General features: G+C 41.3%; 5 protein-coding genes across 13 annotated transcripts; 2 read left to right on the top strand and 3 right to left on the bottom strand.

The window, feature by feature from the left end:
• The first annotated feature begins 31,221 nt into the window (after positions 1–31,221).
• Positions 31,222–66,613, top strand: GNE (glucosamine (UDP-N-acetyl)-2-epimerase/N-acetylmannosamine kinase). Of its 3 annotated transcripts, none has more exons than XM_084225253.1 (12): positions 31,222–31,347; positions 44,097–44,305; positions 46,622–47,073; positions 48,055–48,207; positions 48,664–48,876; positions 49,106–49,193; positions 56,866–57,076; positions 59,452–59,581; positions 61,361–61,582; positions 62,460–62,642; positions 63,196–63,312; positions 64,034–66,613. In XM_084225253.1, exons 1-12 carry the CDS (start codon positions 31,297–31,299, stop codon positions 64,267–64,269), a joined length of 2,265 nt encoding a protein of 754 aa, XP_084081379.1. In that variant the 5' UTR covers positions 31,222–31,296; the 3' UTR covers positions 64,270–66,613. The 3 variants fall into 3 exon arrangements, with proteins under 3 accessions (XP_084081379.1, XP_084081381.1, XP_084081380.1); XM_084225254.1 differs by lacking the exon at positions 31,222–31,347 and adding an exon at positions 40,079–40,140; XM_084225255.1 differs by lacking the exon at positions 48,055–48,207.
• A 3,663-nt stretch (positions 66,614–70,276) lies between these two features.
• On the bottom strand, positions 70,277–84,523 carry CLTA (clathrin light chain A). 5 transcript variants are annotated; one of them, XM_084224568.1, is made up of 8 exons: positions 84,287–84,523; positions 77,820–77,857; positions 75,817–75,934; positions 74,381–74,492; positions 72,951–73,004; positions 72,155–72,215; positions 71,754–71,789; positions 70,571–70,709 (listed from the first exon to the last, which is right to left on the bottom strand). In XM_084224568.1, exons 1-8 carry the CDS (start codon positions 84,495–84,497, stop codon positions 70,701–70,703), a joined length of 639 nt encoding a protein of 212 aa, XP_084080694.1. In that variant the 5' UTR covers positions 84,498–84,523; the 3' UTR covers positions 70,571–70,700. The 5 variants fall into 5 exon arrangements, with proteins under 5 accessions (XP_084080696.1, XP_084080692.1, XP_084080693.1 ...); XM_084224569.1 differs by having other exon boundaries at positions 72,179–72,215; XM_084224570.1 differs by lacking the exon at positions 72,155–72,215 and having other exon boundaries at positions 70,277–70,704; positions 71,749–71,789.
• Positions 84,524–98,158: 13,635 nt separating this feature from the next.
• On the top strand, positions 98,159–107,552 carry NANS (N-acetylneuraminate synthase). Its single transcript, XM_084224586.1, has 6 exons — positions 98,159–98,315; positions 99,655–99,870; positions 102,958–103,057; positions 103,311–103,465; positions 104,462–104,728; positions 105,798–107,552. The coding sequence occupies exons 1-6, from the start codon at positions 98,184–98,186 to the stop codon at positions 106,005–106,007; spliced, it is 1,080 nt and encodes a 359-aa protein (XP_084080712.1). The 5' UTR covers positions 98,159–98,183; the 3' UTR covers positions 106,008–107,552.
• Positions 107,553–108,275: 723 nt separating this feature from the next.
• Positions 108,276–120,977, bottom strand: TRIM14 (tripartite motif containing 14). Of its 2 annotated transcripts, none has more exons than XM_084224601.1 (6): positions 120,905–120,977; positions 113,804–113,899; positions 112,665–112,898; positions 111,455–111,617; positions 110,305–110,397; positions 108,276–109,247 (listed from the first exon to the last, which is right to left on the bottom strand). In XM_084224601.1, exons 2-6 carry the CDS (start codon positions 113,891–113,893, stop codon positions 108,712–108,714), a joined length of 1,116 nt encoding a protein of 371 aa, XP_084080727.1. In that variant the 5' UTR covers positions 113,894–113,899; positions 120,905–120,977; the 3' UTR covers positions 108,276–108,711. The 2 variants fall into 2 exon arrangements, with proteins under 2 accessions (XP_084080727.1, XP_084080726.1); XM_084224600.1 differs by lacking the exon at positions 120,905–120,977 and adding an exon at positions 118,923–119,100.
• Positions 120,978–140,164: 19,187 nt separating this feature from the next.
• On the bottom strand, positions 140,165–251,726 carry RNF38 (ring finger protein 38; the record flags this gene model as incomplete). 2 transcript variants are annotated; one of them, XM_084225338.1, is made up of 12 exons in its annotated part: positions 140,165–143,588; positions 145,248–145,347; positions 145,689–145,810; positions 147,286–147,370; positions 148,921–149,027; positions 151,896–152,057; positions 153,680–153,850; positions 157,835–158,002; positions 161,400–161,613; positions 166,481–166,674; positions 196,639–196,709; positions 251,201–251,726. In XM_084225338.1, the coding sequence occupies 12 exons, from the start codon at positions 251,724–251,726 to the stop codon at positions 143,526–143,528; spliced, it is 1,983 nt and encodes a 660-aa protein (XP_084081464.1). In that variant the 3' UTR covers positions 140,165–143,525. The 2 variants fall into 2 exon arrangements, with proteins under 2 accessions (XP_084081464.1, XP_084081465.1); XM_084225339.1 differs by lacking the exons at positions 196,639–196,709; positions 251,201–251,726 and adding an exon at positions 191,174–191,282.
• Between the last annotated feature and the right edge of the window lie 36,632 nt (positions 251,727–288,358).

Raw genomic sequence — 288,358 nt, 5'->3', positions numbered from 1 at the left:
CTCTAGGAAACAGACAAACTGGACACGCAGTAGTCTGTGAGACCTGACAGCCTGCTGAGATATTGAAAAACCACTCCTTGCTGTCTCTGGAGATGTTAGAGTTTCTGAAGATTGGCAGAGAAAAAATGTCAATCCTATCTTCAAGAAGTGAAGAAGAGAGAAGAAGAAGAGAGAAGTATGAGAAGGCCAGGCAGGATCAGTTCTCCTCAGACCATGGAAGGTGATGGAAACCATCTCTAGACACACAAAGGATAAAAAGGTGGTTAGGAGTAGTCTGACTTACAAAGCAGACTAGCAAGTTTACTTAGAACTGACTTACAAAGTGGAAGTCATATTTAACTAATCTGATAGGCTTCTCTAACAAGCTGGATGAGGGGTGGATGAAGGGAGCACAGTAAATATTGTTTATCTTGTCTTAGGCTGGCTTCTGACACAGTCTCCCACAACATTCTAAAAGAGAAACTAGAAAAAAAAAAACAACCAGGTTAAATAAGTGTGTACTGAAGAAGATTAAACTCTGGTCAAAGAGCTAGCCCAGAGGGTTGTGGACAAAGGCTATCTGGATGCTGTCACCAGTCATGTATCCTGTGGGGGTGTAGAATGCTGGGCCAATACTGTTCAATAACTTCATCACTGCTCCAGACAATTAGGTAGACTGCACCTGCATGAAGTTTGCAGAGCAGACAAAAGTATGAGAAGTAGCTAATACATCAGATGGCTTTGCTGCCGTTCAGAGGGACTTAGAGAGACTGGAGAAACGGGACAGCAAAACCCTCATGAAGCTCAACAGAGGGAAACGTGAGGTTCTGTATCAGACATAGAGCAACCCTGGGCACCTGGGCATGTGGAAGGAGGTGATTCTTCCACTCCTACTTAGCATTGGTGATGCCACACCTGCAGTACTGTATCCTCCTCTGGGCTGCACAGTATGAGAACGACATGGACATACTGAAAGAGTCCAAAAAAGGTCCAATAAGGCAATTCAGGAACTGGGTCGTGTGTCATGTGAGGGAAATTTGACAAGCTGGGACTGCTCAGCCTGGAGAAGAGAGGGTTTGAGGATCTTATCAATGTGAATAAATATCTGAGATATTTATTCATGAGAGATGACAGAGCAAAGCTCTATTCAGTGATGCTGGCAGGACAAAAGACAATGGACACAATTTAAAACACATTACATTCTACTGCACATAAGAGCATGATTTTTAGCTGTGAGGTGGCTCAACCACTAGGACAGGTTGTCCAGAAAAGTTTGGAATCTCAGGCCCTGAAGCTCTTCTGGACACAGTCCTGGAAAACCTGCTTCAACTGACATTGCTTAGGCAGAGGCGGAGGAGTGGAAGTGATGTGTGACAGCACAACAGCTCCTTGGACAGGTGTAGACTAGAGAAAGTGCACAGAATCTGCCAGCTTAGACTGTAATTTTGTAGAAAGGTGTTCTCCTGCTTGGACATAATAATTCTCCCAAAGTGAAAAGCAAAAGGGATAAAATCTACTAATGATCAGACAATTTGTGGTTAAATACTTGCCTGCTAATGCAGGGGTAAATTGGCCTGCATACAGCATAATGTAACTCCTCAAGGTTTGCCAAAATGTTCTGGGCAGCTCTGTGGTACATTGCTACAAATTGCCACCATTTCTTTTGCTTCTTGCTGGGGGTTATAAACTGTGCACAGCTAGTTTAGAGGAGTCACTTCCTTTTCACACACCCTGTTACTCAGATCTGACCTTTCATCTTCCAGAGATGTTTTGTTCTCATATAGCCTACAGCAGGCACTTGATTCCACAGTTCCCAGGTGACCAAAGAAATTTGTTTCTCACAGTTTTTCTTCAATAGCTGAGAGAGGTGACAAGGAGCTGAAGGAGTTTGTTTGCAGAGCTTGTGTCATGTTACTGCATCCTGTATTTAATGTACCTGCAAATGCACCAAGGGCAGGAAGGCAGGCAGATTAAGGTGGAATTCACCTGGGAAGTGTTTCCCGAATTTATTTAATGGCCACCGGGTGTCACTGCTACTCCGCCAGAGATGATTGCCGGGGCAGTAACCAGAATCGGTAATTCCAGTCTGGAAATTCAGCTGTGCTCATGTTGTCACTGTCAAAGAGAACAAGAAACAGACAGTTCAGGGACTTCTGCACCTGCTGAAAACAGATACTGCAGCATATTGGCGTGCAAAACACAGTCCCCACACAGTGATAAGGCCAGAAACATTTATTAGAAAAGCATCCATTTTTTATAATATTTTTACCATGAGATTAAAATAACATGCCTCTAGACAGCCAAGACAATAAATGATTCAAGCATCAGACCATTTCTTTCAAAACAAGCATTTTGTTATAGCTTATTGCAAGCTACTGTGTGTCTGTAATATTTTAGAAACTTTGTTACATCTTTTCTCCAGCACAGTGGAACAAGCTTCTTTTAACCAAGCAGTCTTTGCTCATCTATTACTAAGCCCCCTTTGTTTCCTCACCCTATATCCCCCTTTTTAATTTATTAAACCTTGTAAAGCCATTACAGTGTGTGTACGTGTTAGCATTACTTGCTTTGGATTTTGATTCATAAGCCATTGAATATAAGGAAAGATACATGGCAAATACAGCATGATCACCAAAAGAGCTACAGGTCCCATTATTGCTATGGCAACTACATGTTTAACCTAAGGTCCAAAATTGATACTTCCCAGCCTAGAAAACAAGCCAAAAGGATCCTATCACTGGTTTTTCTGCTGTTCTCCAGACACTTCCATCCATTTCTGGATACTTTTGTGAATGGATTCAGAATGGTCACTCAGTTTCACACAGCACATTCCCTCAATGTCTTCACATCTAAGTCTTTGGGCTAACATAATAAGTTTATTGCTGCTCTGTTTTCCAGTGTTTCATGATGTACAGAATCAACACCTGTTAACAATCCTGTTTAAGCATTACTAGTAGCACTACTCTCCTTTGAAGCCGACAACCTAGTTTATTAATTGCGTTCGAGGCTTGCCACAAGTACCAACAGAGGAAACTAAAGAACTAAAAAATCTTTCTGAAGAATTCCAGAATTTGGCCTCAGAGTACAGTCAGGGCTTAAAATGACTCAGCATCACCTTTATTTCACCTATGTCACAGTGTCCAGTTAGTTAGAGTTTCAAGACTGGGGTAAAACATGGTTAAATGACTGAAAGCACATGGACCTCCCACTGCTTTTCCTGGAATGCCTTTCCATGCTCTGTCACCACATAATAGAAACATTTTATCTGGCAGATTTATTGCATTGATTTTTGTGGTGACATGTGAGGGAGCAGTAAGACAACACCAGGTAGAGGCATTATGGTAAATGCCAGTGACACTTATATTGACTCCTGTGGTGTCTGTGTTTGGACTGTGAGTGTAATTGAGATAAAAACATAAAGGAGCTTTTGAGGCTGCAGGGAGAGAGCAGGGAAGTTACTTGCTTTTCTCATGCCTCCATCAGTATTGCCCATATACCATTTCCACAGACTGGTCAGCATTAGTCTGCCATGATCCCAAATACCACAATGATCTACGCTTACCTGGAGTTGTACAATCATGTGCAACTGTCTGATTGTATAATTTGTTCCATTAGTCCTCCAACATGATGCTAAGACATCATGGGAAAACGTTTTTTCCCTTGCTGTTTTGTTATCAAATCTGGAAATATTTAAGAAATTCAAAACAAATGTTACTTTTGTCCAGTTGTTCCTGAGATGTTATACCAAGGGCATCCCCCCTTTTTTCTTTAAGATACATATTCTTTAAAAGGGCATGTGTTCATTCCACAACAGCTTGATCTGTTGAGGAATGAGGTATACCAGTTAAGTGACATAAACCCCAACAATGAAAAAAGGTTTTCATTGGTTGTGAAACATATGCTGCACCATTACCAGTTTTCACTACTTTAAGGACTTTTAAAGTAGCAATAGTTTGCAACATGTGCTAATGACATCTCTTGCCTTTTTCTCATTATGAGCGAAGGCAACAAAGATTTGGAATATGTGCCAACTGATACATGCACATATTTTAAGGTGCTAAAAGAGGAAATGTGTGTAACATCCATCTGTCAAATTTCATTGGCATCTAATTTTTTTGGATTTGTACTTACTGTAGTAGATAAAGGTGTTAAGTTAAACAATCAGGGCAAGAATGAACTATTTGTTTACCTTGAAAAAAAGTAGGACTAAATTGTTTACTTAAAAGTTTTTGCATTCTGGTGATAAAAGTCATGTGACAACTTTGCTTGTGTAATTTGATTGGGAACTGTTGCCATCATCATCAGAGCATCAGCAGCTGCACTGCCTTCCACCGGAGGTCCAGGCAATGATGAGTGAGAGCTGAGATGCATAACATAAAAACAGAGAGATCTGCATCAAACAAAATCAAAGTAGATAACAATATGAAAGCATTTATGTTGTGTACTTCTTTTAGAAAGGAATGTTCTATTTGGTTTAAAATATCAACTACATACAAGGAGTTTGATATTAAGTGGACAGACTCATTTTTGAACAATGTAAAGGCCTCCACAGCAGTTGCTAATTCGACCAGCTGTGTTGATCCTGGCTGAAAAATCAGAGTTTTCCCAATTCCCTACTGAATCTTTCCAGGCAACAACTGCTTTCTGGGTTTTCTCAGAGCCATTGATGAAAACTGTTTTTACATCAGACAGGGGCTGTGACAATGCTAAAAATGTGGCTGTAAAGAAAGATCTTTTAAAGACTTCAAAAGTTTATTTTTGGGTAAAATATTAACAATGTTTCCCAAGAATTCTGCCAGGGCCATCTGTAAAGATAATGATTCTTAGAACATGTCCTGAAAAACATTTGCAGGCAAAGGAACATGAGTGTGAAAAAGACCTTCCGTTCTAGGGGTCTGACATCATTTTCATCCTGTGGAAGCAAGTCTAACAATCAAGTCATGCAATGTAGTTACTGTTTTTGAAAAGGTGTGAGGTGAAAATACCCACTCTATTATTCACAATTGTTGTGCATACACCAATGTGCTATTAGCACATATAGTTGGAATTCAGCCCAGATAAGAAAAAGCCTGAGTGGTAACTCTGCTTGTCATCTGGACACAAAAGAGGTCTGAATTTTATTCAGAGTTGCAATGCTTCATGGGCTTCTGCATGCAGCATGCAAGGAGAGGAGATATTAAACCTGCGCCTCCCTTAAGTAAATTAAACAAGAGTGACAGTTCCTCAGTGGAGATACCAAGGGTAGGTCTGAGCCAATTAATAGTTCCTAATAATTTTCCTAATAATAGCTCAAAATCATTTAGTGTTTTAATAGATCCACAGCACAATGGGCTGAGGAACAATTTTCCGTTCAAAAAATTAAAACCCTAGGGATTTCCATAGTGGGACAGTTCGAACCTTGTCTGCTGCAATACAAAGACCAAATTTATCAAGAGAGAACACAAAGGGGCAAAACAATTCTGCAGTACTACAGAGTGATCTGCTGCTAGCAGTATATCATCCCTACCATGATACAGCAAAACCTTTGAAAAGTGCTGTCACACCAGTTGTAAAGCACTCACTACCACAAACTGACATATTTTAGGACTGTGGTAACACAATCCAGTGATACCTTTGCATCGATTCACTGTTGTTCAAGAATGGTAATGAAAAACTAAACGAGGTGCAGCATCAGTGTGCAATGCAATTGTGAGAAAAGAAATCTTTTAAGGCAATGATTAACAATTTCCATGTTTCAGGGATCATTGCTGGATTAGGAATTCTGGGTTGCTGAGCGCCAATCAGGGCTATTAGTGCACTGATAGCCATATCTTGTAAGAGTCTCCAGTTGCTAGTCTTTTTTGGAATCACAAATATTGGGGTGTTCCACAGGCTTGTAGAAGGAACCATATTTGCCAGATCCAACCGTTCTTTGAGCAGTTTTTGTGCTTGTTGCAGCCACTCCCCCCGAGGGGCCATTGATCCACCCACAGAGGAGCATTAGTGTTCCATGTGAGTTCAAGTCTTGGCTGCACATCAGAGGCTGCTTTTAAAAATCTTTGTCAGTCCCCACTATGATGACAGACCTCTTCCCCACAGTGTGGCAGAGTAGAAAGTACAGGTGGTTTGAGCTGTGCTGGTTTCCCTTCTGGCCCATACACCATGAGCCCCTTAGCTGACTGCTGAGGCATCTGCTGACCTCCGATGGCTGTGACGATTGTTGATGGTGTTGACAAGGACCAGGTAGGAGGGCATTCACATTCACTGATGATGGTTTTATCAGCTCCGGTATCTATCAGTCCTGTAGAAGTCTTGCCATCTACAACACAGGTTAGAAAAAATTGTTGCACTGAAATAGGTTTAGCCCAGTAAATGTGAGGAGTGCCTGCGCTCCCAAAATCTCCAGTGCCCCTGTCAGCATTGACGGATGGCATCGATTCTGTACCTGGCAATAGGGGAAGTGGGATGAGTTGAACAATGCATGATCTTGCTGGAATAGTACAAGGTGGGTTACGAGTCAAAGCCATGATTTTTATTTCATCTGTAGAATCAGAGTCGATGATTCCTGGTAAAATAAAAAGTCCACTTTCAGATGATGATGATCTCCCAAGTAACACTGCATGACATTTAAAAGGAAGGGGTCCACTTAAACCTGTAGGTATAAGGTTGTAAGTGAACCAATGTGTCATTTATTGTGATTTTGGTGGAAACTGCTAAGTCCAAGCCAGCAACTGCCTGGGGTTCCCCTGATACAGCAGTATCTGTGGCTGGATCTTCTTTTTGTTGAGAGGTCCAGGTTCCCAAGCCTCTCTTTGACTTTCCCTGATTTGGCAGGGGTCTTCCATTTTGGTCAAATTTAGAACAGCATTGGCTATACCACTGATAGCTTTTTTTTGCATCTGGGGCATGGGCTGCTAGGTTTTTTTATTCCTTTGCTCACTCTTTGGGCACTGCTTTCTTACACAACCTTCCTCTCCACAGTGAAAGCATTAAATTGTTGCCCAAGCCACGCATAGCTGTTGAACCAAAGCAGTTGGCAACAAATCTGCTCTGAATTGTTCTGCAGCAATATGTGCACAGGTTTTGACAAAGTCAGTTATAGTAATATCAGGTTTGTTTCTGATCGGATCAATTGCCTTTTGACAGCCAGTATTGGCATTTTCACAGGCTAAGGATTTCAATAAAGCTTCTGCTGTAACTGGTAATTCAACTTGCCTGGTCATGGCTGTTTGCAAGCAATCAGTAAAGGTGATGTAAGGCTCTCAGAGTCCTTGCCTTATGGTGAAAAAGCCAGGCTCAGTCTTACTAACAGCCAGCACTCTTCTCAGAGCTTTCAAAACCAGCCCTCTCACTTGGTTAAATGTTTCTGGAGGCATTCTTAATTAATCCCTTGTAAATGCCTGAGGTTCCATCCCTGCCAGATGATCCCTTGTTATTTCAGCATTATAAGTGTTCATATTTGCCAGTGCCTGTTCTTGACATACATCTTAGTATTCAGAACACACACAACCAAATACTGTCCTGATGTCATAACCAATTTAAATAAAGCTTTCCAATCAGCAAGTAACATTATATAGCTTTCTGCAATAGATTCTCTAAGTTCCATCGTATGGGAAGATTGCAGACCATTTTCCACTCCTAGAGTTTTTTAACTCCTTAGCCATATCATATTTGCTCATGATAAGGATGCTTGTTGTGATAAATTAGAGGCATAGCAGTGAGCAGTTCAACATCCCCTTGATCGATCACTTGTTTTCAGCAAGTATCTAAAAAGTGTTTTGGCTCAGAGAACAGCAAAGCTTCATTATCAGTCACAGGGCAGAGGCTTTAATTGCTGTTTCAGTAGCTTTGTGTCACTAGATGGTGCTGCAGCCATAGCTTTCCTTGGCTGTGGCTTTACAGTAGGCTGTAAATCACAGTCTTTTAAACTTATGGGATCGCTCTCTAATTCCTCCTCATTAATTCCCTCCTTCATTTGCAAAACTACCAGATCATGACGTGAAAGTGGTGGTGTTGACTCAGAAGAAGTATCTGCCGACAGATCTACTGTGGGCTGATCCATTTCATCCAAATCATAAGATTATAATGCAAAATAAACAATTTGCCATGTAATAAATTCATCAGTATTAACCTCATGGTTCTCTGATTGATTGATGAGTCTTTAAAGAATCACCCACTCGCTTCCAGTTTTCAAGGTTAAATAAGTGCTTTACTTCATACTATAGAGAGTTAGCCTTCACCCACATAAGGAGTTGCATAAGCTCTTTTTCTTTAATTCTATAATCTTGCTCCCTTGTCATGCATAATAAACAGGTTCTATGAAGGGTTTCTAATTTACTTATATTATTTCCCATCCTATATATAAAAAAATATATACATTAGATAGATAGATAGGTAGATAGATAGATAGATAGATAGATAGATAGATAGATAGATAGATAGATAGATAGACAGACAGAGAGAGTTTTCAGAGTTTTGTTTGTTTGCTTTGTTTGTTTGTGGTTTTTTTGTTTATCTATAAAATTTAATTTTTTCCCCAACTGCTCACAAAGGGGACCTGCAATTGCTCCATAGCCTACAACAAGAAGGACATCCTCAACAATTCTCGAAATCCACCCTTTGGTTCAGTTGGGAACACAATGCAGGTCGAGCATAGTCTCAGAGAATTTGGGTCCCTGTTAAGCTGGGACCGTTCTGTGGCATATCAGCGCACAAAGCACAGTCCCCAGACAGTGATAAGGCCAGAAATATTTATTGTGAAGCGTACACTTTTTATAATATTTTTACCATCAGATGAAAATAACATGCCTCTAGACAGCCAATAGAATAAATTATTCAAGCATCAGACCATTTCTTTCAGAAGTTTTTTGTTATAGCTTATTGCAAAGGACTGAGGTTCTACCTGTTACATTTTAGAAACTTTGTTACATCTTTTCCCCGGCTTCTTTTATTTAATCAAGCAGCCTTTGTTCTTCTTTTACTAAGCCTCCTTTGTTTTCCTGCCCTACAAGATAAAAGGGCTGATACAGCTTGACGAGAAGTGAAGGTGAACTGGAAAGGAATAAGCCCTTCCAAGGAAAGAGAGCTCCTTATGAAGCAGGAACGGGCTAGAGCGCATTGGATTTCAAGGTGGGGTAAATGTTAACCCTAGTTTCGAGAATGGGGGTTTCAAGCAGGACATCAGCAGGAAAACTGGAAAGCCAGACACAGTGTAGGAGGCTGTAGCCTTGCTGTCAGCGCTGCTCAGTGCCTGTGTGCCCGCACCTCCCATCGCAGCACAGGCTGCGCTCTCTCACCCAGCCTGGAGCCATGCCCTTGCTCAGGCTGCACTCTTCCTCACAGGGACACAGCCTGTGTCTCCTCAAGCTGGATCTAGCCACTGTACCAGCCTGTCTAGGCCATGGAGCAAAAGGTCCAACTCGCTGCCCACAGCCCTGACATTTCAAGTGACTCTTGCTGAAGGGCTCACAAGGTGCATCTGACACAGTCAATCCACCATTCCTTGCCTATGACCTACCATCTTCTTTCAATATATCCCTCTTTAACTGTAAAATATCCCCTCCTTACGTCAAGTATGATAACAAGGGTTCCCAGAATCGTTCCGTATTCATGGGAATTAATGAGTGGCAGCATTCTAGAGATGCCCGCCGCTCAGACAAGAGCAATGCTCTGACAAATTGAGTACAATGGTATGCAGGGCAGCATCCTTGCAATCACAATTTTTATCTGTACCAAGCAGATCTCAAAATGGCATTCAGTTACAGTGAAGTGGTAGAATGGTGAGATGGTGAGATTCACCTCTGTGGTGAATGACCACAGGCCTGAACTCAAGCTGTTTCTGGACTCTGTGATGTGAGAAGCTAAAGGTGGCTGGCACTGACATGTCGAGCGCATTCTCTTTTCCTGACAACAGTTTAGTTCCACAGTTTGCAAACCTTATTTTGCAGACCAAAAGCCATGGAAGATCAGAGGTGACTACTGCACTAAATAACAAAGCATAAGGAGGTAGAAGAACCCAAAATATAAGCCTGGCATTCTTGATGGAACACATAGATCCAAATTGTCACCCAGTAGGAGCCAGCCTAGCTTCAGTTTCACAAGTTTGGGTCAGCTCAGCCTCTCACTAGAGTGTTTTATTTATCTACAGCCTCTGTCAGAATATGTTTGCCTTGCATAACTGAAGTACCTTGCTAAAACCTAGACCTTTGACACGTACTTCCATTAGAAATAGAAGGGATGTGGGGAGGAAGGTAACTCAATTTCCAAAGAATACATGAAATAAAAAATGTGCTAACCAAAATCACTCACATCAGCCAGCTCTTAAACCATATCTCTCTGTTTCTTCTTGCTTCAGCTCCCCCACCCTAATACACCTCCCAAGCCAGGACACCATGTTCCACCTTTCCCACAGCCTGGGCTGTGGGTCAGAATGTGTCCCTGTGTCTAGGGTGGATGACACTTTTGTTCCAGTCTCCTGACTCCATCAGGGAGGATGGCTGTCAGAAGGGTGGTGGCCAGAACTGCTTGAAGCCCAGTCCAGCCATTACGTGGTTTGTTAAAGGCCACAGTCCAAGTAATGTTCAGGGCAGGTCTTCAGGATGATGGGAGGATGAAGGTCTCTCTCTCTTTCATCCACCTCTTCTACAACAGCAGGAAACCCAAGGAAGGGGGGTGGTTCTGAACTGGCCTAAGCTGTCTGGTTTCTGTACCCACTTTGTCTTGGCACAGTTTTGTTGTGCCTCCCCAGAGCTGGTGAAAGCTGAACCTGCCTGCTTGTCTTGGCTGCAGAAATGAGGATTACTTGCTTGCTCTTTCCGGTTGCAAGCCAAATGAGACATCCTCAGACTCCGTGCGTCAAGGGAGGATTCTAACTCACAGAAATTGAGTGAGTCTTACTTTTCCTTCACTGTCAAGTGCCTTACACCTCTCCCAGTGTCCCACCAGCTGCTCTGTCACACCCAAGAATTTCTTTTCCACAGTTTAAAAGCTCATCTACAGACATTTCCTGTGGGTCCCCACCCCAGCTCTCTAATCCTGGTGTTGTTTAATGTTCTCTCTAATAGCTAACATTCAAATGGAACAGAAATACCTTTCCTCACCACAGAACTAAGATACACACACACATTCCCCTAAAACAACAACATTCATCTGTCTGCAACTGGTTTCACAAATGACGTGAATTTTTAAGAAAATCCCGAGTCCAGTTTGGAGAACAACTCTGCTTTCTCAAAAAAAAATTGAAAAAAAAAGAAAAAGCAAATAAAACAGACAACATTTGTCACAGCTGGCAGTGAAGAGAAAGTTTCTGAGACATTAGAATTAAGTGAGCTGAATGTCCTTTTTGAGCACTTCTCAAGAGTTTTTGAAAGGCTGAGGTGGGAGGAACTACAAGTTGTCAGCTGGGCAGGAAGTCAGCTTTCTCAAAACCAAGTTTCAACTTTATCAAAACCAAAAAATATCTTGACTCATGGCAACAAACCGAAAAGGACAAAAACAAATTTGCAAACTGTTCCATTTTGCTAGAATTACCTCTCAAAATATTTTAAGTTCAATTTATGCACCTTCCTAAAGCAAGGAGCAAAGAAATCTCTGAAAATGCTCCCTCTTCCTCTAGTTTACAATACAGAGGTTTGCTGACAGCAAATCCCCAGAAGTCCAGCAGTTCTCAGATAGAAACCACAGCAAACTGATGAACCCTCAACTTTCAAGGTCTTTGGCACCGAACAGGTTCCTTCTATCCCCTACCTGTCCCCATGGCATGGGTTGGTTTCTGTGCCCATGATGATAATGTGGCCCAAATGAGCACCACTCCCTCTAGACCACACCCCAACATCAGAAAGCCAGAGCAGCACTCAGGCACTTATGCAATTTCCCCATGCTTGCTCAACTGAAGTAGGCTTAAATCCCCTCTGACCACCACATCTCCAATGCCTTTCACCCATAGAGGAACATTTTGTGGGCAGTAAGCCCCATCTCTGGTGGTACCAGCAAGATCAAAAAAGACTGACACTGGGTTCAGACAGTGGCACAGTAAGAAACTCTCTTGTTGGACACATCACTGTTTTTTCCTTTCTCCTTGTGTAGGAACGTTCACATAGTATGCAGGCTTCCACAGGTCTGCTTCCCTACGGTCACTCTCTTATTTTCATTAGATAAGGAGGGGTTGATGGTCTTGATAAAGCCTAATATTTACACTGGGCTCTGGTAAACCAGTTGAGCCAGTTTAATTACAATGACAGCACAGTGCATGTGCTACTGCCTTACTCTCCGCACACACCTCCTGCTTTTATCTTTGTTAAGGCATCCACAAATTACTTGAGGCATTTTCTGCAACATTGAGTACAATTTCATGCCACCTCTGTCCTAAAAAAACCACCCCCAAATTTCAGTCACATTTCTGAAGTAAATCTATAATAGCAAATAGAGTTGTCGGCTGAGTAGGAGAAATAAACTGCAGGAAGCAAAGAAGGAATAAAGCATCACTGAAAATAAGACAAAGAAAAATAAAATCATTACCTGGTTTTGAACATATCTTCTTTTTTAAATATCAATATTTCATGGCAACTGTTTATTAAAAAAGTTTAGGGGACAGGAGAAAAGGAGATCTCTCTCAAAAAGGAGAACGGATGTTTTGAAAGAATCCCACTGCTCCATGCAAAAAGGGGAATAAGATAAAGTCCAATAAAAGTTCAGGGATTTCACTCTCTCAGGACCTGTCAAAAGACTTCAGGTGGTACCTACTGAGTAGGTTGAAATTGTCGTGACAAGATAACTGTCCATCAAAAGGTGAAATGAGCCTTGTCTGTTTTTCTCCGTGGTCTCTCACTGGTCCATCTGGATAAAAGCTGCTGTCCTGCCTACAAAGGTTAGCTTTTCTCTGGGCCTGTTCCAGATAAGCAAATATTTTCCCTTGCAACTTCTGCCTTGATTAGACATATGAGAAATATGGTGCTTTTCTTGGAAAAAAGGAGGAAAATAAATGCTTTTTGGCCAATACACAACCAGCTCAGTTTGTGTATCTGAAAATTATTCATGCATAAGAAGGTGTGGGCTATCAGCCACCATTCCCTGCTATTCACCACAGAACACCAACAGCAGACTCCCAATCAATCCCCTTCACAGCCTGAAGTCTGATGCCCACGCTGTGATGTTATCTCTGCTGGGTTTAATTTGATCTTCAGCCTTTGGACTTTTGTAATCACTAGAAGAAGCTTGCAAGCTCTAGCTTCAACATACAGGTGTCAAACATCAGAAAAAGCTCTGCTAGGGCCAAGTGGGACCATCCAGGACTCATGGTTGTCAGGATCACCCTCAAAAGATGATCCCAGTGTCACTTGAGAAGTACTACCCAGGCTCTACCAGCTTGACAGACCCATCATGTTTGCATCACTGCCATCATTGTCTAGCTTGCCTGCTTTCAGCTGAACAAGATAACCAATGACAGCCTCATTTTCTACATGAGTTGGAAATATGCTGTGTGCTACTGCATGATATTGTGAATGGATTTTGGCAAAGAAAAAGGAAATATTCATTGCTGTGGACACAGCATAGAAAGAAAGGAAGAAAGAAAAACCAAGCCTTGCTTGAGTGCTTCTTTCCTTACTCAAAAGACTTAGCCTTTCAGGGCTTAGAAATTAATTCTGTGGTAAGTGTGTCTTGCAACATGAGACACTTGTTGCAACCTTGCTGTTGTTCTAAGTGCAGTATGATGAAGTGTTCCACTGGACCTTCTTTTCTAGGAAAGCAGATGGATTTTCAGGGTACACTGTTATACTGACTCAGAGCTACAACAAAAAGAAAACCTTGGGAAATGCTTGACATTTTGTATTTCGTATTCATATATTCATCTCAAATTGAGATAAAAGACATCTTTTTGAAACCCAATTTATGTTTTTAGTTTCTATGAATTCTAAGCACTTTTCTACAACACTTTCAACTGAATTTGGTTAAATAAAACTGAGTCACATGCAAAAACACAGGATCAATTAGGATCAATTTTTATTTATATTTGGGGGTTTTTTCAACTAAACTTTATTGAAACTATTTCAATTTAGTGGATCATTTTACCTCCCTTAAAACTTTATTTCCCAGAGGGTATTACTCCAATGGAAATCTTCTATGAAGTTCTGCCCTGTGGTCTATCAGTAGAAAAAAAGGCCACCAAAGGTATCTCATTTCCTACCTAGTGAACATGGTGACATTTTGCTGGAAACCTAGGCAACCAAACATACCAATTTGATTTACAACAAAATGGATTTCTTAAGGTGCATGTGATTATAGTGGCTTTGGACCCAATCTTTGTTATTCATTGTTATAGCATCCAGTAAAACAATGACAGATTTCTGTTACAAGCTTTTGAAAAAATACACTGAGGCACTGGAGACATTAAAAAATCTCATTTATGTTTCAGTGGACTTGCCTGCAAATTTTTCACACACAATTACAAAACATTTTGGAGGGAATCCCACTTATCTTCCCGGGAACGGCTGGTTCCCACTCCCTCTAAACTGAGTTTAGAATGAATGAGGTTGTCACTGAAGCATGTAGTAGGAATGGAAGACTGAAGTAAATGCCAAAGAGCTTAATACTTCTTCTATAACACCACAAGTCTCTGCCTACCATCCCTACTACGTCTGCAACAACATAGCACCCGGGGGATGATAACAGAGGAATTGCAGGAATGAGACTCAGCTTAGAGGAACGGATTCCTCTCTCAGCCTGGGTGAAAATGAACGAGAGAAAGTTGACACTATTCTCCAATTCCCCTGCAGATAAATACCAAAGTCAATTCAGCTTTCTCTTCAGTGCTGGGACTGTGTCAGGTTTGGTTGTTTTTTACCACAGCCAAACAGGAATGTCTGCCTCATATATAAAAAGGAGTCCTCCGTGCAGAGTTGCTTGATTTGTGATTTATACACCTAACCTCTGAGGAACATTGTCTTCTGAGCAGATAACTCAGGCCACGCCAGAAGACTGGTGTGGAGTCTCAAATGCAGCTGTTACAGTTTGAAGACAGAGGATTCAATTAACTATACTCAAAAGTACTGTGGTTTTGCCTTAAGTCCCAGCTAGTGCAGTTACATTATCCGACTTCCTCCTTATTAATAAAAACATTAAGATTCTGGTCTTCAGAGTGGCAGAGAAAATCTTGAAAAATAGGGACACACAAAAGACTCAAACACAAAAAAAGACAGTAAGAAGGCAAAATACATTGATTTATGGTTTTAAGTAAATGCCTGCAGCTTTCCAACGTAAAAAACTAAAAAGACTTTTCAAAGCAAAGGATTTAACACTACTTCACAAAATCACCGATGCTTTCTGAACTCTTGGAGATTAGAGATACACAGTTTTGTCCAATTTCTTTAGTAGGAACTGAAAGTTAACTTCCACCAGGAAACTCTGTAAGCTGACTCTCAGTTTATAGATAAAGGTTTCTAGCCAAATTTTGGGATACCCTTTGAACAGAACATGATAATAAAACACAGTTCAAATGCCCTTTTTGGAATGTTAGAAAAGTTTTCCTCCTCTCAATGACAGACTACAACAGACCCATTCACAAACTCTGAGCAATACAGTATTTTGTGGCACACGCTCTCTGGGTTAATACCAGTAGTGAATGTTCTTGGGACATCTGACACACAAACCAAAACACTAAAGGATCATAAGCTACACTGAAACTCCTGAGCTAAAATGCACCAGGCCTGTCAGAAGGTAAAAAAACTGTCAAGATAAGATTCCTATTAGACTTGAAGAAATGGGAATTTGGGAGAATGCTGTTACTGACAGAGTACTTCGGGTTACAAAGATGAGCTGTTAAGCAAGCACTTGCAAGAGTGCCTTCTGAGATTGTCAGAAGACTGCATCTCCTGCAGAATTTCCACTGCAGGAGCAAGGAGCACTTCTTGAAGGAATACCAAGGTGCTTGCTGCACTTTTTCTTAGATATGGCAATAACAATGGAACCTTTTGACACTGCCTCCTTTGTCATGCTTCTCATTCCTTCAATCCACCAGACCATTCCCCCCTCTGGAACAATCACAATGAGCTGAGTCAGCCTGGTTCACCTAAAAATAAAAAGCCCAATGTTGTACACATCTATTTTCCCTGAACAATTCCTGGTTGCTAAATGTGAAATTGTAACAGGGCTTAGTCAGATTTGACTATGGGAAGAGGAAAGTCCCACGGGTGTATCCTTGCCCTGTAATAATGTATAATTTTTTCAGACACTGTCAACCACTGGAATTTTTTCTGACCTCCCACTCTCTCACTAGGTAGCTTAGTGTCTTGAACAGAAAATCATATGAAATAACTGCATAAGTTTGGTTGGGTTAATTACACGGTTCTTTTCATTGTTGAGAGACAGCTTTTTATATCACATCACCATCCCTGAATTTACAGAGACTAGAACATAGTTCACAAGGCACACATAGATTTGCCATGTTAGGCAGGATTTTAACAGCTGTTCCCAGAAGGACCTTGTGAATGTTTCCTTAAGCCCCATCTGAAAAGTCAAATGAAACAAAAATATCTGACTTTTTTTTTCCCTTCCTGAGAAAGGAAAAAAAATAGTTTGTTCAAATGCAAATATATATGGTCTGCAAGAAAGAAGTTTTTGTTTTTCTTCCAAGACGTTAAAAAAAAAAAAACCAAACATTTTCAGGACTCATTGCTTTAGTTCAGCTGAATATTTAACTAACAAAAAAGGAGAGGCATGCTGTGCTTTTGACTGTGCTTTGTCTCAGAAGAAAACTCTTAATGGGAATTGGCTGGTCAGCAAGACAGAAATTTTTATTTGGTCTGTGAGGTGTTGGTCAACATAAAATGGAAACATCTATCAGCTTGGCTGGTATATCAAAATAAAAATCCCTGTTGAGTTTTGAGGATGACTAGTCATTTCACTATGAAATACTCCATTTCTAGTGAAGTTCACCAATCCCAGGTCAGCTGTGGGGGGCTGAATACAAGTCTGCAAGGTAGAATTAAATTTCTTGCTCTGGAATCATGATTCCAACCTGCTAATTCCCAGAAATACTATGGGAATCTCAAAGGACCTGTAGTGACTACGGTGAGAATACAAGTTTGAAAAGAGAGTCTGAATAAAAAATCTCATTAAATGGCAAACCAACCATACAGGAATAGAAGGAATAGATGAAAAGAGAAAATACATGCACTGGAGCTTTAATGATATAGCCTCAGCTAGCTCTGAATACCTTACCAAGATGTGATGCAGCCAACGTGGCAAAACAAGAAACATTCAGCATTTCTGCCTTTAGACAGGACATGCCAACCTTAATGTTCTGCAGGCAGAGCCAGCCTGCTGATGCATATGACCCTTATCTCTGCTCTGCTTGGCATGAGAGAGGAGCTGCTGTCCTGCTAACCCCAGCACAGGTACAGGATGTGAGAGGGAACTGCTGCCTGCAGGTTGGCACAGCTGTGGCTCTGCTGTCTGCGTAACACGGCACTGGCACTGCCTCATCTCTCTGTACAGACAGGAAGGAGAGGACAGAGAGCCAGGTTCTGGTCCAGAAACTACAGTTAAACTTTAACACAAATATTTGCACAGAAATAATGACCTATAAAGATCAGATAAGTCTGTCTTGCATAGAAAAATTTCGTGAGTGACTTGAGAAAGACCTTCTAGTCGCCTTGTTTAAAACAGATGGTGTTCTCAGAACTACTGCAACACGTTTATTTTATACTAAAGGAGTTCAGTAATTGACTGCTCTGAGGTGAAGGACGGCAGAGTGGAAAGATTCCTACAGTCACAGTAGTCCCAAGAGCGGAACACTGCTCAGAGGCAGGAATGGATGTGCAAAACATAGCATTTTGGAACCCTTTCACACTCTTTCTAAACAACTGACTATTGTCCATACGGCCTCCTGCCAATGTCCATATGCTATTTCATTCTCTTCTCTCCACCTCACATCTGGCATATCCCAATGACAGTAGCACTAATACTGAATATGATTGCTGTCTGAGAGGAACAGGGCCCTGAATTTCCTGTCTGTACCCTGCACCACAGGACTCCATCATCATCATCATCTTCAGAAATACAGAATATAGTAATATAGTAAATATATATATAATATGTAATATGTAATATAGTAAAACACAGACAGGAAAACAAATGCAGTTCTGCACTTACAAGTGGGATCAACTAATCCATGCAAAAAATGTAGAGATAAAGAAACATCTGAGAATATCAGGAAAAACAATTTTTTGGAGGAGAAAACCATTTTTTGCCTTGATGTATTACAGTTTTAGCGTGTGCTAAGACTGCATATGTCTCCACAGGCTTAGATGGAGATTTTTGCATGAAGCACTCTGCTTTCTTAGAAGGTGGAGTGGCAGTTCCTGTTTGCAAATCTAAGTTACTTATGAGTGCTGAATTTATCACTTACATATACAGTTCCATCACCACTTTGCTGATTAACTGGAAACAGAAGAAAGGTACTGAAGAAAGAACACCTAGCCCATAAGTTCCAAGCACACATTGTTTCACACTGAAGTGCCCTCCAAGCCTTGAAGTAGTATCACTGAAGTTTTCCTGTTACGTGTTTCTTGCAGCTGGAGTTGGAACAAAATCTTGGACTGGCAGATGAAAGGAGCAGTGGTAAAGTGCTTGGGTTAGTCACCTCTCAGCATGCAAGCCCCATAACAAGCTGCTTCTCACAGCAGGCTAGGCTGTGAGTCTCACCATTCTGTCAATGAATTGTACACCTGGAATACATGATGCCTTTTCCGTATCAGAGGGGTATACACCAGAGATCCAAAGGTCCAGCACACGGATTCCAATTTTGTCGTGAAGGTTAGCATTTGCTTCAGTCAGGACTGGAACATATGGGCAGGAAATGAGGATTACTCACCCAGGAATGCAAAGAGACTAGGATCACAGAAATGCCAATCCCGGTCAGATTGACTTTTGGCTTTTTAAATTATTTTGAGTCTTTTTAGGTCCTACCTTTTCCCTTACCTTCAGAGAAAATTTCTCAGATCCCAGGCCCAAGAGCTATAAATTCATTTTGACACTTTCTTAAAGTCCAAATTCAGATCAAGCACCATGGGACTGGCATTTAGACCTCTAGCACAGACAATGCTTCCATGCTTCTTGGCACCTCTCCTTGGCTGGAAGACAACTCACCTAACCCAACCCAAATTCCTCAAATGTGAAAGACTCAGCTTGATTGAGGTAAAGCCGACTACAGCTTCCCCTGATACCTGGCTTTCAGTCCATAACCTGTCCTCTGATCTGCTCACGTTGATGTGTCACCATACCCATGTTGGTTTCAAAGGCTGTCCTCATCGCAGGGAGACCCAGAGGCAGAGGTTAACTCGTTCAGGAAGACTGCATTGGCCTGCACTGATCTGTGCTCAGCCGTGTCGAGAAGGAGATACCCAATTTAAAGGGGTCTGGGCTTTCTCTACTTGAAGTAATTTCTTTCTGGTTCCTTCACTGCTGCTGTAGATGAATTCTGGACACCTGTCTACCGCTCTCCTGAGTGCTTGCACACATAGCTTTGCCTTGACTTCTTCCATCCTAGCACAGTTTACTTGGCAAGACCTGAATAAATCACACCATGAAGCTTCAGAGAGATACCCCAATGACCCACACTAGTATGTCCCCTGCTGATTTGCACCAGTTGTAGTCCACAAAATCAGTTGTTTTGACTAGTTCAGAATATTTCATTGTGACAGGGAAGTCCCCACCTCAAGTTATCAAACAGCATTTCTCAGTGCAATCTTTTCTGCCAAAGGGCATGTCAAAGTGCCCGTGGCCTTCCTCACTGTCTCTAAACTTTGCTGATTAAGAAATCACTGAAGGACTCCCTTGCTCTTGCAAATGTAGGCATGCAGACTCCCAAGATACAGCACAGATTTTGATAGTTGCTTAGGTCATAGGGTCCTCACAGTCTCAGGATATTCACTTTCCAAAAAAGAACAAAGCACAAATGAACTAAAGGAGAGCAGTGGAAAGTGGAGAGAGAGAGGAGAGAGTCCCAGATACTTTATTTTTATTTTATAACTCACTAAAATGACAATGGAAGATTTTGATGCCATGTATTTCAGATTTTCTTACTTTGATCTGCTCCCTCCTGAATGTTTGAGGCATGCTCTGTAAGCTATTTTTGACTCATTCTTATCTGTATTTTCAAGAAGGGAAAGACTGGTCTATGCCAGGTATAATATGCCACAGATTTTAGCTAAATACTGGCAATCTTGAGTTGTGTAGTTCTGTGGCATACCTCTGTGTGTACTCACATATGTACTACAGCTTTCCTTCCCTGACAGCAGACTTTTACCACGCAGCTTATTCTCTGCTGCTCCTTCACTGAAAGAACTGTGTGCTCTTGAGTTCTGCAGCTTAAACAGAGACCTAGGAAAACCCAGTCACACACTGGGAGCAAAAGCACAAACAGATATTTTAATTCCAGATAAAATTCCAAATAGACATGATTTTATTTAGACTGGCTGCAGAACACTCTGCAACAGTTTGCCAAGCAGAGTACTCCTGTGGGACTCCATGCTCCAGAGGGTGGAGTTGTGGCTTGGAGTGAGAACTGTACCTCTTTGTTAAAACAACTGTGTGTCCTAAAGGGAACAAGGAAGCAGAGGACATGCTGCTCACCACGCTCTGCCCCCTGCTGTACCATGATGTGGCACCCCTGGAAGTCCTCTGACACAAAAGAAGGGGCAAGAGCCCACACTGGTGGTGGCAAGTCCCAAAGTGTGGGCAGGCAGGTTTGAAGGTTTCTAATACTTTCCCTGACTTCAGCCAGGGATGTAGTTGAGAATGATTGCACTCTTAGCTTCTTAACAGCCTCAGAAATGATGTTTCAGGACATCACTCCTGTTCCAGGAAAAAACTGGACACTACACAATCAGCTTCTTAAAACCACTGAGGTCCACATATGAGTGGAGAAAGGTGTTGGTGAGTTGGATCCCAGTTGGCTAGATACTGGAGGGAAAGGGAGTTCTGAATCTTATCCTCTTCCAATGCATATTCAAAATTCCCAGTGGTGTCTTCGTATATTTAAAGTGCCGAAGTACCTTTAAAAAGTTGACCTTCCTCAATTAAAATCCAGAAAGCTCTGCCGGCAAAAAGTGGCTTTCAAACTAGGCTGAGAAGAATCCAGCTAGGCCTTTTGCAATTTTCAGCACCTCTGACTTTCTTTATTGTACATAACTTCCTCAAACAAAATCTCTTTTGGCCTGCAATTTTGAAGTCTGCTCTCTCAGAGGTGAATTATTTTCCTGATTTATGAAGAATTTCAGTTTGGCTTTTTGGGGGTAACTGATGTAGAACACTCAGAACAGAACATTTTCAAAAACCCTTCAGATACCAGCAAGCCGATATACAGACAATTGCCACACATATGAAGCACTAAAACTTTCAATTGGTTTAATGGTAGGAATTTTTTTAACTTCTGCACTCTACATATGCTTTCCTGTGCTTTCTAGAAGCATGCATGACATTTATGAAGATGGATAACCCAAAGCACTGGGAAAAGATTCTGCTTTGAAGGCTTAAGGGGAATTTACCTTAAGACTCTCTGTGCAGAGGGTCTGTACAGCAGTCACTGCAGAATTTGTGAAAGAGATATCACTTGTACACTACAACTTCATTTCCTAAACTCCCCCTCCATAGTAGGTTACTGGCCTCACCCAAACAAAGGAATCTGCTAAGGTCCTCACTTGGAGTAAAACCCCAATTAAAACAAAATATAAGCTAGAATGTCCTTCAGAGCCTTCCTGTCTCTCTTTTGCTCTTGGAGTAAAAATGTATGGCACATTGACTCACAGAACAGGAGAACTGCACTGATGCCAAAGCATTTTGCTGGTAGAGAGCATCTCATAATTTGGATGATCAAAGTGCTGGAACAAGTGGTTTACCTGTTTGTTTTTTAGTTTACCAGATGAATAAGGGATCTCCCTTATTCAACAGGTAAACTAAAAAAAATACTAGCCTCAGTATGTAAGCAGGGTTTGTATTTTCTTTGCAGCAGACTGCCAGCTGCACAGTCATTACAAATACATTTGCCAAGAACAAAAAGTCCTGCTCTGTCCCCTGTTCATCTCAAAGTATGAACTCACCTTCAGGGCTGCTCTCACACAGTACAATCTGTGCTGCTCCTCTTGCATTTAGCAAGAACAGTAAGTTGCAAGAATATGGCTCTCTCTTTTTGCCTTCCAAGGAAAACTTGCTTAATAAATACTCCTTTGAGTGTGGTTCTATATATTCCCTTCTGTGTGATGCCCACAAATATTTCTACTTTATCCTTTATATATAGGAAATCTGCATAATTTACATCTTGTTTTCCTACCTCTGGATTTTCAATGATCTGTGGCAGTTGTGAATCCAGCACATTTCAGATCCTCATTTAAACTCTCATGCCAGAATTTGGCCTTTTGGTTTCAGGACAGTAAAAAATGGTCACATAAGCAAGGATGTCCTGTCAATCATAGTCTTCACTAGGAAAAAAAGACAAATCAAACAGAGATCTATATTCCTTCAAGAGAAGAACCCAGCAAAATAGTATCTGCAGCAACTTTCTGTGATAATTTATCTTTCAGTCAGAAACAGGCAGGATGAGATTGCTCATGATCTGGGATGGAAAACTAGCATGACTGTAGGCAGCAGTAGTACAATCCTGGAAATGTTCTCTCATTGGTAAAGGGGTTTTTTCTTGCTACCCCAAATGCCAACCTGACTCTAAGCCCAGATTCTCAGCTGAAGGACAGCAGTGACCAACCCTCATTTCAACTCTTCTGTCAAAGTCTCCTGATGCAGACCTCTCTGAAAACATAAAGTCCCAAATCCCAAGCACTTGGCTCAGGGCCACCCAGGCTGTATTCTCCACTTCTGGAGTATCAAGCAGGAAGGTTCAGATCTGTAAGGGTACTCAGGCTCCCAGACACTTGCTACCTTGATACTTGAGGTCATATATTTTAAAGTGTCCCTTGCCACCACAAATCTAAGCACATATCTGGTCTGACAAAGATACAAAACTGGAAAACAGTAGAATCAAAAAATTACACACACACCCCCCCCCCCCCCCCAAACAGGGAAAAAAAAAAAACTGTAAAAAGTTCATTCCTGGGAAAAAAAATACAGGAATGTCTGTAATGCATCATTTCATGCACCAAACAAGCCAACACCTTTAGGACAAATATACTCTTCCTCTTCAACAGGATCCACATCCTGCTTCTGCCCATCCACAGGTACAACACTGAATGGAACATGTTTGCTCTATGTAGAAGTTACTGCCAAGACACTAAGGAGTAACTCAGGCATTTAAACACAGGCATCTGATGTAATTCAGAGACCATTAAGCAACCCTCAGTTACCAGTACACAACCTGTAGGAACTTTTATGTCTTCAGTATTTCATGACGTCTATCACAGACATAGAGTTTGAGGTAGAATGACTGAGGTGGACATAGAATGGCTGAGGTTGGAAGCAATCTCTGGAGTTCATCTAGTCCAACCACCTTGCTGAAACAAGGCCACTTCATGCTGGTTGCCAGAACTATGCCCAGATGACCTCTGAAGATCCCCAAGTCAGGAGAATTCACTCACTGTGTGTGTGTTGATCACTCACACAGTAAAAAAGTCTTACCTGATGTTCAGAGGGAAATTCATGCATTTGAGTTTGTGCCCCTTGTCTGTCACTGGGCATCACCAAAAAAAGTCAGGCTCCTTTTTGCTCTCCTTTCAGATTTTGGAACACACTGATGAGATTTCCCCTTGAGCCTTCTCTGAGAAAGTAAACCAGCTCTCTTGGACTTTCTTCATATGAAAGATGCCGGAGCCCTTCTAGACTCTCCCAGCAGCTCTGTACCTCTGCTGTACTGGGAAGCACAGAGCTCATCACAGCACTCCAGGTGTGACCTTACCAGTACTGAATAGAGGAGAAATATCACTCTCTCAGCCTGCTGGTAACACTCTTCCCAATGTACCTCAGGATACTGTTCAACTGCATTGGCACAAGGGCATGTTGATGGCTCTTGTTCAACTTGCTGCCCACCAGGACTTCAGGTCCTTTCCCACAAAGTTGTTTTGGCCAATTGACCTCCAACAAATACCAGATGCAGGACTTTGCACTTCCCTTGGCTGAACTGTATGATGTCAAACTGCCAGTAAAGAGCAGAACCATCCTCTGGTGCATCAGCCACTCCTCCCAGTTTGGTGTCATCAGTGAACTTGCTGTGGGTCACTCTGTTCCATCATCCAGATCATTAATGAAGGTGTTTAAAGAGTGTTGGACCCAGTATCGACCCCCGGGGTGCACCACCAGTTATTGGCCTCAAACTTCATGCCATTGAACACTACCCTCTGAATGGCCCAGCCATTCAACCAGTTTTCAATTCACCACACTGTCTGCTCATCAAATCCATGTGACAGCAGTTTATCCATGAATTTTATGGGAGTATCCAAAGCCTTACTGAAGTCATGGTAGGCAGTATCTACTGCTATCCCCTCTTATACCAAATGAGTAATTTCATCATTGAAGGTTATTGACTTCATTAAGCAGGACGTCCACTTTGTATATCCATGCTGACTAATCCAAATCACCTTCTTTCCAGGAATAAATAATTTCCAGAAAGTTGTTTTACCATCTTGTCATGAGACAGAGAACCACAGAAAGGGTTGAAAGGGACACTAAGTATCATTTATTTCCAACCTCCTTGCCATGGGCAGGGACAATTTCCACTAGACCAGGTTGCTCAGAGCACAATCCAGCATGGCCTGGAACATGCCCAGGGACTGGGCATCAAGAGATTCTTTGGGCAACCTATTCCAATGCCTCACCACTCTGACAGTAAAGAATTTGTTCCTAACATGTAATCTAGACCTACTCTGTAACAATTTGAAGTCTCTTGTCCTATCGTTACATGCCCTTGTGAGAAGTCCCTTTCTGAGTTTTAGGTTCCCTTCACGTACTGAAAGGCCACAGTTAGGTCATCCCAAAGCCTTCTCTTTTCCAGACTGAACAATCCCAGTTCTCTCAGCCTTTCATCACAGGAGAGGTGCTCCATCCCTCTGATCATCTTGGTGTCTCTCCTCTGGACTCACTCCAGCAGTTCCATGTCCTCCCTGTGCTGGGAGCCCAGAGCTGGATGCAGGGTTCCAGGTGGGCTCTCAGCAGAGCAGAGCAGAGGGGCAGAATCCCCTCCCTGCCCTGCTGCCCACGCTGCTCTGGATGCAGCCCAGGACATGTTTGGCTTTCTGGGCTGGCAGTGCCCATGGCTGGGTCATGTCCAGCCTCTCACCCAGCAGCCCCAAGTCCTTCTCACAGGGCTGCTCTCCACCTGCTCATGCCCAGCCTGTCCCCTGATACTGGGGGCTGTCCTGACCCAGGTGCAGCACCTTGAACTTGGCCTTGTTAAAACTCATGAGATTCCTATGGGCCTACTTTTCAGCCTTGTCCAGGCTCCTCCGGATGACATCCCATCCTTTTAGGAGTGTCAACACCACCACTCAGCTTGGTGTCATCAGCAAGTTTGCTGAGGGTGCACTTCATCCCTCCTACTAATGAGTCAGGACGGGGGGGACTGACCTGTAGTTGCCTGAATATACTTTCTTGTCCTTCTTGAAGACAAGAAAGACAGGAGTGACATTCTTTTTCCTTCAGGTCTCAGGAACCTCTCCCAGTCACTTTGATCAGTCTAAGAGAATTCAGAGTGGCCTCACAATTATATCTGCCAGCTCCCTCTGCACTCATGGGTACACACCATCAGGGCCCACGGCACTAGCTATTAATTTAGTTAAGCATTCCCTAATTTGAATCTCTTCCAACAAAAAGCGTATTAAATCCTCCTCCCTTCAGATGTCGCCCCCTCTCACTGACATTTAAACAAATTAATTCCTGCAGTGCTTGACAAGCAAGCAGTCATTTTGTGACCAAACTACTCCTTGTAAACTATGAGGAAGCCATTGTTTATTGATACAGACCAAGGCAGGTAAGCTTCAGAGGTGTCTTCTAAGGGTTGGCAATGCATGAATGGTGTCTTCAGTCTTCTGTGTCAAATTCTGAGCTCCTTGGTTTGGTATTTGGCACCCAAGTAAGATAGTTTTTATTGTTCCCAAATGCTGGGAATTGAACAAATACACTAGCATCAATAACTCAATTAAACAGCAATAGGAGAATAGAAAGAGTTGTTTCTTGTGTATGCCTGTGTTTACTCAGCATGACACTTTCCAGATAGGGCTGGGACAAGGCTTATCCCTAACTGAGATGACCATTCTTTAGAGAAGAGATCCATGTGTGCACATGGATCACTGCTGTTTTCAGAAGGGAGTGTGTTTTTTCTCTTGTCTATCTGCTACTAACCACAAACCTCTATATTGTGATCCTTAGCTGTCCTCTCCCGCTCAGATCATTTAAGCTGTAGAAGAAAATCTTGTTTCCTCTGCTCTGACCAAACACAGAGGGTAAGCAGTTGTCAGGGTTATACCAGAACAGCTAAATCTTCCCAGAGCAGCTTTCAAGCCTAGACATATGATGACACAACTCAGAGTGGGAACAGAAGCACTCAGTGCCTCTCACTGCTCTGTCAGGGAAGACATGACAGGCAGCTCTGAGAACATCAGCCAGAGCTCTCTCATGCTCTGACACCTGACAACAGTGCATCCTTCATCAACAGCCAGCTCTGTGAAGAACCAGGCTTTACGGGAAAGTGCTGAATCTTGACTGGTTCCCCTGGTACACCTCATCACAGCCCTGAGGTAGATGGCAGGTAAAGGTATTTTCCCAACATTTGGTTAAGGACAGAGACTATCTAAGGACCATCCTAAGGCAGGTATGTTCTGTCCAAAATAAGCAAGTGCTCTTTTCTGTCAAAAGTCAGATCTGACTTGGCCTAACAGTCCCATGGATCTGTTTTCTTAATTAAATCTCATGACTCCTGCATAATGGTCACAGGCCTCCTTAGAAAATTCTAAGATCCACATGACTTTACTGGAGCTATTCACTCACCTTCCTCAAAATATTTGTTGCTCTCATTTCTCTTCTGAAGCACCAAAACAAGCATCAAAGTAACCAAGGGATCTGAAATCTTCACAGGTAAAAACCTAAAGTAAAATGTGACCTTCTTTACATACACGACACCAGACTGGCCTTTCTTTTTTTCTAGGGAAACACTCCATACCATCTCAGAGGAATCCTTACTTCAGCTTGCTTCCATACATACTTAGCTATATAAATCTAGTGCTTCCAGACTCCTGCTTCAATAAAATGTAGCAGAGATTGCAGTTTATTTCTGCCTGAACAGTCAGAAGATGATCGCCCAACAAATACTTCACTGGACTCCATCTGTGGAGGATCCTTCAGAGCTTGAAGCTTTTGAAATTAGAAAAGCAGAGGTAAATGTTTTCCTCTAACACCACATAGCTTGTGTAATAAACCTTTACTCTGAGAACCTTACTACATACAGCCACATTATTGGGATAGAGCAGAGGACTTAGCCAAAAACTGGCTAAGGAGTAAGATCTGAATTCATTGAGTGTTGTAACAGGCAGTGAACATGTAACAAATGTGATATTGCTACTGCTAGCAGAAAGATGCTATTATACTGGGGAGGCTACTGGTTTTATTTTAATGAGTTGTGTTCAACTAAATATATTAACCATCGACCATACTGTATGTTACTAGCTATAGAAACTCTAGGGCTTTTACCCCTTTTAATACACTTGGACTTTTCTGAAGTACTGGTCTTTTTGTTAAATATCAGTAAGGTCTTTTCATCATCATCTGTTTGAATCTGTGTAAAATACTGGGTCTTACTAAGTCTGCAAATCTGGGGATTTTCTACACAGAGCTTTTCCATTCACCTCCCTCTTGACGCAGAGTCCCTGCTGTTGTGGGTCCAGGATCCACATTCCACTTCTTTCAGACAGTCTGGTCAGGCACTCATGCAGCAGATGAAAAGGGCAGGGGAAAGCCTCAGCTCGTCTGCCTCATCCACAGTCCCTCATGGCAGTGGCTGGTAGAAATCACCTTTATTTCTGTCATTCTGGAAGTTTAGACCTTCCTTTCTCCTTCAGCCCCTTTACTGTGCCAATTGTTGTACTGAATTCCTCCAGTATTTGTGGCGACATTTTCAGCAGAGCCTGCATGAACTATTTAACAGTAGTCTGCTCTTAGTGGACGTTCTTCACATGCTTTTTTACAGGAACAGCCTGGAGGCAAATGAAGGAGGGTAGAGCAAGAAAATGTAGCAAAGCAAGGTTAATTGTTTAATCAGAGATTACTTGAAAAGTTCCTTCTGTCCCTCCTTGCCCTAAAGCAGAGAGAAGTAAGCAAATCCTAGAAGGGGTCAGAGGACTTAACATTTACTCTTAGCTTCCTGCAACACCACCTCAGTGCTCTGAATGTCCACAAAGGAGCAGAAAAAAACTTCTACAAATAATCCATGTCCACACTTCAGCTTCCTCCATATCTAATACCTCATCACTTGGGCAGGGCATAAGACTCCAGACTGTATAAACTGCCAAGAGATCAAACCTGCAAGATGTTGAAAGCCCAGGCAATACTAGCAGGAAAAGGGTGATACTACCTCTCTTTCAATAGGAAAGGTAAGTGAAGATGTGTGGAAAACAGGCATGGCTGTGTGAAGTCATACGCATATGTCTTATGTATGACTATAATCATTTTAATATGACACACAACTTTACAAAGACAAAGCCTTTTTTATTCCCCTTGCACTATCACACAGCCAGGCTGCCGTCAGCAACGTGTCAGCTGCCCTAGCTGGCCAGCAGAAGGCAATCCAAGTTCCCTCTGCAGCTCCCTCTTCCTCAGAACACCCTGTTCAATGGGGTTATTGCTATTTGCAAGTCACTGGTCTCATCAAAGCAGGGGAAGAGAGGGAGAAATTTAAACTTCTGCCAAATTGATAAAAATTGACCAATATGTTATTTAAAATGCAATGTTTCTTTTAGACTGTAGACAGAATTGACATTGGGCAACAGCATTTTACCAAGACTTGTTCCTTAGAGGAGAAGCCAGAAGACAAGATAAGCCAGGCGCTTGAAGGTCTGGTTTTGTGTGAGAAGGCAGGCGCTCTGGTCCAAGTAGCTTGCACAACCTCAGGTGTCTCACAAGCCTGCTGAAGATTAAAGAGAACACAACCCTCTCCATTTGTCTTGTGTGCAGACAAGGAGTGGTGGACTGCCATGGTTTAACCCCAGCTGGCAATGAAACACCACACAGCTGCTCATTCAGTCCACCCTCTCATCAGGAAGGGGCAGAGAATATCAGCAGACTCAGACTTCTGGCTTACCATAAGGACAGTTTAATGGGGACAGAGAGAGCATATTAACAATGATGGTGGTGATGATTAATAATAACGAGAACAACAACGATAATAATAGTTAGAATATATAAAAGAGTGAGTGATGCATAAAGAAATTGCTCACTGTCTGCTCACTGATTCTGCCACTTCCCAAGCAGCAGGCCCCAGACAGCTTTCCTCCCCAGTTCATATACTAAGCACAACATCATATGGTATAGAATATCCCTTTGACCAGTTGGGGTCAGCTGTCCTGGTTGTGTCCTCTCCCAGCTTCTTGTGTCCTGCCAGCCTTCTGGATGGCAGGGCAGGAGAAGCTGAAAATTCTCTGACTTAGTATAAACACTACTATAAACTTAGTAACAACTGAAAATGTAAGTCTGTTATCAATATTATTCTCATACTAAATCCAGAACACAACACTATACCACCCACTCGGATGAAAATTAACTTATCCCACCTAAAACCAGGACATGGACATATTACAGAAATGACCTGTTGCTGTTCCAAATCGAGGGAGACTGAGGGAAAACCTTGTTAAAGGTTCACTTTATGCAGCCCCTGCCATCCCTCCTGAATAAAGCCTTACACTTATGAATTGCTGAACCTACACAGGTAGGTCTATGGAGGCTGCCTGAAAATAACAATCATCTTCCAGCTGAGGAGGCCAGGACAAAGGCACGTAATACTAAGAGTCTCAAACACCTTGGGGATACCTTACTGCACCTCCAAAGACATGATTTTCTGCACACCAGTGCAACTCACATAGCAAAAGGGACTAGGACAGGAACACTTCACTGTCCCTACAAGCACTCAGGTGTGCTCATTTGTCTGAAGGAGTTGATGAGTTTTCAGAACAGACTCAATAAAGTCCCAGGCTGACATCCCAGGTTCTTGGGCTCCTGCTTTTGCTAAGTTTCAGGAAAAGTAAGAAGTCCTGTAGCACAACAGACACAGTTCCTGGCAGACAAGAATTTTCTGCAGTGCTACAGAATAAAGGAAAAAAAATGAGCTAAATAAATGAACGTGCATTTGTACCAATCCAAAACAAAGGCCCATCTCTAAGGGTACTAATCATCAGTAGAGTAGGAAGCAAAGGTCCCATGCCAAACAAACGCTCAGTGACATTTGAAGAAGCAGGATGACAAATGTTTGCAAAAGTGGAAAAGAACCGTAAGAAAGGAATACTGTTTGGAGAAGTGCAAGGGAATTTGGGCTTTTTTTTTAGTAGTGTTGTCCCAGTGGAAAAAGAACCTCAAGTTCTAAATTTAAGGTTCTCTTTTTGTCAAAAACAGAGAAATTTTAGAAACCAAGTATCTCACAAAGGGAAATTTCAATACCTATTGTTTTCTCCCACAAACAGCAAATATGTCTAAAACCTATATACCTACATATATATTTATGTGTATGCCTACACATATACACCAGTGTAATGCAGCCCTGGGGGAAGAAAATCTATTAATTGGATGTTTCAATGCTGAGAATTAGTAAGAGCTGAAAATACATAAGTACAGGATGAGACTTCAGTAAAACACAGTGTAACACTAGGTGTCATGGATATTAGCGGGTAATATCCACAGAGATGCTTGGCAGCAGTAAATCTGCGGGCATTTCCTCACCGCTGCGAGCGCTCTGTTCCTTAAAGGAGAAGCCAGAAGACAAGAGGGTACCCAGCCGGGGAATGGCTCCCCGAGGTACAGGGGAGCGCTAGGAGGCGATACCGGGGGATACCCGGAGTAGGACCCCGCTTCCCACGCTGCCGGCGGGGATACCGCACGGCCTTAGCGCACGCAGTGCTAAAGCCTTGGACGCCCGGACGCCCCCGGAGCACGGATCGCTCTCGGCACATCCCCTCATCCCTCGACCCTCCGGCGCCTTCCAGCGCCGCGCGCGCACCCCTCCCGGCGGCGGGCAGAGGGCGGCGCTTGCGGGGCGGTCCCGGCGCGGCCCCGGCCCCGGCCCCAGCCCCGGCCGCGGCTGCGGGTGTCTCTCGGCTTGGCAGCGGGAGAGCCGGCCCGCGAAAGCAGCGGGGACCGGCGGCCGCCATGGGGACGAACGCGCCGCCTCGCCGGGAGCCGCTGGCCCGCGGCCCCCACGTAAGTCAGGGCCGGGCGCGGGGGGCCGCGGGCGGGCCGGGGGCGCTGCGGGGCCGTGCCGCGGCTGAGCCCCGCGGGGCGGCCGGGGAGGCAGCGCTGCGCCGAGCCCTGCGCCGAGCCGGCTCCCGGCACGGGGGGATGCACCCGGGAGGGAGCTGCTCTGCCCGCTCGGCGAGGATGTCACGGCAGGCGCCGTCTCCAGGGCCATCGCGGGACCCGCCTCTCTATCTCCGTGTCTCCAGCAGGCACACGGGGTTTGGGGCCGTGCCGGTTGATGTTCTGGGCGTTTAGAAGTTCTCGTGAGACCTGTGCTGAATGGTTGCCTATTTGTGCCCTTTCTCTCTGGATTCTTTTCATTACCTAGTCTATAGCAAGCTGTGGGGAGCCAGTGACCTTCCCAAAGCTGCTTTCCCACTGTTCCTTTTAACTGTGACTACCTTTCTATAATTTGGGAGATGAGAAATTAGATTCATCCACATTAGGTTCACCCCTCCCTGGAGGGTGGTCTCGGCAAGGGTCTAGAATAATTTTCAGTTTTATTTTGTTGATGCACCTGTGGCAATGATGAATGGCCCCAACATTCCAGGTGCTGTACAAGTACAAGGAAGAAGGGCATGCATGCTCCAAGGATTCACTTTCAAGCAGGATGTGGACAGGGTTTGGGAGAAGAGACATGAATACAGGTGGGATAACAAGGGGACTTGAGCTCTGTGTGGGCTAATTTTTCAGGTAGGTTTTCTCAGAAGGCATTCAGTCAACAGGTGAGGTGAACACAACATTGAGGAGAAGGCAGAGAAGAGCCATACAGCAGGGAGGATAGCAAGTGCCGAAAAGCTGGGGAAGATGGCACTGGAGAGGGGGCCAAGACTCTTGGGAGGGAGGGGTCCAGAATCTTTGCTCTTTGACCAGCAGTGCCACTGCAGGAAGTAGTCCTGTTGATGCTGTTGCCCCAGGCCATTGACTTTGCCACCTGTAGAGCAGGTTTTGTGGCTGACTGACAGCTGGTTTTAACTACCAGGAGCTATAGCTCTCTGCATGTTTGAAGGGTGTGCAACAGATATCAGAGGTGATGTCTGCCAAAATACAAAACAAAAGGTCTGTGCCTATCATGCAAGGAAGGCCTGTCCCATTTCAATCTGAATGCCCTACCATGTCAGTTGCTTCTCTGAAGCTTTTCTTTACCTGTCCTCCCTTTCCTTTTGTGTTCCATCCAGCTTTGACTTCATGTTTGGCACCAGGTCTCCTTGAGATCTGGAGGTGTTTGAGAGATATCAGCTTGGATTTTCACCAGTGAATGTATCCATCTAGGATTCCATTAGATTTAAAGAAACTGATTTCCAAAAAGCACTGAAAATATATCTGTTGTATTTATTTTTAAGTAAGAAGTTAATTGACATTTTTTTGCCTTCTTGTTGCGATGCTTTCCTATGGTGCTCTGAGTCCAAATCTGAAACCACCATCAGATACTGAAGAGTAAACCAATTCAGGGACAAAAGTGAAAATTAACAAGGTTCCCCATTCATATTAAGGAAATCAAGGGTGCTGATGGAAATTATACAATGTTTGCATATCCCCCAAGATTTTAAATGAGAATGTCAGTACACAGGAACTATGTGGACTATCTGACTTGGGAGCAGTCTTCTACCAGAAGATTTTTCACCTCTGCAGCACTGCTTTTTAAGCATATCACACTTAACAAGTCTACCTGCAGCCTAGAGATTTTTAACTAGTAAGAAGGTTGGTGGCCTACACTCAGGGACATGAGTCCCAGCACTGTGCTGCCTGGGGAAGGCAGATTTTTATGAGCTATGTAAAACTGACACTAAGACAGAGTCAAGGATACCCATAATATTTTCTTTAAATAAGCATGATTTCATGTGGTAGAGGCCAATCATAGGGATTTTTCAACCAAGTACTTAGCTTTGAAAATACAGGATTGTCCTTTCCAAAATCATGTTCAAATTTTATGCTTTTTCTTACAAGTGTAAGCAAATTTTAATTCTAATCTAATGATTGAGCTGGATCATTGGATCTTTGTATGAGAAAACACAGGCATGAGAGCATGCCACACAACACCAGTATTTCATAACTGCCTTTCAGAAACACACAAGAGGGTTTCAAAAAGCACAGGCAAAGTAAGAGGGAGAGCCTTTCACAGCCTGGAGTCTCACTGTCACAGATACATTCAGGCTGAGTTTTTTATAAATACTGCCTCAGCAGCCAGACCAGTCAGAAAGTGGTCTGTGTCCATGTGATTCTGAGTAACCTCCTACACCCTGGCACACAGAAGGCCTTGGGAAAATAGGCTGGTATTCTCTTAACAGCATATTCTCTTAACAGTCTTTCCCAGAGGGACTCGGCACAACCTAATGACATGGGTATCTATTAGAACATCTGTTGCAGAGTTGCTCTTCCTGCAAAAATCAGGGAATATTTTAGCAGTTACTTCTATGTCTCTGTAATTCTGGACAATTTTTCATTAATACATCTGGTATTAAATCAAAGCTTTAATAAAAGAACAGGGATAGCAAATCCAGCTGAGAAAATCAGACTATTCTAGAATAACAGCTGACTCAGATGCTCTTCATGTGATTTTTTTCCTGATTAGTATCAGAAAGCTGGAAGGAAAGAACTAAATGGCAATTTAGCATGTGGGGCTTTTTGGGGTTTTTTTTCTAAATGTCATCCTGAATTCCAAAGATTTACTCTTCATCATCAAGATCTTGATTTACTGTCCAATCAAAGCAAATTTACTGATGATTTGTTGGTTGAAGGCTTTAGAAACAGAACCTCCTTTTTAAATTGTGTGCTTATTTTTACTTTTTGTTAACTTTTATTTGTTGTTAGGGAAAAAAAAAAACTTTTTCTAGACATTTCTGGTAATGAAAATAAGGCCTACAGATACTTCAAAAAACAAGGAGACTTTATTCTTGACCCAGAATCAAAACCACAGATGTACTTTTATGGAATACCTGATACCACTGTGCTTTTGACTGTCACTTAAGCCTTCTGTTGCATCTCTACAAGCTTCTTGAAATGGAAAATCTGAAATTGTTTCAGGGAATTATAGTAGCCATGTAATAGACTTAAGATTCCTCTGAGAGTCACATGTTTAAAGGAGACATTTGAATAACTCACCTAATAATACCTATTGTGTTAAAAGACAGGAGAATCTAGACTTAGTGAAGGGTAGCTACTGCTACACTTCTTTGTCCATTTTATATTCTCTGTCTCACAAAATTTCCTCATCTGTCTTAGTAAATTTAAACTGACTATTTGCTTTGTACTGTAACTTTACAATCTAATTTTCTTCTCTCGTCATATTTTTTGTCTTAGTTGATATCCAAAATCCACAAACTACACCTAAAGAAATTATTTTAATATGGCATAAAGGGTGGAAATACACGTTTACTATTATAATTCTTTAATCCTGATAATGCATCACTTCTTAATGAATTTTTTTGTGTCATTATGTAGTAGAGTCAGTACTCCTTACAATTAGAAATTAGCAATTACCAGAGAAGACACAATATTTCAAATATTCGTAATCTGATGGTCACATTGAAAAATACAGTTGCATTCAAGTAGGATGCCAAAGAGCCTCAAAAGGATTAGGAGAGATGAAAAAAAGAACAAACCAGTTGGACAGAAACAGCAAATAGGAATCTCTAGACCAGTGTGCAACACAGGAAGCATTTATTAATAGTGAGAACTGGCCAGATTCCTCCTTCCCGCCACACTTTTAACTTTCTTTTCCACACTTCATGTCAATTTGAAGTGAAAAAAGTAGGCAGCCTTAACATCAGAACTGTGAAAACTTAACAGAATTTTCTTTCCAGACTTTCAGAAATGAGAGGCATTTGTATCTTTGGCTGTTGCAGAGTTGGCTCTTTCTTCTGCATGGTTTCCTTGACCAGGTGTACATATATATATATATATATATATATTCATATATAACAAATAATTCTCCCACCTGTACCTGAGGAAATTGGGATCTTGTATTTGGCAAAGTTACCCACTCTCTTACCTAGTGATGACAGCTTCCAACCAAGTTCATTCTCCACTGGATCACGTCCAAATATTCTGAGTATGTACAGCAACTCTACTCATCCCATTTTGAACATACCCCAAGTTGTTTTAAGTGAACCACACTGTCTACTGATCAAGGGGTGTAGATGCACGACACAGTAAGAGGAAGAATTATACCACAAGAACCACCCCAGCCTAGGCTGCCATCATTGTTCAAGACCAACTGGTTTGAAGCCAGTTTGGGTACATTGAACTGCATCAGATTTCCCAGTGGATGTCTGATGTGTGTCAAAAAATCGTCAGCAGCAATCATTCCAGCAGGACTGAACAAGAAGTGGAGCTTCAGAAGAAACAGACAAGCTGTAACCTTAAGAGCATTGATTACAAGTGAAGAAAACAGACCCTTTTGAAGAATTAAACTGATCACATAAGCAGAGTTAGTCACATGATGACAGCAAAAAGTGGGTCAGTTCCGCTATTTTTAGATAGAGTGGGAAGGGAAAGTTTTGTGGCTTGGTGTTTTTTTAGCAGAATTAAGATAAAGGCTCAAGACATTGAATGAACTGGGGAAAAAACCCCAACTGTTGAGGTTTCCAGTACTCTTTCCATTGCTTTGCATGGGTTTCAGATGGATATTATCCTAGCCTACACACACACTCCTGATCAAGGAATTCTCTACAACAGAGATTGCTTTTTATGTCATGTATCTATCACATTCTACAACTCTAGCTAGTTACAATAAACTGTGCAAATGCCATTATTTTGTAACACACCAGACACCAGAATATGCCATCTTTCTAATAAGGAAGAAAAAGTGACTGTAATCTATTGCAGAACATTGGAAACTGGGGGAAAAAAAAAGTATAGGAAGTTTTTTACCTAATTCCTAATTGTGAATCAATGAGATTCACAATTCTGCTTGTTACTTGGGTTTTTGAAGCACCTAATTTTAACACCGACTCATGGAATATTTAGATTGGAAAAGAACCTTAAGGTCATCAAGTCCAGCCATTAATATAGCACTGCCAAATTCAACATTACGTCATGTTCCTAAGTGCCACATCTATGTGTCTTTTAAATAATTCTAGGGATGATAACTCTAATACTTCCTTGGGCAGTTGCTTATAATGTTTGATAACCCTTCCAGTGAATAAATACTCCTGAGTATCCAAGAATAAACCTCCACTGGCACACCCTGAGGTCATTTCCTCTTGTCTGTCACTTGTTACTTGGGAAAAGAAACTGAACCCCATCTTGCTACTCATAAGATACCTCCCTGCACCAGCTTAATTGATTTCTTTGGACAGTATCTTTCCAGAGACAAAGAACAAGTTTTCATATAATTATTTATTTCTTCTGCCTTAGCTGGGAACTCTGTGTCTTACAATCTTAGCTACATGTAGATGACCATTTTGTGTTAGCATAAGACACTGAGCAAAGATGTAAGAGACCTGTGTTGTGATGAGAAGAGAATAAATCTCCACATTTCCCTGTTCATAGCATCTATGGCATTGTCTTGTCCCTGATCTCTTCCCCTTCTCTGGAACATCAGATATGAACTGTGATGTGGCTGCCCACAATTGCTATTAACCTCACCTGGTAGTTTTAACCAGGAAGAACAAACAGGAAAATGCAGGAAGGTAAAAATTGTTAGGCTTTCCCTACTGTGTGTAACTGTTTATATTCTCCTTATATCATTTAGTGCATTGTAACTTGGTCTCTTCCTGCAAGGGATATTTGTAATGGAGCGCATTCACAGTAGCTGAACACTACCATGACAGAATCTTCAGAGGTTATCTGTTTGGCTGTGTCAGAAGGGCCTGCTTTTCTGAAAGCCCTGATCTCTGAAATTCAAGTTGCTTTCAGGTGTTTTAGGCTGGACAGTACAGAATTGATATGTTCAGCTGCTTTTGAAAACCTTAGTGGAAGTTTTCTTACTCTCATCATTTGTCTTTGACATAAGTAAAATGGACATAAATGAAAAATTAAGGAGCGGTAATAAAGATTCACATCACATAGATGTTGAAAAGTCATAATGCTCTGCTTTCAGAAGGGAATAAGCAACACACAGTACTTAGCACTAGTGAAGAAGATCAGAGTGCTGCTGATTCTGTCTGTCCACACTATCCATCGCCTGGGCACAGTCATGTAACCAACCATCCCAGTTAAGCACTTTTCACCTTCTGCAGGATGGGTTTCCAGCGAACCCAAACCAGCTGCAAACCAAATGCACTGATCTTGGTTCTTTTGTTCAGATCTTAAGCCACATGACCTCTCCCAAAATTAGTAAGCTTCTCATCTCTGCACAGCTTTCTGATGAGGGAAGTGCCAATGAATTTTCTGGATACTGAGACCCTACTCCTCTAATGAACCCCTTCGCAGCCACAGGCCTTGTCAAAGCCCTCTTCACAGTGCCATTGGAGATTTTGAGCAGCAAAGCATAAAACCAACTAGAGCAGGCAGTTTATGGGCTGAGGCTTCTCCTCCCATCTCATCTCTCTGCACAGCATTTGTCTCTCTGTGGGGAAGCCATGAGGCAGGGCTCTCTCAGTAACAAGAAGAATTTAATATTGTTTATGTAATATGTGAGGTCTGTGAGAAATAACCAAAAGGAACATAAATTTTCTTGTTTCTTCTGCACCTTTTACTGCAACATGCTGAAACACCATTAGAACATTTACTGAAAAATCACATGAAGAGTGATGGTGTTGTAAGAGTAATTAACTCTCAATTAGTTGACTCTAGCTGTGTTAGTATTAGTATAAACCAGAGTCTGTCCATATATTCACACTTCCATACATTCATGCTCAAATATGATTCGGGCTCTTCTTCAGTGTTTCAGTGAAACCAAACATAGATATGCTGGCAAGCTTATCATAACCTGAAAGCATTTACAGGAGACAATTCAAATTTATTTAATATGGCATTTCCAGAATGCACATGGGTTTTTAAGCAATGTGCATAAAGTAAATCTAGTGATGCACAGAACAATGAAAATAATTTAAATTGGACATGAATTGAACCTAAGGTGTCTATCAGTTGCTATTACTGCATGTGGTCAGTATCGCAAGCAAAGATGCCTGGTATCTTCAGAAGTGGGTGTGCTGCAATATTCTCAAAACACTGAGTTTTATAGAGCTATGACTCATTGAAGCACAGCTGTCTGAGGACTTTCTGAACGTCAGCATAGGATAAGATCCTTTCTACCTCTCTTGGGAAACACTCAGATCATCACTTTAAATTCCCCAAGGCAAGTCTTTAAGAGTTTTTACTTTAATAATCACTCTTAAAGATTTTTTTTTTAGCTGAAAACTTCAGCTAAAATTGTTTCTTAAAGTCTTTTTAAACAATTATTTATAACTGCTAGGAAAGTCAAACTTTTTCTCCCTGGTAAAGGCCAGTAATGCAACTATCTCATTCCTTGCACCTACTTTGCTCTAGATATGTCAGACAGGAGTCACTCTTATGGCTAATTTTTTCTAAGAATTAAAGGGCAAAACTAGAAGGGATTTGCGACCCCTCAGGTATCATATAGATGAACAAAGATACAATCTGGACTGAAAAACTGTGGAAAAGTTCAGGTACCAAATAGCTGAATGTTGTACAGGCTTGTTCAGATGTATGGCCCTACCACACTAGACTCAAGTTTCAGCCACACAAATGTGAAATCAGAGGAATAAAAATGGGCAAAGAATTGTTCTTTTATTACGACTGTATGACCATTTCAGCTACTAAATGTTTTAGGTAGTTGTTTTCATAGCAGAATATAGTGGGCACAGCTTGCTGATGTTACACATGGTGCCTCAGGTGTTGAGCTAGGATGCAAGTCATAGTCACTTCACTAATGTGAGATTTGACCTCAAAACGCCTCCAGCTTGAGAAAACAAACCACATCTCTTTTACAGTCAACTGGAACACAGATGACAGCAACACCTGGTAGTTGGTTTAACAGCTTTTTTGATTGTGCTTCATGCCAATGAAGTTGTCATTTGGCAACGCCCTGGGCTGCATTAATGCCAAAATTATGAAATTCTGCATCACACCCAGGCACTTTTCATGAGCTACTTGCAGGTGCTCTGACTGGAGGGCTGCAGTTCGTCACAGCCTGCACGAAATCAGACTACTGCTGTATTCTTCCAAACACCCCTGCAGGCTGGTTGTCCTAACTGTGCATCTCCTACAGCAACCCCACAGCCCCTAGTTCCCTGACAGCCCTCACTTTAAAAGCTCTTAACACGATGGCAGTCGCCACTTAAGCTGTGAGATCATCCATCAATTTTAACTAGCTACCTCAGGCGTGTATATATGGACTGTTCCATATATAAACCATCAAGAAGATGCTGTCCCACCTCAACGGTATGGTTCCTCTTTAGGAAGAATTTCTTCACAGACAGGCCGATTAGACATTGGAACGGGCTGCCATTGCAATGGAGCCACCGTCCCTGGCACCGTTTAAGACTGGACGTGGCACTCAGTGCCATGGTCTGGTTGACAGGGAGGTGTTGGGTCCTAAGTTGGACTCGATGACCTCAGAGGTCTCTTCCAAGCTAACTGGTTCTGTGATTCTGTGATGGCAAACCCGCACGGAGCCCTTCAGACGCCCCGCAGCGCCGCCGGGGGCTGCCCGGGCCTGGGGCCCGAGTGGCCGGCGGGGCGCGGCCGGGGCAGACCCCTCCTCTGCGCTCACTTCCTGCGGGGGCGGGGCCTGCTGCCTGCGGATGCGAGCGGTCCGGCGCCGCCGCCGCGGTCCTGGCGCAGGGCAAGGTGACTGCGAGGCGGCCGCGCAGAGCCGGGCCGGGCCGGGCCGGGCCGAGCCGGGCCGGGCCGGGCTGGGCCGGGCGCGCCGCAGATGTGCGGGGAGGCGGCAGCGGCGGGAGCGCGGCGGGGGCGGGAGCGCGACTGTGCCTGGGGGCGGGGCAGCGCGCGGGCCGGGCGCGTCCCCGCGAAATGCGGGATTCAGAGCCCGGGAGATGCGGGCGCGGGTCCCCGGGAAAAGCGGGGATCCAGAGCTCCCGCAGGGGAAAGGTGCGCACGGGGACGCTGCCCAGAGGAACAGAGGAGAGGCGGGCCGCAGGCGTGGCTTGTGCCGGGATGTGCGGAAGTGCAGGAGTACCAGGGCAGCCTTGTGTAACAAGTGAATGGCTGAAGCGTCAGGACGGGTTTGGGCTGGGTATTAGGAAAAGGCACTTCACCCAGTGGATGGCTGGGACGGACTCCCTTGGGAAGTGGTCACAGCACCAGCCTGACAGAGTTCAGGAAGCTTTTGGACGGTGCTCTCAAGCACCTGGATGCTTGGGGTGTCCGGAGCAGGAATAAGAGTTGGACTCAATGATCTTTGTGGTTCCCTTCCAATTCAGCATTGGAGTTATCATATTCTGTGATTCTTGGTGCGTCAATATGTGGAGAAGCACAGGGGCTGATCGCTTCCACCAGGAAGGGGCCTGGTGAAGACATCAGCCACATTCATGGGAATGGTAGGGAGCATATTTGCCCTAAAACATGTGCAGGGCAATGGATCCTTTTCCACCCTCACAGAGGCGTTCGAGGGTGTCATTTGATATTTGGTCACCTGCACTGGGCTCTAGAAAGAGGCCCTGGGTGTGTGTGCACACAGGTGATGTAGAACTGATGGCTCAGTGGATGGGTGGAGAAGGGTGGTGGGAATGCACATACTGGTACAGGGTGTGGGAAGAGTTCAGGGCAGAATAACCTGTATGCCACACAGCAAAGCAATTGGGAAGATGAAATTGCCTTCAACACATGGGCATACACAGAGTGAAGAGACAGGGACTTTGACTTTATAAGCCAGTGTTTCAGAGGTGTGACTGTAGAATATAGAGTATAGAGGTGGTGTCATTTGTTTGTGGAACAGTGATCAAGGGGTGTCTCATGCTCTGGGGACTGCTAACAGAAATAGTAGCTCCTTGGCTGCTGTAAAATCTGGCCCAGAATTTCCCAGTAAAAAGTCCTTGAATCTGTAATAATCTAAAAAGTTTTAGGGTGGGATATAGAAGAGCAGTAGACCAAAGCACATGGAGATTAAGTATTTCAAGTAGTCCTTCATGGAAGACTGTTTTATTTCTTCTCCCTTCTGCTAAAGGTTGCTAGTCCCTGCAAGGTGGAAGAAATAGACCTTGGAACAGGAGGATCTCCCAGCTAGAGAGTTCTATGTAGATCAAACTCAGTATATCATCAAACATCTAGAAACTAGTGATTTGTTATTTCAAATAATTTTGGTAAACAGTCCTGATTCAGTGAACAGTCCTGAACAGAAAAGAGATTACTTGCCTGGAAAAGCTGATAATGAATTCTAAAACCGCAGTGGTAACAAAATTTTGTAGCCAGGGCATCACAGCTCATGAAGGAATTTGCTATTAATGGCTGAAGGGACTTAGCCATTGCTTTTTGACAGTGAATACTGTCTGAAAATACAGAATTATTTTTGCATTTAGGCTCAGAAAAGTTTGGAGTCAGGATAGAATAATGTCTGTTATGAAACTGTGATGTAGCAATACATCACATGTTTCTTTAGGAAACATCCAAGTTATCCTGGAAAACAATAAACCAATTCAATTAGTGGCAAATTTCCACGTGCAGTTGATAATTATATTGCATTGTTACCTACCTTATGCTAGGGTAAATATTTTGGTTCTTCAGGTAAGCAGTTGTTTAAAATTGACAGCAATAGAAAACCTGTCTGCACTAAGGCCAGTGTGGGGCTCACTTGGCAGCTTTTTGAAATCACTGTGTTACAGAGTTTTAAAGCAGTACTGGAAATAATTCTGCTTTGAAATGTAATGTTAACCGAAGTTGAAATGGACAAATACCAGAAATTGCCTTTGATTCTGGTCAATTCAGAGAGATTTGGAGTGTTTCCACATCTACGTCTGAAATTATTTCAAGAGACTATTGTTACAGCCAAATACTAACTGTAATTAAATGTGATCTGCATGGCTGGAAAGATGTGTTGGCTAGTGATTCAGTTCTGTAGTTATGGTGAAAAAAGAGAATTTAATTTTTCTCAACTTACAGACCTTCTGTTTTAGGAGACGGTATGTTCTGTGTCTGGATGGAAGGTTTTTAGAATTTTAGACTGCTTGAAGAAAAAAGGAGGACAGAGAACTATTCTGCTTTTTAAAAGACTGCTTTGCATAAATGAAAATAAACTGCTTTGTCAGAGGGGTCATGGTGGTCCTAGCTCGGACAGGTAACTTTAAGTTAGCAGACTTTGGATTAGTATGCTTTGTCACTTCCTTATTGTGCAGTTTTTTTACTTTGGCTTCTTGTTTTATACAATATAGAATATGTATGCAGCAGTGGCCAACTCAGAGAGTTTTGTGAGAGGTTTCCCTCTAGTTATAGTAATATTTTTCATGTAGTTTCAAAGACAAGCTTATAGGTGTGTCAGAAGTGGCATTCACATCTTGATCACCATTTTATTTGAACTAGTGGCTAGTTTTACATAAATAATGACAGGATGTCCTGCTCAGAACCACCTCTGAAGAGAGGTTGTTTTAGAAATGAGGAAAAACAGTGGGGTCTGGTAGATCTGAGTCTGGCTGGTGTCACTGCCAGTGATAGTCAAGGATAATTTTCACTGGTAGTTTTCACTGATAGTTTTGCAGGGCTGAAATGGATTGCAAGTGGACTAGAAGTACCACTTTACCTTTGACAGCTTGGCACAGACTCCTGATCCACACTAATGTTGCTATTGCACCAAAGCATTGTTTAGTCGTGTGATGAAACCTAAACTAATGTTTTCAAAACAGGAAAGTCTTGAAAGGTTGATGAATTTTGTTTCATGAGAGTGTGATGTTACAGTAGCCTTTCTTTTAGACCTTACTGAAAAAATCTGAATGCAGTCTAAAAGGAGCATGGAATTGTTCCTGTTAATATTATCATGTACTGTCATGCTTTTCTAGCTGGCAAAATCAGTAGAGAGATTGATACTGCTTTGGGTCAAGGATAAGCAAGGCTTGTCCATTAATCCAGAAAAAGTTCCATCTGCAGAGTGGAGCAAAAATCTGACATAACATTAGATTTTTACCAAAATGATGGTACTTACTTAAACTCTTGCTAACAACTTAGTAATTTCTGTTTGGGAGGAGAAGAAATTTGGGTTATTTTGGTGTTTTGTATTATTGATTTTCTTAATGTACTTTGGCCTGCAAAAGGGTATGTAAGGCTTTAGAAATAAATGTTTAACTTGCTTTACCTCACCAAAATGTGTTTAATGGAGATACATAAGCTTAGTCAAAAACTTTTTCTTATTGTTAACAGTCTGTCAGTGGATGCATCTGAGCAACTTGTTCCATTCTTTTATTTGGAATATGAGATGTTCTTTCTTTCATTTACTAAGGCAGAATAGTTTTTCTGCTTATACAGAGGTTTCCATCAGAACAGGGAGAAAGTAATTTTACTGTTTAAGTACAGTTAAACTTCATAACACTTATATTGTTTATACAGAATTTTTTTATGCTATTTGTAGAAATAAAAGTATTAAAATTGAGTTTTAACTGGAAAAAAAATTCTATTCTAAATTTTGGAAACAGAATTCTGTTTGTTTTGTTAGGTACTAGGTGTCCATTATAAGTGGAGAAGTTACTGTGTATCCACAGTTTGGGGTGCACTTGTGTGTATTGTTCATGAAGTGATTACCATTTGATGTAAGTAAATTACTATTAATAATAACACACTTCTTTTTTTCTCCATTATCTCAGGAGGTGTACTTCAAGAATCTTTCAAAACAGAAACAAAAGGAAGTCATGGAGAAGAATGGAAACAACCACAAACTTCGTGTTTGTGTTGCTACTTGCAACCGTGCTGATTATTCAAAATTAGCTCCCATTATGTTTGGTATTAAGGCAGAACCACAGTTTTTTGACCTTGATGTCGTAGTGCTTGGTTCCCACCTGATTGATGATTATGGGTAAGGTGAATTTTTATCTACCAGTATGTTTCTGAGGTGTTAGCAATGATAATATGATCATTAGGTAAAAAAAACTCTTGGCATCATGAGTGCACATGACAAAGTTTTACTTTTTTTTTTCCAGAATTTTATTCTGCAACTCCTTGAGACATTGCATATTTCATGCAATCATTTTTTTTCAGCCAGTCTTTGAATTCTAGAAAATTTTGTGTAAATGCTGTAATCGAGACCCCAAAAAGGATCACAGACTGTATGAAGCGAGAAACTCATGTCCTGCATTTTTCCCTGAAATCTGGTGATTGTCAAATGGAAATATGCTACAGTTTTTTAATTTTCCTGTAGAAAAGAGCCTTCTCAGTCATTTTAAATGGCAGCTTCTCTGCTTTACAGTTATTGGAGAAAGTACTTATATAATGCATATCCCAGGAGAACACTGTTAGTTCTTACTTCCAGTATTGTAGAGGCAGGAAAGTGTGGTTGTATGTTTCTGACAAAATGAATAACAAAATGATAGATATGTGGTTGTCTGGGTGGTGTATGGGTGGGTGGGAGAGAGTAGAGTCGCTCTCCATAGCTCTGCATAAGTAAGCAGTCAAATCACCCCTTCAGGAGGATGAGATGTCTTGGTCCAAACCCCTTTCCTTGGAAGGACTTCCCACATCCCAGGTGGATATTCTCCTGGTTGCTGGAGAAGAGGTAGAAGAAACAGCATGGATAGCCTTTCTGGGATTGTGGTTGATTTTCCTCAGGCTGTGTTTACTAGTTTGGACCCAGGAAGTGAAATAGATATGCAAACGCATATTCTGGGAAACAAAATCAGGCTTTGGCTTAGGTCTGCAGTATATCAGCATTGTCGAACTCTTGGAAATGTATAAGTGTATCTTCAAGTAGAGATACTTTTTGGACTTTCCAATGAGAAATTTGATAAGCCAGGACAGGAGGAAGTTATCTCAAGCTAGTAAGCCAGAATGTTCCACTGGTGACTGTTCTCTTTCTGCACATTATAGCACTCTGTTCCTTGCTTTGTACTGGACATTGTTTCCATCCAGTAACATGGCAAGGTGAATTCAATGTCACAAAACTAACCTGATTCAAAACAAAACCAGACCAAACAAACAAACAAACAAAAAAACCACCCCAGTTTAATTTCTTGGCAGGTTAGTATGTTGAATTGCACCCTGTCTGACTGGAGAAATAAAGTAATCCCATTTCATTTGCTATAAAGGACAAACATGGCCCTGATTTCTCCATATCACATAACCCTTGGCTGTCTGCAAGACTTGTGCAAAGTAATACAAAATGCAATTTTTCCAGTTTCCAGGTGTTTAACATTTGTCTCTGTATTGTGAATGATTTGTAATGCACAAAGCAAATAGTAGAGATTTTGATCTGGTAAATGTTTTTGCTGTTAGTTACTTTGTAGTAAGTATTCTAAAACCCTGATATTCCTTGGGGGTTTTTCAGGGCCTTGCCCTGCACCCCTTAATCTGGGTCATTCTAGGAAATTAGTGGGTCCTCAGAACATAGATGTTCTAGTGATATGAATAAGGTAGTCAACAGTAGCAGAAGTCAGATGACAGTGATCCTGTGAAGTGTCTGTTACTGAAATGATTGGAGGATCATAAAGGAAACAAAACTACCAGAAATGCACTGTCTTGCTTGTCTGTCTAGATTTTCACGTTTCAAAAGGCAAAGAATACAGAAAGAGAGAAGAAGTTTTCTGAGATAAATGTACATAATCAGGAAGATGGTAGGTTTGTGAAGGACATTTGTAAATGGAATTGGAAATTTAATTAAATTTATGCTATATAAATGCAAGCCCCTTTACTCAGTAAAATAAAAAAGATATGCCTTAAAAAAATACAGAATCTGAAATAATATATGCTACCTGCAGGATGTTTTCTTTAAACATACAGGCCTCAGCTTTGCATCACATTGGTTGTATTTATAGAGTTGTCCACAGAAAAGTCAATAAACATACCCTTTCTAACAGGAAACCATGCCATGTGATATTCTCAGAAAGTCTCAGTGGACACATGAACAAAGAGTTTGATATCTGAGAATTTCCACAATGTGTTCAGCACAGTTCTTCCTTAAAGGTGTCTAGAAAAACTGGATGTTTGGAATATTAGGGAGGATCTTCATATGGATGGGAGTATTCTGTTAAAATCTAAAAAGCGAAGTGAAGAAGATGTGGAAAGCAGGTCTTTTTTCAAGCCCAGTACAGCTGTTATAATTCATGTTTATTTTGTGAAGCAATATTGCTGTAAAATCAAGTTGTATTTACTCTCACAACCCTTTTTCTCTGACCTTCAGTAACACCTATCGTATGATTGAACAAGATGACTTTGATATTCATACAAGATTGCACACCATTGTGAGAGGGGAGGATGAGGCAGCTATGGTGGAGTCGGTGGGCCTTGCACTAGTCAAGTTACCTGATGTCCTCAACCGCCTGAAACCTGACATAATGATAGTTCACGGGGACAGATTCGATGCTTTGGCCCTGGCCACGTCTGCAGCCCTGATGAACATTCGCATTCTTCACATTGAAGGTGGGGAAGTCAGCGGGACCATCGATGACTCCATCAGACATGCCATAACCAAACTGGCCCATTACCACGTGTGCTGCACCAGGAGTGCAGAGCAGCACTTGATAGCCATGTGTGAAGACCACGACCGCATCCTTTTAGCAGGCTGCCCCTCGTACGACAAGCTTCTCTCTGCCAAAAACAAGGACTACATGAGTATTATTAGCATGTGGCTAGGTAAGCAGGCTGGTTCCTTTGTTTTTCTCATGTGCTTTCAACACTAGACAAACTCAGTAAGTAGGCTATCAGTCAAAAAATAATATATTTTTTTTAATAGTACCTGGTATTTCTTTCTTTTTATTTGCTTTCATTCTGTATTCTGCCACATACAACTGAAAAGCTACAAATCTATTTTACTGAACACTTCCAGACCTTCTGCCAAGTCAAAAAATAACTCCTTAAATGGGTAATTTCTCTGAGCTATGCAGTTTAAAAGCAGAACAGTCTTACATGAGCAGTTACTTTAGTGTAGTAGAGTTTTAGTTAAATGGAATCAAAGCTGTTGAGGCCTAATATTAAAAAATCACACAGAATTTGTATTACGAACCTTTTTTTGAGGAATGCACTGCAGCAGGACAACATGCGCCAAAGGCTTAGAAATAGTTCTTGTAAATAGTGGAGCTTTATGTTTGCTTTTTATCTTTGACAAAGCAGTCTCCTGTGTGGCTACCATGTGTAGAAGCTGGACTCTTTTTCAGTCAGTGTTTTTTGCAGATAAATGTTTATCAAATGTACTAAGACAAGTATGACTGACTCTAAAACAGTGGAAATGAAGTCTTTGCTTGAGAATGAACAACTGACAAAAAAATCAGAGCAGCTCCAGGAGTTACTCCTGATTTATAGTGGTGTGAGAACAGTCTCTTGATCCTGGTATAGTCTTGGAAAGCTTCAGAAGTAAGCTTGCAAGTTAACAGTTTGTAGACATTTAGGTAGTGGTCTCTTAAGTCATGAGACATGCTTAGAGAGACAAATAACAAGATAGGCTCCCCTGTAAGTCCTTTGATTTTTATTCTAGAATTGATCCCTATGTGTTAGATATATCCCATTCAGTGCCTTCACTTTTCAAGGTTTCACGTCTGTAGTTCCAAAAGTATGTCCTTCCTTCCTCTTGCTATTCTATGCCAATAAAAAATTTTTTCTTGCCCTCCATTTGGACAGGTGAAGATGTCAAAACCAGAGATTATATAGTTGCTCTGCAGCATCCTGTAACCACAGATATTAAACATTCCATAAAAATGTTTGAACTGACACTAGATGCACTCATCTCCTTCAACAAGAGAACACTTGTTCTATTTCCTAATGTGGATGCAGGTGAGTAGAATATGTTCATGATAGAGTGACACATGACACTCTGTCTGGGATAAAAGAGTGCTTTTATCCCAGGTCCTCTCCAGCCAGATGAATATAGCTGGATTGTGTCAGTCTCGTGGGTGCATCTGCTGCAGCTCTATGTTCACATTGCTTGAGGACATTTCAGTTTTTCAGTGTGGGAAGGAAAATGAGGAGAAACCAGGTGATATGTAGGAGCAATATTAGTCTCTCTTAAATTAGCTTAAAACTACAAAGATACTTTTTCAGTGAAATCTTGTATCAAACTTTGGCTTATGTGCTGAACTAAATTATTTATAGTGTAAGGATAAGAAGAGAGCAAAAACCTGTTCAGAGCTGGCAACGCAGTGAATGGCTGGCTACTATATTCTTTGTGTGCCTGGACTTTGATTTTAAAAGTAGAACTTAAATAATTTATTCTACTTTGCTTTTCTGTAGGAAGCAAAGAGATGGTTCGTGTGATGAGGAAGAAGGGCATTGAACACCATCCCAATTTTCGGGCAGTAAAGCATGTGCCATTTGACCAGTTCATTCAGCTAGTTGCTCACGCTGGTTGTATGATTGGTAACAGCAGTTGCGGTGTCAGAGAGGTGGGAGCGTTTGGCACCCCTGTCATCAACCTGGGGACGCGGCAGACAGGAAGAGAAACAGGTATGTGTTTGCTTGACTAGCATTTTCTAATGCAGGACAGTGTATCAGATGTCACTTGCTTCAGTGGAAGCAAGGGGAGGCACAGAGCTGATGAAGAGTGATGTCAATCTGATGGGCATCTTGCCCTCACAGAGGAAATAAAAACAATTTTTTTTTCATTTCTAAAGCAGCTCATACTCTAATGCAATTTGAGCATCTGATCTGTCCTATTATGTTAATTTTTGTCTAGGTGAAAATGTTCTTCATGTTCGTGATGCTGATACACAGGATAAGATTCTTCATGCTCTACAGCTGCAGTTTGGGAAGCAATATCCATGGTGAGTACACTCATCTTAATTCATTGAGGAGGATGTTACAGCAGTAGAGTAAAAGGCATTTAGTCCTAAGGTGTTTCATCATATTTGATTGGAGTGCTTTTAATGCACTGATCTGAGGTTACAAATGATTTTTCATTTCAGAAACGTAATGCGATGTCTGGTGTGCAGTAGTATTTATAGAGCAAAATGTTACTAGTAATCTTTCAATACAAGTTCATTTAACATGTTCATGTTTCAATACATGTTCATTTAACATCCAACAGAAAGTCAAGAAGACAAAATTCATATTAGCCTAGACCAGTGTGATTAAGAGAGCTTGTTCTTTAGGAGCAGCATGGGGGAGAACATCCTGTCTGCCTGCTTTGACTTGTGCCTTAAGGACACTTTTTTGTGTGTGAGTACAAATGATACTGAGAGCCAAAAAATGGCCAGGATCAGGGAAGACTATAAAGCCCTGGTGAGGCACATGAAAAACATCTCTGCCCAAGTCACCTCCTCATGTATCCTCCCTGTTAGAGAAATCAGGACAGCCAGAGGCAGACACATCGTGCAGATCAGTGTCTGGGTTTGTGGCTGGTGCCACAAAGAAGGTTTTGGCTTTTATAACAGTGTGTTTTTATTATTTTTAGCCTGTTACAGGGGAATGGGATCCCTGGCTAAAAAGGGCGTAGTGTCTTTGGCAGCAGGCTGGCCAGTCTGGTGAGATGAACTTTAAACTGAAGGACTGGGAGTCAGGGTGCAAATGCAATGATTGTGCCATTGCTTCCTCCTGGGGAGCAGGTCATAGCAACCACTGCAGAGTCAGATCTGCAGCTCAGTCTGTCTTGTTTTGAGGCAATTTAAAGAGATGGGTGGGTACTCTGAAATGAGTAACCTCCCTCTTGATTCCAACAATCCCTTTTCACCAATAAGGAACAACACACAAGTAGGTACAAGTGAAAAAATAAGTTTATTAACAAAGACGATACCAGCAGGCAGTGGGGGGAAGTAAATAACTGTTAGATACCAAACTGCTAAATGTGACAACCCCATGGGAACAGGGGTTGTCCAAAATGCCAGAAATAACTGTTCCTGAAGTGGTGCCTGCCAGAGGCTACTGCATGGCTGCAATACAAAGGGAAGGGGGCATCTCACGCTTCCCTTCCAAGATGGTGCTTCCCAGGTGACCACACATTTGCAGGAACAAAGAGGCAAGATGGTGAGATCCCCCACGGGGAAGGTAGGAGTCTGCAGAGCAGTTCTGGAGGCACATGGAAACTTGCTGGTTCAAGTGGCTGCTGGCACTTCCTCCTGCTGTCCATGGGCTCTGCCAGTGCTTCTGCCATGCTCTGCACCATGGTTCTGGGATGGGCTGGTGGGGAAGGAGCAGTCTGTCTGCACTGGCACAGGGTGCCCAACCCCAGGAACTCGCTGGCTTTTCTACTGCCAGCAGACCTTGCAAAGTTCACTTCGAAAGAGTTTCTAACTGCAAAATGCAGTTTTTAGAATGGCAAACCCAAGGCTGGCACAAAAAGGAGAAGCTCTACTCCCGTAGTCTTCTCTCTTGGAGCAGCTTGGACTGAGGTGGAGCCAGCCCCTACCTGCAGCAGCAAGAGAGCACATACAGACTTTGCCCCAAGGCAGCCCAGAAATGCCAACTGGAGTATGTCTGAGTCAAGGTGGAGGGGAAATGAAAAGAGAACCCAAAAAGGGAAGGGAGAAGACTCTGCCAAAGCAAAGATGAAATAGCCCTCAAAGCAATCACTAAGCAGCAAAAGACAGGAAACTGCCTGGGCAAGGCGATTTTAAAAATGCCCTCCCACCTGCAGGGTCTTGAAGAGATAGTAATGATTTTTTGGCACAGATAATTGTGGAATACAGTAACATTATAGATAACCCCAGGACTGCATCATAGGTCAAAACATATGAAGAGTTTTTATGGCTGTGGTGTTCATGACTCTCACACCCCTTCAAGCAACGTGGTTGGTTGATCTTCTGTGAAGTGCCTGTATAGCAATGCACTCAGCAAGTGGTATAAACAAGGTAATCTAATAAACTAGAGATCTATGTGAGGTTGCAGAGCCATGATCTCATTGGAATTATGGCGACATACCTGGAATGTTGTCATGGATGGTTTTGTATAGAGATAAATGTTGTCATGGATGGCTATATCTAGAGAGGACAGGTCAGAGAAGCAAGGTGGTGGAGTTGCTCTTCATGTGAGAGAGCAACTGGACTGTATCAGGCTCTACTCAGGGACAGATGAACAAGTTGAGAGTTTATGGATGAGAATTAAGTGACAGGCTAATATGGATGACACTGTTATGGGTATTTACCAGAGGCCACCTGATGAAGAGAGTAAGTTGATGAGGTTTTGTGTGGGCAACTGAAATAGCATCACAGGCCCTGGTTCTCCTGGGAGATTATGCCTGATATTTGTTAAGAGTGACAAAACAGCTTAGCACACAGTTCAGAAAGTTCCTGCAGATCAGTGAAGATAATTTTGATGCAGTGGTGGAGGAGCCAGTGAGGAAAGCTGTGTTTGGGACCTTCTACTAATAAACCAAGGGGCACTGGTTGAAGATGTGAAAGGTAGGGACAGCATTGGCTGCAGTGACCATTAGAAACTCAGAATCCTGCACTGGGGAAGCAAAACAGCAAGCAGGATTATAACCCTAAACTTGCAAAGACCTAACTTTGACCTCTTCAATGGCCTAGGAAGGAATCTGATGGGTTAGGACTCCAGATGAGGAGGGTCCAAAGAGCTGGTCAGTATTCAAGCATCACTCCTCTGACCTCAAGACCAGTGCATCCCTATGATCCAGAAATAAGGCAAAGAGGGCTGGAGCCCTAAATAGATGAGATTCTAGTAAAACTCAAACAGAAGAAAGAAATTTATGGGATGTGAAAAAAGGAACAGGCCACATGGGAGGACTACAGGAACATTGTCAGAATATGCAGGGATGTGAGAAGGGACGCCAAAGGCCACTTGGAATTCAGCCTGGCCAGGCATATAAAGGAAAACAAGAAGGACTTCTACATATTCATCAGCAGCAACAGGAAGAATAGGGTAGATGTGTGGCTGCTGCTGAATCAGATGGCTGTCTGGGTGTTGGAAGACACTGAGAAGGCAGAATTATTGAATGCCTTCTTTGCTTCAGTCTTCGCTGCTAAGAACAGCCCTCAGGAATCCCAGACCTCAGAGGTAAGAGGAAAAGGTTGGAGAATGGAAGACTTGTTTGTAGAGGGTTGGGTTAGAGATCAGCTAGGCAGATTAAACATCCATAAATCTACAGACATGATGGGATGCACCCATGTGTGCTGAGGGAGCGAGCAGATGTTGCTAAGCCAGTCTCCATTATCTTTGAGAAAGCACTGTGTGCTTTAGGCACTGATAGATGCCTAATAACTGGAGGAAAGCCAGTGATACTCCCATCTTCAAAAAGGGCAACAGAGAAGGGCTGGTGGGAGATGTCGTGGTTGGGGCCATTTGGGATACAGTGATCGTGAAATGATAGAATTCTCAATAATTGGTGAAACAAGGAGGGGCACCAACAAAACTTCCACACTGGACTTCGGAAGGATCCTTAGGAAGCAGCCCTTAAAAACAAGGAGGTCCAGGAAGAAAGTAATCTTGAAAGCACAGCAGCAGGTTGTCCCTATGTGCCAAAAGATGAGATGCGTTGGAGAAGATGACTGGCCTGGATGAAGAAAGACCTTCTAAAGGAACTAAGAGAGAAAAAGATGATGACCTTTGGAAAAAGGGGCAGGTAATTTAGGAAGTATTTAAGGATGTGGCTAGGTCGTGTAGGAAAAAAAATCTAGGGAGGTAAAAGCCAAATTAAAACTTAATCTGGCCACTTCTATGAAGTACAATACAAAACATTTTTATAAATACATTAATGGCAAAAGGAGATGCAAGGATGAACTCCATTCATTATTAGATGGGGAATGGAATTTAGTAACTAAAGATGAGGGAAAGGCAGAGGTACTTTACACCTTCTTTGCCTCTATTTTCAACAGAAAGGCAGGTTGCCCTCAGGACAGCTGTCCTCCTGGGTTGGCAGATGGTGTCAGGGAGCAGAATGGTCCCCCTGTTACTCAGGAGGAGGCAGTCAGAGACCTGCTGAGCCACTGGATGCTCACAAGTCTGTGGCCCCAGATGGGCCATCCCAGGGTGATGAGGGAGCTGGCAGATGAGCTTGGCTCTCCATCATTTACCAGTCCTGGCTCACTGGGGAGGTCCCAGATGGCTGGAAGCTGGCCAATGTGACACCCATCCACAAAAAGGGTGGGAAGGAAGATTCAGGACACTACAGACCTGTCAGCCTGACCTCAGTGCGTGGCAGGACTGTGGAACAGATCATCTTGAGTGTGGTCACATGGCACCTACACGATGGCCCAGGCTCAGACCCAGCCAGCATGGATTTAAGAGGGGCAGGTCCTGCCTGACCAACCTGATCTCCTTTGATAACCAGCTGACCCACCTGGTGGATGAGGGGAAGGCTGTGGATGTTGTTCCACCTGACCCTCAGCAGTGCCTTTGACACCATCTCTCCACAGGACACTACTGGAAAAGCTGGCAGCCCATGGCTTGGACAGGAACACTCTGTGCTGGGCTCAGAACTGGCTGGATGGCTGGCCCACAGAGTGGAGGTGAATTGTGTCACATCCAGCTGGTGGGCAGTCACCAGTGCTGTCCCTCAGGGGTCTGCGCTGGGACCAGTCCTGGTTAACGTCTTCAGTGATGATCTGGACGAGGGGATCAAGTCCAGCATCAGTAAATTTGCAGATGGCACCAAGCTGGGAGCGAGTATTGATCTGTTAGAGGGTGGGAGGGCTCTGCAGAGGGACCTGGATAGGCTGGGTAGATGGGCTGAGTTCAGCGATAGGAGGTCGGACAAGTCCAAGTCCCAGGTCTTAGACTGAGTCACAGCCACCCCCTGCAGCAGCACAGGTGGGGGAAGGTGTGGCTGGACAGTGCCCAGGCAGAAAGGGACCTGGGGGTGCTGGTTGGCAGCAGTGTGCCCAGGAGGGATCAAGAAGGCCAGTGGCATCCTGGGCTGTGTCAGGAATAGCGTGGCCAGCAGGAGCTGGGCCGTGATTCTGATTCTTCCCCTGTAGTCAGCACTGGTGAGGAAACACCTCGAGTGCTGTGTCCAGTTCCTCAGTTTAGGAAGGACATTGAGATGCTTGAATTCATGCAGAGAAGGGCAACAAGGCTGGTGAAGGGCCTGGAATACAGATCCTGTGAGGAAAGGCTGAGGGAGCTAGGGTTGTTTAGCCTGGAAAAAAGGAGACTCAAGGAGACCTTGAGTCTCCTTGCAACTCCTTGAGAAGAGGCTGTAGCCAGGTGGAAGTTTAGGCTAGATATTAGAAAGAATTATTCACAGAAAGAGTGGTTTGGCATTGGAATGGGCTACCCAGGTGTGAGAGACGGTCTGAAGTTCCCCTCATTTGCCTCACGACCGTCCCAAGGACAGACATCGGGACCCTGAGGACCCTGATGAGAATTCTGGCCTGCTGGTGGTGGAGGAATGCCAAAAATCCTGAGGCCCCTGAGAAGAATTCTGGCCTGCCAAGTGATTGTTCACAGCCGTGTCTACAGTGACTGCTTCTAGCAGAGCCTGCCAGGGGGCGAGGTGCCCCATATGCCTGTACTGGCTTGGCGACAGTAGCCCAGGAATTTTCCCACCTCTTGGCCAGGTGAACTTGCTGGGGCAACTTTGGTAGCCCCCCCATGGAAAATCCTTCATCTGCTCCACTACCACTGTGATGGATGGAGATTGAATCCCAAGGACTGACACCAAGACCCCCGTCATTCTGATCCAGGCATGCTGGCCAGACTGAAGCAGGATGCCTGCTAAGTGTTGCCTGCAGATGTGTTCACTGGACCTAGACTGGTTTCCCATAGAAACCAGTCCTGAAACAATGGGTCCCACTCACTGCTGATATGGACTTATCCTGCTGAGAACATGGACTGTCTGTACCCATCTTCAATACTTTTTTCCCCCTCAGCAATTTCAACAGACTTACTTCAAGATCTGCTTCACCCATAGGGAAGCCGACTTCATTCTCTGTGTAGTCCTCGGCAATGGACTACAACAGAACCCTGAGATAACCAGGACTTCAAGATCTCCCTGACAGAACAGGCAGATCCTCAGCCGGACTGCAAAGGACTTTGTCTCTACATTTGGTAGTTATAAGCCCCCCTCTTTCTCTCTCCCCCTTTCTCTTTTTTCTCTCCCTTAATCCCTCTATCGCATTGGCTGTGCTCATTCAATAAAGGTGCATTTGTTTTGATTAATACTGAAATCCCCACTGTGTTGTGGTTTGCACTTTGAGATCAGTAAAACAAACCATCACGACCCCCGTTCGTATGAGCGGATTGAGACACCGGGGAGGTGGTTGAGTTGCTGTCCCTGGAGGTGTTTACAAAAAAGATTTGATGAGGCATTCAGTGCCATGGTTTAGCTGATAATGTTACGTAGCAGGTTGGACTTGATTGTGTCAAAGGTATTTTCCAGCCTAGTTTATTCTGCAATTCTGTTATTTGGGGTCTGGAGCATCTCTCTTATGAGAAGAGAGAGAATGTGGAAGCCAGCCCTGTCTAGACAAGACACAACTGAGAGGCGGGATCTCTTCAGTACATAAAAATATCTCCAAGGCGGGTGCCCAGAGGATGGTGCCAGACTCCTCTCAGTGGTTCCCAGCAACAGGACAAGGAGTAATGGCCATAAACCAAAACACAAGTTACGTCTCAACTTGAAGAAGAGCTTTTCATTGAGGGTGGCAGACTGCAGGTGGCAGACCACAGGACTGCCCAGGTATGTTGTGGAGTCTCTCTCCCTGGAGACATTAAAATCCCACCTGGACGAATTCCTGTGTCACCTGGTCAACATGACCTGCCTTGGGGGAATGTTGACCTAGATGATCTCAAGAGGTCACTTTCGACTCAAGCTATTCTATGCTTCTGTGACACAATACTCGATAGCTGATTTGACCTCATGATGCATAGAGGGTCCTGAGTGCAAGCTTCCAGGGAAGCTGCCAAATTCTGGCCAGGTGCTTTTCCTTATTCCTCAGCCCTAATGAGTATTGACTCTCATTCCTCTAACACATAAGTTCTTATAAAGTTTGATAGATACTTGTTCAACTAAGGACAAGGATAAAAAGACTATTTCTTAAAAATCTAAACTGAACAGTAAAACTGAATTCTTTAACACCAAGTATCTGATGCCATGTATGATATTTTAGAAAAACTCATGTTGAAGACTGACATGAATGTTCAGTTTATTATTACATAGTTGGCGTCTGGGCAGTCAGTACATCTTATTTGATTTGTAGCATATACATAAACTGTCCATATTTTTATTTCTGTTTCATGGTGGGAGTCTCTTCATTAAACTTAATTTTACAGGGGTTTTGGTATCATTAGTTTCCAGTTTTCTACATTCCAGTTTCATATTTCAAAATGGAGCGAATGCCAGACTTGAAAGATCTGTGTGTGTTCTTTAAACTACTGTCACTATGTGCCATGTCTCATGACAGTCTGTCTTAGTGTGAGCTGCAGTATTGGCAGAGTAGCCAGATCTTAATATTGTAATGATACTGTTACACTCTCCTGTCATACAAACAACTTTATAGATTCCAGTGTTATTTCCAATTACATGAATTCTTTTTTGTATTATAGCTCAAAAATATATGGAGATGGTAATGCTGTTCCAAGGATTTTGAAGTTCCTTAAATCTATTGACCTCAAAGAACCATTGCAAAAGAAATTCTGTTTTCCTCCTGTCAAAGATAATATCTCTCAAGATATTGACCATATTCTAGAGACACAGAGTGCTCTGGCAGTGGATCTAGGCGGTACAAATCTCCGAGTAGCAATCGTCAGTATGAAGGTAAATATTCTGTTGTGCTTCTAGATATTCTGCAAACTCCACCAGGCTTTGTGGATATGGGCTTGTGATGCCAAAGAGCTCCAAAACAAAGCAGTCTGTTGGCTTTTGTTGAGGGATAAAGATGATTTCTCACCTTCTCTCCTGCCTCTCATACAGTCCTGATACAACTTGCTTTCTGCTTTGCTCTTCTAAGACTGATGTTGAACTAGCAATGCCCATTTAGTGGTGCAAGGTTTTAGCTGCTTCTTTGTGGGTTGGCTACAGACTTTGAAGAATAGAACATCTTTAGCATGTGTTGGTTCCCCTTAAAAGGTGACTCAGTTCAGCCTGCAAGGTTTTGTATGTCAAGCAAAATATGGAGGGCTCCAGTAGTAGACTTTTTGCTTCCCCACTGCCTTACACTTCCATGTAACTGACAAACAAGACCATTCTGAGCAACAACCAGCATCTAGCAAATCAATTTACGGAACTTCGCAGCATTTCAAAGATGTGAATGAAATTCATGATGAGAAGTCTTTTGCTTTTGTTCTCAACAGTATTGGACAGTTACACCTACAGTTACACTCCATATTTGCAGATAACTACATCAGTTCAATAATAGTTGCCCAGAAGGCAGAATAAGGTGCCTGAAGCATGAAGAGTTATGTAAAGTGACCTGACACAGTCCAGAATTTTCACATTCATTTAAGAGATGTCTGACAGATCTTCAAGGTCTTAAAGACAGCTTTTAAAAGTGTAATATTTTTAGAAGTAAAATTGACACCACATTTTTTTTCCTATGAGTCAAGACAGACTGGAAAAAAATAATGTAAAAAAATTCTGCCCACTTTACAGAGCTTGAAGTGACATTTGTGAAAATTTAAATGCTAGCAAATCAGAGTGAAAACAATCAGATTTTCATAAGAAAATTTACACAACAGATGTAAGCATTTAACAGCCAGTGGTAGAATATGAGATATAATTTTATTTTCACAAAAAAAGATTTAAAAATTCCTTTTAGAAGCCCTTATGTCTTCTGATAATATTTGCTGCAACCCTGTCTTCTACAACAAGTTCTCTGATGCACCCTTGAACCTAAAAGTGAAGAAGAAACTAAGCATCCAAAATCCACAAACTCTATCACTTATGTGATACTGAGATGGTGGGACCCAGTACTCAAACCCATTATCAGTCTGGAATTTTCCAAGGTCTTTGGCAACAATGACTCAGCCATGTTGTTTATAGACTGTCTTTGTTACTCCTCTTGGCTGAGTTGTATTAATTCAGCGCAGCTCACATGGTACAGGGGATTTAACAGGGAGAATAACAGTGTTACACCGGATACCTTCAGTCTCCTGCCTTAATCCTGCCATGTAAACACTGAATTAAGATCAGTTCCTTAGTACCCTTACATTCCAAGCATGCATCATGAATACTTTCATTACACAGCATGACTAGGGTTGAAAATAATCTTCATGGCCCGTCCTCACCCTCTCCAAAGTATTTACAAGGGCATGTAGTGACAGGAGAAGGGGAAATGCCTTCAGCCTGAAAGAGGATGGGTTTAGATTAGATACTAGAAGAAATACTTTATTGTGAGGGTGGGGAGGCACTGGAACAGGTTGTCTAGAGGAGTCTGGGATGCCCCATCCCTGGAAGTGTTCAAGGCCAGGCTGGATGGAGCTCTGAGCAAGCTGGTTTGGTTCAGTGTCCCTTCCCATGGCAGGGAGTTAGAACTGGATGATCTTTGAGGTCCCTTTGAACCCAGACTATTCTATGATGTATGACACTTGATGGTACTCCAGAGATATTGCAAGTGACTCAGAAGTGTAATTGCTTAAAGAGAGTTCTGAAAGTATAGTCAATTTTGCCTTGAAATCTCTAGCATTTCTGTCTGTCTGATTCTGCTTTTTTTTTGGTGAAATGCCATTGTCTGTGACACCACAGAAACCTTTCATGCAGTCAGATTGGAAAGATTTTATTTTTAAAGCACTGTGGGTTTTCTGTCCTTTTTAGCAATTGTTACTCTCTTTTATTGACACTTCAGTATTGAGCTTAAGTACATTGCTCTGTCATGGTTTATGGCTAATTGTTATTGCAGTAGCTCTGGTGATACTTCCTCACACAAGCTATGTGTTCCTTAAAATCTGTATTTAATTTCAGATGGGAGGTTGATTACAGAAGCAGAATGCAATGCCTAATCTTACAAACTTGTCCCCCAGAGCTGTCAAGAACGTTGCCTGTAGGCCCAAAAACTAAAGTATAGCATCTGTGGTTTTTTAAAGAGATAAGTTATAGGCTCTCTATTTTCAAATTGACCTGTAATTTATATGGAAGAGAAATTTCATCATGACCTATATTTCTCTGGGGCATGTTTTGTTGTTTTTAATTTCTAGGGTGAAATAGTTAAGAAGTATACCCAGCTCAACCCTAAAACCTATGAAGACAGACTAGCATTAATTCTAAAGATGTGTGTAGAGGCTGCATCAGAGGCAGTAAATGTAAACTGCAGAATTTTGGGAGTAGGTAAGTCAACAAATACTTTTTACATCTATGTTTTTCAACATGAAGTTAAATCACTACTCATTAATTTAAAACACTTCTCTAAAATGGATCTCCTGTACTTTTAAGTTCTTACATATTTTTAACAAACATTTCTAAATAGCTGAAAATGAGAAGCTGACTATAAAGATTGAAGTTTCTACAGTTTGTAACAACCATTAAACAATCTGTTAAGTTATAATAAACTATATCTAAAATGTGTTTTTGTAGAACTCTGGATTATGAAGCTCTCTATTGTCTTGGCCTTGTGAATCAGATGTTCAGTGTTTATCAAAAGAGCCCTTTGCTGTCTGTAAGCCTTTCTTTAGGGCTAGGATCAACTGTGCAGCAGAATTTTCAGATACACCAAGGCAAACTAAAAAGGCTAGAATATTAGGAATAAATTTGTAGCTAACAGAGACAAAAGCAGCCCTTCTGCTGACTTCTAGTTCACTTGCAGTACCGTTCTGTATTAAACTGTGCTTATATCAGACAGGACTTCTTCAGTTTGATGGTGACTAGGAGATTTGGCCTTAAATATTAGTTATTTATGAAGATGTTGATTAATGTTTCCTGGATTTTTAAGAAGGACATGGAATATTCATTTTAGCTGAGAAATGTTCCTAAAGTAAAGTAATTTGTTCCAGATGAAAACTTACCTGAATCACACACTACAAAGAAAAGTTAACTTGAACATGTATTCTTTAAAAACAATGTTAAGTACACAAAACTGTAAGGAGAAATGTTAGCCCTCGAAATCTGATCTTTCTTACATCTTTAATGTTCAATTCAGTTGCTTGTTTTGGAGCTTTTATGACTGCTTTCTGTTACAGCATTAACCCTGGAGCCATCTTCATATGTGACTCAGTTATATAAGCTCTGTACAAGAAAATGTTCAAACTTTATTGTCTAGAGCTAAATACCTCCATTAGAGAGACCTGTTTTTCAGTGGTCCTGAGAGACTTCACCAACTGTTGAAGACCCTCCAGCTAGGGAAAATTGGGTTGGCTAATAGAGCCTGTTACTGGCCTACTTTGTTCAGTAGACAAATCTTTGAACATAGTTTTGATCTTTCACAGAAACAGTGTGTTTTTAAGGAAAAATCACTACTCTAGGTCTAGTAATTATTTTTAGTCATTCTGAATCTTGAGAGTAATAGCAAACTTCTAAACACTAGTAGAGTTCCAGGGTTTGAATAATTTATTTTTGTTGTTAGGTCTTTTGTACAACACTAAAAAGAAAGGCAGCTATTAAGTGATTTGCTGCAATCTTGCCTGAAGTAGGAACATTAACTCTCTAACAAACATTAACCACTACCCATCTAGTTAGTCATAAGATACTTGGTGCCTTGTGATTAGAGGTGTGGCATTCTGTGAACTGTCTTCTTTACTTTGAGGGTGACTGAGCACTGAAACACACTGCCTGGAGAGATTGTGGAGTCGTCTTCTCTGGAGATACTCAAAACCCATATGGACAGAATCCTGTGCCACTTGCTGTAGGTGAACCTGCTTTAGCAGAGAGGTTGGACTAGATGATCTCCAGCAGTCCCTTTCGACCCAAACCATTCAATGATTTTGTGCTCTTTACGTGTCAAAAGTTGAACTGCTAGTAATACTTTGAAATTTTTTACTTTCATGCTCTGCTTCAAGGCCAAGTATTAGGGGAAAAAAGTCTTGTCATTAGACAAAGAAAAATAGGTTTTTACTTAAAGTCTGTTACACAGACTTAGTTTTCATTTTTCTCTCCTGTATTTCTGGGACTTAGGTATTTCCACAGGTGGACGGGTAAACCCTCGAGAAGGAATTGTCCTTCACTCTACAAAACTTATTCAGGAGTGGAGCTCTGTGGATCTCAGAACTCCTATATCTGATGCTTTGCACCTGCCAGTCTGGGTGGACAATGATGGAAACTGTGCTGCCCTAGCAGAGAGAAAATTTGGTCATGGAAAAGGAATAGAAAATTTTGTAACACTGATTACTGGTACAGGTGGGTATGTTGTAGTTCCATGACACCCAAAGTCCAGCACCATTTCTTAGAGGCTCAGGTGTTCTATAGGAATAAACATTACCACTATCCCTGGAAAAACAAAAAATCTTATCCTACACTGTTTGTTTGGTTTAGGGTGCTTTTTAATTTCTTCAGGCAAATAAAACCACTTCCATAGTCTAGACTTTTTGATGAAAGAAGTTCTTCTGGTACTGCTACACAGGCAAGTAAGGAAAATCTGAGCAATTTCAACTGGAATAATTTTACATTTTTCAGCCTTGCAGCTTAATTCTCTTTCAACTTTAGAAATACAGAATATGTATCTAGAAAATAAGCAATTGAATATAAGAAAGTATGCTTAAATATCAAATGCAACTGTGGGGTAACTTTCTCATTTGTTAAGTATATTGTCCTTTAGGTGGTGGCAGTAAGAACTAGCTGACGAGTCTACACCCAGGTTGGGAAGGGGCAGCAGAGGCTTGCACATTTATCTGTCCTGGCCCTTTAACACACAGGTTTAACTGTCTAAATACAGCATCAGAACTTCTCCTCTGAAGTGCAAAATTTTAAGGCCACTTGGATAGTCTTCTGCATAAAGAGCACGACTCATGAGCTTAAAAGATGTGTAATATTTCAGTGCCATCCATAGGTTTTTTAAAAAAATACAAACATTATATACCATTTTGATTCATATACCAATAGGAGGGAGCTATGAGCTTGTGTATTAAGTGTGTACATCACTGAAGCAAATTATTTTATCTTGTCTGTATCAGAATAAGCAAATATCAGTGTCTTGTAGTCTTTAAAAACTGTTAGGGAACAGGGGCTGTTTGTCTTTTTTTTTTTAAACAAAAGAAGTCTTTTAATATTTTTGCAGGAATTGGAGGTGGAATTGTTCATCAACACGAATTGATCCATGGCAGTTCTTTCTGTGCGGCTGAACTTGGGCACATTGTCGTATCCTTGGATGGACCAGAGTGCCTGTGTGGCAGCCAAGGATGTATAGAAGCATATGCCTCAGGAATAGCATTACAGAGAGAAGCTAAGAAACTGCATGATGGTATCTATTTACTCTGGGTTTGAAAACACAGTTACTAAACCGCAGTATAGGAAGACATTTTAAAAGAAGGTATTAAGAAAAAATTAATCTGCCTTCTTTTTCTAGAAGGAGACCAGAATAGGTGCACAGGCAGCCTACATAATACAGATCTTTTTCAGTAGCAAAGAACATTTGGAAGCACTGGTCAGAACTCACAGAAGCACACAGTACAGCTGGTCTTTTCTTTTAAGCTTGATGTAAACTAATCTGACAGGCATTCTGTGACATTTGGTTTCACAGTGGTTGTCTTTCAGCAAAAAGACAACAGTTTTTGGTCCAACAAGACCACACTTGTGAATTACCACACTCTAACTGTTCGAGTTTCATTCCCTGCTTCTGCAAGTAGTGTCCTGAATGATACAGATATGATTACTTCAGCTAAGCTCAGGATTGAACAGATTGTTCAGGATACAGTATACACGTAAAAAAGATGGAAAAATTTTAATTGCCTATTTTTTCACCCTCTGACTTGCCACATGATCATGTTTTGCTCTTGGCTTTCTCTCCTTTTCAGATGATCTGCTTTTAGTAGAAGGAATGTCAATGAAGGAGGAGGAGATTGTTAGTGCTGCACACCTTATTCAAGCAGCTAAACTTGGAAATACAAAAGCAGAGAGCATTCTCAGAACAGGTGAGAACATAGCCCAGAGGGTGAAACACTTCCATTATTGTATTTTAGGGGACACAGAAATGGTAGTGCACTGTAACACTACAAGCAGCCTGTACATGTTGAGGCCCTCTCATTATAGAAATTACTAATGGTAATGAGATTTTAAATATAAATGTTGGAGAAAATGTCAGCAGAAGTGTTGAAAGTATCTGTTCCAGTTAAAAAAAAAAAAAGAAGATTAAAAGGCTTTGCAAAGATCTTTTTTAAAAAGATGTCAGTAAAGTCTCAACATTATCATAACAGAAAATTCTGGGACATTTCATTGTAGGCAAGTGAATGGCTAGTCTGAAGTAGCAAAGACAATTTATGTTATGTGCTACTTTACATGGTGGATTTTACTGAATCACTAGTTTTAAGCATAGTCCTCACTCATACATAGTGGTTAACACTAATGCTTTCCTATTTTATCTTTGCTTACAAGCATGCTTAATGCCTTGTTTTGTCTTTTCACATCCATAATGTTGAATAATGCATTATTGTGCCAAAAAAAAGCGCCTTTTCTTTTTTACTTTTGAAAGAAAACTTAATAGGAGACACATATTACCTGATAACATAAAACTCTGTGGAACAAAACACTTAACTGACTTTCCAGTGTTATTTGCTGCTAACAGAACTGTTTCAATTACTGATGCCAGAACGGCTCTGAGTATTCTACCCAGTTTCTTTTTACTTCATCTTTCAGCTGGGACCGCACTGGGCCTTGGCGTTGTGAACATTCTACACACCGTGAACCCGTCTCTTGTGATCCTTTCTGGAGTTCTGGCTAACCACTATGTCAATGCTGTCAAAGATGTCATAAATCGACAGGCGCTGTCCTCTGTTAAAACAGTGGATGTGGTGGTCTCAAATCTAGCAGATCCTGCTCTTCTTGGAGCTGCCAGCCTGGTACTGGATTATACAACACGTAGAATATACTAAAGAATTACAGAAGAATTAGAGAATTGGACTATTCAAATTCCTAATGGGTGGAGGGAATACTTTGCCCCAAATTGTCTTTGATGACAGCAGCTAATGAATCAAAGTAGTGTTCTGAGTAGTTAGTGACTACTGTAGCATTTCCTAATTGAGGTATTATCTTTTTGTATTTTTCCTAAATTTCAGCTGACTTCATTGGAAGTAATGTGCAATTCTGGTTTTTTAAGCACCTCTGTTGTTAAGCCTGTACATTACTTTTGAGTGTGGCTGAATTATTTATGAGCATCTCTTGCTGTATGGGGATAATGTGTATGGTGTGTAAAATTATAACTCTTGGGGATCCATATCTCATTTCCCACTTATGTGAAATGAGACATTTAGCAGCTTTTCAGTTTCCAGGATTCCACCCACAAAGTAAATATGATGTAATCACCAGTACCAGGTTTTAATTTAAGTGGGTGGAAACGAGGGCCTCTACCACAAAAAAAGGTTTCACCTAGAAATTCCTTTTCATGAAGGACTTGGTAGAGGCAGCCAAGTTCATTTATTAGATCATCTCTAAAGGCCAAAGTCCCATTTTAGAAGCTTTGCATATGAAGGAAAAAACTACAGTTTAGAGAGCTTACAGCCTGCAGAGGAGTCCAAACAAACTGTTAAGTAGAGCAGTGAGCACCTTTATCTTCTGGCTATGGCCAATAGTAAACTGTTTGAATTTTAACCTTGGGGAACTTCTCAAGAGACTTAATCTACTACTTTAAGAGAGGGGAGCTGCTTATTCTTTGGTAGCCAGTTAGCTGAAATTGAGCCACGTGGCACAGCTGATCAAAAAGAACCTTTCACTGCAGAGTGACACAGTGCATGCCCTCAGCCATTCAGGTGGCTGCAGGTGCACTGTTCTTGTCCTGCTTTCACCATCAGCTTCCAGGATGGGAAGTCAAATCTGGTCCTTATCCTTGCCTTCAGAGCATTCAGAGGCCTAGGAGTAAAGTATGTCAAGCACCAGTGAAGGCTTGCCTAAGTAAGCTGTGGTTTGTATTTCTCTAATGAGTCCTTGATATACAGTGCTGTCTTAATCCAGCTGTTTTTTTAGCACACTTTCAAGATGCTGGAGAAATTGAAAAACCAACCCATCTATCAGCTAATCCAGAAAGATGACTTTGGAGGAGCAGTCACAAGACTATCCTGTCCTGAAGTTAATGACCTATTTTGACATCGAACTCAACCACTGATATTCTCAGGAGCTATTTCCACACTTGAACTTCTCCTCCAATCAAAATGAAACAATCTTCTGCAACCATTGCCATGTCCCATACAATCAACTTGTGCTGTCATCTTATTGCAGGGGTTCCATACTGTTGTCTCCTTATCACAAACGTTTCATACCTTCTTGGTGTTTCTCGTGGACCCCTCCTCAGAGTACTGGCTCTTTCTTCTTCACACAGTAGCCAACTGACTCCAGTTCCCTTCTCAACCAGCCAACCCACTCTTTTATAGCACTTCTTCTTCTCATTGGTTACAGCTGTGGCCTGCTAAAGTCAGGCCTATTCCTAATATTTGCTAATTGGCCCAGCTGTGACTCCTCATGGGTAAGATTACTTTCTACACTATCTTTATTTTCTTATAATCTATCCCCCCTGCAAATTTGGACTGAATACCTCCTAGTTCATTTGCTAATTCTGGGATATAACCTGTACAGACTGTCTTTACTTCACCCTCTCTTCCACTGGTAACTCACATCTTCAGAGCTGTTTTCAGGACCACCAGATCTCCCTCCTCATGTCTCCAGGAATAATCATGCAGCCTCTATACCACTGGAAATAACTGGTTTTTAAGTGTTTGCCAAGTTATACTAGGCTTTCTGTAACCAAGGAGATTTAGTTCCTTTTCCTACAAATCTTGGTTTACTTGATGAGTATTGAAATGGAATTACCTTCCATTGTAATGGAATTACCTTCAATACCGGAGCATTAGCTCTATAAGCAGGTCAAGGAGAAACTGGCATTTCTCTGCAGTGACAGTAGCTCAGAGCAGGAGTATTGAGGTTCTAACAGTGAGGAGACCTGTCATTTGATCTTTCCATCCTCTACTATCACAAGGAATGCCTGGCTGGAATGCCTGGCTAAAAGTGGGACCAGGGTTTTGCTCTCCAGACCCTCTGACGCTCTGATTTCTGGTATCTCAGACTCAAAATGCTTTTCCCTAGCAGATGAAGGGAGGGTACAGGCACAGAAAAAACACAACAGACTAAAACACAGTTGAAAAGTCTTACATCTTTAACGTCATGAAAAGAAAACAATTCTTCAAATGCTTTTGAAAATGCTTTTTTTCCGTCAATTGGCCAAGAACTTGCTGCATATGTAGAAGCAGTTTATAAAATCAGAAAGAATAAAAAATCATGTTTAATGGCATAATAGTGGTTTTGTTTGTCTCTGCTTCTTTCCCTGTTCAGAAGCATCCTTTGAACTTCAGGTACTTTAATGTGGACCAGAGATTTTATGGATTTTAGTCCCCAGTTGTATCCAGTCCCAGAAGGAGCAAAAATCCAATGTCCACAGAATATCTGCAGTACTGTGCTTACTTGATGCTGGCCCAGTGTCCTTTAGAATAGCTCATACCATCAAGTTTAGTTATTCAGTATTTTAAATCTTTGATATGCCACCCAGACACTTGGAAATAACAAATGCATTCGTTTTCTGGTGGTCTTGAAGCACTGTCCTTCCTCCATTTAATTGTAACAAAATTGTCAGAAACTTGTACGTACTATCAATGGAGGCAATGGCAATTTTGTATTAAAAAAACACAACACAGAGTAAGGTGCAGACAGAATTTACACTTGGATTCAATGAAATCTGATCACTGTGTTGATTTCAAATGCCATGGAGACACCACAGGCATTAGTAATATATAACACCTGGGCTGTACACCCTTGGACCATTCCAGGTAATTATATTTGGATTAGAACTAGTGCCACAGTGCACAGTTCTGCAAAAGAACATGCTTGCCTACAAGAAAGTACTGCTGGAGGAATCCTCTTGGCAAATACTATAGACACCCATGTGGTCCATTCTGATATACAAGCCAGTAATCTATGTTTGCCTCTTAACTGGTTGCCCAGAAAAAAAAAAAGGCAGCAAGAAAGATAAGCCGCACCATGATTTTTTTATGGCTGCTTAAAACTTAACTGTGTTCCACAGGCTAAGAGGATGAACGCACTGTGCTCTTGTTTTCAGGCTCCCTGCTTTCCAATGAACCCATGACCTCTCCATCCCCCTTTCTTCTTTACAAATGCTCATTGTAATTTCAGACTGCCTGGCTGCTGGCTGCCACCTGATCAGAAGCTAAACAAAGCAAGTTCTATACCAGGATGTATTCAGCAAGAGTCCACAGCATCTCTCTCAATACTGCATGAGATCTTCACATGCATGCAGCTGGGATTATATCTGAAGGATAGGAAGTGTCCACATTTTTCCCATATTCCACTGACTAATGCTATGGAGATAAGCAGCAACAGTGGGAAGTTAAAGCCAGTAAACAGGATTGAGCACACACAAGAGGCCAGAGATGTAGCACAATACTGTCACATGAAGTTACAAAACAAAGTGACAGATACTGACCTCTGAAAAAAAACAAGTCAATGTTTAGAAATACAGATAAGGGAGTTGATTTTCCCAAATAAACCTGAAAATTCTTTTGCTCTGTCACAAGGCCGAAGTATGTAAAACAATTCTCAGACACAGAAAATGTCCTGACTCCAGGAGTGCTGTGTTGGGTTCTGAACTCCCCAGTACACAAGGGACATAAGCACACCAGAGAGAGCTCAACAAAGAGCCAAAAAGATTACAAAGCAACTACAGCATTTCTCCTGTGAGGAAGAGCTGAGAGCTGGAACTGTTCAGACTGGAAACAAGAAGGCTTAGGGGAATCTTACCAATGTATATAAATACCTTGAGTGAGAATGCAAAGAAGATAGGCTCCTTTCATTTGTGCCATAACAGGAGACACTGGGCACAGACTGAAACACAGGAGGCTCTGTCTGAACATCAGAAACACTTCTTTACTGTACAGGTATCCAAGCACCGGCAGAGGTTGCCCAGAGAGGAAGTGGAATTTCACTTCTTGGAGATCATCAGAAACTGTCTTGATATGGTCATGGGCATGACCATCACAGGCTCAACATGGTTCTGGCTTGAGCAGAGGAGTTGAACCACATGACCTCTAGAGATCTCTTCCAACCACAGCCAGTCCATGATTTTGTGACAGCACTGATAAAGGAGACAGTGAGCTAGCATACTTGAATGTAAAATTAAGGCAGAAGAGGTAATCTCTGCACCAGAGTTAGTGTAGGTCAGAACCCAGAGAGCTGTTCCAGCAGGACGAAATATGTTAAAAATCTGCAAACACATTCTTAAGCTCTGCAAACCCAGCATATAAATTACTGCTTTAACTTCTGTAACATTGCTTTGGCCTTAAATTCGAGTCTTTGCCCATTTTCTTGGATTGCAGCTCTGAGCCACATCCGTAGCCAGATAAAATACTCTGTAAGACAGGAAAATGTAGTGGTCAATAGATACCATAATTCAATGTGCAGGAACCCCTCTAACCTGTTAATCTTTCAAATTCTCTTAAATTCATATTAACACTTCAAAGACTGTATATTTAATGTAGTGGACTTTATTAAATTATCAGCTCATTTTGAACACCTTTGTTTTCAGAGCTTTTGAGTGTGCAGCAAAAAGGAAATTTTTGGTCAAGGTGGATATATAACTAGTCAAGGCTAGGAATGATTATCAGTATTCTATGGACTTGCTCTGTGCTTCAGTCCTGTTGGGACTCACCTGCCATTACCCTTGTGCAGTTCAGAAGGTATCTTCTCGCCCTAATCTTCCATGGAATCAAGACTTCAGACCTGTAATCTACCATCATTCTCATCACCACCCATAGGTCCAGTCATTACAGACAACAGTAAGGTACAGCTTAACTACTGCAGCCCAGCTGGAAACCATTTATTGACTACCTTACCCACCAAAGGGACACAGCTGCTAGTAAGACAGCTGCTGTGCAGTAACATCCTGAGCCTTGGTCCATCGTAGTCTGCATCTGCAGCCCGTTTCAAACTGCCTGGACTAACCTTCCAGCTTGGACATACAAGGTATTAAAGCAATTACGCCACACAGTAGTAAAGATACTGTGTCTCTGATAAACATGGTGGAATAACATAGGAGATTGAACATATTAGTTTTAGAAGACAGACTGCTAAGGTAAGGTTTAACAGAGCAAGGCTAGAATACAGCTCCTGTGACTGTTGGGTCCTCAAACGAAGCAGAACAGAGATTTTCTAGATCAGTTTGTTTCCGATTCAACCTTGGCAGACAGAGCTCCAACCTAGAGATGAGCAGCAGTAAGAGGAAGTCTTCCCTTCTCTTACTCTCCAACTCTCCAGTTCACCACCCTAGTGGGAGGAAGTGTCTGCAAAGGTCAGCGAGGGCAAGCACACAGTTCAAAAACACCCAAACTGCCCCTACACTACAGATCTTTGCATATGAAGACAGCATTGAAAACCTAGCAGAACAAAATAAGCATTAGAATACCAAAGGTCTCTTAACTGTGCAGTGCCCTCTCCTGTGTGTTAAGCTTCAGGCAGCCAGAGTGACAGCAGAAAATTATACACAACTACTTACCTGCAGAAGGCAGCATCCTCAGTCCCACTGGAAGCAAGATAAGCCCCTTAACAAGCCTGCTGTGTAAGTTTTCTTGAGCTGCTGTCTAGTGTGACAAATTGGATAGGGGAGAAGTTTTTAAACTAAAGCTCTCAAGAGCTTTAAGAAAGCTTAAAGAAACAAGGAGGACAGCCTTGAAGAGACCAGAAGCACTGCTGGCTGGACATTCACCAGCAAGGTGAAATCAGTAGCAATCAAGAAAAATGTTTACTCACACTTAATTCAAACACCCTCTGTCAAGGGGAAGCAGGAGACCTTCTCAATTCATCCAAAGTCAACACATTTTGCTGTTTAACAGATCTTTAATACCAGTAATGTAGGAAGTGACACCTCGGTGCACAACAGCACAGAGACTACAGTTTTGGAGGTTCTCCCATTTCAGACACAGAAAGGAAACATCAGGAAGAACATGCAATCAAACGATGATCAGCTCTAGATACATCATGATGTGGTCCAAAAATACACATTGAAACAATTAATCAAATTACTGCAAACATAGCTTCTCTGAGTAAGGTTAAGATATTGCATTTGTAGTATCTCCATTGAGCTTTGCTTCAGCGAACCAGTGGAGCCTGCTTGAGCGAGATGAGGACTGAACGCATGCGGGACACATCTTTTGCCTGCTTACTAGACTTGGGATTAAAGTCACAGAGCTGAGCCACACGTTCCCACTCAGTGCCCGGAAAAACTTCTTCTGCATCATTCACAAAGGCTTCTTCAGCTGCCCTAAAAGCAATGCAATGCACCTTGTGTTAATGCCCAGCATATAAGGCACTCCTTCCCTCTTACAGGATGCCGATTCTTTCAGCATGTTTCAATAAGAAATGTGACCTGACAGCTGCTTGTGGACATTATGGCCACATAAGCTCCCACTGCCCCAATCCTGGAGATGAAAGTAGATTGCAGTAGTATGCTATGCACAAGCAGTGCAGAGGATCGCAGAGGATTGTGTAAAATGTTGGAATACAGGTGTTTGGTTTTAAAAATACTTATTGAGTCTTTGCCTAAGGAGTCGCCACACAAGCTTCCAGGAAGTAAGGTACTTCTATGTAGGCATTTTATTTATGGAGAAATGCCCAGGTCTTAACTAGTTAAGCCTCTGCCGCTTGATGGCTTATACTGGACATTTGCCAACTGGAAATTTACAACTGCCTGCAAGCATGTCTTAAACAAATTCCACTTGAGGATTTAAATCAGCCCCAAGGCCTACAGGCCATCATAAAACTATCTGCTGATAGTTCCCAATGCTGTAGTGAAGCAGCATGAATCATAAGGAATTTAAGTCAGGAATCCCATGTTTGGGAGTGCAATAGACTACAGCATATCTTGGCAGAGGAGATGACTTGTTTGAGGTCACCTCACAGAACAAACAGATTTCCCCTGCTCTCACCCTAAGGAGACTCTAAGAAGGCTTTGTACATTATTTACTGGATAGTGCCAGCAGCTTCCCGGCTGTATTATTTTGACTTTTCTATGCTGCCAATAGCATTGCTTCAATGCAGGGATAACATTCCAGCATCTAGTTTACATGATGTGGGGCGCTGGTAGCTGCCTGAGTGCAGAAGCAGTAAGCATCAAGAGATCAACCAAATCCATCTACTCCAACAAGCAGTACAGAGAAAGCAGTGAAAATGACTCGCCCATGAGGGTTCAGCACTATTCACAGGGATGATAAGGTTACAGACACCACTGAAGACAAGGATCACTACAACACTGCTACTTTATGTGACATGACACTTTTAAGGGGCAGTGAAGATTTTTTTACTTAACTGTTCTAGGCTGTAGCAAGGATGATTTATGTTTGTGCTTAAAGGTGAAGAGAAGAAAAGAAACAAGGAGAGAAAGTTTAAGTCAGATATAGAAAATGAGAATGAGTTTAATGCAGATGATTAGCTGGCTGAACATGCACTAGTAGCTTAGCCTACATTCAGGAAACAGGCAGCCAGTTTAATTATGCAGCACTAACACTGCACATTTGCATTGGACATATAACAATAAGGGTTTTATTGAAAAAAATCTAACAAAACTAACTCCAGGAGATTTCAGAAAAGTTAAACACCACCTGTAAATCCATCATTTCACAAGTCTTGGTTTACATCCACCTACAGTTAGTTGTGAATTTCACACCAAACCTTCAATATTAATGCACTCAAAGCCACAACACGGCTCACCAGTACACCTTCTAAAGGTGTCACCTTAGAATCTGTGACATGTCCATCTTTCAATTCAAGTCTACAAATTAAGGGAAGAAATTAAAATACATGATCAAGCCAATGAACATTGCAATCCTTCTACCCCTCAGAAACTAGCATACTCACTGGGGCTTGAAAATCACAGCTCTGTTTTCACTAACCTATTAGGCTGGCAAAACATCTACACTGCTCCTAAATGTCTTCCCAGCAGTTTACAGTGATTTCCCAATGCCACTTTCTTGTACTTTCCATCTGTTCTCTAACAAGCTCCTATTTCTACATGCATGCATATTTTCTGTCCTGATTCATGTCAGGCAATTCCTTTCTACCTTCCTTGGCTTCCTTGTGAACATTTATGTGCAAGCATTGCTTGAATATTTTTCTGATATGTAGGCAAAGCAGGTAGTCACTACCTATTACAGAGTTAAACACTGCTTCTCTGTGGAAGGACTAAATACAGCACCCATGTTAAACTGCAGGCACTAACCCACATCCCCAGCAAAGTATCTTGTTAAGCAATGTTCACTGGCCTGGAAACAACTGTAAACCCTTAGGTCTAAAGAGTACTGAAGTCATTATCATAATTCCAGTGCTATGTACACTACATGACTTAATCTTTGTGCAGTGCATACAGAAGAATTGCACTTAATACTGCAGACCAGAAGAGGTCCAAAAAGTAAATATTCAGAAAGCACCTTCAGACATCCAGCACTATTCCTGATCCTGCTTATTATCATGTTGACTAGCAAACAGAATTAGTAGTTAAGCAACATACACATAACCAATCACGTCAGCGAAGGGTTGTTTGTAGAAAGCTTCATCTGCCACCCTAGGTAGCAAGTAGTCCAACAGGCAGGCAAGCAGGCAGGAGAAAAGAGATAAGGATGAGAAGTACGGAACACAGGTGGAGGCAGTTTTAACAAGCACATTAACCTTGCATCACCTAGACTTAGTGTAGCAGGAAAGCAGTTACCACATGGAATGGATCAATTAAGCCATTGCTCAGAGGGGCAACACAGAAATTCTGCTACATCCTAGCAGTTTGGATCAGCTAGTTGAAGACTAGAGTCCCAAAGGACAGAAACTACCATCAGGCAAGAGATCACTCCCGGGTGATGAGAATGCCAAACACTTCTGTGCAACACCTGTTTAATGAGTCTTGCTCCAGACTCAATATCCTGCACTCAAACACTGGCCATAATAAAGCTATGAGAGTATCATGAACTCTGGCCACCAACTAGGATGTACTAATCCTGTCTCCCTTTCTTCACTCAACCAAAAGGTAGTGAATTTCTCAGTGAATGTTATGGAAGTGGCAAATCCATAATTCTGAAGGCAGTGTAGGCCTCCTTGCTTCTTTTCGAAAGGAGAGTAGTCTACCTAGGACTTTATTTAATAAAGACAAACCTTATGGCCATTTTGATAAGAAAAGCAGTATTTCAAATAAACAAACTAACAAAAAAACAGCAACAAAATGAACAAAACAGCAGTTCATCTTGAACCCTGTGAGTTCCCAAAATATAAAGCAGTCTTTATGATTACCTGCACAGAATGAAGTAGAGATTTAAGAGGCATTAAATCAGTTCTATCACTTACCTTCGTGTAGCTTGAAGTCAAAATTCCACAGGGAACTTCTAAGAAAGTGTAAGAGCTTACTATTCCAGCAACCAAGTCATCACTTTTCACCACGAACCCATAATTAGGAAATTCAAACCACTACAGACACAGTCAGCATTTAGTTTTTCACTAGCAGAATTGAGTCATGTTATTTCTGAACTGCTTCCAAAAAGAGCAGCAAAGATTTAAAGATATTTAATGAAATTACCTGTAGCAAAGATTAACTAGAATGCCACTTCCATATGTTCTAAAGTAAGCAAGTAAGAATGCTAATCTCAGGGTAAGTAACTGCAGACATTGAAGGCCTGTGCAGGTGGGAGCATGACAAGTGGGTAGAGTAAAATATTTTCTGGCCATGTTCAAGCTTCATGTTCTAAAGAATCTTCAGTAATACTTGATCATCATCTTAATGCTTCCTGGATATTTAATCTAAATCATCTAAGAAAACTTAAAAAGGTAGGTAGTAGGAGTGTTTACTTCAGTGATCTGAAGGACTATTGTCTTAGGACATAGAAGTATTCTCACCTCCCTTCCCAATTATTTTCATAACTAGAACCATAACTCTCCTGATGGCTGGAAAAACTTTACCTGTTACTGGCTTTTGTTTTCTCGAGTTTTTCATCTTGCCTTGCATACCACTCTTCCAACTCTTTTATTGCTTTCTCTTTCCATTCTGCTTCCTGCTTTCGTGAGTTTGCATCTGAAGATTTAAGAATTGCTTTGTCAGTCACGTTTGTATTCAAATGCATCTTGCAAACATTTCAATGATAGTTCAGGGTGCACTCTAGTGAAGACAGTTGCTTCACCAACTCAGGTAAGGGTTGGGAGATTTCCTGATTTAGACTTATGAGAACTCCAAATACTAAAAACATTCAAAGGATTAGTTCAAAGAACAGAACTCCTGTGCTGCATAACTGGGACAGTTCAGTTTAGGATAGGCACTTTGCAGAGTAGTTCAGAATCAGGAAATCTGTTGGTCTGCAAACTGCCCAAACCAGAAACAGTCATCTTGCTATGCCAGTGGTAGAACAAAGCTTAGTAAGGCCTCTATGCTTAGACAAAGTGAAGGAACCTGGAACTCTACATACTTTTACACACAGCCTGCAGCTCAGGACAACCTCATCTGCTATAACTAGTACAAAAGAGGAGTAAAACGGTCAGCTCTATCCAGAATTACATTTTACAGAAGATTCTGTCCTAACAATTTCAAGCAAAGGCTCCTCCACCACTTAAGTGGGAAGCACAACAGTTTGTAGTCCCTTAGATACTGTCCATTTAGTTTAGTTAATAATCCATTATTTTCTTAATTTAGTTATTAGATTAAGATCCATGTGACAACAGATGGCCTCAGCAATTACAAAATGAATAATCTTTATCCTTTGAAATAAACTACTAATGCCTGCAGTATTTATTATCATCAAAGCTTACAAAAGCTTTTAATTTTCTGTCAGCTCATTTGTAAATAAAGGTTCAGAGACACACTTGCTTGCTGACTCCGACACCAGTCTTAAGTCTGCTTACTAGAAAATTCACCCAGGCCTGCTCCTTGAACTCAGGAAGCATGTTAAGACTCTGAAGAGGCAGTGCCATGGTTCAGAATTCTACTGCTTAAGAATCATAGAATGGCTTGAGTTGGAAGAGGCCTTTAAGATCACCTAGTTCCACCTCCTCTGCTGTGGGCAGAGACACCTTTCATTAGACCAGACTGCTCAAAAACCCCATTCAGCCTGGGATGGGGCATTCACAGCTTCTCTGGGCAGGTTGTGCCAGTGCCTCACCACTCACCATTTTTCCTAATGACTAATCCAAACTTACCCTCTTCTGTTAAAAGCCATTACCCCTTGTAAACTACACAACACACTCCTGTAAAAATTCCCCCTCCACTTCTTCTGTAGGTGCCCTTTAGGTACTGGAAGGCTGCTCTAAGGCCACCCCAGAGCCTTCTCTTCCCCAGGTAGAACACCTCCACCTCTCTCAGCCTGAGAGAAGCTGACATGAGGTTACTCAACAAATACCATGCTTACCAAGTTGCTCCAGGCGCTCCTTTTGCTCCTCTCTCCACTTACGAATACTTTCTGGTTCTGATTGCAGTCGATCTGCTTGGGAGATGGCAGCATAGCAGTCTGTGGGACCATTACTCTCCTTGGAGGAAAGGAATAGTAAAGTCATTTGTGCATAACAAGTGATTTCAGATAATTGCCTGCCAGCTATATAAAATTAGACTCTATTTGAACTGAGCCAATAACACATTCATTTGATGTTATAACGCATTTCCACCATAAAAAACATCTTGCTACAAATTACAGCAGAATCAAAGGAATTTAACACAGGGCTTCCTCCAGAAATCAGGGATCAAACAGAAATTCAAGACAACTGGAAATAAAAGTGCCACAAGCACTTAGTGCCAGAGTACTAAGCCTGCAGAATGCAGAAGAGAATGCCTAGCACCTCACTACACAGTTGTAGGCCATATATTCTCTGAGTTCATCTCACCTTAAATATTTGTTGGGAAAAAATTTTCTTTATGGTTTTGTGTACAGGACTACAAAACATTCTTTGCACCTTATCTGTCTACTTCAAGAGACATTTGCATACCACATTACAAAATTTGGATTGCTGTATGCAGCTTATAACCAAAGAGGCATTTCAATATTTAATCATCAGAACAGTGAGAGTACTAGCATCCTTTTCACAATGTAACATCTCAAAGACTTGAAATTAATAGGGCCAACATTAATACACCAGATTTACAAAGCTAATGAATATTGAGGTATTTGCTACAGAAGATACTCTAAATTTAACAACTTTTATTGCTTCATCCTACCCCTAACAGAGTTAAGAAATACCACTCCTAAGAGTACTGATTGCAGCTGACCACAGATTTGGCTGTACCTTGCCCCTCTCTGGACCTCCTGTAGCCCTCAATGAAGGAATAATGCAAAGAAAAGACACTAGGCTGGTGCAACACCACCAGGCTTCACATTTCACATCCAAAGCAAAATAAACTGGCCAGCTGCTGGGCTAGCTAGTTACAGGTAGCTAAAACCTAAGTTATGTATAGCCCATTCAATCTCTTTCTGATTAAAAGGAAGCTCTGTCAACCAAAACAACTGATCTCTTAGAACTCCAAACACAAAATCAAGGTATCTAAAGAGGGAAATCTACCTTCTGTTGTACAAGGAAGAGCAAAGGGCCTGTGAAATACAGGTTGTCCCATCAATCTCACAGTAATGCTGAGGATATAAGAATGTCAGCAGCAGTGAAAGCCGTTTGCGTCTCAACAAAACTCAGCATTCACTTAAAACTCTAAGGAGAAGTACATCGCCCACATGTTGCTTCCTTCCCAAGCATTCATTTAATCAGGCTAACGAGCCAGCTGTAACACCAGGTAATGATCATGCCATGGACAATCTGGTGTGAAATTCAGTTACAACTAAGTGATTGCCTTAGCATGCCTCATTCCTCCCTGACACTGATACAGCAGGTATCTCCTCCTTTTGTCATTACCATGGCTGTCTAACATGCTTTCATACAGTGATTGAGCTTTTTAGCCAGAAGCTTAATTTCATGCATCTTCGTGTCACTGAGAAATGTAAAATGCTTTCAGTCCGTTCCTTGTAAGACTATCTTGATAAGATAACCAGGATGCATGAATTATCTTTAAAGAGTAAGCAAATCTGAAAACTCTTCTTTAAACTAGGTAATCAGGGCACACTTTCAGCTTAGCAGCCAGTGCAAGTCAATGTAAAGTCGAATCAGAGAGCCTAACAGTCTGCTTTACAGTGCTTACGTACTGTTAAGCCACATTTCAAAATGAACTGCTGCTTTATGTGGCCTCTAAGTTCAGAGGATGGGCATAAGTAAGAAGACTGCCAACTCCATGAGATGAGCTACCAGTATAGAAGACCCTCCTTAGATATGAAACAAAATTACTTTAAAGACAAGAAATAGGAAGTATTAGTCTATATTAAGGTAAAATTCTCAGAGTAGAACAGCACATTCTAAGTACAGAATACTTCTATCTTACCTGATAGACATCCCCGTTAAACACTCCATCAACAGCATCTGTAAAGAGGTGACTTGTTTAGTCATTTGAGAAAGACAGAACAGCCAGATTTACTGATTTCTGTAACTTGTTTGGAAAGCTTTACTAAAGTAGGTAATGCGGGAGTTGTGAAAGTGAATATTGATACCCTGCAAGGACGCTTCCTTCTCCCTGCACTGTTCTGGACAGGTATGAAAAACCAAGTGAGCCACCATTCTGCAGAACCAGAAATACAAGGTCATTTCTTTATCATGAGATCCTGCTTTTAACATTACAAAAAAGTAAAGCTGATACTGCTGAGAAGCTGCTACAGACTGTGTTCTATAGCTACTCCCACTTTGTCCTCCCTCTCTTAGAAGCTGACTACTATACAACTGTTCTGAATTTAAGAAGGATGACTACCAGTGTTTTAGCGTCTACCTGGAAGATTAGCAATGCTGCAGCCAACAATTGGTAATTCTTATCCTGGTGTTATCTCCTAATTAGCTCAAAGATATGGCTAACATTCCTAGCAAAGTCACCTTTCTGCTACCATCTGTGATGACATGCTTGATAGCTCCTAGTTCAGTTGCAGCATTATTATCTCTGAAGTGACAGTGGCAACACACCTGTAGGGAACAAATACCCCTTGTGAGTCAAACTTTTAAGTTTTTGAAACTATTTAAATCTCTGGACTATACAAAATACACCAAGATTTTCAGGAACTGCTAAATCTCAGCAGGGCATCTCTTTAGAGCAGCGCCACGTAGCATCTGTCAGCGTGCTATACCAAGTACTCATGTTACTCATACGACCATGGATAAATCACACAAAAGTGTATCCACCATAATACACCCCTCAGGGAAAGAAGTGACTGAACCAAACTATAAGCAGAAAAATCACATTATTTTGCACCACCTTCTTAAAAATAGATAGCTGACTGACCTAAAATGAAGCAAGTTATGCTGCTGTGTCCTCTTGTTTGTGGCTAGCTACGCACCAGTTTCATAGTTCCAATGAATGGCACACAGGAAGTTCTTCATACTCCTTGATCACTGAACTAGGCAAGTGTTTTAAGTCTTTATCTCTGAGCCCTGAAGAACAATCATTAACTGTGTTATGTAGAGGACTGTAAATTCATCAGTTCAAGAATGGCAGTTAAGCTGGAGAATACTATGTCCCCAAGAACGTAGTTACTAACTTTTGCAGGGGAAGACTCAAATTAAGAAAAAATAGCTTTTCAATTATGAGAAACTGATATTTTATAACTAGAGTCCCATAACTGAGAGACGGTTGCTACTTTGTAGGACTCCTACTCCTCTGCAAGGTACAGGAGGCCTTTAAAAAGATTAAAGTCACCAGATCGGTGAGAGGGCTCATAAATCTTAAGGATACTTCCAAGAACAGTGATAATGTTTTTCTTGTCACACCAAAAAACATTCATTACGGTCTTCAGTACTGAGGCTGGCAGGTAAAAGGAACAACATCAATGTTTCAGGCTGTGCCTGAGATGAAATACACAGGTTTGTCTAAGGGCCATTTTTGTTCTGCACAGAAACAGCCACTAACAGACACTGAACTAAGTGTTTCCAGAGGGCACCCAGGTTAGAAGCATTAGCACTATTAGAACAAATTTCCCATCTGTTCTGACCTCCCTAGAACTTACAATTAAGCTGCAGAGTCAGCATGCTGACTGAGCTTATCACAAGCAGAAGAGGAAACAGAACTGTACCAGCATGCTGTCATATGCCAATACAAGTGTGCTAACTGGAACAAGACCAATAGTCAAACATTCCTTCATTTCAGTTCTCCAGTCTTCACGCTTGCATAATTAAGTATGAAGTACAGAAAAACTGTCTGCCAGCCTTCATATCAGTAATCGATGCTAGCTGTGTATCACATTTTTCTGTTCACAGAAACATGCAGTTTCATAAGCTTCCCACAGAAAAAGCCTAAATACTGCTAGTGCCATCATAACATTTTCAGCAGCCATGAAGGAGACTCCTCTACTAGCTTCAGAGTCTATCCAATTCTATCATAGTATTGTATCTCCTTAAGTTAAAATCCACGTATTTAGAAACATCTCAGTTAGCAATGATCCATACTCCTTGTTTACTTTTGAACTTAAGATGAACTCTTATTTTTAAGGGCACTGTTGCAATGAACACATATAAACATCTACAGTTCTGCAACATATGCTGACAATATGGTAATAATGAACATTCATACAGCAACACAGACACCTTTTAGAGTCTGGAAGAGTCTGAAGAGGATAAATCATATCAGCTGCCTTGCATTCACAGGAGATACAACACCAAAGCTTACCAGAAATAGAAAGCTAGCATTAATGCCCTCCACATTTACTACAGCTTACAAAAGAAAAGGCTGGGGAGTTTGAAGATAAATACAAAAGCCATTTTGTCACTTCAGTCACAGAAGTCAATATATGGCCTCAGACATTTATCACAATGATTATCAACTATTCTGAAGGCTGTTACTATAATTATTACCCCTCACTATCACTTGGCCTAAAAGGAAGTTAGCTTCACCTTGTTCACCAGCCTCTCTGAACTCTTAATCTCAATGCAAAAGAGGACCATTATCTGAAACATCAGAGGCAGGACTTTACAGTACACTGAAGAATTTTTCTTATACTCTTTTAAAACAGAAGTATTTTTTATGAGTTACCTTCAGCATCTCTTTTAAACAATAAGTACTCTTAAGTGGTGCTACTTTTAATTGGTTAGCAGCTCTAGTTAAAGCTACAGAACATAAAGTTTAATATATTTTGACATAAGGTTAAGCAACTTCACCACTCAAGGCCTAATTTACCATCCTTTTTCTTTTAGGCACAGTCATGCTTTCATTTTACCTACCTCTAACCCATAACACGATAAGATAGAAGAATCTTTTACAAAACTTTCATTTACATAGCTACGCAAGCACCTGGAGAAGAAATAATTTCTCTAGCCATAACTCATTCTCATGCCTGTGTGCAAAATAAAGGCCAGCAGCTCAGGAAGAGTGCTTCTCTCCAGTGTTTTAGTTTAAACTTCTGTCCTATCAAAACCCATGAGTTCCCTCATTTTCAATATAATCAATAGGCTAGAATTAAAACACACCTGCAATAACACTGTGCCAGAACAGCTTCTATAATTTTCCAATGTAACAGCTTCTGTAATTTCCACCTTCTGTACATTTCCACTAGTATTCTCTAGAAAACAAAACAAAACCAAAAAGATTTTTCTGTCCTGACTTCATAATAATGCAGCATCACTAACACAAGCTAGACAGATACCATTCCTTTCTCATACCTTTACCAGTGCTGTCTTATGAGGCTCTGAAGCCTCAGATGGTGATTGCATAGCAAAACCCAGATCAATGGCTGTTCAAACAATTAAGAAAAAAATCAATAGTCACAGACAAGAACTCTTTCTGTTTGTGGTGCTAACTACAGAGACAGGAGGAATCAATTCTTTCCTAAATTTTGAATAAAATTGATACTCAGCTCCTGAAAGGCTATTAAATGCAATACCTAGATAAACCACCAGACACAATTAATTTTCTTAATTGCTAGAGGCTCATGAACATCTTTTGAAGATAGAGAAACATAAGTTCATATAAAACTTACAGGCATGAAAATGTAAAAGCAATGTTTGAGACTATTCAGCCTACATTGAACTTGAGTATTTGCATGATTTTCAACATATATAACTGCTTGTCTTTGAATGAAATTCCACATAAGAAGCTACTCGACAAACTGCCACGATGATTTGTATTGGCATACAGGATCTAGAAACCACACATTTCCTCTTGAACACTCTCTCACTCAGAGAACATAGTAAGTGAACTGATACAACCTCAAGATATACTATTGTCAGAATCTCACTGCAAATACATGGACACTAATTCATCACTGAAAAAGAAATTTCATATAATATACCCATACCTAGGCAACAGCATTGTATTACTTGATTTATTCAGTACTCTCTGCTTTCTGGAGCAGGGATTATGCTTCACCTTCCAAGGGAAATAAGATTAGGTTTTTGCAAGCTCAGGCAGCTTGAATGGCATAGCTATTTACATAATGAATGCCCTACTGGATCAGTATTCCAACCCTGATCATGGCAACATGAAATGATGCTGTGTGAGAGGCACGAGCCTGGCAACATTCCGCCATTCCCACCATACTCACCCAGTATCCATCATGATGACAATTAACAGAACTCCCAATATTGATATTTTCAATTCATGAAGATCACTTCTGCCTATGTATTTGTCTAATCATTTACCAAGAGAATGAAACTGAAAGACTGTTTGTTGATGAGAAACTATGATTCTTAAAAGTGTATTTCAAGAAGCTGATGACTGCTTGTGACTGTATCTGAAGTTAAGATCTTCGAACTTCAGCTGAGAGCTGCTCAAGTTATTAGTTTTGGCCCAGTATTTAGAATGAACTTATCCAACAGACCTGTAAATAAGGAGTTCAAGAAAGGTTATGGTTAAAAAAAGTAAATCCACAAATCCCTGGTCATGATGCTTAAGGATTTACATAAGAACTTGCATTGCTTCAAGAAGAAATTTGCATTCACCTATTCAATTACAGAAGAGTTTAATGAGCTAATATGCCAGAGACTACAACTGTCAGATATTTATTAGGGTACTGATCAAATGATAAGAAATTTCTAACACAAATGGCAACAGAAGTCATTAGATCATTTGTCACCATTTCTGAACCAGTACATTTTGCAAGGATGAAGTCTGTGCTTTTTAACATGGAGCAAGAGAGTACAGGCTCCGACAGCCAACAGAGATCAATGTTCTGTTAAAAAACAGGGCCACCAGAAGTCCACAAGCATCATCTACCACACCTATTTAACAGGCCAGAGCACAAATGCAATCCCAGGATATAAAAGAAAGCAAGATGACATACAGTTCCTGCCTAGAGTTCCCAGATCCTTGGATCATATTATCATATTTATTATTTTATTAACTTCTTCCAAAAGTTCTCCAATAACCCTTTTGTACTTCATGACAAGTCAACTTACATGACTTGAGAAAAAGTACTTGAAAGGCAATTTAAGAGCTACTTCTAAGTAACAAACCAATCTAGACACATTGAACAAATCAACTTTTTGACAAGGAAAAAGCAATAGTCATCATCACATGTATGTGAAGAACATACTCTTCTAGTTTTTCTAGTATATTGTGGGAAAGGTCAATGATAGGTTTTTTTTTTTCAACTAAATTAGTTTTCAAACAGCCACTTTAATGTTCCAGAGGTTGTTTGGAACACAAAGCCCATGTAAGGCATGATGTTTGCCGAAGCCTTCTGAAAGTAAGAAGGGAAGTGACCATTGTATCTATTTCTGCGCTATAAATAGAATACGGAAATCAAATTATGCATGGTACCAAAACAGGATGGTGTTCTGATAACAATTATCCTCAAATTCTTGTGCTGGAGCAAAACAGTCCCCAGAAAACACCTTTTTTTTTCAGCAGTATGCAATCCATATGCTTTGGAACTTATGAGTGAGCTGATCTTAAGGGCAGTGCTACCGCCAAATAAGCACTGGAAGGTCTCCATTACCTAGTTTATCTAGATGAGATACTACAAACCTACTCCCTCATACATAAGATGCATCAGTAATCTCTGGTATCAGGATGCAAAATGAAGACTTAATTCTAAAGATGTTCCAACAATGAACTGGGGAGCAGGTATTCAACTTAGTCTGAAGGAGAGTGGCATCCTACTGCAGTGACAAAGGGATGTCACATGAGAACAAATATGTCCCTGTGGCCGTGGTGACAAGTGAAGCAAAGTCTTCTGAGAGTGTTGCAACATCAACCCCTTTCCACCCAGGCTTCAGTTAAAACCTTTCAAAAGGAGAAGTGTTTATTTTGGGCTGCTTTAGCCACCATTAGACTATAACCCATACTTCTCAATACACAGCTCCCACCCTTCTCCAAACGCGGGTTCTGCAGTGTCGGGCTTGCTACATTCAGTACAAAGGTTACCAAGGAACAAAGGCTAAAGGTTTAGTAAAATTAAACATTAGCTCAACTGCTCTTATGCCTTAAGACTAAGATCACCCCCGCTGAAGACAGAAATTCAAGTGGCGGATTTATTCAGCTTTCAGAAGCCTTCCTTCAGACAGGCTCCTGGATTAGACGAGATCAGCACCGTTCGCATTATGACATGGGCACGCCTTAGGCACCTTCAGGGGATACAAACTATAACCGAGGGAGCAGGCAGGGAGCAGGGAGGGAGCTCACCGTGCGGCAGAGCGCACCCAGGACGGCCCCGTCCACCCCCGGGACCCCCACCGGGCAGCGGGCCCCGCTCGGGGCAGAGCGCCGGGGCGAGGGTCCCGCCGGCACCCCCACCCGCTCGGCCGCGCCGCCCCGAGGGACAAGGGGACCCGGGACCCCACACCCCCAGCCCCACCCGCCGCCCTCGCAGGGCGTACCCGCACCGAGGCCCTCGGGACCCTGCAGCGCCTCGGGCACCTCGCCGTTCTCCAGGATGCCGAAGCCCTCGTCGTTCTCGATGCCCGCGATCTCGCTCTCCTGCTGCGCCAGGAAAGCGGCGGCGGGATCCTCCTCGGCACCGTCGGGCATCCCGTTCCCGGCGGGCGGCTGGTGCGGCTGCTGGGTACCGAAGAGCTCCATGTCGGCCATGGGTGAAGGCGGGCAGGCAGCTGTGGCTCCGCACCGCGCCTACGCCGGGCAGCAGCGCGGAAAGGGCGGGGCCACCCCGCCTGCGCCAATGAGCGGCGAGCACCGCCGGCTCCGCCCAATCAGCGAGCGGCCGTTGGCGGGACCTGCGGAACTCGAGCCAATCAGTGCCCAGAGAGCAGCGGCGGGCGGGGCGGGCGGAGCGCGGCCCCGGTGCCCGGAGAGCCGGGTGGCACCGGCGGGCGCAGCTCCATCGGGATCCGCTCCTCGGGCGGTAGCCGGACCGGAGTCGCCTCTGCCAGCCTGACAAAGCACAGGCGCTCCGCTAGGACAAGACACGGGCCCGTCGGCAACTTGGAGACAAATTCGAAGCCGCAGATTACGTCCAGAACATCGGCTGTGTCAAACGTTTTCTCTCGTGATTTTGCGTGTCTTCTGTATGATGTAGGGAAGCTTAAGTCACAGAAACACAGAAGGTGTTGGTAGGGTCCACAGTGGGTCATCTGGTTCAACCTCCCTGCTTAAGCAGGGTCATCCCAGAGCATTTGGCACAGGATTGTGTCTATATGGTTCTTGAATATCTCTAGTGAGGGAGACTTCACACCCTCTCTGGACAATCTGTTCCAATAGTCAGTCACCCACACAGTAAAGCATTTTCTCATGTTCAAGTGGAATTTACTGTGCATCAGTTTTTGACAGTTGTCTAGTGTCCTAGTGGTTGGCACCACCAAGAAAAGCCTGGCTCCCTGCTTTTGACACCCCTGCCTTTAGACATTTATACACATTGATGAGGTCAAACCAGTGTAAATTCAGGAAGCGTGTGTTCTATGGACAAAAGTTTCATCAGAAGGGCAGTGATATCTGATACAATTTTTTTGACAGTTACTTTGATCATGTTCTTGTATCTGGTTTATAACACAGATGGACTCATACAATTGTAGAATGTTAAGGGATTGGAATGGACTAAAAGATCATCTCGTCCCAACCCCTGCTGTCTTGGGCAGGGACACCTCCCACTAGAGCAGCTTACTTCAGGCCTTATCCAACCTGGCCTTCAACACTGCCAGGGCTGGGACACAACCCTCCAATCCACAGCCTCCCTGGGCAACCTGTTCCAGTCTCTCCCCAGACGACTAAAGAATTTCTTCCTAATATCTAACCAAAATTTCCCTCGTTTCAGTTTGTACCCATTACCCCTTGCCCTGTCACTATAGTTCCTGACATTGACTCCCTCTCCAGTTTCCCTGTAGTACCCTTCAGAGTGGGAGGCTGCACAGCCTTCTCTTCTCCAGGATGAATTGATCTAACTTTCTCAGTCTGTCTTTGTAGGGGTGGTGCTACAGTCCTCTTACCAACATCACAGCCTCCTCTGGACTTGCTCCAACAGTTCCATGTCTTTCTTATCCTGAGGGCATGGGAACTGTGTGCAGTAGTCCAAGGTGATTGTCCCTCTATGTGAGCAGAGAGAGGGACAATCACCTTCTTTGACCTGCTGGCTGTAGTTTATTGGCATTGCAGAGAGGAAGGGGGAAATATTTTTGTAAGAAAGGAGGAGATGACGCTGACAGCCCTCAAGCTGGTGTAGTTGCTGCAAGAGGTACTTGTTTAATTCTGCTTACATGTTGCCCATAAGTCTGTGTGTAATTTTGTGAAATATTAAAAGTAATGCCATCCAGGCTTATGTTACAGTCCCAAACAAGGGTTCAGGCATATTTCAGAAGGAGGCCAAATTCAGAGAAAAATTTAACTCTGAAAGACAGTTGTAAATGTGAATTTAATGGGTGAGATAAACCATGGGCTGTTACACTTTTTCCTCGCATCAATATCATTTGCTTGAGAAAAAAAGCACAAGTAAATTCCTGTAGTATGACAGAGAGCTCCCTTCACCTCATTTGGTCAAATAAAAGACTGCTAGCCTAGGTTTTCCTTTGAAAACTCAGAATCTGGTATGGCAGGAGGCTAGACTTTCCTGATTCATCTCTCATAGAAAAACAGCAATGTTGTTTATTTTAAATAATCTCCAGCTGCCATGGGAAAGCTAAAGAATTAAAAACAATAGCAGTAAGCGGGCCCATAACTTACAACAGGAGACAATAAAAATGAAATGCCATTGTGAAGTGTATGCCACACTCTAAAAGAAACTTGCTGACTTTGTTCCACAAGTTCTTCTAAAAAGCTACTCCCATATATGATGAAGATATTAATTTTCATCAATCTTCTTTCCTTTATATTTATATGTAAATAAAGGAACATTGCACTGCTTCCCTTTAACTATGACTACTGAATGTTGGATGACTGTCTAGCTGTTTCCTCTTTTGGTTTGCCACTGCCTCTTAGCCCTCTGGGGGATTTTTGATGACACAAATGCAAGTAGGACATTGTGATTTAAAATGAAAAGCAAATCCGGTTACTTGCTTGTCTAAAAATTGCAGAATAGGGATTAAGGAATATGAAATATAAGCAGAATTGCAATTTTTCAAATGGCCCAAGAAAATTATTTTTTGTGTTCTATCAGAATGAGTAACTGAATGTTATTGTTTTAGATGCAAGGGAAAATATAGTGAGCCATTAAATCTGTTTTGATGATGAATTCAAAAATTTTTATGTCATCTATCATTCAGATGCACTATGAAGTGTTCTTACACTGACAAAGCTATTATTACTTTCCTGCTTTCTTACCCTGGATAAGAAGTCAAGATACCTCCTTTTCTAAAGGCAGGTGTTACTCCTTAGAGAGTAGTACAAAACATAAGAGTATCATACCCTTTGTTATTCATCCATAGCGGTTTGTTGATGTGCCACACTGGGGAGAATATTACAGAAATATTAGATGAATAAACCCTTATGGAAATATGAAAAGGCAAATAGACTACAAAGGAGCGTCAGGATTGTTCTGTTTCTCTCTATTCTTTGAAAGATGATAAAATTAAATTCCAGTTTCTATGTGTACAGAGATTTCATTTAGAAGTAGTTTAAAAATATGTTTTTGAGCATTTATGAAAATATGGGTTTGGAACTCTGCACTTCCAACATTAAGAAAGTCATTGCAACAGAAAGGCATTGTAATCCCACAACAGTGGGATTTCTCTGACTCTTTCACAATGTTTTTGATTTAAGAAATTAAATAATTAGTAGAACAGATGTTTCTAGAGAAAAAAAAATTGAAATGCAAGGCCTTAAACACTGTGTAAGTATGCAAATGAGAAAGGCATTGCACAGCTGACATCTGGACAGGAATCACTTCTCAGGAAATCTCTCTAGAAGCGCCCTGCACAAGAGCCCGCAGCTGGTGAGAAGTCAAAGGTAAGAGCACACAGTGACTAGGACTTGGTCCATTTCTATTGAAACCAGTTAGGAGGCTCCCTCAAACTGCTGATGGCTAGTGACTTTCAAGCTAAAGAAACATGTTAGAAAAACCTCACAGCTTTTTACTTATGAGAATCCAGTATTTTATAACTAGACTCCTGTATCAGAAAGATGGTGTCTATTTGGGGTCAGGTTGCCACTCCTTTGCAAGGTACAAAAGCCAAAAGGGACTGGTTTGAGAGGCACATAAAGCTACCAGCATCAGTCTGCTCCACAACAGCTACCATGCACATCACTTCACATCAATCTGGAATCTCCCTCAAAGCAGATTTTTAAAGGTCACTGCACATACACTGACTTGGGCACTTACAGCTACAATTAACAGTTCTACTAAATGGGTTTATGAAGGCTAAAGCCCACAAAGAAGACATTTGTACACGTCACTGCCATTCAGCTCAAGCCCATCTGCACTACAGAGTCATGCTGCAGCTGTTCACCTTGTTTTGATGGGGCTGGATTTAAAGCCAAGCCAGGGTCTATAACTCATACTGATAGCAGCAGCTTAAATAAGCCATCTGCCCACTCTGACTACCTAGGAAGACCAAAGAGCAATTCTCCTATTCAGACAATCAAACTGGAAACATGTTTATTGCTACAGCGTACAAGAGAAGCCAGTCTTTAAATATATGTATTTCTCATCCCCAGAAGAAAGGCAGTTTTTTTCATAAGAGAGGTTCCTTGAGTGCATCAAGTCACCTGCAAGGCAAGAGGATTTGGAGTGGCCCACCCTTACTTCACATGTATATTGACAAACATGTCCTCTGCTACAAGACTGCCACAGCAAGACACGCTGCTTTCAGTTTAGCAAGCTTATTTGCTGCCATGAGAATTTAATTAGATGGGGACATGAAGAGAGGTTGTTGGTAGTGTCCACACTATTAAACACAAACATCCCAAGATAAGAGGCACAGCTGCTTTCCAAGGAACAGCCAGTAGTCAGTAAAACAAGGAACATACCTACAACTAATAAACACGTAGCACTATGCTGCTTTTTTGTTGCTCTGACAGCTGTATCTAATCATCACAGCTGTGCATGGTATTCAAACAGGATCTGAGTAAGCAGAGAATAGACATTGTTCTCTACCTAAGGGAAGCACAGAGCTGCACAAAGATGAACAGAGTGGAGGGTTAGATTGCCAGAGCAGAACAGCAGTAAGTAAGTAATATGACAAGAGTAGTATAAAGAGGATGGTTTGCAAATACAGTATCAAGATGCTTAAAATTATATGAATATGAATTATAGAGAGAGCAATACCATGAAGGTAAAGTCTTGCCAACATTTTGTATGGATATAGCGGGCCTTTCCATAACACAAAAGCACTTCAGTCCTTTAATAATCTTTGTTGTCTTGCCCTGGACTCAGTCCAGTATGTCCATGTCTTTCTTGTTCTGTGGGCTCAAAACTGGATTCAGCATTCCAGATGTGCTGAATGCAGAGGAAGAATCACTTTCTTTCAAATGCTGGCAGTGCTTTTTCTAGTGCAGCCCAGGATGCTGCTGGCCTTTTTCATTGTAAGGGCATATTGCTGGTAGATGATAAGCTTCTTGTTCCCAAAGACCCCAAGGCCCTTCATTGCCAAGCTATTCTCCAGACCCCAAAATGTACTGATGGCTGGAATTATTCTTATCCTAGTGCAAGACTTCATGTCTCCCATTCTTGAGGTCTATAAGATTCCCCTCTGCCCAATTCTCCAGTCTACCAAGATCCCTCTCAGTGTCAGCACAACCCTCTGATGAAATAGTCACCCCTCCTGGTTTTGAATAATATGTGAACTTGCTGTAGCAGCACTCTGCTCCACCATCCCGGTGGTTAATGAAGAACATCAACAGTACTGGCCCCACTATCATGCCCTGAAGTATAATGCTAGTGAACTTGCTTCCAGTTTGATTTTGTGCCACATATCACAACCTCGGGACCTAATTGTTCAGATAATCTTCAATTCACCTCACTATCCGTTTATTTATCCCGTATTTTGCCAGCTTGTCTTGTTAGAACATTGGGAAAGACAGCATTAAAACCCTATTACAGCCAAGGTAAACAATGTCTCATTGCTCTCCATTCATGCAGCAGGCAAGACAACTCACTGTGGAAGGTTATCAAGTTGGTTAAGAATCACTTTCCCTCCATAAGTGCATAGTGGCTGCTTCTGATGACATTTTGTCCTTCCTGAGATTGGAAATGGTATCCAGTATTAGTTGCTCTGTCATCTTTCCAGGGGCTCACCTGAAGCTGACTGGCCTGTTGTTGCTCTGCTGATATTCTTTTTTGAGTTTCTGGAAGATAGGTGTGACACTTGCTCTCTTCCAGTCTTGTGGGACATTCCCAGTTGCCATGGCCTTTCAAAGACTATCAAAGGTGGACTCCCAAAGACACCATCAGCTTTTTCATTGGTGGAGTATGTAAGGCCTACTTGTTTATGTGCTCTTTAAACTGGTCCTTCTCCACCCAGAGAAAGTTTTTTTGCTCCAGACAAGTTCTCTGATTCAGCCTATTTGTCTGATACAGAGTCTTGAGATTCTTGAAGGTTAGGATTGCTTTATTTCAACAGACTTAATAAGGTGCTCCAAATTTACTCATAATCCAAGGTGGAGAGTTTGATTTAGGTGCATACAAATCAAGTGTAGAGACAGGTGTCTTTCTGATAGTTGAAACAGTAGTATGTGGCTCCCCATGGATCATTATTTCCTTGGAAACAAAAGAAAAACTAGAACTAGGTTTTTGATGCCTTACCATTTGTTTTCTTAAGAGCATCAGCTTTTCTAAAAGGAGCCAGAGGAAATGCACAGAGGAAAAATTCTTATAGCATGTTGCATTTCCATAAAGATGGTGAAATCAACCTTTTTGTGGTGTTCTGAGAGGTGTATGAAATAAGGAAGAATGTGCTTGAAGGGTTCTTTTTAGTTCTTAGTACAAAACTCATTGTCAGTAAGAAAAAGCCCTATGTAGGGGCAGAAGAAAAGAGTACCTATTTGCAGGTATTCTGGAACACATTTTCAAGCCAGGTATTGATTCTCCTTTTCAGGATAAAGGCTTATTACCAAAAAAATCCCAAAAAAACAAAACCAAAACAAAGCAAAACAAAAAGGAAAAAAAACCCAAACAAACAAAAACCAAAAAAACCCCAACAACCCAGTTACCCCAGTTACCATGTAGAACTGCTGAAGCCTGCAAGCCTCAAATTCCTGCCTTATTAAATTTGCTTAATCTACTCTTGTTTGGCATCCATGCCAACAAAAAATATGATTGATGTCATTGTGAGGCTACTCAGTCGTCTTTGAAATGCCAGTTAGGAGGATTCCTTAAGCCAGAATAAGGGCAATTACCATTCATATCTTAAAGAACAAGTTCACAGAAGAACATTCTGAATTCCTCACTAGTGAAAGATTAAACAGAATCTCTGATTCCACAAAGCAATGACATGTTTGTTTGACTTCACAGTTTCATGTTGTTGCAGAATGTGCTGCATGTGAAGTTCTTACATCCAAAGGAAGACTTGTCAGCCTACCTGACAGAACTGAGAGAAAAATTTGTTTTCCACAGATGATAGCTTTCTAGCCTGTCTGACCAAACTGACTGCAACTGTGTAGGAATACGGATCTTCCTGTGCTATAATCTCATCCTCATCTTCTCTGACATAACTAAACTGACCTATTTGATTTACAGCAGGAATTGTAAATTCCCCCACCATCAGAAATATTCAGTTAAAAGGTTTACTTCAGTAGTATATTTGAAAATGTTTTCAGTAAATTAGTTTCCAGTCAAGTTTTCTGGACAATCTGTATTACATTTTTGTACTACAGTTTGGATTCCCAAGGCTACTTCACAATACATTGTCTTAGTATTTTAGTATCACCTCTAAATGTAGAATTTCTGCAATTCCTAAGGTAGTAAAACTAATTGAAATATAAGCAAATAATCTACCACTTCTTTCATGTACTATGGTCTTGACGGCTTCCTTAGTAACAATGAAGCAGTGGCCTTTTCTGGATTTGATTTACAGACACAAAAGCATTCCATGAGGTGCAGAATGAATATTTTAACTTGCCCAAACCCAACACAGGTCACAAAAAGTTGAGAAGAACCTGACTGCATAAAAACAACTCATGCAAAGAAGTATAAATAAAGGTAACTCTTTAATTCTATTTCTGCTGTAAACTGCATTTTAAAGTGTGAGGTTTTTTTGGTTTTGTTTGTTTGTTTGCTTGTTTGTTTTTAATGGTTTAATTGAACATTAAATAAATGACAGACACTTGAAATATAGGGATTGTTGAAGCAGATATTGAATAGAAATCAGAATTTACTGCAGACTGTTGCAAGGTAAGGAAATTAAGAAGGCTCTGGTAGATGGGAAAAGCTGTTCTTTATTGACAGAGGGTTTTTTTACCTTTTTAATTAATTTTCAGAAGAACTTTGAAAGTTAGTTTGACTATATGGAAAACTGAATAGTCAAGAGATTTTGAAGCTCTTTTGAAGCTCTTGGATCTGCCAAAATCTTCTCATTTCCCTCCTAGAACAGCAACAGGTTTATGACTGAATTCCATACAGAAGGTGAGGTATTGCACCACTTTCCTCTGTTTAAGTATGAAAGTAATCTACATTCTGAACACATAGAAAGGACCCATTCAGCTACCTTATCAGAAAAACATTAACTTGACTTTTTCTCCCTCGGTAATCAAGGCAGTATCATCTATGTGAATGCTTTTTTTTTCCAGTCAGTTTTCTTTCTAATACTTGGAAGTGTTAGAAATCTACTTCCTTGCAACAGCACACCTGGGCTCTGATCTGCTGGAGAAAAGCAACTGGATCCAGATGCAGGATGTGCCTCTTGCAGTGGGAACTTGTGACTAACATGTACAAACCAGTTGAGAATGGTTTTGGCTATGACCTCAGCCCACAGATTGTGGTGATGAGCAGGTCAATGATGAGCAGTGTCATCCAGGCAAGCCAGGAGGCTGAGATGTAGACTGGCACTCCTACAGAACCACTGAGGCAGGACTGACAGTGCCGAGCTAAGCTGGCAAACAAACATTCTGTTTATTCTCACTGTTTTGCATGTCACGAGTTTCTGCATCACACACTTTTCAGCTGTTCCTCTGACAACAGATGTATTATTTCTGTCCTTATGCCTTTTGCAATCACGTGGAGGCTTCTTAAAGTAATAATTTACATTTACACACCTCTGAGAAAAGTGAGAGTATTAGTCCTCTCCTTCTCTGCCCTCAATGTACAGAGTGTACTCTCCTCCCTTCTCTGCTCCTGCAGAGTAGAACTGAAGTAGAACCAGATTAGACTGGATGGTGTCTACTTATTCCAAGCGTCAATTCAGAGGTGCCAAACACCAGGTATTTTATATATTTATTATGTTCGTTCAGCACATTTCTCATGTATTGTGTTAGTTCAGCACGTTTCTCATGTACTGTGTTAGTTCAGCACATTTCTCATGTATTGTGTGAGTTCAGCACATTTCTCATACTGATTTGTAGCCGTAAGAATTCAACAGATCTGAAAACTAAACAATAATGCCTTGAATAAGCCATCTATAAGAATTCAAGTTTGACAATTAGATATGGAAAGCTTATTTTAGTGATTAGCCCATCCAGCAATTTGATAGCAAAAACAGTGAATCAGAACTGGCTGATTTAGGGACCAGCTTACTCTTCCCTAAAGCTTTGGTCACTGTTTCCCTGCTGTCTCATAAAACACAGGATATATAAACTAGGACAGTCACCTCCAGTACATCTGGTACAGTCTGGGGCAAGATTGCTCTTGAGGGGGGTATTTTAATGACTGTTCACTAAGTATGCTGAAAGAAGAAAAAATTATGACTGAAAAATCTTAAAACTAGCAGCCTCTATCATTTGAGGGTTGTATAGCCCTAAACATGTGCTTTGTGTCATAGCCCTGATCATGTGTCTTGTCAAGTCAAAAATTGCAAGCCAGTGCACCCCAGTGATACACACAGGGTTGGAACATAGAGATCTCTGTTCCTTCAGCTTGGGAAATAACTGAAGGAGAGAAGACAGTTGTGCAGAAGGAGAGAGAAAATATATTCTAGGTAGGCCTTTAGCTAAATTCTAAATCTTTACCAAATTTGAATATGTTCTAATGGATCATAGTCCTTTGCTTGTGATTTTTTAGGGGAAAAAAGATGATGTTTAACATAATCTGCCTTTTTCTCATGCAGACCCCTTATTTATAGCCCCATTTGTCTCATATTACTCATAGCACTTGGGACAGGCTCTGATTTTCATGACTCAGTCCCCTCAACTGCTATTTCCAGCAGCATTTCTCATGAAACCAGTATCCTTCAAGTTCCTCTGTCTCCCAACTTTCAGTCCAGCTTCTTATGCTCCTCAGATTTTGGGGCTTCACAGCATTCTCAGCAATCCACTGGCTCAGTATCAGCCAGTATCACTTTATTCCGTCATTCTTCCTTAGTTTCTCCTTATATCTTTTCCCTTCTGAATCCTTTCATGCCTCTATAACCCTTTCCTGCCTCTACAACCCTTAATCACTGTTTGTCAGTAAGAGTTGTCTCATTCACATCATCCCAGCCACCCCTCTCAAATATGGTATGCAATCTCCATCTCTCACTACTTCTTGTGGAAGTTGTTTAAAATTACTTAAACTCCACAAGATCTGGTGAAAGTACAAGTCAATCCATTACTGAAATTTACTGAACTATTAGCACATCTGGACACATTCACAGTACAGAGGCTTGTTCTCAAAGTTGCATGAGAAAGTTGGTCAGAGCAAAAGGGAAACATGGTGGTCTTTTTAGCTTGTCAGAATTTGTGTGGAAACTAAAATCCAAATGTCGGGCTGAAATAAAGAAAATCTGCATAAATCAAATTCTTGCAGTCACCACAAGGAGATGTACTGCCTGTCACCTATAGCCTGGATAGCCCTATAAAAAAATTATACTGTCATTGCTAGTAAGAAAACTAATGCTAGCATTGCAAGACCACAAGTACTGATGGACTGTTAGGTTTGTTATTAGTTTGAGTAAATTTACTCAATGCAAACTGAAATTAGGTACCAGGTGTCTTTTGTTATGATGTAGAGTTTAAGTGTGGGATAATACCAGAGACCTTGAAAATATGTGCACAGGCTAAAAACAGAGGGCGTGAGACTATAAACATCTCACTGGCAGTCAGCTTCTGGTTCTTGAAAATTATAATATTAAGTGGTGAGAACACTTGTTTGGACATAACAAGGAGGACAGGGAAGCAAGCAAACAAGTGCATGTAGTTTAAGCACTCTTTATGAATATGACAAATAGATTATGGGCCATCGGAAGTTAACACCCCCAGAATTGCAGAGTATATCATCCAAGGAAAGGAGACCAGAGAATTAAAATTCACTGACAAAGTCAACCTTTTTTGAAATGTACTAGATCTTGATATTTGAAAGGAATTGCTGCTGGCAAATGGTTGTCATCACGGGATTATCATGGAATTTTCTTCCTAGAAACTAAATCAAAGCTGCAAGCACATCATCTGTTTCAAGGACCAAGGCTCTTCAAATATCTTTTATCATGCCAGTCAAGATTTAGGGCTGTATAAAAGTATGAGTCTAAGTACATAAACTACATGCACTTGTTGTCTCAAACTCTATAATTCCTGAATAAAGCATTACCTGCATGTAAATTCAGTCTGCCTAGTGTGATAACTATCAGTGTGACCATCATACTGACAAGCAATGAAATGTTCAAGCAATTGCACTAAATAATCATTGCAGGTCCCTTCCAGCTGGAAGTATTCCTTTGTATTCCCAGTATGCTTCTCATTATTGTCTGCAAATTCATCCATCAAATCCTCAGTGAGAGTTGGCTCTCCCACTGAAATAAAAGACAAACCTGCAACAGAACCAGGGTTTTAGACATCACATGGGAACGCAGTTTCACAGAATACAATGTTGGAATTATTGTCGCCACACCTTCATTAGGAAGTGTTAGGGAGTGTAAAACTGCCTGGGCTGGAATAACTCACAGTTTCTGTACTATTATTATTTGTTTCTTACTTTAGTGCTTTTATATGTGTGCATATATATATATATATATATATATATATATATATATATATCACTGCTTGTCATCTTACGCTCCATTCTACTGCTTTAATACTGAATAATTAAAAAATTAAAAGCACAGGGCCTCAATTGTCTGTCATTTTTAGGCTATAATATATAATATGCAAAATGTTATTATGTCATTGCAAAATTATTCCAGAAGTTAATTACTTGTGTTCTGGAGGCATTTTTTTCCTGCTTCTTTACTGATGACTGAACAAGGAACTTGGCCCAGGAGAGAAGGGTGTGTCTGTTCTATGGAGGTAGTGGTAAATGTTTATGCAGGAAGAACCTAGATCACCTAAGGAACTAGGAGAACAAACTGGGCTTTTGGCCTCAAGCCATGTAGTTTAGTTGGAGAAATGTCTCATGGGGTAGGTGGCATATTACAGTGTAAGCTAAAATTCAGTGAAACGTAGCACATTAGAGGCTTGCTTCAGATACTACAATTCAGAAACATTTAAGGAGCTGCTTTTTCAATCAGCAAACTTTTGGGGTAAACTTCATTATAATTATTCTCAGTGTTTGTATGCATGCAGTATTAAGGTTCCATTCACAAATTGTTTTGCATAGCCAATATTAAGTGTCAGGTGTTTTCATAAACCATTAATTTTTAGTATCCTAAAGTTCAACAGATAACTTTCAACTGTGTAATTCCTGAAATTAAACTGGTTTTAGCCCATATGGGGTACATCAGTAATGCCTGTAGTATAGTTTCAAACTTCTATTTTTTTCCTCTGGAAATTTTTCATAAAAACATTAAGTATGTATTACCCATCGCATAAATGCAACCTTTTTTTATAGGGACTGTATTTTAATCAGATCTCTTTCTGTAACAGTCACTCAGCACCCCTAAAAAAGCTATGCCTGCATTTGTATCCACCTGTGACTGTAGTCAATGTAACTGACCAGTAGAAATGGTTAGTGTGAGTTCTGTTGTCAGGAAACTTTCTCTTCTATGAGACAGCCTCAGGCAACTGACCTGTTTCTAGAGAACAGGCTGGTTTTATACAGATACAAACATTTTATATGGTCTGCAATTCTTGGTCACACAAAGAGAAAAAAAATTGTATTTATACGGTATTCCTACCATAATTTACAAAGTTCAATCCTTTGTAAAAGAAAGCATCCTTCTCAAGAGCCACTGGCATATTGCACTGTATATCACTCATCAAGGCCATTTCTGATTCTAAATTGAGGCAATTTCTTAGGCTATGTCTCATGTAGTACGAGACAGCTTAGAGCCTGCTGGTTGAATCAGTCACTGCAGTCTGTCAGAAGGATGCAGTTCTCCTTGGGGAACAGTCAATACTGGCAAAAAATTACTCTGCTGTTACTGTGGTACTAACATTGTGCGTCAATGAGACTCAACTCCAAACCCCTCACCAAAACAAAACAGACCAGATAAAACAAACAAAAAAACACCAGACATGTACCATAACATCATAACAATTGGCATTATTGATTTTCTATAAAAAACCTCACAGATAGGCCCAGAATGTTACAAGTCATTTATCTGCATGTCAGTCAGAGAAGGATTTTGGAATAAATTAATCTCAGAAGTGGCCTTAGCCATTGCTTCACATTTTACCACTGACTTCCACGTACCATGGCAAGTTTTGTCGGAACCAAGTCTCTACAACTCCTGAGAGGAGGGTGTAGTGAGGCGGGGGTCGGTGTCTCCTGCCGGGCCTGCAGCGAGAAAATGGCTTTAAGGTGGGACAGGGGAGATTCAGATTAGATGTTAGAAAACAAAAAGTTGTCACTGTCAGGGTGTCAGGCACTGGAACAGGTTTCCCGGGAGGTGGTGGAGTCACCACTCCTGGATGATTTTAAGGGTCTCTTGTGTGCAGCACCCAGCTGCTGTGTTTCCCGGGAGCCGCTGCCGTCGCGGCGGAGCCGGCGGGCCTCGCGGCGCGGCGGGCGCACGACGGGAAGGGCTGAGGGCGCGGTGCCGCGGCGCCCCCTGCCGGCCGGGACCTGCCCCTGCGGGAGGGCGTCCGCGCCCGCCAGCGGCGCCGATCGCTGCGGCTGGGAGAAGGCGTGGCCGGACAGGGAGCGGCGGCGCCGATTGGTGCGGCTGGGAGGAGGCGTGGCCGGACAGGGAGCGGCGGCGCCGATTGGTGCGGCTGGGAAGAGGCGTGGCCGGACCGGCAGTGGCGGCGCCGATTGGTGCGGCTGGGAAGAGGCGCGGCGGGGCTCGGAGCGGCGGCGCAGTCGTGGGCGGGCTGTGGGACTGCCGCCATCTCGCCATGGCTCGGGAGTTCGAGCTGTGCCCCGGGCGGCGCGTCGGCGGCGACCAGCCCTGCTTCATCATCGCCGAGATCGGGCAGAACCACCAGGGCGACCTGGACATCGCCAAGCGCATGATCCGCATGGTCAAGGTGCGCGGGGGGAGGGGGAGGCGGGTGAGCGAGAGCGCCCGGGCGCGGCCTGGGTTTATTCCAAACACAGATTGTCTGCAGGGAGACCCTTGCATTTGACTTTGGTGGAGGGTCTGGAGTGCTTGTCCAGTGAGGAGCGGCCGAGGGAGCTGTGGTTGTTCAGCCTGGAGAAAAGGAGGCTCAGGGGTAACATCATCACTCTCTGCAACTTCCAGAGAGGAGAATGTGGCCAGGTGGGGTCGGCCTCTTCTACAGGCGGCTAGTGACAGGATGAGAAAGTAGTGCCACAGAGGTTGAGGCTGGACAGCAGGAAGAATTTCTTCACGGAAAGGCCGAACAGACATCGGAACGGGCTCCCCAAGGAGGGGGTGGAGTCGCTGTCCGTGGAGGTGTTTAAGGAAAGACTGGACGTGGCACTTGGTGCCGTGCTCTGTTTGACAAGGTGGTGCTCAGTCACCTCAAGGACTCCATGATCTCAGAGGTCTTTTCCAGCTAATTCATTCTGTGATGTTTTGTCATGACTGTAGCCCCGCAGCTGGGGCATGAGCTTACAGGGAATTTAGGAAGTATCAGGCAGTTGCTGAACCATCGCTAATGAGCCTCCAATTTGACTTGGTCGACATCAGGGCTTTATTGCAGTAAAGCTTGTGTCATCCAGTAAGGCAACCAAACTGCTTTCAAATTTGATGTTATATCCATTAGATGGAAAACCACACATCATCACAGCTCGGGGCGTGGTGCATTCAGTAATGTGACTGGGCTGAAAGGCTGCTCTAATGAGGATTTGTCTTCACTATGCGACTTCAAATGAGTTATTATTCCTTCAAATGAATTATTCCTGGAGGTGTTCAAGAGTGTCTGGTGCTGGTGATGTGATCTAGGGATAACTGTGGTGATGCTGGGTGGATGGTTGGACTGGCTGATCTTAAAAGTTTCTTCCAGTCTTGATAATGCTGTGAATTTCAGATTCATACTCCTTGTTTCACAGAATCCTGTGTCCTTTTTTAATGTAACATTATCAGTGACAGCTAATCTGGGAAAAACACCACAGAAGTCAACTCTTCAAATAAGCAACAGGCATAGCTAAGTAGTTTTGTAGGTTTAATATGATGTCTCTGAACTGCTGCTCTACAAAGTGTATCGGGACTCTGAAATAAAAGGGTTGATGCATGTGTAGGTCCACAGTCACTCTGTGTTCATTACCGTTTCTGTGATTGCTGTGATGATAATGTGAAAATTCCACAGATGAGCACATCACTTACTCACTCCTTGCATTCAGAGTTAGGTGAGTGCAGGTTCACTTGCACTTCCACTCAGTGTGCACCAACTTGTTTTGCAGGACTGCGGAGCAGACTGTGCCAAGTTCCAGAAGAGTGAACTGGAGTACAAATTCAACAAGAAAGCCTTAGAAAGGCCCTACACCTCTAAACACTCCTGGGGAAAGACCTATGGGGAACATAAGCGCCACTTGGAGTTCAGTCATGACCAATATAGAGAGCTAAAGAAGTATGCAGAGGAGATTGGCATTTTCTTCACAGCTTCTGGCATGGATGAGGTATGTAAGCCATACTGGAATGACAAGGGGAGTCTGGCTGTTGTGTCTGTTGGGTATTACTTAGGTATGATAGTTCTTACAGAAAAAGAATATATGGACAATCAATTTCTTTCTGAGACACCTAGAGTAATTTGCCAGTTCACCTGTCTCTGCAATGGTTGGCTGAATATTTTGGAAGACTTGCTACATGTGTTGAGATACTTACACATAAGTAATTTTAGGGACAAGGCTTCGTTTTGACCTTCATAAACAATTGAGGCTTTGAGAGTGTAGATCAAGATGGCAATCACACTGCTCTCCGGTGTTGTCTGGTATGTTGGTTTCAAGTATATCAAACTTCCTTCTGTATTTAAACCAGATTCCTTTCTTGATCTAATCCCCATAATTTCCCTCTTTTTTCCCTCCCTCCCTCCTTGTTGTTTACTAGCCCCCCGTGGTGTTTCTAAGCAGCAGAAGTCTTTTATGCCCCTATTTGTTTTACTCATCTCATTGAGCGGCTCACATCTTGTCCTGTTACTGCTGAATCATTTACTGATTTTTGCCAGTGGGCTCTTGAACAATCAGTCACCAGCTTCACAGCTCCATGAAACTCTTGCTGCTGTTCCCCCTTAAGACATGTATACTTGTAGCTGTTGCATGTCACTTGCCTCAGAATAATGGTACTGACAGTATTAACAAATGCAACATACAGTTCATATGTGTAAGCTGTAAAGGTCAGGTGACACTTGAACTTCAGTATAGATGAGAGATGGCAGATTTATTTTTCTTTGTGGCCTAGAAAATACAGAGAACCGAATGGAAAGAGACCCTTACCAAAGTAAGCTAGCCACTCTTGCATATGGCCAGCAGAGCAATGTCCCTGGCTTTCTGGAAGTAGACATATCCAGGATAGGACAAGGATGTGATTTATTTAATGTTTTAAGGTGATCTATTCAGTGTTTCACTCTTGCAATCAGAGACGATTCCTGATCTATCAGTGTTATTTCTTATAATTTGTTCTCCCTCTTCATCTGACAATAGACAAATATGTTGTGTGTATATGGATTGCCTCAGTGCCGCGGATTCAGAAATAGATGTGTAAAAAGAGAGTGTGGTGATGTTTCTTTTATTGCTATCTTCACATCTGGACGACCTGCTGAACAACATGCCCTCCTTTAAGAAAGGAATGAATAAACTCAGGATTCTTGACTTCTGTATCTGGGATCTTAAAAGACCCGCGTGCCTTTGGGGAGGAAAAAAACCCCATATTCCTTCTTTAATGTTAAAACCTCTGGCTCCTAAAGGCTGTAGTGCGACACAGAACACCTTTTATAGGCAGCAGCTCAGATCATATTCTGCTGCTGGGATCCGTCTTTTTCTCTGCTGTGCTCCTTTGTATGTATATTATCAGCTAATTTACAGAAGTGATTGATACATGTTTGGGCCTTCTTTTTGAGCTGTAATTACATTACATAGCTCCTAATATTTCTGGTGGCATTCCTGCAAAACAGGGGTTTGGAACTTAAAATACTGCATAAATTGACATAAAAACTCTTTAAGAATACATTAACTTCTGAAAGTTTTTATCCATTAACTTTTGTAAATTTAACATAATCTCTGGAAGTCCAGTTATGTCAAAGAGGCTAAATTGTGTTTAACTATATGAGGAAATTATTTAAGTCATGTGTGAAATAAATAAAAATGCCTATGAATAACTTCTTTATCTGTTCTGTTCCAGTGTGTACTGGAAGCAAAGCAGGATCTCATTGAACCACTCCCTTTAATGTCATTCCTGTTATTTGAAATTACTTCCTGGTTCTTGAATCTCTTAAAGAAGAGCTGCTAATTTTCAAGAGATATTTACCTAATGAAGAGTGGCCTTAGAGGCAAGGTCTACGTGTCATATTTAATTTTTTACCATTTTCTGAGATTATATCTGTCTTTTTAATATAGAATACTTATTGTCTTTATGCACAATGCATCTGAATAAACTATATTAAATAGGGAATACAGAGATGTTATATATTCCAGATACAGGAAATTTAACCTCCATCATACTGATGGTAGAAAATAAGACCAAATAAGATGTGATTATCTTCATGGATATTAGCATTCTTTCTCTGGCATTAAGTAAATGTAACTGCAGCAAGGAAAGAGCTGAAGAAATTAAAAGTGTCTGTGGTTGGTTGACAGGGGGCAAAGGTAACTATTTCATTATTTTCCCCAGAGGCGAATGGAGGATTTAAATACCTCTTGCCTGTGATAGATTTGGAATTTAAATTTTCTTCCAATAAAGTACTAATTTTTAAAAGGCCCATTTTCGGGAAGCCTCTAATAATTCTTGAATTGTTTTCAATATAGCACTCATATTTTTAGACAAAGTAGTGTAGTTAGCATTTAAATAAACAGTTTTAAGTCTTTGCTTTGGCATATTTTATTGTCTAGTGTCTTTCCTAAAAGCAAACTAATTTTGGATTTCCCTTTTTGGTCACTTCTGGGGTTTTTTCCTAGTGCTTTTTCAATATGCCCATACAAAGTTTTCAGTGTGGTGAATCTGTTCTAGTACCTGTAGTTTTAAACACTCTGTGGCTTTATGTTTCTGACCTGCAGGACACATGTGGCAGGAAAACTCTGTGCATGCTTGTATCACATTTCTTCTTCAACAGGCAGACTTTCATCTGCAGATAAATGCTCTCTCTGGTAGTGTTTAAAAAAAGAGAGGAAAAAGCAAGAATGTTGTGATACACAGGTTCATCTTCAAGCTGAGATGGAGCTCACTTGTACTAAGCAGTAGACTGTACAGCTGGTGAGACCAGAGACTGCCTTGAGACAGTGATCCCAGTCAAAACTTTGCACTAAAACAGAAGTATGAAAAGTACTCCACCTGGAGGGAAATCAGAAACTAATATTGTCAAGATAGCAAACATTACATCAGGAGCAGTGTATTTTGTCTATAATACTGTGTATAATACTGTGTATAATACTCACCTGTTTTATTAAGCTTTGGGTTTGCTGTGTTAAACAGTTGTTTATTTCTAAGCACAGTAGTTCTTTATCCCTTGATCCAGCTGAAATGGAGTGTTAAAACATGATTTCTTTTCATTGTAGATGGCTGTGGAATTTCTACATGAACTGGATGTTCCATTTTTCAAAGTAGGATCAGGGGATACAAATAATTTTCCATATTTGGAAAAGACTGCAAAGAAAGGTAAGCATTTTCTTTGAGCCATCTTGGTGAACATCACAATTTCTCAGTAGCTCAGTTATTACATTTTTCCTACAGTTGATTTTTGGGACAAAAATATGAAATTTCTTTATATTTCAGACTTAGGAAAAAAAAGTTTTACCCAGAATTCTTTTCTAGTTTTACTGAATTAATTTACTTAAAAGAATTTAATTTAATCTTGGGTAGCTTTCTTGTAGACCTAGGACAAAACTTGTGCGTATTTTCTAATGGCTAGGTCGCCCAATGGTGATTTCCAGTGGGATGCAGTCGATGAACACAATGCATCAGGTTTATCAGATTGTGAAGCCCATAAATCCAAACTTCTGCTTCCTGCAGTGCACCAGCGCGTACCCGCTTCAGCCGGAGGACGTCAATCTCCGTGTTATATCGGTCAGTGAGTAACCCAGAGCGTGCTGTGGGTAGGGTAGCAGAGAAGGGCTATGTCCTTTTACTGAGACACTCCTCCAGGTCTTAAGGTGTGCTGGAATTTGCTTCTGAGAAGTTACAAGATGTATCACGTTCCTCTAATTCACGCTGAAGTAAAAAGATCCACTGGTCCTTTTTTTAGCAAAACTGATCTTTGAGGAATATGATAAAGGATATTGCTGGAGTATTCACAGTTCAACAGAGGAAAACATGACATGGTTATCAGGTTAACCCTGTGGTTTATAGTGCTAAGAAAAGTCATGTAGACTGTTAAAAGAAGGTGCATGAAGAAGAAGGTGCATGAAGTGAGAATGTAATTCTAAATAGGGAGCTAGACCAGAAACTTTGTTAAAAAAGTTTCATGTGACTATCAGAGCCATGAAGAAAATTGATTCGACCCTACTATAGTTTCTTTCATTTGAAATGTTACATGGATATGCCAAATAGTGATGCAAGCAAGTTTTCCCAAACTGGTTCCAGCACTACCTTAGATCTATGCACACATAGTATATTATTTTTAATAGAATGACACATGGCTGCACTTAAGTGCCTTTAGGATTTGGTGACTGCTCTCTATGTGCAGATTAAAAGGTTGATTCAGATTTTAAATACAATGTTGAAGAAATCTGTTTTGGATACAGAGTAAGTTTAACCAATCCACTGGGTTCTTGGATAAAAATAGGATACTATTACTGTTACTTAGGCTGATACAAACATAAGTTGTAGAAGAGAACACGCTTCCTTTTTCTTGTCAGTATTGATAATACTAGTCGAATTTGGAATGTGGTGATTGGTAATGCAGTGTGACTTGTTGAATTTAAAAGGTTGCATTTTCTGCATAACGTTACAACTGCTTGTTTGATGGCACAGTATTTGTCCACGGCAGTTATCACTGTTAAATTTACTTTGTTTTTGAAACTGCTGCCTTGGTAATTCAGAACAACTCTGTCATGATTCAAGGCATATCAGTCAGCTTTTCCTGATATCCCCATTGGCTACTCGGGGCATGAAACTGGCATAGCCATTTCAGTGGCAGCTGTTGCTATGGGTGCTAAAGTACTGGAACGCCACGTGACTCTCGACAAAACATGGAAAGGAAGCGACCACCAAGCATCTCTGGAGCCAAATGAACTGGCGGAGTTAGTGAAAGCCATCCGTACTGTGGAGAAAGCAATGGGTTCTCCAGTCAAACAGCTCTTGCCCTGTGAAATGGCTTGCAATGAAAAGGTAACTTTTGATTTTGGTTTGTATAAACCTGCAGCTAATTTAGACCTATAGCTAATAACTCTGTATTCAGAAAAATAGCTTGCAAATTGTTTATTGCAGTAGTGTTTCTGCCTCTGTACTTAGAAGATTTCACACTGCATAGTGTTGGCAGTTTTGATTATAATAAGTGTTCTATGTTTATCATCCAGTGGTTAACTAAGTTGAGTAACAGCATGGAATCATTTATGTTGGAAAAGACCCATGAGGTCATTTAGTCCCACCTAACACTGCCAAGTCCAACCACTATTTTATGTTCCTAGGTGCCACGTCTAAACATTTTAAATGACTCCAGGGATCATGCTCAACTGCTTCCATGTTGTAGACTCTCTGAATGCTTGATCACCCTTTTAGAGAAGAAAGTTTTTCTAATATCTAGTCTAACCCTCCCCTGGCACAGCTTGAGGCCATTTCCTCTTGTTCTGTCACTTGCTGCCTAGGAGAAGAGACCACTCCCCACCTGACTACAGCCTCCTTTCATGGAGTTCTAGACAGGTCCCCTCTGAGCTTCCTTTTCTCCAGGCTAAACACCCCCCAGCTCCCTCAGCCACTTCTCAAAGGGCTTGTGCTCCAAACCTTTCACCAGCTTCGTGGCCCTTCTCTGGATTCACTCCAGCACTTCAATTTCCTTCTTGTAGTCAGGGGCCCAGAACTGGACATGGGATTTGAGGTGTCGCCTCACCAGTGCCAGGTACTTGGCAATAGTAATAGGAATAATATCTCTATGATTTTATATGAGCTGCTTTCACACTAAGATAAAATACCAGTCATTCTAATCAGATTCCCTCCATTGTGATTTTGAAAAATTCCAGTGAGCCATTGTCCAGTTTCAGAAAACACCTGCATGTTCCTGGCAGTCTAGTTAGAGTGAGAGTGAGCATGCTAAATTAATCTTCATGTGGAATAAGTAATGGAGAAGGCAGTTCTATACAACCTGTTCTAAAATAACTGCAGAACGTTTTTTATCCTTTTATGTTATACTAAGCTAGCAATGTACTTAACTTCAACACTGGTTTTTTTTCCCTCCCTGTAGCTGGGAAAGTCAGTTGTGGCAAAAGTGGCGATTCCTGAAGGTGCAGTATTGACACTCGACATGCTGACGGTGAAGGTGGGAGAGCCAAAGGGATTTCCCCCAGAATGCATCTTTGATCTGGTGGGCCAGAAGGTTAAAAGAACTATTGAAGAAGATGAAACCATCACTGAGCAAGTAGTGGAAAATCACGTAAAAAAAGTGAAGTGCTAAACCAAAGCGCTCTATTCCATATTTCTCAATGTATTACCATGCATTGTGTTTGAGAATAGCAGCATGGTAGATTAGAAGAAAGGGGTGTAATTATGAGGGCGCAAACAGGATAGAATTTTCAGGTTCTTGTTAGCAGAAAGTTTCAGAAGCAAGGGGATATAAATTATGAAGATTTTATTAGAAACTGTATAGCATTGTGCCTAGGAAATGCCATGATCGTCTCTTCTCCATTTCACTTAACCTAGATTAATTTGGAGTTCTGCCAAATAAAGGACCACAGTCTGCTGCTTTCCAGCTTCCCTTTTCTGTTAAGAATACAGTAAATTATGAGAATTTTGTCTACACTTTGAATTGTTCTAGCCCTGTATCTTTTGATACTCCTCTCTTTTCTGCCATTTGCCTCACCCCTGTGATAGCAGGACTCTGGTTGGAGTTGAATACAGATAAGTGAAGGTTTACACTGAACAGAAAACTACAAATGCAACCTGGATGGATTTTTATTTTTTTTTAAGATGAAACTCTTAAAAGTGTCATGATAAAGCAGTGGGTTGCAGCAATCTGTATTCTGTGGGAAAATGGGCTTCTTGAGAAAGCTAAGTTCTCAAGAAACAGTACCAGGAAAGGAAGAATAGGGGCATTTAGAAAGGTCCCATTTAAGGGGCAAGAGAGCCTTTTGTGAACTGAAAGGCAAGCCAGAGAGATTGAGCAGGGAAGAAAAGTAGATCTGAGATGAATCAGTGAAAATAAGTTTAACTTATGCTTCAGAAATTCTGAAAAGCATCTGTTGCAACTTGAGTGAAGTCTGGAATACTAAGTTGATTCTGCAGAGCATTTGGATGCCTCTGTTGGACCTGGGAGGCAGCTTCTCAGGTAGGAAGCCAAATGCTGGTGAAGCAGCTGGTGAGCAGCTTTTTTTTTTTTTTTTTGGTACTAATCAGCAAATCCTCTACATTGGAATTTTTCTTCCAACACTGGTGTGTGAGATGGCTGAGGCTGACTGCCTGACTACATCACACCATTTTGCTTCAGCATGATGGTCAGTAGATGATTTGTGTGATCTGCTCTTGCATCCCAGCTTCTCACTTTTCAAGTGAGAAATGCAACGCCACTCCTGTTGCCTGCTGCTTTTCCCTTTGACCAGAAGGGAGCTGTATAGCAGCAGCTGCAAACCGTTCATTCTTCAACTACCTTGCTTAGCACAGAACTACTTTGCAACAATTAATCTGTTTTTTTTCTGTGGTGGAATCATATACTAGTGATGGTTACTTGGAACTTGCTACCTTTTTGTCATGAGCTGATGAAGTATCTTGAATTTGGTGGTGAGTGGTTTTGTATCTATAAACTGTTTACTTTCAATATGTTTACCCTTGTGCAATTCTGAGGAAGCTGTATTCATATCTTTAAATTGGGAAGCAGAGGTTCAGTCATATACTTGACCATATGTGAGCTGTGACTGATGCAGTATGCTTGCCTTACATTAAAAAACTACTCAATTGTTAAAGGATTTTTTTTTCCATTTCAAATTTGAAAAATAAATTTAGCTTATAAAACACACTCTTGTTTCTGTATTTCAGCCTATGTCAGACCTTGCCTTTGCCAGCATCGGTGATGCAGGGCCTTTAGTATTTGAACACTGTAAGATTACCTGACCAGTTTCAAGTAGCAGTGGTTTTTCACTCACATTTTCATTCTGGGCTGGTCCTGGAGACTGCTGTAAGCAAAAGCTCCAGAAATTTCCAGGACTTAATTAATGTATTGATGGGGGGAGAAATATCTATATAGAGAAACTTGTAAGCTGTGTCCCCTAGTTTTACGTGAATGTTGCAAATGGGATGCAAAGATAAATGGGCCACAAATGCACCTCTGGCCTGGTGTTTTATTGCACCTGTAAGCCCTGTAGCTATTTCATCCTCTGTTAGGGTTTGTACACAGCTTTTTCTCATGCTTCCACTTAATGTAAAGAATAGGGCCACCCACCCAGAAGTCCAATTCAGAGATTCTGTCACATGTAAGACCAGTTAGTGACTATTAAATGTGGCCACAGAAGCTCCAGTTTCAGAAGGGACCTTTCCAAGAGTCAGTGCCAGACTTTGATTTTTCCAAGTTGACACTTAAATATGAGCTAATTCACTTAGTGCATTTATTATCCAAATCTGACCTTGTCAATGATAACAATATGCAGTATAAAATCTTGAAGCTTGACCCAAACTAAACCTGTTGCCATACACAATTGCAAATCCCCTCTCCAGGCTGATGAGGGGAGGGAGTTCATTAAAAAAATTTTCAAAATTCAGTATCCATGTTCCAGTCTGAGTTGGAGTATGTTTCTTTCAACCTGACTTCTTCCATATACTCCATACAGCACTTCAGGTGGTACAGCAACACCTGAATATAATAAGTCAAATCATCTTTCCCCATTGAAAGACACATATGCATTAAAAAAATACAGCTGATTTTCTTGAACTTTCTGTTCCACAATAGTACGTACTGCACTTTGAGTGGTATATCAACATCATTTATAAAAGTCAGGTCACCTTCCCTCATTGAAAAAAAAATACACATTAAAAATCAGTTGGTTTTCCTAAACTTACGTTACCTTCTAAAAGCATCATAATTACAACTTAGATACAGCAGAGATGAATTCATGTAGATAATTGCTGAAGTGGCATTAGCAGAAAAAGCATGAAATAGGAGGCTTTGTTTGTTAGGTTAGTTTGCATGTTCTGATGGACCCTTCCCAGAGTCTCAGGGCTGGATAAACTGGTTCTGTGAACTTGCAGCAGAAGGTGTGCAAATGAGCCATGCCATCGCTAACATTGTAGAATGAAAGGATTCCTGCTTCATAATCTAGAAAAACGCCAATGCAATCAGGATCATCTTCTATCAGGATGGGGATTCTCTCTCCCTTGTGAAATGCCCAGTATTCAAAATCAAACTTCTTAAGGCACCAAGATGCTCTATTCCAGCCCAGTCGACAGGCTTCAGAGTCTCCTTTCCTGCCAATGGTAGGGTAGGCTGCGCCAATCCACCAGCCTGCTCCAGAACGAAGCAGGTCAACTTCCCAGTAATGGCTCCCAGAAAGGAATGCGTCTCTGCTTAGCACTTGCCATAATTTATCAAATCTCTGGGGACTACAGGGGTAAAATATTTTCCTCCAGCTACAGCTTACTTCAAGACGGTCATCTGACAATTTCAGTCTCGGGTGAATGCTGTCGTATTCCCAGGTTGGTGATCTTGCATCTGCAGTAAAAGCCATAAACATACCTGCTACATTTCTCATGACTTTTGGAAGAAGTCCAAGTTACAAAACACCTGCAAAGGAGCCCACAGTTGGAAGTGTTTTGGGACAGTCAGAAAGCCTGCAGTCCCAGGAATGCAGGCTGGAAAAGGCATGCCAAGGGAGTCACAGCAGGGCACTTACATTGCTGCCTCTACACCTTTGTGATCCATGGTGATGGGGACCTCAGCCACAGCACCAAGGTTGCTTTACATTTAAAGGCTCAGCCAGAAAGCCTACAGGTCCAAGGACACTGGGTCTGGAAAAGGCATTCCAGTCAGCAAGGCAGGGCCCCCACATTGCTGAGTCTACGTTAGGCAGGGATAGGATTCAGCTAGCCACAGAGCCTACAGCTCCAGGGACAGTCGGGCTGGAAAATGTATGCAAGTGCATAAAGCAATGAACCAACACTGCTGTCCCCACACCTTTCTAACCTAGGGCACCAATGTGACGGGCACCGCTGCCACAGCACTGAGCTGCCATTTGGGCTGAGGTCAGGATTCAGAGAGCCACAGAGCCTGCAGCTCCAGAGACACTGCTAAAGGCATGCCAAGGGAAGCACAGCAGGGCACCAACACGCATTTCTAATCTGGATCACTCATGGTGATGGGATAAGGAGAAGCCATACACAGAGAGTTCCAGTCCTGTGGTCTCTTCAGCCTGGAGGAGACTAAAGGGAGACCTCATTGCAGTTACAGCTTCCTTGTGAGGGGGAGAGAAGGGGCAGGCACTGATCTCCTCTCTGTGGGGAAATGACAGGACCCAAAGGAATGGTCTGAAAGTTCTGTCAAGCAAGGTTTAGGTTAGATATTAGGAAAAGGCTCCCCAGAGGGTGTTTGGGCACTGGAACAGGCTCCCCAGGGAAGTAATCACAACACCAACCCTGACAGAGCTCAAGAAGCACTTGGATAATGGTCTCAGATACATGGTCCTGTGCAGTCCCAGGAGTTGGACCCTGGTAATTTTTGTGGGTCCATTCCAGCTCAGGAGATTCTAGGACTCCAACATAATCATACTTACGTTTTAAGAAAAGCAACCGATCAACAGGAGTCATGGTTTTCAGCACGGTCCCAGGCTCCTTCTTTGCAGTGGGATTAAGGCTACTGAAAACATCTGGGCAAAGATGAAAAGGGACAGCTTAGGGAGTCTGCCAGTTTTTTAACAATCATTTTCCAACTTCATGGACAAAATGTGTGACTTTTTCTGGGGAGGGCCTACTCACTCTGTATGCTTTCAGAGTTATGCTCTTTGTATAGCATGGAGATGCTGGACTAGTGTTGCCACAGAAATACACAATTGAGCACAACACCAAGTAATCAGACCTGATTCCATTAAAAGTAGCCCTTATCAGATGAAAATAGTCAGGCAGCTGAAGATAGCTGCAGGTGCTGGTGCTGCAGAGCACCTCCACGATGCTTTCTAGCAGTCTTACACACATCCTGCAGGGGTCTTTCAGATCAGATCTGACCATTTGCCCCAGCAACCTGCTACTTTCTTTTCAGTGGCAATTCTCTGATAAGGGATTAAAAGGCATCTGGGTGAAATGTAATGGCTAGTGTAGTGTTGCCTGCTCAAAGAGGCAGCAGGATTTTCCCATGGTTATTTAGCTTTGTGGCTCTGCGGCCCATTAGGAAAAAACTCCTTCTCTTAATCATGGCAAAGGTCATTTAAGGATGGAATAACAGCTCAAAGACAAAAGGATTTCTAAATAGAACATGTCAGCTCAGCTTTGCAGTACTAAAAATCATCATTTTTCTTCAGACTGAGGCAGATCACCAGGTACATAAATTTTAAAAAGCTTTCAAATTTTAGAGGTACCCCAATGCCAGAGCGCTTATACCCAATTGTAAGTAACTGAGAAAACAGATACACTCTATAGGTGTGATGGTCCACATTAAATTGTATTGAAATAACTGATGGAAATGAGGGGGGAAAAAAGCCAGCAGACAAACCAAAGATCACTTTTAGAGCTGGAAGAGAAACCTCTTATGTTCCTAAATCACTGCTGCTACAACAGCATTACACCCATGCTGTCAGAAAGCAGTACCCATGCCTGAAACAGGGTTGTTTCTCCAGATGATTTGGTAAAAGTCCTCTTCTTACTTAAAATGTACACTTTATTTACAAAGAGAGCAGAAGAAAGCAAAATACAGAGCACTCTCCCAGGTACCTTCTTTAAGCCGGGCTTCCAATGGTTTCTGTAGAATGGACTGAAGAGCTCTGATGAAGTGTTTATAATGGTTAAGTAAGTGTTCAAACGAGGGTGGAATTGGATGCCACTTTTCTAATGGGCGCCTGGATTCCTTAATTTCCTTCTCAATTTCTGTGTATTTCTGAGGGCAGAAAGCCAAACACTACAATTAGCAGAGACTGTGACATGAAAGGACTCTTCTGTCCCTGCTCCCATACACCACAGAGCAAGGACACTAGGTAAACCTATGGGCCATAACAGGCAAACTTTGCTGAGATCAGCCTGCCTTTTAGCTCATTAGCCTGCCCATTACCTCCTCCTGCCAGTGGAACAGCCCCAGACATGGAGAACCCAACAGCCATAGTTAAAGAGATCCCTCCAGGATGGAAATTAGTTTAGCCTGGCCAGGACCTTTTGTGGGAAATCCCATCAATGCAAAAATCAAACTATTATGTTTTACAAACAATCTGAAGAATCAAAGCCAACCTCCCCACAAGAAAATCTCCACAAAATCACAAAGAGCAGCTCCTGTGTGTAGGTGTGTTGCTAGCACACCGAGCAGAATGCTAGGGCCATATCACAGCAATGGAAACTCCAGTCTGACACATTGCAAGGATGCAGAAATGCTCCAGAGGTATCATCCTGTAAGAAATTGCAAGATGATGTCTTGTGATTTGTCTTGTGTCAGGGCATAAGCACATGGCAACACAATCTTTCCAAGGAAGGTGAAGATCATCATCTATAGGCAAAAAGAACAGCATTGCTCCCTCCAGTGAAGTGGAGGCTTATTGTGATTAGGATTTCTTGCAATTAAGGAAATGACATATTTTAACTTCCCTCCTGAGGTTTCCTGAGGGCTGGCTTTTCTCATGTCTTCATATTACACTGGACAAGGAAAGACTTGATACAGCATCTGTCTTCAAGATTAAGAGACACATATCTGTCTTTTCCAGCTATGCTAAAAATTACCATGAATTTTATACAGACCTGAAATCAACGCCATAGCAGGAAGACCTAATAGCTCAAAAATCAGGAAACAAATTTGCTTACCAAAACACCAACACCAAGCAAATTAAAAAGCACTTAGGAAAATGCTGCTTACATACAGAAGGATCTACAGAAGACATCACTAGAGAAATTTACCACGGACTGTCAGGGTAAGAGGAAGAAAGAGACCATACAATACCACCTCCAGCAAATGAATAGGATCACTGTCATGTTGTATCTGTCTGATTCGTTGTGTGAAGGTCTCAAGGGCTTCAAGCTGTCCTTGACAGGACCTCAAATGCTGATCATGTGTTCCCAGGGCTTGCTGAGTCTTTTCATCAATGAAGATTTTTGCCAGACTCTCTTCTTCCCGAAGAAGTAACTGAAGCTCAGTCATTTTTTCTGACAGCTGCCGTTTGATCATATCAGCATGTGCCTATGGATAAAGTAGAAGAATGTCTCCCCCCTGCTCAACAGACCATAAACATTTCAGACATTTCTCTTTCAGAATTTCAGTGCTAGGTTTTGGCTGAATTTTACTGATTTTCTCCATCTCTTCAGAAACATGTCTCTACCCCTTAAGGGAGCACAGATATGATCTACCTGCTGATGTCTGGATGAAAAAGAGGGAAGGAAGATTCCAAGATGCCTATTTATGTCAAAAAATCTGGTTTCAGATGGAAATACAGGGTACCAATTGCAACAAGAAGTAGACCTTGCCCTTCTGTAGCAAGATTTTGACTGCTTTTAAGGCAAGCTACAGACAAGTAACTGGTAGGAAGAGAAAGCCTCCAAAAGAAAGTGGCATCAGACCGAGTCTCTAAAGCTCCCTCAAGCTCTTACTGACATTTCTGTAACAAAAGTGCCTAGCAATGCTCCTTAGAGCAGAAGTAATTTCATGCTCTATAAATGAGGTGCAGCTTAGCATACATTCCCATTCTTAAGACAGAATCAATAGAACTGTTCTTGTGTTTACTCAACTCTGAATCCAGAAAATTCAATAATGCAGTTCAGTGCATATCATACAAGAGACATAAGTGTACCCAGAATAACACAGGCATGTGGGGCTAGCTACTATTCCTCTGCATAAAAATTTCAGCCTTGGTCTTCCAGAGATGTTCAGCTGATCAAGGAATAAGTACCAGGTCTTTGGAGACTCTCCCTCTTCCCTCTCTTTGGTAGTGTCATATATTGTGATGAATACAGGGAATACATTCTTCTCCTGAGAAGTAGAGTAGCCACCCAATAGATGGCTGGGTCTTTATATAGCTACAGAGAAAACAAAACCATCCTTTTTGATTGGAAAATGACCATCCAGAGGAGAGCGAAACTGCACTTTACCTTCACATCTTTTACAGCCTGCTCTATGCTCCTCCTGTTGCCATCTTCTTCCTCTTTTCTCTCTTCTAGGTTCTTCAAGCACAATGCCATGAGTTCCTATACAACAACAAAACAAAATAAAACGCTATTTCATAATAACATCTGTAAAAACCAGAAACAGCTATCCAGCTTGATTTCCATATAGGAGGGTACTGAAATACTCTGTTTCAGAATCAGAATATTCTGAATTGGAAGGTGAAACTCTTAAATGAATGGCCTTTTATGAGGCTTATTAAGGCCACTGTAGTGATGAACCACAAAGATTTCATCATTTCACCTGGTGGTTATACTGGTAAGGTTTGGACAGGTGGGCAAATTAGCACCACCTTCTTAAGGGGCAGGGAAATCCAAAGTGAAAAAACCATATTCGTCTTTAAATTTATGGTGCTGCGTATTTCAATAACGTGCTAATGCATTTAGCAGCTGAAGGGTGACTAAGTACTTATATTTAGAGGATAAGAGGAAGGCTCCATTTAGACTAAAAATCCAGTGAATGTTGAGAATGCTTCCCAGTGTACAAAGACCAATCAATACCCCACTATTGCCACAGTGATGCTGTAGTCTGTCTTCAACAGCTAATGGTGTAAGCATGGCTGGCAATCAGTCACAGTATCTGTGACACTTCTCAGACTATGGCGTGCCCAGCACAACTTAATCAATGTTCTGCTTATATCTTGCTCCAGTTTCTCACCTGCAGTCCTCTGAAATTGGCTGCCCTCTGCCCAGCAGGTAGAACAGCCTTGGTGTGCCTGCTAATGCATTTTTGCAATTAGTGACATGAAGGATACAGGCAAAGCTGCCCCACAGTGCTCTCAGTGCACTGGTGCTAAAACAGGCCCTCCATAAATACCAGGTAAGCTAGCACCAGCTGTAGCTGCTATCAGTGTCCTCTTCTGCAGCTGAGACCCAGCCAAGAGCACCTGCATGCACCTGTGCCAGGTCACTGCAACAGCCCCAGGGCAGCACAGCATTTAAACTCTGCAGCGTGGACAAACAGAGCATGAGTGTTGCTTCATGAGCAACAGTTTGCACTTCTGTTTCCTTAGAAAACACCTGCAGTTAGTCATTTGAGTATGAGAGTCAGAAGAAAATGGGCTCCCAGCAAAAGCCAGAGACTCTGCACCTGGAAGGCCCTTGGCACAGATACATCCATGCAAGCAGATAAATGTTCTTGCATAGAGCAAGACACTCATGCTATTTATTCCAGACACAGTTTTCTAGTCTTGCCCCTGAAGAACCAGAAGAGTTCTACACCACTAGAGGATTCAGGAATTCTACCAGGTACCAGCCTTCCTCAGTTTATTTTGCCGCCTAGACTTGTAGGGGGATATAACATAATAAAATAAAGGTAGTATAGAAAGTAATCTTACCCCTAAGGAGTTGCAGCTGGGCCAATTATTAGGGATTAGGAACAAGCCTGACTCTAACAGGCTGCAGCTGTAGCAAATAAGAAGAAGAGTGCTATAAAAGAGTGGCTTGGGTGGTTGAGGGGGAACTGGAGTTAGGTGGCTGCTCTGAGAAGAAGGAAGGGTCAGTGCTTAGAGGAGCTGCCTACAAGAACCATCACAGAGGTACGAAACTCTAGCAATATGGAACCCTTGTGATATAATGACAATAGAACTGTTGTGATATAATAACAACAATTGGTGACCCCAACGTGACTTTGGGAGGAAAAAGGGCTCGAATACTAAACTATATGACCCTGTGGGTTTGGGGAAAAAGGACTCACATACCAAACTATATGACCCCGTGGATTCAGGAAAAAGGACTCAAATACTAAACTATATGACTGTGTGATTTCAGAAGAAAGGACCAGGGGAGAATTTACTAAAGTAACTGTAAGAACTGGCAAAAGAATAGTTCTATTATTCAGTACAATGTGTCTACTGATTAGTGGAGCTATTAATGTCTGTTAAGCATTAGTATAAAAGATTTTGAAGATAAGTACTTTGTGAACTGAGAAAAACCGCAAAACTGAACCAACACCTAGAAATATATATGTATTTGTACTGTAATATGTTGTCTGAACACTTTTATAACTATTAGTTCTAAATGAAATATATGAATGTGTCATAATGTTCAAATAAATTAACATGTCCTGCTAGAAATGCTGCAACTCTGTAATCAAAAGAAAAAGGGGGAATTGTAGGGGGATACAATATAAGAAAATAAAGGTAGCATAGAAAGTAATCTTACCCCTTAAGGAGTTTCAGCTGGGCCAATTATTAGAGATTAGGAACAGGCCTGACTCTAACAGGCTGCAGCTGTAGCCAATAAGAAGAGTGTTAAAAAAGAGTGGATTGGGTGGTTGTGGGGGAACTGGAGTCAGTTGGCTGCTATGAGAAGAAGGAAGGGTCAGTGCTTAGAGGAGCTGCCTTCACGGAGGTATGAAACTCTAGCAATATGGAACCCTTGTGATATAATGACAATAGAACCTCTGCAATATAATAACTGCAAGTCTTCATTCCTTTCCTCAAAGACTGACAAAGGCCACAGCAAAAAACCCAATCTTCCTTCTTTGCTAGGAGCGCACATCACTTCGTGCATTCGCAACAGTGGCTGTATGCAAATACTTATATTAATCCCAAGCATTTCTAGTTAAGCATTACTTTCTTTACAGAGGTATATGAAAGAGCTGCTTCCTACCAATTGAAGAGTGTGCCAGCATCCCATTCCTCTTCACCCTGAGGAATCAACTCTGAAAATCTTCCTTTAGGGATTGCCTGGATGCTTTAACTCATTCAAGTGAAAACACTGTAAAAGCAAGGATTTCTGAGATGACACTCAGAGCTCCAGTCAAGCTCACAGGACACATATCAAGTGCAAAGGATGCTGATCCTTTCTGCTGCAGGTGAACAGGGAACATCCTTTTTGATTTTAAACAATCTCTGCTCCAGGGATTATGCAGCTGATGGGTCTCACACAATGGTTTTCATGTCTGCTCAGCACTCAGAGCTAGGATCTGCTGAAAGACCTGTGGAAGATTCTCAGTACAAGAAGTGCTGCCTGGCTGATGTCACACTACAAGGGCTGTACTGAATGACTGCTCACAGCAAACAAAATCACTAGTCAAAATACCATCTCTTAGGCTAAAGCTATTGATAGTTTGTGCCTAAGGTCTCTGCAGCCCTAAGCCAGTAGATGTCAGTAGATACCTCCTAGGGACAGAGGGTCACGCCGGAGTACAAGTTTCTACCCCGCTCACTTCCTCTTTTAGCAGAAACAAGTCTTTATCAACAGCACATGCTTCCCTCTGTCCATCAGATCCCCAGGGAAGCAGCACAGTTTGTAGATTTGTGCACTTTGCCTCAGATCAGGTTGCCACTGCACAATACGTGCATCACCCACCCACTGCCCCCCTGTCATGAAGGGAGTGCAAACAGTATAGTGAGTTCCCACCTGCAAGAGGCACACTTTGGGTGAAAGCACACCAGCAGGCAGGTGCAGTGCTCTGCGTTGCTCAGACGTCTTAAACAGTTGTACCTTTGTGCTGCTGTCTGCAGCAGCCTAGAGGGCAGAGCTAGTGCACAGCCCTCTGCCCTTGTAACGCTCTGTAACACGAAGTGTAACAGAATGCTCCAAGAGTTTATCATGACCTGTGTACCAGCTCACAGCCTGTGTGAACTTCCAAGCAGGAAGTTCTGTAGGAATTGTTTCTTCCTAGTGTTTTCTGCAGGAAAGCTCCTAGTAGCACCCCTATATCACAAAAGGAGTGGGAAGAAACTTTCTGCAGTTGTAGAGAAAAAAAAAGGAAAAAGAAAGAAGAGAAGCTTCTGAACATCAAACCTCTGTGTTACCAGTATTTTAAGTCTCCCAAAGTTAGCACCACAGCATGCAGGCCTTAGTAAGCCTCCTGGCATGCTTTCCAAGTAAAACAGCACAAGCAGGAGTATTGTCAAGCTTGCAAAGCTTCCTGAGGGTATTTGGTGGACAGCTACACTGGGATGAAAGAAAAAATCTTAGAAAAGAGCGCCTGGGCTGGCTGTGGCTGGGATGGAGTCAATTTTCCTCATAGCAACCCTTGTGGTGCTGTGTTTCAGATGTGACTATACTGTGAGTGCACAGAAGACTAGAAGGGGACACAAGCAGGAGATGACTAATCAAAGAGGTAATGCATACCATATAACATAATTTCTGCAAACTGGAAGAGAGCTGTTTAGGTGGGCTAGCTGTCTTTTGCTCAGGAACTGTACAGTGCATGTCTGCCTTTGCATCACTTTTGTTCTTTTTCTATTCCCTCCACTTCTTCTTCTTCTATTAAACTTATTTTTATCTCAGTTCATGAATTTTCTTGGTTCTAGTGTTTCTCTACCCCTGCCCCACTAGGCAAGGAAGGGGAATAAGCAGGCAGCTGTGCTGTGCTTAGCTGCCTACTGGGGTTAACCCACACTATCCCAGAGGAGTTATCAGAGGACTGTGCACGGGTAGTCATTGTGATTTAACCAGCTACAACGGTGGGGCCAGGGAGTAAACAGAAATGACCTTTCCCCTTCCCCTGAGGTTTCGGTCAAAGGTTATTTTAGCCTGTCAATAAAAACAAATTTCCTGGGACAGCCACACTCCTCTGATTCCATATACAAGATCTGAGGATAAAATGCTGCTGCAGGTGATCTAACAGTGAAAGTCACTTCCTCCTTGCCCCTTGATTTATACACCTGTTTTGTGGACACTTGGGTGTGACTGATTGACTCTTTCCTTTTCGTACACAACCCACCCACATCCTTGTGGAGTGGCATCAGGCTGACCCAGTCTGTATGGGGTCTACAAAGCTCTTGTTGAAGTACAGAAAGTACAGAAACTTTGTTCTTAGTTAACACAGTCTACAAACCTTGAACTTCACAAGGTGTTTATAAGGCAAGCAAGGCTAAAGGCTGAAGATCGGCTTAGTACTGTGGCACTGCACTAATACTCACAGCTACCACCATCACACTCCAGCCAGAGAAAACCCAGCGGCACACGTTTCAGAAAGGCGGGGACAACCGGCAAGACACGAAATCAGGAAGATCTTGTCTCAGCTCCCGGTTTCACCCCCTCTCCGCGGCACAGCGGCCGGCGGGGCTCGGCGGCGCCCGGCACTCACCTGCGTGCGGCGGACGGCCTGCGGCAGGAGGCAGGCGCGGTGCCCGCGGTGCGCGCCCAGGGCCGGGCACAGAGCGCACACGCAGCACCCGCAGTCCTCGCAGAACAGCTCCAGCGGCCGCCCGGCATGGGCCCCGCACAGCCGCGGCTCCCCCTGCGCCATGCCGGGGGCGGCCGGGAGGGTGCGGAACAGAAGGATGCGGAGCCGGCAGCTGAGGGAGAGGCGGATACGGGGCAGGCGGGGGCAGGGAGAGGCGGATGCGGGGCCGGCGTGTGGAGGGTGTGCGCAGAGGGCGGCGGGGCCGCCCTTCGGGCAGGCGAGCCGTGGCTGTGCCCGTGGCTGTGACTGCGCCCGTGGCTGTGACTGAGCCCGTGGCTGTGCCGGTGGCCACGGCTGTCTCCGTCGCCGTGGCTGTGCCGGTGGCCGTGGCCGTGATCGTGCCCGTGGCCCTGATCGTGCCCGTGGTTGTGCCCGTGATCGTGACTGTGCCCGTGGCCGTGGCCGCGGCCCCGGCGCGCCTCTTGCCCGGCTCGCTCGCCGCCGGAGCGGGGCCCGCGGCGGGGCTGTCGGGCAGTCGGTGCCGGCAGGAGCTGTGCCCTGCAGCGGGAGAGCCGCTGCCCTGGGAGCTGCCTCCGCCCGCGGCCCGGGCTGGAAAACTGACTAATTTGTGGAATTTCAGCAGCGTCGGTGTGGGGTGGGCTTCAGTGCCATGGCTGAGCAAAACGCTTCCCTGATACAAAAATGTGGGGGCAAAATTGTCTTCAGGGTGTGTTCTGTCACTTTCTGTTTTTCATTTGGAATTTTGTGCTCTGAATGGTCTCTTTTCTAGAAATCAAAACAGAGTGCTCATGCTCTTACAGAGCTTGCACGCTTACCTTCACTGGGTGTAATTCTTACCTAGATTCAACCAAATTCATACTAGTTTTTTAATAAGCTTTGTTCTTCTTGTGAATAAAAGCAATACAGACTATTCACACACGCAACACGTGCACACACATAAGATGTGAAAAAATAGGAAGATATTTGAAAACCAAGCATTTTGGTGCAACATGTGGGAGTCAGATTATGTATTAGTACATGAAAATGTGGAGTACTGAGGAACAAGGGCAGTCTTGTTGAACTTCATGCATCAGGCAGAATTTCACGCCTGTGAAGATGCTGCTAACATAACCAGTGATTTAGAAAGTGCCTTTTGTACATAGAAAAGTCAGTTTTTTTTCTTGGAAAGTGTTTCATACAGACCTCAGGCTACAGTTGCGGAATCTTAGGGATCATCATGGATATCTGTAGATTGTTTGCTCTTGTTCTACACACCCAAAGAAAAGTGCTAATGCCTTAAAATAAGAGTTTCACATCTTCTTTGGTGCAGTTTCACCTCCTCTGTTGCTTGACCAAACTCAAAAAGAAAGGTTTTCCTACTGTCAACCAACATTTTCCTCATTGCAACTGGAGCCATGTTGTTTCACTATGCCTTTCCGAGGGGAGTTTTAATCTCATCTTCTCAATCTATGCCCATACAGGAGCTGTAGACTGTGCTGAGTTCTCTGACAGAGGCTGAACAATTCCAGTTCTTTGCCTGTGTGCTCTGAAATGCTAAGCTTTAGCTCCACCACTATGTTTGCAGCTTCTGCAGGAGGGTTTGCCTGATGGAGCCTGTGTGCCCTGTCCAGAGGAATGTGTGTATTAAGTAAACATTCCCATGTGACCGTTCAGGAACACTCTGTCAGTCACACCACCAGAGTCTGTAACTGCTGGGACTGAGGACCCTTCACAGGGGTCTCTCCAGTGAGCCAAAGGGTCCCTGCCTGACTCCTACACACCCCGCACTCACAGTCAGATGAGGCTTCCTTAACAGTTCAGCCTCAGGTTTCCAGCAGCAGAATCTCAGACCTCTGGATCCCTGAAAATACTTATTTACGGTTCGGTAACAGAGTAACAGCTCCAGCTGGTGCCTCAGGTAGGAATCCTGAACAAAGCATTACCTGCCTCAGAGAAAGTCTGGGGTCTTCCTGCTGGGTCCTGGGCTCCTGCAGTGCCTCAGTGTCCGGTCACCTGGCTGGGTCACAGGCCCCTGTGTCCTTTGCTGTGCCAAACACTGGCAGTTCTGGCCTCTTGCCTCAGGCTCCCAGCCAGACTCAACCGGCAGCTCCCACTGCCGCTGCACTCCGAGCTACCTGCACTGAATGTTCGTCCCTTTTTTTTGGATTGAGCATATCTGCTGACATGTTAAAAGGGGAAAAGAAAGCTTTCACAGCGTTCTACACTGCCATTACTTACAACATTATTACAAGTAACAGAATTAAGGCTAACACTGTTGTCATTGGGTAGAAATTATTATCAAGACTAGATCGCGAAAGATTCTTGAAACTCATTTATTGTCCAACTTCTTAATCATTCACTGCTTGTTGGTTATCTGGAGACTGGTGTATCCAGTTTTCCTAACACAGAATTTTAACAGCAAAATAAAGCCACAGAAGGACAGCATATGGTCCCTCCCATTTAGATTCTAATTTTACTTCTGTGGGAGAATATCTTGCTCAGCACTACATCTGCAGGTTGTGTATCATTTACTTCTATTTCAAGTGGGCTGGGCTGATACTATTGTGGATACTTTCTCCATTCTTCTAACCCTTTCTGTATTTTATACATAAAATACTGGGTCAGGTGCTTTTTTCCATCCAAAAGGCTGGTCTTAACTGGAATGTAAGTTCCTGATGTAGCTCAGTGGCTTCCAAAAAAACTTTCTGCCAGTGCTTTGTCTTGTGACAGAACATTCCAAACATTCCACAGCCCCAAATTTAAGGCTTGGGGCCATTTCAGATAAGTTCATGTGCATATTTTTGAGTCCTGTTCCTCCCCTCTACTTGTCCTGAAGATTGTGGGTGACACAGTTAGATGTAATTTTCTCTGTATTTTCAAGGACTTACACAACTGGTTGTTTATATTTGCTGTTAAATGAGCACCCCTGTCTGATTCAATAGGCTCTGTAGAACCCTGTATCTACGTTTAACTTTTTTAAGCCAAGGCCTTTTGTGCTCCTCTTGTGCCAGCCCTTTTTATTGAAAAGGCTTCTGCCAGCCTGATAATTGATCTGCTGTCGCTGGCAAATGCTTGCACGCAGCCGTATGTGTCCACAGAGTCTATATAGTCACTGAAAAGGGAAGTAGGCTCGTAGTTAGTCATCCTATCTCTGAGTTTGGTCTGATACTTGAGAACTTCTGATAGGCTGGGAAGCTGTCTGTGATCCTTCTTGCAGTGGTATGAATTCCTGGAGCTGCCCTTTTTTTTGTTGTTTTTTTTTTTATTTAGCTAGCTGTTGCCTCTGCCTCTCCACCGACTTTATTGTGAAATCTTCTAACCACACAGATTAAATATCTCTTTGGAAGAGTTGGCTTCCCCTCTGTAGACCACATTCTATCACAATCCTGTGTTGCCTCCCACTTTTCCCCCTGTTTCTTCTCATGAGTAGTCCTTCTCATACACGGTCTCAGGGTCTCTCAAATTTGGCCATTCACTCTGGCCAACTGGAGGCACAACAGCACCTTCTCTGTCATCAGGCAGAGGCATTGGGCTTGCTGCATTCAAGGTGTTACATCTCTTTAATATTGTCTGCCCTTGTAAAGATCAGCTGATATCCATGTGCCCATTGCGGTGTTGGTGCTTGGGCTGCAGGCTGTCGGCAGTGCCTCCACGTCAGGTGGGATATGAACTGTTTCAGGATAAGGGGAACCACTAATTTCTAATATTTTTGCTATTGTTGCCACTGACTTAGGCTGGTGTCCTGCTGCAAGTGGAGATAATTTAAATGAGTAATATGCAAATGGTCTCTGATGGGGTCCTGAATTATGCTTTACTACTCCACTGGTTGTTCCTTTACATTCACGTGCATAAGATTGAAGGGTTTTGTATAACCTAGGAGCCCAGGACCAGGAGCAGACCGACACCAGAGCTCCTTTTATTGCTGTGTAAACTTATTCTTCCTCCAGGGCCTGTGCAATAGACTTTATGTCTTTGTTCTTGGTTTCCTCAGTCAGAGCCTTAGTCAATTCCTCTACCGCAGGAATCTATGGCCAACAAAACCCCACAGCTCCGAGCACACCGTACATGCTTTTTGTGACTGGATGTGGGAGCCTAATTATGGCCTCTGTTCTTTTTTGACCTGTTGTTCAGCATCCCTTTCTAAAGTAAAGCCTAAATATTTAACTTCTTCTCTGGCACAGCTGAAGTTTGGATGGAGATGCAGGCAGTTCCCTCTTTTGGCAATACATAAATGCATACTGTCTAATACATAAACACCCTTGTCACAATTAGCCAATGACAGATCATCTACACATTGTACAAGAACCAATATGCCCAGTAATTTTACACCTTTATTGCAGTTCATTAAGTGCTAAATTCTCTGCAGATTCAGTGGGTCTAACCTTCTACATCCTGAAGACCATAACAGAACTTTCAAGCATTTTCATGTTTACCACGTTGGGTTTTTTTTTTAAATATACACAGAATTATCACCACTACAAGCAAGTACTAGTCCAGAGGAAATCTCAGAAATGTACAAGAAATAAAGCAGTGTTTCCAGCTGACCTAAACATTCTGTAGAACCTGCTCTTGGTATTTCAAGTTTGCCCCACAGCAATCAATTCAAATAGTTACAGTAACACACCGTCTGAAGATGAACATTCCTTTACGTGCAGATCTCCCTCAAGCCCCATTTTGAAGAGACACCACGTGCACATAATAGCAACAGAGGGTGAACTATATGGTTTTTTGTACACTCTCCAAAGATGTGTTTTGTCTGTGCAGGAGTTGCCTCAAAAAAGAAGTGTCAGGAGATGGGCAGACCACCGTGGAATTCTACTGTGGATACGGGTACAGCCCAGCACAGTCTGACACTCCCTCCCCAAAATGGCCATGGGCAGTGAGAGCTCACCAGGTGCTGTCAGAGCTCTCCTCAGAGCTCCTGACCGTGTGTGGCACTGCACTGGGTGCCCCATCATCTCCTCCAGTCTGGAGCAGGGATCTGAGCCCAACCCCTGACTGACTGGTGGAGGGCAGGGCAGGCACTGCTCATTCTCTCGGAATGGCACTTGCCTCTGGCTCATGAGGGCTTCTGCCAGATCTCTGGTTACAAGTAATTTAATCCTGGTGTAGCAAGAGAGTAAGAGTTGGAGCTGGTGCCTCGAGGAGAAACCCTAACAAAGGATTACCTGGGCTTTTTTACCCTCACAGTTTGTATCCCAGAAAGTCTGGGGTCTTCCAGCTGAGCCTTTGGCTCCTGCTGTGTGTCAGTGTCAGTCCCCAGGCTGGTGCCACAGGTCCCTGTGCCCTTTCCTGTGCCAAGGGTTGGCAGTTCCTGGTCTCCTGCCCCGGGCTCCCAGGCAGAGCTCAGCCTGCAGCTCTCACTGTAACTGCAACCTGAGCTAACTGCACTGCATGTGTTCATCAGCACATGGCTGCTCTTCATCATCACAAAACCACAAAATGCTGATGGAAGATACTCAGCTCAGGACTCTAGCTTCTTTTTGGACAAAGGTAATCCCCAGCCTGTGGGTGCCCTGCCTGAGCTGCTGCAGAGTCACTCTGGGTTGGATAAGCCCAGACGCGTCTCGATCTTTGTGAAGTTCATGCTGGTGCTTTCTGCAGCACCTCACAGTCCCTCAGAAGACTGACTCTGCCTGCCACTTAATCTTTCCTCATCCTCTTCTTCATACCCTCCTTGTTTGTAATGACAGCAAATTCCGAGGGCATTTTCCATCCTCTTGCCCTGATTGCTGATAAGAACATTAAGGCACATTGGGCTCATCTTCTGTCCCAGAGGAATGGCACTAGTACCCAGCTGGCAGTTCAGGCGTTCTAGTCTATCTATCCAAACTCAAAAATAAGGTTGTTTGTAAGGACATTTCAAGGCCTATTGTTGCAGCATTAGAATTTGCAAGTTATTAGTACCTAGGGCACTTCCCGTTGCAGATGAACAAACTCATTGAGCTACATTCTCTGTGCTTTCAAGTGTTTTAAATTGTTTACCGTGGAGAAGACAGTTGTGATAAATCTAAATAATGGTTGTGTATACTGGATAACCAGGGGCTGCTGTAATGCACCAAAATAAGATGTAATTTCTCCCCAGTACTTTACTAACACTGGGGGAAAGTGCTCCTGCACTGTGGTTGTGAGCGGTCTGAAGATTCTCTTTTCATCCAACTCCCACATTCATCTCTCTGGAGGGAATATCTTTAGTCTTTCAAAACAGATTTTAAATGTCTCAGAGTGTGCCTCATGCTGTTTTTGCCAAGAAGAATCATCCTCCAGTACAGCAGTGGAGAGAAGAGTTAAATCATAAAAAAGAGGAGTAATAATGTTTCCCTCGTTCAGCACAGTCTCAGTGTGAAAGCCAGCTGAGGAGGACTCGTGGGTAGAGTGTGTTGGTAGGGTCAGAATGGGCCTGAATCCTCATCTGCTAGATCTGAGGTGAAATGATGCTTTCCTTCTGCTGATTTGGATCTAATATAAGCCTGCTGAAAAATAGGGGTGCTTTTCTGCAAAATTTCAGTGTTTCTGCAGCTTGGCAGCATACAGTGCACAGAGACCAGGATTTTGTTTAGGGGTAGCATCCTCTACTTCTTTGTACAGAAAATTTCTAATTTTCTAATACAAGCTCTGATTTCATCTTCGTACGTTTGTGTGAGGTATGGGGCAGGGGGGTAAAGGAGGAAAAGGTGGGTAAAGGGGTAAAGGAGGGAAGTCTGTTTTAGCATACAATTTACAGGTCTTGGTGCAGATCCGGACATCTTTGTAGCCATCTACAAAAAAACCAACCAACCAACTCAAAACCAGGTGGAACCACCACTTCAGCAAAGACATTGAGGACTGTAATTTGCATGGCACTAATGCACCATCTGTAGGCACTGAACAGCCTTTAGTCACTGCCACACAGGGGCAGAATGTTAAATAAGGCTGAACTGAAGAATCCAGTATCAAAGTGCTCTGTTTTCAATAGAAGTCACCCTTCCCACTGGCTTAAGAAGAGAAATAATTTTTACTGCAGAGATCAGAGTTTGTCTTGGTTTTGTTTGCACCAGAGCTACCCATTTCCAGTGGGACCACACAGGGAAGATCTGTTTTATTCTGAGTCAAGAGAACCTTCTGGACACATAGGCATACGTGGATGTATTTTAAGTATTTTAATTGTATGGCTAGAAAAATATTTTTGCAGTGCTGTGTGAGTTCAGTTTTCATGTTCAAGTATTTTTTGCCTGAAAACCAAATAAAATTTTGAAACTCCTAATTTTATGGGCATTGGATGCTCTCTCTTTTGACATTTTCATTAAGAAACTAAATGAAAGTAGGAATTCTTTGTGGCTTAGCTACCCACTACTTCATTTAAAAAGACAGAAAATCGTTTTAGGCTATAAAAAAAAAATCAATGTCTATCTTTATTTCTAATTTTTAGCAGAATATATTTTCAAACTCCTTTTCCTTTTCAAATACTTTTCCAAATACACTTTCTGCAGTACTGTGCAAAGATAGTATGCATTAAAGAAGTGTCAGAATTACCTCAAACTGACATGAAAATTTTGTCTTTCCTTGTAGTATCGCTGAGTTGGCTGCATACTGGCAAACCCGTTCAACACACACATTTTAAAGCACTGAAAAGTATCCCAGGTAAACAGAGGTAAAGAAAAAGTGAGTGCATTTTTTCATGCCTCAGTTTTTAATAGTGGCAACAAACCTTGTGTTGCCTGGTCCTCAGAGCTGGGAGTTGGGAGGACCGTGACAGCGGGAAGTGACTTTCCATTTTTAGACACTGAAATTGTCAGGGGCCTGTTGTACCAATTGACAATTTGTAGGTTTTGTGTGCCCAGACTGGTTTCATCCCAGAAGGATGAAGGAGGTGGTGGATGTCCCAGCAGGACCCCTCCCATCAACTGCTGCGTTCTTGGGAGTCTGGAGAGGTGCGTGCTGAGCTAGTCAGTGTTATCACAGTTTACAAGGCCATGATGGACGACCCAGGGAACTACAGACCTCTGAGTCTAACTTCAGTACCTGAAAAAAATTTTGGGGAAGATCCTACTGGTGCTGTTGAAAGGCTTTTAAAGGATAATGCAATCATCAGGCACAGCCAGCGCAGACTCACAGAGGGAGAGTCCTGTTTAATCACTGTGCCATCCTTCTGTGATGATGTCACCAGCTAAACTAGGGGACGAGGGGAAGGCAAGGGATGTAGTTTTCCTGGATTTTAGTGAGGCTCACTGTCCCTCACAGCATCCTTTTGAGCACGGTTCTGGCTGTGAGATGATCAGGTGCCCTCTCAGAGGCCAGTGCTGGGAGAATGCTGTTCAGCATCTCTGTCAGCAACACCGACAACGGGACCAAGGCCACCCTCAGCAAGTTTGCCACTGTCACCAAGCTGTGTGGGGCAGTCAATGTGCTGGAGAGAGGGGATGCCACACAGGGGGACAGGCTGGGAATGCACTGCTCTTAGGTTTTTTACTCACCCACCTGGTACTGTTGTCTTCCCTCAAGGCTGAGGTCTGACGCAATTACTTTCAGATGGTTTACCAGAGGAAGATAAATTCTTTTTAGGCAGCCCAGATTACAGTTGTTTTCCTGGGGTGTAATGCACATTGCTGGCTTGTATCTAGTTTTTCATTTACTGATATCCCCAGGTCCTTCTCTGCAGGGCTGGTCACATCTCCTTCATCCCCAGCCTATACTGCTCCTTGTTTTTCTTTGCTTCTTTGGGTCGTTCTTGCTTTCCCTGTTAAACTGTCTTTATCTCAACACAAGTTTTCCATCTTTTACCCTTCTGACTCTCTACCTTATCCCTCTGGTGTGGGAGTGAGCAACTGTGTTGGGCTTTGCTGATGGCTGGAGTTAAACAAAACACAGGGTCAGGTGCCCTCTGGGACAAGCCAACGTGGGCATGAACATGTTCTCCCTGGTAACCACAGCCTCTAATCCTGCACATGAATGGATGCTGACTGGACTGCTGTCCTTCCCGGGAGTTTCTCACTAACCCAGATCCTTCCCTGTCACAGTGTTGATCTCACACATCTTGAAACCATCCCGAATCAAAGTGGTTTACTGGTTTCTCAGTGACACACAGTTAGCTTGCACTTCTAGGCTCCTGAGAACTCTTGGGCTGCCACTGGGCAGGGCAGCTGGGCAGACCCTCCCTTAATTCGGGTCCCAGAGTTCTCCCAGAGGGGATCAGATCTCAAGGCAGAGCAGAAAAGGAAAAATGAGCTGCCATTGCTCCCTGTGGCAGAAAGAAAACAGACTCATTGTCGTTCTCACCCAAGTTCAGGTACTCCTTGATAAGTAACATAGAGAATAGAAATTCTCAGCTGCCCTGAAGTTGCTGAATTGAGCTTAATGATTAAAAAAAAAAAAAGATAAAAGGACCTAAAGGTATGCACAAAGGATGATAAATGTAGCTAAGTGCAGAAATCAGTGGAGAAACAGATAAGGAGGCCTACAGTGGTTTTTTAGCAAGCTATATAACAGGAAGCTACAGTGCGTGTCCAAAGAAAAAGTTTGAGGGAAGGTCACCTTTGAAGTATTTGATATTGAAGCATTCAGGGAATATGACCAGCAAAGATCCCTTTTGATGAACTTCCAGGACCTTACTTGCCTGCTTTCTAATGCTTCAAATTGTGTTAAAAATTTTATTTGGTATGATTTCAGTATCAACCTGAGCCACGGTGAGAGACTATAACATGGCCCAGGAGTATTATTTCCCTGCAAGGTTTAGGGCTAGAACATGTGACAGCTTTGCTCTGTGCTCCAAGCACATCTGCCTCTGCTCCTGAGGAACCTGCCTGCTTATGAGGGATGGGAAATATTCTCCACGTGTTGGAGAAGCTCCCAACACAGGCTCTTGGTCCTGGGGCAAGCGTGCTGGTAATCAGGGGTGGGGAGGTGTGGGAAGCAGAGACAGGGTGCCCAGCAAGGGCGGCAGGGTGGGTGCAAAGGTCTCCTGGGTACAGCCAGAGCAATTGCTGGCAGGGCTGGGGCATCTGGGCACTGCAGAGCCCCAGTGAAGTGCCTAGCAGCTGGGAAGGCTGGGAGCTGGATGATGGCCCTGGAGAAAATCCTAGAACGGGATGCTGAGCTGCAGGTGCCCCCTAAGCCAAGATGAGAGGCAGCTCTGCACAGCCCCAACAGCACTTTGGGTCTTTTGGGCCAGGGCTCCTCCAGCTTTGGAGGGACACACAGGGACCTGAGAGCATGGGGGTCTGCAGGATGTGCCATTTTCAGGCTGCTGGGAGGGCTCCCCAGAGGGCAGTGATCCTTGCAGCAGCCCTGAGAGCACTGGCTGGCCCTGGGTCTGGGAGCCTTGGGCTGAGCCTGGCTGGGGCACAGGAGGCATTTGCAGCTGGAGCCAGAGCCCTGATGGATGCCTGGCAGCAGAACTGATTTATTGTGCACCACAGACGGGCATCTGGTGTTTGCAAGCACAAGGGGTTTTTTTGAAATATAAACTCCTTCCTCTCCTGTTTGCTACTGCCAAATAGGTGTGTGCTGCACTGCGGGGTGGCACAACCATCCTCCATCCTTTCAGTGGCCCCTCTCTCCAGTATGTCTGTCCTTAACTCCTTTGTCCTGGCAGGCCCACAGCTGGGCTCATTAACAGCTCCTTGAGCCTTTTCACCCTTCAGCTGTTTGACCCTTTCACATGCTGGCACCTCAGTATGTGCCGTGCCCACTGGCCTCACTGAGCTGCTTCTCTGGCTCCTTGTACGGAAACCAAACACCAAAGTCTCCCAGTTTGCCAAACACCATGAGCTTGGACATGTTGGTGGAGACTTGAAAACATTTCCTTTGAACCCCCAAGCCCCAGTCCATCAGCTGGTGAGGGAGGATGGGCAGAAGAGAATAACTTCTGGAGGGGAGGTAGCCCTGCCTGCAACTGCAGCCAGCCACCCTGTCTGGGCAAGGGTTTCCCAAATGCACTCTGACACACCAGCACTTCGTGCTCTTCTGGGTGGGTGAGGGCTGAGAGCAGCTCTCTGGCAGCAGGCTGGCACCTGGGAATGCATTCCTAGATGTTCCTTACCAGCTTTCCCTGGAACTAGTAAGGGCAGAGGCATCCACAATATGATTCAACAAGCCTTTCTCAGCCCGGACAGGTTGCTGGCAGCGCAGCCACCTCAGACAGAGGACAGGAAATTAAAGACAGAAAAGGGGAGAAGGAAGTGTGCTAGGGCTTGGGATTAGCTGCCACCTCCTTTGGGAGGCAGCACACATGCAGGGAATAGGGGCACATTAACACTCAGCTGCATCCCCCTTCTCTTCCCCTGTTCTGAGGTCTGATTAAAAAAACCTCCCCAGCTAAATTTAGAGGGAGATGCTGCTCCATCCTGGGCCACCTGTGCCAGCAGGGGTTGGGTTAACTTGTGGGTATCCCTGAGTGTCCCCAGTCATGTGTTCAGCATCCCAAAAGAACATCTCTTTGTAACCCTGCTGCTCCTCATCCCTCTTCTTGCACCTCCCAACAGCATAAGATACTTCTGTGCTGACAATGGACAAGTGAACATCTCCTCTTGCACCTGGGCCACCGTTCCAGCCATGGATTTGGCCTTAGCACTATGTGTCAGAGTTTATCCTTGGCTTGTGCACTGAAAGCTTTCAGAGCAGGAGGAGCACTGTCTGTTTCACAGACCCCCTGTGAAACAAGGCACTCAGATAAAATAGACCAATTCTAATTTACTTCAGATTTTCTGCTGCAAGCAAACACTTTTATTACACAGGCTCTCTGGTCTCCCAGCCACCTTTCAAAGCATGGTGCCACAACTGAAAACTAGCTGACAGGAGAGAATTAAAGTGGAACTGGCTCCTTTCCTTCCTCTTCAGTCACACGCTCTTGCTTCCCACCCGACACTGCCCCAGCACCCCCGCAGACTTCCTGCTTGTTTGCCTTTGGATGACAGGCAGGAGTTTCAGACCCGCCTGCCCACCCCAGTGCAAGGAGCCCCAGGTCACCCATGTGCCTGGTGTGGGCAACCCCAGCCTGGAGCACAGGAATCACTCCTCACTGACTGGTGTGAGCTGAGGGCTGAGAAGATGATATTCTGCTATGTGCAACTCCCAGGTTCAAGGCAAACAGCTCTCAGCAGAGCCCCAGTGATGCTCCTGCTGTCACAGGCAGGAGAGGGATTCTGTAGCACCTGGTGGTCCAAGCCCCAGACAGGATGGAAGCTGCATATCCAGCATGGAGATGCTCAGATCAAGGAAGACTGGTTTCATGTGGTTTAGTTGGAAGAAAGCAGCTAGGAAGAGACAGCAGGTTTCAATGTAAACACACGGTCTGGATATGCAGCTGGGAAAGGGATTGCCACTTATGGATAGGAAATGTAGAATTTTCGCTTGGCTTTCTTATCTATGCATCCCACATGCCCACTCACCCTTTTTTGTACTGAGTTAATTTTATTTTCTTCTTTTCTCTTACTTTTTCTCTTACTTCAGCCATGGATTCTTTCTGTGACATCCTGTTAGCTACAGAGAATGCTCTAAATGGCAGTACAGCAAAAATCTTTTTTTCCCCCCTGTATTATCTTCTCCCATCTACCTCTATTTATGACAACATTCTGATTTCACTTTCTATTTTTTCTATTTTGCTTGTTCACCAGGTTATTGATGAACAGTAGCATCAAAAACACTCTCTTAGGACAGCCCAGCAAAGGTAGCACTGAAATCCATCTGCACTCATTGGGAACTGAAATTTTCTTGAAATAGTTGCTCCCTCTGTCCTCTGCTCACCCATATTATCCTGGTGATCAGTTCTTTGTAACACTTGCTCAACACTGCCAATTGCAGAGCAGGTGGTTCTTGCCTGAGTAACAGATGGTTGTCCTTCAGGGGCCAAGGTACAGCAGCTGAAGATCCTACCCAAAAGGAATGTAACACATCTTCCCAGAAAATTTCCAGGGAAATAGAAACTGGCCCACCAAGCTGTGGCAGATAATAACTGCAGATTTTTGGAAAAAGAGTCCAGGAATACCAGCAGCTATGTAGGTACCATTTATGTACCATCTGACGTGCAAGAGGTGCGTTACTACGTAAAAATTGAATTATTCTACAATAATAATGTAATTATTACTGTGAAATTATGGTAGCCCCAGCTGCATATACATACTTAGCCCTGCTTTACTTGTATTCAAAACCAAACCAATACATCTACACCTCAATATGACATAATTTATATGCCCTGTCAATGAAATTATGCCATTTATGAACAACTCACATGGAAACCACCCTTTCAAAATGAAATATACTCCTACACACCACTTTCCTTTTCACAGAGTCTGGCTTTCATGGAAAATGTTGGTACCTACAGGGCAGAAAGGGTGCCAAAGAGAACACTCCCTGCCTGAGGACTGTGCCTTGCACAGGGTGCTTGCTGCCCATCTGCAGCCCATTTTTGCCACAGTGACCCTGTCCCTCTGCTCAGCCCCCCGAGGAGAAAAGCACTCCCAGTCTCATTCACCCAGCAGCAATGCCAGCAGTATCTCTGAGATGGAAAGGTATTACCTAATGTAATGATGTCATGGCTGTGCCACAGAGCTTCAGCAGGACTGTAGAACATTCAACACTTTCTGCAACATCCACAGCACCCTCCACAGCACCTAAGAAAGAGCTTAGAGACTGGTTTCCCCCAGCAGTACCATGTGGCAGCAAGGCTGAGCTGTCTGCACAGCTCACAAGGAGCTTTGTCACATTGGCAGCAATATTGTCCTTAGCTCTGCAATATTGTCCTCTCTGTTCTGCACTGTCAAAGCAGGCAGGAAACTGGTTCAGTTTGGCAATAAACCATGATCTTCCCGCTGCTGAAGGGGAAACACACCATGTGAGGAGGTGGGGGAAGACAAAAGGGAAGGAGGAGGACTGGGAGTGGGTAGAACTCGCACTGTGTCTGAAACTGCAGCTCTGAGACACAGCCAGATGCTCAGGGCAGTGGAGGCAATGCCCCGTCCAGAAGGAATTAGTTGTTGAATTGCTGCCATCTGCAGTTCCTAGGGAGACTGGAAGCCTTTTGCTGGTGAATGCACTTCGCCTCATCCAACGGGCACAGAGCAGTAGGGGCTTCTTTTGCCTGGGTACAGTCTTCTCAACCTCTCTTTGGCTCGCTTTTTTCCTCCAGGTCCCAAAACAAGACTGAATTGAAGTGTATATTTCCATTTCCACTCTCCTACAGAGCCACCTACCTAACAGTCCATGAAATGAGGGCAGAAATTCTAGCCAACAGACTCAGCAGTGTTTCAGCAGCTCAGGGATGCTGTGATCTGTGACACTTGATGCTGAGATTCCCCCTGGCATCAGGTCTTGCAAAATCCATCATAAGCAAAATTATGGGCTCACAAAGACAATCCCCAGGAAGACCAGAGCCTGGGGGTATTTGGTATAAGTGGTTTCCCAAGGAACAGTCTCCCTAATCAGCAAATAGTATCCTTCATTCAGCAAATCTTGTCTGTGCTCTGAATTTCCTATACCCTGAGAAAGATTTACAAAGCAGATCATTGTTTCTTTTCTTAGTGGATTCAGACAGATTGCACTTTTCAGGTATGGTGCTTCAGGTATGGAGTTCTGTCAAAGTAGAACTCCTACCTGCTACCTCAGGATGATGAATTTTGTGGCTAATCATTCCATATGACCTTTAGTTAACCTGAAGGCTTTTGCTTCTGGCTCTTATCCCTAGCCCTTACCTACCCCCCCCACCCCCCAAACTGAAGTCACACAACAATTCTTTATCTGCTTCACTCTTCTTCTATTGGTAAACTGATGAAACTTGACTTGTTGAGGACATTACACAAAAATGAGGGTACACGAAATTATATGACCATACAGATTCATTACTGTGATTGTGTTCCCTGTGACTTCCTCAGCATGGGGTATTGATATTCGTCAGTAAATGTCCAACCCTACAGAAGTTGTATGGTTTCCTGTCCTTTCGTGTACACTTAATGATTGTGCATTGTGGAAGCACATTTATTTGTTGAATGAGACACCCCATTAACAACAGACAGATGGTCTGGTCGTAGAATTCATTTTAGCATGTTAGTGAGCAACCATCCAAGACCAAAACTGACATCTTTATTTTTTGATGCTGTGTCATTTTTAGTATTCAACTGCATTTACTCCTTTTGTGGCAAACTGATCATTCTCCATGCTGAAGTCTTAAAGACGAAGTGAAATCACTTATTTTCATGCTCTACAACTTCCTTTCCCTGCTCTGTTTCCTTAAATCTGTTCAATGCAATGGTATAGAGAGGAAGATGAAAGGCTAGTTTTTAAATTTGGCCTTGCTCTTCAGAAGGAAAAGACATAGCGAAATGCCCATAAGGCCAAGCAAAATACAAGCACAAAGTGCTCCTGGCCTAGACCTGGGTAGAAAGGAAGTGTATGTTTCAAGAGAGTAGTAATAACCTCTGTACACAGAAGGGATATGGTCTATGATCAACAGCAGGTCAGTAAATTGCAGAGCAAGAGCAAGCTGAGAGAGAGAACCAATACTTCAGATATTGCAAAAACACGTGTTTTAGCAGCACCAGTATGCATAATTACTTCTTTCAATTAGCACAATTGTTTAATGAATTTTTTACAGAAATACTTCCTAATTACTATGCAAACTATCACAACTACTTGCTAAGGATTTTTTTTAAGATGGTAGATCATATAAACATTATGGTCTATGTACCTCATTTCATTACGAGTCTGTTGCACATGAGAAAAGGATTTCCATTCCTTGTTTTGAGTACAGTTCTGTCTTGTTTCTCTTGCTGAACTCACAGATTTGTTGTCAGTTTTTAAATAAGACTATATGATGGCCCAAGCTCCTAGTACTCAAATGAGCTGTGAATTGCTTCTTAACTTCTCTCTCCATATTCTTTCCTTAATCGCCTCTCAAAAAATATAAACATTCTGCAAACCCTAGCAAACATGGTGTGGTCAAAATGATTCTCCTGCACACACAAATCTATGGGAAGAAACAATGAGACAGAGGAAGTTGGTGGGCTATCTCCCAGGACATTTATAATGGAGGACTGTCCTGGCTTGGGCATCTGCACAACTGTTAACTTTAGACTCTTCTAGTGGTGCCAGGATAAGCCTTTCCAAGATGTCCATTTCAAAATGAAGATTTGCTGAATTTTGTTCCAAATACTAGAAGTGTGATGGTACTGGAGTTCTTTCACAACTGGAAATCACACTTTGAGACACACTGATGTGTTAAGTGGCACAGTGCAATCCACTGCAAAGGTCAGCATGAGATGGGGTTAGGCAGAATAGGCATTTCAGAACTGATGGCTCACAAATAGAATATTTGTGCGTTTGAAAAAGCACAGAGCTTTGTGGATGTAGTAATTCACAAACTCAGAATATGTTGAGTTGGAAGGGACCCATCAGGATCATTCTGTCCAACTCCTGGCCCTGCACAGCACCATCCCTAAGAAACACACCATGTGCCCAGGAGTATTGTCCAAACCGCTCTTCAACTCTGTCAGGCTTGGTGCTGTGACCACTTCCCTGGAGAGCCTGTTCCAGTGCCCAAACACCCTCTGGGTGAAGAACCTTTTCTGATACTGCAGATGTTCAAGGCAGGAAGAACCAAGAGATAACAGTTACTAAAAATTACCAGTAAAGAAGGAAAAACTGGTTAGGTTTCAAGGATATGTTAATTATATGAGATTTATTGCTTTGATGCTTGGAACATGGCATTATGTTAGTTTTGGCTCACATTATACTAGCTTGGTGCGCAAAGGTGAATTAAAGAGCAGTGATGAAGAGGAGTGCTTTCCTTCAGTGGCGACCCCCAAAGAGGGCTGTGACCACCTAAAAGAGTGGTGGAGCATCCGCGCTAAAGGGTGGTGATAGGGCGGAGATAGAAGTGTGATGAATCGAAAATGGGAGGAGATGGCTTCGGCAGATAAGATAAAAGGAGGAATTTTTGGTTGGCACGCTTTTATGTGAAGTGGCGAAGGTCCAAGGACCTGCACGCTCCGTACCCCGCGGTAATCTTTTTGCTTATGCGCTATTATTGGAACCAAATTATCTCTTATTTTAAATTACCTCATATTTTAACCAAATTACATTGCTAATGTATCAAGTATAATTGAATATTTTTTTAAGCTTTCCAATTAAAATTGCTACTTTAAATTTTCTTTGGCTTCTCCTTGATGGGATAATTTGGCAAATATAAAACACCCTTTGAGCATTCTCCAAAAGCTCTATGTCTTTTTAATATTACATCACCTAGAAATGCCCCAGCTCTCGAGGTGAGGCCGCCCCAGTGCAGAGCAGAGCGGGACAATCCCCTCCCTTGTCCGGCTGTGATGCTGTGCCTGATGCACCCCAGGACACGGGTGACCCTCCTGGCTGCCAGGGCACTGCTGACTCGTGTTCAGCTTGTCAGTCAGAACCCCCAGGTGTCCCCTTCCACGGAGCTACTCTCCAGCCTCTAATTCTCATCTATACACACACACACACAAACACACACACACAGTTGCCATGTCCCAGGCACAGAATCTGGCACTTTCCCTCACTGAACATCACACTGGTGATGCCTGTCCAGCCCTCTCATTTGCCGAGGTTTCTCAGCGAGGCCTCTGAGGGAGTAGACAGCTTTCCCGATTAAGTGTTTGTTGCGGTTCATGTTTGTTTTATTTATTGTTTAATGGTTTGTTCTCTTGTACCCCTATGTTCTCCCCAAAGTTGGTTCCACCCTGATTTGTACCCTCCCTCAAAGCTGTCCCTCATGCCTTTCTCCGCCCTCTGTTCCAGCTTCTTCCCTTGCCTGTCAAAGCAACCCAGTCCCTTTTTCCTGTACCTTCCCTGTCACTCTCCCCTTGGGCCAGTCCCTGATTGTGACATCCCTTCGGAATGCCCCTAAACCTCAACACCCTATTGACCCATATGACTTAGCCTCTCCTCCCATCAGTCCTGATTGCTCCCAAACCAGTGACATACTCCCTTCACTCCTCCCCTGAAGATCCCCCTTTGGATCAGTTTGTAACCACGCTCTAAGTCAAGGCTGTTTAAAAACCCGTGCAGAATTGTGCTTGGTGCTCTTACCTTGCTCCCGTCCCTGGGAATAAACCCTTCCCCGTGTAACCTCAAGATGAAGAGCCTCCTCCTCCCTCCTTTTCCCGCTCCCTGTCACTGTCTCTGTCTGCACCGGAGAGCAAATGGCTCTTCAGGTTCAGCCGTGGGCAGAACCAAAGCCCCGCCTGATCCCCACTCTTGGCGCAGTGCTGGAGTTCTAAGAGCTAGCCTGGGCTCCAGAGGGCTGCTTGAAGTGTTGTTGGCAAACTAAGTATTCCTTCCAGTCCTGTGTCCAGGTCATTTATGAAGCTGCTGAGGAGCACAGGGCTAAGGATGGAGCCCCTGTGGAGCCCACCAGTGACAGGTCACCATCTGATGTCACCCCAGTCACTGTAACCCTTTGCACCTGACCCATGAGCCAGTTGCTCACCCTTTATTTGATGTGTTCATCCAGGTGTGTGCTAGTTGTTTTATCCAGAAAGATAGTAACAGCATGGAAAGCTTTACTGAAATCCAAAAAGATTACATAACCTGGCTTCCCTTGGTCAGCTTGCTGTAGAAGCAAGCTTGGGTTCCCTTGTGTTATATTGCTGTAGAAGGAAATCAGGTTGGACAAGCAGGAACTTCCCCTCATGAAGCTGTGCTGGCTGTGACCGATTACTGGGTTGTCCGCCCAAGTGTTTTTCAGTACTCCCAATAATTAATTTTTTCCACAATTTTACTTGGCAGTGAAGTGAGACTTCACTGTAGTTTTAGGAGTCTTCCTTCTTTTCCTTCTTGAAAACTGGGATAACATTCACCAGTCCCAGTCAGCTGGAACCTCTCCAGATTCCCAAGACTGCTCAAAAACCATGGAGAGGGGCTTTGTGATGACATCAGCCAGCTCTTTGAGGATTCCTGGATGAATCCCATCAGGCCCCATAGATTTGCAGGGATCCAGATGAAGATCCTGCACAAGTTCAGAGTCAAAAAGAAATTGATCTTTCTCACAGTCATGGTCCTCCTGCTCAGGGCACTGAGATCCCTTGGGGGTCCATCATCCCTGGCCCGTTACCCATGTTAAAGACAGGCAAAGAATGCATTTAACACCTCTGCCTTCCTCCTGTCCCTGTTTGGGAGGTGACCTTGCTCATCCTGTAACAGGCTGATGTTACTTCAACACGGCCTTTTGCAATTAATGTATTTGAAAAGACTGTTTTTATTGACCCCGTTTCTGGCCAGCTTCCACTCCAGTTGAGCTTTGGGTGCCTAAATTTTCTCACTACAGTGGGAAGCAGCATCTCTGCATTCTCCCCATGTTACCTGACCTTACTTCTATTTGGCATATACCTTACTTTTTGCCTTGCTTCCAAGAGAAAATGCCTGCTCAACCAAGCTGTCCTCCTGCCTCACCTGCCTGATTCCGACATTTAGGAATTGCCTGCTACTGTGCCCCAAGGTGATTAAAAAGTGACCAGCACTGATGGACCCCAAACATTTTCCCAGAGGATTTTACTTACTAGTTCCCTGAACATCTGCCCTCCTCATGTCCAGAGCTGAGGTTTTGCTGGGATTTTCTCTCCCATCAAGAAAGATTTTTACCACTTTGTGGTCACTGTGGCCAAGATGGAGCCAATCTCCATGCATGAGATCCTCTCTGTTGACAAGCAGTAGGTCAAGGATGGAATCTTTCCCAGCTGGCTCCCTTGGCTTCTATAAAGCTGTCACCAAGGTTTTTAAGAATGTTATGACCTGGGTTGTACCAGCTGTATGATGGCCCCCAGTTGAAGTCCCCTATAAGGACAAGGGGAGTTGATTTTGAAGTGTACCCCAGTTCCTCAAAGAACCATAGATAAGGGAAGATCCTTATGCTGGTAAATAAATACATCTAAACCTACCAAGGTTAGCAAAGGCTAGAATTGGACAAAAGCTGCAGCAATGCCACTGCTCCTGAAAAGCCAAATCTGTCTATTGCACATGTAAGACTAAATAAGAAATGAGGAACTCCAACTTTTCTTAATCACGCTGTCATTCCTGAATCAGTTGATAAGCACTGTGGGCATGCAAATCACGAATTTGCAAGGCGAATCAGTTGCAAGGAAATACCACATCTAAAAGTCAGATGGTCATGTGCACCACAGTGTGATCTGTGGGAGAAGGAGGGTTACAGCAGACACACGAGATAGAGAAACTAGAGCTGTAGGCACTAGTTCAAAGCAAGAAAGGAAAACAGAATCACAACAGAGTACACAGGAGGCAGTATCTGGGGGCAGTGATATGATTTACTAGAAGTTAGCAACAGAAACTGTCAGTCAATTAATGAGAATGGCAGGAGACCCTCAAGGAGTGATAACACAGGACTGTGAGCAAAGACTGCACACGCTGAGGACACAAAGGTGGGGAGCAGAGACAGATCAGGAGAGAGAAGCAGGGCAATTCTACTCTTCAGGCTAGGACTGGTCATGGCCAAACTACTGATGATGCTGGAAGCTGCTCTGCAGTATACTTGCGTGCAAAAAACTTGACTTTTCAAGTATCTGAGCTCACAGACTGATACCTTTGTCTTTTCCAACATCTCCCAAACCCAGAAGGTATGTGTGCGAACCTGCATAGAGATTCTCAAAAGGATGAATTAATCTTCAAATGCGTCTGAGTACCTGGAACATGTGCTAGAGATGCGTAAATGAAAACCTCTTAAAAAACTACATCTGTCAACTTAGTTATCTTAAAACCAAAATCACACAACTCTTTTTTTTTCCCCTTTCTTTTTGGTTTTGTTTTACTACCAGTTTCTTGTGTGACCATGGCTAATGAAACCATCATAATTCAGGATGCATCACTTACTACTGTTAGGGCACTGCAAAAGTGTAACACATCTCTTCAGCTGATTCACAGTGCAAATAGTATGCCTAAGAACCTTCATCCCTGCAAGTTTCTTCTGGCTATGTAAATAAGATCTTCAGAACACAAGGCTTTGAGTGTGATGAATTCTCACACACTGACAAATATGGTAGAGCATTTCAGATCAGTTTCTGAGGCGCTCTCAATGTAAGAATACAGAAAAAGTTGTGTGCTACAGTTAAGGTGGCAAAACACCTACAACACAAGTGGCTGTTGCCAGTAATAGTTCAATTTGCATGATGATGCACAGAAATATGCCCAGGAATAAAAGACAACCATACACTCCTCAGAGAAAGAACAGGACAAAATTGTGTAAGTGTACATCATACATTTATTACCGAACAACTCTCTCAACTCCAAAATTGGGCACAGGGATTAAAAATAAAAATTCATTGCACTACCTAGTAAAGCATTACTAGTAACTCTCATAAAAAATGTACAAATTTTGTTAAAAATTTATCAAGCCTTCAAATGATTTGGTTACAGATATTTATAATACATTTAAAACTACATGTTAAATGATACAATAGCATATGATTTAAAGAAAACACTTAACAAAATATGATTCCAACAAAAACCATAAGCTTTCATAATAATTAGCAAGTCTGAAACACAAGTAGCAAAATGAGGTAACAATGTACCAAAGGAAAAAAAACCACAGCTTTTACAAAGGCCCAAAGATAACTCAGTTGAAACTGTTTTCTACAATTAAAATTAAAACAGTTGGTAAGTCTCATCCCAAGTATGATGCACTGTATTAAGAGCTGTGAAGTCACATTCAGGAGCCTCTACAAAATGTCGTACAACATATGGCCTTACTTCTTTTTCTAAAGAAAGCCAAAAAATGAGACACTGGAATTATCTGTAGGCCTTGATATCCACCAAAATGTCAAATTAAATTGACAGTTTATGCAAAAAAGCACAGCAGTGCCAATACGATAAAGCAAACATATTGGAGGTTGGATATTTTCATTTTTTTGGAGAAAAAAAGTCACTGGATGGCAGAAAGGCAATGAACATAAAAGAAGTGTTGCTGAATTCAGGTGCTGTCAGGCACCATGGCAGCTGTGCATAATACATGGCAGTTAAGAGCTGAACATAAATCCCCTGCCCTTGACAGCCACCACAGAAGATGTGGTTGTAGCCTGTCTGAGCTGATTCAAAACATAAACATGTGTGCTCTTTGTACACACTAACCACGAGAAGCAAGTCCCCATTCATCCAAGCAAAACGAAGAACCATTCCAGGAGAGATGAGCCATAAGAGTGCAACAATTAATTGCAGGATTTCACCAACTTAGACCCTCCATCTCCTAGATCTCTCATTGTCTCACTGAATTTTAGTGGGGGAAAAGGGACATTTCTCCAGTTCCAGAAAGAGAACTACTTTCACTCAGCTTCAGAAGTATGTGTCTTGTTCACTTGTATCAAGTTTAGAAAAAGTACCCTCTTTCCATGCTTTGAACTGAGTACTAAACACAGAAATGTTAGTCATGTTTAAATCTGTACATGGATTCTTTTTCTTTTGCAGTAATATAAAAGAGTCTAAGTTTTGTAAGACATACGTGGCATATGCTTTTTAAACATGATTTTATTTGTTAAAAAAATAAATTTTATTACATGTAATTTAACCTGCTATGTGCTATTGTGAAAAGCCTATTCTTTAGCTCCACTGGAAGAGAGAAAAAAGAAATTCTAGTATTTTGAAGTGGAAGTAACAGCATTTTTGTTTATTTAGTGCTCCTATGTAAGGACAGGTACAGAAAGAGTCACTGTTTTTGAGAACTACCTGTATAACTAAACAGAGAGAAAAACATCTGAAACAGGGCAAAATTGTGCTTTTATTTAGCTGCACCAAGAGCTGTGACTGGTATGTAAAATCTTTAAAGAGGAAAACAGCATGGAGAACATCTAACACTGTTTGATATTTTAACTGATACTAAAGCATAGCAGCATACAAAAGCATCAGAAATTATAAAGAATAAACTTAAAGCTGAGACTGGCAGCAAGTTGTAGCAATACCGGTAATTGTGCCACTTGTGCTGCTGCTGCAACCAAAGAAATGACATTGAATTTATGAGAAGAGTTTCCTTGCAAAAAGTGCATCCTTTTAATAACTGTGGTATAGGCAGACCTAAATATTTTGCTAGAAGACATCAAAGATATTAACAGTGTGAACATTACAAAAAAAAGCTCATTTTTTTCAACGGCCCAAATAAAATATTATTCAGAGCACTTGAATAGACATTATCCCCTTTTTTCACAGCACTGTTCTGGAAAGTATTCCAAATGGCTCCTCTAGTGAAGCACTCTGGAAACTTGATTGCAAAAACCTAGGAGTTCCTTCTTCCTATTATACTCATCATGAAGTAAGGAAGGGAAAGAAGCAGCATCAGGGCAACTGAATTCTGCAGGTTATGACCAAAACCTACCTCCTCTTGTGACAGGGTGAAAGAAATATGAAATTCTACTTCACTGAGAAAATGCTAAAAAATGTATTTTATTCATGAAGTTGCAGGAATAAAATTGTAACCGTTTACAAGTTATTTTAGTTACATATCAACTTCCTTGCAGATGACAAAGAACCAAAAGCCAATGTTTATAAGTGAAAAGATGATGTCCTTAGGAAGTACAATGGGCAAGAGTTAAGAGCTCTTCCACAAGACCAGGACACCCTCAGTGTACTTCCTGCTTCCTTTCATGAAAGAAACACATAACTGGTAAACCCAGCTAGAAAAATTTAAGGAAAACAGAAAAACATTGATATATTTCAGCGGTTGAAAACATTAATATTGCTAAATGTGATATTGTGACTCTACATTGATAAAATAACTTGTAAATCAGCCATTAAAAAATCCAGACTTTGTAACATATGATAAAACCCCCAAGGTTACTCATGTATGAAGAATCAATGCATTCTTTAGTGGTACACACTTAAAGCCTCCAGTGAAGGGGAAGCTGTTTGAATAGTAGTAGGTAGAAAGGTCTTTACACCTGTAAGTACGTTGGGGACAAAATACTAAATGTCTGTAATTGCTGCACCCATCGCATTCAGTGTGCAACTGCAAACACAAGGAAAGGAACCAGTGTACAGTACTAGTACTGTTTAAATAACACACAAGATTATACATTGCAGCATAATTATTACTACACACATACGTTCTCAGAACATGCTGGTATATAGGTTCTCAAACACGCAGGCACACCCAGTCACAAGCACACTTCACTCACCCTCTGTCAGGCAAACACACACTCACACCATTCATCCCCACTCACAGTATCTGAAGGCTCTATATAAGGTAGATTGCTATATTGTTTGGAGCTACCACTTTTTTTTTTCCTTTTTCTTTTATATAAAAGCACATGCTAAAAGATCACATCCACAGTAATCTCGCAGCAATACTTGGAATGATCACACAAAACCCAGGGAATGTTAGTGCACACACAAAATTAAGCTAAAAAAAAAATCTTTGGAGTTCCAATCACACTTGTTAGTATAACAATCCTGTAACTGTGAAGACTAGTTATAAGCTTTATAATTGATTAAGTCACACAGTGCAAAGTAAGGTCCATTGACCCTTTTGTGTAAAGGGTAGGCTGGAAGCCACATGGGTAGGTAAGTTCAATAGAGAGTTCATATATACATGTGACCAGAAACACCCAAACCAGATTTGTGCTCTTAGATTGGTCATTCTGAATCACGATGCACTTCTGAAGCATCAGCTCTACAAATCGGGCAGGTACGATTTGCCTGTAAAACCAGAAAAACAAAAGATGGTTAACCAGACTGACAAATACATTGTTAAAGTAACATGTATGTGACACTGACATCTGTGACCACTGAAGAGCAATTCAAGAGAAGACAGAATGTGCTTATGCCTTTTCTTGTTTTGTTGTGTTTGAATGGTGTGGTGAGTCTGCAAATTCAAAATTACATTTACAAAAAATAATTGTGCCTTTTATCTTTAAAGCCAAAGCAAGACAACAAAAAAGGCTCTGGCTAAGCGATGGTCGTTTCATTAATGCAGATTCACAATTATAGTATATTGCAGTCACATAGATGCAACTAACAACCTGTACTGTATGATGAAGAGAAAACCACCAAAACAAACTGAGACACCTTGGGCTCAAATAAACATTTTGTGTGAGGATGTCACATTGTCACAAACTGTAATGATCAGGAATGACACCATACTTTGTTTATTTGGTTATCATCACAGAAAAACATCAGACAGACTTGGTCAAAGCTGAAAGCAAACCAGGGAAAAAGGGAGGGGCTTTTAGTAAAGGGGAAGGGGAATAAAAAAAAGAAAGAAAAGATGACCCAGCCAAGCAGATATTCAAGTAACACACACTAGCAGGCCTACATTTAGCTCTTTAGTAACGTACATATTGAAAATATACCCTGTGACTCATTTATTTTTCTAGCTTCCTTAAAAACTAAGACAGATAAGAAGTAATATTCTTTAAGCTACTGGGAAAATATTTCTGCCTTGTCATTCCCCTTTCAAATACTGGCAAATTTCATTTTAGCAAATAATGAGAAAAAGCCCCAGAAAAATATATAACATCTATGAGTCAATACTTCCCTTGCAAAGGTAAGAGTGAAGAGAGCTCTTCCCTCTCACAAATTCTCTATTTCACAGTTACCAAAACTGCAAGACCAACCACTGTACTCCAAGTCTTCTAAGGCAATCAGATTTTTCAATGAAAATACAAGTGAAGAGCAGCCTGAAGAAATGTCTGCCATAATCTACTTGTATTTCTTGTTCTTCTCACCTTCTGTACAGCTGCTATTTAATCAGTGCTCTTACTGGGTGGTCCTAACTCTTGAGCCTTTCTTTTTCACACAAATCCTCTTCCATGGGTAAATGATTTTGTAAAACTGTAGTTTGTATATATTACATTTCTGTATAGATGCATACACAAAAATGTACATATGTAACCCACTTTATCTGCCCCAGAAACCAACATTAACAGCAAAGTAGGGAAGGAAATCTGTTGGCACTCATTCTTGTTAGGCAAGCTGTGTAAAACAGCTGAAGCCACCATCATCACCAAGCTCTGTATCATACATCCTATATGATTTACTTTTTTTCAATTCTTCTTTAATGTTGTGTAATACTCAAATGCTCAGTTACTGTGTTAAGCAAATGGAAAACACAGTAAGAGCTGTCAATGAAAACAGCTGTATTCATATTCATTTTCCATTGTGCCAAATATTATGAAGAAACAGTCTTCATCAATTATTAGAATAATATAATACCTAGGCCGTGATTCCATTCTGCTGGCTTTTTAAGTATCAGAAACACAAAACAAGATGAAATGGAGCATAACAGCAAAATATCCCCACCCTCTCCTACAAACCTACATAACCAATTTCATCTAAGATAGGATTACTTTCTCTTACCTTCAGCCATTTATCAACACACTTGGCATGGAACTCGTGGTTACAGGGTAAGACTCTAAGTAGCTGCCTTGACTCAAAATCACACATGCACACCACACATCTGAAAAAGACAATGAAGTTCAAATGTATCTGGCTGTGTAAGAACAACAAATGCGCAATTCCATACAAAACCTGAGAGGTATGATTGCAACACAGTAGCTATTTTACTCCTTCAGTAGCTACAGTGATATACATCTGACAATGGAAACTGAGAATTGACTGTGTGGTTCTATGGGTGTTTTATTGTTTGTTTTTTTTTTATTTACTGTGCTTTTTATTTACTTTGCTTTACATCACAAATCAAGTATTCTTGCTGTTCTGACCTCGCTGCGACTGCAAGTGAAAGAAATTAAAATCAAGCCACCTAAATTATGGATCCTTGAAAGAGACCAATATACTTACAATGTCTGCTCTGACTGGTGATTGTTTGGGTTGAACCTGTAGGATGGAAGCTGCTCAATGTCTGCTTTTGTTAATCCCCGTGGTTTGGCTTCTCCCAGACGTTCTGCCAAATTCAGCAGTGCCTGCAAAACATGGAAACCAGACATATAAAAATTCACTGATCAAACAGGCTCTGCTTCCACTAGTGCTGGATGCTACCATCACATCTCACTATACCAGCTGCTAGCACAAAGCACCTTTCTATCAAGAAATGTTTTGAACCTTAGTGCTCCCACAAAATACAAGCTCCTTAGAAAGTCTTTCATAACTTAACTATCTTTGTAATGACGTAAGATATTTCCTCTGTGATTTCAAAACCCACCTCCCAAGGACCAAACTTCCAATTAGTCTTGTGACTGCATGCACAGCTCAATAAATAATTCACTTCTGAGAGATCACCTCACCCTGCCATGAAATTAACAGCACTGGTAACCAGAAAGAAACTGTCAGCTTATTTCTTTCGTTAGAATATGTGAATTTGGTCTTGTGAGAGAAATCATAAATTTAATGGGACAGTTTATGATTCCCCTTCCATATCTGGGGCTAGCCGAATTAAATTATGGAGATTTTATCCTCAATCTGGAAAACAAATACATATCATCAGACTTCAGGTGCTTTTTTGGCTGCTAATTTTTTTGTTTATTTTCTGTAAGTCAACGATTGCATCTAAAATCCTTTCATGTATTGAAATTTGCAATCTGTCATGTATTTAACTCACTCTCCTTCATGAGGGGCATATGAAACAACATCAGTGTGATAAACAATCAGAGGAAAGATACTATGTAAGCTGCAAATGGTATTGATTTCTTACGTTACTGAACCTAGGGCCCAAATTCTCAGGAAGACGTTGCTGCTTCTGAACCACCACAGAAGTTATTAAAGAAGCACTCGTTGTTAAACTGAAGATGTGCAACTACATAGATATCTTAACGAGAGCACAGGCAAAGAGATGCAGAAGTCACAGTTAATGATGACTAACTCAAGAGAAATTAAATGGAATCCATTAGCTTCAGAACCAGCAAAGAAACAACAGTTAGAACAGCCCCATAATTATCTAGAATATTTAAAAGGGTTCTGCATCTCTAGATGTGAATTACCATCCCCTCCAGAGGGCAAGAAGAAAGGCAGTAAGGCAAATTATATAAACATTATGTTTAGATTAATTAATCCTATGATATTAAAACTATTCTGAAAGTTACACTCATAAAACCAGCAACTTACCCTTTTCTTTTGAAAGTGCTTCTGTTTGGTATTTAAAATCATTTAAATTTTGAAAGGAGAAGAATAGCATGGAGAACATAAAAGTTAAACAATTTAATGATTACTAGCCCGGAAAGGTGCATTCTGGGAAAGAGCTATAGACAAGAAAGAAAGCTAAACACTTCTAATATTCAGTATTACAAAAAAATCTGAAAGGACCATTTTTGGACTCTGTCTTCACAGTCACTACATTTATTTGAAAAGCAAAACCAGGATTAAAAGCAAAATAGAATAAAATTTTATCTATTGATTGAGCTAACACCTGTTCTTTAAAGGGAGTTGTAGTTCACACACCAACCTCATAGTTTTCTACCTCTCCATCTTCCACATCCAACTCAAAGCTGAAAGCTGGTCCAACTGCCGGTGGCACTGGGAGCATTGATCTACCATGAGAGCAAACAAGGATAAGGTTCAGCATCTTGCTGAAGGAAAGCACAGAAACATCTGGCAGAGGTAAAGTAACCTTTGTGATGCCTCTCAAATCAACTTGTTCTCAGAACTGCCAAAAATGTTGTGTTTGAAGTCAAGAACAGACATTTGAAGTGAAAGAGTCACAGAAAAAAAGCTTTTTCTGCTAACTTTCTGAAATTGGGAGTACTGAGTTTTTAACTGCATGCGTGCTCCACTTGATACTTTTAACCAAGCTCAGCTTCATTACAGCAACTAAATTCTTCATTATCACAGACTATGGAGACCTAAAACTGACAAAAATTGACTGCTTTTAAATATGTTTTCTGCTTTTAAATATGTTTTATTTCTTAAGTGGATAAAAGACCATCAAAGAGGAATACTAAGTCCACTTAGATCTCCAACATAAAAGTCTTGCAACTTCTGCAAGCCTAAAACACGAAGATAAATAGGATTTGCTACCAGACAAACCCATCCTGAAGGCAAGCACAAATTCACCTTCTCAAGTATCGTGATACTGGTAAAAGCAGAATCCCTTCAGACTGAAAGATCAGAGAGATGTTTTTCTGGTTGTATATTCAGTAAGTCTTTTTACCCCTCCAAGGTACTACAATGGGTCAAAACTTCATCCACAGACATGGAAATCACAAATTCAAAGCACTAATAGAGTAGAATCAGGAATTACTGTGCCACATCATGTCGTCAATGAATAGGCAAGAAGCTACAACACTACTCTCAGACTGCAAGATGAAAAGTTGAATAACTTTGCTGAATCAGATTTCTGGTGCCATTTTCAGGCCACGCCTGATGTTGCACAGAGAGAATCTATAGAGCTGGTGTCAGTGCTTGATTATTTCCTTGTCAACGTCACCTTTGCACCAGAAACCTAATCTTTGTTTTCCGAACATTTAATTCTTACATCTAATACAGAACACAGAAGACTAATACATCTCATGTCATAGACCCAAACTCTCTTCCAGAGAGTCTACCGTAACACACTACAGGTAATTCCTAAATGTTAATTGTCCCACAATCTTTTCCAGAAACAGCTACTCAAGAGGCAAAACAGAAATGTGACAGTTGTGACACAGTAGCACTTAAGCCAATAAAGAATAACACATCACAGAAGTCTCCACTCTTGCGTTTTACAATTAAGAACCAAACCAAATTAATTTATTCTGTAAATGAAGACTCCTACAACTTGATCCTGTAGTGTAACTATGCCTCTGTAAGAGTATCATAGAACTATGATTTAAAATCTGTTGAAGATTTTACCAAGAGTTCAGAAACAAGAGGCTATTGTGTGTCAAAAAACTACACTGGACAAAAACGGTTCACTCGTATTTTTCCTTGCTCAGTGGTGTTGGTTATTAAAAATAGGCTGAAAAGTTTACACAGAAATGGAAGTTTTCCTCGAGACAGGTGAAATATGCCTGGTCTCTGGTAGAGTCCAACCATAAAAAGTGCCAAGATGCTTTCTGACTTCTTAATAGCCTACATGGAAGCAAATGTACTTTTCACTTACAGCACATAAGGTAATAGGCTGGGATGGTAAGGGTGTGGTGGTATTGGCTGCTGTGATCGGTATCTGCTGCGCCCTGTGAGTCTTCGAGGCATAAAAGGTGGGTAAGGCTGCAAGAAAGAAGAAAATAAGCTTCAACTGAAACTTGCAGAACTGGAACTTGTGTCCAGTTCTGGGCTCCCCAGCACAAGACAGACACGGACATACTGGAGAGAGTCCAACAAAGGGTCACTAAGATGGGACTGGAGCATCTCACGTGTGCAAAAAGGCTGAAACAGCTTGAGCCTGTTCAGCCTGGAGAAGAGAGGGCTCAGGGGGATCCTATCAATGTATATAAATACCTGAAGGGAAGGTGCAAAGAAGATGGAGCCAGGCTCTTTTCAGTGGTGCCCAGTGGCAGGACCAGAAACACTGGGCACAGACTGAAACACAGGAGGCTCCGACTGAACATCAGGAAACACTTTACTCTGAGGGTGACTGAGCACTGGCACAGGTTGCCTAGGGAGATGGTGGAGTCTGCCTTCCTGGAGATACTCAAAAGCTGGCTGGACATAGTCCTGCACACCCAGTTTTAGGTGGCCCTGCTTGACCAGATGACCTCCCTTCCAACCTTATCCAGTTTGTGAGCCCATGATTCTACATTTCTATTCTTAATCAATAATGAAATAATGAAATCCACTTTCAATAAAGCATTGTTTAAAAAAATTCAGCCTCTGCTAAAATCCAACAGAATCTCAGCATAAATTTGAAATTACTATTCCCATCTATAATATGCAATCCTACCAATTCATGTGAAAAAGTGGTAACATACAACAGAAATCCCTACAAGTTCTTGTGTGTTTAGTCTACAGTCAGTGTAGTTTGGGAAACAGGACATGAATTGCTGAACCTCTACTAAATATAAAAGGCTCAGGCACTATTATGCAGGCCTGTGGATAAGCAGTTGAGTAAAGAAGCCCTTAAAAGCTCTTTAAATATGAGAATTTTAAAAAATCTCTTAAAAAATCCTCTAACTTTTAAGCAGTGGTATATATTTATATATAGGCTTAAAGGCTCAAAGCCTTTCAGGTATATGTAGAAGGTTTAATCACTACAACTTCTGCAGCTGGACCACACATAGAGACACTCAAGACCAAAGTTTCAATGCATTCGTTCTATTGATAAATCAGGGCGCATTTTGTCCTCTCTTACTAAAATGTTTTTGTATTGTCTACACATAATGTTTTTGAATTTTATACAAAATTCATGTATCCCTGTTAAATTTATATTTGAGGGCCTTAAGACTTTTTTTTTTAAACAAAGAACACTCTAAGCCTTTACTAACACGTTTTTATTCTTACATGTTTGAAATTTGAAAGCACGAGAGCCCAGCATTCCCACTGACTAACCTAAAATCCCCTAATTTTCAATAGAAACATTATAATTAGGTAGCCATGGTCATACATAAAATTAACATATGAATATGAACATATGAACAATAGAAAAAAGCCCGGTTCCTTTTGGTTGTCATCTCAAACTAGACATATGAAATATTAATTTTACTGCTTTGTGAATTCTACAATCCAAAAACATAATTAGAAACAGTTGTGTTCACTGAATGAAAACGAATCAGAAATGCATCTATTCCGTACTAATGTTAATGCAAATAAAGCTTTGTAAAGATTTAGTATTACTTTATAAAAGGCCACATGGTTACTTGTAATATGTCTCTATTCTACTTTTTTACCAATAAATAACACAGAGCTGAAGCATCAGAGGACATATGCTATGATCTGCAGAAAACGGTTATTATGTTCCCTACCTACTTTAACAAGCAAACTTAAAAATTAAGAAGTCTGACTCCAAGCAAAACATATATGATTAGACTAATTCATCTAACAAGCATACTGAATAAAATACAAGCAGTTTATAGAAGCCTTCAAGTGTCCTGGACTCCAGAGTATCTCACAGTGCCTGAAAACTTAATTGGAAATCCATACACCTTTAGATTAGGAGCAAGTTGATCACCTTTTGAAATGGTGGACATTTACTTGAAACTTTATGAAAACTGCAAGCAACTAGGTTCTGTGATTTCAAGAAGAATAATTGAAGACAAAGTATCTGTATGTTCTGCAGCTGCAGGGCCTAAAATTTAATTATTATTTAAAATTTAAATAACAATATGCCTCTAAAACCACTGACAACTTGTCAAACAATAAAAAATTTCAGCTAAACTTGGGATCTAGCTATTTCTCCCAGCATCACACAGACAGGAGAGGGGGTATTCTGGTTTTTTTAAAGAAGTGACCTGCACAAAACAACCACAACAACAAAACCAACAGTAACAAAACCATGACACATCTCAGGACTAGTATAACTGCAGATTGAAGTACACGACAAAGATCCTAGAAGTAGCACCACTGGACACACCACAGAGGCACATGATTCAACAAAATTCAACACAGACTTTATCCTGCACCACTTTTAATTTTATTTTGTGCTGCTGCAGTTGAACTGCCTGTTGATCCCCCGAAATCAAGCTTTACAATGTGGCTATCTTTATAATATATGTTGTAGTCTAAATTATGGAAGCACTCTACAACTGCTTAAAGAGAGCTGTTTATAAAGCATTCTGGCTTTCCTGAGCTGTGAAAACTCAACATCTGATGAAGAATTAACTAAAAGTGGTAGCAGTTTTTCTGAACTGTACTAACCGATACCTGCAGTAGAAGTCCTGAACTATGTGACAACATGGAAAGTTTTCTAAGTAAATGCTGCTGCACTCTGCAGATAACATTACTGGAAATAATTTGCTGGTGTCATTAAATTACTCTTAACTTGATTAACTTAGGTTTAAAGAAAATACCACAATATGCAGCTATTCCAATAATGGAACATGATTGCAAAAGCGTGACTTTTCAACAAAATGTACTACAGAATAAAGATCAAGAATGTCAATGCAGTGTGAAAGAGAATGTAGCATAGAAAACAATACTTACTACCCCGAATGACATCTCCTGGTGTAATGGATCATGGGCTAAGAATTGAAGAGGAGCTGAGGGAGGCAACGTTGGTGGATGGGCTGAGGGAGGGTATGTAAAACCTCCTACAGGAAGATGTTCTCCAAGCAATTCTACGTCATTTTCTATCCTTTGCAGTGGCTACAAAAAAAAAACAGAGATGGTCTTTGTTGCAATAACAGAGATGAAATTTTTTTCCCCAATAAAGAACTGCAGTCCCCACTGTATATTCTGTGCTGCCATGATCAATTTTATAGTAACTCTATGAACAAGTCCTAGGTCATTAACACTACCCAAAAGAGCAAAGACAACACTACACATTTGATATAAATTCACCTTTTCCAGCTAGCCATGTTTATAGACCAGGAATTTATGCGATCTAGCAAATATAGGAGTGGCTGTAATTTCCTGTATCTTGCATTTTTCAGGACAAATATTTGTTCTCCTTCTTGCCAGGCTGCTCTCACTGTATAACTATGCGAGAGAAAAAAATAAACAACCACAGACAAGAACCGAAATTGTGCCAGAAAAATTGAAAAGTGGAGGGGAATCATGGTGGTTTCAGTAAATGAAACTGATAATGATAACCAGAAAGCAAGCAGATGCTTTCCTAGGAGCGTCATGCAAGCAGTGCTAACAAGCAGTCCTGAGGTTTCAGAAGCATGGGATTCCCAACTGCTTTTGTTGCTAGCCAAATCTATTACATTAATCAGGCTCAAAAGTGACCAAGAAACAACCAGGAATTCTCACTGTTTCACAAATACACCGTTCTGTTATTGACACTGAATTTCACCATTTCAAGAAATTCAGCTAAGAAAGCCACCTTGTGGAACCAAAAGAATATACTATTTTTCCGTTATACAGAACAAGATATTCTTAAATCACTACGATGCAAGCTTTTTGGCAAAGCTCAAAGCAGACAGGCAAGCTTAGTTAAAAATCTAAGTAAGCAACTCAAGGTAAAACCTGAGTCCATAAAATTTCTAAAGCTAAGTCTCACAAAGATTTCTACCACAAAGAACCCCTTTGTTAGGATGATGGAAACTGTTCTCCCATCACTGTAATGAAGTGATTACAATCCTATCCCCACCAGAGACATGGCATGAAGGAGACTCAGCAGTGTTTGCAATAATAAAGCTAGATCCTATTTCTCTGTTATCTCTGAAATATCTGCATCTTCCACTCACTGGGGCAAACAAATGGATAAGTACTCAGATAACCACACAGAAAGAGTGGTAGGCCAGAACTGTAAACCTGATTTCCCCCTAAATCCAAAATAGGGTCACATTTTTCCATGTTTGTACAGTCCAATTCACTAAGCCAAATCTGCTTAAGCAACATCAGTAACTTTCATAAGTGTAAAGAAAATGTCATAGGGAAAGGACTGGTTATTTAAAAATTAATCAAGAAGTAATACAAAAGAAACTAAAATAAAAGCAACATTGTGCTTTTTGTCTGTTAAGCTTTTCTCTGAGAGGCCTACTAGGCTCACACTCCTCTGGATTCTATTCTGCTTCCTGGGAAAGAAATACCTGATGGTGAAGGAAATACCCATATTTCTGAGAGGTAAAAGCATATGGAGAAACAGCACAGGCAGTGACAAAACCTGAAGTGAAATACTGAACTTCAGAAGTATTTTTTCATCTTCATACCAAGAGGCTACAATTTGAAAGAAAATCCTTGTTTCCTCAATCAGGTATCAGTATTATGTGCCCATCCAGCCCACCAGTTCTACTGAGAGTGGGGTAAGAAGCATTACTCACCGACCGTGACTGTTGTGCTTGGAAAGGAACAAATTGTCCTGGAGGAGGTAAGTGAGGAGGGTGGTGTGTAGAGATATGAGGAGGATGCAAAAGGAATGGGTCACTAGAAATGAGGGGTGGAAATGCTGCATATGGGACAGGTAGGTGCTGGACTGAGCACGCCTGAAGCATCTGAAATACAATGAAAACAATACATTTTTATAGCACAAACATTCCCTACACAATGTTCCATATTCTGTTAATTTATTATGGAAAGATATAATTGTAACAGAACAGTTCTTTAGCCTTGTTGAAAAAGCCTCCAAAATAAACACAAATAATAACTCGTTTAAATACCCAAGGAAGAGTGATTACTACAGAACAGGCTCTAGGTAGTAGCACAGTATGACATCTGCTAGGTGCTCATGAGGTGACCAGGAGACTGGATTTTCAATACTCCAGGATGCGACAGGCTCTTAAGTGATGAACAGATACAGTTATCCTAGTAATTTTATTTTTCCCACATATCATCATCAAAACAGCATGCCTAAGCAATGGTCTTGCAAACACTGTAAGCTCTAGATTCAGATGAGGGACTCAGCTGTCAGACTGTACCTAAAGACCTCTGTTGCCTCATATACTATGAATAATTCATATAGTCTGCTTTGTTTTGCACTTTTGGGCGAATCCTATGCTCTAAATGCAGCTCCCTCTTGACAGATACTACAGAAAATAGCTCTTTTTCCCTCCTCCTTTAAATACCTGACAAAAAAGCAACTTTCAGCACTAATGTTTGAACAATAACATGCTGAACGCACTGCAGGGGAACAGGAATGTACTTCAGTTTTACTTCCACCTTTATATATGGAGGAGCAACAAACCTGCAGACTCTCCTTTTTGTTGCACTTTAAACTGTTATGAGAATGTCAGGCATTTCTTTTACACTTTTAACAATTACAAGAGCATTTAATAAAGATATTCATTATTAAATATTGAAAAGAAAGATTGCCCAGTTTTGATATCTCACTTTTTTTTGTATTAGTAATAACTAATAAAATCACACAGCATACATTTATATATTGACTATAATAACATAAAATGGTAAAAGGAATTAATTTAAAACTAGATTTCAGTAGTGGAGGTTAAACTATCATCTCAATTTGCTATGATCATGACCAAACATAAACCTCCAAATGCACCAAAACACTAGTAGATTAATTTGATCCAACTACTATTTTTAATTTAAATGCTGATTATTCTTTTCCCTCAGGTACAACATCATTTTTCTAAAAAATAAATACCATAAACAAGCGTTTCTATACTTATAATACATTTTTATTGTATTTTACTAAATTGAAAACTGTCCTCTGAAATAGCTGAAGATAAATTTGCAGGTAGAACATCTCAGTCAAATTTCTTCAAAACATGAGATTCTTGGGGAAACATTGAAATAGGATTCTACATGGTAAAGATTACCATAACTCCTGTATATGTTTGGAAATGTTTGATTTGTGCTATGCCCATGCCAGAGCAAATGAGGTGACACAAACTTCCAAGCAGAAATAAATTAAAATTACCTGTTTATTCATTCAAACTTCTAAAGAAGTTCATCATTTTGGACATATCATAGAATGACCTGGGTTGGAAGGCACCTTAAAGATCATTTTGCTCCAAACCCCCTGCCATGGGCAGGGACACCTTTCACTAGACCAGGCTGCTCAGAGCTTCATCCAACCTGGCCTTGAACATGTTCAGGGACATGGCATCCATAACTTTTCTGGGCAACCTGTTCCAGTGCCTCACTGTCCTCACAGTAAAGAATTTTTTTTTCCTAATACATAATTTAAACCTACTCTTTTTCAGTTTAAAGCCATTCCACATCTTGTTTTGTCACTACATGCCCTTGTAAAAAGTCTTGATCCACCATTCTTGTAGGCTCCCTTCAAGTATCTGAATTAGGGTACTCCAAAGTCTTCTCTTTTCCAGGCTGAACAAACACAATTCTCTCAGCCTTTCATCACAGGAGAGGTGTTCCATCCCTCTGATCATCTTGGTGTCCCTCCTCTGGGCTCACTCCAGCAGTTCTATGTCCTCCCTGTGCTGGGACCCCAGAGCTGGATGCAAGGTTCCAGGTGGGCTCTCAGCAGAGCAGAGCAGAGGGGCAGAATCCCCTCCCTCCCCTGCTGCCCACGCTGCTTTGGATGCAGCCCAGGACACGTTTGGCTTTCTGGGCTGGCAGTGCCCATGGCTGGGTCATGTCCAGCCTCTCACCCAGCAGCTCCCCCAAGTCCTTCTCACAGGGCTGCTCTCCACCTGCTCATCCCCAGCCTGTGCTGGTACAACCCAGGTGCAGCACTTTGTGTTTGATCTTGTTGCATCCCATGAGATTTCACACAGGCCCATTTCTAAAGCTTGTCCATATCCCTCTGGATGCCATCTTCATCTTTGAAGAACTTTTAAAACTATGAAGGTATTTAATAAATGGCATTTGTTTATTTCATAGTTACACGTGCAGTGAGATAGAAAAATATTGGGACAATAACAGAAGGAAACTGGGAAGTTGACAGATGTAGCTGGTGAGCAATGTGACATGCTGGAGGGCATGTACTACCTTGAGATGTATTTTTATAGGCTGGAGAAATTGGTCGACAGGAATGATTTAAAGTTCCAATGCAAATGTGAAGTCTGGCAGTAGAAAAGAGTAACTCCGTGGATCAGGGCACTCTGAGATTAATTGCTTGCAGTCAGATTTGCAGCAAAAAAAGTGGGGTTGTGGTGGACACATACATAATACCTAGAGTGTACTCAGCCAAAAAGGCCTATGGCATGCATGGCTCAGAAAGGAACTGGTGAAACTAGTTAAGTGATTCTGCTCTCCTCCATTCAGAAACTATGACATTTATCTCAATCCCTGGGCCCAATTTTGGGCACGCCAGTGCCAAACACAGACAATGACAACATGAATACCAGGTCTTGGTGAAAGTCATGATGACCAGTGACTTGAAGAGAACTGCATAAAAGAGGTGGCAGAACTAGACTTGTTCTTTAAAAAGAGAAAAGTAAGCAAATACCTTACCCCTGTGTCTAACTACTTCCTGAGAGTGGACAGGAAGAATCCAAGACCTCCCCAAGAAGCAAACTGAAAGAACACAAGACCAGTGGGACCAAGATGCAACACAGAAAACTCAACCAGACATACAGAGGAAATTCTTCGTCACAAGGACAGTCAAACACTGAAGCAGAAACTTAGAGGTGTTGCGAAATCTTCATACTTGAAAGTTGGTACTGCAGCTGTGAACACCACACAACCTCCAGAGTCCCCTCTTAACTTAAAACTATTCCTCAATTTTATGCTTTAACAGAAGAAAGCATTAAGTCTGCCTGCTGATGCTACAGAAACCTGTTTGTATTTATTTGTACTGGATCTATTCTCTCAACACACTTGATTAACTGTTGTACATTCAAAACAAAAACCAGAGCTTTACTCCTGGTATGTATTACAAGGACAACTGCATTGTTGAATTAGAAAACCTTTTATGAATTGCACAGATAATGTACCTATTCAGAGCACAGGGTATGATTATTAGTATGCGTTGGATGGATTTCCCTATGCCCCAATTCAGTTTCAGATTTTTCTCTGTTGTTTCTTAGGATATGTTGCCTTTTTCCTTGCTGAATTTACTATGTTAGTATTGTTTCAGTCCTGAGATTGCTTTGTTACACTACCAACACCACTAAACAGAAGAAAATGCCTGTCTCTCATGCTGCCTCAGGGATACACACCAGCTTACATAACAGATTTTCACAAATTTTACAGGTAAGGAACTGATTCTCACAAATTATCCAGACTTGCCAGCACCATGCTGCAGACCTTGTTGCCTCTCATGGGGTTAAGTGCTACCTGGGCATGATAAACACAAATTACCCTTACTCTTCAATGGGCAGCCTAAAGAAATAGATGGGTCATATCAAGGGTTTTGTTTCAGTGCCACACAGACTTACTCAGGTCACAGAAAGCACCACAGGAAAAGCAAAGTTACACACTGCTGGCAGAGACCAACATTATACCAACATCAAAAGCATTCACTAGACGCTGTATATAGTACTGTGTACGACATTTTAGATTTGTACTAGAAAAATAGATTGAAGCTGGTGTAGTTAGAGAGACCTACTTACTGGGGGAGGCACACTGCAAACTGGAAGGTGCTGGCCACTGAAAACCACTGAGCACCCTGGGACCTGCTGCGCGCTGCAGGCTGGAATGTGCTGGCCTGTGCAAAGTGGTATCCCATGTGGAGCCACAGTTGTCACTGTGTATGAAACAGGAACTGTGCCCTGATGGATCTGCAGCAAAAGAAAAAGAACATGTATTTAATTACTTACTGTAAAGTCTTAACACTGTTGTACAGCACAGTAAGACAACAAGCTTTTATTTTATACATCAGAAAAATAATATATTCACAAAGAAAGTGTAATAGGAAGTGCATGGTTGTAATTTCTGTACATTAAAATGTTTTAATCAATAGAATGTTATTTATTGATAAATAAAATTCTGAATTTCTGGGCAAGAGGGATATCTCAGCTTAACATGGTAAAACTTCAGTGGCACCTTAGTCACTCAAGCACATCAGACTATTAAGCCTGCCTACCCTCCCTTCTCTCCCCCAGGTTAATTATGAAATTACCCTTCTTATGAAATAAGGTGGTAACTCCCACATAAAAAGTTAATCTACAAGCAGCTAAAGAATTTTCTCAGTTCTGAAGGGATTGATTCAGTACTAATTCAAGAGACTTGTATCTTTAAACAACAAAATAATTTCCTAGATTTTCTTTCTTCCTAAGAGACCACTCTCTTGACTGACTTTCAGGCCATCATTTAAGCTAAATTCCTAACGTAACTAACAGAACAGCTAACTAGAAAGCTGAAAAGGATAAGTTAACATGCTAAGAGGCAGCAGACCCTAACTGTCCAGATTCATATTAGGAAACCATGTAACCCAATTTTCTAACTAGTGGCAATCTGTAAAATTTTATCATCAAACCAAGATCCAAAGGTATTCTGCACCTAGAAACCACATGGGACGTTTGTTTGAAATTTTGTTGTTGGTTTTGTTGGATTTTTTTAACACTGAATTATCTTTTAACATTTTCATGCTATAATAGAACTGAAAAGGATTAAGAGTCAAGAAGCACAGATTAATTGAGTATTATTTCAAAGCTCTCTCTTCCTTCATGATCAGTCAAAACAGAAACTTCTTATTTAAAACAGAACAAGAAGAGCTCCTCATGAAGGTGACAATGAGCAAAGAGAGCTAAACTACCAAACTGGTAGTGTACAACCACATAAAGAAACCAAAATAGAACACACTTCACTGAACACAGGTTAAAATCAAAAAACATCAATAATGACAGAAACCAGGTTCAGGAAAAGACACTGTACTTGAACCAGTTCTGGCTCTGCGACAAAAAGCTGGGTGTAAGTGCAATGCTATATGTGATCCTGGAATGCTTGTTGCTCATAATAATCATAATAAAAAAAGGACTTGTCAAAATGTTCATGCCCCTGAACTGGAAAGTAGCACCATGGAAGACCTCAGTCAGTCTGGATATACATCTAATCACAGATGGTGTTTGGCAGTGGAATGGAAAACTTCAGCCAGACTTGTCATGAGCTCACAACATAAAGCAAGAGCATTTTCAGATCTCCAGCAGAACTGTTAAAAATGTAAGCTTGTGAGACTGCTAGAATGGCATTGGCTTCCATCCTTTCACTTGGTCCCAAATGCAAATACTTCCCTGCTGAGAACTGCTCTGCACACATAGTATGACACACTAGTGCTGTGCATCTGCACTGAATGCAAACCAGCTTTTAATCACAGATGTTACAGCTGCATTCTGTGCGTGTGCAGCTTCCAATGTGGACGTCTATGATCTATTCGTGGCTATGTAGCAAGCAGTGCACTTGCGCTATGGCCTGTTAATTTAGCAAACAACAAAGGTTACCTCAACAGGATCACAGAATCATTTAGGCTGGAAAAGATCACTGTTGTAGTGTGTTGCAATCTCCTGTTTCAAACTCCCAGTCCTTTCCCAGGTATAGCTTTCCTGTTCCCCTCCCCCTTTCTCTTCCTAAGTGATGTCCATCAAACTTAACAGTCCAGTAAGGGCGTCGTGTGATTGGTAGAAGTTCAAAGATGCCCCTCAGCCCTGGGCCATTGGCCTGTCCAAGTGTCATTGTCCCCTGAGACTCGCCCTCTCCCACCTGGTTGGTAGCTCACCTATCCTCTCCCCTCCCCCTCTTCCTGAGCTTAAAAGGACCTGGGGACCATGCGGTCGGGATTCTACTGTAGCTGTTACCATATTCAGACATCTGTGATCCTGGAATAAAGCTCTGGATTACACCCTGCGGTAGAATCCACTCCTTTCGTTCTTCACCTAGCCTAAGGACCTTCACCCGAGGTAAACCTGAGTTCCTACCAGCCTGGACTTGTTCTCAGTGTTTAGCTGCAACTCCTAGCTAGCCAGAGGGATCTCTGTGGTGAAAAACTACAGCAGCTGCCTTTGGCCGAGCAGCGAGGGCTGGACAAGCCCAGACACGTGCTATCCGGTAATATTGGAATATTATTCCAATAGATCACCAAGTTCATCAAGTCCAACCATTAAGCCAGCACTTCCACCCCTAAATCACATCTGTAATTTCCACACCTATGTGTCTTTTAAATATCACCAGGCATGGTGACTCCACCACCTCCCTGGGAAGCCAGTTCCAATGCTTGACAACCTTTTCAGTAGTTTTTCATAATATCCAATCTACACTACCCTTGTGCAATTTCTTCCTGTCCTGTCACTTGTTACTTGGGAAACCAAAGCCCAGGTTACAACCTCCTTTCAGGTACTTTTAGAGATTGGTGAAGTCTTCCCAGAGCCTCCTTTTTTCCAGGCTTAAAACACCCAGCTCCCTCAGCCGCTCCTCATATGATTTGTGCTCCAGACCATTCACCAGCTTCATTCCTCTTCCAAGAACGTATTCCATCAAGGCAATGTCCTTCTTGTAGTGAGAGGACCAAAACTTCTTTTACAGGTTCTCAGATACAGAATTCTATACAAAGTGCTGTCACAGAGAGGAATTATTTACTTTCTGGACCAACTCAGATATAATTTTTCATATAATTTAAGGAGGAGATGATTAGGCTTGGAGAGTTAATTTAGTTATGCAACAAAACTATTGTGATTTCTGCTGCTATGTAGGCAACCAACAATAGGCATTGTGAATTCTACCTCTAAATAATACATTTTTACTATTTTATGACTCCTAAGCTAAGGTGAAGCATTAAATGTGAAATGGGATACATAATAAGTAGAATATGAATCTTTATTGCAAGAAACTAATTACAAAGGCAAAATAACTGCATTTCAAAAGTTTGAGACAGATAGAAATATGCCAATTTATGCATTGACAAATTGTTATGTATGAATCGTTAAGTATCAATCTTCTTTATTAAAAATGTGGTCTTTTGGTTTTTTTTTCACTGCCTACTGCAATGCTTCATATACATAATAGTCAACAAAAACCATCACTTGGTAAGAAGTCAAATAGAAATTAGTGCTCTGTGACTTTCAAGGTCAACCAGGAGATGAGATGATTTGGTGAGGAGAGAAATGTTGAAGATGGTGGGAAAAACCCCCCAAAACCAAACACCACCTCTTCAACAACCTTCTGATTGTGCTGTAAAAATTTTACCTGATCATGAATGTCAACCATCACTGCATTCTGCTGTGGTGGGTGAGCAGCTGGGTGCAACATACGAGGAGATACATTCGGTGGGCGAAAGGCTCGAGGCTCTTCTATTGCTTGCTGCTGTCCATAGGAGAGATGGTGATAGTTTTCATCCTGGCTAATAGAATTATGTCTAGACAAACGATCTCTCCTTGTTCTCTGACGTCGAACAGGAGGACTGGAAATGCATTAAAAAAATGAGAGGTTATACAAATGACATAAATCCTTCTTAATAACTAAAACCTCAAGAGAATCAAATATCAAGGAATTTTTTAAACTGGAAAATTTTAATAGAACAAGTTTATTAGATTGGAATAAATTTTTTTACTGACAGAACTGCTAGAATCCTTATAAATGACACTTTTTTCAGTATGGAAATGCTTAACAGAGCATAACTTAATGCTGTTAGGGAAACCCAAGAGGAGAACACCTATGAAAACATTACCTTATTTAAAAAATGACACTTGGATTGCCACAGTAGTGCTCAAAAGTCAAGACAGCAATCTTCACAATATTCCCATGCCTTTATTCTATCTAAGCAAAAATCCTTCATGAAATGATCACAGATTTCCCCAGGCTCTTTGTTTCAACCACACCATGGAATGATTGCTTGCTTAGTGACAGCAGACAAAGCAGTAGACTTCTTTGAAGCAACAAATTAATTTTTCAGCTCTCACATGTTCACTACATAACTGAGTGCATTCTAAAATTCTCTCCAGGAGGTCCCAGAAAATTATTATTGCAGTATTGTTTCTTTTCCAGAGTGGAGAACTTCTGTAGACAGACTTAGACCACAGCATATACCTGTTAGAGCAACTGATCTACAAGTGTAGAATTTGATTATGTATTCTTATGTAATTGTGTGCAAGTTCTGAGTAGACCTGCAACTATCTTGAGCCAAAACTTCTAGAAATCAGAGACCGCTGGCTCAGGTTCAGCACCCAGAAAATGGGGCACACAGATGTGATAAACTCACTATGAGAAGTTTTGAAAAAGTCACTTCTCATTTATTTGGAAGGGGAAAGCACTGATAGCACAAATGATAATGCAGTACTTTCTGCACGTGCCTTCCAGTCTCCACAAGGCACACAAGTAACAGGTCCCAGAAGCAACAGCATATTAAAGCAACATGGGGTGAAATGAAACCCCATGTGTTACATTTATGAAACAGGCTAAAGGACCTCAACTGCAGAGAAGAGACAAAAAGAATCTGTGATCATTACTAGAACATGTCCTCTCCAACTGCATGGAACAGAATTTCTGCTATTACCAAATAAAAATCATATAAACCTGAAACCTGTTGGCAAATCCCAATACTTCTCAGGCTGAGTCAAACGTTTGCACTGCATGAAATAGACATACTCGGGGATACTGAGACCACATCACCAGCTACCCAGATGCAACTGTGAGCATATGATACAATGTCTTGAGACACTATTTATTTGCCCTATGTCGCAGAGATTGTTGACACTATTGCCTCTCTTAGAACTGAAACAAATGGTAATTCTCAACACAGGCCAGGCATAAGGCCAGGCTGTAATACAGCAAAGAAAAACACCAACAAATTTAAAAATGCATAGCCACCTTTATATTTATAAACTACCAGGGCAGAACATACAAGCTGAATCTAAATTTTAGTTCTTACTAATGTATTTTAAATCCAGTTTTCTTTCCTGAAGTTTTTGCTGCATGCTGTATTGCTTTATTACTAATATGATACAACTGCTACATTCTCCTTAGGTAAAACTGGCATATATAATTTCTAATCATGGAACTTGTAATGCAGAAGATGTTCTACTGTTTGGAGTACTCAGTTGTTTGCAGTTTGCTATTTCCTGCTATGAAACAGAAATGGTCTGAATATTTTAACATAAAAATACCTATGTGAGGATTTTTCTTTGGAAAAGCTCCAAAAATAGAGAAAAGTTACAAAAGACAGCACCAGTGCTTCAGAAGAACAGAAATTCTCTTAACTGCCACCAGCACTTTGACAAGGTGGCTTCTTAGACAAGGTATTTCTCATAAAACTAGTCTTGCCTCTGTCTTAGCTAAAAGGCCTGGTTTTACTTTTCCATGAACCCAGAATTATGAAAAAGCCAACACAGGTGAAAATTCTGGAGTGTCTTTTAAAATGAATGAATAAGTATCATTCTTTGGAAAAAACCATAGCTGTATTTTTTCCTGTGCAGAATTATAAATATACTATCCTTTCAGTCAGCAAAATTCAGAACATCTGGATACATACCTTTATTAGCTTCTGAATTATTGGAAATTACTTCAGAATAATTGTCAAGACATGGGTCTAAGCTATTAATAAACTTCAGTAATGAATTTGTGCTTGAAGTCTTTAAAAACATCTACAAAAAAATCCTCTGTTACTACATGCACACTATAAACACAGTAAATGCCAGGTTAAAACAAAGAGACAGGATGAAAATGGTGAAAAAATTGCAGGAATTCCTACCCTCAGGTAAGAACAGCCATCAAAAGGTACCCATAACTGCAGACTTAGTATGTGCAGATCTTAGTAGTTCTAACAAGGGTGATTTCTTTGCAGTAAAACATTCTTGAATCCCTTTAGTTTAGAATTACATCCAAGACAAGGAGGAAAGAAGCACAGATGAACGTAAGGCACAGCAAGGGTAGAGATCCTCCCATTTCACAATGACTGATAAAGATAAATTGGAATGGACTTCTCTGTTTCATGTAGGCATGCATTATGTTTTTACATTCATAATTTATCTGTACTATATTTAAGTATCTACACAAAAATAATCTTTCTGCAAATTCACACCACAAGGTCATCTTTACTAATGCAGTATTTGTTTGCTTACAACAAATCAGAATAAAAAACCATAACAAATCAGGGCAGTCTTGTATTAGGCACAGTACAAAATCATTGATTTGAGGAGGAAAGGTCAAAATAGTAAGGCAGGTAATGAAAAAAAAATCCAGGTAATAAAAATACCCAAGACACACTGTCCTGACCAACAGGAATCAACTGGTAGGATGAAGGAATTAATGCTGATGACACTAGGGCAATGATGTCCACACTAGACACACTTCAAAGGTTTTGCCTGCACTTGCCCTAGCCTGTTTCCTTGAGCTCAATGACCATGTGCAGCTGGAGTTCACTTTTCATCTTATCTTAACCTGAAAACCTGGTGAACTCTGAAACCATTCTGCCATGAGAAGAGAAAACAAAGCAGAGAAAAAATTTCCTTCAAAAGCATAGGCATAACCTCACCTAAAGCATTAATAACAGATGCACTCATAATGATCTTAAGGACTCAAGCTTTTGATCTATGAGAACAGCTACTAGTTCTGGTATGACTCCAGAGCACTCCTAAGACTCAGAAAGACTCCTGTAAAACAAGAAACATGTATGTATTGCTCTCCCTAAAAACCCTGGTTCTAGAAGAAACTAGGTACAATGTTACTGTGGAACTGACCTGGAGCTAGGTCAAAGGCAACACTGCCCCCAAGCTAAAAAATGCCCTGACCCAAGTGCAGGGAAACAAAGTACTGACACATTCATCTGTCTCTGATTAGAGCAAAAACTTGTGCTATTACCCAGGAGTAGGCAAGCTGGCTCTAGAAAGAGTAATGTTTGTGTTCATAAAGCTGTAGTCAACCTAACACTTCTTGTCAGACTGAAGATGGCTTTGCAACGAGGTGTCGCCCTCTCTGCAAGTGGCTTACTTGCAAAAATCACAGGCAACTACTTCATTAGATGTCTTGCATCTGAACAGCAAGACACTTGTCCCATGCACATTCAGCCCTTACACATTCTTATCCTCCATCCCACAGTATATCCAAACTGTCTAGATTCTGCTGTCTAGCATTTAGCTAGACAACTAACCAGATAGTTAGTTAAGCATGCTGCTTAACTCTGCAGATGTTATGAACACTGCAAAGAAATTTGTGTAAGCTGACTGGACATCAAACAAAAATGACTGAATGCACATGAGCTAGGCATCTCAGTTCAAAACATTTGAGGTCAAGATGATTTTGTGGGCCAAATGCCCCTAACAGAGCATTCTTGTACCAAGCTATATGAAAGGTCTGATCTTCTGTCTTCACAACAACCCTTTTAAGTTCACAGTTTAACCTCTTTCCAAAGTCTGACAAGCTGCATTGAGAACCGCACATTTTACATGCCACTGACTGCAGGCTTTCAAATTGTTGAAGAAAAGATACAAAACTCGCATGCTCTAAGCTCTCTTGCTTCAAAACTACCGGCTGATCATTGTTGACAAATCTGATTTGGGGAATCTGAAGAAAACTAGCTAAATAGATCTTAAGCATAAATTTCATATTAATGAAAAAGGACAGACATTCTTTTTTTTTAGTACAACCCAAGCTAAAACATTTCTTAGAAGCAAACAGAGACAGTATGTTTTAGCTTGCATAAGATGACTCAGTATATTTGAGGCAGAATATGAGGCAATGAAAGCTTCTGTTTTGGATAATTTGTTTAACTAGAATAGCAAAAAAACCTGTGAGTTTATGTTTTTCTAGAGTATCATCCATCCAGGCCCCCAGTTCCAATTCCTCTCTTCCATGACCACTCAAAGTTATTTCAAAATCTCTGCTTTGAGAAGTTAATGAGCCACAAGCTAAAACTGATATGAAAATCTAATTACTACTACATGTGAATCACCCACTTCAGCAAACATTCGACACTATGCTAGCCTTCTCATCTCCCCAGCTGGTCTCATCTTTATTTTGATTGGTTTTAAGTACAAAAATAATTGTGACTGTAATGAAAATGATTTTTACCTCAGTGCAGAGTAATAGAGTAATAAAACATGTTTGGAGCACTCTTTTCCTCAAGTTGACTTTTCACACAAATTACAAGATGATGCACAAACCTGAAATACTTCCAGTAGCCTTTTAGTCACAACTGCATTATCTTACAGCTCAAAGGAAATGTTAACATGTTAACCATGTGTAATCTAGTGAGTGCTACCCAAAACACACCTTCCTTGAGCTAAAATCAGAAAGAATAAGAACACATTTCCCAAGCTACACAGCTTGCTTACCTCCTCCTGTTTCGTGCAGGTGTGTTGCATCGTTCCCCTGAGAAGTGGTGTTGGCTGGGTCGAGCCAAAGGAGGCTGCCTATTTGATGTCATCTCCCATGGTCGCATTGGTGGTGATGGGGCTGGTGACGCTGCTGTGTAGTCAAAGACGGAATGGGAAAGGCGTTGCCGCTTGGGACTAGGACTGTCTTCGCTCTATGCCAGTGCAAAGAAAACAAAAACAAAACAAAACCAACCTCCAGATGAGTGAACTGCAATCCATACTTCAGTATTGTTTTGTGCCTAGCATTAAGAGTGACTCATTGAAGACACCATGAAATTTAGCACCTACAAGTATTCACCTTTATATTTTGTTTATAAACACAGATTTTTTGTGGTTCCCTAACCTCTAGAAAAATTACTACTTAAATTATACTTTAGCAGCACTGAAATATTAAATTCCAACATCCATGCAAAATCAAAACTCTATCAGAAAAGAGTACCATGAAGAAAATAATGCATCACCTATTTTACAATCCTCCTGCCATAGCACTTACAGGCCACAGAACCATGAGAAGATGTATAAACACAGTCTTCACGGCAATGGAATCAGTACCAGTCAGTAAGCAGCCGGTACACAGACCTTGCTCTCTGCATTGGACCTCCTTCCTATCAGATCTGTACCTAGCTAACCTGACATTTGCTCTGTACTGCAGCCTATTTTAATTCTGCTAACTCAGCACAGAGATGCTTCATCCTTCTAGTTATTCATGTAATGATAAACTTTCATACACATAACCCGAAAAAAAAAATTATCAATCTCCAGTTAAAACTTAAACTTCAATAAAACTCTACAAGGCCTACTCCTTCATAGTGCCTGAAATTTCCCGTGCTAGTGATGTGAAGGTCATTCACCTCCAAGCAATGTTTTCCCAGATGGCTATGAACACAACTTTCACTCTGTGTCCATGCTATCCAATAGAGCTATCATTCTTTTCAGAAGCTCCCACCTATGAAGCCAGCAGAAAATGTAATGAACATCCCTCCCCTCCAGCCCACTATTCTGCCAAAATTGAAATACATCATGCTCTTAATAGACACAACAACTGAAAATACAGAAAACTACACATCATATTGCAGAGATCAGCAACTGAACAAAAAACTGAAACCACATGAACGACCACTGGAACTACCCTTGAGTCCAAGCATCACATGAACTTCTCTGACAGAATTCCTAGTGTAAGCAAACTTGTAGTATTTATTTGCCCTCCAACTTGTCCAGTCACTCCACCACTTCTGTTTCAATCCACCACGGCATCATTGCAATTACATTTGCATGTAATTGCAGATAGCTGAAGCAGAGAAAACAACTTGTCGGCAACAGCTTTGTGCTCCAGAACTGCTCCCACCCCCTAGATTGTTAGCAGTCTTAATTCAGACTTAATTGTAGACTGGACTCAGGACTTCTCCTGGCTCTTAGCTTTACAAGAGGATTTTATTTTCTGAACTGTGTTTAGTTGCTTGTTGGTAGGTTTCCATCAACATATAGTTTATACTCCAGCATTCTTTGCAGTGCAAGGGCACTCCTTTTAAGAATGAGAAGTTTTGTCCAGGTGTTCAAGAGACAAAAGGTATTTTTCCTGTCTTTGACTTGGGGCCATTTTTACAAAATTTTAGAACTTTTCAGCCTCTTGCCTTCAAATACTTTAACACAGATTGTAGTTTTCCCCTACTGTATCTTTTCTAAAACACTCATCCTTCTCTAGGGAAACAGCCTGATAATGCCTGCATCTGGTTGTTGCTCAATCTCTTTTGAACTCCTTAACGAACTGCACTTTAATTTTTTAGAGAAAAATAGGTCAAAAGGCCAGTATGCACCTGATGGCTCATGACAGTAGAAGTCCAGGTAAAGGGTGACCATTCCAGAAGCATGCTAGCCCTGAGAAGCTCAACACCACAAAAAAAAACCCCAAAAACTGGAAGAGATACCTAGTAAATGCCTTGAGAGCACAGCTGTTGTGGAAACATGTATTTTAACAGATTTCAGAGAACACTGACAAAGGACAAATCGTAAAGGAGGAACTACATGAGTGAGAGAAGGATGATTTGTGTCCCAACTTTTTACACCATGATGACTAAGCCTATTCAAAGAGAAAGACAGGTAATAAAAGTGCTGGTAAATCAGGTATGCTGGGATTTTGTGAGTGCAAAAGATAATGGCAAATCGAGGAAGAAAAAAAGTGGATTTAGTGAAGCTGGCGGAAAACAAAACCTTGAAAGAATACAATAACCACTTCTTCCTAATAAAATCTATACATGCCCTTGGCTGGGGATCTCCCACTGCTACTGCCCTTATTTAAATGTGACACCCTTCACAAGGATTAACACTAATATACCCTGCCCTGTAGAAAGCAGTCTACTTTGCAAAAACAGCTCTTCTATTATTATTTTTTCCTTTTGCATCAGGAGTGCACCACTTCAAAGACTGTGGAGATGTAAACTGCTAAGCAGTTTGCCTTCATCACCACTCCAGATTACTAACTCTCACAGATATTTAAAACTCTGGAAGTGCTAACTGCCCTCTGCAGTAAGCAACAGTAATTTTACTCAAAATTGTTTCCCATTAGAAAGAAAATAAAGGTAAAATAATTTTTTGGAACTACATGTAGAGAGATTTAAAACATAATTGTGTCCTTTTCTGTACTAAAAAAGAAGTAACCTAAAGCTAAGCACAACTTATTTGCAAACAGACTCTATAAAAGCCCCAATACAAACCAAATTAACTGAAGAATTGGTATTTTGTCTTAGCTTTTATTAAGAAACCAATTCTCATGTGGTAATTGTATCGAGATAATACTAGCATGCAGGAAAGTACAAGGAGCTAGTAAGAGACATATCCTGCATAATTTTGCTTTCATGTTATTTTCAATCAGCGTGTGGAATAACTATATACTGACAGTATTTTAGACAGTTTTTTCAGTCTACATTATTATTATTGGCCATTAAGTAGTTTATTTGTGGAATATATGATACTTTCCACATTGACAAGAAGTCTCCAAATCCCAAAAGCCTCTTATTGTTTCTTGTTCGTACTCAAAATATTTTCTGGCACTACTGCTAATTTTTCCAGACATACGCTATGTATTTTTCTCATGTCCAACATGCAACAAGAACAGACTGGATGGCAGTTATTAGCAACACTCTACCTAGCTTTTAACTAACAAGATAAACTCACTGCCCTTCTTTAAAATACACTGAACTAAAAGAACACGATGAACAGGAATACATATTACTCTGTATTTAAAGAAAGCGGTATCAGGACAAAGTCATCAGACTCTTACTAGTAAAAGGAGCAGCCTATGTCAGGCCACTAAAACCTACAATCTCATCCCTAAAAGTCGTCATTTCACTGACATTCCCAAAAGTCATCATTTCACTGACATACGTAGTATAGTTGTCTCATTCTCATCTGTGTACCCCATAAACTCTCATTACTGTAATGGTAATAAAGGTGAATACAGAGTTTGCCTGTTTATAAAACACCATTTAAAAGTGTTTGTTCTATTTCTGTGTATGTTTCTTGCGGTAATGTTTTATCTGAAAGCTTTTCATTTTATTTGGGATAAACAAGTTATTTTTACCAAGAAAACACCCTTTGAGGTCTGTTTTTGCCACTGTACTTCTCCAGTAAAATTATAAATACTGCAGCCACACACTGATTATTAACCACCACAGAAAGGAATTATTACCAAAGCAATTACTGCAAATATCTGAAAATCATTTTCCTCTCCAAATCCCTATGTATTTCTACTTAATGTCCTGCAAAACACAAGAAACTACTCCATACCCTCCACCTCAAATTCAGAGAATAAACTACATCTATCCTGTAGCCCACAAGAAATCTGTATTTTAAAAGCAAACTAATACTTCAGGAGTATTCTCATGCATAGCCCATAGAAGGCTTTACATAAGGACAATCTAATGGGCATACCCTATAAAACCCTACCACAGTCTGACCAGAAATCATCAACTGCATGTTTCCTCTTCATGACTGCATACTGAAAAGGAAATTATTTTTCCCCATGACACTGAAGCCGTAAGTTTTAGCTTTCATATTTTTCAGATTCTGTGCTGCCTATGTATGTAGTTTTGAGCTTCATATAAGCTCTTTTCACTGAGTAGGTAGCAGACAAAACAATTCTTTTTCTAGCTTGGGACCAAGGACAACTGTTAACAAGTTTCAGGCCCAACAGCATAAACAATGGTGAACTGAAGACAGAAAACAAGAAGAATGGGACTTCATAATCTGAAGTAGTAATTGGACAATTAAACCCAATATGCAAACAGACCAAAACTTAAGGAAGTATGGGACCTCATAACTGGTCATCCATTTGGTGACCATTCTGGGTTCATCTTGGGTGTAGCCCTGGCCAGGCGTATCCTTTATACCTTTTAATATATGCCTACTTTATTATTTAACTCTTGTCTAGCCTCTGTTCTAGGTCAGCCTTCTCAAGGTATCAATAGAAGTTGGTCAACATGAACATTTATAAGCATTTTCAAATTTAACTATAGGCAACTAATTAAACTATCCTATATTCTATCTGCTATATCCTATCTGTACTTCCTATCTGCTCCAACAATTCTAACAACTGTAATTTGAATTTCATTTCAACATTTCTGTAAATCTGATTGTACCTACAAGAACAGTATGTTCTTGGGCTGAACAGACAGTTACATCCAAACACAGTGGCTTGTTCATAATCCAAAGTACATTTTTTGGCCTAGGTCGAGTAAGTTCTGGAAGAGCTGCGCCCCACAACCCTAAAACTAAGGCAAGGGAAATCACTTATGTGACAGATGGAGCCATTTCAGGTCAGATGGCTTTGTAAGCATTACTGTCTTCTTCCATCTCTCCCACAGAAAGCAGAAGCTGCAGAAGTTTAACTTTGGTGTGGTGTTACAACGCAGAGTTTACAAGCTCACAGGACTTGCCTGTAGCTGGCGTGGTAGATACAAATTCTGTAGGAAACCAACAAAATAATTCAGATAGATACAGCCCCTCCAGCTCCTGCCACCAAGAACCTCACTCACTTCTACCACTGGCACTGCAACCCTGGTTGTTGCCAACATCTCCAGAGGGACTCCAGCTGCTGGCCTAGTTTCTACTCAAGCTGGTCTCACTTAGCTCCTGCAGCACTCGCACACATGGTATAGAAAGTGAAATTACATAGAGGCAGTTAAGAAAAGATCTAATAAAACAGGACAGACCGCAGAGATCAGGCACAGGGCTCAGCCAAACAAGGGTAAAGACTGGCCACAGTTTACCTGCATCATCCCTTTTTCTGTCTGCCCTCATTTTGTCCATTTTCCAACTCCCTTCCCTTGCAAATCACCTTCTCAGATGGCATAGTCTCACTGACCTGCCCCAACATCCTAGACTCTCAGGTTTGCATGCTTATCAATCACAGAACCCTTGTTTGTGTGCACATTTTTGATAGCTCATCATTTACTGTGACAGACCAGGTTTTGTTTCTTGTCTTTGTCTCCATTAAGTTTGTTGGCAGGTTTGTGTCTCTCTCCATATCTTGTTTATGGCTCCCTCCTTTCTCTTATTTTGCCATGTGATGAGGTCTACAACGAAATAATCTCACAGAATTAAACATTGCTACATTCCACATACCCTCTTCAATCAGTGACTGATCAGGTATGGTCCTTTTATCCACCTCCCGTATTTTCTGGTTCAACAGATTTGCGTCGTAAAATGTCCCTATTTATTACTCCATTTCTTTTTATCCCCTTATGGCATTCAAACGTTCCTTGACGAGGCACAACTTACGCAAGCTGATGGTCTCTCCTTCCATGTTCCCTTACAGATCACAAAACTCTTTCATGAACAATACAGAGCACAACTGTAACCACTCTGTCCATCCAGGAAGAGTGAAATGAAGATTACTTCTGAAAACAATAAAAACTAAGAAGAATATAGGAATAAACAACAGCCCTTCACTCTTGCCCTAAACAAGAATATTTAATGAAAATCAAGGAGTTGCTGTAGAGCATGAGAAGAATTTGCTACAGTAAACCAGTAGCAAGTTGGTCTCCCCCACCCAGGTATGTAAAGTCCAATGGACATTTTATCTTCTTGCCATGATAACCCACGATAGTTCACACACCCCCATCTGTATGTACTTTAGTAAACATGACAGATGCCAGCTGCAGATCTTGGAATCCAGGCAGCAGCACCTGCACTCATCAGCCAGTTCCCTAACAGGCAAAACAGGACACTGCATATACATTGTGTACTAATAAGCACAGGTTTTATCACCCTTTCCTGCTGTGCTTTCCCTTGAGCTTCAGTCCTGATCAGGTCCCCATTTGATCAGCAGTGGCATCCCACGGCTCCCACAGGGCTAACTCTCAGCTTTCATGAAAGCCAAAGTTTTCACATGCTCATTGTCCTGCCTTATTCTTGAGGGATCCACAACTACATTTTGTGTAACAGTGACGGAAAAGAAAAAAACAGGACGAAAAGGGGCATCATTTAACTTGTAAGCTGACACATGAAAAGCTCTTGGGGACCATGAAGTTTGACATTTCCTTAAAATATATTCTTAAAATTCTAGCTTTAAATAAAACCGGAAAGGAGCAACTATAAGAAGCAACGATGGGGAAGTAAATTAAAAGCCCTGTGCCACAAGTGGCAAAAAGTAACAGATTTTATGAAAAAGTGGACTATTTCCAAGCCTAATTGGTGGACTTTTTTCAAGACAAAATAAACAAGGATTATCCAGTTGGACTCAAAGCTGCATGACAAAGGACCTGTCCACGTATAAAGATTTGCGACCAGAATCATACTGTAATGACACGTGTCTTTCACTGGCAAAAGCTCTTTAGAGGAACTTCAGCTGAAAAAATAAACATCAGGAATAAGTATCTTTTGCTAGTATAATTGGATTTGCCCAAAGAATTTTGCTGGCTTAGCTGCATTGGCCAACACAGTGATATTTTTCATCCTGCCAGCTGTGTGCCAGTCCAATTAGAGCATGTAACATTGCTTGTTCAACTTCTGCAGGGTAAGCAGGATTCAGAACCTTTGCTTCCAATCACCACCATTCACATAACCATTATACCTCTTTTCATGAATAAGAGAACGTCTGGAACAGATACAGTGACTTCTCTAATAAGAACTGCAAACTGTTACAGCTGCAAGGATGAGCACAGTCTTGGTATAACATAGTTGTGAAGTCAAGGTAAATGGGTACATGGTGAGAAAATAGAAATTCTAATATTGATGTCCTTGCATCCTCCAGCCACTAGACAGAAATCCTAGAAAGTAAATAATGCTTCATGTGTTTTAAAAAAAAAATAGTTAAAATTTTCAAATTTTACCTAAAAACCTCCTTACCAGTAATATTCAGAGCCTTTTTTTTCTAGGTAAGTTTTTATTTCATAGTTGTGACCAGGACACAACTTGGAAACTTGACTCTCTGGGCACAGGCTAGACAACTTCCTGATGGAAGGAACAGTAAGGGAAATCTGAATTTGGTCTAATAAAAAATTGGCAAAGAAATGCAGACCTTCCCAAATCTGCAAACAGTTTCAATAAAAGCAAGTGACTGAAAGGAAGGCCAAAATAAGCCAATTCTTGCGAAAGTCCTAGGAGACAGCACCTGGAGGACTGTGTGCAGTTCTGGGCTCCCCACCACAAGAGAAACACTGACATACTGGAGAGTCCAATAAAGGGTCACAGAGATGAAGAAGCACCTAGGGCACCTCCTGTGTAAAAAAGGCTGAGACAGCCTCAGACTGACGGATCAGCTTAGAAAAGAGAAGGCTCAGGGCTATCTCACCAGAGAAACACAGCAGGCTCCATCTGGACATGACTAACTTGACTGAGCACCAGCACATGGAGGCTGCGGAGTCTCTCTCCCTGGATCATCTCAAAAGCCATGGTCCTCAGCACTTGGCTCTACCTAGCCCTGTTTCAGTAGAAGAGCCTGACTAGATGACCTCCAGAAGTCCCCTCCAACTTCAGCCACTGTGATTCTACAGTTGATTTTCATGTAATGCTGAACACAAGCCTTTTGGAAGCATTTTTCCTGTGAAAGAAGCAAAGTGCAACTCATATAGAACTTCAGGGTACTTCAAGACGTACCCCTGAGATATGAAGTATCCCTGTATCTACAGTTCCCCACTGAACACTAGATATATCTGAGTATTCAAAAAGGAAGATAATTTCTTTCTGCACTTCAGAACTTTTTTCTTAATTTGTCTTAATTCTCGCACTGTCAAGAATTAAGAAAATGAATCTGTAACTAGCACTTGGGATGAAAATTCCACAGAAAACAAAAAACACTAAGCATGACACTATTTCCTATAATTGCAGCAAAATCTAAAAAAAAAAAAAAAAAAAAAAGGCAGTTAAAAAAACTCACACTCCTGGTGAAATCTCTGTTGATTTATGAAGAAAGTGTATCAATTCAGATGGAACAGTGCTTAGCAAGGCACATCATTCTGAAAAGAAGCCTACAAACTTGCTTTTGAAATATGATTATGTCATAAGAAGAAAACCAAACAATACATCTTAAAATGGAAACCAATGTTCAATAGCCATGTCAGGTTGCTGGTACAAAATCTTCTGTAGCAGCTTTATATATCAATATCAGGTTTCTTAGTAATTTTTGTGCATTAAAGAGTCCTTCTGAGAGTGGAACAGCAGAACTTTCCACAATATTTAGTAAAAGGAACACAATTTGTAAAACAAGAGCAACATCACCAGACATGGTAAAAAGAAGTGCAAGTCTCTCTTTTTTTTTTTTGTCTTTCAACACTATGATGGTATATATCAATTAAGTGGTACATATCAATTATAGCTTTAACAACTGTACCAAGAACATGCCTCAGTGATCTTTCTGGCCATCCATAATTCAGTTCTGGCTAACAGGATTAATTCATTATTTACTGACAGTGGGCACAAAAGCCAATTTTTTCTTCAGCAATCAGAACTGACAATGAATCCTTCATGCAAAGTTTATCTGTGAAGATCTGAGGCATGCAACAGCAAATCACATAGCAATCTACAGAACTCTTTCAAAAAAAAAAAAACCAAACAAAACAGCAGGTGACTGACAGAAAGGCCAAAATGAGAGAATTCTTTCAAAAGTCCTAGGAGATAGCATCTGTGGAGTACTGTGTGCAGTTCTGGGCTCCAAATACAAAAGAAACACTGACATCCAGTCTAATGAAGACTTGCTTTACTTATGGTCAAAACACCATTAATAAGCTGAATATTTGATTTGTTGCTTATTCTACATCAGACTGACACTTCTGTGTTTTTTCAGTGTTTTCTCTGTATCAGTTTCTTCTCTGAAATGCATTTCTCACTTAACTGAATGTTTAGGATATACAAAAAACAACATTAAGAGACAGCTACATCTAAACTGCTGAAGTTTCACACAGTAAGTACTTGAAACAGCCCTAAGAATTTGATTATTAGATACCAAATTTTCATCCCAAACACTGGAATATTACTTTGCTGCACATTAATTTAGATCACATAAAGGCATTAGAAAAATGTAAAAATATTAGCATCATATTTGGCACTGCAGAACTCATTAGCATTAAAAAAAAAGAAGGAAAATGTTTTAATAAGACAACATGTTTCTCATTTTCAAAACTCTACGGCTCATACAAAATGGACAGTAAAATCCATATATCAAAACTGTAGCACCTCCTTTTCTAATAGTGAAGCAGGTTTAAGAACCAAGGCAGCACAAAACCATCTCAAAGCTCTTAAAATTAAATTTAATTAGTATTTGCAACTGCTTGCAGTACTTGCTGCAAACAATCCTTTGAAATAGAAAAAGTTTTGCAATCATTTTTTGCAGGAATGAATCAAAGCACTTTAAATGCTCCAAACTCACAAAGATGTTAGCAAGTATTTATTTTTGTATCACATCATCGTATTTCTTCTGAATGTGAATCTTTAACTCCCATTTCAAAAACACCAACCAAGCATCAATACAGGAAGAAACCTCAGCAATACCTCCCTATTTTAAAAAATCCAATTGCTGGAAGAATATTAATTTTACCTTAAAATCCCAATTTATGGTTGCAGTTTTCAACTCTACTTTGTCAGTGGTATGTGTGATAGAAAATGATAAACATTGTGCTATTTCTGCAGATGTTCCCTGCAATTAGTATGTAATACAATAGCAAACATTTCAAGTTTTCTTAAAACTCAAAATTGAAAGAGTTATGCAACAAACAGTACTGGTATCCAAAAAGACTTTAAAAAAATATTTTCCATTGATAATTTCTATCAGTCCATCTCCAAAATGCCTACCAAGATCTGAGATAAAGTGTCCAGGTTTTGACATCTGCACCACCTTACACAATACAGAAAGTATTATTTCAGGTGATGGTGTTTAAAAGCTATCTTTGGGCCTCCACAGAGTTCTGATGCCCTCTTTCATATGTAAGCAGAAGATAAATTTAAATTACAGAATTACAGATATAGAAAGAGAACTCATTTTCCTGTATACAAAGCTGAAACACATAAAACTTTGCACATGTACCATTAAAATATATTCATTACTGTAAAGAAATTTCCTTAAATGTCATAAAATGTGCTGAAATTGACATACTTAAAATAATGCCCGGGCAAGAATGAAGTGGGGAAATCAAGACAAGGTGTTCAGTTATAGGCACATCTGAAAAAGATCACATTTTCAATTTTAAACATAATCTTGCTCTGCCTGCTTTGATGGGACCAGGGATCTGAAGAGAATCTGGCTCAAAATTGCTTAATAGTAAAGTCTACTCTACAGATAGTTTGCATATTCAGCATGTATTCATTAATGATTTTGTCATTTAGACATGTGAAATTAACAATACAGGTACCTCAGCGGACACAGGTTAATTAGGACATTCATTACAAGTAAAAAACAAAAATCACACTCCTTCCACTTTAAGATTTTTTTCCCTGTATTAAACTACACATATATAGATGCACACAGGTACGCACACACATATGAAACATAACATATGTAAATGGACAAGCTATCACTTGAGCACTAAAGACTGAAATCTTTTATTTGTGTTAATGGATGTTATACTGACCGTATTTGTTGACACAGCATCAAGAGAACATACAAACATTTACACCAATGAAAACATTACTCACATTACCATAACTGATATTTGCAACAGGCACAGCATCTGAAATCCGTTCCTAGTGAGAGGACTAAGGGCATAATAATTCAATCTCTATTCTGGTAACACATATTTACACTTGGCTGCCTTCACTGTTGTTGTTTGCCATCACAATACTGAACTGCATTACAGGAAGATGGAACTATCTGGTCAGCACACCATACTGTTAAAAATTTCTGTGTATAATGTAGTTTTACATGTTCTCAGTTCATACTACAATTTTCTCTCTACATTACTTCAATCTCTCTGTATTGTTAGAAATTTGAAGCCCCAATAAATACTCTCCATCTGTTTTAGAAACCACACAATGAATCCACAAAAACCTGCCTACCTACCTAATCAGTACAACCAAACTATCATGTTAACAACAGAATGCTCTTCAATATACTCACGCTGGTATTAGTGGGGAAAAAAAAACCAAACAAAAAACCAAGAGAAGCAATTCGAAAGGATACAGCTTAACAGAGCTGTATTTAAACACAGGCTTGAAAATTCAAAGGTCAAGATACTTAATTCTAAGAATAAGGCACTCTAAGTTCAACCTTCTTCAAATTCCTTTTTCTATAGAAATGCCACTGATCGAGGGAGAAAACGCATCCCAAATGGCACACAGTATGACTGCAACCCTAGTCCTTAACTGTCACAGCAACCTCCAACACCAAACCTCTCACCCTGTGCATCAGTTCTGTCCTCCTATTTATGATGCTTAATTTATTATTTCCTTATTCTACAGAATTTTTACACACAAAAGAATATTTTCATAGGTGAAATAAATACCAAGGCTTTACTCTGTCCTTCACACAGTTTGGGACAAGTAAACTCTTTGTGATGATTAACATATTGTTAAACTTTTTTAAAAAATGTATTTATTTACACTACAGAATACTACACTGCAGAAATATCCTTAACAGCACAATCTAGGACTCCGGGTCATGGCAGCTCATGACTTAAAAAGATGTTCTCTTTCCTTGGAAAAGAACTGGCCGAATGGCCCGGCCTAGAAAATTTTGGAGAATGGAGTTATATCCAGTTGGTGCCCGGTGACAAGTGGTGTTCCACAGGACTCAGTACTGGGGCCAGCACTGCATAACATCTCTACCAACAAACTGGACAAGGCACTCAAATTACTCCCCAGTGAGTTTGCAGATGACACTATGTTGGGCAGAAGTTGACCTGCTGGAGGGTAAGAAGGCTCTGCAGATGTATCTGGACAGGATGTACCAAAGATTAAAAGATGCACTGAGGCCACAGTTCACAAGGCCAAGTGGTGTGTCCTGCCATTGTCTCACAACACCACCATGCAGTGTCTGGAAAGTGCCCAGCAAAAAGGATCTGGGGCTTCTGGCTGAAAGCCACTGAAAATGAGCCAGGAGTGTGCCCAGGTGGCCAAGAAAGCCAGTGGCACCTGGCCTGTGTCATCAATAGTGTGGCCAGCAGGACCAGGGCAGGGATTGCCTCCCTGTACCTGGCACTGGTGAGGGCACATCTTGAGTGCTGTGCCCAGTTCTGGGCCCCTCACAACAAGAGGGTGGGTCTGGAGCACAGGTTTTATAAGGAGCTGAAGGAGCTGGGGTTGTTTAACCAGGAGGAAAGGAGACTCAGGGGAGACCTTGTCTCTCTCCAGTTACCTGAAAAAACAGGCTGCAGCAAGGTGCGAGTTGATCTGTTTTCAAGAGATAGGACAAGAAGAAATTACCTCAGTTTGCACCAGAAATGGTTTCAATCAGGTATTAGGAAAATTTTCCTCACAAAAAGGATTGTTAAGCATTGGAACAGGCTTCCAATGGAAGCAGCTGAGTGAGTCACCATCTCTGGAGGCAATAAAAATAATGCATAGAAAGAGGGAGGTCATTTAGTGCTAGACTTGACAGTACAAGGTTAATGGCTGGACTTGATGATCTTATGGGCCCTTTTCAACCTAAATGATCCTTTTACTCTTTTCAAATCTCATCTGATTTAGACTACGTGCTACATAATAGAGACTACGTGATTTAAATATATACACATCATTTAGTTTTTATTAACAGCTTGGATAAATTTGTAAGAGTTGCTTTAAAAAGCTTAGGGGAAAAAAATGTTCTTCTCTAGAGCTGGGATTTAAACACCTTTTACCCTTAGTAGCTTGCAGAAATTTCTTTTTTACATGTGTCAGACCCAGTAATGGCTTTGTAAACATATAAACTACTGCAGCAATGGCTGGTTCCTCTGCCCCTGCAAAACACTCATTTTGGGAAGCTGTCATCAAACAGGTCATGTAATGGGTAAAGAACTCACTCCCTAATGTAACTAAAAAATTATTTGAGATGACAAAACCAAGAAAGAATTGGCATTTTCTGCTAAGTTAACCAAAACAAGGAACATAGAAGGAAACACTGCAGGTCCTCAGCTTCAAAGAGCAGCCCCTACCCGTGTAGATCTTTTCATTTACTTTAGAAAACAAGATTATTCTCATATAAAGTCAAAGGAAGGTTAATAAAAAACAAACCACATGATACACATTAGATGATAGGCAAAGGAACATGAGCCTCGCTACCCCAAACACACTCAAATAAGCACAGTTTGCTGACTCACTTCTTAAACCTTATCCCACACCTTTTATAAGGAGAAAAAAATAGGCATTAAGAACTGAAACCACAGAGAAATTTGGTGAGATGTGTCCTTTTTAAAAACACTCTCAAGTCCTACCCAATGCTGAACAAAACACATACACATAAATATTCACTTACAGAAATCACACCCAAAGAATACACACACTATACTAGGTCTCTGTATTTGAATTTGAGAAAAAGTGCTCTGGCTGTTCTCTGATGCAGTAAGGAAATTAAATGAAGAGGCAGAAAGCTTCAGATATGATCTGTAACCTATGCTCAGGAGAGCTTCATATACAAAATGCCTAAATGCCTATTGATCTTACCAGGTCCTTTGTGCCTGTAATCTGAATGCTTTTCTCAAAGCCATTGGAACTCACTTGTCTTCACAAATGCTTCCAAAACAGTATTTTAAATGAATTTTCTAGTGTTTTATGTCTCCCATCTCTTAATTTCCCATCTTGCTTTGTATTCAGTTCTGATGTTTTACCAAGACACAAACACAGAAGACAGATCAAAAATGTCCTCCCTCTGTACTTGTGAACAAAACAGTCTTATATCTCTTGGCAAGAGATTAATTTTCAAGAATTAGATTTTGTAAATGCAGCTCATCAAAAATATTCATCACACCACAAATTTTTTAAAGAAAAGTCCCAACAGGTCATCTAATTAGGTCACCTGAATAAGGAAGGAAAGTCCTGAGTTTTTGTCTAGAAAGCCATCTCCTAAAGCTTTCATGAAGACTGCCAGACAGAGCATCTGCTCAGCAGCACCATAAATTGTGTCATGAATGTTCTCATCCCTCTCACACAATTTACAGTTACTGCAGTGTGACCAAAAAACCAGCCACTTCTGTCAGAAATTAACAAAAGCTGGCAAAAACAGACCACAAGGCTAAGGTAAGAGTTTCAGTAGGGAGAATGCAGCTGACATAATGCAATTTCTGATTTTTTCTAGGACAGAGGTGTTCACAGATTTTGCAAAGGAACACAACTGCAAGACTGATGAAAGAGCTACTTAAACAGAAAAGCCAAAAAAAGCACAGCCTATGTAGTGGTGCTCACATGAAGCACTGGTTATTTTTTGTAGTAACTGAGGTACTAGTGGGAAATACAAAAAAAGCAAAGTTATTGAAAATAAACAAGATAAAAAATTCTGAGACAGCAAACCTGGAATGTATTTACTGAGAACCAGGAACTGCATACATTAAAGAAAGAATGTCCCTATTTTCCTGAAAGGAGAAAAGCAAAGGAATCAGTGTTTCTACTGTTACAATGCCAATAGAAGACAGTACGCAAGTCAGACCTATGCTGCTTACCTACTTTTCTAGCAGGGGAGGTACTGTTCCAACGCAATCCAGTTAGACTGGTTGGAAGGCAAAGAGAAAAATACCCAAGGTGTGAAAGGACTTCTTTTCTCTCTTTCCCCTTCCCATTGCTTTTAAAGAGCAGCTGTTGTTAGCATTCAGTGCTATTAAAGGCCAAAATCAGCACCAGTTTTCAATGTCCTGACAAACAGGCATCAGTAGAGGGCACCAGAAAGCAAAACAAGTTTCCTTATCTTTGAAGAGCTTAGTAAAAGAGGGACTATCTGCTCCCATGAGAAGCTGAAGAGGAAAAAAAATTAAAACCATCCTTTAAATCACAGATCTCATCAAGTTCTGCCCACAGCAGAATTTAAATATTCTGTATTAGATAATTTAACTTGATATAAATTCTTATAAAGAGAAGGAAACCACAAGTTCTACTTCCATATGAACTGATTAATTCAAGCCTGTATCTTCCACAAGTTTTCAGAATCACTCCTCCACAGTCAAAACAACTTTCCAACTAAAAATAGGAAAAAATATATTCTATATCTTTCCTCTAGCCTTATTTCCATCCTTCATATCCTTCTGAAGCAAGGTGGGGATGGTAAAGCTACACACAAAGACTACCTGAGAACTTCATAACTTTAAGACCTACTCTGTACAATTCTTATTAGATCCCCAGCAATTCAGTCCATGTAGTCTCTACAAACAAACATGTATGACATATTTGACTTATGACAAAACCACAGTTTCATAGTACAAGACTACAATTCAATAGCAGGTAGAACTGAAGAAGTAATTTCCCTCCCTAACCACTCATTTTTTATATTTTAGCAAGACATTGCATAAAAAACATCACAACTCTTAAAGACTTTTTAAGCAAAAAGTTGAAAAAATAACTTGACTTCCTTAACAGACCACTTTAAATCATAAAAATTATCACTTATTACAATGTCAATAAGCCTTATTAAAAAAACATATTTAGAAAAGCTGACACATAAACTTGACAAATCACAACAGTAACTGATTCAACTAATATTAGCTTCTGAGCCAAATCCTTCTATTTCAGAAGACAATTATATATTGTGACTTCCACAGCAGCACAGGTATAAAGAAAGGACTTAACATTTAACTTCAATATTTATTATACCTTGCTTAGTTATAAAAACCCACAAAGTGAACCAGATAAGAATCAAATGAAGTACAACCTACTCTGTAAGCCCATGAGATAACAAAAATTCACAAAGGAGATAGTGAAATCTTTACTTTTTAAGACCCTTTTATCTACATACAATTTTTCACAAGTAGTGTAACTCCAAGTAACAATTCCCTGAAAACTTTCTTCACATTTATTCTATGTATGCATCTAGTTCCTTGTCCTAAGCTGACATTATGATGCTTGTATCTCCATTCGTGTGTGCGGTTTGTGCTGGATATTATGTTCTGTGCCTTCAAGACTGGCTCTGAAGAGGGAATGTTTTGTTTTGGCTCCTTATCAGCTGCTCCCCCACGGCCGGCAGGACATACAGACGGGGCAGTACATAGCACTGCTTTTACTTTTTGCTTGGCTTTTGGCTTTTACTTTTGCTTCTGCTTGCTCTCGCTTCTTGCTTCTTCTCATTAGTTAGTTTAGCTAAACAGTCCAAATTTCATCCTGGACTGTTTCTCCTTTCCTCTTTTGGATCTACTCAAACCTGCTCTGGACTGGGACCTGGGAACACAAAGAGTTTGCACCCTGTGGCTGCAGCAGCTGCCCCAGTGCCGGAGGGACTGATACCAGAGCGACCACCCCGCAGAGAGAGACTTTCTGAATTTGCCATCTTTTTCAGAGCGGTGAAACAGTGCTGTCATCCGGTATTGTTCATTTTGTGTGCTGGGGGTGCTGTGCCTGTTAAATAAACAGGTTCTTTCCACTTCTCTCCGAGGAATTCTTCCTGAACCGGTTGGGGGCAGGGACTGTGTGGGTTTGCTTTCTGGAGGGGCCCCTCATTGGGGATTCTCTCCCAAATTTGCCCTAAACCAGGACAAATTTTTGGTGCCCAGCGCATGGGGCTCAAGAGAGAGTGGGAAAACCCCGTTTTGAGTGCATTTTGGTTGCCATTACTCTGTGTTCATATAAAGCAGTAAATAACCATGCATTTTGAATTCATAATGTCTATTGGGGTGAAGGCTTGCATGCATTTCTGGTCCCTAGGGTTTTTGGAGATTTTAATACCTCTATGGTCCCTAGGTTTGTTTTCTTATCCAGAAATAGCTCTAGTATTGTCCCTAATACTTAGTTTTTACAGCACAGGGGCAGTGACCAGAATAGCTATTCTGCTGGGCTTGGTGGTAATGATTTGTAAGAAGTTTATAAACATGCTGGGGTCTGCTCCAGGTATGAATGGTTCATGGCTATGGTTATGCATCGAGTTTGTTAGAGGAGGAGCAGAGGATGAGGCTTTCCAGCCTTTGCTTTCCTTCTTCTACTCTGAATCCGTTACATCACTATTGGAGAATGTTCCGTTTCCCCTGAATGTTAAAGAGATCATTTTTCTGGTATTCACCCTGGTAAGCTTCCTCAATACACTCTGCTGCTTCTCTAGAATGAGGGCTAAGATTTCTAAACGGGCTGATGAGATCCCTGACCCAGGAGTAGACCCAGGTGTGGAAAATCCTAAGTGGTGTGGGAAATGGGAGGATATGGGCCAAATCCTGAAGGAATTCTCTGACCCTATAGTCTGAGACTTTCCCCATGAACAAATTCAGAACGCAGCTGAGGTGGGGAAATACCTGAAAGAGAAATACAAGGATTACCCTAAGGAGAAAGGATCATTGCAGTGAGCTGCGCCTTGGCATATGCTTATCACACTCTGCTAGATACTGTCGGGCAGCAGACAGAGGCAGGGGGGCAGGGAGATAAATCAGCAGCTATCCCAGTCACTCAGGCTGCAGCCAAACTAGATAATGAGCCTAAGCCAGCAGCTAAACCAATGGCTGCTGCTACCAGCATTAGAAGTGGAAAATGCACGGGCAAGACCAATCGACCAGTGGATGATGATGATGATGATGATGATGATGATGATGATGATGATGATGATGATGCAGGAGAAGGACTCTCAACGCCTCCTGACATAAAATCAGGAGTCAAAGCAGCAGGTGCAAGATCAGAAGCCAATATTGAGTCCTTTTCCCTGAAGGACCTTTGTGGCCTAAGGAAGGATTACACCCGAAGACCTGATGAATCCATAATTAATTGGTTAGTCCGTCTTTGGGATGCTGCAGGCGAGGCTACAATTCTGGATGGCACTAAAGCAAGGCATTTGGGATCCCTGTCACATGATCCTGTCATCAACCAGGGAATGATGAGGGGGGGATAATCCACACAGCCTCTGGGCACGGGTCTTGCAAAATGTTGCACAAAGATACCTGTGTGCAGATGATCTTTATATGCAGCAAACACAGTGGAAGACCATAGAGCAAGGGATCCAATGCCTGAGAGAAATGGCAGTGGCAGAGATTATCTTCTCAGATAACGCAACAACTAGGAACCCAGACTTGGTACCACGCACATCTGTGATGTGGCGGAAACTTGTACGACTTGGGCCACATGAATATGCTTCTGCCTTAGCCATAATGAAGCGGGATGAGAGGGATGAGACCGTGCTGGATATGGCAAGGAAGCTCCGAGCGTATGCAGACGCTGTGCATGGCCCAACACATGCCAGAATCGCAGCGGTGGAAACACAAATTAGGACAAGATTGAGGAGAATCACAAGAAGCTCAGAGAGGAGATTAAAGAAGACCTTCTCCAAATCTCAGCAGTACAGATCAGGGGTTCTAGTGCCCAACACAGGCGTTCCCCAGATAGAGAGAGCAGGTACACCCCACAAGCTGAGCTGTGGTTCTTCCTGCGTGATTGTGGAGAAAACATGAGGAGATGGGATGGGAAATCTACTGCTGCTCTGGCACGACGGGTGCCTGAATTGAAGGAAGACAGGGCTCAGACAGGGAGTTCCACCAAAAGGAAAGCAGCTCCAGTTGCCCGTAGCCGAACTGCCAGATACGATGATGACGATGACATGTCCGATCCCCTTGAAGGAACATCCAAGACATATGGCCAGGGAAAGAAGGATAAGCAGGCTTAGAGGGGCCCTGCCTCTAGCCAGGTAGAGGCTAGGGAAAATCGTGTTTTCTGGTCTGTGTGGATTCGTTGGCTTGGCACATCGGAACCACAAGAGTGTAAAGCTTTGGTTGATACTGGTGCGCAGTGCACATTAATCCCATCGAGACATGCGGGGACAGAGTCAGTTTCTATTGCTGGTGTGACAGGGGGATCCCAGGATTTCACTCTGGTGGAAGCGGATGTGAGCCTGACGGGGAATGAGTGGAAGAAACATCCTATTGTGACTGGCCCAGAGGCCCCATGTATTTTGGCCATAGACTACCCGCAGGGTGGGTATTTCAAAGACCCAAAAGGACTCAGGTGGGCATTTGGGATAGCAGCTGTAGTGACAGAGGGCATCCAGCAATTGAACACCTTGCCTGGACTGTCTGAGAATCCATCTGCAGTAGGACTTCTGAAAGGAGAAGAGCAACAGGTGCCACTTGCCACTTCCATGGTGCATCGCCGACAGTATAGAACCACTCGAGATGCTGTGATTCCCATCCACAAGATGATCCGAGAGCTGGAGAGCCAAGGGGTGGTCAGTAAGACCCACTCACCCTTCAACAGCCCCATTTGGCCTGTGCGTAAATCTGAAGGAGAATGGAGATTGACTGTGGACTACCGTGCATTGAATGAAGTGACTCCACCGCTGAGTGCTGCCGTGCCAGACGTATTAGAGCTCCAGTACGAGCTGGAGTCCAAGGCAGCACAGCGGTATGCCACTATTGACATTGCCAATGCATTTTTCTCCATTCCTCTGGCAGTAGAATGCCGGCCTCAGTTTGCTTTCACATGGAGGGGAGTGCAGTACACCTGGAACCGACTGCCCCAGGGGTGGAAGCACAGTCCAACCATCTGCCATGGACTGATCCAGACTGCACTGGAAAAGGATGAGGCTCCAGAACACCTGCAGTATATTGATGACATCATTGTGTGGGGGAACACAGCTGCGGAAGTGTTTGAGAAAGGAAAGCAAATCATCCAAATCCTCCTGGGAGCTGGTTTTGCCATTAAAGAGGGCAAAGTAAAGGCACCAGCTCGTGAGATTCAGTTCCTAGGAGTGAAGTGGCAAGATGGACGACGTCAGATTCCTACAGATGTCATCAACAAGATCACAGCTATGTCTCCACTAACCAATAAGGAGGAGACACAAGCCTTCCTAGGTGCCATAGGCTTTTGGAAGATGCACATTCCCAAATCCAGTCAGATCGTGAGCCCTCTTTACCTGGTCACTCGCAAGAAGAACAATTTCCACTGGGGCTCTGAGCAACAACAAGCCTTTGCCCAGATCAAGCAGGAAATTGCTCATGCAGTAGCCCTTGGCCTGGTCAGGACAGGACCAGATGTGAAGAACGTGCTCTACTCTGCAGCCGGGAACCATGGCCTGTCCTGGAGCCTTTGGCAGAAGGTGCCAGGGGAGACTCAGGGTCAACCACTGGGATTTTGGAGTCAAAGCTACAGAGGCTCTGAAGCCAACTATACTCCAACAGAGAAGGAAATCTTGGCCGCCTATGAAGGAGTCCAAGCCGCCTCAGAGGTGATTGGTACAGAAGCACAACTCCTCCTGGCACCCCGACTAGCTGTGCTGGGGTGGATGTTCAAAGGCAAGGTTCCTTCCACCCACCATGCCACCAGTGCTACATGGGGCAATTATCACTCAGCGCGCCCGTATAGGTAAACTGAATTGCCCTGGGATTTTGGAGGTAATTACAAATTGGCCTGAAGGTGAGAATTTTGGTGTCACAGGTGAAGAACAAGAACCAGTGACACGGGCTGAAGAGGCTCCTCCATATAACCAACTGCCACCAGAGGAAGCACGCTATGCTCTTTTCACTGACGGTTCCTGTCGCATCACAGGGATAAACTGGAAGTGGAAAGCAGCTGTATGGAGCCCCACATGACAGGCTGCACAAGCTGCTGAAGAAGGTGGACCAAACCAACTTGCTGAACTCAAAGCTGTTCAGCTGGCCCTGGACATTGCTGAGAGAGACAAATGGCCAAGGCTCTACCTTTATACTGATTCGTGGATGGTAGCTAATGCTCTTTGGGGATGGCTGGAAAGGTGGAAAGAGGCCAATTGGCAGCATAGGGGAAAACCAATTTGGTCTGCTGATGAGTGGAAAGACATCGCTACCAGGGTAGGGAGGCTACCAGTGAAAGTCTGCCATGTAGATGCCCATGTCCCCAAAAGTAGAGCTAATAAGGAGCACCAAAACAATGAGCAAGCAGACCAGGCTGTAAACATAGGGGTGTCCAAGACAGACCCAGATTGGGAACACAAGGGAGAGTTGTTCCTAGCTCAATGGGCCTATGATGCCTCAGGCCATCAGGACAGGGATGCCACCTATAAGTGGGCACGAGACCAAGGGGTGGATCTAACCATGGACAGTATTTGTCAGGTCATCCATGACTGTGAGACATGTGCTGCCATCAAGCAGGCCAAGCGAGTGAAGCCCCGGTGGTACGGTGGGCGGTGGTCCAAGTACAGGGAGGCCTCACAGATCGACTACATCGCACTTCCCCAGACATGCCAAGGCAAGCGCTATGTGCTCACAATGGTAGAAGCCACCACAGGATGGTTGGAAACCTACCCTGTGTCTCATGCTACTGCCTGTAACACCATCCTGGGCCTTGAAAAGCAGGTCCTTTGGAGGCATGGCACCCCTGAGAGGATTGAGTCAGACAATGGGACTCATTTCAAGAACAGCCTTATCAACACCTGGGCTAGGGAACATGGCATTGAGTGGGTGTACCATATCCCCTACCATGCACCAGCTGCAGGAAAAGTAGAGAGGTACAATGGATTACTAAAAGCCCAGTTGAAAGCCTTGGGTGGGGGATCTTTCAAAAATTGGGAGCAGCATTTAGCAAAGGCTACCTGGTTGGTTAACACCTGAGGTTCCACCAACCGAGCAGGTCCTGTCCAGTCTGAGTCCCTGAATATAACAGATGGAGATAAAGTCCCAGTGGTACATGTCAGAGGTTTGTTAGGGAGGACCGTGAGGATCAATTCTGCCTCGAGTACAGACAAACCCATTTGTGGGGTTGTCTTTGCTCAGGGACCAGGTTGCACATGGTGGATTATGCAAAGAGAGGGAATGACACGATGTGTACCTCAGGGAGATCTGATTGTGGGGTAAGAATGATATGCAAATATGACTGTTTGCTAGATGTTATTGCCATTGTCTACATTAAACCATACAGACATGAGATAGGAGGAAACGTGCAAGTGTTGATGGTCTGAGCAAGTGAAAGGTGGAGAAGGAAATGTGTAAGTGTCGAAGGTCTGAGCAAATGAAAGATGGAGTTTTGAGTGAGTAAAGTGAAAGTGGAGAATCCTGCAGTTCTGTAGTATGGGGCCTGGATTCAGTGGTCCGGTGTGGGGATGTGATGAGGGCATGAAGGGCATTGCTTGTAATTTTTGGGGGAACAGACAGAAGTTTTATGTGAATAAAATGCATGATAGGTAGTAGTATGTTGACAATATGGGGATAAGGGGTGGAATATGGTAGGCTGATGTTACGATGCTTGTATCTCCATTCCATGCTTGTATCCCCATTCGTGTGTGTGGTTTGTGCTGGATATTATGTTCTGTGCCTTCAAGACTGGCTCTGAAGAGGGAATGTTTTGTTTTGGCTCCTTATCAGCTGCTCCCCCACAGCTGGCAGGACATACAGACGGGGCAGTACATAGTGCTGCTTTTACTTTTTGCTTGGCTTTTGGCTTTTACTTTTGCTTCTGCTTGCTCTCGCTTCTTGCTTCTTCTCATTAGTTAGTTTAGCTAAACAGTCCAAATTTCATCCTGGACTGTTTCTCCTTTCCTCTTCTGGATCTACTCAAACCTGCTCTGGACTGGGACCTGGGAACACCAAGAGTTTGCACCCTGTGGCTGCAGCAGCTGCCCCAGTGCCGGAGGGACTGATACCAGAGCGACCACCCTGCAGAGAGAGACTTTCTGAATTTGCCATCTTTTTCAGGGCGGTGAAACAGTGCTGTCATCCGGTATTGTTCATTTTGTGTGCTGGGGGTGCTGTGCCTGTTAAATAAACAGGTTCTTTCCACTTCTCTCCGAGGAATTCTTCCTGAACCGGTTGGGGGGAGGGACTGTGTGAGTTTGCTTTCTCCTCTTTGGGGATTCTCTCCCAAATTTGCCCTAAACCAGGACAAATTTTGCCGAGAGATTTGGTGATTAAAGAAGATTACTGTGAACTATCATTAGCCATGAAACCTGCCACAGAACCTACCTGCTCTTCCATCTTGGACTTAATGGTCTAATGACTGCACCCTCCTTTCTCTTACTGTGCACATTAGTATCCAAAAGGAGTTTTTTCCTCTCTCAGAGCAGTGAGTTTCTAATACCACAGCCACAATACCCCCTTGACAGTAAGAAAGGTAATGTAATCCTGCAAAGCAGTGAAGAAGTCTGTTAGGTCAGCAGACAGCAAGATCCCAAGGATGTGGATAAATACCATAAATTTGGCTAACTAAACCAAAGCAGTTGCTTCAGTGAATGACATTTAAGAACAAGCACCTCATCAGCAACAGCAAATCAAACTGCAATGTAATTCAGTACTCAAATATGGTAGACTCCTATTAATTCTTCCCATTCTGGCTGTCCCAGTCTACACATGAAGAACTTATCAGAAAATGAAGGTCTGCTTCAAATACCACCCTCAAAAATCTCTTTCAAAATGTAAATGCTATACATTCATCAACATTGTCATGACTTCCAATTCAATGACCTTCTGTGTATATATTAACTAAGCTACTTGCTCTAAACAGTTGCAATTTGAAATGGGTGTCCTCAGTTAAGATCTCAATGCACAGGCAATACAAAAACACACTTCTTAAGGAAACAATATATAATTTTTACAGTTCAAGCATAAAAAAACGAAATCCCATTTGTGTTCTTGAGGAATAGGAATTAACTCATGCACACTAAAAAATACCGAATGCCCTAGTGTGTATGCTTGCTAAATCAGTGTTACTTTAAACAGTTGTTCTTTCGACTAATTTAAGGGGATTACGGATACTTTAAAAAGTCATTTTACTACACGGATGGGAGGACGTTCAGCGCTTCAGAAACACTTGCTAACGCCTTGCGCATTAACCTCCCTGTCTCGAAGACAGCACACAGCAAATCAACCCTGGAAAGTCCGGTAATTTTCAGCTTCCAGTTCTGCCTTTTGCAAAACCAGATAAAGCAGCTTTAAAACATGAGACAACTGCATCCCTTCCTTAGCTCTCGTCCACCTCGCGCGCCGCCCACGTGGAAGGAGCTCGGGCTCCCCGTCGGCCCAGGCCACACGGCCTCCTTCACCCTCTACCTGTACGGAGGGCGGCCCGGCGCCGCCGAGACATCGCCCCTTCCCCTCCCCGGCTGACAAGCCGCGGGCACCAGGCGGCGTCTGCGAGGCCCCGCCCCGCGCGCGCCGCCGCTCCCCGCGCCGGTACCTGCGGCCCCGCCGCCTCCGCCGCGGCTCCTGCGGGGGCTGCCCCGCCACAACCTCGGGGCCGCCGCGGCCGCCCCGGGCCGGGCCCGACCCTTCCGCCAGCGCTTCCGGGAGCGCGGCCCCCCGCCCTCCGCGCCGGTGACGTCACTCTCCGCTGGCCGGTGACGTCACACCACGCCCAGCGCGAGGCGTTCTTTGTCTGCGCCGGCTGCGGCCGCGGGTCCAACGCGCCTGCGCGCCGCCGTGACGGCGCAGCCCTCCCCCCACCCCGGCCCCGTTTTAGTTTCGGTTTCACAGGATCGGGGAGCGGACAGCGCCGGGAGACACCTCCGAGATCCTGCGGGCCAGCCTGGGGCCCATCTTCAACTTGTCAACTAGACCGCGGTACCGGGTGTCACGTCCAGTCTTTCCTTAAGCATTTTCCGCGACAGCAACTCCAGCGCCTCCCCGCCAGCCCGTTCCAGGGTCTGACCACCCGCTAAAAAAATCCTTCCTCATGTCCAGCCCGAGGCCTTGAGCTTGAGGGCACGTCCTCTGGTTCTGTCGATTGAGGAGACCGATCCTTACCTGGCTCTAACCCCCGTTCGAGAGTCCCTGGAGAAAGAGGATCTGCCTTCTGCTGACGGTGCCACACGGGTACGGGCTCGGGATACAGCCCGGATCAGCAAAGGCAGCAAACGGAGCCTCACAGAACTGATTTACTTGAGCTGTTCCCCTCAAATAAGATACTACCGCCTTATTTTCACCTTTCCAGCCTCCCTGCACTTTCTACCTCAACGTAAATAAAGTTTTTCCCAACTCTGATCCCGGAAAACAAAAACACATCTGCTGTAGGTATAAAGAACTAATGTTCTAAAGGAGATGACTCACTAGGCACAAAAGTGATTGAAAATTGGTAAATGACGTCCTTGTAGCTGGCAGAGGTGAAATGAAAAAGGTGTAAAGCTGCTCAATAAACATAGACAGAATGAACTGCGACTAAGAGTGTGTGGGCATGTGGATGTGACAACATACACGCCATGAAGAATGACCTGTCTAACTGGACAAGAAAATTTTCCAGTTTTGAAACTGGAGGGGACAAAAGAAATCCCTCCTGATATTCCCATTTTTCTGTACTGCCCCTCACACATTCCCCATAAGAGATGCATGTAGTCCTGTATAATACATCATGCACAAATAAATGTGATGGGTCCTTCAAATACCTGAATTTGTCAATCACTTTTTTGTTCAGCTATATGTGAATTTCGTAGGCTTATGCTACCAGACATTGCACCATCCAAAGTGGAACACAAAGCTGATCAATTTTATGTTAGGATTAGAACTTAAAAATACTTCCCTTCTAGTGAAAACATCTTTTTAATGAGGTGACAGGCCTCTATATTACAGATTGAGTACCTGATGTCCATGACAATGTCATTAAGACAGGCAAATGAGAGTAAGTTCAAAGAAGCACAGAATTGTTAGGGTTAGACAGGATATCTGGAGATCATCCTATCCAGTTCCCCTGTCAAGGCAGGGTCACCTTGAGCAGGTAACACAAAATATGTGTGGAAGATGTACCAACTATAATTGGGAAATTTCAAGTTTAGAAATAGTAAAACAAATTATGTAGCTATGTATTTCAGTCATAAGTATCAAAAAGAAAGAAATACATACTGTGAAAGTAAAATAAATGAAAATAAGCCAAAAAGGAGAAAAGCTAAGTAGAATTACCAGCCCCTTAGTTCTAGTAAAAAAAATTCCAGAGGATTTTTTCCCTGGAAATTTCCCTGGAAAAAATTCCACAGTGGTTTTTTTTTGTCATTACTACTAGGTGGCCAATTTGGTTTTTAACTGCATGAAATAGGTAACTTGATGAGATCTGTGAAAAGAGATGTTGCAAGAGTAGTTAAGGATTGCATCTTTGGACTTGCTTTTCAAGATAAGTCAGCATTCTTTAATGAAAGCACACCACCGGTGAAACAGCCACCCAAGGGACAAAAAAGTATTTTAAAAGCTAAATAAACTTTGTATGATTGAAAGCCTCTGCAGGATGGTATACTTGCAGGATATACTTGCAGAGTATATAGAGATATATCTCTAACCCTAGTAGGAATCCACTGCTTGATCATTAAAGTTATATACTAAGGAATACCAGTTCCTCCTTTCCCTAAATGCTGTCCTCAATAAAGAGACTCATTCACTTCTTTTATTCAATATGTATAAAGCAAAAATCAAAGAAATTACAAACAAGAAAAAACAGTGTCCTGACTCACACACTGAGGTTTAAAAGCTCCCACCACCAAAGCAACAAATATTTTTAAATAAATCTCAATTCTATTCACTTTACTACACAAAGTAAAATGGGAAATGTATTTTATACTTATGCTATATTAGATTTCTCTGTAATACAAGAAGCACTGGTTTTGGTGCTACAAAATTAGACAAGTTCCTAGTACTACCAAAATGCCCTCAACAATGACACATCCCTCTTAAATGCAGTGAGTCCACATAAGAAAAATCGTACACTTTGGTTTCCTGCTGATGTCACTGAACATAAATTCAAGATTCTCATGTGCCAAGTCAACAAAATCAAGTAACTGGGTGGAAGCCTAGGAATTGTTTTCATTAAGATTGCAACATTCCTTTAGCATGTGTGGTGTAGAACTTTTCTCATGCTCTTGTCCAGAAAATCCCATCTGGGCTTGTGGAGAAACTACTGTAAAATATATGTGGATTGCCAGTCAAATACCAACCTTTTTATTTCTTCTAAAATGCAAAAACCAGTTCTGTGCAATCAGGCAAGAAGTAGTAAATTATTTTGCTGAAATATGCCTATTGATTAATCAAAGGTATGTCAAACTATTTTAAATGCATGCTTTTCATAGAGTTTCTAGAATGAATATAAAAAGGCCCAACAATTAATAAATTTGTAGATAAATCAATTAAATCCAGCATTTAGCATCATTTAAATTATAGTCATACCAAAATGAACAGGTGGTATCTCTCAGTAATAGCAGAATAAATCAGAACCTGATTTTCAAAGCAATTCACAGTGGAAACTGTGACCAAAACTAATACAAGAATGTAAACACATACAAGCAAGGAGTGAGGGGGGATTGCAACTGTACCCTAGCACAAGTTACTTTTAGAAGCATTATTTATGATTTTAAAAAAGTCTATCCATATACACAAACCCTTTGAAAAAAACCCAACAGACCCCAATCATTGGGCATCCAGAGGGCAGTGGCCAAAAGCTCTGAGTCCCAATGGACATCAGTGACAAGTTGTGTCCCACAGGGATCTGTATCAGGACCAGTGTTATTCAATACTTTTGTTAGTGAAACAATGAAAGGATCAAGTGCACCCTCATCAAATTTGCAGATGACACCAAGCAGAATGATGTGGTTGACACTCCTGAAGGACAGGAAGGGAGGGACCTGGACAAGAGGATGGTTCATTGTTTTTCCAAACAAGTGGTTATTTTAATCAAGGAATCACCTAGAATTTCCTATAAAATCCATGTCAGACAGCTTCACGTATTCTTACAGAAAATCAAACCCTTACCAAATAAACCTGACACCTGAGGGAAAACATGTCTCTTAAACAGACCCAAACCCACAGTCTTTCTGCTTTTTATACTAGTTCTACTTAACTAAAATTTACAGTAGGAAGTTCTTTCTCAACTGGTGCAGAATCAGCCCTAAGGAGAAAGATTGTTTTCTTCCACCATCTCTAAATATGCAAAAAATAACATTTGGCCCAATTCCTCTATTAATATGGAGGCAGATGGTGTGCCAAACAACCACTCCTCTGAAATTTATACCAAGCGAGCTGCCACAGCCCTTCCTACTCCCTTGCCCCCAAACCAGTGAAGCACCTAACAAACAGATTTTCCAACAAGATTTAAGCCAGTTTTAATTGCCTTGATATGAAATAAAACTATGGAAAGACAATCAGTGTAACACAAGAAATGGTCTTTCATGTAATGGCTCACAAAAGGAAAATGGTTAGGTTGGTGCACTAGTATGACTGTGAAATGAAACTTCCCCCACCCACTCCTCACCTAAGAATCTGCAGAGTACACAAGGCCCAAAAAACAAAGCAGTGAATAATGTTGAAAATAGCTAACCAGATAATCAAGTGGAAACTTAACATAATGTTAGCCATGCTCTAGATAGCATGTTTGATCAGTATCTGTAGGATGAACCAGTAACCAAATCTAGGGTAGTAGCTAAAAATAAAATTAAACTAAAAAACTAAACCACACCAAAAAAAACCCCAAAACCATAAACCCTCCAAAATAAAAAACCCGAACAAGAAAACAAAAACACCCAGACACTAAAAAAAAGGAAAGAAAACAAAAACACCCAGAAAAAACTCCAAACAAACAAAAAAAACCCCTAAACCCCCCACAAAACAAAACAAAACAGAAAAAAAAAAGAAACTAACAAAAAGTTCCCCATAAAACTGGAGGAAGGAGAGTGAGAGAGGAAAAAAAAAAACATAGTAAGGCAGTAGATCACTAAAAGAAGCCCTTTCTGAAAACAACTCTAGCTCTAGGATAAGCTGGAACAACTATAAAATTAACTTATTCCAGAGTTTCAAAGCACAATGCTTAGTGCACTTATTAAGGCAGTATCATCACAAGTTGCATTTCACTTCCCAAGAAAAATTATTTAGAATTTGACCAATACGCCCCTCTTTCCAGACATGTCAAGCCAAGAAGTTAGTTTACTATGACGTGTCATACTTGCATACAATGCAAGACACATGTTGAACTAAAGTTAATCAATTTGCAGTATTAACAGACAATAAAGCTTAAGGTAAAACCATCAACAGCCAGTCTCACAAGCAATTAATTGTCGAAACTACTCCTTTTTATATGCCACAATTACAGTAGTGATCCAAGTATCATTGAAAATTTAATTTTCAGTACTCTACTGACCCCCAAGCAAACTAATCTGCAATATGCAAAAAAAGGGTTAGGGAAATGCATGCACATGATTAGACAAGTTGCTATTTTGAAGATGCACCACCGAACATGAAGTCCTAATACGTAAAAGCTTCAATTCCCAATTCAAAAACAGAAAAATATGGCTACTGTGAAACAGCTCCCCCCACCCCCCCCCCCCCAAAAAAAAGCTTTGAACACTTAGCTAGGCTCTAATCTCTAAAGTCAGAAGAGACAAGACACCCTACCTTATTTAGAAATTGGCAAAGCCATTGCTGTCATTGGTGTCAATATGGCAAAGGAATACAAGCAAGAAAAAAAATACAGTACTAAAGACAAATTTCTCATTAACTGTTGGAAAGATTGTCTGGAGAAAAATATATATCTTACTACGATAGAGACAGTTCGAAAAGTAACTCTGAAAACTGACTACTATATCTGCAAAGCAATACATCTTTGTGTAGTAAAAACAATACATAAAAACCCTGCAATGCATATTCATCTTGTGAATGAAACATTCACATAAATCTCACCTTGTCACTGTCATCAGTACAAATGTGATCTTGATGGATTGAGTGGCATTGAAACGCTGTACCAATACTACCTGGAAAACAAGGAGGGAAGGGAGAAAAAAAAATAACTAAAATGATAACCCAATTTCTGTGAACACTAAAAATAAAGGTGAATTTAGCAAACTTTCTTTTCTCTAAGATTTAGAACAGCTGAACAGCTAGGTTTGCTAACAGAACAAGCATCAGAGAGACATTTTATAAGTGTGCCACATATATTTTTTTAGCAAAATTTAAAGAGAATAGAATTATAGCTAGCTCATCAACCCAAAACAAACAAATGCACTAAATTATATATGTGCACATAAAAATAAGGAGAAGCTATGCAATTCAAATTTATATACTGTACTACCGAACATTTTCAGCACCCTGGGTAACCACAAACCAGCAGCCTCATTCCAGCAATATATTAAGAATAAAAGAGGAAAATTCCAAGGTCAAAGTTTTAATTGTGTCCAGTTTTCTTGTAATGGGATTTCTGCCTGCTTAATGTTTCTATACAAGTTTCTTTAAGCCTAGGAACAAAAGGGACAGTATACCCCTACAAAGGCTAACCCCAGTCCTGAGACTTCTGTCCAAAGAATATATGAAAATATTTTACAAAGCTTCTTTCTGACTTACCACTTCAGAAAAAATATTATTTTGCCATAGGAATCATTGTACTGGCTTCAACAGCAGTAATGCATGATCATACTGTGTATTTTTTGTAGGAAGGGAAGGCAAAGAAAAAATCACTATACAGTTGAAGTTTCAAGGTGAAAAGGGAAAAAAAGAACCAGTTTTAAACTGTTTGAAATATGTAGTGCTCCCCTCCCACTTCTTTAGACTTATGGATACGGCAAGTGTTTTACTAGAAGTGCTCTACATGTTTTCTTGAACTGGAATCAGTTTAAGCTCAAAAGCAAGCTACAAAACTCAGGAGAACACAGTGTTAAAGGTAAAGCTTGATATCTTTCTGACCATTACACTAGAGGCAGAATTGATGTAAAATAAAACCTTTTGAATTGGTCTAAAACAAGAAAATACACAACAAAAAAATAGTTAAATTCAGCCAAATTATAACAAATACATATAAACTTGTTTCAGGCATCTATGCATGTGGATCATGAAAATAATTTCAAGAGGTGAAATTCCTAAGACTTACTGCTTAATAAATTAAAATTCATAAATGTGGACCTTGCATTACAGGCAATTTATTATTATGTATTATATTATGTATAATTATATTATATTATATATCTAATATAATATATTTTTTTTAATTATAATTATATTATGTATAATATGTACTTTACAGAGAGGCTTTTCACAAACCGTGATCCCATGCACCATCACAATGATAAGCTGACTTAGCTCTAGCTATAACAGACACCAGCAGTAGCAATATAGCTCCAGTAGCAGAGCTTCCAGTTAGTTAATGCAACATAAGACACCTGAGCAGCTCATCAGTTTTCACGATGCTATACCTTCAATTCTAACAATATCCACATTAACAAAAAGAAATTCTAGCTTTTATCAACATGTTTCAGTCAAACTCAACTGTTCTGCAGTTAGCAGAGAACCTGCTAACCAACCAACCTGTTCTGCATTTAGCAGAGAATATGCCAATGTTTTCCTTTACATTATTTTTTTTTTCTCTTAACAGGATTATTCATGGCCTTTATCACATATTTGTTTCATTTGCAGTCAACTAATACCCTACAGTACAATAACAAGACAGACACAATCCCTAACTGCAAGAAGTGAAAGCATTACACACATCCTGGCTGCTTTGCACCAGTGAGCTGGCTGACCTCACCAGCAGCCTCACCAAAAGCTGCCTTTGGAAAAGGGTTTACATCAAAGGCAGCATTGATAATACAGTCCCATGAATGGGCCAGCAGAGGTAACAGATCTGAAGACACTGACACAGTAGACTTTCAGCTAAAGGCTCTTCTTCATGACAGTGCAATCTAGAATGTTGAGTTCAACAATGGTCAGAAAAGTCGTGTAGGACTTCTCTGATCTTAAAAATATTTTTTTATATCTATACACATAAAATATAAAAGCATTTTTAATAACTGAGTTATGTTTTTAAAGCATTTTCTCTCTGACAGATTGTACTGAGACAAACCTGAAGACAGGTTAATCACATTTCACCCACCTGCAAGGAAGATCAGAGTCAGAATCTCAAAAGATGACCTCAGCAGCTCTCTAGTCTGTGTCAAAAGATTTTTCAATTGTTGTTTAACTATTAAAGATGCCCAAGGACTGAAAGGAACAAAAGCCAATTTGCATTGCACCGAATGCAGGGAGTAGATACAAACTCCATTAAACTACCTTCATATCCCCAAATTTACAGGAATTTCAGACCATCTCAAGACCAACTGCACTCCAGGGCTAGCATATCCTAGGGTTACTACAATCAAAGCTTTAATTTTGAGTGAATAATTATCTCTGCAAATAATTATCTCTGACTGAGAGCTAGAAAAACGCCATCAATACTCCTACATAAGGAGCAGAATGCGGGCCACTGCCCCACAACATGTTTACCAAATACACTTCCTTGCTACTGTGTTCAGGAGATGCAACTGTGAGGTCTAATGCCCATCATTTTCTCAAGCCTAATCCCAGTTTGAACTTCCTCTCTCCCACAATCCAAAGCAATTTCTGTGCTGTGCAAGTAACAGGGCAGCTTATAACAGTGAGTTGGTTTTCTCAGACTCACAGCTTCTAATACCTGGGTGACAAAAGAGTAGCCTCAATTTATGCTGAGACACCAGCAAAACACAGCAGGCATATGTGAAACATTAGATCAGGCATCCCTTCATCATTACCAATATCAGACAGGGTAGAGAATAATGCCCTTCAACTGATACACTATATGTATATATATAACCTCTTTAAACACAGCTAAATTCTTTTGCATACCCTTCTTCAAATAAAGTGAGATACCCAGTTTAGTACTATGACTTGCACCCCAGGAAAAACATCCGTTCTTTTGGAACAGGCAGAAGGAAAGAGTGCTGTGCTCCCCAGCTATCACAAGAAAAGGGCTGTTTTTCTTCTAAACCCTGACATTAAACTGAACAGCAAAAAGAGTCTTCAGAATTTCATGGATTCTGTCTAACTTCTGCATTGTAATAAAGAGAATCAGTATCAGGTTTGAAAGGCCTGCATCATGCTTGCCAATTTAAACCATGCAAACACACACAATGCTGGTCCGAGGGAAAAAGAGGTCTTAATTCAGATCTTTTAATTCAGTAACTTCAGCACTACTGGAAGTAACTCATTGCTTAAGTGAATGACACTGATTAATACATTCACTGACTCCCAGCACCAGTCTCATTAGGAAATTGTTTGTGTATAACACCTGTACTATTAAATCTACTTTATATAGAGTGAAGCTGTTCAATCTCACTAACTTGCATGAATCACACAAATTCTGGGCTGTGTTTGATTTGCAGATTAGAGTTTGGAAAGTAGGAAATGCATGGAAATAAAGTTTGAATTGGATCAAGCTTAGACTCTTAGTTAACCTCTCCCTTTAAAAAACCTGTGAGTTGAATGGAGTATATATACATATCTGGTGAGATACAGCCATGAATGGCTAGTCTACTTGAAAAGATACAAAGAGGGGTGGTTAAATCTGTGATCTAGGAGCCTCAACTTCCAACAAAGTAATGCAAACCACTCCTGCAGATGATTATAATGTGCTAGTCAACAATGTTCTCTACCTGTGGCACATTATTAGATTTTAGATGCACCTTCTAATTCAAGAACCTTTCAAACTGCAATCAAGCAGTCAATGGGTAAATGGAATACTTTGCTGTTACAAGAGAAAAGTTAGAGGTGAGTTCAAAAACAATACAGCTACTCAGGTTGGTCAAGTAACAACAAGGCTGCAAATTAAGTATATTATACTACTTTTAAACTTTTTTACCTATGCATGCATCTGACCACAAAGAAGAAACATGATACCTTGTATGCTAACTGCATACAATTCATACTAGGATTGACATTCTTTCCTTGTTCCTTCCACTCCTTTTTTTTATAAACTCCAACAAATTGAAATTCCCATGAATTTGCATCCACTTTAACTTAGTTTGTTGAAAGAACTTAATGCACTCTAGGAAGAGCTAATATTTTTCAGTTGCATGGTATGGGACCCAACACTGACAATTTAAAGCAACTCCTCAGTATGGAGTATACCTGGCTAAGGTGTTGTGATAAAACTCTGGAACACATTCTAGCCAGGAAGCAGCCTAAAGCCACTAAAGCAGAAAAAAAAAGGTAAAATGCCTCCTAAACGTCTCCCCTTCCTCTCTTCCTGCTTCCTCTACTTGTCAAGAAATCCATGCTCTTGTCAAACTGCAACCAGCATAGGTTTGCTGGTGTTTCCTGAGTTCTGGTGTCCCCTTCCATACCCTGGCCCAGTCAACCTTACTGGTTTCCCCTCCACAATGCTCAGCCAAGGAGTGCTGTCCTCAATTCCACACACCCAGTGAAAACTTAGGTATCTAGTAATCATCAGGAAGCATGGTAACACTCTGCAAGAAAAGCTCCCTCAGCTTTTCCTTTTTCTGCAGCTATCAGAGAAACAGCATGCTTACTAACCAGCAAGAAAATGGGGTGAAAATGATACAACTGAGAGTTCAAAACAAAATCTGGGCCTACATTAAGTGCATTAAAATTAAGTGTATATTCCAGTCAACTTCTGACTGTATGACACCTCCAAGACCCTTTTGGAGAAAAGGAGAGGAACCTAAAGGGTTCTTTGTATTTTAAAACCCTGAAGTCTGACATATTTTAACAATACCAGAGTTTAAAAAAAAGAACAGACAAATTTACTTTAGTGCAGCAAAAAGCCTGAATATGAGGCAGGCCTCAGCCTCATAAAAAAAACTCATCTAAAAATCAGAACTGAAGATCTTTTTACCTGAAGTTTCTGCTGTGTCTCTACAAGACTGCATAAACACTTTTACTTCAAGGAACATCTAATTTAAATTTACAGGTACAAACTCTACAGCTTACTCCAGGAACTGTCCACAAAATGGCCCTTATAGCAGCCATCTGAATATAACCCCATCTACATGCCATTTACCTTAGTGTTGAAAATTTGATATTATTTGGAAGTAGGTATCAGTAGCTTGAATTGTTAGGATGCAAGCTGAACTTTATATGAACTATAAGGCTGTGTTGTGTAAGTTGAAGAGGTATTATAGTAAAACCTGGTGCTAAAAATCTGAACATTAATAATAGTTAGTAAAGACAAATCTAGCTACTTAAATATTATTTTTAAACAAATAGCTAGAGTGGATGAGCCATAGATGAGCCATAGAACTGTAACAACCATATTTCAACATGGACTATAAAACCAACAGAAACTCCCACCAAAACCAACCTAAGACGGTGTGAAGACCACATGGCAACTACTCGGTAACAAACGATGAACCGATGAAGAGCAAGACCCCAGACCTTAACACTGCTATTTGTCCAGACTGTCACATGAGAGATAAACCTACCTAATGGAGATAAGAACATCATGTCCAAAATTTCTTTAACTCTATGCTTGCAAACACACTTATAATAATGGCCCCCTCACCTCATACAAGAAGTACTGTGGCTTAGCCGTTGCCTTCTTCCTTCTCCAATAACTTCAGCATCTACATGTGTTTTTAGTGAAGAATAAAAACAACTATACTTCAGATGGCCTGGTAACCCACAGAGTCAACCATATGGTTTCATCCCCTCCACCGCAGTCCAGGACAAGGAAAGAGGCTACTGCTCTGGCAGCCACCCAACTTCATCTTGCAAGGTCCAAATTCTGAAAATATTTGCATATTTTTAAGCTAGACACATACTTGCAAAAAAAAGTGAGTTACTTTCACATGATAAAGTGTCTGAAGGACTCAAATCACCAGCAACTTGCTTCCCCACATACCCTACAGCTCAAGTCGGGTATCAAGTACAAAATCAAATCATTTTTTTCCTGAACTAACAAGGCAGCACTACCCAGTAACCAGAGACTCAATAACCATGAAGTTATTCTCAAATTTGTGGTTTCATATCTTTACAGTGCACATACAAAAACAAGGAATGTTTTCCATAGGTTTATTGACAGCAGTTGCTTTGCTCTGGGGATCATTTTTTCCTGCTTATTCAAGGAGCTGTTCAGCAAGAAATCATCTGGTGAAAAAATCTACAGCATCAACAAACCTTCAGGAAATCAGCTTAATGCAGAAATACTACTATACCCATAAACACAGTACCAATATTTTACTGGTGCTCTTAATACTCAAAAGTCAATACACGAACTGTATCTGAAGAGACTACATGGCCAAGCATCAACAAAATGTTAGCAGGGTGTTAAGTCTGGTTCCCAGTAGAAGGTCACAATTGGAGAGAAAGAACTATATAAACAAGTATGGTAAAAGTACTATTTGTGTCAGATAAGCTATTCAGACCATTCCTTCTCTGTTACCTTTGCATCCTCCTATTTCTGATTAACTGAGTTCATAAAAATCACACTGTTTCCAGCTGCCTCATGCAAGTGTCAAACATGGAAGACTGACAATAAATCAGGACCAGGAAATCATTTAAGAATTTTGCAACCAAAAAACCTGCATCAGATAACAGTTCAAGTCCACTGAGAAAATTTGCTCTCATTCATTAGGGTACAAGCTAATTTCAAAGAACCATAGAGCCATTTGGATTTTAAGGAACCTTTAAATACCATCTAGTCTAGCTATCATTAGACCAGATTGCTCAAAACACTGTTCAACCTGCCTTTAATATTTACTGTGATGGAATTTCTACAACTTCTCCACAACACCCACATGAGGGCAACCAGCTCCAGTGTTCTCTCCCCTCACTGTTAAATTTTCTTCCTTCTACCCTCCTTATATTCCTAAATCTACCCTCTTTCTATTTAAAAGCACAAAGAGCACAGAGCTGGATGCAGTACTATAGATGGGGGTCTCAAATGAGTGCAGTAAAAGGAGCAGAATCACGTCTCTTGACCTGCTGGCCATGCTTCTCTTCCAACAGCTGAGGACATGCTTCTAAACCATGAATTGTAAACACACACTGCTGGCTCAGTTGAATGTTCATCCACCAGTACACCCACAGTCTTTCTTTGCAGGGCTGCATTCAGTCAATTCATTCACCAGCCTCCATGGAAATGGGAGATCGCACTGATCCAGGGGCAGGACCTTACACTTGGCCTTGTTAAACCCCATGAGGTTCACATGGCTCAATGCCATCTAGTGACGGATGGCATCCCTTTCAACAAGCCTATCAACTGCACCACTCACCACTTGCTGAGGCTATGCTCAATTATTTATGCCATTGATTAAGGTATCAAAATGTATTTGTCCCAGTAGAGACTCAAGGGGCACCTGTCATTACTGGTTTTCACATGGATACTGAAGTTTCCACTGTAACTCTGGGACATGGCCAGCCAGCCTATGTCTTATCCATCACACAGTACATTCATCAGATTCTACTCCTTCCAATTCAGCAACAAGAACATTGTGTGGGACCATGTCAAAGGCTTTGCAGAGGTCCAGGGAGATATCTACAGCTCTTCCCTGGTCTAGTGACACAGGACTCCATCATAGAAGGCTGTGAGATTAGTCAGGCATGATTTGCCTTAGGTGAAGCCCTGCTGTCTGTCTCCAGGCACCTCCATGTCTTCCTTATGATTTGACATAGCTACCAGTAGGATCTGTTCTATGATCTTGCTGGGCACAGAGGTGAGGTTGACTGGTCAGTAATTTCCAGGGCCCTTCTTTTTACCCTTTTAAAAAGGGTGTGTCCAAAAGAAAGCCCAAAGTGCCTATGGGATTATTGATTTTAGGTACATGAATCTCAACCATCTCTACTGCTCTAAGGACATACAGAAATAACACCTAATATATAAGCCAACCTTTGTGTGGGGAAGGGAACCATTTTCCAAAAACTGACTTAGTCCCACAATCAGTACATGTTTCTTAAGGGGTAATCTACTTTTACACTCTGCAGATAATTCCATGCTGCTGTAGACACGATGTACAGATTCAGAAGAGATTACTCCCCTGGACATGGCTATCAGTACTTGAACCAACGAACAACACAATCACCAGTTCCTCCCCCTCTAAGCTGTCATTCTCTTTAGATCTTCTCTCATGACAAAATCATTCTGCGGTGATTTTCTGAAGAACTGACATAAACTTAAATTGCAGCTTGAAACACATGACCTCTGCAGCTGAAGTACAAAAACACACTTCCTCTTAACTGCTGTACTACAGGACTCTTACAATACCCACCTAACAGAAAATACCTGAGACACAAAGTTTGTGATTTAAGACACAGAGATTAAAGACAAGGAATGTTTTATTTTCCATTGCATTCTCCCCTGTGTACAGTAAGATTCACAGCTCCTACACTGGAGTTATCTCTCCAGAGACATAACAAAAATAATTAATAATTTATTAACAAGCTAAAAGGAAACTCCCTTTCTGCATTAAAATACTGCAAGAGAAGGACACTTTTGCTAAGAGACTCTGAACAGCATCTCCAATTTGTGGTGCCTGGTCCCTGTGGCTGCTTTGCTTAGTAGCTAGTCACAGTTTCCTAGCTGTTCCCTGAAGGCTGTTTCATTGGGATTGCTTCTGTGCAAGTGTAGTCTAGTGACGGATGCTCGCAGCCTTCAATGCACATTTACTGCCATTCCAGAGAGAAGGGTAACATTCGTTTATAGACAAAGAGTTTTGGGAAACTCACCACAGAAAACAGTTCTAAAGGGCCAAAATATAGCAGTGCCTTTTCATAAGGAGCCTTTCCTCAAGGAAGTTCAGTACCTACTTAAAAGAAGAAAACTTTTTGCCTGTTCTTGTCATCTTTCAAAAGGAGGCTAACAGCAGTACCACAAGCCCAAAAGCCATCCACACACAGTTACTATAAAGCATATGCAAACAGCTAGAAAAGGAGAGAAAACAGGTATTTCAATAACTCAAGGCTGACTTTTACTAAAAGTAAATCAATTGTAGAACAAAGAATAAAACTGGCAAGCCACAAAGCATTTAAAAAAAGATAAAATCTTTTAATCTTGTCCTGGAATTTAGTTTTCATCAACCACTGTGTGGGAGCTGAAGCAAGAGATGCAAATACCAAACACAACTACATTAAAGGCCTGGTATGAGCATAAAAGATCACACAGATATCCTCTACACTGTTCTATTTCCATCTTTATAGGAATCTGAATTACTGATTTTGAAGATTCAGTTGTCTTGAATTTCTGAGCCTCCGGAATCTAAGTTATTTTTCAAAAGCTACCTGAAATGTCAAGCCATTTGTTCTTCTCTATTTGTAACTACATTATTAAACTGATTTTCTTGAAATTAATCCTCTCGAGAATTTCATTTAGTCTCTAAAAAATAAAAAATTGCTTATACAAACTTTCTGGATGCAATGAATAAAGGGCTTTCTATGGCTTACGTTTATTGTTACCAATATAAACCAGCCATCATCACCACAAAAAAACTAAACAGGCATCGAAGCACAATATTAACTCTAAATCTTAGCTTGTTGCCCCCTGCTTGTTTCTTTATGGTGTCACTTATGAAATCTAGCATTAATTTGAACAAAGGCTGCGGCAGTTGTTTGTTTGGGCTTTTCAGTTTTGATCAGGTTTTTCTAATAAGAGCCTTAAAGCTCTCATCCAACCTAGCCTGGAGAAGCTGGGAGAAGCATTTTACCACTGAATGCTTCAGTGGTAAAAATATTGTTGGTACCAATTCCTGTAGTCTTTGACACATATAGAAAAGAGCAATGAAGTCCAATGGCAATGAAATCCCAAAAACAAAGTTTTAAATGCACCTTAATTATTCATTCTTTTGTCTTCTATTTTCACTGTATATTCAATCTAACCATAAAGCGAAGGTAATAAAGAGGCATTTCTTACTTAGGAACTGACTTTGCAAATATCTGAAACATAATTAATTCTGAAAGCATGGTTAAAGGTGCATGATGAAGCAGCCTCTCGAAAATTGTTTCAAATGAGAGAGAGCCCGGGCTCCCTCCAAAGACAGCTTATTTAATGAAATGTGAAAACCTCAACAAAATCAAAACTGGTCTAAGAGAGAATCCAGAGAAGTGAGAGTTAAACAGTGCTCTGTTACTGCGTAGGAGCTCTCCACATCCTTCATCTCCCTGCAGCCCATTAAGTGCTTACAACTGCAACTTACATTAATAATCAGTAAGGAATGACTTGCCCCAACAAAATGAAAAAGTTAATTTACATTTGACAGGCCATGAAATAACTTTCTCTCTTCCTGTCTTTCTTGGTTTTGTTCCAATTAGTAAGCATTTGTCCCAGTCTTGTTTCAAAGAAAACCACGTTAACAATCAACACTTTATGTCTTTTTCTCATACGTGCAGAGTATAAGGCCATCAGCAGCCTGAGACACCACACCAACTGCTCAAAAAAATCATAGAAAATGTTTAGTAATATTTCTGTCCCCTGAATAAACCAAGCTATGAGGATAACACAGAAGTTACTTTGGAGGAAAAGAACAGAAGGTCAACAGAACTCCTCTTTTAACACAGTGCTGCTTGTAGTAAATTATAATAGAGATTTCAATCCCACAATATCACAGTTTTCCTCCCTTTCTGGATATATCCCGTCTCAAGCTGACAAGGCTTTTCTAAAGAGAGAAACATTTTGAGGAACCTCAACTTGGTTTATCACAAGCAGCAGTCTCAATGTCATCAATAAGAAAAAGCTTCTGAGAAAATAAGAATAAAATTTGATATTTGCATATCATCAAATGAATGTTTCTCTGAAAAAGCAGATTCTAAGTCTTTGTAGTAACATTCAGTACGTAAATTACATTAAACTCTACAGAATAACAATTCTGCTAATTCTGCCATGGGGCATTCTTTGCAACTCCTTTTTTTGTACTCTGGCTTTTAAAACCAAGATGCACTACCGCTTACTATGTCCAATCTTGGTATTCCTTTCCCAAGATGCCTAGACATCTCCACAGCTCCCAGTCCCTATCATCACCTATATCCCACTTGCCCTTGGCAACATTCCATGCTCATTTTCAAAACCTTTTTCTTCTGCACTGCCTATCCTGAGGAAGGATATCAACTGGTATATAATCCCCAGTTTTAGCTCTGGTGCACATGTGAGAGACAGTTACTACAAGCATAACCAACAGGTAAAACTACAAGCAATTCAGCCAGCAATCAGGTATGCAGAAAGCATCAGGTTTCTTGATTTCAATTTCCAGCCTTTCAGAAATCTGGTTTATTTTTGATGATTTTGAGTTTTAAAGGTTAATTTAAAAGGACATCCATAAGGAGAGTAAATCAGAACACCGGCACAGTGTTCAGTGAACAGGAGATCAAGCCTGTGTTTGAAATCTGAAAAGCAGGTAACTAGAAATTTTTCAATGAAGAAGTATTCTGACAAACTTACATTTAAAAACTTTGCTCCCTCTGTCCTGTCACTACAAGCCTTGGCAGTAAATCTCTGTTCATGTTTTAAGCCTCCTTTTGAAAGGTCACAGTAAGGTCTTCCCAGATGACTTCTCCAGACTGAACAACCCCAGCTCTCAGTCTGTCCTCCAAGGAGAGGAGCTTCAGCCCCCTGACCATTTTTGTGGCTGACCTCTGGAGCCATTTCAATAGGTTGACGCCTTTTGTGTATTGAGGAACCCAGAACTGGGTGCAGTATTCCCACTGGGGTTTCATAAGAGAAGAGGGGCAAAATCACTTCAGGATACAGTTAACATCTTGAGCCAAAATGCATCTCTCTCTGTCCTGGACCCTTGGAGATTGCAGAATATATCTTCCAAAGTCCTCCCAAATTTAACACAGGAAAACTTCTTTAGTTTCTCCAGCAACACCAGCAGACAGAAAAACTCTTCTAAAAACAACCATATACCCTAGGACAGAGGTGAAAACCTTCCAGGATTAAATACGCTTATTTTTCAGTGTAAGGAGAACACCCACACTCCCCTATCGAGTATTTTTACCAAATAAGGCAACTTTTCAGTATGGTTGGATCAGTCCTTATTATTAGTCATTATTGCACAATGTTGTCTTTTCTCTTTTAAAAACAAAGAAATTGGTCTATCTACATTCCATAGGCTACCAGCAAGATCATTAAATGTTAACATAAGCACTCTTCTGGTACATATTCAATGCTCAGATTAGAAACCTGTCAGCCATGGAATGAGTTAAATTTGTAAGTAGGAGCAAATGTTTACATTTATTTTACCTTTGATAGATGTTTATAACTCTAGTAAAAAAACTCTGGAAGCTTTGATACTCCAGAACAAAGGGAAAATCTTGTTGCAGTACTGGTCAATAGCAATTCCGTCTGGAGAGAGCAGAGACGATAACGCTTCATTTCTCCTTTTGGCACAGCCAAACAACAACACCAACACAAAAAGGTCACAACAAACAATAGTTCTGGGACCCTGGATCTGCAGGTTGCATGTGGATGATGTTGACAAGTGAAAAGTGACAGATTCATCCCCCATAAATTTGCCCTATTCTCAGTCCTCTACTTTTCATAACTAATTTAAACTCCATTCAGTTTTCCACTTCTGATAATCCTTGCATTTTCTAAAACTCATCAAAGGCTCTCAACAGAAAAGAATCTTTTCTTCTTGGAAAGAGCATATTAACAAAATTAGCTCCAACTAACATGCTATTCTGAAATCACTGCAGGTAATATCCATCACAAAGGTAATTTACCTGTCTATTATCTATTCAAGCAACACAAGCTGGATTGCACCCATCCGTCTGTGTTAAATATTTGGAATCTATGGTCTGATGTAGCCAACATCAAAACTAACAGGATGAGTAATACCAGTGGTAAAGGTTAGCTCCCTTTGGCTCTATAAAATATGCAGCATACAGGCAGTTTCTCATCAATTCACAGCATACAGAATATACATACAGAAAGGTTCTTCTGCCTGGAGGTAGAAGAGATAGCCACACAGACCCATTTTTTGGACAGTACATTCTACTTGTCAGTATTTTAAAATATAAGATTACTGAGAAGTTCTCAGAAGAGCATTTCTATTCCAAACCCTTTCATAACAAAGGGCAAAAAATGCAGAAAAATGAAATGCCATAGTAATACGCTGTCTAAGAAAAATCATGAGGGGCCAATACAAAAATTGTGTGCACAAACTTGATTACAATCTCTGATCCAAGGAAGTCTTTGAATATAGAAACCAGCAGGTAAAAAAACAAAAATTTAAATTAAGATACTGAACTTAAACTCAGTCAAAGCTATTTTCAAATGTACTAGAAATTCAAACCTCAGCTGTCTAGAACAAAATCCAAAAAGTACTAAAATACTTCAGAGAGCGAAATTAGTCCTGAACTTTTAGGATCAGTCAAGTCTCTGAAGGAAATTCTTGGCCAATCAAATGAAGTTAGAGATGTTTAGGGTTTTCTTTCAGAAGTTGATGCCTTTTGTTCCTCTTCCCATTGAAAAGAGTTTAATAACTTGCTCATTCAAAGTTAGGAAATTAATTACATATTATAGGAGAAAACAGTCTAATTTTTATGTGTCAGAAAAAGAAGGCAAAGTGCAAGTGAATACTTAATCACTAGTTCTACAAATACTACCTATCAAGAAAAAAATGCTTTTTATTTTCAGCATACTAACATATCTGCCTTTCAAGACTGTTTTAACAAGCTTGTTGTCTAAATTTAATTTATGTTTCTATTTAATAGAAGCTCATCATCAATTAAGAAATAAAAATTAATCTTATCAAGGAAAACAAAGTAAACCATACCATTCTTCAAAAGCCTTAAACACAGAATATAAGAAGCCAATATAATATGCAGTTATATAAATCCCTTAAATGTGCCCGTAAGTTACCTCCTTTCCGCACAAAATTTAGCAAATAAGACTTCAAATGTTATGTTCAATAGGAAATATACTTATTGACTACTCAGATTCAAGCTTTCTCTACATGAATGCTCCAAGGTAAACTGAAAACCATGAATCAAAGACATATCCTAATTGGCAATTTAAATTAATTTAAACCAACCTAATTCAGTTTCCCTGTGAAGGCATTTTTGTGGTGGCCTATGGGTTCTGCTTCAGGCTTTTTTCCTCCCATGTTAAAGGTAAACAGAAAGCATGCCCAACCTTTATGAATTCAAAAGCAGCAAGATGTAAGGCATACTAGCATATACATATGCTAAGTAAAAACAACAACAAAGTAAGGGACATCATATCTTGACTTACAACAGCATTTGTTTTCAAGGTATGAAACTGCAAAACCTAAGTAGATTGTTTCTCTGAAACGTAAAGTAAATTGCTAATTTGTTACTGGTTTTGGGTAGTTGCTGGAAGCACTACTACAGATAAACAAAAGACATTGAATGGAACAATTAAGAAACTACAATATAAATTATTTTTAAATAACTACAGGATGATTGTTAAAAATAGTTCTGTAAAAATGTTTGAACTGTTAACTGTATCAGATAATCAACCCATAGATGCTTGACATTAGAGATGCCTTCCAATTACCAGCCTCCTCTCATACAATCTTGTCAATCTAACAGTATGTCAATCTGAGATTCATGGCCAGGCACCACACACATGCTGATCCTTTCTTTGCTACTTCACAACTCCTACAGCCAACAGCAAAAGCAGCCTGGGTCATACACAATGAGGAGAGAGATGACCAGGAATGTGTACAGAAAATCCAGGATCCTGCACTAGCTTCCCTGATCAGTCTCCAACAGACCTGCCTAGTGACTTCTGACACAACAGTAGAAATATTCCTCTGCATGCATCCATAGTCTTCTCAGACATCCTTTAACTCCATGCTCAGAAGTCACTAACTGACCAAGAGGGGCATTACCTGAAAAGCTGGCGTAACATACCAAGCTCAATTATGAATAGGACACCTGGAGTGACTTTGACCAAAGTTGCCACAGTGCAACTCCCTGCTACGAGCAGAAGTACATCCCCTTGCCTGCCCTTCTATAAACAGAAGGGTAGCATGAGAAAAATAACTTAAACCATTGTTCATTTTTTAAGCATCAAAAGCATGATGGATATTAAGAAATCATTTCTTCCTATCCTAAGGATTGCATCTACTTTAAGTCAATAACCTAGAGAAACTGACTAACAAAAGTTTCCCAATGCACAACTGTCCTTTGTCATAATTGAAACAGTCTTGTCACCTCGCTATACTTAGGAAAAATAAAGGAACAGAAAATCAAGAAGCCACAAATGCTCCATTCACAAAAACAAGCAATGCACAGTTTGCTTGTGAATCCTTCCCAGTGCTGTTCCACCTGGCGTTACAGGGTAACTAAACCCCAGTAAAACTAGGAGTAGCATGGTTTGTACTGGACAGGCAAAGTGCCTTCAGCTACCCCACAAATGAATTAAATCTTAAATGAACCAGAGGGAGCTCATGTTTTTCTTTCTTACAATCTGTGTGTGTGTAAATAGTTTGCAAAATCTGGGAGATGCCTCAACACAGTGGGACACAAAATTTAACTTTATTACTTTAACGTCAGCTTTAAAAGGCCACGGCAATACACACAAACATGAACATAATTTAAAAAGAAGTCATATACATTACTTCATTTCAAAAGCAATCCTAGGTTAAAGATAATTTTTATCTATGAGACTGAGGCAGTTTTTCCCAGCAAAATATGCTTTTGCCAATATAAACTGCCTCAGAGCTGTAACCTTGGTTTCCTAAACACACCAGTAAACTCATTCTAGCTAAATGTCATACAGCACCCCCACAACTCACTACAAAACAAAGTATTGTTTCTAGTCCTACTCCAGCTTTCTCTCCACAGCCTACACACCGTAGGCCACTTCTGAGTATAAAAGGTTCACCTGCACTTCTCCAAAATGGTAGAAGCTAGCAAACAAGACTAGAACTTGATGCAGAGCTGCTTACCATTTATACAGTAAACATCTGCTGAACAGGCTTCTCTCAAAAACACCTTCTTGCTAAGTAATTCACAAATAGAGATCTCCTTTTAATCACCCGCTCAAATCACTGGGTCACTGCACAACGTCTGCAGCAAGAAGAACTGAAAAGAATGAAGAACAATCAGAAATGTGCACGCACTCAGATGGCAGGAGATGCAGCACAGGAAGGCTAAGCTGGAATCAGTTGAGAGCACTCACAGGCAAACCAAAGTTGCTGAAGCCACTGCTCGGCTTCTCCTGCTCCAACAAACTGTGTGTGTGCATGGTCTGTGTCTGTGTTTGTGTGTTTATAGAGAAGCATTAAAAGGTATTCAAATGGCCATTAAAAAAAACCCAATGCATTCTTGATATAAGCTTTACTGTTAGTTAACAGTAAACATTCAAGATTTTAACACTGTGTACATATAATGGAAACAAATTAGATCACATTATTAATTACCCAGCAATTTGTATACAAACAGAGTATAGCTGCAGGAACTTTAAACATTAGCCAAATCCACAAAACCTCTACTTACTCAGGGTCTTTCAGATCAAAATGAAATTATGTTTTTAAATTAAAAAGGAACAAAGAAACCAAACAGTAGCATTTACTTGGACTCTGGCCAGGAATGCCAAATTCTATTGCCTGCAGTATGTTTTCACTGCGAAGTGATAAATCCTGCCACAGACGAGGTTATATTATGAGCAGCAATCCCTAATACAACCCTAATAATATGAACAGCCTTTAACACATTTCATAAAACTGTTAATTCTTTTTTAAGATTTGAAGTTGGTCACCAAACTCTCTTCCTTTTTCTCTCTTCCTTTTCTTGAACAATCTTGGAAAAAAACAGAAACAAAACAAAAACCAGAACCACCGAACAACCCAAAAACTCACAAACCAGCACACAAGATTTTGACAGAGGAGGTACCAGTGTTTGCAACAGGCAAAGACAGTCAGTGTGAATGGATATTATGCTTTCCACTTACTTCCTTGCACAGCAGCATCAGTCAAGGCAACACATCAATTTTTACCAGCCAAGTTACTTTCAAATTCACATTATCTCCAACTAGAAAGGGACACTCACAGATAAGTGAAGAACTGGGGAGTAGCAGTAGAAAGAATAAAGGACCCTGAGTGACAAGAAAAAGAGGCACTTAAGCAGCAACACTACAGGCTGATGGGGCCCCTGTCTGAAGTGTACATGTAACACATGCAGTCTGAAAACACATAGGAGGAGGAACAAGAGCTCTGCATCCAGTCATCACACAACGTGACTGGAATAACTGAGCAGCGGCAGGAATGACAGAGCTGTGATGGACAAAAAGATGCTATTCAGGAAAGGCAGTCAGGGAAGATGAAGGTAAAGGGTGCCTTTATGCAAAAGACCGGTTTGGATTTATGAAGCTCTTTTAGTGGACAACAGGTGGGTGAAGGTTTGTGGATCCACACCAGAAAAGATGTCAGGAAATGTGGCATCATGACAAAAGACTTTTTTACAGACCTCCCACATAGACAGAGCAACCTAAACAACTTGAGGACTGCTTTTGATCACAACCTTGGTTCTTGTGAATGATGGTAATCTCCTTGACATCTCCTTGAAAAAACAACAGAGCAGGTGAGGACACACACTAAATAGAACAGAACAGAACAGAACAGAACAGAACAGAACAGAACAGAACAGAATAGAATAGAATAGAATAGAATAGAATAGAATAGAATAGAATAGAATAGAATAGAATTTCTATAAAGAGTATCTGCTTAATACAGGTACTATACAAACTAACCTGGGCTGGTGTACAGCTACGCACATCTGCGATTCACTAGCTGGGAAGTACCAATTAAGGATACAAAAATCACTGGCAGCCTCAGTAGTAATGACCATGAGATAGGGGAATTCTAAATCCTGGGAGCAGAGAGGAAGGTGAGCAATAGAGTACAGACCATGGACTTTTGGAAAGCACATTTGAGGACTGGTAGGTATGATCCCACTGAAAGCTGCAATGATGGTAAAGGATCATGAGAAAGCAAGCAGGTCAAAGGATATTCTCCAAGCACAGGAACAGTCCAGCCCAATTATGTGAAGTACACATATCAGAAGATCAGTTCAGCCAAAGAATTCACAGTGGAACTCCATTGCTAAAAGGCAGTGTACAGGAGGTGAAAGCAAGGTTAGGCTACAAAGGAAACATTTACATACATTGTCTGGGCATGCAGGAGTGGCATTAGGAAAGGCAAAGCTCACCAGCAATAAGACCTGAAAGCATCAGAGGGATACACAAAGAGTTTCTACTGCTCCATGAACAGTAAAAGGCTGACCTCTGAAAACATGGGATAGTTACTGAATGGAGAAGTGATTCAGTGAACCCAGGAACAGATAAGAGAGAGGTACACAATGTCTTCTTTGCCTTTGTTTTTTACTTGCAAGTACTCCTGTTCTTAAAGACAGGGTTAAAGGAGGTTCAAAGAATGGCCATCAGTTGACGATGATTTAGTCGGAAATTGCATAACAGAACTTGATCCATACAAATCCATGGGATAAGACCTGCTGAACCCAAAGGTACTGAGAGATGGGCAATGCCGTGACAAGGCCCTCTCTCTCACACACATCTAAAGTCATGTAAAAGGCATGGAGACTGGGGAGGTTCCTAATGACTGAGAAAAAGCAAATGTTACACCAGTCTGGGGGGAGAAGGCCAAAAGATCATTGGGGAACTGCAGAGTGGTCAGATTCACCTTGATCCCTGAGGAAATTATGAAACAAGTGAGTTCTCTGAGCATTTTTCAACACACAACTGGAAGCTGACTCTGAACAGTCAGTGTTTGCTTCTGAAGTCCTCACTCTATCACTAGTCAACAGGCTAAAGTTAATATGGAATCTCATGCATATCAGTACCTGCAGCTGAAAGCAATTAAATAACCAACACATGGAGGGACGAGAGAGGAGAATGAACAGGAGTCAAAAGTACACACCTCTAATTGGAAACCTCTTCTTAAGAGCTGGCTATGGAAATATTAATCCAGATAATAAAGCTTACATTCACTTTGATCACCTTTTTTAAGCAAACAGATAAAACAGCAATGGAATAAATGAGACAGATTTCCAGAAAAAACAGTTTTAGAGAAACAAGTTAATCACATTTTTTACAGTAAGAACAACAGGAAAACCTCCACTGGAAGATCACAAAAGTCTCAAGCTTTTAGGACAGAAACTGCTTCTTTAAATTCCAAACTGTCAGTATTATTGCAAGCCAATCTTTGCCACTGAAATCCACCAATATACAAACCCCAACACACCTTCTTAAACAGAAAGAATAGGCTTTCTTTTTCAAAAAGAGGAATATTTGCAGGTGTTCCTGAAATTTGCTATCTCTGGCAGCTGTAGGTAGCTCTGAAGAACTCAGCTAGAACTGAGATGCCCTTAGCATCAGCATCCTCCCAATTTTCAAAGCACGGCATGACAGCACTCCTTGTGTTCTGACACAGACCACCCCTCAGACAGAAGAGTCTACGAATGCAAGCTGCTCCCTCATTACAACATTATTGTCCAGAAACATTCACTAAAAGCTTTTGAGCAATTTGCAGCTTCACACAGATCCTCTCTCATTCTTCATCTACATTGTTCTGCTTGTGTATCATACCCGGCTTAAAATTACTTACTGAAAATCCATGCTCATGTAACAGAATCTGTGGTACAATATAGCACAATATCCCTTCTAAAGTCCCTTCCCTCCTCCTACCAAGGCCTCTTTGAGGCTTGACTCTGAGAAAGGAAAAACTGAGAATGAATGAAAACAACCATCTATTCTCAAAAATATTGTGAGCACATGGTTATGTATTTTTCATTTTTTTGTTGGGGTTTCTTTGCACCCACTATTCAAAGGTTGAATGTAAATGTGAGAGGGAAAGAAATACAAAACACCAGAAAAAGGGCAGAGGCTATGTAGTAAAAGTAAAGTTTGGTACTTTGTCTCTCTCACACAGACTTCATGAGACAATGAAGCACACAAAGATGATTTTTCTAGTAACTGTGACATGTAAAGAGATCTCCTGGTATACTCAAGAGCTAGCAAGAACACCCTGTAACCCTGTGTAGAGCCAAGAGAAAACTATGCTGTGATAACCCAGGGTAGCTCACCTCCCCTGATCAAGTATGCAGAGTCAGGAACACATACCGTTGTTAGAGTAGGCTGGGACAGTTTGCTTCCCAGAATCCCCAGACCAAGTATACAGAACCTCGAGCATATTTTATTTCCTCACAGTAACCCACTATAGTTCACCCACCCCATCTGCACATACCCTTGCACTGCTTCACACGATGGAGGCCAGCTGCAGATCTCCAGAAAAAAGCATATGCACATCTTGAATCAAGACCCTCAAGAACTGAAGTCAACTTTGCAATTTTTTTTGCTGTCAATCAGTAGGCGTAGATCATAAATAGACAGTTATGATTAAGCAATTGCATTGTGAACATTATATGCTTGCTTAGAGTCTGTTTTAGGGAAAAGGGAAGGCAATCCCAAGATGAATGGCCTGTCTGGATGACAGCCACCAGCAGTAAGGTCAGGACAGCCACCAGCAGTAAGATCAGTAACTGGGGAAGAGGCAACCAAGTCAGTGACCACCTACTCCAAAAGATCCCGGAATCAGACAGAGGGAAGAACTGCACCTGCAGACTGATTAGCATGGCAAATAGGGGGTTAAGTACTAATTAATGCAAGTCGCATAATCTGTGAGCAATGAATGCTGATGCTTTGTTTGTTAAAATGTACAAATGCTGTAAAGTTTTGATGACTGGGGAGCCAGTCCTTTGTGGGCTACCACCCTGCTCCCTCCTTTGCACAAACCAGAAAAAGAGATCGAAATACCTCGTCTGGGTGTGTGAGCTGGTGCTGCAGACTGGGAAAGCAGCCCATGGTCAGCACAAGTTTTTGGTAACCCAAGTGGGACAGAAAAGGTGCATTGCCCAGGTTGACTGGCCACTCCAAGCAAACAGGCTCAGCTGGACAAATACCAGTGCACACCAACCTTCTGACTGGGGACTGCAGAAAACCAACCCCAAAGCCAGGACAACTGCCTCAACGCTTTAGAAAGGTATGTAGTCAGTAAAGGGGGGTGACTGGGAACTGATAAAGAGGCAGGAGGATTTTGGTTTGGGGCTCTGCACAAGCTGCAGGAGGAAATATTTTGTTTCTGCACTTTGGTGACATGCGTCTTGATTTTTTGGTATTTTGCACATACATTTTCACACTTGTTGGTAGTGTGAAAACTTATTTTAAGGTGTGTGCATTTGGACAGTTTATGAAACACTGTGAATTTTAGTACTGAAATAGGTTCCTCTGCTTCTACAAAAAAATTGCTCTCATTTGCTCTACCTCTGGATGCATCTTAAAGAATAGGAGTAAATTTCAGAGTGAGCCCATGACTCAAGAGAAATTGAAAAGATACTGAATCAATGGTGGCCTTAATGTGAAATAGATGATGGTGAAAAAACGGCCAGAAAATGGGTCTCTGAAATATAATATGATTTTATAGCTGATGTTATTCTGTAGAAAGAAAACTAAATGAGATTAGGCCTATTATGTTGTTTTATTTTTTGCTTTAACAAATAATTGGGATGTAAAAAAACCCACATCCATACCTGCTTTTCATGAGCAAAATTTCAAAAATAAGTATCTTCACCAGGCTGATAAACTTTCTTAGTTCTTATTCTTTTAAACCAAGTGCAAATAATACTTTCATCATCTTAAAGAGAAGAAAGGAGGCCCAAGATGAAGGCTTCATGTTATCATACATAGCACCAAAGAAATAAACTAGAAGTTCAGTAGATCCAGAACAGATGTATTAATCAGAGAAATAAACTGGATGTCCAAACACAAAACTAAATCTTGTAGTATTGCAGCTTCAGTAGACTACGTGCAATGAACCATTCTTACCACCCTGGCTTACTCAGAAAAGCTGAATGAAACTCAGCTAACATCCAAGCCTTAAAATGACAACACTCCCACACACCCCTCATGTTAAACTAAATATAAAAGGAATGACAAAATTATATACAGGTAAAAATAGAAAGGTCTTTCCCAGCAATGTACAGAACTTCTGTTAGGCTTTGACTACTATAGTTATAAATCACATTTTTCAATTATTAACTGTATGTCAGAAAATCTCTCACATACACAAATATTGTTGCATGCAGGACATGCTGACCCTCAATATGATTTTTAATTATAACATTTGATGGACAATTATAAAATCACAAACTGAGTAGAATATTTTACTGGGCTTCATAAAGATGGGAAAACTAACAATTAACCTAACTTTTGGCTAGTAAAAAACACTCTGTAAGGAAGCTAAACTATATTTCCAAACGATTCCAAATTATGTGGAAAGGCAGAGAATCACTTACAAAAATTAGCTAATATGGTGACTGAAATCAGTATATACAACATTCAGGGACAACACTGTGGATAGAGCTTGGCTGGTTTTAGGTGAGGTATTTGCTTTAGCCAGGCATTTCTCAATCCGAATGCCACCAGCATTCGGAATTGTTTTTCAACGTTTTCACTTCTTCCAAGTTTCCCTTAGCCAAAGACAATCCAAAGACATCTTTACTGTATAGCTTACCAGTATTCTACTCAGCAGGAACAGCAAGACTGAAAGCTACACAAACACACACACACACACACACACACACGCTCACATTCTGAAGTATAGCCCAACTTCCAAGTAAGCAAGGAATCTTGGCAACATAGCTGAATGCAGTATACAGACAAACAAAGGGCAGTAAGACATTCTGTCCAGATGCAGAAATCCACTGAAAAAGCTACACCAGCATCTTGCAGTAGTTTTGTCTCTCAGTACTAGTCTAAAAGACCATCTAGCATGTGACAGGTGCCTGAAGAAACACCTGTAACAATAATCTGGTTACCAGGTTTATTCCTAAGATACTCTCTTGAGTATTCAGTTCCAGAAATTCCTTTCTATGTTAATACATGAAACAGATAAAACAAAGTAAGTGAATGCAGCACCATTACTAAATCACACCCTAATTCCTTCTACTTTCTACAACCAGAACAGAATAGTCACACTTCCTTCTGAAAGACAGAGAATTGGAATTGTTCAACTGGGAAAAGAGAAGGCTTCGGGGTGACCTGTTTAGAGTCTTCCAGCACCTAAAAGGAGTCTTCAAAACAGATGAAAAGAGACTATTTACAAAGGCATGTAATGACAGAACAAAGGGAAACACCTTGAAATTGAAAGGCAGCAGGTTTAGATGAGATATCAGGAAGAAACTCTTTATTGTGAGGGTGAGGAGGCACAGTTTGCCCAGAAAAGTTGTGGATGCCCAATCCCTGTTCAAGGCCAAGCTGGATGGAGCAACCTGGTCTAGCAGAAGTTGTCTCTACTCACAGTAGGGTTAGAACTACATGATCTTAAGCTACATTGGGAGTAATCTAATTCAAGCTCTCTTTTCTCATCCCAACAGCCTTCAAGGAAGTATACACATAGCCTCCATTTAGAAAGCTATGCCATGTTTTTTAGTCTCCTTGGGTAAAAAACATCCTCCTTCACTTGCCACGGAAGGGTCTAAGGGTTCACAGCCCTCACAATGCTCCCTGCTGTCTGTACAAGCAGCAGCCTCTCTGCTGACAGGCACCTGTTGGTAGGCTGATAACATCAGTAAATGGGCCTGCAGTGACACCCACACTTGACACACAGCTCAGGCAGCACTCAGGCACATGTAGTTCTTTATAATTCCTTTTTCAAACCTAGAAAATGTCAATGAGATCTGTACACTAGGGTCAGCGTCCCTTTTGTCTGAGTTAAACACAAAGCTACACATTTCACTAGCTCTGTAGGTAGAGAAACAGCATGGAAGTTTAACTCTCTGTCTTTTCAAAAGTTAAATGCATTTTGGCTATTAAAACTCACAGATCATACATCAAGACAGAACATTTGAGCAATTTAAAAATAAAAAAAACTAGGCCAAACTTGCTACGGAATTGGAGAAAAAATTAGTGAAAAACACTGTTAGGTTTTATGTGGGTATCTACACAGCTGCTGAGTGGGTTTGTAACTGTACATATAATCAGAAAAACATCATTCCCCTTGCTCAAATGATACATGAAAGAAACACACAAAGAGATCACCGGAAAAGATCTGAGGAAGTAGATGAAAGTATTAAAAATAAGACTCCATACATCAATTGTCATCACATACTTTAAGTTAGCAAATTAGAAAAAACACTCCAAACTCTCCCAACAGCTTTCTAAACTTGTCAATTTTAAAGGTTACACATAACAGTTCATGATTACAGTTCACAGAAATAGTGCAAATAAATACAACTTGTAAAGGTCAAAGAAGCAACATCTGCACTCTATATACCACAACAAAGGATACACATGCTTAAAAACAAATTGGAAAGAGTATAAAAAGTCTTAACAGTAGTGCAATTTGGGCAAAAAAGCTATTCTATCTCAGAGTCTTTTCATGAAGAAGTGACATATGAATTCAGGAAGGGGTGTTAATTGGGGATTTTTGTTTGTGTTTTGTTCTGGGGTATTTTTGGTTGTTTGCTTTGTGGGGCATTGTGGGGTTTTTTTAGGGGCTTTTTTTTGGTGCCGGGTTTTGTTGGGGTTTTGGTTGCTTTTTTTTCATAATACTGACTGAACCTATTTGGACCACTTGGCTCTTTTTTTCCACCTGAGTTGTGCTGTCACAGAAAGGCCCTGTCTCCACATCAAAATGACAATAGCATCTATCCTAAAATCAGTTTCAGGATCTGGAGATACTAAAAAGAATCCAAGTTCAGGACTGTCCTGGCCAACATGTTCCAAATGACCCTGCTTCAGCAAAGAGGTTGGACAAGATGATCTCAAAACATACTTTCCAACACCAATGGTTTTCTGATCTGTGTACAATGACAGAGCTTACTTTTGGCTAACTAAGGAAGCCATATACTCCACAAAAAGCTACGCTATCCCAAGCGAACAGGTGGTATTTTAAAGCTTGCCACACCCCTTTAAGGAAACACTGTATGAAATGCCATTATTAAAAATAATAACAAAATTCCCAAAAAGAGCATAAAAAGCCATTATTAAAAATAGTTAATGATATTCACCATACAATCTGATTCAATTAATAATCACTCATTCTCCTGCTCTATATCCAAGTACAGAGTCTGTACCTGTATTGTAGCCAACTTCACTATAGATGCAGGCAGACTATTACTATATATCCCTGCTCTACAGTTGTCTTTCCTCCATGCCAAACAAGTCCCAGTCCCTCAGCCTCTCCTCGGAGCACACACACCCCAGATTCTGTGATGCATCACAGTCCTCACTGAGCTCAGTCCAGTTCTGCATCATTTTTACTCATACTGGGGCACCAAACGTGGACGCAGTATTCCAGATGCAATTTAACAAGGGACAACGAAAGAGGAATCACTTGGTCTTATTTCCTTGTTATGCTACTGTTAATACAACCCAGGATGCTGCTGGCTTTTATCAGCTGCAGAGCACACTCTGCTCATGCACGGCCACTGTCACCCAGGACCTCTAAGAGCTTCTCAGCAGAGCAATTCCCCAGCCAGTCGGCTCCTATCTGAGGCAAACAGCATCTCCTACTGCCTGTCTCTCTGTTCAATTACACAACATGCCTGTTGGTACACTCTTCTAGCCTGTCTAGATTGTTCTGGACAGCAGCCCTTACTTCAAGTGTATAAACTGCAAACCCAGACTGAAGTTATTCAAAGATTTTAGTGACGTGGATGATCAACAGCTGAACAATGAAATGTGAAGAAAATTAAAAATATTTCAGGGGAGATACACATGATATTATTATCTGGAGGCCAGTAGTATTACCCACTAACTATTACTTCCCAAGCTCAGACATCTAACCAGTTTTTCACATACAGAATCAAAGATCAAAGAATTACAGAATATGCTGATTTGGGAGGAATCAAATCAGATCATTGAGTCCAACTCCTGGCCCTACACAGGACATCCCCAAGAGTCACTCCACACACCCAAGAGCATTGTCTCAGTTTTTCCTGAACTTGCTTTTGCTTGGTGCTGTAACCACTTCCCTGGAGGACCCGGTTCCAGTGCTTCACCTCTGGGTGAAGAAATTTTGCCCAATATCCAACCTAAACCTCCCCTGACACAACTACAGGCCATTCCTTGGGTTCTTTCACAGGTCACGACAGAGAGATTAGCAGTGCCTGTCCCTCTTCTTCCCCTCATGAGGAAGTTTTAACTGCAATGAGGTCACACCTCATTCTTTTCTTCAGTCTGAACAGACCAAGCACTCACAGTCATTCTTCAAACAGCTTCCTTCAAGGACCTTCACTGTCTTTGTTACCCTCATCTAGTAGTTTTTCATTCATCCAGACTTTACCATCCCAACTTGGGTGCAATGATCCCACATGAGACTACAGCAAAAGCCTTGCTAAGAATCAAGGCAGATGACAGCCTCTATTCTCCTATCACACATAGATCTTGTCATTTCATCACAGAAGATAATCAGGTTGATGAAACCTCCTACTTAATGTACCCAGAAACGATTCAAGAGACTTTATCCCACTTAGAAGAATGTAGTTTACAAATTTCAAAATGGGGACTGTTGTGCTGTCCTGCTTTTTTCCTTAACTAATTAAAGAGCCATATCACAGGGAGAGAATGTACTCATTCTCCAGCCAAGGTGAAAAGAAAGCTGTAAATGTTTTATGAGACTTGTCTGATCATATAAGTAAATTTGTAATAAACTTGTAGTAAAAAAATTTTGCTAATGAGACTCCCCACCACTGCCTTATAACATCTAAGCCAGTTCCTCTGACAGTTTCACAGAATCCATGTTTGCTGTTACTGCAGGGTTGGTATCTTCTCTTGGTGTGTCATACAGACCTTTAATATGATCTTGCTCTGCTTTAGTTTAATCATCTGCATTTAGAAGAGTGAATGCCTGCTTTTGGCCAGTGGACATTGCAAGTGAAGGGATTCACTCACAGCGCTCGACGGCAGGGTTCAGCTATTTAATCCCCTCCCACACTGCACACATCTAGAATGTCAGCTTAAAGGAACTCAAATTGCTTTATGGATCACTTTGGGGATATTTAAAACTGTCTAATGATGTACCAGAGCTTACCAACTGGTCTACAGTCCCAGGTAGGTTGCTAATTTAACTGCTCTGTAATGAGCGAGAATTCCCTGTACAAGCCAAGACTGGTACAATAAACATGCATTTGACCTCTTCTAGTTTTTGGTTTGCATGGTTTCCAAAGACAAATCAGCAGTCTTTTGATTTACACAGCTACTACTGTCAAGCAGACTTAACTTTTAAACAATTTTGACAAAGATATGTGATTGAGCTCAGCTTCTTCAAACTTCCATGGATCTTTCCTCTAAATGTGTTTTTTCCTCATAGGGCAAACCGATAATAAAAACCAAGACTTCTAATCAATATGAACAATATACAAACTTATGCCATTCCAGTACTCAAAATTACATATAAACCCACGGGACAATTACCAGCTTCAGAAGAGTTCACTTAGCTAAGATTGAATTATTTGAAGATTTTCCTGTTTTCTGCCAAGTAGAAACAGTAACATGAAGAGGGGAGGAGCAGAGGGGGAGAAGAGGGAGAGAGACAGAGAGATAAGGACTTTAACAAGAAGTCCAAAAGCCTTAAAGGGTTGCAAAACAGTGCACCTGACATAGAAAGAAAGCCCCACATGATGTTTTTTGAGGGACAATGGAAGTCAGTTACTGAAGTCAGCTGTCTGGGCTGACAGAAAGCAGAAGGGCATTAAGACAAGAAAACGTGAACCATAATTTGAGGGTTAGGAGTAGAGCAGCCTAGGAAAAACTCAGCACTATTTAAATGGAAATCTGCCAATTAGTCAAAATAATTTTGATAATTTAATTTTGACAATGTTTCAGTGAGTTCTGTTTTACTGTTAGGGAAACACCAAGAATTTCTGTGCTTGTGTCTAAACGCCAAACTGGCAGCTCCTAGGTTGTTTGGAGAGTCCCTTTCACTTTGACAAAAATTTAGATCACTAGAAAAAGCTTTTCCCTGACACAGACTAGTATCAGAAGCACCTCTACAGCAATGCAACCCATACTGGTGTTTTTCACATTCACCAACGCTTCATAAGTGCTTCAGATATTAGACTAACATTTTCTAATAAAATGCACAGACTCTTGCACTGAAAGAAGTGGAGTCTGTGTAGGTAAAAAGCAATAAAATGCTGTACAAATACATTTAAGTCCTTTTAAATATAAAAGGACACACACAACACTAAAAGCTACTATTTCATGGCAGTAGTCAGTCACTGCACACCAGCCGTGGTGTACAAACCTACAGGCTGCTGGCAATTCCATAGCTTGGTAAATTTGTCAGTTAATCTACCATGCAAAGGAGGACACTGGCCATTAGAAACATCAACTGGTACTGGCAAATCAAAGAACCATGTGTGTGACATGTCTGTGGTCAGGAAAAATGCAAGGAGAAGTCTAAAGTGAGCTCAGTCAAGCCTTTGTCACTGCACACAGCTGGAGCTCCAGTTTATCCAAAAGCCCACTAATGTTCCTTAACTGTTGATGCAGAATTTTGGTGGCATGTTGCTGAAGAGCTCAAAGAGAATACCAGTACAAACAAATAATGAACCATTGCAGTCCACTCAATTTCTGCTGTAGTAAGCAAGCAGTTTAATACAAACTTCAAAAAGTTGTTGCAAAACACAAACATTGCTTTTAGATTACTAAACACACACAAACAATGCTTCAGATTACTTCTAACATAAATTCTACCCTCACCAACATTTGATTATATAGGTTAGACAATATCAGAAAGTTGGAGCAGAGAAGCAAAAGTCCAACAACCATACACACACACAAAAAAAAAATCCCCTGTTCTCTCCTCATGTTTTCTTAACAACTTCCACAGTCAGAGTGGCTGCAATGGCCAGTTACCAAACACAGGAAACCCAGCTGATATTTTTTTGACAACAATCCACAAAACAGTCAGGTCAGAAGCGACCACTGGATTTCCACAGCACACAAAAAGTGTTCCCCTTATTCAGTAACACCATGTTTGCTAGCCCATGAATTTATTGATGAATTTTTTAGGATCTCCATGGCTGAAAACCATGTGGCTGTTGCAAGGTGTGACATGGGTAATTTTTCTGATGAGCTTCACTTTTGTCTAGGTGTTCTTTTGCCAGTGTCCTCTGAAAAAATGTCCAGAGTTCATTTCTGTATGAAAGCCCTGGTGAACAGATTGCTTATACCACCTCCAGATGGCAAACTGCTTCACAGACTGCCAGCCCGCCCCCCTACCCCCATTAATTTTTAATGCTAAAACCTAAAATTTATATACGTGGTACTTAACAAAAGCTATGTGGAGAAGTGACAGTTGGTAAAAGTTGCTCAACAGATCTTTTTGTCTTGTACATTACTCTGGAATGACATGAGCTTTTTTTATGGCAGCTCTTCTTTCATATTGAAGGAGGAAGGTTCTTGCAAGGTAAAGTACTACCTCAGCACTTAATTAAAGAATACATGAACAGATTTTCAATTATCAGCAATTTTTACTGCTGGCACATCTGAATGTGTGCCTTGGTTCACCACCTCATCTATTTGGCACTCCACAGGCAGAATATGGATTTTTGCTTTACAGATTCATAAGAAATACTTCATTTTTCAAATAACTTTTTTCCTTCTTTCCTAAAATCGCCTCTTATCAACACATAAAATTAGAGAGCTTTAAGACCTTGCCACCTCAACGGGAAAACAAGCATATTACCTTGCCCTCAAAAAGTCTATTATAACAAAACAAGATGTTTCTGCAATAAAGCAAGCTGATTTGTTTTAGGATTTTTTTTGCTTGTTTGGGGGTCTTTTGTTCGGGTTTTTTTTGTTTGTGTTTATGTTTGTTTGGTTTGGGTTATTGTTGTGGTGTTTTTTTTGAGCCGGACAAAAACGGTTGCTTGGAGGGCTGCTGTTGTCCCAGAGAAGCAGTTCTCACTCTCACTGTATGAAACCTTGTGTCACTTCTTTTCTCTTCATGAAGTGGGAATTTTCCCAGTGCCAAATATATTACTAAGGTACAAATGCTTTAGCATAAATACATACTTGCTTCAGGCGTCCCTCTCCTCCAGAGAGTTTACTATGGGAAGATGCCTTCTCCAAAACAGAAGCTGGGATGCTCTACCTAAACAGACTTTCACCTACAGTCCACAACTGAAACTTAACAAATATTTGATTTTTACCTTCTGAAGTTAGTATAAATCGATTTCTGGTAAAATGTTTTAACTTGAAAGGCCTCAAAAGTAACTTCTAAGTATTAGAAAAGGAAGCACTTCTGGAACAAAGATAACATTTTTTGGAGGTAGAAACTTCCCATTTCATGCTTCAGAGAAAAAAATGTTGACAGCTTTTTAATGTGGAAGAAATAATCCGCCATCATTGCTGATTACTATGGAAAAAAGTCTGCTGTGAAAAAGACAAAGAATCACAGAATAGCTGAGGTTGGAAATGGAAGAGACCACTGGAGGCAGTCATCCTGTCCAACCTCCTGGCTCAAGCTGGACTACCCAGAGCAGGTTGCTCAGCACAATGTCCAGGTGAGTGTCTCCAACATGGGAGACTCCAAAATCTCCCTGGGCAACTTGTGCAGTCTCTCTCTCCATTTCCTCATGTTCAGAAGGAAGCTGCTATGTTTCAGTTCGTGCTCACTGCATCTAATCCTCAATCCCACAACCAGAGCTGTCATAACAGAAGGGAACACAGCTACTACTTTTTCCTTTAAACTCAGCTGTTTCGGCCACTTCTCCAGATAGCATGCAACCCACAAATGAGGATGCAAGAAGATAATATATTGTCCACTTGATTTAGGGCAAGAATATATTGAGGCCAAAGAAAATGAAATTATAAAATCATACTGCTCCCTGCCTATTTGGAGAACAAGGAAGAAAATCCATAAATTCTTCTTTTTATTTTTCAATGTGCATTTGGAACCTTCTCAGTTGCAACATCAAAATAGAAAAAGGCATTTTTATCCTCAGGAGGAGGTAGTATACCAGAGGAAGAGAAACATACAGTAAAAGAAGAGTTAGCTTCCCAACTACACACGTTCAGACAATCAAAAGCCATGAATTTAGAAAACATGCTCAATTTAAAAGCTAACTTAGAAAAGTTCAATGCAAGAACTAGGAATGACTATGCCCTCTTTCCTCCTCCTAAAAAAGGGATCATTTGGGACAAACTTGCTGAGTAAAAGTTCTAAATCCACCATTTTAACAACACACAATCAATTAATTCTGGCATGTATGTGACAAGAAATAGGAACAGCTACAAACCCTGAACAACAATAGTTCGTTAGAACCTGAAAACCTTTTAAAAGCCTTCCACAAAATGCTCTCTTTTTTCAGCTTGCTGTTTCCTGTGAAGTTTAAGTAAGAGCAGCACAGTTACAAAGCAGAGGACCCCACATAACTGACTATAAAACAAATTGAATGTAGTGCCAAAGATGTAATTATTGTAAACATGGAATTTACATACTTATCCAAATGCTCTTACAGCAGAGCAATAAAGCTCATGGCACATTTTATTTGTATTAAGGAAATTCATTACAACCTGTTTACTATCTGCGCTCTTATCTGAAAAAGCTGTAATACAATACAGTGATCAAAACTAAAGACTAACTACTGGAAATAAGAAAATTAAGTTTTTTGAAGAAAAATGCTTCTCTTCCAAAAAACCAACTATATATACTGGTGGACTCTTGCACCACAGATTCTGTTTCTTGTGACTTAAAAGTCTGATTAACTTCAAAGAGAAAACCTGAAGATACCATATGCTGAGAGAAGACAAAAGATAAGTTTCAACACTGCTCAAAGAAGGGAATTGAGTGCTATTTATTGCACATACTGATCGCTAGTTCAGACTGTCAAAACTTTGTTGTGAGGTGACACATAAGTGACAGTGCCTAGTAATAAAGTGGCCTTCACTGTTTATTACTAGGCAAAATGAGGAAAAAATTTGAAGTACAATGTGAATTTTGCTTACAGTCAGGACAGTCTTTTATCCTCCAAATGATGATATTTGATACAGATGCGAAGGAACACAAAGAACCCAATTGTACAATCTTTCCAGAATTAATATGCTTTCTGAAGCACTCCCTACATGAAAAAACTGTACACTTAATGAAGCTAATTATCAAAGTACTGGGATGAGCACTTGTTTTTGTAATGGGTTATTTGCTTAGTGTTCAATGCAGCATACCTATGCCAGACAAAGTCTGCTACCTGAAGCTAGGCTAGCTGAGGGCAACAGCTTACCACATTCACTAGGAGGCTACAAACACAATGCCAGAGCAAGGCTTAAAAGGTTATGAGGGAGTAAGCTGGCAGCAGCAACACACTTACAGCATATTTTAGTTCCACATTAATATATTTCTCTTCTTCCCCAGCTTTCAGTGACTGACTGAGGTGTGAAGATTACAGGAGAGCTGAATTTGTAAAGGAGGCAGATGCAGAGAAGCAAGAACCAAAGGTTATGCTCAAAGCCAGCAGACAGCACAGTGGCATGGAGCAAGAATAATCAGGACATGAAGAGATCATAAGAAGGCCAGTACGCTTTAACATACACAACACTTAAACCTAAAAACGTGAAATCATAGGTTTACATAACAGTATGAAAGTCAGTGATCAGACAAGGAAGAATATCTCTGAAGACTACAGGAAAGACACACTGAAAGAGAAGGCAAAAGGTGAAGGGGGATAATGTAAGTTAAGAAGGGCAATTTTGCAAAACTTCTAAAAGAAATTACCCAGAAGGAGCTTTGACACAGGAAAAAACTGGAAAAAGCACTAAGTGTATCTCACATGAAACAGAGACCACAGAAGTATAACGTTCAAAATTACGTAACAAATATCACAGTAATTTTTGGGATAATCATATATCAGAATATTTAACCTACCATTCCCTATTTTACAGAAGACGTTTTAAAACTTAAGACTTTACAGGGACAAGAAGCTGCATGTGTTGCTCACAGGAGAAAAACAGCAGTGGAAAAACTTAAGGTAGCTGCCTGAATACTGAGGAGCTGAGCTGTGATCATTAAACAATCTTTTCTAACTTAGAGTGGAGAAACAGGAAAGTTATTCTATGTTTTCATGGCTGTAGGTGAAATAAAACCACACAACACAAGTTTTTTGAGTACTCTTGGAAGCTCACCCTTTAAGCACACATGGTTCGGTATCACACATAATTGCTTCAACTGTTCATGTTTCCTACTCTCTTAACCCCAAATGTGCAACAATTCTTTGCTTCTATGATTAGATCTGCAATATCATTGTACAGAAATATCAAAACATCCATTTCTCTCATTACAGCAGTTTTAAAAATATATTTCACTCATCTTCCTTTGTACCTGAGGCATATTGCCAAATAATACAAGACTGACAACATGAAGTTAAATGTCTAGCCAATAATCTAGACTAACTAGCATGCTAATGACAATGTACATCTTACCAAAGACTTCTTTTTAACTGGAAGTGTTAATGCTTACCAGAGAGAACACTTCAGCTTCCTCATCCATCAGAAGACTCAAATATTCACTCATTTCTTAAGCTGAACAGCAAGCAGATGTTATGCATCAGAAAGCTTAGAACTCCAATCAAAGCTTATTTGGAAAACATGAAGAACATGGCTGGCACATGAAGTACAGCAACTCCTTAGGGTGAATCCTTTTGCCTTTACTCTTCCCACCAGCTCAAATGCAGATGCAAAATATAAATACTGCCTCCAGCATTTGGACTACTGCAAAAGCCCATACAAGCTTAATCCATTCTTCTTTTGTGACACTACCTCAATGAGAAGTCAATATACTTACGTTACACGTATATAACATAGGAACGTTTTCGTAACTTTGCTTCTGAAAAACAAACATCTAAGAACAGGGAGACAGTCCTAGGTGTACTACTGCCAGTTAGTAGTATTACTAACTACTAGTAGTACTACTAATAACTAATAGTAGTAGTTGTTATAGTACTACTACTCAGTTATATTCAGGATATTTTTTCCTAAATTGCATTGCTTAAGAAATTTACTTATTTACCCTGCAGGGTAATTACCACATACATTTTGTTCATTGATTAGGACACAAACAAAGCAGACACGAGGCATACTTTTTGGTACTGCTAATTTCAAGGAAGCAACAAGTTGATTTAGCTAGTGGACAGAACCCAGACTTCTCAAGCAGGTGCAAAAACACAATCTCAAATTGGAATACAGTAAACAGCTGGAAGCACTCCTTAAAAAAACCACTAGACTTGTGGGGGTTTTATAAGATCTTCCAAACTCCATCCCACTCTAGTGCAATTACAGCTTTGTACACTCTGGCTTAACAGCAAGATTTTCTATTAAGATATCTCTTAGGAATGACATGGAAAAAAGGCAATCCCAGCAGTGGAATGTGGAGTGAACACATTCCCAGAAAGCAGGGGATGGAGAGATCAGGAGATTCGCTAAGTCATCTGGAAGAAGCAGTGATGGGTTACTATAAAAGCTTCCTAATTATTCATAGCAATTAAAAATCAAGGCTGTTGACCCAGTTACTTATCATTTTAAAGAGGAAAAATCATGTAAGTAACTTCATAAGTAAAAGCAGGGAGAGGGCCAAAAAATACCTTCAAGGAGATGAAAGCAAGAGCAAGAAGACAAAATCACGATTGAAATCAGAGGGAGTTACTCTGTGCAACCTTTGTTCCCACTGCCAGGGCACAGCCTCCACATTTCCAGAATATCCTCAGGACATGCTGTATTCAGGAGCAAGCAGAGCAGCACACTGCCAGTAAAGGAAGACATGACCCAGCCAGTTACACAGACAGGCAAATATGCTTGATTAAATGTGGGCAGAATTGTGTTAAGGAACGTTAGGAGTGTAAGGAGTGCTTATCATCATCTGTGTAACATGGTTCTGTAATTAATGGACACGGCCTTCAAAGTTTCAAAGCAATCAATTTCAAAGCAATCCTTATTTCCTAGTCTATTAAAATCAGCAACAGGCACAACCTGGGGCAAATGGAAGAAAAATATACAACAGAATTATGACAGTATTTAACAATAGTAAGTGAAGAGCAAATAAAGTGCCTGATGAAATTCAGTGCCAGTAACTACAAAAGAGAAAGATCATTCCAGCTACACTTATGGACCAAAACCTTCCTTTTGCCTTCTCCCCTTCTGTAGTCCCCTTAAGACTACAGAACAAAACTGAAAAATGCCTCAGGGTTTTCCAGTATCTTGATAACTGCATTCTTAAGAACCTGTAATTAGTAGGAGAACACTGATATAGATGGGTATGGGAAAAGCAAGAAGACAGCACACAGACCTGGACTCTTCAGCTTTTAAATTGCTTGAGTGAGTATAATACTGCCAAAAAGAACGCTGATGAAGAACACTCACCGTGCCTCAAAAAAAGTCAGACCACTGAACACAATATGCCTGGTAGAACTTCCCCCTCTGGAAGTCCCTGACCAGGACTTCTTGAAGCTTGGTAATATGATGTGACAGGTACAATCGGCTTGTATTTGTCAGATACTAGCTTATGACTAGCTGGTATCTGACGAAACAAGAACAATTTCCTCCAAAAGCCATTGTTCACCTACTACAAACACTCCCCTCCAGACTTCCAAGTCCAGCTGTAGACAGGTTCCACGTTTTGGAAAACTCTTCAGTTCTTTTGTGTGGTATCAGTAAAGCTGCAAGACCAAACAGGGCACCACCAACAGGACTGTCAGCAGTCCTTTTCAGAAGAAGTCCATTAATAGACATTGTGTGGTTACTGGGGACAAGCAGTTGTTCACAGCCCTAGTAGACTAGTAAGCGCACAAACAGGGCAAAAGAACATTGCTGACCCCCAGTCAGATAAAATCTACATGACACTTTCTCCTCACTCTGAAAGTAGTCTGCTTGATTACAGTTTTTCTTTTCTGCACAATCTGTTTGCAGCACTTCGCAAAATACAGCCTCTCTAAGCACAACAGAAATGTAAGTAAAAGGATTCTGCATCATGAAGAAAAAAGCATGCCATGTTGTTTCCTGGTTCAGAAGCCCAATACCAACCCTATGATTTTCCTGGAACATGACCAAGCATCAGCTGTCAATTTCTAGGCAGTATACAAGGGAAGGCTGAATTTCTTTAGATTGACTCAACACCTAGCACATGACAGACTTTTCTGGGCTCAGGTACTGGGAAACTGAAATCAGAGGGAAGAATAGCAGATAATACTAGGGCTACAGAAGTCAAAGGAGAAGAATTTCTGGAGGAAATTATGGTTTTGTTTCTCTTCTTCCTCAAGACACCCAGAGGCGATGGATGGTAAGAAAAGTTGGAACACAGGGAAATATCATTAGGAATAAGGATCTGAGTATCAAGGAAATAAACAAGGGTATGTGTGGCCAAGACTTAAGAGTGGGAAAAATGGAACTGGAGAGAGCTCCTCCAGACACAAGCTCAACCTGTCTAATACCAGAAGACTTCCACTTCTTCTAATAGCGGGCTGTTATAACATCTTCAAAATATCCTTTCAAGAGAGCCCAGCACAGAGCAGCAACTAAAGTAAGTGCCCTCAATACAATCTCTCAGAAAGACTGAAAGCCTTGCTTAGTGCTCCTTATAGACCTAGGTCCACATCTTCTTTCAAGAGAGAGAGAGAGAGAGAGAAAAGCACAATTCTCACTTTGAGAGAGAAAAGCACAATTCAGATTATATAATTCAAGTACCAGTAGTTTGCCTCAATAAACCACTTAATTTAATGCTATTTCTCCTAGAATCAAATGACTAAGCTCTGCTCTGGATTTCTAGACACAGATCCTCACTTGTCTAACTGCCAATGTGCCTACATTATTTTCATAACAGAAGCAACACCCTATTATGGGAAACTCGCAACGTTTTTACAGGAAATTGTTTCTCTCCAAAAATGTCGCCCATACTAAAATGCTTATGAGACTGAATAAATTGAAAATAACCGTGATGCAAAAATGTTTTTAATGAACAGTTCATCTGGGGGAGGAAGTGCAGTCAAACGCTTAGCTCCGTATGACAGGGTTAATAAATTTCTGTGAAATGATAACATGCTTCTGGGTGATAAGGGCAATTTAGGTTTTCTGCTTTTCACTTGATATGAAAGAAAAGCTGTCTAATATTCATTATATACCTTGTACATGGTTTACATCGTATTTGCTTGTGCATATCAAGTACCAGGCAAAAAGCAACAACCCTGTACTATTACTGTAAAGGGGAAAGCACTGGGGCTACATGAGCAAACCATGCAGCAGAGTCAGGTAAAAATTACATTCAGCAGCTGAGGCTGACATTTACCAGCCTGCAAGCTTACGCTTTGCAATATTATTTGGGGTCAGGCAGGAAGGATCAGTAGCTCAAAGTGAGAGGTCTCTAGCTTCAGTCCCCTGATTTGTGAGGATTACTCAAAACTGCAGTTACAGAGTGCATAACGTATTGTCTTTAATTCATGAACAATCTGAATCACATAAATGAAGGTAAAGTTCAAAGAAATATCTGCACATTGAGGCCTTTGTGTGTGTGAAATTTTTCATTCACTTTACACTACTGTAGAACAGTATTCAACAGAAAAAATACTTTTCTTCCTGAAAAAAAGTTTACTCTCTTTTTCTCTTCCTCCCAAGTTCCCACATATAGGTACCTTCATCAGTGATGCTATCTCTATCATTATTTCCATATGGTGAATTTTTTAAAGAGCCAAAAATTAAAAAAGCCAACGCCATCACTCCTTCCTTACTTTTACAAAGCACTCATTTGCTGTGTATATCCTAGTAGCCCTTTAAAGAGTATCAAAATGGATTGCAATAGGTACAATGGATGACAAAAGGAGGAAACAAATACCACCTGGAAGTTACTACACAGCCAGATTGCACAGGTTGCAATCTCTTAGCTTTATTTTCTTGATCCCATGTTAGAGCAGCACTACCAATGAGGGAAATACTTCCAGATTTCCTATGTACTGTAGGAAAGTAAGAACATCCATTGAACCTGGACAAGTGGCTTACCTCAGTTAACACCTACCACTAGTGTTAAATTGCAGCAGTACGTTCATTCATTTTAGGAGTATGGTGGTCAGAAGCCAGGTGGTAATGTGCAGCTGCTTCTGCTATTCCTAGCTGCACCTTAGGAATACATGAAGCTATTACCTTAGAAACACAGTTTTTGGGATATTCCTTTTATTGATTCTACACAGCTAATGAAAGGGTAGATGCCTGATTCAAAGCTTTGAAGTAGAGAAAATGTACATGCACAAGCCAAATGCTTTATGAACTCTGAAAAGGCCACGGCTGTCCTTATCTCCCTTAAGCACCCAGTGCCAACCTAACACTCAGAAACTACCACAAACCAAACCAGCTCTTGCACATGTCTAGATTTCACCTTATTTCTTTGTTTTGTCCCAAAGGTCCACAGTATCACACTCAATAAAAGGAAACACTGAAGCACTTCTAGCAATGGATTCAGATGGTGTTCTTCAAAGAGACTGCACATCATCACAGTGAAAGGCTCACAGAGGGGACAATCTACCTACCACACCCACTCATTCCAGTGAAAAACTGATCCCTTCAAATGCAAATCAGAAAATTTTCTTCAAACAATACAAATGTCCTGGATCACTTAGGAAAGGCTAGAAATGGGCACATTTTTACCATAGTACAAAATACAAGATGGGTCAGCTACAGCAACACCAGCTGATGCTTTCAAATACCAGTTTTTCCTTGGTAGGCAAACCAAGTGCTACTTGGAAAGAAGCACTTCCTTACAAGCACTAGGACAGAAGTAATTTCCCTTTTCTCCTTACTCATAAACTCATGCACTCTTTCAGAAACATGGTTTCACTGCTGAGTAAAGTTTACTACTCTCTATTCCTGTCAACAACCTTGCTGACCTCTGTCCTTCCATGAAAATATGTTATCAAAGCTCCCTCCGTTCTTGTGATGGATGTGACTGCTTTCTGAAGTTTACTCTGAACATCACAGCCACTGACATTTTACCAGAAGATCGGTATTAGATAGACATAATCCACCTAAAAGATTGCACAAACAGGCTCAAAAATCTAGCTACCAGATTTACAAAGACAACAGAAAAAGTGCAGAAATTTCAATCAAATGGCAAAGCAGCAGGTCAGTCATAAGTAGATTTTACTGAAAATCACAGATTAGTCTGAACACTACTGTTTCCATTCCATTTATATAGCTGGATTATTTCTGCAGCTTTGTTAGTTCTGCAGTTGCTTTCTCTCTGATGGGGGGGGGGGGGATCAACACACAGACACACCAAAAAAACAACAAACAAACAAACAAACCCACACACATAAACACCAACATAAAGCCCCCACAGTTTTCTGAGAGCCTCCAAGACTAAGTCGAAAATTTGAAATCCTAAAAACACTAAGCAAAAGACATGATATATGAGTATCTATCTACGTCAAAATGCTGTGGTTTAGCATTTCAATTGGAATTTCATTATTTTATTTTTTTAATAATTCCAGACTTCTCCCCAATGGCAAACTTACAAGTACAAAGAGCATCTTTATTTCTGACAAGTGAGTAATCTAGTAGGATTCATAGTCTTTATCTAGCTCCTTCTGTATATTTATACTTTTTTCAATATAATGGCTGCAATGCAGTTCACTTTCAATTTTAAATGCAAGGTAGGATGTGAAACTCAGAAAAATCTGCCTTTAGGATCAACTACATCACCCTTTTCAGCTGCAGAACTTTTCTAGGCAGAAAACTGTTTAAGTCATAAGTAATCACAAACCAGAAAATACAACATGCTGAATTCATTCTACTTCCCTGTATTAGCTTTTTCACCCAGTTCATCATACAACTCATTTTGCAGCAGAACACCCTATGGAAAAAAGTTGTGTTTCCTTCTTCGAGCAACTGTCTTGGAGCTGTGACACAATCATGACATCAAAATCTTTGTGTAGCCAGAGGTCAGTAACACATACATACAGCCAATACTTGTCTGCACTGGTTACTTATGTGGATAATTAGAGATTTTTTTCAGACCAACTTGTGTGGCAAGGTTTTGGTGGCTGACTACAGGGGTAACCTCTGTCAGATGATGCCAGAAGCTTCCTCGATGTACAAGAGCCAGTGCAGCCAGGTCCAAAACAGAACCACCAGTGGCCAAGGCCAAGCCCATTGGTGACAGTGACTGCATCTCTAAGAGAATAGGACAAACTGCTGCACAACAGCAGCAAAGTAGACCTCAAGGTCAGTGAAAATTCTGCTCCAGGCACTGGAGCAGAAATTCTTCTGCAGCCTCTGCTGAAGACTGTGATGAGGCAGGCTATCTCACCGAGCCCACTGAGGTCCATAGTGCAGCAGAGATCACCTGCAGCCCACAGAGGACTCCACACCTGAGCAGGTACCTGAAGGAGGCTGTAACCATGCTGGAAGATGTACTAGGGCAGTTCACAAAGAACTGCAGCCCATGGGAAGGACTCATGCTAGAAAAGTTGGGAGGGACCTCACAGAAAGAACATGAGGAGGGAGAAGCAGCAGAGACAAGTGTGATAAACTGACCACATCCCCCATCCCCCATTTTTCTGAGCCACTCAGATGGAAGAAAAGAGCAATCTGGAGCTGAAGTTGAACCTAGGAAGAAGGGAGGGGTGGGTGAAAGACGTTTTAAGGTTTGTATTTATTTCTCGTTATCCTTCTCTGACTTCTCATTGGCAGTTAATTAAATTAATTTCTCTGAACCAAGTCTGGTTTGCTGTGACCATATTTGCTGAACCTCCTGTCATACTTTTTCTTCACCATTCAGATAAGGAAGGTGAGTGATTAGAGTGGCTTTGGTGGGCACTTTGTTTTCAAAGTTATTCATCACAACATAATGTCCTTTCTCCACTGAATTTTACTTTAGTTTCCATATTGTCTTATATGTTCTGCACAAATGAACTATACTCTGGAATTTGCTTCATATCTCCTAATTCAGTAAAACACTACAGTGGATTTAGTATTTCCTTCTCTGTAGTTGCCCATTCTCAGCTTATGATATCCTCTTTGACTTAGTAAGGTAAAGCATCTCATTGCTGGGTGATCTCGCCTGGCTAGTTATCACCCATTCTCACTCTATTCCATTCTCAGGAATTCCCACAACCCCATCACACTCTTACCTTTCTCAAGTAAACAAGACCCAGCTCTCCCAAACACTCCTACTACCATAGCTCCTTGTGCTCCAACTGATACTCATGGTAACATCTGAAAGCAAAAGCAGCAACACAGATGCACGTCAGCCAATACCTGTGACATATCCACATAGCTCAGCAGTTTTCAGTTGTTTGTCTAGCAGCTTAGCAGCCAAAATACCCCTTTGACATGAAAATTTTGAGAAGGAGGACAAGTTACTGCAGTTATATGCTGGTCATTTTAAGAGACTAACTTCTTTTGGTGGGGATTATCACCAGTATTTTTACACAACTGAACAAACTACCACTGTTGCTCTTAATGAAGGCATTCCTCTCTCCAGTCCAGAACACAGGGCTCCCACATTTACACAAAAAGTATATACACAGATTTAAAGATATATAGTCCAGTTTTCTTTCAAGCATATTTCGGCTGCAGACAAGATCTCAGTAAGTAGCATATAGAGCTGGAAGAGAAGTTTCAAAGAAGCTGGGTCACCCAGTCCCAACAGCAAATCATTAGCTATACTACTGCATACTGTAGACAAGTTTCACAAAAAAATCCCTGTAAGTTTACAATGCAACACACATAATTCTAGGAAACCATAGAGCCAGTTTCAGCAAACCTTTTTTTTATACTTTACCTAATGCACTTGAGGCAATTAGAAGTAGAGGACAGTAGCCACTGTCAAATGGAGATATTTTTAAGAGATACAGAGATGACAGTTTATATATATGAGGTATCTAAGTTTGTGCGTCCATCTGTGACCATTTCCACATGCATGTGCTGTTTGTCTCTAAAAGCAAACAAACTCAAGTATGCATGTCAAAAGAAAAAAGGTTAGAACTTAAGACAGTGGACTTAACAACAGTCATCTCATTCACCAGTTTTGAATTCTCAAGCCTTCTTTAACATCACCAGAATGGTAATGAAAGCAATAGCCAGTGGAAAAATAGAGAATAGGCAACAGAAATATATATGTAAAGGAGACTTCAAATGAGTAACAACATTGTGACTTGAGATATATCAATTTTTTGTTTCAGCACACTACCCTTTTCCATTTCAACAGCTTGTGTATTTCAAAGCAAAACAAAGATTTCTAATAGCCTCTCTATAGTAATGAAGATCAGCCACTGGACTTCTGGAAGAACTTCTCCTGCCCTTCTCTTTACAAATACAGATTTCAGAGTGCAATAGCACATGACTTGTTAAACATCAGCATAAAGAGTGAAATCAACACAGACCAGTAGATCAGACATTAACTCATGATACTTGATTTGCCAAGCTGAAGCATGACTATTTGTGGTTGATGCTGAGAATTATGTCTACTCTTCCGAAGGCAATAGAGCAAATCTGCTCCTCAAAACCTGCCTCTATCTGCTCTGCTTCACAATGCTTTCTGGAAAGCAACATCTGCAGTGCTTGGGTGAGTAAATTTAGAATTTAAGCACTCACTGCCCAAGGATTTCCAAAACCAAATATGCTACAGCCACAGCAAAATTCCGCAAATTCAGATTAACCAGAGGTCAGACTGCCACATTTCTTTTACACATATTCCTTTAAATATATACAATAACCAAAGTCTACTTCCCTTTCTTTTTTAAGTAATACATTCATAACAACAGCAGCTTGCTTCATGCGCAAAAGTGTTTCTTGGTAACACCATAAAAAGAAAGTTCTAAGCCCAGTTTTGCAGAACATATAAAATCCTCACAAGGAATCCAAGCAGTTGAAGCAAGACAGCATTTTGTTTACCAGCACTGAGAATCCCTGGTGAATCCCAGAAATGTGTCTCCCAGGACATGATTCTTCACCCTCAGCGTGCTAGCTGTATTTCCACTGAGCACTCTGGGCAGCCCTAGAGAATAGGTGACCACGTGTCCTGGTCGCCCCTCTCTTTAGACTTTGTGATAGCTCTCCCCTTTTGATGTCACTGCTCCAATGATAACATAAAAAGCTTCAGTGGTCACAAGAATGCTGAACATAATAATCTGCAAGGGGTGCAATTCAGCCCACCAAAGATTTTTCACTGTGCTTTGAAATTTGTTCCTCCAGCAGTAGCCTTGAAATAGACAAGCTTAATTCGCCTGGGAGGTAGCAAAAGCAAGGAAAATGCCTGGACAGCCATATCAATGATCCAGGACGTTCCAACATGATCCTCAAATGAGCTGAAGGGCGCACAAACTTTTTATACACAAGGAGCAGCAAACCCAAGACAGCAAGAGCTAGGCAAAGGAAGGCAAAGGCTTAAAACACAAACATTTTATAGGAAATCACCTCTTCAATTCATCACATTGACTGCAAGGAAGAGGCAGCTGACACCCACACTCCAAACAGGCACCACATAGGCCCCATGGCTGAAAATTTGTTTTCAGTACCACACATAGCTGTTAGGAACTTGAAATTTCAAGCTGGTGGTCTATATAAGAGAACACACAAGTGTATTTGTTAGCGACAATTCTGCAGATGCACTGTGTCTACAACTCAAGAACAATGGGGTTATCAGACCAAAATGGTCATATTGATGAGTTACCCTGTTTCTCAAAATAGGACACACTCTGCCAGAATGAGCATTTCAAAGTCCCTTTTATGTCTAAGAAAACAATCCTTGCCCCTTCAGATATACAGATTGAGTTAGCACAGCATAACCTTCTAGCACAGGTAACCCCCTAAGCAGTAACCCCACAGATACTGCATAATAAATATCAAAGCATGTCAGTATGCAGATATTCAACAACAGTGATACCAACTGCACTAACAAGTATTAAAGTACTTTCACCTACTCCTCTCTACAGAGATCATAAGATTTCTCACAGTTATGCTAGACCTTCCTCTTAAAGAGATGCAATAGATCTTATACAACATTTATTCTTCAAATTGTGTAAATTTAGGATTTTTAGAAGATCAAAATTAAAATTAATTACCACTCCAGGTGGCAGTCATTCAGGTATCTCTTTTCTGGACAATCAACCTTATTTTGAAAATCCATAGAGACATAAAAGGCCACAACTAGATCTGGTGCCTTGAAAACGAAGCCCTCTTACAGCATTTTACAGTGGTACAATGATATCCTATGTCTTGCTTTTTAATCCAAACTATTAGACTACTTCTTTATCTCTCTTGCTACTTGAGACCAAAAAACCCCAAGGGGCTAAACCAGCAGAAAATGGAGAAACACAAAGGTGCAGAGGACCTAAGTTATTATAAACAGTTACCTCTCTATGACATCAGTTGCATTCAAAAAATACCTGACAGCAAACAAAAACTTGATGTAATGCAGAAATGTAACACGACAGAATAATAAGTGCAACAAATGACACTACTCTTTGTTTTAAAATGCTCTAAAACCACTTTTACCCCAACCTAGCTGAAGACTCGGTAACTTCAGAACACTCTCTTCACTATCCACCCTGCCACACAGCCTCCACACAGCCCATAAACAACAGATACAGACTATGCTTCAGTTAATTTAAGTAAACAAGTCCATAACAATATGGCAACTCACTTGCTTTGAAAATTCTCTTTTATGGTACAGATGTTTTAAGAGTGATCCTCAAAAGAAATCAGTTGTTACACGAACATCAGAAATAATAAAAATCTGTGTTAGTGGAATTTTGTTATCTTTTATGTTTTCTCCCATAGTAAAACATTTTGCCTCCAAATCCTTACAATTCCCACTCCCTGCAATTCCTTTGGTTTCCCAAGCTCTCAAGAACCTTCTTTATTTCCTGAGTCCCTGTCAGAGAGACCATACACTGCAACTGTTCTGAAGCAAAATACTGTCTAACTGCCCAACAACTACGTGTGTCCACAGATCAGTAAGTCAGACACAACTGCATCAGACCTCTTGAAGCTGTTTGCTTGAGAGAGCAGACTAATTTATCTGGTCCTTAACCATGATTTACTAGAAGTTTTTTTTTAAACACTGAAAAAGCCTCCCTCAAGTTTGAAGCTATTTACAGAGAAACAGGACTAAGGGAACAAGTATGACAGCTTTACTCTAAGAATGCCCATTTCACTTTTGCATGGGAAGGCAGCCTGAGGAGGTCATATACCATGGTTTTTCACTCTTCTCTTACTTTTTGCTGTGTTCATATTTTATATTATTGACTAAATTCTTGTCTGTACCATTCTCCCTTAAAAATACTATAGAAAATGTATACATTAAGAGAGTCATCATATTACATTTGGTAAAGACTAACAAAAAAGGATAAGAATACATAAGTGAATATATTTTTATATTTTTTTACATACCGTCCAAGCTTGGGAAAAAATCCCTCTCATTGCTGAACACATCTCTCAATTAATTTATCTGGAACTTTCTGAGAGTGTACCAGGAAAGACAGGACCCAGCATTGCCTACACTTCTAGGACTGAACAATAAAAATTGAAGTGCATACTTTTGTCTGTCAGATGAAAACAGACTGTTTGCACGTAAACCAGCAAGTAAGTTAGGAAGAAGGGATGAGAGGCAGAAGTGTAGCTCTGCTTTAACAGCTATTGATGCTTTACCCAGAAGCATTTATACATGAAATACCCATAAAAATGGTACTTTTGGGTGTGTGGGGAGGAAACACGTGAAAAAATCAAGGTTGAAAAAAAAAGCAGTCTCACAAGACTGAGGTGACACTTGTGCACCAAAGCAAACTGAGTTCTCACCATCACTTCTGACCCTGTTCAACTAAACCAGTCCCAAACTGCTGTTCCTTCTCTACTTGTAATGCCTGAAGCAGGCATCCCCAGGCCAAAGATAACATGTTCACTACACAGTAACAGAAAGTTTTTCAGGCTGCAAAAGACTGCTGGATATCCGATAATTCAACCCCCCTGCTCAGACCAGGCCAATTTAGACCAGTGTCTTGTCTGGCAAAGTGCTGAATCTCTCCAAAGTTGTAAGGTCTATGATGTCCACAGTTCTCTGCTTCAGAGCGAAAAAATTCTTCCTAAAATTATCTGCCAGATATTTAGGTATTTCTGCCTGAGCCCTATTCCCAGTCACTTGCCTTACCAGCATGCAAAAGTCTGGCAGTATTTTTTCCTCATCTGCCGTAAGAGGAGAAGAGAGGCCATTGGGGTCTCAGTTGGCATCACCCCTGGGCCATCTCTTCAGCCAAGCTGTGTAATCCTAGTGCCCTCTACCTCTCCTCACAGGTCCCATGTCACAGCCCCTACATCAGCTTGCTGCCCTTGAACAAGCAAGCTCCACTAGGTCAGGAGCTGCTACCCTTAAATGGGCGCTTTTACCATACTTACCACTCTCCTAGCTTTTCCCTAATCCTTCATGTTCAGAATGCCTCATAAAATAAAAGGCTGCCAAAATGTAACATACCCCTAAGTTATTTTTCTCAGTGTCCAAATTCTTTATTAGTAATATTTTTTGGTATCTCAGTGCATAAAAGCAGAATCAATACTCTACAGGCGCAAGAGACTGACAGTGTTCTAAAAATTAAGTTTTAATAAAGAAAAGAGTACTTTTCTATCTCATTCACTTTTTCCAACTCAACAGGCCCTTGTGACGAGCAACATCAAATACATCTTGACTTGAAGTATGTCCCTGCAGTGTGTACCTCAGTTTGCTCATCTTTACAAGCATAATCCCATATTTCTTAAGTTTGAAGATGCTTTGTCTTCAATGATAAAACCAGGACACACTTGTCATACTGGTGGCTAAAAGCTTTCACTTCCAAGCCTCCAAAAATCAAAATGCATTTCTGAAACAGCTCAGAAGTCTAACCTGTACCCAACCTCCAAAATAAGCTGTAAAAGTGATTTTCAGATCATATCATAAACAGTTTATGTAAACTTACTCAAAAACACACACAAACCACAATGATTACAGACTCACAGGGTTTCTGTGCCAAAAGGCTCAATATCCTACTACTAAATCTGCATGATAATTCTTTCCAAAAACTACTGCTTACCCTGCTTGGCTTTGGGCCATTTCAACTTATAAACAGGAAAAAAGTGATGCCATGGAAAAGATATATACAGAGAACCTGCACACACTAAAAAAGCAGATAAACACATTTTTAATGGAAATTCGAAAAATCACTTTAGACTGTTGACTTGTAGGTAGGGAGAAAAAATTTCACCACAATCCAGATCCCACAAACATTTGCACAGGCTCTTAATGAAAGCAGAAGTATCCATGTGCCTAAAAGCCAAAACTTCACAGAGCATGAACCCACGCAGAGAGTAAACATAAATCTCCCAATATTTTCACTCTAGAATCTGAATATACTTTAGGTGCCAAGCAACAAAAGATAAAGTGGAGATAACCTGCAGCTGTGGTGAAAAAACAGGCAGCAAAAGTTTCCAAACTATATTGCTGTTCCATGGTGCAGGTTCAATCACAAGGCACAGGAGCTGTTCCAAATATTCTCCGACAGACTCAACTGTTCTATACACACAGCTAATGTTTCTAGTCATACTTCATGGTTTAATAGCCATTCCTTGGGCTCTTGCACAACGAGAAGTCATGCAAACAAATACAGTGCATGGCTTTTAGCAATTTTTAGACTATTTAAGGGGAGTGTTCCTAACAGGGAATTTTCCAGGCATGCAGATTATGAAGTATTTTAATAAGATTCACAGAATTCATACTTTACTCCTCCACAAGCTGGCAGAAAATTTATAACAACACTACCTTCCTCGTACCCTCCTTCCAGAAAAATGTGCACAAGCACAAATAACTTTTTTTAGGAAGTAGAGATTGGTAGTATTACAGGAGAAAATGCAATTCCACTATTCATAAAGGATATCAGAATCATAAACACCCTCTAACAGTTTAAGCAATATTCTTTACTGATACTGGCACACCCTTGTGCTACAGTTGTGTGTACCTTACACACACTAACAGAAATTCAGTTAAAGATTTTAAGTTTTTCCGGGGGTTATTTTGCTGGAATTATTTTCTTTTGTTGTTTGGGAGAGTTTGGGGTTCATTTGGTTTTTGTAATTGAAATGCTAGAGTACGTTTCCTTTATTATTTTAATTTCCCATTTGGGATTGTCCTAGAAGCTGGTGACCAAGCCCAAATGCTTAGAGATGCGAGCTTTGAAATACTACAGCGAAGGCTGGTTATTATAACAGCCCATGGTCAAGAAAACCACACCAGCTGCCAGACAATGCAGCAAGCAACACAGACTTTTTTGTCTGGATGCAGAACCCCAGTCATTACAAAAGACATTAGAGAAACACCTTGACACACCTTCCCACCCTGAGACTGATAACAGATATTACGTTTTCATACACTGCGGTGGCAAAGGGCTTGCATGAGAGGGATGATGCAGAGACTCAAACACAGTGCCTGGGATAATGGGAACAGCAACTCAGGAGTTCAGAGCTGGGATGCCAGATTCTCCACTGAGAAAATCTAAAGAAGAGTGTTTTTAGAATGAACATTTGCAGTATGTGTATGCATTTCAGAAGCTCAGAAAACACTGTATATCATGCTTGCTTAAAATAGTTGTGAAAATACCTATGACTTTCTGTTTTAAAAACTTCCTGCATCTTTCCTTAAGTGAAGCATGCATTCTTTGCCCTACATTACACATCAAGCAACTTCCTGAAGGAAGCTTTATTTTAAGTCATGAAAAGACAAGAATAGGACTATTTTTCCTATCAAGAATGGAGGATCTTTTCTTTATGCAAGGAATTCTAACAACCAAGCACTTACTGTACTTCACATACACAAACAAGAAAAGAAAGGTCTAGAACAAGCATAGGAGAATGCAACATGTAAAGAAAAAAAAAAAGGGCACCAAAAAAGGTATAACATAACAAAACAAACAAAACGCAGTAAAACAAAGGTGGGGAAAAGCAGCACTATCTTATTGAAATATTAATGTAAAGGGAACTCTCAATGTGCCATGATTTAACCCTGACTAGGTACCAGCAGCAGCTCTCTATCACTCTCCCCCTTTGCCAGTGGGATGTGAGCAAGAATCAGAAAAGGCAAAACTCATATCCTGAGATAAGACCAGTTCAGTAACTGATATAAAAACAAATACTAAAACAACATTAATGATATAGTACCATAATTGTAAACAATAGGGAGGTGAGGGGGTGAGGGGAAGGGGTGACCCAGGAATAAAACCCAGGAGAAACAAGTGATGCACAATACCATCCATCACCACACATTGACTGATGCCCAAAGTGCCTGCCAGGAAAAAAATTAACTCTATTCCACCCAAAATCAGGGCACTGAAAAATTCGTAACATTCTCTCTTATTCTGGTACCGTACCTTCCTGTTAACCCATCCACATCTTGCATCACATTAAGAGCAACAACCTTTATGTTTAGATGACCCATCTCCATTTGAACTTCTAATATAAAGCAGATGCCATACGAGATCATTTAAAATACCTAGGGTGCAAGAACTAACAAAAAAGCTGCAAAGCTATCCACTGAAAAAGATTTAAAGCCTATCTTTCTCAGGGAAAAAAAAAAGGGAAAAAAAATTGGTTAAAGAGATTTTGTCTGCATGTGGATTTCATTTTGCCAAGATAATTTGTGGGTGAAAAAAGGGCTGCATAAGCAGCAAAACCAAACATTAAAAGGCAAAGAAAAAACTCTGAAGCCCACCATTATTTTTTAATTGAACACAGCTTTTCCAAGAATTTACAGTGTTCTCAATCATGCTCATTAATATTCTTTAAAGCAGTTTTTCATTTTTACCTTTCTGTGACAATGCAAATGTATTTCTCAAGCTCAGTATTTTGATGACATAGACCAAAAGGATAATTTAGATCATTTCATAAGCAGATGTTACGAAGCAGAGCATGCATTTCCAAATTAAAGACACAGCTCTGGTCTTCTTGCTAGTATTAAACTGAAATTTGTACTTTGGAGAATATTCTGAATTTTTAATTTCCATGCTTTTGCACATTTTACTTCTAATATATACCGGATTAGACAAGGATCAAGTTGTTCATACTCTGTGAAATACAATCAAAAGAGTTGTATATTAATTCTATATTCTACATTTTCTTTAAAAAAATTGTTTCAGTCTCTATCCTTAAATATTTATGTTGGGGGCAGGGGATGGCAGTATATTAACACTTGCGAGCATCCACTTGAGCTGCCTTATGCTGGCACCTAAAAGGCACACCTCCAAAGAACAATTTCAGGTCATAAAATCATAATTTCCAGTTTCTGTAATACTACAAGTTAAAAGTGAAATAAAAATAAAAAAGTGATAGTCACAGAGCATGGCTTAAAATTAATGCACCTTATCTGAAAGTAATTGTTAACGAAATACGTCTGTCTTTATTTCCCAAATAAATATGCAACTTATATCTCTTATAACTAACTTCTTGAAACAAACATTTATTATATGTCCGTTAACATTAAATCTGTAATTACTATAATCTATTCAAAAAGTACAACTAATTTATGTAGAAACATAGATTCCTATCTTCCTTTATAATTCAAAAGTAGCAAAACTAACATACCAGCATTATAATAAACAATTGTGATATGCTAAAGGTAATTGCAATCTCATGTCCAAAATAGAGTATGTTCAAACATGCAAAGTAATAGATTTACAATATTGTGGTAATTTTAACCAAGAAGTACCATCAAGCCATTTCTTTACATCACACTTTGACCAAATTTAAATGGAGATGCTCTAATGATAGTTTTTGGTTTCAGTGGGGAGTTTTTTGTTTGTTTCTCTTTTCTTTAATCTATCAAAATCCATTGTAACTCTTGAGAAGTCTTCACATACTGAACATGTTTCACTTGTTCCTACCAAGAAGCTGTCTTTTCATCTCACTTTATTTTATATGGTTATAAAGCTGTGAAGGTATCACCATGTCATAAATAAAAAAACTAGCATCTATCACCAGGCATGCCAGAATTAAATATGACTCTCACTGTAAAGCCACATTAACTGCTCTCCAGTTTGAGAACAAAACCACAAATACCACACAGAGATGGTATAACTATGCACAACTGCTAAAAGCACAAAAATTGATGTGTCAATAAGAACATACAATTCTAGTACAACTGCTCAGCATATACAGAACTAAGCAGAATCACTAACAATTCAGCTTTCTACTGCACTTAACTGACACCTCATATAATCTTCACAAGAAGTCCAACTCCCCACATTCTTACAACCAGCTAGGCTTGAAAACTGGCAGTAGTCCTCTCAACAGAAGTTTCAGCATCTCCACACTGAAAGACTTAGCAAATGCAGTTATCTGCCAAAATGAGCACCTTCCATTACCCCTCTTAAAATGGGACTTAGTGTGCACCTTAAAAAACAACTAAACTAACTAAACACTTAGCAACAGAAGAAGAAAAAGCAATATTAAGTAGACTTAGTAAAGTTCATCGGATGACATCCAAAGACTTGATACGAGTAACAAAGATGTTTAAGAGAAAAGCTGTTTTTGCCGGCAATGGACATAATACCATGTGTAAATACAGTGCAACTTCCAAAAGCCATCTCTCCTTTCCAGAAATGAGAATGGCAATACAGACCTAAAAAACAAAAAAACAAATGAACAAAAGACAAAACCCAAAGAAACATACATACATACAAACAAACAAACAACCCTATGAATTTCCACTACAGACACACTTTTCCTAGCTGACAGTCTTTCCTCTAGGTGAATTACTTTTTTTCAGCAAGGAGATGCAGGTATCCCACTGGAGGCAAAATACTTTATGGACAGTGAAATGCCTTTTAAGATCAGGATCAATTTTCTAAATAAAGTAAAGAATCATCAGCATTTCTACTCCAATATCCTTTCACATCTGACAGCCATGAATGGAGACGTTCCATTCTGTTGACACATACTGGAAAAAGCCACAAACGAAACAACACCAAAACAGACCCAACCATCACTGCGCATTTTTCTGCTGGGAGAAAGGACATAGCAAACATTCTCCTTACCTTGCATGTAAAGTACAATTTCACTGCCCTCGACATCTAAAGATTAGATCACAATGCAGGTTTTTATCAGAAGTTAATATATTAGGATTAAGACTACAACTAAGAGGATGTTCAGCAAAACAATCCAAGTTCAGCCCTGATGCCTGAGTTTAGTTAATTGTTTTTTCCTCTGATGACCAATATTTGACTGAAAAAAAATAGACCTTCATGAAGAGTCTTTTCCTTTGGAGAAAAGCAAGCCAAGAAATAGGCACTCCCCATGCCCAATCTAGAAATCTACAGGATTCATCTGTAAATTATGATACTATTTCAAAATTATAAGATGAATCACATATCATATCATCTGAAAATGTTTTATGTATTTTTTAGACAATGACTAGTACCAAGCATTCAGCTGCTACTGCAGCTTAAGTATACTGGAAAACTTAACCTTTCAATTTGGGTGTCTGCAAGAGCTCTTTTGAGCAAAATCATTCTGGTTATTGCAATTGAGATTAAACACAGGACTTTTAAGGGCTTTTAAACACAGGAACTGTACTAGTGAATACCAAAACTTCAGAACAAACCCCAAGAAAGCCCCTTTCAGCAGAAAAAAAGTCCAGTATTCCTTAATCTAACATTAAGGTCTTTGCACACCTGTGATTAATACATTATATGGTAAAGGTTACAATTTTCTCCACTGTGACTTTACAAATAATGGAAAATACAAAAGCTTTTATCTCCCAACAGTAGCATACTAGGTCAATTTGTCTATAGGATTGCTAAGAGCTTAAGAAGATTAAGTGAGGTTTTGAGATCAGGCTTTAAGATAAGGTTATCATCCACACCAGGAATGTCCACGCAATTCTAAAACAAAAGGCTGAAACATAGTTTCATCAGACAAAACCTCTATTTCCAAATAATGTACGCTGGAAAAATATTTTTCTCCGAATATATTTCATTTGGAAGGCCTGAGAGAGACTAATCTGCCCCATGTATTCTGTGGTCTCAGGACACCGCAAAAGCTGCTTTTGAACTATATAATACAATGCAAAGGTAAAAATTCAAGTTCTCAACTTTCTGCATTGCAATCCTTTACTATGTTGTCAATCACGAATTTCAAGAGGAGCTTGTCTATAAACTCTACTTCATTTCAGAGTAAGATTTCTATCAGTATAAACACCCAACTAAGTGCCCAAGACATATGCACGACTAAAAATACATTCTAAGAAAAGACTTAATTAGACACCTCATTTCTTCACCCTCCAGGCCCAAAGAACAATGTCTTGTTTTCTGACCTTCTCCCATACCACTTCCTAATTAGTAACTTCATATACGCATAAACAACTTAATTCTGGCTGCCATTCACAAAGAACAGCTTAGGAAAACATCTAAGGCCCTGATCCCAAAACCACAGAGACACGCGTTTAAATATAAGCATGTGGGAAACTCCAGCAAGCCTTGGAAGCGGCTCTTGTGTTTGACTATAAACAAGCACATCAACCCATATGTTAGGACCACAATCCTGAAAACATCGAAGCTTCAGGATGAACGAACCACATGTTCGAAACCAGCTCCTCAGAGGAACCCTGCAGTGGAGCGGTTTCTAAGAGGAAATCCAAAAACACGTCTGTGGAACTGACGATGAGAGCCCCGAAGACACACAACAGGGGTCTCACAAGGCAAAAGTCTGACTTGCAGTCAGCATTTTGGAGCACCACGAAAGAACTTGGTATGACGGGTCACTGTGCTCCGTGAATTCCCGCAGTTACCGGCAGCCCGCTGCGAGGGGCGGAGCCTGGCTCCGGGCACGGATACGGACACATCGCCCCCTCCCTCTGTCTCTCACACACACTCACACACACAAAAATCCTTCCAGGAGCGGGGCTCAGCCGGCAGGCTGCAGGAGGCCGGCGGCCGCTGCGTAAGGCAAGGCAGCAGAGCCGCCGAGGCCCCGGCGCTGCCCAGGACACATCGAAGTGCGATAAGAGGCAGGCGAGAGGGCGAGCGCACACGGTGCCCCGCACAGCGCAACCCCTGGAGCTGCACCGCCGGGCAGGGGCGCGGGGCTGGGGAGCGCCGGCAGCAGCAGCGCGACAGCCGGAGGCGCCCGCCCGAGCGCCAACACTGCGGGCTGCCCGTGCTTCGCACCGCCGCATCCCGACCGACCGTCGGGGAAAGAGCCATCGCCGCGCCGGGCACCGGCTCAAAGACGGCCCCGAGCACTCCGCTGCCGGCCGGGCGACACATGGCCTGTCGCCAGCCGCCGCCGCGATTCGCCTCGCCGCGCTCAGAACAGCGGGAGTTTGCCCTCCCTCCCGTCCCGTCCCGCCTGTGGCCCCCACCCGGGACGGACCCCAGGCGCTGTGGAGGGCAACTCCGCGGCCCTGCGGGCCGGCTGCGCTGCCAGCCGGGGGTGGGACGCCCGGACCCGCTTCCAATCCCCTGGGGCCCCTCTCCCGCTCACCTGGTGGCGGGGCTCTGGAGCCCGGGGCGCCGCGGGGTGCGCCGTGCCCGGCGGGGCTGCCCCGGCCCTGGCTCCGCGCTCCCGCCTCCGGCAAGCTCGGCCCGTGGAGGGGCGGCGGCGGGCAGAGGGCGGCGGGCGGCGGTAAGCGACCGGAACCGCCGCTCATGGCGAGTCCCGGGAAGCCGGAGCAGGAGCGGACACGGGCGCGGGTCTGGGGGAGTGCCGAGAGAAGGGAGGCAGCCGAGGGGGAGGTGGAGGCGGCGACGGCGGCCCCACCAGCGGGGGAGGAGGCAACGGAGGAGGCGGGGGGCGGCGGAGGGGAGGAGGAGAAGGCAGGCAGGAAGGGGGCGGCGGAAGAAGCCACCCATCTGCCGCGCCGGCCCGCCTCGCCGGCCTGACGGAGGTGCCGCTCGCCGCCGCTCTCCTCGCGGCGCGGAGCGACGCCGCCGTCCCGCTGGCGGGCAGGGGCATGGAAGCTGGCGTCGGGCTGCGCCCCGGGGGCTGCCGAGCGGGCGGCCACAGGCATCGCTGCCCGCTGCGGCCGGCCGCCGGCGGCCGCCGCCGCAGGAGCAGCCCCACCGCGGGGACGGCGGAGCGGTCAGCGCCAGCGGGGACGCGTGGGTGGCATGGGCGGCGTGGGGAGCCTCCGGTCGCGGCGCAGCCCACCGCCGGGCGGGGGGTCGGTGCCCAGCCGTGCCGGCCGCTCCAGCCGCGCAGCTGCTGACTGCTGCCGCCGAGGAGGAGGAGGAAGTCTCCCCGCCTGCTTCCTCCTTCCCTGCCTCCCTCCTTCCCTCCCTGCCTCTAGCCCCAGCGGCCCGCCGGCAGTCCGGCGCCTCCCCAAGGCCTCTCGCCGCCCGCAGCAGCGCTGCCGCAGGGCGTGACGATCCGCGGGGCGCGCACAGGCGCGGCCAACCCGCACTGCGGCGGTGCCTCCTCGGGACAGCGGGAGCGGGGTCCGTGCCGGGACCCCCGGCGGGCCGCTACCGTCCCCGAGCAACCCTTGCGCGCAGAGCCCGGAACCATCCTCGCCCTGTCCCGCGTTCCGTCTCCGCGGGCAAGGGCGCCGCCGCCGGCCTTCGCCCTCGCTGTCCGGCTCCGCGCCCCCCTTTCCCCCCCCGCCCCGACTCGGCACGGCACTCCGGGGACGGGGGCGACGGCTGCCACCGACGGGTGTGCCGGCCCCCACAGGCACGTGTAGGGAGCGGGGACCGCCCTATCTAGGCGTCAGCGGGGGGCGGTGAGTACCGATCTTTCACAGGGACAAACCGCGCCTGCCGGTATATGTGCAAAAAAGTTAAGGATGTCGGTAAAGGGATAAGTTAAGGACAGGGATTTCCTTGAGCTCTCACGGTGACGCCGGTTTCCTTGTCAGACGAACAGCATTCTAGCAGATCCATTGGCATGAGAAGTCACCAGGAACGCAGCCAAGACGCAGCTAAGAGTTTCTCTGAAAGTGAGGGAAGCGCCTCTGTGCGTGCGTCCATACGCCTCTGCCATGCGGAGAAACAGCTGCGTGTGCGGAGTGAGGCCAGCGGGTTTGGCTCTCAGAAAGAGTGGAACAGTGGGAAAAATGGCACATGCATTAACAAAAAAAAAAAAAAAAAAAAAAAAAGCATAGCGAAATTTACTAGCCAGAGGGGTGCGCTTGCTGTCCTCAGTGGAACAACAGTAATTCTCTTAGATCTAAATGTACAGACAGAGAATTTGTTTCATTTTGCACATCACAGCAGTGCTGCCTTCTCCTGTGCCATGCTGTGAGTGGGAAATGTTTCCACAAATCCAGCATTTGCCAGCATTTCCCCACTATGCCAGTTTTTTCAGTCACTCTATGTCATTTGGTTGAGGCTTTCATCCAAGGTGGGAGCAGGTGTCCATGACTCCCCAGAGAATTAAAAACTCTGGGGTTTGTAGCAGACTATTGATGTGATTCTTGTGTCCTAACAATTTTTTAAGGTCATTCAAAACCTTTCTTGATTTGCTTGCTTCATGGAGTGTTTTAGGTCTCCAGCCCTGAAATTGGAAACAACTTCAACAGCTCCTATTTCCTGATTCTGTGAAACATGAGGGTCTAAAGTACTTTCCTTACACTTCACCTTTCCGAGGTGTCTACGCTTTTTTCAGATTGCTGCTCTCTGGCACACACATGCAGCCTGCGTGAAGCTCTTGGCAGTTCACAGCTGGCAGAAAGTGATGAACAGAGCCACTATTGCTTTTGTGATGATTCATTTTTCACTCACTTCCTGGGGGGAAGTTGCTTTAAAACTACTCCCATATTGAAGGTAATACCTAAAAGTGCATTGTGGCACAGACTTCCTTTTTTGTGAGCCCTCCAAAACCAGCAAATTTGAATACTAATTATACACGACAGGAAAAGGTGTGAAAATAGCACCAGTCCTTCAGCTAAGACAATCTTTCTAATATTTTTGTATGTGGATTATCTTCCAGAAATAAGCAAAGAAGAGGTATTTCTGCAGTATGAAGTTACTTCAGTTGTGGGTCTAACACACACTCCAGACTACAGGCTGTCTGGAAGTTCAGGAAAGCTGTTTCTGTGCAATTTGGGGCAGGAGTCTTGCAGATATAACCTAACAGCTGGGGTGCACTGCACTTCATTTGCTTCTGGAGCTTTGGTGCTCCATTTTCCTGTTAGTTCTAAATTTAAATAAAGCCTTTTCAAGATAGCATCATTGCAAAAGCTAGATCCAGATTTTTGATTTTTTTTTTCCTGGAGTCATTTTATTCAAGTATGATAAGAGATACTACCTTTAGTCTAATACCCTATTAGGGTAAGTGCCACATTTGGAAAACAGGCAAGCTTTTAGCAGTGTACAAAAAGCTTTCAGATCTGCTTAAAGTCTTCAGGTACTTAAAGACAAGGTTTTGCCTAGCATTTTAAACAGCTGTTAACTCGTTTTTCTAAACAGAAACATACTGGTGACTATCCAGAATTACACTCCTTGGTAGTTTATATCAAATAGATCCAGGGAAAAGTTTTAAAAACTTTTTTTTCTCCTTTGTTGTGATTTTTGTTACAAAGTTTACAAACTTGCAATGCTGCCTAAAAAGCAATAAAAAATTGAAGTCGAGGTTTCCATACCTCTCCCAGTGGTCTGGAAGAATCAGTTATGTGTATGATTTTCAAGGTTCTTACTGTGATGCAATGTTGAAAACTCTGGATTAGATATATTGTTTCACTAAAAATTGAAAAAGTCAAATATCCATAGTGCCCAGAGCATCTCTTAAAAGCTTATAGCCTCTGAAGTGGTTTGCATAAGCCAGACTTTGCAATGGGATAATTTCTACCATGAATCATTCATTTTCTCTGTTTTGTTTCTGTTGGTGCTGCTGAAGTCCCTGATCATTAGAAAAAGAAAATAACTGCAAATAATTTGCAAGGCTGGCAAGATTGAAAAAACTGATAATGGAGCTCGTGAATTGATGCGATAACTGACCTGTGGAATGCTTCAATGGCACTGGGGAGTATTCATCTGAAGGGGTGAGACGATCTGTAGTGCAGGTGAAGCGCGCATGCCGCGATGCCCTCAGCTCGGGTAACAGCAATAGCTGGAAACCGCTGTGCAGCTGGAACACTCTGGTCTAATCCCTGTCACTGAGATGTGGGGGGACCAATTGCATGGCTGGAGCACTGCATCAGTGGCTATAAACTGTTCAGAAGGACAGGGGAGGAAAGAGGAGTGGGCAGCAGTGGGGATCATGTTACCCTCTGTGTGGATGAACTACAGAGAGCTGCCGTGGAAAGGCAGCAGTGAACAGGTGAAATGGGTAAAAATGTATAGGTAAAAACTGGGGTCAAGCCAACGATGGAAACTCATGGTTGATGTTTACTACAGACCACCAGACCTAGGGGAGGATGTTAATGAAGTGTTTTTGCTTCAGCTACGGGAAGATTCACACAGGCTCTGATCCTGATGGGGGCTTCAACTGCTCTGACATCTGCTGGGAAAGTAGCACGGCAACTTCTGTCTCCTGTAAGCAGGCCAGGAGGCTCCTGGAGTCCATTGAGGTCTTAATCCAGGTGATAGCCTAACCAGAGAAGAAACTTTACCACCATAATAAGAATAATAAGGACTTCTGCAGGTATGTGGTCAGAAAAGGAGACCGAAGAAAATGTAAGCCTCCAAAAAACAAGACAGAAAAACTGTCTAGTACAGAAAAGGCTGAGGCACTCAACATTTTTTTGCCTCAGTTTTCAGTGGTAAATTCTCTTCCCACATTTCTTAAGCCCCTTGTACCTAATCTAAATTAACCCTTCTTTAGTTTAGAGTGGCTCTTCTCCAATAAGTTTTGATTTGTACGGAACAAATACGCAGTTCAAATGAGTATGAGAAATACAATGTGGAAGGGACAGTGCAGTCAAAAGGATAGGTGGTTTCATCATGCATTTTATTTTATCAGTGGCAGGATGTTTCTCATCCTTTCAGTAGCTGCTCTGGATTAACCCTGACAGTCAGGCTCTATGTAATGACAAGATTTTTGACCTGTGACGGCTCAGGTTTTCCACAAGAAACCCAGGAAAAACAGCTTTAGTCATTCTAAATTTCTTATACTCTAGTCTTCAGATGTATTTAAATGCCCATCAAAGAGGGATGTTGTGAAGCTCTTCCATGTTACAGTGGAGAATATGACATTGTTTTTAGTAGGTAATGCAGCTTTATGCCACACTGTAAAACACCATTCATGCATCCCTCTGTTTCTGAAAAAGCAGTGGCAGAAATACACATCAGCTTTTTCAAATGACTATTAGACGTGGTGGCTAATATGTAAACCCAACGTGAAGTTGCATTATTGTCATAGCTACCATGTAATGGTAGAAGAGTGTAGCCAGACTGAAGGGCACATCAAACTGAAGAAAAGTAGACCTGCTATTGCAGATTTAAAAGCTAACCTTTAGGCAGTTAGATTCCTGGGCTATGTTCACTCATCTACTGCTCAGATTTTAGCTAGTGTGTATTCAAGGGACAGTCATGGGTGGTCTCATGTGGAAAGTGGAAAAGGGTGTACCCCACCCTTTGACTCTCAGTTTGCTTTATGCAAATACATCCCTGGCTGTCAATCTGTTGCAAACAGCTGCTCCTTTATCCCATAGCAAGCTAGTTGACATTTAACATTACAAGTTACCTTCTAATGCTATCCACCCTGTGGATTGATGAAAGAATTAGATCATTGAATTGATATTACTTTGAATTTATATTGAAAGAAGAACTGATATATTAATATTATCATAATTGATTAAAGATCTAGAGGAGTGGGGAATTGTTACCAAGTCTTATTCTCCCTGTGTAGATGCTGGTAAAAAAATCTCATGGCACATGGTGACTGCCAGTAGATTACAGCCTTGAACAGTGTCCCTGAACTACTCACTGCAGCTGTTCCCAGGAAAAGTGATATAGTTAATATTCTTTAAGAATAAGATGCATGTACTGAACAACACCAGCAGCGTACTTTAAATATCTTGATGTGGTATTCAGGAAATCAGGAGAGGATTCAACACCTGTCACTCAAAAAACAGAGTCACTTTGCTGGACTTTCAAGGGAAAGGAATAAGGGAAACTGTGAGAATGAAACTAATGATTACTGAGGCTTGGATACAGTCCAAGACTTCTTTCTCCCCACTAGGAACTGATAAATGAAAAAGTGAAAGCCGTCATTCAACTTGCATACTACAGAAAGTAACTATCTAGAAAGTATATTAAGTATTCCCTGGAGCTTTATTAATGCAATGATGATTAGGTGTTATAACTGGAGACAATGTTGACAACATCTGCAAAGATAGGAAGGTTCGTGTGTCAGACAGTGCTAACCCTTGCATTGAGAAGTCTGGTACTCTATATTGTAAACCCACAAAAGTTGGTAAATTCTGCAGTAGCTTGCACAGTGAGGTCCAAATATCAAAAAGCTCACATCAATGCTGGCAGAATTCTGGACTTCCACTTGGCCTGTGCCCTTAGGATCAATATGGAACACAACATGCTCTCAAATTGAAGAACTGGAAACCTGACAAAATAGATATGAAAAGGCTATTATGTAACAAAACCAAGTGATTATTGCAATCAACCATAATACCTGCTGGATTTTTTTGAATCACAAGAGAAATTGAACAACCTGCTGGACATCATTTGTGTGATATTTTTATGGGATTCACACCATCTGTATCTGGCATATTACATCTTATATGCTATGATCATTGTAATATTGTGTTCTGTTTTATTAGCTTTTATATTCTTGTGCTGGTATGTTGGCATATTGCTTTTCTCTCCATGTCAAAAATATATCACATTTAACACATCAATTGTTAAATGATTACCTGCCAGTGAGACTACTATCTCCTTCCTGATGCTTCATTGTAGTGTATAAGAAATGTATGTATAATCAAGCGAAGACCTGCAAGGAATACTCTGAAAGCTAGGTTTGTATTGGCTTGTTCATTCACAAAGCTTAAGACCCTGGTTTAAAGAAATAATCAGCATGCAGTCTTGAACTGTGGCCAAATCTAATTTTTTTTTTCCCACCAAATGCCTTTAAATATCATTGTACCTTCCCTAAAGAATTAAAAGGTACAGGAAAGGAGGGAGAACAGATACCCATTTGATTTGGAACAGAGGTGTTATCAATCATAGTGACTGGGGTTTAGTTACAGAGTAAGAAGAGGACAGGCTAGAGTGAAAAGAGGACAGGCTTGAGCTAGAGCATTGACAGAATATTAGCACTGGTGTTTTTGTTTATGTAACACAATTTATTGTCTGCCTTGTTTAATGTTTCACAGGCTATGTGTGTAGTTTCCCATCAAATGCATACTGAAGTAATTTCTCCTATCCCAGGCTGAAGTTTCCTGGAGAAATAAAACCAGAAATTTAAAAAATAGGTTTGAATGACAGAACCCATCATTAGTGACTGTGTGGGTCTGAAACACAAAGAGAATTTACAAGATGTCTACATTCAGAATTGACAGGCCCTGTCTCTCAGTGCCTCTGGAGGCTGCATTTCACTCTAAGGCATATTTAGCAAGAAGTAGAGAAATTATTTATTCATCCACCAAAACCAGAAAACACAACTATAGAGACACTGATTACATTGTGGTATTTATCTCCTTGCTTGACAGAGCTACATATTTCACTGATGCACTTTTTTTTTTTTTTTTTTTTTTGCTTTGACATGCTGCATTACTTTGGTGAAAAGAAAGGATTCTGCCAACAGAGCAGGAGAACATCTGTCTGTGTTAAAGGAGAACCTGTACTGAGTTTCCGTCTTTTCTCCAGTGAGACCCCAACATGTTCATGCATACCGAGAAACAAATCTAGGATGAGATGTCAAAGATCGACATTTCTTGTTTTGCCTACTAGTCTTTGAAGGCTTTTTTATTTACAAACATCTGGAACTAGTGTGGGGTTCTCAAAGCCAATTCATTTTAGTGGGTTAAATTTAGGTTCAGGCTAAGGCTCCTGTTGGTGTTTGGTGAATGTCTGTAATGGGGGGAGAGGATGTTGATGCATGCATGAGCATTTGTGAATGTCCACGTGTACAGTCTGGATAGCCCTTTTCCATCCAGAATGAATGTATGAAAAAACAAACCTCTTTGTGGATGGAGAAGGAAAAACTCCTGGCAATTCCAGAATATTTTTCAAGGAATACAGAGGAAGGAGATTTTGTGGTAAAGTATTGGCTGACATATGAGCAAAACTGATAATTGATCCTTGTGTTTAGGCAAGTGTGACTTAATATTATGTAAGAATAATCAAGTAAGGACTATTTTATTGTATTCCTTGGGGTAAATTAAACATGTGTTTTTACTGAAGTATAAAGAGATCTAATGTGAAGTGCCTTGAACACAGTTTTCCTGTCATTGATGGCTCTCCAAGGAGTCTACAAAGATGCAGCATAAGCTGAATCTGTATGTACAGTTGCACCTGCGCCCACCAGATGATGCTCCATAAGGTGCATGGAGCACCCCAGCCAAGCATTGAGTTAATTCCCCACCATCAGCTCTGTCTACCAGAGTGGCCCCTGACCACTTGAAGTACATGATCCTGCAATATAACACTGGAGCATTTTTTTCCTCATCAGCAAGGGAATCTTCACACCTCTGTATGATGGTTGATCTGTTTTTGGCATTCCTGCTTCCAGTCAAACCAGTTCTGCAGTTAAATCTTCCTGTGAACTTCACCAGGTAATTCCTCTGTCACAAATTGCCATTGCTGAGCCATTCCATTTGAATTTCTCCTTCATGACAAAAAACCCTTTTGGTTTGGTCAGGGGAAATCCTCCACATGGCCACAGAGTGGCTGTTTAATGTTATATAAGTGTTGTACAATTGTAGCCATGAGGTATGTACATACCTCTGTGGGGTGGTAGAATACGTTGTCTGCTATGACTTTCAGAAAGACCCTTCAGATGCATTCAGTCAACATGTGGAGACAGTTGAGCAGTGAAGTGTACAAAAGGTTAAGTGTGCTGTGTCTTGCCCAGCTTCTTAATGGTTCTCTCTGTGGACAGCCCTTTTTCTTCTGTAAAACCATCTCCAGAGCAAGGTGCTGCAAATAGTATGATTAAAGGAGGCAGGACAAGGCTCTAAAAGGACGCCCTCACTGGATGGCATGCTTGAGATATAATGAATACTTTAATTCCTCTTTGACTAAGATGCCTTCCCCTCCTGATCAGTACAACCCTGTCATATCTCACAATAGATTTTCTGGATTAATTTGGCCAAACAAATGCCTTTTTGCCTGAGGCAGCTGGAATCACTGTCTGCTCTTCCACTGAGCCCTTTCAAAACCACTCTGCTAACCAGATGAAAGGGACACACTGGAGGACCAAAACTCCTTGATTAGTACCTAAAACAAAATGTCATTTGTGACTTTATCAGCATGGCTTATGAGTAACATAATGTGATAATGGCTGGTGCCAAACAGATCGAACAGCTCACACCCCTTCACTGTTTGTTTGAAGATGTTTGTTTGCTGGTGTTTGATTTGCAGCAGCCTAGAGTGACTGATAGTGCAGGGCAAGGTACTGCTGTAACAGATAACAGATCATGAGTCTGCATGCAGCAGAACTGGGAGCATACAAGTTTATGACAGTGAGAAGCAATATATCCATATATCCAGACAGTGAGAAGCATATATCCAGACAGTGAGAAGCAAATACTCCCAAGCAAGAGCTTTTCACTTGTGTATCAATAAGAATACAAATCTTCAATGGTCTCCAAAGGTCAATTTCCTGTTTTAGTGGTCAATAATATATCAAAAGAGAGTCCAGAATCCCTGCATCAGACATATTTTTCACAAAGATGAAAGAACCTTGCTGAAATCAGAATATTGAGAGGTGGCTGTGGGGGCTGATGCAGGGAGGAGAGGCTCAGATGGTGTTCCACTTTGTTGTGCCAAGAAAGACATCAGACTCCCTCAGTGTTTGCTGTAGTGTCTGCCTCTCACATCATCATGTCCAGGAGAAAGCAAAGAAAATGCAGCTGTTGTGGTCCTGAATTAACTGTGTTGAGAAGATGTTGGTGCTTGAATCAATTAAAATTCCTGCAGAAAATGTTCATCCCATAAACATCTGCCTGGCCAAGTCACCACAATGCATTAGTGCAAATAATCTCACTTCAGGCTCCAAGTAGGTCTGACAGCAGCTATCCACAGTGAGAAGGGCCATGGGTACATATAGAACAATAGATAGGACAGAGACAGATCGTCCCAGTGGGCAGTAGGAGGAGGTGCAAGAAGGGATGACATCACCCACAGGTATGATTCAGCCCATTTGATTTGTTTGTGACATATAGCAAAAGATTCCTGAAGATAGGCCTGTCTTTGAAATCAGTCCTTACTGAACTGGGACCAGAGAACTTCAGTCACTTGTACCAGGCACTTCATAGAGAGCATCATGGCACCCCTGAAGTGCACAAACCCTCACTAGAGTTTTCCACTGAACTAAGTCATAGGCAGGCAAAGAGGCAGAGCAGGACTGGTGACTGCCTGAGCCACAATCTTGCCAGGCTCAGGATCACCACTATGATTCAAGTGTGTGAAACGTGGGAGAAAACATAGCGTCAGCTTAAATGGGACCAGCGGCACCAGCATTTCATTCCCTGTGTGTGACATACAGCTGAAAGACCTTGACTGAGTCTAGGAAAGAACAAGCTCCCAAAACTCCCTCTGACCTCTGATATGTGCAAGGATTCTTGCTGGAAGGTCAGGATGATGGTGCCCAAGATGGCAAAAGAATTCTCTAGTCCAGCTATGACGTAGAGCTAAGTCCCCCAAATCCAGCATGGCATGTACTTATTATATATCTTCCATTATACATGCCTCACTGTAGCTCGCTGCCTGTAGAGAAGATGCATATGTCAGGAGCTTGATACTGGAACAAGATCCAGAATCAGTTCAGACAGTCCTGCAGAAAGAGAAATTTTAGGAAGCCCTTTTCAACTTGATTTAATAAGCCGTACTCTGGAACTGCTGCTGCGTTGGCCATGTCTGTAGGCGAGACGGGGGGTAGGACGGTCAGGACGGACAGAGACGAGAGATCTCTCAATCCAGGTCGTGGAACTTGTGGTTTATTGCAAAGGGCGTGGGTGCAGGGCCCTGCTGGGAGCTGCCAGCTGCAGCTCGGAGCAGGCCCGAGAGAAGAGAGGGGTAGAGAGGATGAGAGGGTAAGAATGTAAAAGACAAGAGCTAAGAGCTAAGAGCATAGAAAAGTAAAGAGTAAGAGCAAGAAGAAGAGAAGTTCCCGTTACAATACAATAAATCATCTTCTGTGTTGAATATTCTGATTCTCACTAACCAATCCAGTACAACATACAAATCCTATAGCATTTACATACAGCCTATAAAAATCACAACATTACCATACTGTGCTACATTTTAAACCCTAAAAACTACTCTTCGGACCCCTTCTGCCAAGCTGGCAGGGTCTGCTCTGACCCTTGGACCTGTCTGCAAGCAGAGGATACTGTTTCATCAAAAGGGGATTACCTTCAGCTGGCCACACCATTGTTTTCCCATTCTTCAGTAACTAACGGATCTCAAAGCTTGCTTTCATTTCAATCTCGCTTGTAGTTTCTATATTTTCAAAATCTTTTGCCAGGCAATCATATTTGTAAGGCTTTCCTGTTTCATCTTCCCCAACATCTGTCTTCTGCAGGTCAAGAAACTACGAGACTTCATGTTGTGTCCCAGCTGTTTCCAGTCTCTAATCCCCACTCTCCACCCCAGTACTTCTCTTCTACAGTTCAGGAAGATTTACAATGTGGAGGACTATGAAGTCCTGAGGTATAGTGGTATAACATTCTTGCACAAACCAAATCTCTCTCCTATTTGACTCCAGCAAGCCAACTAGATTGCACTTGTGCGTATTTTTCATCTCTACTTCTGCCTCATTTCTGATGCTATGCAAAGACCTCGTTCTCAGTGAGAAACTTCAGGACCTGTGCAACTTTACCAAAAGGAGAAAATTGTTAGACAAGCACTAGTCTAAAGGTCCAATATTGACGTACTTGGAAGCCAAAGCTGAAGACAGAATTGAGGTCTAAAGTGACCACTCTGGTTTGTAAATCTGCAATGTGTTCACTAACTAATGGAGGTTAATTTATTGTGTTGACAAGCAGTATCTGGGGGACAGCCATAGTCACTTTCTCCTCTATATTTGCTTCTCTGATCAAACCTGCAGAGTTTTCTTGAGTTATACATATGACCACAGGAAGTCCTGGCCTTTCTCTTGAAAGAATTGCACAGCCATCCTACCAGTAATGGGGTTTACTCCTGCTGTGTGTATACATAAATACAGAAATACATATATGCACTTACAGGTACATGTTATACACCCAGAAGCATAAAAGGATGAAGCAAAGGATATGTAGAAAGTTCATAATCTCTGAAAACTTCTCTGAAAATAAGATGTCAGTTCCTTTTTTTGTTAAAAAAAATCAAACCAAAACTTCTTTTGCAGATAAGTAGCCAATAACTGATAACTGGGTCATAAATTCCACTCTGCTTACTGATGCTTCTTAGCTCATCACTCAAAATGGCCCAAGCAGATCAGTGCTGCTCTCTGCAAAATACAAATTCCAAATCTACACTGCTGGCTACAGTTTAGTGCTAGGAACTCTAATGCTGTTCATGCTTTCAGCAAATAAAACATTAGCCATGTAAGCGGTTACTGTTACAGTCTTCATTTTGAAGATGTGGGCTGATAAATGCAGTTAAAGCTGCTTATTCCCCTGCCTTCTCCTGTCCTCCATTTAGGCCAAGGAAGATCAAGCTCAGATTTACTGATGAGAAACTGGAAGTCATTGGGCAACCCTCCTGACAAGTTTATTAGTCTTCCAAACATCAGAAGCAGGACTGCATATTAGTTGACTAAACATGAGAGGAGTAAAAAGGTCCAGGTAGCTGGAAAATATTTATGAAGAAAATTTTAATTTAATTTTGTTTTGTACATTGGTGATGATTATAGGGGAAAGACACATGATGGAGCCCTGTTTTCCTAGAGCCTGTTAAGGGGCAGTGGTGAATGAATACTTTGGTTTTCTTTGCTTGCCTGTGCAGACTTTGCTTTATTGATTAAACTGTTTTTATCACAATACATGATTTTTCTGCCTTTAAGCCTTCTGACTGTCTTTCCCATCCCTCTTAATGGGAGTGGTTATGTGGGTTTAGCTGCCTGCTTGGGTTAGTCCATCACAATCTGCCAACAGTAGGTTCCTGCCATGATTTCTGAGGTGGGGAGCTTTCGAACAAAGTAAAAGAGCCATAAGACATGGATATGATTTTTTTTTTCCTCTCATGTAGCTAATTTTAACTTTTAACACAGGCCTGTAATTTCTAAGCAGGAACTGTGGATGTTGTCTGCAGACACTTGTGGAGCTATGGTGACATTCTGGCAAGCCACTAGTTCCAGATTCTTCAAGCAATATCAGGTATTTTCCTGGGTAAAAATACAGGTCCAAACTACAAAGTAGCATCTTCTCTTGCTTCTCTTGGTGAACAATGGCACACACACTCAGGTCTTCTTCATCAGCATTATTTGTTCAATTCCTTCACATGTGCAGGGGACCCTGAAATCTAGTACTTGTGGCATCTGTTGAGCCTTGAGGCTCAGTGTGAGTGTGAATGAAAATTCCACAGCTAGCTCCATGTACCTAGTGGGATTACGTACTCGGGATTCACCAAGATGGAGCTCTGTAGGCCTAGTTACCTTTTTCAAAAGTAAAAGATTTAGATGGAAATGCTTAAATGCCTGCATGACTCAGGCATCAAAGTCCTGTTCAGAGATGTTATGGTCCAGATCTTCAATGGCTTTCATGTGCCAAGCTGAGATTTGAGCAGTGACTGTGCCAAGCAGGAGTTCATCACACTGGCTAGATGAATGCACATTATGCCCTTCAGGAATCTCACAAGACTTTGAGAAACTGGCATTTTCAAAGTAAAAAAATTAACTTTCTACTACTTCTTTTTATGGTTATCTATTAGTTATCAGTATTTTAAAAATCTATATAGGACATCCATTCAGCAAAACAATGTTAAATGTTTACCATCTCCAGAAATCATGCTTTGAGGAGCTGTAACAAGTGGAATTAATAATGTTGATTAAATATTTAATGCCTTTAAAGGGATCGAAAATTCAAGGCATGATTAAACTATTAATGACAAAATCCTGCAAAAATGAGCAGTGCTAAAATTTGGGAATTGATCTTTGCTAGCCTCAGCATTATCGTGGAATCATAGGGTGGCGTGGGTTGGAAGGGATCTTAAAAGATTATTCAGTTCCAACCCTGTCTACCATGGGCAGCAGTGTCACCCACTAAATTAAGGTTCTCAGGGCTGCATCTGACCTGGCCTTAGGATGGGGAATCCACAACTTTTCTGGGGAATCTGTTCCAGTTCCACACTACGCTCTGAATAGAGAGCCATCTAATCTAAATTTCCCCACATGCATACTTTAAAAAAAAAATATTATTTTTAAAGTTTCAAACCACTTCTCCTTGTCCTCTCACTATCTACACTATCTGTGTAATTTGCCATTAGAAGTGTGGCCTGCCTACCACTGACTTTTCCTTTGTCCCTGTACAGAAGAACATTGCAGCCCTGTCTGTCGCTATGAGATGAGGTTTTTTCTCACAGACCATTAACCTTCTTCATCATATATGATAGACTTTCATCATATATGATGGGGTGATTAGTGGTTTCCCAACCCCCCCTACCTTTTTTTTAAAAAAAAAGCTTATGACAGCATGTTTGTCAGTTTTTACCATTGTTACACAAAACCTCAATTCTCTTGTTAAAAATATTAACCACACAATGCAAAACATCTGCATTGTCTTAATCAGCAGAGATATTTTTACACTTTCATTGAACAGAGAATGTCTTGGAGGCAAAGAAATATTGTGACCTTTATATGTAGCTGCTCACCTGGCACTGGAAGCTGTGCAAAGCATTTTGCATTTCCTCTCCATCACGTACACCTTACTAAGGATGAGTGTTGATTATGCTGGCACAATTTCCCTTGATGCTAGGCACCGCCTTTTCCCTGTTTCTTTCTGGATTCTGAATTTTTTAACACCTGGTGTTGATTATAGAACAATGTTGTGTGGGCCTTACGCATATAAAAAACTCTTGTGAGTGCCTTTGGTGTAGGAAAACTGTAGTTTTCCTTACGTGGGAGTCCAGAGATCAATTAATGAAATGATACTAAATGGGAGGGTGAATCAGAAATATTACTGAGCATGAACACATCTATATACAGAAATATGTAAAGCTATTATATACTTTCCTCTACAGTGGTCAGACTTTACCTAAATCCATTAAACCTTTATGGCTATGTTTTCTTCAGCAATAGAGTAGAAATGCCTTAGACTGTGGATTACACCTTACAGGAGGCTTTTGAAGCTGCCCTGTTATTTGGATGCTGTAGTAATAGAAATTAAGATCTTTGGTGCATGTCAGTTCACAACCCTTTGCGGTTTATGATAAACACAACCAATCAGCAAATCAAAGACTGGAATAAACCACAAAGTTTTCTACAAGCTGTGCTTGGTAAGCTGAAAATTTGCTTCAAGCAACAAATAGTTGTGAGCTGCCAGTGTTAGACTAGAGATCAGTTCTTAGAAGATCTGTTTCCAAAACTGGTCTGCGTGTTGGATGCAGTACCACAGAATACAAGAGGAAGTGGCAAAGAGAGGAGAGGAGCTTACTGCTGAAGTAGTATTTTACCTGAGCCTAACACTGACTACAAGATAGACTCTTCACCCTAATAATAGCTGCATTTATTCCACTAACAGCACTCAGGGGGAAAATGGGATGGATATTTGGCTCAAATTTTAAACAGTTGGTAATTTCACTAGTCTATTAGAGTATTTCTCTATCAATAGCTATACAGCAGTATTTTCACAGAAATGTCTCAGCATAAGAGAAAACTGCAACAAATTCTTGCACAAACTAGGCATGCAGCAACTCAGATCATTGAAAATGCAAGTTCAGCACAACATGATTCTCTGCATCCTGAGATTCTTATAACAAAATAAGTGGAAACAAGTAGCTATTGATATAAACTAATTGCCGCTGTTCTTGTATTCCCACTGCCAATGTGCTGTTTAACATTAAGTGTGAACACAGCAGTCAGCCAGACATGACTGAAAGTCTGGTGCCTTTTTAAAAAGACACAGAATCTACAGTATCTACACTGGCTTTATAGACCTGGGTAAGCCATGTGCCAATGTACTAACTTGAAAGTTAGCAGTTTTCACTCCCATGTCTTGTGCTTGCCATGACAGAATAATGGCTTGATATTTTTTGCTCCCAACCTCAGGGCTTAGCACCTTGCTAGACCACATTCCTATCTTGCTGTACAGAAGAGGAGATAGAAAACACCTTCTTCTGGCAGCAAGTGCACTGTGCTCCGTAAATGGGAGACAACTAAAGCCTGAAACCATGGGTTTAAAACCAGGCATAGACACAATACGTGTCACGAACACCTCTGGCAGATCCAGTGTCACGGTCAGGACTGGTATCTGGTCACAACCCTGGAGCAGATGCTGTCGCATACTGGCAGGGGAGACTTTGCAGGAAATCATGCAGACTGCCCTGAGCACTGGACTGATAACTGACTCTGCATGGTGCAGAGGCTTCCAGCTTCTCTATCAGTTCTTGGACTCCTTGGCATGTGGATGTCACATTTTTCAAAAATGTGCCCACTTTTTCAAAGTGGATCTGATTTTTTTGTCAGGCCCTGGCATCTCAGGATTTCCTAAAATCACAGAATGATTGGAAATGCCTTAAAGACTGACTTGTTTCAACACCCTGGCTTGGGCAGGGACACCTCCCAGGTGTCTCAAAGCTCTGGGCAACCTGTACCAGTGTCTCATCACCCTTATGGTAAAGAATTTATTCCCCATATCTAATCTAAACTTACTACCTAAATTTACTATGTAAATGTAAATTTATTATGTAAATGTAAATTTACTATGTAATATGTAAACTTACTATGTAAATTTGAAGACATCCTCCTTTGTCCTGTCACTGAATGCTGTTGTAAAAAATCCCTCTCCAGCTTTCCTATAGGACCCTTTATGTACAAGAAAATTCTGTAAGATCTCTCTGGAGAACTCTCTCCTCCAGGCTTAAGAAATGCAATCTTCTCAGCCTGGTTTCATAGAGAAGGTGCCCTGTCCCTCTGATAATCTTTGCTAGTCTCATTCCAACAGGCCTGATTCTTTCTTGTCTTGGGGGTCTTGTGTTGCATGAGTCTAATGGTTGCCTGGAAGTTTGCTGCTAGCTAAACTGACCTGTGCTCTTCTGCCCAATAGCTCAGAACCATAAATTTGAATCTACGGTCAGATCTTGTAGGAAGTCAGCTGGGAAACAACTCCAGGGCATATCTTTAAGGCAGGGATTCATGATTCTCCACCTTCTCTCTGTAGACCACATCACTGAGAGGGTTATTCTTCCAGCAAGAAAAGTTAAAGTATATTTTAGACTTTTGAAAAAACAAGCTCTTAGACAACACATTAATTTCAGACAAAGGATTCATATGTTAGAGAACTGAGTTTTTAGGAAACTGAGAAAGTTGCAGATTGTATACTCCATAAAGTATTGTATACTTGTATACTTACTTGTATAAAGCCTGTGCTTTCTAGAAGAGATGGTACTCTTTGCAAACTGTTTCATTATCTGCCTTTTAAAAACACAAATGTCACCACCTATTTGAATGCTTGTCTTTTGGAGGAAGAAAGCCTGAAAAAACATAACAAAACAAAACAAAAAGATAATCCTTTTTAGGACTGTAGTGCTGGTTTGAACTTTTTCTTGTACAATCCGGTTTTGGAAGAGCATGTTTAGATGTTCAAGAGATGCTACATGTTAGACTGAATTTTAAGAAATTGAAGAATTTTGGATATTAGCATTTTTGTGGGAATTTTTGCCATGCAGGAGCAGGCTGTTTTCAGAGAGTAATGATGATCAACAGTCATCTTGGTATTTGGTTTTAAATTTGGTCCTTCCTGAGTTATTGTCCACCATTATATGAACTTCTATCAACCAGATAGAGTCCATTTTTATAGATGCTTCAGGCTGGTCTTACTCTGCGATATGTCTTTCATCTGGCCATAATTTCCATTAGGGCACTATTTCAGTATGTCTACCAAAAAAAAATTGATTTTACATTTTCATTTTGCTGTGTCATTCCTTTTACCCCTACAGACTGTTTTTACATCTGAACTTTTTCTCCTTGAGTACAAGTCAGTCAGAGACCCTCCTGTCATATCATAGTAGCTAAAGAAGAAACTGAAATGTGCAGTGAAACACAGAGTGCACATAAGAAAATTTACCTGTTCAGACTTGAAGAAACACTTGTGTAGCATTCACAGACTCTGAAAAAAAATCCCTTCGCCCAGGATTTTTCTCCTAGGAAGCTGAGAAGCCTCAGAGAAAAAGGAAAACAATTCTTATCACATTTTCTTCTCCTGAGTTTTGCTCGTGTGGAATGTGTTTGGAGATTGTTTACTACAGGTGATTGTTTCATTGGATTTTGGTGAGTTGTTTTCACTCATTGGCCAATCAGTGCCAAGCTGTGTTGGGGCTCTGGAGAGAGTCACGAGTTTCATTATTATTAGCTTTTTAGCCTTCTGAAAGTATCCTTTCTGTATTCTTTAGTATAGTTTAGTGTAGCATTCTTTAATATATTCTAGTATTATAAAATAAAAAATTAGCCTTCTGAGAACATAGGGTCAGATTCATCATTCCTTCCTTCATTGGGGCACCCTGCAAATATAATACTCTTGTACTAGATGTATGTGTATGAAGAACAACACAGAGATGTTCCCCAAAACTCAGAGTTTGGCCAAAACAGCTCCTTCTCATTTTTGCATGAATTGATGTGATTATCTAATTGCAGCAAAACACAGCACTGTTAGTCAAGTTTCCTACACCAGGTGACAGTGTTTTCTCTTACTCTCAAGAAATCCAATTGGTCTGCTCACCCCTTGCAGAGGAAGTTGCTTTATACCCTGAGTGAGGGCTATCAGTACTTTTTTCCAAAATACAAAAGGACAAGAAGGTACCCTGGCAGTTATTTGTGAATCTTGCTCTGTGAGTTACACTTTCATAGAAATGAGTGTGGTTTTAGAGACTATAAATTACAGGTAGCAAATGAGGCTGATTAGAAACACCTGTTTGCATACAGATGCCACTTTCTGACAATGAGCAACAAAAGAAGTAATAAGCTGAGTGAGGTTTGGTAGCTGTTGGCCTGCTTGTGGTACTGGATCTCCTTTAGTGCTCATGTTCCAGCTTTGAATAAATATTTAGATTCTCTCTCTAGTTATAAGAAAAAAACCTGGATAGAAAATGGCACAATATCTGTGATTTTCTATATTGATACTTAGGATAGAACGGCAAACTGCACAGTCTTTCAGAGAAAACAGGAAATAGAATGAGTCTCTTAGGAATGAGAAATACATGTTTAAACCACCCATAGTCTGGCACAAAACCTGCAGTACAGCTCCTTTTTTAATGTGAATACCACTGAAAATGATAAACCAAGTCAATTTTGCAATATTGCTGCATTTTAATGCAGCCATGCAAAGTTTAAACCAAAACTTTCAATCACACAACAGTACTCCAGCCTTCCTCAGATGACTGTCACTTTACATAGAACCTCTTACACATTTCGTCTATAAAAATAGAAAGTTCTCATAAGAATATCAAATTTTTGCTTTTCCTTCTAAAGCATTGCTGTTAAATGCTACATACATTCTAGGTGGGATTTCTTTTTCTCCATCTATATGAACAATATTTTCTTTTCCTAGTACTTTTGCAAAAACCTTTTGTTACCATAACATGATGCATCAAATACTGCTGCTGTAGATAACTTGGAGCAAGTTATCTACAAAAGAAGTTGGAACTTTTGCATTTCATCTTCTGAATGAGAATACCACTGCTTTCATTTATCAAATCCCTCATTTTCACATTTGGAAAGTCCTCAGAAGTGTAACATCCTAGTTGCAGATGAGTGGTGAGTTTCCTATTTCATTTTTTCCCCCATCTTTTCCCTAGAAAAAGGAAAATTGGAACATCACTTATCCTTTTTTCCTCTTAACTATAATCTCCTGGTTCTGTCTTGAAATATTCAAACAGAATAATCAGTCTTAGAATTGAGAAATGATATTGCTAAGGTCTATATGTGAGAGTATGATTGCTCATTTAGTCAAGAGGATATTTACCAATTACTGCCATGGAAATCAGCATAGATCTGAAGGACCACCTAAGGACTATTGCTGTTATTTTAGTTTGGAAATTTTCTTCGTGTTTTTTCCATCATTCCAGATGGTGGGAGAAACTCTGATTGCTTCAGGGCTGCCAAAAAAGTGAAGTAGAAAAAATGTGACCAATTCCTTGGTGTCAGCCTTTGTCCTGCACATTCTAGCTGTGTTACTTCTGCTTGGGGTGGAAATGTCTGGTAGTGGTGACTTTGATCTTGCAAGCTGGAGATTTTGCTCCTGATTGTGAGATTAATTTAGAGACTTTTTGCATAAAGGTCTACCTTCATCTGTCCTGCTAGCCTGGTTCTCACGGAGGTTCATGCAAACCCTTGAGTATGAGGAAGGTTTCCAATGTGAGTCGTCTTAGCCAGTAAGTATCTTATTACAGATTACAGGTCTGTTAGGAAGAGCAAGTTAAGGAGAGGTAGTTTGTAAGGAGAGCTAGTAGAAAATTAACATTTCCCCTTCTGTCTTTTGAGATGAGAAAATAACTATGATTATTCAGCCAGGGCTGGCAGAAAGGGCACAATGCCTGAGGAAGTGAAAAGTGTTGAGGTCACAAGCAGTCAGACTGAGACAAAGAAACCTGGAGCTTCTCCAAGCAGTTTCTAAAAGATCAGACCTTCAGCTGGCACAGCCTAAGGACCCAGGATTCTGGTGCCTGCCTGAGGTAAGCACAGTTCCTGAGTAAAGGCCACCTGGTACTCTAAGGACACAGTTTTCCTCTCAGATTCATACTGCCATCCTGAGGACCTGCAGTCCTCACACATCACCTGTGAGAAAAAGTTTCTAAAGGCAAGTTTTTTGTGGAAAGCTCTCTTTTAGAACATGATGAGAAACCTGCACCATGAAAGGGAGTGTGAGATGAGCTCTACACTGTTGTGCTCACATTGCTCCAGAGAAGAGAGGCAGACTTGGCCACACACCAATCAGCATCACTTTCCTTTCTTAATGCTGAAAATACACAGTTGTGCGGTGAACACGGGGGCATAACAAACACTTCTTCACTCACAATGTTGAAAGAAATGTAGTCCTTTCACCTGGGAGGTTTCAAAGCTTACATCAGAGAAATTCTGTCATGCTTCTTCTGTTTGTTTTCCCTTACAGATTGATGGTACGAATTCTGTAGCTACTCTGACAGAAGATTTGCAAAATAACAGTGAAGACATAAGGATAAGCACATTTCTGTGAGAGAAAATGTGCCTGATTTTTAGTGATGTCACCTGCCAGCATTGCCTCATGGCTGATCACAGTAGCTGGACAGGCAGTAAAAGTGGTCAGAGGTCTGCATTTCAGGCTGCTCTTAACAATACAACCCAGGACAAACCATGTGTGAAAATCTCATGCATGTGCCATTTCCAGTTAATAATTCCTGGAAAACAAATACGCTATTTCAAGTGCTTAAATTGAGCAAGGAAGCAGTGCCTCACCTCCACTTTAGGTAATGTGTTCTGAATATAGAAATTGCCATATATTGGAGTGCCAAGCAAATGATTTATAGTCAAGAGATGCCTTTGCTGATAAGCTTTGAGGTAAAGAACCCAGACTGGCACTGGTTCATGGCTTAGGAGGCCTCACTCCTTCTGGCACCTCATCAAACTGCCCTCTGAAAAATTCATCTCTGCTTCTCTCAAAAGCCAGACTGGCAGCCTCTCTCTATCAGTTCTTGGGGCAGGCACTGCTGGAACTTTGCTGCTCCAGTGACCTTCCCAAATGTCTGCTCTAAACTTATTGACAGTAAATCTGTATCCATTTGTTCTTAGACCAACATCAGGTTTTAGCTCAAAAACTTTCTCATCCAACACAGCATTTTGTAATCTGATATTTTTACAGAAAGTAATCAAGTGCCTTCAAGACTTCACTTAACTGGGAGAAACAACCATGCTCTTTTTGTCTTCTTTCAGTCGATCTGTGAGTCTGTCCAGGACCCTGGCTGTAGCACTGGGCAGTACTGGAGGTATTAGGAATTGTTTGAAACCAGGCTTGCTTCAGGCTGTAAATTGAGGTTTCTGAGCCTCATGCTGTGTCTTTCAATTTTGTAACTGCCTTTTCCTCCATTGAATTTTTCTGTCTTATTTCATATCTCCATATCCAGGATATTCTGGGGTCTGTGAGTGGCATGAAGAAACAGTTATATCTCCATTTTGAACAAGCTGTTTTCTTTCAGTGATGTCACAAAGAAATCATTTAGGTCATTTAAAGAATCACTATTGAGAGTATTGGCAAAAGCACATTCAATATAAATTTGTGAAAGCATGACTTAAAAAACTTCAGCAGCAAGGTTCACTCTATGACCTAGCATATAGATGAAGCATATGTGGAAAAATTGCACTATGAGGCATAGCTGGATCAGAATCAGTTTAAAATGATTCACACATAGTCTAAGGATGCAAAATGGTAAGGATGCAAAAGGATGAGACATGAAGTTCAATGAGGACCCCCTTGCTTTCTGAACTCCTGATGGAGCCCAGGTGCAGCTGAGCACAGTCTTATCCCAGACCCTTGGTCAATGGTTTATGTATAAAAGATTTGGCAGTGCATGATCATTGACAAATTTAACCTTTAGAAAGAGAAGCAAAAGGGTTTACTACAATTACAACAGTGGCTTGATAAAAGATTCAAAACGGCAGACTCATGCTAGACTTTATAGAGGATATTTAAATGAATTCAGACACACAAACACAGATGTGTACATGGATGTGTGAAAGGTGCCTGTTCAGATTGACACCAAATGTGTTTGCATCTCTGTGGGTGAAGGGTTGAGCCTCAAGGAGCTGGATAGCCACACAGGCCCCGTTCTCAGTTTTCACTTACAGTTCTGTTCTGCAACCTGTGAATTGGTGAGCTCTGAGAGACCACAAGATGCTGGTGCAGCCCTGCAGCCCCGGGGAGCTCAAAGTGCATCACTTGGGACTGTTGTTCATAGGGCTGCAAGTTTCTTGGCTTCAGTCATCAGTCAGTCTCTATCCTGGCCTCAATCCAGACTAGTACTTTTCCTCAAAATTTTAGTAACAATAATATTATTCTACTTGGGCTATGATTCAGGTAAGTTAAGTTCTAAGGCTTTCAGGGTTATCTCTTATCCCCTTCCTTGGATAGACATCAGAATTTCCTGCTATGGACCAGGATAAGATGTTTTTGATAAGTTCAAGGGAAGACTCATCAGCCGAGAGCAATTTATCAAGGACAAAGCCTAACAAGAATTCTTGAGATCTCAGAGCAGTCTAGGAGATAGCAGGAATGCACCACCACATGTGCTAGAAGTCTCTCTTAAAATGGTGAATTTAAATGGGCTACTGATTAGCTGATCTGAAAGTGGACTGAAAAACTAAATTACACTGCTTCACACCTGGAAACGTATTTTGTACAAGTAATCTGGTATATTGGCTAATAACCTTATTAATGTGAATAATCTCTCATTTTATCCTTCGTACAGTATGGATATGGAATAAACAGAATGAAAAAAAGGAAAAAACAAATAAAATAATTTATCACTGGAGTATTAATTCCCTGGTATTACAGGTCTTCCATTCCTTACTAAGTCTTGTTTTGGAGAACAGTATCTTCTCTCCTACTCAAGCAATTGCAATAAAAACAATAACTTAGAAATACACTGAAATCCAGATTTTAAAAATCCTGGCCATTATAGAATCGCCTTTTCTTCTCCTGAGAATGGGGGAGGAAGGTAGAAACTCCATTGTTTTGAGTGGGAGGTGCTAGGTTCTGTGTTAAACACTGTGATGAAAGTCGATTTCTGTAAAACTGAGAACTCTTTTTTATGAGTGAGAATGCCTGGGAATTGATTCCCTGGCCCTGCAAATATATCCAATAAATTATCCCAAAACTTCTGTGATCCATGAAAGTAGTGCATGCCTCTGCTGGAAAGTTTGCCCACTGAGCTGGTCATTCATACTGCTGTAACAAAGGGGCCAAGAGGCAGTAAGAAAATTTCTCCATAAAGGATGTGCACCTGGCAGGAAAGCTGCTCTTTTGATACTGTCCTGGAGTGGAGTTTCACTTGAACTGTGACATAGCTCAAACTCCACTCTTCTGATTGCATTATCCAAAGTAGGGTTCATGTGTGTAGCAAGGGCACAGGTTGATGGGGAGCACCACCACCACCACTCCAGGCAGTGCCTCAACCTGTCCAGTTGGCTCTCATGCTTCTCTATGGCACAAAGACAGCAAATAGCTCACACAAGTGTTGACTGGCTCCAGTGCTTTTGTTAACGTTGTGCCAGGTTTTTTGCTTTCCTAGGGAAGCTGGAACATTAAATGAGTGGAAATTTGAGAATAGGAATACAGGAGCTGAGCTAAGAGTTTTCACATGGAATTTGCTCTGGGGAAACTCACTCTCTTTGGCTTATTTCCTGGTTTTTTATATTTTTTCAGGATGAACAACAGTTCTTGGGCTTTGTCAGGTATTCACAGGGTTTTGTTGCTATACTAACTTCTACTTTCTGTATTTTCTTGTTCCATAGATAGGTTTTCCATTGCGCTGTTCAGTCCTATTGTATTAGATCATTAAAGCAAGAATTATAATTTTTTTTTAGTTTTATAAAGCACAACAACATTCTGGAGTTTGACCAGCCATCCAAGAAACAAGTGATAACAGCAGGTAAAAATTTAGATTGAAAACTGAAGTGTAAATATCAATGATATTTAATTAATTATGTTCACATTCTTGATTCTATCCTACAGCTCAGATCCTATTCTGCAGCTATGTGCTTAGGTAAACTCAAGACATGTTCAGGAATATGGAATAAGCCACTGTAGTGATCCTGAACAGAAGATTATTGTTCAGAGCTAATGATCCACAAAACAACTATCCTGAGCAGATCCTGGACAGTGCTATGTTGCACTGTGCAGAATGGATGCCTTGGCCGTCAGTCCTTAATTGGCTTAACTTTTGCACTTTGACTTTTTCTGCCCAGAATTCTGCAGCTATTGCATCCTTGATGATTTTGGCAGCCTTTAGGGAAGGTACAGCCCAAGTCATAAGATACTTCTGCTAAGCTGAATTAAAATATCATGTTCACTCAAACTTTTCCATAAATTAGCCACTGTGAACTGACTCTCCCCTTCATCCTTTTCTTCCTTAGAATTATGAAAGGCAGAGTCCATGGCCAGGTCTACAGTGCTAAGTGATTTAGAAAAAGAATTAGTTAGGCATGGGAAACATAATTTGAGTTCTACTGAAAGCAAAATTCTAATCATAAGCACTGAGTACTTAAAGAACTTGATCATGTGATATGGTTAGTGAGTAGAAAATCCTATTTTCACTGTTTTCCCTTTCCCCTTTGAAGTTCCTGGTTCCAAGCTGGCCATGGTGCTTCTAGTTTGGCTGAGAGTTTTGTACTTAGAAGACAGCAAAGATTCTTGTGTTCCCAATGTTTAAATCATCTAAGGTCAAGAAAAGGTCAAGGAAAAAAAACACGTAGACTTTAAGTGTATGTGCAAAACAAGTTATATAAATGGAAATTAACCTGAGAGCATAAATTCAAGTCTGGGGATTCCAGCTGATAAAATATACCTTCAGTGGGCTCTAAATGTCACTGAAGTCTGTTTCAATTAATTATAAATTATTCTGATTTTCATGTAAGTTGGTAATTATTTATTGCTATTGGTCGCATGACTTATAACTTTCAGTTTCATGACTGTTCACTTTGCCAATCTCTTGTTTTCAAGATCAGTCAGCCTCCAACATGCAGCACACCATGCAGCAATGGCCCATTGCAGACACGATCCCTTTTTGGACTTTCAAGCAACTACAGGTTTTTCTTGCAAGGAACAGCTCTATTATCATTAATTCTACAGCCAAAACTGCAATGAAGTTCACTTGAAAGCATCTTTCTGCCCTTCTAAAGGCAGGAGTTGCAACTGCTACTTCCAAGTGGGATTAGCAGGCCATTGTTGCATGGAACTGTCTGCGTTTATGCTGAGGCCCAGGGATTTCCACATGTGTGGGGCTGTGCTATTCATACAGACCCAAAAGGGATAATGTAACAGTTTGGGTTGTCTCTGCCCTAGGCAAAGGTAAACCCATCTGTGGGATGCTTTTCTTAAGACCCTAGGTGCACATGGTGGGTAATGCAGGAGTAGGAGGAAGTCCAGTGTGTACCTCAAGGGGGTTTCATTTTGGGCGAGAATAGCCAATGAATTAAATTGTATTATGCTATTTGCTATATGTATATATATAGATAAATGTATATATATATATGTATATGTATGTACTTTATATCATAATTTCTATGGCTGCTGTCCACATTTCATCACATTGAGTGCCTCACAGTATCTATCTCCACAAGACCAGATTTTTAATCGCTGTGTTAGTGAGGAATGGACTTTGGTGGAACTCAATGAGCCTAGAGGTGATGGAATCAGAATTGTCTACAGCATGCACCAATTGGGCACTACTCACCATCTTTCCTGCCTGATTGTTATGATGGTCCAGGGTCGTGGACTAAATGAATTCAATAGACCTTTACAGGGAATCTCCATAGACTTAAGGGATGACAGCAGTGGGTACATCAATCAAAAGATAGGAAAGGTGATGGGCAGCATAAGACCTGGCATGACAAAACTGGGCTAAAATGTGGATCCTCACCTGTTTTTTCCTGGGATGGAGTTAATTTTTGTCTTAATAGATGGTACAGTGTGTTTTGAATTCAGTAGGAGAATAATGTTGGCAACACACTGATAATTCAGCTTTTGCTAAGTAGTTTTTGCTCTAAATCAAAGTCTTTTTAGTTTCCCATGCTCAGCCACATGAGCAGGTGCACAAGAAACTGGGGACACAGCCAGAACAGCTGATGCTAACAGGACAAAGGGATTTTCCATCACAGAGAGTGTCCTGTTCAGTGTATAAACTGAGGGGAGCTGGGCAGGTGTCACCAGTCACTGCTCAGGGACATGCTGGGCACCAGCCAGCAGGTGGTGTGCAATTGCGTTGTGCATCACTCGTTTTTCTTCAGTTGTATTCTTTTTTCTCTCTCCTATTTATTACTGTTGTTGCTTTTGTTGTTTTAATTGCTGTTGTTGTTGCTACTATTATTGTCATTGTTGTTGTTATCTTTACTTTGTTTCAATTATCAAACTGTTCTTATCTCAAGTCTTGCCTCTTTTTTCCAATTCTTATTCTCATCCCACCGTGGGGATGTGGGGTGTGAGTAAAAACCTCCTTGGTACTGAGTTGCCTGCTGGGGTTAACCCATTACAACCGGTTGACACAGGCTGCACCTGCTTAACTGAAATTATCTCATCACAGAAAGATGCCATGCACGCTGCAGATGTGGTGCTGGTTCATCAGTGAACCAGTGAACTACCACAGGCAGACAGAGCCAGAAGCTTGCAGAAAATGCACTTGGAAAATGTGTTGATTTGATTGTAACAAAGGCAAAATGAAACAGAACATTCAGAGTATTCTGAAATATTGTAAGCAGGTTTAGGTAAGCTATGTGTGTATTCATCCCTCCAGAATTAGTAAGAAATGCAGTGTAAACTCTGACTTCTAGAAATAGTCATGGAAAAACCCCCAGGAAATAAGAATATCTGGGGGGGGAAAAAAGGCAAATAATCCAGGAATCTAACAATTAGTACTAGTAATCTATAAAAATGCATATAAAAGCATCCACTCAGTCATTATTGGAGTATAAACATTTATCTCCAGAACATGCCTACTATTTCAAATACTCAATCAAAACCATCCAGAGAACTTCAATTGCTAAGTGAGGTCCCTTTCAGCTGGTGTAGAGGATAAATTCCTTGCCACTGCTATCTGGGTGACAGGATATATGGCATGAGCAGTTCCTGTTGAAAAAATTCCTTAATTTTTTCAACAGTAACACAAAAAAAAAAGTCAATCTAATAACTTCATCTCCATGCCCCACTTCTGCAAAATGCATAATCATTGTATAAATCCAACCCACGTACTGAGACTCAACTTTAATCTATGCAAAAGTCACCCAAGGAAAGACAGACCAAAGAGCTGTGCTGAAACTGTTCTGAGCAGAAGGAGGTGCTGAGTCAGTGGTGGTGATTCCATTTTCACCCTTTGTTTCTCCTGCCTCTTACTGCCCTAACGATGCTGTGTGTGGTTCATAGCCTCTGAGGTTCAGAGGACACCTCTTTTGAAAACATTCTGTGACCAAGGCTTTCAGATGCTATTGCTAGAGGACATGTGAAAATGCTATTCATGCAAATAATTAGCTTTGTGCTTCCTGAAGCCTTCTCTCACAGCTGGCCTCTGGGGGAAGCACAGGAGCATGAATATGAAATAGTTGATAGAAGTATTGAGTCAACATGACTAATTTTACCTGGAAGATAATTTCTTTCACAGCTTCAATGCATTTCAGAGAATCCTACCATTTGACCTCCACTGGCTTTGGGAATATTTTATTCTCCATTTCCTAATATTATTCTGGATCTCATCCAGATGAAAAAATATCTTTCCTTAGTAAAGACATAGGCACATGCATTTGCACCTATACTGCTTGTTTTACAGCCAATTAGACTGGCTGCGTGATATGACATAGGAAAATGATGAAAATTACATAATCTAAGTAAGATCATGTGTAGAAATCCAGCATCAGCATTGCTTTTCATTGAAGAGATATAGCACACCAGGCTCAGTTATTGTCAAGAAATGAAAAATACTTGTGAGCTTTCTCCAGCCTAATCCAAGGTGTTGCATTGCCTTTTGTGTCACTAAAACAACAACAATGACAACAACAAACAAGCATGCTTGTCAGGCATTTGTTAATGCCTGTTGAAATCACTGCTGTATGCCTCACTCCATGGTAGAAAAGTATGGATAACTCACTAAAAAAGTTTTCCAACAATAACACTGAACTGGGAGAAATAATGTGGTAAATTGCAAAGCTGAGATTCTGGATTATGACTGAGTACAATCATAGATGTGGCAAATACCTGCATCTGTTCACCATCATCTGGCTAAGTAATTTCTATGTTTTCTCAAGATGTTAGGTTTCTAATTGCAGAGTATCTGAATGCTGTACAAAGGTAACAAATTTTAGCATTATTTGCAGAGCTCTGAGGGGTGGCAGTTGTGTGTCACTTTTTAGAGCAGTTGCCTAAAGATCCATTGTATTTGATGACGCATTATTCCTAATTCTTTGCTCTTCTTGAGCTAAAAACCCCAAAGAGACACAGATTTCTGGTTAAATTTAGTGCTGAGATACCTCCCCATTTGTTTTCATTAAAAGTTCCCTGATCCTTTTCTCACCTACTCTTACTGAGAAGGTGAGCTCAGTGGAAATGCTGGTGAACCCACACTGATCACTGAAGAGCTACAGCTGACCTCTACACTTCAGGGAGATGAATTTTATTTTGTATTTATTCAATTATGACCCAGATCCTTAGAAAAAAAAAATAGGGTCTTCTACATAAATAAATGAAGGCAGTAAAACTAAGTATATTTCATAAGTCTTTGGAGGAAGTTTTAATTTATGCCCCTTGCATTTGGATTCCCACTGAAATCTGAAATTCAAGCCTTAGAAATACAAGGTCAGTATCCTAACAAGAAAAAAAATGAGATAATTATTATGTACAATTGAAGGAAAACAAGAAAAAAAAAGGAGATAATTATTATGTACAATTGAAGGAAAATAATCTTGAATGGGTAAAGGTGATATCTGGCCTTATAACAGAGCCAGTTTTCACTGCTTATCTAGACCTGCCAGTGTGATCCAAAACACTCCTGAAAGATCATGAGATGGAAGATTTCTACCTAGTTGGGATTCATTTCATCTGACTGAAGAAAACCAAATCTTATGAGAACTTCTACCAGAGATCCGGTTCTTACTGGCATCAGTGTCCTGGTTTCCGTGTGATTGAAGCAGCCCTAATTACAAACCATACTAGTTAGGTACCTCCAACCCCATCACCGTTGCGTGGGATGCTTACATGGTCTAGCTCAGTCCAGAATATGGAATTGAATATGGTGTCAGGTCTATGTCCTGTACTGTGGGAACTCAGCGCACCGCTCCTGACACCCAGAGAGAACCCCTGGGGGGCTCGGGAGCCTTGGAAAGTTGCCAAAAGTACCTGGTGGCTCAACTTTGACCCTTCAAGAGATGTACCACCTGTATGTGGGGATATAAGAATCACTGGTATATAGAAATACAGGTCAAAGCACTTATTTTAAGATTTTGGTACAGGGGGGTTGGAAAAACAAGATGGAGGGAGTTGGGGCCTGCCACATGGTTCTTCCTCCTTCTTCATGTCTTCCATTTTCTGTATGACATCGGTATTTTTGATAGGTTCTTAGTAAAGGTACACTTGTTAATAAAAATGATAAGTATTGGGGACAAAAGATAAATATAGTTTACGTAGTCTTTGTTATAAAAAGATGCGACCGCCCTGTGGGCAGTCAGAGTGCCTTTGGCTGCCTTGCTAGTCAGACCTCGGCTGGGCAGAAACGAAAACTTTGTAGATAAGAAATAATAAACAACCTTGAAGACCGAACCTGAGAGTCCAGCCTCGTCCTTTGAAGCCCGGGGAGCGAACCCATCTCACCCTTGTCTGGGCAGAGACAGACAACAGCCGGCCCGGACACTGTACGGCTTTGACAAAGCCGGACAGCTCAGCAAACAGGCAAGAGGCCGAGCAGCAAGAGCTCGTCAGGAAAGCACAGCCCAGAAAGGCAGATACAACGCTGTGCTGTGAGGAGCAGCGATGCAGTAAACAGAGGCTGCCCCCTCTTGATGGCAGCATGAAAACACTTTGCTGTCGAGGGTGATTTCTCTACAAAATGACATCAAACGGGAGCGGCGTACCCTGCACTGACAGCGTGATTCCCTCTGGAAGGGATAATTATGCATGGGCCGTTTGCTCCTGGTAAAACAGCTAAGTGATATCCATGCCACTTGCAGAAAAGCCTAGATGAAGGCTTTCCCTGTAAAAGCATGTAGTAATTAGGCAGATCCACATACCCTTTCTCCCTCACAACAGGGCCTGAAAGCATTAGATGGCTAGAAGTCATGTTTACCTTCTTCAGCTGCCATCTCTTCAGCGGCCTCTGCAGCTCTGGAAGTGCAATGGGGTTAGATGATTTTACAGTCATGTAAATTTGACAAGGTGTTCCTATGTTTATTGGGATGTAGAAGATTTTATGAGTTTTCCAGACTTGTGAGGCATTTAATAGGGCAGGCATCACGCCCAGGAGAAGGTATTTTTAGTTCTGTAGAACAATGCACTACCTTCGCTGGTCTGATTTATACCATACTCAAGCTATCTGAGCTGTCATGCTTTTCTCTTGCATTATTGTTAACTACATGACAGATCACACTGCATTTGTCCAGGGTGTAGCAGCACATGCACCTCTCCTTGGCATCCATCTCTGGCTTATTATTTTACATCTGTTGGTTGTCATTCAGAGCCCTTTCACATTTAAATGCATCTAGCCATCAGGAGCTAATCACCAAAACTTGCCTGGAGTGCCATTCTAAAGATTGAAATTGTTGGATGGAATATCCTTCCAAACAGATTATTGGTCCACATTGCCATGAGAAAAATCTCACAAGGAAAAACTCTTCTTTGACTGTTCTGCCTGACTTCCCCTTCAATGCAAATTTTAGCTGTCATTTTCAAACTTTTTTGCACCTTTTCCTATAACAGTCCATTTTTGACCTCTTCCTTCAAGCACCAAATCTTGTGAAGCTCTCACAACATCTGAACTTCCCTGTTACATCTTTGAAGTACCTGCTTTTAAAAAGCTATTCTTAATGAAACCTTACTTTTCCACGTGTTCTGTACATACAACTGTAACCATTCTTTGACATACTGCAGTTTTCTAGGTAGATTCTAGAGTCTGTGTTTTTAAGCTAATATTATGCTGGAACCTTCCTGGATTCACAAAAGTCTCTGCCAAACAGGGAGACCTTGTAACAATCCTTCCTTAAACCCCTTCTCCTACCTAGCACTTCCATATGTGAATTTTTATTCAGACTACCTTCCCAATTTTAAAAACTCATGATTAGAGATTTTTATGAATGATTCATCTATTTTGATAGAAAATCTTAAACTGGATACTGAATTTTATTATTGCAAATAACATTTTAATTTATTCTTCCCCACCACCCCCCAGACCCCGATGCTTACAATAATTTAAACTAGAAAAATATTCTAGTGGAAAATGAACTGCAAGTAACAGATTTTTTATGAAAGAGGAAAGGATCTATGGCTTAGTGAAAATTTCTTCTTGAAAACAGAACGTAAAAATGAAGACAGTTGCTTTTCCATATAGGAAGGCAACTTTCACCATCTGAGCTAAATCACAGCCCTCAGTTTGGAACATATTCTCCATTCTATGGTTTTTAAATCAATTCACAGCATCATAAGCTTCCCTAATGAAATGACATGCCCTGCAATATTTCAGTCAGTATGACCAAATTCCACTTAAATTGATCACAGCTCAAAGCCAATCAAATACAGTATTTTTTTTTCTTTCTACATGCAATTACACTGTGGGACTCAGGAGCTAATTACCTGCATACTTGATAGTTTACTTGAAAACACAAAATTTCAGAAAGATTTTTCCAACTTCAGATACTGTTGAATTTGAAACAACTGTTCTAAGTATTTCTGCTATGCTTGAAGTTATCTGGAATGCTACTGTAGAGTTTCCAAAGGATGTTCTTTCTGAAATTGATTCACTTTATGTAATAATAATGATCTAATTGTAGTTACAGCATTGTAACCCATTCTAATTCTGCAAAGGAACTTTAAAAGAACCTGCCCCCATTGCATCTTTCAAAAAATGGCTGGGGACAGAAAGCTCTTGGGCAAGCAGACCTCTGATGAAGACAACCCCAGGCTCTTTAGGAAGCAGAGGAACAAACCTCCATGGATGGAACAGAGAGGCCCTAGTGGGTTGCTGCCCTATCCCCTGTGCTGGGGGAGCAAAGCACAGTGGAGAGTGGCCAGCAGTGCCAATTGTCAGCTGTGTGGAGTCAAGGAAGGAGGTTTCAATGCCCCCTCCTTTGCTATGGGGAAAGGGAAAGTTTAGTGAGAGGGTCAGTCAGGAATGGCAGGGGACAGGGTTTTCCCTAACATTGCAGGGGTGAAGTGGAGGGAGATGGGATTCTGGTTGCAGCTGGGTGACACTGGACTCACAGACAAGCCTGGTGAGTGGGTCTGGTTGGGATGGAGTCAACTCTCCTGGTAGCAACCATTATAGAGCTGCTCTTTGTACTTATAGCTACAGTAATGTTGATAGCACACCAATGTTTTGGTGGTGCTGAACATGGCTCACACAGCATCAAGGGCTGTTTATTCATACTCCATCCGATGGCCAGTAGGCTGGAGGTGGGCAAGAGTTTGGGAGCGCACACAGCCAGCACAAAACAAAGAGGGCATTTCATAATCAAAGGAGATATTTTATACTATGTGATGTTGTACTTGGCAAAAAAATAGAAGTTAAGGATCATGGGAAGGATTTGTTATTAAGGTGTTTGTCTTCCAAAGTAATCACTACACATACTGAGGCCCTGCTTCCCAGGACACCATCTGAAGATGAAAATGAGAGAATAAATATTTTTGCTTTGCTTTGCTTCCACACACAGCCTTTGGTTTTCTTCATTGAACTGCCCCATGAGTTTTTTCATCTTATTTTCTCCCCTGTCCCACTGAGTAATAGAACTGCTTGTGGCCACTTGGCATCCAGTCAAGGTCAACCCACCACAATCCTTTTTGGCACCCAGCATGGGGATTGAGCCAATGGGAGTTCTGAATTGAGCATGCTACAGTTATTAATTGGCAGGTTTCTGTGTCTTTGAAGCTGGCTGGCTGCACTGAATACCTCTTCATTCTGTTGAGCTTTGGGGCATGTTAATACAAATGTTGTGTACTTAACTATGCTGGGGGAGTTATCTTGCAGACAGAATGAGAGAATACACCTCCTCTTCACTGAGACTGATGCTGGTGGTTTTACTGCATAGACGTGTACAGTTTTTGTTCACCCTTTTGTGAGTTGTTTAATACTAACTGATACTTTTGGGTTTGTGGCAAAAACACCCTATTCTGGACAGTCCTGGAGGCCTCCTGTATCCTTGCCATAGACTACCTGAGGACAGTGTACTTCAAGAGCCCAAAAGGGCATCAATGAGCTTTCAGTGCAGCCATCATGAATATGGAGAAGGTTAAACAGCTGACTAACTTGTCTGGCCTCTCAGAATTGCTCTGTTGTGGCCTTACTGTGGGTGGATGAATGGCAGGCTGATTGCTACCATGACAGTACACCAGCAGTGATACTGCAGCAACTGAGATTCCCTGGCTCCCACCTGCAGGCTGATTCACCCATTAGGGACCTAAAGAATGATCAATTTATTTTAAATATCTCATATGGCCCATGCAGAAGTCTGGTGGAGGATGGAAATTAACAGGGACTATTGTGTCCTGAATGAAGAAGTCATGCTGCTGCTGAGTGCTGCTATACTTGATATGCTGGAGTCCCTGTGCCAGCTGGAGTCAAGAACAGAGAAGTGGTAAGCTACAACAGATATTATCAATGTTTTTTTACTCAATTCCTTTGGTAGCAGAAGGATGTCAGTACACCTAGAGTGAACTGCACCAGGCTGGAAGCACAGCCCTACCATTTGTCATGGAGACGGATCAGAGCTGCACAGTCACCATAATGATCCCCCTGAACACTCATCATACATCAATGACATCAACAGGTGGGATAAAAAAGCCTGCTAAATGGGCAGCAGGGTTTATAGGGGTGGGAGTCTGTCATTTGATTTCTAAGGAATTAAGTAGCAGAGTCTTTAGAGTATGGTGAAGACGTGAAGTCTGGGTTCTTTTGGTGTTGAAAGAACAGTTGGGACTGGCAGAGCAAAGTAGGGCTAGTGAGCAGCAGGGCATCCAGGCTCCCTGGAAAACAGCAGGATCTGACATTCCTTTCCCCAGCCTCACCTCTTACAAGACATCTTGTAAGACATCTTACATCTTCCACCAGTTGTACCTGTGCTGAGAGTTGATGGGAATGTCTGCTTCCTTGGTGTTGCAGGTGGTTCTGCAGCGATATCCCATTACTTAGATGAACCTGGAGCCTCAAACGGCCCTGCTGAAGTTTGCCTCACGAGGGAGCTGTGTTCCCAGGAAAAGAGAGCGTGAGTTGATTTCCCCCCTGCACATCAGTCCTAGAGACCCAGAATGGCATGAAAGGAAATCTCCCTTCTCCCTTCCTGCACTCCCTGTCGAAGGAGTGCGTCTCTACACAGCCCGCAGTTGTGTCCCACAGAGACACAGCAGCAGGAACAGGAGGGTTTAAGGCTGTCAGGGACAGGATAGGGGGATGTGAGCCTACAGAAAATAGGATCACTGCCCGCCTGTGCACTTGTGGAAGAGTTTTGTTATGCTCTGTCTCCATATAGGAGAGGGCCCCACCTTAGGCCAAGCTGGGTGTGTTCAGTCCTCCAAGGCTGGAGGAGCTTCCCTGTAATCCAGTAGTGCCTTAGCCATCAAGACTTGGAGAGTGTGGGCAGTTCTGGGTAGAGAGAAAACATCCCCTTCTGCCCCTTCATAGTCCTGGGGATTGCATTGTCTGACGGGCTGCATCAAGACCAAATATGCTGGGAGTGGCCACAAAATTTCGTTTTGCATCAAAATGTTAATTTTTTTTTTAATTTTCCAAGACTCAAACCAAAATATTTGACAGCTTTCAGAAAAGAAAATATTTTCAGACAGAAAAGATTTCAGCTTTTCAAGTAGGTATGCAAAAGGAGGAGGAATGGGAGATTAAGATGAAGAAAGGAAAGAAGAAATGGATCTGGAGAAACAAACATAAAAATCGAAATAGGCCAAAGCAGGCCAAACACATTTTCCATTTTCATTGTTGCTGTTGTTGAAATTCCCAAAATTCTTGGATTCAGTAAAAAGAAAATTTAATATGGAGAAAAATCATGATATGATGAACATTAAGTTAGGATTTAGCATAGATTTAAAAAAAAACTAAGAAGTCTTAATAGTCCCCACTATAATTAATCTGTGTTTGATTAGCATGTCATTTCTTTAAAAGCAGGAAAATTTTGTTTTGCTCATGAACCAGCATGCTTCTGCAGATACTGGGTGGCTACAGCTGTAAACAGAAGATGTAAAAACTGAAGGAAAGATGTACATGCAAGCATTCAGCAGCTTAAAGTGTAAAAAACAGAGCTATTCAGCACCTTTGGCCATCCCAGAATAATATCTCTTGCTGTCAAGCTCCATTTTCCCATGACCTCTATAGAAAAACAACTACAGCTGGAGCAAGATGCAGAGTTATTTTTTGTTTGTCTGTTTGGGTTTTTTTTGTGGCAGGATTCTGAACCAGCAAATGAGTCTCAGTCCAGTAGTAACACAGCAGGTGGATCGGAATGTAGAAAGCCTGAGGCTAAGCCTGAAAACCAAGATGATGTGTCAGGATTAGGGTCAGAATCAATGAGCTACAAGGCAATGAATTACAGAAGCGAAGATACTACAAGAGGTAGGGGTCAGTAGCAAAATCTGAGCTTAAATCCAACTTCCAAGTGCAAAAGGAGCATGCTGTCACCTTTAGTTTTCTTCACAAGAGCTCCTGTTAGTGACAGAGCAGACACTGAACTCTGCAGTTCAAACTCTTTCATTCAGCCAATTCTCAGCACCCTGAAATCAGAATTATTCAGGCAGTCACATGGTGACAGCACAACAGACAAGTAAGGGAAGGGGCAGTTTAATTTGTTTATGAGAGGTGAAGAACAGCCTTAACAGCAGTAAAACTGGTGCAACTAATGGCTGGAGGATGTCTGGGCCATAGTAATCATGAAAGGATAGAATTAAGGAATGTGGTTAGAACTACCAACTTGGACTTCTGCCGGGAAGCCTTTGGTCTAGTTGACAGAGTCTCTTGGAAGGCACTTCAAAGAAGGTATTGAGGTGCTGGGGTGAGTCCAGAGAAGGGCAGTGAAGCTGGATAAAGGTCTGGTGGATAAGTAGGAGAGGCTGAAGGACCTAGGGTTGTTTAGTCTGGAGAAAAGGGGGCTCAGGGGTGACCTTAGTGCTCTAAAAATCCCAGAGGAAGTTGTTTCCCAAAGAAACCCCCCCAGCTAGTTGGGGATTGGCCTCTTCTCCTAGGAAATTAGTTACAAGATGAGAGGACACAGCCTCAAGGTGTCCCAGGGAAGGTTCAGTCTGGATATCAGGAGTAATTTCTTGATAGAAAGGGTTGTTAAACATTGGCATGGGCTGCCAAGGGAAGTGGTGAAGTCACCACCCTCGCAGGTGTTCATGAAAGGATGGGATACAGGACATGGTGCAATGGTCTAGTTGAGGTGGTGATCAAAGATTGATCTCAATGCTCCAGAGGTCTTTCCCAGCCTAAAGGATTCTGTGATTCTGTGCATTCTTGAAGG

Source organism: Fringilla coelebs (assembly GCF_963513975.1).
Source record: "Fringilla coelebs genome assembly, chromosome: Z".
NCBI lineage: Eukaryota > Metazoa > Chordata > Aves > Passeriformes > Fringillidae > Fringilla > Fringilla coelebs.
The sequence above is the reverse complement of the archived record's forward strand: the minus strand, read 5'-3'. Positions and strand labels throughout refer to the sequence as shown.

Excerpts from the sequence above, each read along its gene's own strand:
- GNE (XM_084225253.1), top strand. The coding sequence starts at position 31,297 with ATGGGGACGAACGCGCCGCCTCGCCGGGAGCCGCTGGCCCGCGGCCCC. Across the intron at positions 47,074-48,054 it reads TATTATTAGCATGTGGCTAG|GTGAAGATGTCAAAACCAGA; the intron begins GTAAGCAGGCTG and ends CCATTTGGACAG. Across the intron at positions 63,313-64,033 it reads AGAGAGCATTCTCAGAACAG|CTGGGACCGCACTGGGCCTT; the intron begins GTGAGAACATAG and ends TTCATCTTTCAG.
- CLTA (XM_084224570.1), bottom strand. The coding sequence starts at position 84,497 with ATGGCCGACATGGAGCTCTTCGGTACCCAGCAGCCGCACCAGCCGCCC. Across the intron at positions 73,005-74,380 it reads AAAACAAAAGCCAGTAACAG|GGTGGCAGATGAAGCTTTCT; the intron begins GTAAAGTTTTTC and ends CTTGCTACCTAG. Across the intron at positions 70,705-71,748 it reads CTACAGCCTAGAACAGTTAA|CTGAAGAAGCCTTTGTGAAT; the intron begins GTAAAAAAATCT and ends CTTTTAGGGCAG.
- NANS (XM_084224586.1), top strand. The coding sequence starts at position 98,184 with ATGGCTCGGGAGTTCGAGCTGTGCCCCGGGCGGCGCGTCGGCGGCGAC. Across the intron at positions 103,058-103,310 it reads GGAAAAGACTGCAAAGAAAG|GTCGCCCAATGGTGATTTCC; the intron begins GTAAGCATTTTC and ends TCTAATGGCTAG. Across the intron at positions 103,466-104,461 it reads TCAATCTCCGTGTTATATCG|GCATATCAGTCAGCTTTTCC; the intron begins GTCAGTGAGTAA and ends TCATGATTCAAG.
- TRIM14 (XM_084224600.1), bottom strand. The coding sequence starts at position 119,084 with ATGGCGCAGGGGGAGCCGCGGCTGTGCGGGGCCCATGCCGGGCGGCCG. Across the intron at positions 111,618-112,664 it reads ATCCTATTCATTTGCTGGAG|AAATACACAGAAATTGAGAA; the intron begins GTGGTATTGTAT and ends TTCTGCCCTCAG. Across the intron at positions 109,248-110,304 it reads TCGGTTGCTTTTCTTAAAAC|ATGCAAGATCACCAACCTGG; the intron begins GTAAGTATGATT and ends CTTTTACTGCAG.